We start from the raw sequence: 285,823 nt of genomic DNA on the forward strand, positions 1-285,823 counted from the left end.
TGGGTCTACATCAAGCCACCACATCACCCTGGTCTCAGCGGCCCAGCCCCTGGCAGAAACTTCTTGAAGCCTGTAAAATGTGGCTGCTGCTTTCCTTGAGTTTCAGCAGGACTTTCCTGATTCTTGTTCTTTCTTTTGCATGTTTTCATTTCAGGGAGGGAGAGCTGAGGCCTTGCCCTTACCTGCCCTTCACACATCTCATGCTGAAGATGTGGTCTAGATGCTTTTTAACCACACATGTCAACGGTTAAAGAGTTTAATGAATCATCATTACTCCAGTGAAACTTTTCTAAGAGACAAAGAAATTTGTTTTGTAATGAGGTGGATGGTATGTCTCCGGGAAAATGTGGAGATAAAGAAAGCTCTGCTTCTTTATCTGAAGACAGGAAAATAACAGCAACCTACCTCTGGTTCTATGACTTGAATTAATTAAGTCAATCAATATCTGTGAAGCACTTAGAAGAGGGCCTGGCATGTGGAAGTGATCAATAAGTGGTGCTTAGGCCTTATTTATTATACTCAAAATCGTCACTGTAACTCCTGTTCCAACATGACCTCCGTGGATTAGATCACTATCTTATGCCGAAATCACATTCTGTGTTTACGTGATGTGTGGTGTGTGTCTTCAGAATACAGATGGCCTGAGGTCGGGATTATCTTCTTACCTCAAATTCAAGCTTTTACTAAAGAACATCGGTGGGTAAGTATACCTCTTTCAAAGGGAAATAAAAGACCACTGTGCTGTTTATTTCATAATCTTGTCCCAGACTCATCCAGGGATAATAAATTATATATACACATACCCACATTATAAATACACATGGAAAAACACATTTATACATGTGTATGTATTTCACATACATATGAAAAATATGTGTATATATACATAAATATATATGTATATGCACATGAATACATTAAAATATCTGTAGGTATATATTAACAGATTATACATGCATATATGCACATGCAAGCATGTGTGCTAAGTCGCTTCAGTTCTGTACAACTCTCTGCGACCCTGTGGATTGCAGCCCACCAGGCTCCTCTGTCCAAGGGATTCTCCAGGCAAGAATAATGGAGTGGGTCAACCTGCCCTCCTCCAAGGGATCTTCCGACCCAGGGATCGAACCTGCGTCCCTATGTCTCCTGCATTGGCAGACGGGTTCTTTACCACTAGCGTCACCTGGGAGGCCCTCAGTGGTCCATGATTGGCCCATATGCACATACACACACAATAATGACTTTGAGGGACTAACTTATACCTAATTTTGTAGCCCTTTACAACCATATTGAATGTAATTTAGGCTCTTCTTTGGGGCCCAGAGTCAGGCCCTTCTTCACTCAGAGCCTCTGAATCCTGGAATGCAAGCCCAGAGTTCCACCCTTTTCCTAAAATTCGAAATAAAGGACTTTTCTTTCTTCTTCTCAGAGCAAAATTAACAAATTCAGACAACTCTGCCAACAAGGATGTGTGGCCTGGGCCTGAGATCAAAGAAAAACCTTGTGCATGAGTTGATACCACAGCCACTCAGTGTCTGCACCGGGATATTTCCCCATCTCTGGATCTTGAGATGGAAGGTCTCAGGACCCTGAGCTCTTGGTCCGGCACTGCTGCCTGGCTGGAGTGGCAGGAGAGGAGGACTGCGTGGAGGAGGTGGTGTTGTGGGCTCAGCTGACCTCGGTGCAGGTCACAGGCAGCTACATAACCTCCCTGAGCTTTAGTTTCCCGGTCCAAGAACTGAGCTCACAGCACCCATCATGCATAAAGAAGGTACCTGTGGTGAGAAGTGCTCTGCTGATGGGCCCCCTCTGTTAGCCCTGCCCAGGCACTTACCGCCCCCTTTGCCTCGGGTCCAGCTGCCTGACGAGCTGTCACACTTGTGTCTCTCTGACTCCCCTCCCAAATACCTCCTGGCCCACCAGGGTGCTGTGTCACAGCCTGACAGTTGTCACCAAAGTGGCAGACTGCACTCAATCACCAAATCCTTAACCACCCTCCAGTTCCCAGCCCCTCCCCCTCCTACAGCTTGAAGGAAGGAAGTAAAACAGGGCTTGAGTCCTTAAACCTGGTAATGACCCTGAACCTGGAGGCACTGCCATCAGCTAATCGCCAATAATACTTTAAGAAGAGAATAGGCCTCCAGGGCAGACAGTGAGTTCCTATCCCACTGTGACCTGGGGGTGGGGTACTGGGGGATGCCTTGCATCCCACCCGCTGGGCAGGCTCTCCAGCACTTAGCACAGTCTGTTCCTTGCACAGCACTGAAGCTGGAGGGTAAGAAGGCCAGCATGGGGGTTGGGGGGAAGGGGAAGACATGTACCCTGTCCCTCCCCCATCCCCACCCTCCTTGGATGCAACTTTGGGTAAATCTGTGACCAACAAAGGGGCTTCCCTGGTGGCTCAAACACTAAAGAATCTGCCTGCAATGCAGGAGACCTGGGTTTGATCCCTGGGTTGGGAAGATTCTTTGAGAAGGGAATGGCAGCCCACTCCAGTTTTCTTGCCTGGAGAATACCAGGGACAGAGGATCCTGGTGGGCTACAGTCCAAGGGGTCTCAAAGAGTTGGACGTGACAGACCAGAGTCCCTGGATCAGGAAACACAGATTGTGCGCACACACAAATACAGGCACCAATATGCTTATCTATGTGCACACGCACTTGTGCACACACACCCTGCACACACACACAAGCACACAGGCATCTGGGCACCTTTCCTGCCTATGGGGCCACTGAGGCTGCCCCTGGGCACCTGACTGTCTTTAGATGCTCTCTCACCGCCCCCCACAGCCTCCCAAGCCTGGCCTAACCAGTCCCAGGAGGCCATGCTGCTATTTCATTTTCCATTTTCTTCTTCTCACCAAGGAGGCCTCAGCAACATGAGCTGCCCAAGGGTATGAGCAGTGTGCAGAGCTGCACGAGATTCATTTGAGAAGCTCCAGCGGTGGTGGTGGTGTCAGACTGTGCCAAATCCACGGTGTCAGACTTTATTTAAAAAAAAAAACAACTGTCTGGTCTAGACATGGATCCTCTGACAGACACTCATGCACACACACACACACACACACACATTTACACACACAAATACTCAATGGTACACATGAGCACACTCAGAAGCTTGCATGCTCACACATGAGAGATTCACACATGTACATGGGCTTACACAGATGCAAGCACCCCATACACACTTTCACTCATGCACCATGCACAGCAAAAACACAAGCAAGTGCAGGCATGCACACACATACACGTAGAAAGACAAGCACACAGATATGCACACACACACACGAACCAGGCTGCATGCACACACATACCAAATCTGGTTTGGGATTCCTTCCCTGTCTTCCTCTGCCCTCTCATTCCAGGATGGGATCCTTGGCTATGTGGCTAGGAGACACACTAAGTCAGCTGACCTCCAAAAGAAAGTGTTAGTTGCTCAGTTGTGTCTGACTCTTTGCAATCCCGTGGACTGTAACCTATAGCCCTCCAGGCTCCGCTGTCCGTGGGATTCTCCAGGCAAGAATACTGGAGTGGGTAGCCACTCCCTTCTCCAGGAGATCTTCCTGATCCAGGGATCAAACTCAGGTCTCCTGCATTGCAGGCAGATTCTTTACTGTCTGAGCCACCAGGGAAGACCTGACCTCCAAGAGAAGGGAACAGAAAATACTAGTTCTCCCTTCTAACTACTTTTCACACACACTGGCCCTCTGTTAGGGAAATTAAAATGGAGGCAGTCCTGCTCAGGCTTCAGAGCAAGAGAGCAAGGCTCTGACCTGCTTCTGACCTGCCTGGACACTGCCTGGACTCCGTGCCTGCCTACAAGCACAACAATTGTTACTAGCAAGTTAGGTGGCACTTTAGATAAGAAAGGAAGTGGGTCTTGGAATTCTTGAGCCGCTGGAAGTCTGGCCAACCCCCAGGGGTCTAAGAAGTTCACTCACAAGGTGAAACAAACAGCATTGTAAAAGTTAAAGAGAAACCAGACCTGCAGTTTGGCATTCAAACTGATGGTGGTATCAGTTTGCCGCCTGGGATTTTAAGGGGGAGCCCCCAAAACTGCAATTTGCAGTCTTGTCTGTAGGGTAGACGCACTGCCTGGGACTCTTTCCCAACTGGGGTTCCACCTCGCTGTTATTGTGGGACTTCGTAGTGTTAATCAAGTCTGGATGTAGGTGTCGGCTCAAAGTGGTGATGTATCCACTGTTACTTCTACTGTTTCTTTTCTTTTAATGACCCTATATTGAAACTAAGTCAAACCATCTTCCATAAAAAATTGAAATTGACTATTTGTGTGTAACAAGTGGTTTCTTTTGTTAAGGAATCCTTCTCACCTAAAACAAAAGTTTACTTTTGGCAAAACACCCTCTCTCCAGGATCCCTACCTCCCCAACCCCTCCCCCATAGGAGCAATCTCCAGGTCATTCTGAACCCCAACTCTGAGCCACAGAGGTGCTGTCAGGAACAAGCCCAGGCACCTTAGCCTGATGCCCGCCTCACCCCAAATTGCCCCTCTCATGGACACCGCCCACTCCCCAACTCCCATACTCCAGGGACTCCACGTCCCCTCCCTCCCCAGATCTCAAGGCAGGGGGTTCCTGCTTCAGATTCCCATGTACCCCTCCAGGCTGGCTTGGATGGCCTGTTCTCTGATGCCCCCTGCCCCCAACAGGCAGAGCCGGGCCCCTGTCCTCTGCTGTCCCTAAGCTGGGCATCCATATCTCCATGACTATCCTGCTCACACTGTCATGTAGCTCGGCTCCGTGCTCTCTGCCATGCTCGAGAAATCCCTTTTGGAAGCGCGGGCTCCATCTTCCTCGTCTGAATGTGCCAAGAGCCTGGCTGGCAGCAAATCCTCAATAAATATATATTGGCAGAATGAAGCAACAAACGAAGGCACCAAGGATGCAAAGTTGAAGTCAGTTCTGCTCTGTGTGGAGACGCGGACCTAGGCCAGCTGCAGAACCCTCCCTCTCTGCCCTACTGTTTGGAGTTCAGCTGTGTCCCCAGAGGGAATGATCTGCAGAGAAAACTCAGCGAGGGAAGTGCCATCTCCCAGGTTCATCCATCTGCAAATGCCTGCCTTCCCCAGGAAACTCCATTCTCTACGTGAAAGGAGAAGTAGAATCAGATGGTCTGTGTTCAAACCTGTATGAATCCAGATCCCTGATCCAAAACTTTATATTATCACCCAGCTGTGGCTCAGATGAGATTTCTAGCCACAAAGATCACAGATACATCAATCACCCTGAAGGGAAACGTTCCTCCACAGCAGAGGACAGATATCCCCTGGTGGTGGCTCCAACAGAAGGAGGTCAGTCTGTTCCCACTTCCATAGGCTGAACCTGTGCCCAGCGGACACCTGCACATTACTAACTTCTCTCAAAGCCCAGTGTCCGGAAGTTTGTCTTCTTTTCTGTTTTTTGGCCGCACCCTGCCTCATGTGGGATCTTAGTTCCCTGACCGGGGATCGAAACTACGTCCCCTGCATTACAAGTATGGATTTTTAACCACTGGACCACAAGGAAAGTCCCATAACATCTTCTTATCCTCACATGCCCCGGTAAAGTCAAGCTCCCCTTCCTTCACGCGCTCCCCTGCTGCTGCTGCTGTTAAATCACTCCGCCGCCGCCGCCAAGTCGCCTCAGTCGTGTCCGACTCTGTGCGACCCCATAGACGGCAGCCGACCAGGCTCCGCCGTCCCTGGGATTCTCCAGGCAAGAACACTGGAGTGGGTTGCCATTTCCTTCTCCAATGTGTGAAAGTGAAAAGTGAAAGTGAAGTCGCTCAGTCGTGTCCGACTAGTAGCGACCCCATGGACTGCAGCCCACCAGGCTCCTCCGTCCATGCGATTCTCCAGGCAAGAGTACTGGAGTGGCTTGCCATTGCCTTCTCCAGGGGCTCTTTCCGATGCAGGGATTGAACCCGCATTTCCGGCATTGCACGCGGATTCTTTACCACTGAGCCACTAGGTAAGCCCTCTCACTCTTCCCTAAGTAAGGTCACCTTACCCTGACCTTAGCTGAGGCTTTTGCCTTTTAAAGACACTACAGATATTTTGGTTCCTGAGTTTCCACATTTATCATTAAAACAATTATCAGCTAAAAATGCCCTGTTCCCCAAAACAATGCAATCAGACAGCAGGAGCAGTATTTGAAGTTATAAATAACATCCTTTCTCCCTGCTACTTGTCTGCGGCGCTATATAAATCTTTAGGTGTGCGGTTTCATCATTACTAATGTTCTTTAAAATGTAATAAAACTTTTCTCATTAAAAAAGCCAGCCAATCAAAATAAGCACCTCACAGACCAACGCCACGGTATTTGCATTGCAGAACAACTGTAATTTTATTCATGGGTTGGCATAGCCGCAGCCCATCAGTAATTAAACGTGGAACAGCTGTCACTCTGCCGCATCCAAGGCAGACAGGATGGGATAATGAGCCCCTGTCCCTGGGCTCCGCGCAGGGGACAGACGTGGGAGGAGAGGGCTGTGCAGCGAGGGGCTGGTGTGGGCAGGGGCTGGGGTGTGCTGCATTGCTGGGCTGGGCTCAGGGCTTTCCCCAGGTTCACCCGTTCCAGGCTCCCCTCCTTCACTCTGCAGGAAGAAGGGCTTAGAGAGATAGTTGAGGGCATGCTTGCATTTGCACAGACCTTAGGGCTCCTGGTGGAGATGGACTCGGGTGGGAGACACTTCTAGCTTCTACCCTATAACTTCTGTGCTGTTTGAAATAGGCTAACAGGCCAGCAGGGGATGACTTTTGTAATTGACAGAGGTGATTTTTTAAAAAGGTGCCGAGTGCTGAGAGCACAGGAAGGGAGGGGACTCTGGATTTCCCAGAGGCTTGGAGGGCTGGGTCCTAAGTCTCTAGATATCCAAGCCAGAAGGGGCATCTGCAACCTTCTGACCCAATGCCCCCATTTTTCAGATGAGGACAACTGAGGGGTGGAAAGGCACAGAGGTTTGGGGCACCTCAAGTCACTGGTAGAGCCCAGTGCAAGACTAGGGGTCTGTAGGTCTGGGTTGTAGACACCCACAGTGGAACCCAGAGCAGTTCTGCCTCCCTCTGGGTCTCCATTTCCTCCTCTGAACAAGGAGTGGGATGGGGGAATGGGTCTTTAGGGCTGTCAGCAAAGATATCCTGGGAGCAGAGTCTTCCTGTAGTCCTTTTTGGGATGGACTTATTTATTTCTCACAGGGGCCAAGATGGGGAGCCAGGGGTGGTAGTACAGTTTGCTGTCTGTCTGTCCTTCTAGGAGTCCCACCCTTATACTTCTCCAATGTGCAGTAGTCTGCACACTGGCTTCTCTGAGGGTCTCCCTGTCTCTCCCTCCCTCTCTCTCTCTCTTCCAGGCACTTCCAGGTTGTGTGTGTCACCCACCCTCAGTCACAGGGGACATGATGTCTCCCAGAGCCCTCTGAGGAGCTCACATCAGGGGTCTAAAAGCAGGACCCACACTCCTGCAGACTGAGCTCCTTCCCACCACCAAGTGCCTGCTGACCATCCTGACCCAGGCCTCCTGCTGCTCTGGAGCCCAAGGGAAGAGGGCCTTCCTCCATGAGGGATTCTTGGCCTGTCCAGTACCCAGGGCACTCTTGTCTTTCTTGATCGCCACCACACTGGAGTCAGGGAAGCACTGAGCAGATTCACTGGCTAGACTGTGGCAGGAGACACAAGGCCATCCCTTCCAAAGTCTAGCCAGCCACCCCCGCTGCACTGGGGTGGAGAGGAGAGGTCTTCTGGGAGTGGACTGGCAGGTGCTGACTGTGGTCTGAGATCAGACATACTCATGCCCTGTATCCACAGTAACAAGAGTGGGCCAAGGGGACCCTACACAGTGCCTTGGGTGGGGCATTATCTGTCATGGGTGTGCAGATGGTGATAGGAAGTGTCCATGGGTCCATCTGTCTGGACGATGGCTTGTGGGAGCTTGTGGGGGGTGTGATCCGGAGGGAAGGGAAGGTAGCTGGGAATCTCTTAGGCCACCACTGTGGGGTGAAGATTGCCAGGTCATTCTGGGGGAGAGAGAGGGGTGCGTCCATTGCCAGGCTGTGCCTTCTAGAACCCAAAGAAGGCGAGGCCTATAACCCAGACCCAGGGGCAGAAGGCGCCTCCGCCAGTCTCACACTGAGCCCTGGAGGCATGTCTAGGCATCTCCCTGTGCCTGCGAGGATTTTAGGTCCTGCGGGGCCTGGTGTCATCTGTATCTTCGTGTCTTTGACGGTGGCTGGATTTTCATGCCCAGCTGGACCACCTGAGGGCTGATGACAGAAAAGAATGCGTGAAGTCAGGGACCTCTGGTGAGGCTCCTGGGGGTGGGTGGAGAGAATGCCCCACTGGGAGGTGGGGCTCATGTTCACGAGGACCAGTGAATGCTGGACGCTACCTACCCTGGAGGCCAGAGACCGTGAGGACTAGGAGGACATGGTCAGATCATCCAGGAGAGGGGTTCTCCTGGGCTGATATCCCACATACCTGAGGGTTTTGGCTACTGCAGAGGTGCACAAAGAGGCCCCTGCCCAGCCTCTGGTATAGACAGAAAAAGCAAGTGAAAAAGAACTGAAAACAGGGACTCACACAGATACGTATATAACAATGTTTACAGCAGCATTCTTCACAATAGCCAACAGGTGGAAATAGCCCACATGCCCGTCAACAGGTAAATGAATAAAGAAAATACGGTATATACATATAATGGAATATTATTCAGCCATAAATAGGAATGAAGTACTGACGCATACTACAACATGGATGAGCCTTGAAATCAGCAAACTAAGTGAAACAAGCCACAAAATAACAAATACTGTATAATTGCACTTACATGAGGTTTCCAGGGTAGACAAACTAGTAGAAACAAAATAGAATAGTGGTTACCAGGTGCTGGGGAAAGGAGATGGGGAACTGTTATATAATGTAGTCTCCACTTGGGATGATGAGACTGTTCTGGGAAACAAACAGCGGTGATGGGGGCACAACATGGTGAATGTAACACTGCGGGCCACTGAACCGTACCCTTAAAAATGGTTAAAATGGAAAAAAGTTAGAGCGACACATTTTATGTTATGTGTGAAAGTGAAACTGTCACAGTACTCTCTGAAGTGAGAAAGGGAACGTGTCGGTCGCTCAGTCGTGTCTGACTCTTTGTGACCCCATGGACTGTAGCCTGCCGGGCTCCTCTCTGCATGGAATTCTCCAGGCCAGAATACTGGAGTGGGTAGCTGTGCCCTTCTTCCAGGAGATCTTCTCGACCCAGGGATTAGAGACCCAGATCTCCTACACTGCAAGTGGGTTCTTTACCATCTGAGCCACCAGGGAATTTTACTGCAATTAAATCAGTCACAAGCTGTATCCAGGCCGGGGTGGGGGGAGGAAAAGCAAGGGCTCTGAGGCATGTGAGAGTATATGTGTGTGCAGTATTGTGTACCAGTGTGATTGTGTGTGTCTCCACTGAGCCAGGCAGTCTGGAGAGCCAGGAGGCCAGGGGCCAGCTGGATGTTCTGGCCCCAGCATCTCTCTTGGTCCTTCCTTCCTGAGCAGTGGACCCATCAGATAAGCCCTGGGAATGGAGAGCATCACTTCTCCCAACCCACCCCAGGTAGACACTGAGGCTTTCCCTGCAGCTCCCACTTCCATTTAGGACCAAGTTAGGGCCTGAATCCAGCAAAGAGAGAAGGCTTCCTTGGGGCAGGGTGGTTAGGCTCCCACTGCCTGTTAGCACCTTGGACAGATGCGGCGTCCTGGGGCGGAAGGCTGCTTTAGGAGAGAACACTTACTCAGAGTAGGCGGGAGGGGTTCACACTTGTGACCACAGTGGCTGATGGTGTTGCAGGGCTGGTGGGCACTCAGACCTACTGGGCTTTCAATGCAGGGCCTGGAGGCTGTGTGATGTGGAGGGAATGCTGAGGTCCATCCGCTCAGCTGAGACTCGGAAGATGCTGAGGAGCACCCTGGGCTGAGCACCATCAGTTGTGTTAGATGCCCCCAGAAGGGGCCCTGATGGAGAAGGAGAGAGTGAGCCTTCCACACCAGGAGAAAGCTGCTCCTACCACCCACGAGCCTCCCAGTAAGACCCAGGCCCCTCCTGGGCTGCGAAGTCTTCTCCTAGACCCTCCCTACTCTCTCTTTTCACATAAGTTATTTCCTATATTTTTCCCCATCTATGAACAGGCATGTTGTATTATGTAACATAGCTTGAGTCTTCCTGACGGACTGTTGACTGCCTATTTATCAATGGCAACTATTTACTGGTTGACAATGGGAAATAATGATATTCACCTGACCAGTGTTCTCTTAAAGCCATTTCTGTGACAATAATGGGGTCCAATTACATTTTTTCTTTCAGTCACTTCTGATAAATAACATATTGGAAGAAATAAAAATATCTGAAATATATATCAAAAAATTGGTAAACAAGCAAGTATCTGCGCTCCACGCTGCTCCTGACAACAGCCACGGCCACTGTTCAGAGGGTGCTGTGCTTGGCACTGTGTAAGCACTTCCCTCTGCATCCTTGTAACACACCCAAGAGATGGGTGCTACTGCCCTCCGCCTTCATAGAAGTTACCTCAGCTATAATTCTTTAGATCATAGGGACTAAAGCCTGGCTCAAATAGGCTTAAGTAAAAGTGGGATGCGCTGGCTCCTGCCTCCTAACTGGGAACAGTCCTAGCTCTAGGGCTCTGAATGGACACACGCTTGGCCCTGAACCAACCCCAGTGGCTGGGGAGTATGACACTCTGATTGGTCACTCCAGAGTTGGCATCACCAATTCAATGGACATGAACTTGGGCAAACTCCAGGAGATGGTGCGGGAAGCCTGGCATGCTGCAGTCCATGGGGTCATGAAAAGTCGGACGCAACTTGGCGACTGAACAACAAGAGTTGGTAGGGGCCATCAGCTGCTCCAGAAACAGGACAACAAAGAGTGGGGAGTCCCCAGAGAAGGATGAGTGAACAGAAGGCAGATGACTCCGGCTGGGTGGCAAAGCCCACCACGAAAGCCTGATGTGAATTAAGGTTTGGGCAGCTCCAGAAAGCCCCACTTCTCCAATTTCCTAAGGTGTTCTGGGGTCACTGGGCTGGCATTTGTTGTTGTTGCTGTCTAATTGCTAGGTCACGCCTGACTCTTTTGTGACTACATGGACTGTAGCTGACCAGGCTTGTCTCTCTATGGGTATTCTCCAGGCAAGAATACTGGAGTGGGTTGCCGTGCCCTCCTCCATGGGATCTTTCTGACCCAGGGATCAAACACTGGCATTGGCAGGCAGATTCTTTACCACTGAGCCACCAGGGAAGCCCCTAGATCTTTACTATTTGGCCCCTGACTGTGGCCCAGGCCTTGGGGACCTGTTTCTGTCAGCATCTCTTCTGCTCTCTATTCTGGGAGGTGCAGGATGCTGGGGTGGGACAGCATCGTCTAGCACGGGGTGTCCAAGCCAAGGCCCCGGGGAGTCCCATTGAATTGTCACTGCAGTTACATAACTTATATATATGGGATGTCATTATTTTTTTAAATATACCAATAAAATTGTCTCTGATTATTTTAGTCACAATACAAATAGCCTCAATTAGAGCAGAAATAGGGCGCGGGTTTATGGCTCCCATGAATCTGAGAGCAACCTCAGTTCTGAGACAAGAAAGCCAGAAGCTCCTGCCTGCCCCTGCCATGAATCCTGCGGCAAAATGTTCCTGATTCCAGCGTGGGCTCTGCAGGCCTGGAGGAGCGGGGATGGAGGGTACCTGGGTCACCTGTGCAAGGCCCGGCCTCCCACTGCTGGACCGAGACAGGGAAGGTCTTCAGCCCCGCAGGAAGGCTGCACGCCGGGCTAAGGATACTGGTCTGTTTACAGTATCCACACCCCCACCCTGCATGCAGCCCGACTGTCTGTCCCTGTGTTACAGCCTGAGACCTGCAGGGCCTGGACTAGCCCCACTCTGGACCTTACTCCCAGGCTCTCCTAGGTCTTTAGCTCTGGTCTGGTCCACCCAGCCCTCCCAGCCAGCCTGACTCCCAGCTTCCCTTTTAGAAGACAGCAATTTCCACCTTCTGCCTCCAAAGGCGGCCCTGTTGGAGAGGCCCAGGCCCTGAGATCCAGCCAACGCCACCGCACCACCCCCACCCCACACACATTACAGACAGAGAGACTGAGCCATCAAGGGGAAGAATGGTCCAGGGTCACACAGCAAAGCCGCAGCTGACCAGGCAGCCTCAACGCTCTGCCCCCTTCCTGGGAGCCACAGGAGAGGCCAGGGCAGAGGTGGGCAGCCAGCCCTTGGCCGGAAGCCTCACGGTCCTCCCCACCCTGCTCTCCTCCATCCCGCTCCTCTGAGAATCCGCACGGCCACTGAGACCCTGGAGAGCCCAACCCAGCCCCTTCTGCCCGGTCAAGATGGAGGAGACCTCATCACGCAGCATCAGATCAGACCAAGACTGTGAGCTGGGCCCAGCCACGGAGCCCCCAGCCCTGGGCGCACCGCCCCTCCCCTCAGGAGACTCTCACCTGCGCATCGCAGGTTCAGTACGTACAGCGGGAGACCCCATCTGAGCGGAGCCACCCACCCAGGGAACAGCATGAAGGGCTGCGGACACAGAGCCAGCGCACTCCCGTCCCGCGCCGACATGGGCTGCGTGCGGCCGTGTGGCTTCTGCGGGGCTGCGCAAGGGAGGGGTGTCTGATGCGTGGGGAGAGTGGTGCCCCTCAGCCCCGCCCCGCCGGCTCTGTCCGATGAACTTGAACCTCTTTCTCTCAAACATCTGTGAAACTGTGTTGGGGATTTTTAAAACTGGAAATTGTAGTAGGAACACAGATGAATCTGAAGAGAGCTGAGATCTTCACAAAGCGAGTTTTCCCATCCCAGAAAGGATCATTTCTCTTTAACCAGGCATGTCTGTTGTTTGTCCTTTTCCTGTCTCAGGATTTTCTTCATCTGGGCCTTGTGTGTTTCCTATTCAGTTTCTATACTTTGTAGCTTTATTGATGTTGTGAATGAGGCTTTTTTTTTTCCTCCCATTTCATTTCCCAGGCAGCTATTCCTGGTACTGAGAAACTTATGGCTTTTCCTCCATGTACCCTCCCTCAGTCCACTTTTCCAGGCCTTCTCCATGGATCAAATTGTGCAATTAACATTCTTGGATCTTTTCAGTAAACATAAACATATTGTCTGCCAATAATGAGAATATTGTCTTCCTTTCTAATTTGGGGGTTTTGTTTTCTCTCCATTTTCAATTTTATTGTGTTGGCTAAATACCCTTGTATATATACACTGCTATGTATAAAATGGATAACTAATGAGAACCAACTGTATAGCACAGGGAACTCTCCCCAGTGCTCTGTGGTAAACTCAATGGGAAGGAAATCCCCAAAAGAGGGACAATATGTAAACATTGCTGGTGGCTCAGACGATAAAGAATCTGCTTGCAATATGGGAGACTCAGAATCAGTCCCTGGGTCGGGAAGATCCCCTGGAGAAGGGCATGGCAATCCATTCCAGTATTCTTGCCTGGAGAATCCCATGGACAGAGGAGCCTGGCGGGCTACTGGCCAGGGGGTCTCAAAGAATTGGACACGACTGAGCAACTAACACTTTTGCTTTCTTCACTTTTCATAGCTGATTCACTTTGCTGTACACCAGAAACAAACACAACACCATAAACCAGCTATGCTACACTCACGCCCCCCAGAAAACCTCATGGATAAACGACTAACCTCTAGCTTCTCAGTGAGGCCCTGGAGATGGACCCTTATGAGCCTTGTCAGCGTTGCCCAGGGCTGCCCTTCTCAGCACATCAACAGTTTCAAATGCCTTCCCTCTCCCCAGACTCTTTCTTCTCAGAGGTCTCCAGGATCAGGCTGGGAGTGTATGTGTGTGTGTGTGTGTTTTAGTCACTCAGTAGTGTCCAACTCTTTGCAGTTCCATGGACTGTAGACTGCCAGGCTCTTCCATCCATGGAATTCTCCAGGCAAGAATACTGGAGTGGGTTGCCATGCCCTCTTCCAGGGGATCTTCCTGACCCAGGGATCAAACTCTAGTCTCCTGCATTGCAGGTGGATTCTTTACCCTCTGAGCCACCAGGGAAGCCCCAGGCTGGGGGTGGAGGTGGGCAATCCTTCCAGCACCTTGTGCTAGAGACTCCAAGGGATTTTTTCCTGGCTTTCCCCCACGTGTGCCTCTTCTTGAGGACCCATGGCCCCTGGGCACCACAGTGCTGACCACAGGGATGACCTTCTTTCCTGACTTAAGACCAATCTGGGTATCTCCTAACAAGAGCCGGCAGGCCAGGGGGCTTCATGATCCTGGCCATAGAACCATGGTCTCTCCTCCCAACTGTGCTGTCTGATCCTCCATCCAACATGTGTTAGTGGGCACTCAATGCTGGCCACACCCAGCACAGCGACTGAGGGTCCAGGGAAGACCAGATAAGGACTCGCCCTCTGCACAATAAGATTGGCTGGGACCATGGTTTAAGAATGGTGGGGGAAGCTGTTGGGCTCGAAGGTAAGAGCAGCCCCTCCTGCTTGGCTTTGCAGTTGGGTGAAGCACCCTGGGGGCATGTCGGGGGTCACCTGGTGGAAAGAAGGGCAGAGCGTGACAGGTGGGCAGACAAAAGCCCAAAGTGTGATAGAAACACTGACTGCCCAAGTCCCAGGTCCCACATGATTCCAGGTTGGACAGGAGAGGACTTGAGGCTGCGGGTAGATGGGAGTTTGGGCAGGGAGGCTTAAGATAATGAGCTTGAACTTCATCTGGAAGGTATCAGTCTGGGGCTGAGGAGCCCATGTAAGAAAGATCACAGCTGAGGGGAAAGGGAGACAGAGGACATGCTAGAGGATTCTTCACCATCCTTAAACTAATGGTATTTAAAAAAATAATTTTACTGATTTATTTTTGGTTGCACTGGGTCTTCACTGCTGCTTGGGTTTTTCTCTAGTTTCAGAGAGTGGGGGCTAGTCTCTAGTTGCGGTGCATGGGCTTCTCATTGCAGTGGCTTCTCTTGTTGCAGAGCATGGGCTCTAGGCAAACGGGCTTCAGTAGTTGTGGCATGTAGACTCAATAGTTGCAGTTTCTGGGCTCGAGCTGATTGATAGAGTGCCTGATGAACTCTGGACGGAGGTTCGTGACATTGTACAGGAGACAGGGACTAAGACCATCCCCATGGAAAAGAAATGCAAAAGAGCGAAATGGCTGTCTGAGGAGGCCTTACAAATAGCTGTGAAAAGAAGAGAGGTGGAAAGCAAAGGAGAAAAGGAAAGATATAAGCATCTGAATGCAGAGTTCCAAAGAATAGCAAGGAGAGATAAGAAAGACTTCCTCAGTGATCAATGCAAAGAAATAGAGGAAAACAACAGAATAGGAAAAACAAGAGACCTCTTCAAGAAAATTAGAGATTCCAAGGGAACATTTCATGCAAAGATGGGCTCGATAAAGGACAGAAATGGTATGGACCTAACAGAAGCAGAAGATATTAAGAAGAGGTGGCAGGAATACACAGAAGAACTGTACAAAAAAGATCTTCACGACCAAGATAGTCACGATAATGTGATCACTGACCTAGAGCCAGACATCTTGGAATGTGAAGTCAAGTGGGCCTTAGAAAGCATCACTACTAACAAAGCTAGTGGAGGTGATGGAATTCCAGTTGAGCTATTTCAAGTCTTGAAAGATGATGCTGTGAAAGTGCTGTACTCAATATGCCAGCAGATTTGGAAAACTCAGCAGTGGCCATAGGACTGGAAGAGGTCAGTCTTCATTCCAATCCCAAAGAAGGGCAATGCCAAAGAATGCTCAAACTACCGGACAATTGCACTCATCTCACACGCTAGTCAAGTCATGCTCAAAATTCTCCAAGCCAGGCTTCAGCAGTATGTAAACCGTGAACTCCCAGATGTTCAAGCAGGTTTTAGAAAAGGCAGAGGCACCAGAGATCAAATTGCCAACATCCGCTGGATCATGGAGAAAGCAAGAGAGTTTCAGAAAAACATCTATTTCTGCTTCATTGACTATGCCAAAGCCTTTGACTGTGTCGATCACAATAAAGTGTGGAAAATTCTGAAAGAGATGGGAATACCAGACCACCTGACTTGCCTCTTGAGAAACCTGTATGCAGGTCAGGAAGCAACAGTTAGAACTGTACATGGAACAACAGACTGGTTCCAAATAGGAAAAGGTGTACGTCAAGGTTGTATATTGTCACCTTGCTTATTTAACTTATATGCAGAGTACATCATGAGGAACGCTGGGCTGGAAGAAGCACAAGCTGGAATCAAGATTGCTGGGAGAAATATCAATAACCTCAGATATGCAGATGACACCACCCTTATGGCAGAAAGTGAAGAGGAACTCAAAAGCCTCTTGATGAAAGTGAAAGAGGAGAGTGAAAAGGTTGGCTTGAAGATCAACATTCAGAAAACAAAGATCATGGCATCTGGTCCCATCACTTCATGGGAAATAGATGGAAAAACAGTGGAAACAGTGTCAGACTTTGTTTTTTTGGGCTCCAAAATCACTGCAGATGCTGATTGCAGCCATGAAATTAAAAGACGCTTGCTCCTTGGAAGGAAAGTTATGACCAACCTTGATAGTATATTAAAAAGCAGAGACATTACTTTGCCAACCAAAGTCCGTCTAGTCAAGGCAATGGTTTTTCCCGTGGTCATGTATGGATGTGAGAGTTGGACTGTGAAGAAGGCTGATCGCCGAAGAATCGATGCTTTTGAACTGTGGTGTTGGAGAAGACTCTTGAGAGTCCCTTATACTGCAAGGAGATCCAACCAGTCCATTCTAAAGGAGATCAATCCTGGATGTTCATTGGAGGGACTGATGCTAAAGCTGAAACTGCAATACTTTGGCCACCTCATGCGACGAGTTGACTCACTGGAAAAGACTCTGATGCTGGGAAAGGTTGGGGGCGGGAGGAGAAGGGGACGACGGAGAATGAGATGACTGGATGGCATCACCGACTCTGTGGACATGAGTTTGAGTGTACTCCGGGAGTTGGTGATGGACAGGGAGGCCTGGCGTGCTGTGATTCATGGGGTCGTGGAGAGTCGGACACGACTGAGCGACTGAACTGAACTGAACTGAACTCTGGGCTCGAGAGCACAGGCTCAACAGTGGTGGCACACAGGCTTAGAATTATCCTCAACGTGTGGGATCTTCCCAGATCAGGAATCGAACTTGTGTCTCCTGCACTGACAGGTAGATTCTTTACCACTGAGCCACCAGGGAAGCCCCAAAGGCATTTTGATTTGACCAGTTAGAAATCTGAGATAAAGTCAGGTGATTTGGTTCCCACCACACTAAGGGAAGGGAATCAATGACAACCCCGGCTTTGGCTTAGCTCTGGCCTCCAGAGGTCAGGGGAGGATACACCACAAGGGCAGTTGTCTGCTCAGATAAACCTTCATCATGGAATTGCATCATATACTAGTGATATTAAAAGGAAAAGTGTGCAAATATTAATTAGGGTAAGAAAAGTTAAGATGACCCAGATTGCAATGGTAGCAGCACCGACATTTTAGCAGCTGCTGGCAGGACGTCTCTCCTCTCTCAAAGTCCTGCACTTTCTCTAGGAAGTCCTTGGTACTCAGCCAGCCATGCCCTGGCAACCATGCCTTGGACTCAGGCCTGGCCAAGTGGATCTTTTTTCCTGGGAAACAGAGGTGGTGAAGCTGAGTGCCCTGTTCACAACCAGCCCCAGGGGAGGAGGAGCCTGGAACTCTGGCCCTGAGGCCTTTGGGCCACCATGATTTTGCTCTGCCCCCTCTCTGATCCAGGGACCACCTTCCTGGTATTGGTGTGGGACTGTCCAGCACCCATTCCCTCCTCTCAGTGTCTTGATTCCTTCTGGGTTTCAGCCTGCATGGCTGGAGCTGTGCCCTACATGGGGCCAGCTTGTGACCCAGGACCCAAACCCATCAGAATGCTGTTCCTCTGTGATGTGTCCCGTGCTGTGCATGTGACTCTGGCCACATGGTCAGGCATCATTAGAATTAACCCTGGGGTTTTTGTCTGAGCCACTGGGATGCAGTGCCTACCGTATCCCCATGGATCTATACCTGGACGGATGTGAAAAACCACCTGACTGCCACCTGGAGCCCATCAGTGTCCTCAGTGGGGCCAACCAGAGCCCAGAATCTATATTCCGGTGATAGTGGCTGAATCGAGCCCCACCTGAGGCTACTCTGCCCAGGACAGGGTCTGCTCAGCTCATAGTGGACTGGGTGTCCTGCCCCTTGCCACTCCAAGAAACCTCCCCATGCCCAGCATCCTTCCAGCAAACCCTTCCTCCACTTCTCTGGCTTAAGTTAGCCCAAAGGGGTTTCAGCTGCTGAGCAGAGAATCTATCCCCAGAGGACAGCTTTGTTCAAGTTTACAAGAATGGGGAGACCCTAGGACCTCCCTGTGGTCCAGTATCTAAGACTCCATGCTCCCATTGTAGGGGGCCTGGGTTCAGTCCCTGGTCAGGGAACTGGATTTCCCATGCCTCAGCTAAGAGTTCCCATGCCTCTACTAAGACCTGGTGCAGACAGATAAGTAAATGAATAAAAATATATATAAAAAAAAAAAGAATGGGGAGACCTAGCTGTAGGAAGACCCTGGAACTGGCCCCAGTACAGGGACAGATAAACCCAGTGTTGTCTTTTGAAAGAATTCCTCCTCAGACAGACCTTGGGATGGGCCTCAAGATCACCTAGGGTACAGGATACCCTGGGGCAAAGTGGCTTGAGCTGGGCCTTGGTGGCACTTGGAATGGGGGCCAGCATGCTGGTGTGGGACACTCAGGGGCCAAGGGCCTGAGACAAGACTGAGGAGGCCTGGGTCCTGAGGACTGGGCTGTGTGGAGGTGGGTGCAGTCTGGCAAGCAGACTGGGGAGTCTGGGTTTGACACCCAGCAAATAGGACATCTTGGCAATATGATTTACTCCAGATGGGTGATCATTGATTTAGGACTCCTGACAGGTGTGCTATTTTGAAACTTGACAGAGAGAAACATTAAGTCCAGGAGTCCCCATTCTGCATGGAGCAATCCCATTTCTCTGTGCCTGGTCAATTCTACAGCCAAAGCACTTTTGTCCCCTGGAGGGAGTCAGGATGGATTTGAATTAACCAGGAAGTTCTTTGACTGCTATTTTAAAACTTCTCTCTGCTACCTGGCCTGACATAATAATTACCTGCCTGTGATTTATCTCCGGCAGATTATGAGCGATGATAGGGTTTGGGGTGATAATTGAGTGTGTCCAACACCTCACCTCCTCCCTCGTCATTCAAGCTGAAACAGCGCTGGTTTTCTCTCTGGGCTGCTGGTGTTTGCTACCACCTTGCCGACAGTGGGTTACAGAAGGCGGTGGGCATTTTGCAGTGAGTCCTGTCAGCTCACATAACACCCTACTATGCTCAGTCAGACTCAGTGGGGGTCTGTCCAGCTTGGCCTTGAGCCAGCATCTTGGAAGTCACCCCTTAGATGGGAGACCCGCACCCCAGATGCTAAGCCACACCTCTGCTCTCACCTTCTCCCAATATTTCCTGGGTTCCTACTATGTGCCTGACACTGTTCTGGAGACACCTCAGTGAACCAAATGGAAAGATCCCTGCCCTCAGGGAGTGGGAGGGAACATGAGGGGCAGGGCCACACAGACACATAATCAATCAACAGGAAAGGAACTTCAGAGATAGACCTTCAGAAATGCAACAGGACTCAGGAAGTCTCTGAAAGGCAGCATTGGAAGTGGGAGCCGAGGATCCAATCAGGAAAAGGCTGGGAGGAACAGATCAAGCAAAGGAACAGGGAAGGGTTGGGGAGGATGGGAAGAAGGTGGGGGGTGGGGGTGAGGATAAAGTGGAGGGTGTGAGCTCAGAGAGGTTGATGGGGGCTAAGAGCCGTCTCCTGGAGCTGAGGGTGAGGTTGCCCCAGAAGGAAAGCCCCCATTCTCCCCTAGAGGAAGTCTCGGGGAAGGGGTCATGTTGCGGCCAGTAGGAAGCCCAGGATGGAGTTCTGGAGAGTCAGCAACATCAGTGGCTCCCAGAGGCAGGGCGGCTACATAATTGCAGGGCCTGGTAAGAAATGAAAACGCTGGGCCCCTTGTTCAAAGAGCAGGGAAAAACCTTTCCCATTCTTCCACAATCTCTCTAGCCACCTGTCATGGGGTTTTAAAATTTGCTACTTAATGCTGCTCTCCCTTGGGCATGGGGAAACTTGTGGGGTGAATGCAGATCCTCATGGGTGCCCAGCATGCCACCCTGATATTCAGAGCTTAATCTGGCCTCCTGCCTATGCTCAGACCCCCAGGAGTGGAGGGTGACCACAGTCGCCAGGTAGGGCACAGATTAGGTGGTTGGGATGTGGGAGGTGGTGGAAGGAGGTGACTCTGAGCCCCAAAACGTGTTTCATTATCCCTTTGAACTTCACTTTACAAAGCGCAAGTTCAAAGATAAAAATTATTAAAAATCTCAGGAGTAGGGAACTTCGCTGGTGGTTCAGTGGTTAAGAATCCTCCTTCCAAGGCAGGGGACACTGGTTTCATCCCTGGTTAGGGAATTAAGATCCCACATGCCTTGGGGCCACTAAAGAAGCCTCCTGGCCTCAACTAATGAACCCATTCACTCTAGAGTCTGTGCACCCATGCTCCTCAACTACAGAAGCCCCCCCACACCACAATGAAAAGCCTGTGCACCTTGACAAAGACCCAGGGCACCACCCCCCTCAAAAAAAAAGAATCTCTAAAGTGGGAGGTTCAAATAATTTGGTATAAGAAAGATGTTTTCAATGCTGTCTCAGCAGTGGCCAGCAGGTCTCGGTCCACACGGGAGCCTTGCCTCCACCCCTCCCCTGCTGAGTAAGTTTGCTACCCCTAAGCCCTGGACCCTGGACCCTGGCTGGTTGCAGCAGAGGAGTTGGATGGGGGTGCCTGACTTGTTGGTGCTGATCATCTGCTGGGCACAGGGCCATAAACCATGGGGTGGTCCCACAGTGGGTATATTTCTTAAAATGTCTCAGACCTGGGCTCTGCCCTGGTTCTGCCATCAGCTTCCTATGAGTCCTTAGGAGAGACATCATAATTCATCTTGGCCTCAGTGTATTTATCCATGAAACGGGCATAATGCCTTCTTCGTTCCAGGGTTCTGAGAGCTATGATGAGTGTTGTGAAGGACCTGGGGGTCAAGCAGCTGCTTGGCTGGAGCTGGACTGCTGGGTCGCTGGGCTTAGTAGCCACATGCATTAAGTTTCCATTGGCCCATGGGGAAGCGGGAGAAAAGAACTTAGAAAAATAATAATCTGTAACTTCCTGGCTCTAAGGACACAGTAGTTGGTGGGTATCCCATTTATCAGGATGGGGAAGTGTAGGTTAGAGGGGGCAAAATCCAGAGTCTGGGTCGGGACATTCTAGGGACTGGGGCAGCATCGGTTTCTAGAATTTTACTCAGCACAGTTCCTTTTGATCCTCTTCTGGTGATAGAGTCTGTCCTTGATGGGCTCTGGAGTGGGGTGAGGCTGACTCCTGGCCCTGGCTTGAGGGGGTGGGACCTGACCTAGACCTGACCAATGAGAATACCTCATTCCCTAGGCCACTCTGATTGGCTCAGTGATGGGCATGTGACCCAAGTCTGCCAACCAGAGTCTTCCCCGAGACTTCATGGGATGAGGCTTTCTCTGTCATCAGAAGCTAGGATGTGGAAGTGATTTTGAAAACACCTGTGGCTACCTTGGCTGCCAAAGGGAGTCAGCATGCCTGAGAATGAAACTGGTAACACAGGGAAGCAGAGCCTAAAGAGGGAGGGTAGACACCTGATGGGACTGCTAGAACCTCTAGATCCTGCTATACCTGAGGCGAGGCACCCCTTTGGGCTTCTCAGCTGCACAAGTCAGTCAGTTCCTTTTCTCCTACAACAATACTTGAGCACTTAGTAAATGTCCAGGACTGTACTGGGCACTGTGGAAAGAACGTGAGTGCCGACAGACATGGCAGAGCTCTTTAGAGGCTTACAAGTGGACCTAGAGAGTGTTTCTCCAAGCTATGAATCTAACCGGAACTTGTCAATTGAATCTTTGAGACAGTTGTGAACAACAAAGCAGATAGTGTCGATGAAGAGCAGGCTTATGGAAATGCAAGAAACTAAGGGAATGATATAAGGTGTAGTTTAAAAACAGTTCTGTGTGGAAGCAGAGAAACACAGGGCTGGCGCGTAACTTTTCAGGGCCTAGAGAATCTGTGATTGGTTGGCTTGTCCTCTGTGCCAGCTCGTCTGAATGATGATTATCCTATAAAGATAATATAAGCATACTAACAAACATTTGGAACACAGAAAATATCCCTTTTAAGCTCACAGTCCTAACACAGCTGTGGATCAGTTCAGTTCAGTTCAGTCACTCAGTTGTGTCTGACTCTTTGTGATCCCATGAACAGCAGCACGCCAGGCCTCCCTGTCCATCACCAACTCCCAGAGTTTACTCAAACTCATGTCCATTGAGTTGGTGATGCCATCCAACCATTTCATCCTCTGTCGTCCCCTTCTCCTCCTGCCCCCAGTCCCTCCCAGCATCAGGGTCTTTTCAAATGAGTCAGCTCTTCGCATCAGGTGGCCAAAGTATTGGCGTTTCAGCTTCAACATCAGTCCTTCCAATGAACACCCAGGACTGGTCTCCTTTAGGATGGACTGGTTGGATCTCCTTGAAGTCCAAGGGACTCTCAAGAATCTTCTCCAACACCACAGATAAAAAGCATCAATTCTTTGGTGCTCAGCTTTCTTTAGAGTCCAAATCTCACATCCATACATGACTACTGGAAAAACCATAGCCTTGACTAGACGGACCTTTGCTGACAAAGTAATGTCTCTGCTTTTTATTTTTTTTTGTAATTAATTTATTTATTATTGGAGGCAAATTATTTTACAATATTATATTGGTTGGTTTTGCCATACATTGATATGAATTCGCCCCGGGTTTACATAAGTTCCCCCTCCTGAACCCCCCTCCCACCTCCTTCCTCCCTTTATCCTCCTTCTGGGTCATCCCCGCATGCCAGCCCCGAACATCCTATAACATGCATTGACCCTGAACTAGTGATTCGTTTCACATATGACAACATACGTGTTTCAATGCCATTCTCCCAAATCATCCCACCCTCACCCTCTCCCACAGAGTCCCAAAGACTGTTCTATACATCTGTGTCTCTTTTGCTGTCTCGTATACAGGGTTATCATTTGCATCTTTCTAAATTCCATATATATGTGTCTGCTTTTTAATATGCTGTCTAGGTTGATCATAACTTTCCTTCCAAGGAGTAAGTGTCTTTTAATTTCATGGCTACAATCACCATCTGCAGTGATTTTGGAGCCCAGAAAAATAAAGTCAGCCACTGTTTCCCCATCTATTTGCCATGAAGTGATGGGACCAGATGCCATGATCTTAGTTTTCTGAATGTTGAGCTTCACGCCAACCTTTTCACTCTCCTCTTTCACTTTCATCAAGAGGCTTTTTTGTCCCTCTTCATTTTCTGCCATAAGGGTGGTGTCATCTGCATATCTGAGGTTACTGATATTTCTCCCGGCAATCTTGATTCCAGCTTGTGCTTCTTCCAGCCCAGTGTTTCTCATGATGTACTCTGCATATAAGTTAAATAAGCAGGGTGACAATATACAGCCTTGGCGTACTCCTTTTCCTATTTGGAACCAGTCTGTTGTTCCATGTCCTGTTCTAACTGTTGCTTCTTGATCCGCATACAGGTTTCTCAAGAGGCAGGTCAGGTGGTCTGGTATTCCCATCTATCTTAAAATTTTCCAGTTTATTGTGATCCACACAGTCAAAGGCTTTGGCATAGTCAGTAAAGCAGAAATAGATGTTTTTCTGTACCTCTCTTGCTTTTTCGATGATCCAGCGAATGTTGGCAATTTGATCTCTGGTTCCTCTGCCTTTTCTATAACCTCTTGGAGAATTTTGAGCATTACTTTACTAGTGTGTGAGATGAGTGCAACTGTGCGGTAGTTTGACACTACGGAGTTACTAACACTTTCATTTTCTATTTGCTTAAGAACTATGTGATCTGGGCAAGTTGCTTAGCCTCTCTGAGCCTCAGTTTCTTCATCTATAAAATGGGGATAATAATGGTACCTATTTTATCAATATATCAGGAGACTGAAATGAGATGGAACTGAGAAATACCGGTCCTCTCCTTGCCCCCTGCCTTAGCCACTGCATGTGCAAGGCCACACACCTCTGGTCCTGGCTGTGCACCATATCCTGAGTCCTCCAGCAAGAGCCACTGATGGAGTATCGGGGGGGATGTCAGCTCCATAAGGAAAGGCTGCCTATCTCATGTAGGGATGCGGTGGACAGATGTGTGCTCTCTCATTCTCTCTGTACACTTTAGGATGCATCTGGGGTCAAAGCAAATGTCAGGGATGAATCTCCTGTTTCCTCCTGGGTCCCTGCTGCCCTACGGGCTCCTCTGAAGGCAAATCCCCTGTGTACTGATATGGATAGCATCTCCCATGTGTGGCTTTTCAGGAGGCCCAGCTATGAGGGCTCACAGTCCCCCCCTTGTTACCAGAGAAACTGAACTCCTCGTGGTGCCTGGCTGACTGCATCCTGCTCTGCACCTGGTCACCATGTGTCAGCCTTCACTTTCTGCAGGGAACTCAACCGATGCTGGGAGAAACTATTTACACACAGCCACCATGGGGACACTATGATTTAGGCAGCTCAGGGGCTTCACAAAGCCTGCTGCGTGCCCAATTCAGGCATGTACCACCCCCAAGCACATGGGGCCACTCATTCAATATCTTCCTAGACTGGGGTCTGTGCAAGATGCTAGGCTTTCTGAGATATGAACAGGAGATGCTGTAGTTCCAGAACCCAGGCTACAGGAGGGACTGGAGCATTGTCTCTGCCCAGAGAGGGGACTTGCTAGCCAGAGATCACACAAGTCGAGGGACAGAGCCAGGTCTTGAATCCAGGCCTCCTGACTCCGAGCTGAGTGCTTATCTTTGGGGAGGAGTTGACAAAGACAAAGGAGGGTGTGTCGGCCAGAATTGGGAGGGGGCTTTCAGGTTCCTTCCACGCTCCTGAGACTTCCCTGGATGGCCCTCTTCCCCGTGATCTGTCTTATCATCCTGGAGATGCCAGCATGAGTGCCAGGGAAAAGCCCACCAGCCTCCTCCACCCTTAGCATGGGTGCCTGCTAAGCCCAGAGGTAGTGGGTTGAGTGGTGGTTCCCCCAGAGATATGTCCACCTGGAATCTTGGAATGTGACCTGATTTGGAATAAAGATCTTTGTGGATGTTGTTAAGGATCTCAAGATGAGATCATAAACCCAATGATGAATGTCCTTATGAGGACCAAAAAAGAGAAGACACAGAGCCTTAGGGAGAAGACCATGGAAAACCAAGGGACACCAAGGCCTTCCAGTGAGGAGAGAGGCAGGGGATCACCCCCTCTCAGAGACTATGGAAGAAACCAGCCCTGAGAACAGCTCAGTTTTGAACTTCTGGCTTCCAAACCGTGAGAGAATAAATGTCTGTTGTTCTAAGCTACCCAGTGTGTGGTAATATGTTAAAGCAGACCTAGGAAGTCAATACATCCGGGGAGTCCAGCTGAGGGCAGGGTCTCAGCCAGCCCAGCTCCTCCTGGGTGGGCTTGGTCAAGGGCAGGAGCTTCAGTCTGATAGACGTGGGGATGAGCCCACTCACATCCTCTTGCCTTCCACTCAAGCGTGAGTTCTAGAGGATGTCCAAGAAATGCAAATCCAGACAGTAGATAAAGGCAGTAAAGCCAGATCTTCAGGAACCATTGCAGTAGGAGAAAGGTACTCCAGTGTAAAACTGAGCTTGAGTCCTCCATGTAGAGGCCACAGGGCATTTTAGAGGGAGGATGAAGGGGTAGGGAGGGCTTCCCAGGTGGCGCTAGTGGTAAAGAACCTGCCAACCAATGCAAGAGACATAAGAGACGTGGGCTAGATCCCTGGGTCAGGAAGATTCCCTGGAGGAGGGCATGGCAACCCACTCCAGTATTCCTGTCCAGAGAATCCCATGGACCGAGGAGGCTGGTGGGCTACGGTCCATAGCATTGCAAAGAGTTGGACACGACAAAAGCAACTTAGCATGCAGGCACACACACGTGAGGGAGTAGGAAAGGGGAACTGGCAGGGGTGGGGGAAGAGTCAGGAAAGTGAAAAACTGCAAAACACAGGCGGGAGCTGGTCAGAGTGATTAGGCCCCTGGGTTTGCTCATTGAAGCTTATGGAAGTCAGCTCCTATCCTCCCCCAGAGACCAGGAGACACGGGTCCCATCTTCACCATCAACTGGAACAGGCAGTAAATTTATTTGGCAGTCTTGAGCTTTCCCAGGCAGGAACTTGAGGAGGGGCTGGGCTGTTCCAGGGATACAGCCTTGAGCTGTTTTTTTCTCATCCTCTTCCGTTGGTGTGGGACGTACATGAAATTGTGCTAAGAGATCGCCTTCCTTACAGGCCAAGGTGGGCGAGGGCTCAGAGGAGGCTGAGTTTGGTCAAAGAGTCTTTGTCAAGGAGATAGAGGCGGACGTGAACCCCATCCTCTCAGTATGGAGGGAAGATAAACAAGTCAATAGGCCTCTCGAGAGAGTGGGGTGAGTTAGAAGGAAGGACATCTGAGCAGACGGGGGCAGAGCTGTCAGGGAAGGAAGGAAAGTCCAGACTGGACATGAAGATGGGGAAGGCAGAGCCAGCAGGGAAGGTGGCCAGGGAGCAGTATAGGTGATGCATGAGACTTGGAAGCAGAGGAGCCAGTGACTCAGGAATGTGGAATTAGGAGAGGTGAGTGGGGACCTTGAAATATGGGACCTGGGCTGACCACAGTGGGCAGGTAGAGTAGTACCACCATCCGGGGTCCCCATGTTGGGACCAGACAGAGCATCGTTAAACCCTCTCCAGGTGATGCTAAGATGCAGCCCTGCTTGAGACTTGACTGATTTATCCTAAGGGGAATGTGCCCCTCTCAACAGCTGTGAGCAGCTGGGAGGGATGAGATCAGATCTCTTATATTTAGAGGATCCCTGGGCAGAAGCTGGGAGATTCTCGCTGAAGGTTCTGACAATGACCTAGGGAGAGAAGAGGAAGCCTGGTCCAGGGCAGTGGGCATGGGAGCGGGGAGGGATTCCAGTGGTACTTGGAGGAAAACTGGCAGGATTTCGTGACATGGGAATGTGCCTGTGAAGGTGCGGTTGAGGCAGGAGGTAGATGCCCCTCCCCTCACCTCTGCCCAGAGTAAAGCGATTGGAGATGCATTCCCTGTGGACCGAAATTCTAAAATATCAATAGCAGGAGAGAGGAGATTGGGCCTTGCCCAGGTAGAAGATTACTATTTCTCAGTCTTGAAGTCAGGAGACCTCCCTGACTACACATGCACAGAAAAGCTCCTTAGAAGTCAAAAGAGGAGTGATGCTAAGAGAAGCTCTACCCATAGCCCTCTTTGGTAGAATCCATCTTGGCTAAGAGATGCATACGCACACATGGGAGGATACTGAGATATGCCAAATATGGACCTTGAACCAGGCAGGTCGAAATGACTGGCCAAAGGAGACCTGGAAGGAATGCCACATAAAAGGAATTCAAACTTGCACAAGTGTGCATTTCAGGGACTCTCCTTCTGAGTCTGCCCTTGTGTCTATCTACATGTATTGTACTCTTTTTTTCCTATTAATAAATGTTTTACTTGTTTCACTACTTTCTGTCTTTGTGGGAATTCTTTTCTGCAAAGCTGAAGGGCCAGAGTCTTGTTCCTGACCGTGGGTGATCGGTGGTACCCTCACCACTGAGACCTGACTTCAGTCTCTGGCTGGGAACCGAAGCCCGACTTCAAGCTGCTGCAGGCTGAGGTTACTCAGGATCAGAGTGACACCAGATTTCTTTGTGGACAGCTATCTGCCTGGCTACTACGATAGAGAATCACGATGGGCAGAGGGGCCATCAAGAAGTGACTGTGTGAGGCTGTTTGTCCTGTATACCTGAATGGTGCTGTTGGGAGATACAGAAAGAGAGCCAAAGGGAGTCTGACCTGGAATGAAGCTGTGGTAGTTGCCAGCACATGGGCAGCAGTTAGAGATGGAGGACCTGCAATAGATCCGGGGCGGGGGGGTGATGTTCATTTTTGAGGAATGGCTTGAGTCTTAGCAGTTGGAAAAGGACCAAAGAGAGGCAGAAGGAAATCAGGAGAAGGTGGTCAGCTGGAAGACAAAGCAAGAGAGAGTTTCAGGAAGGAGGGAGTCATCCCCAGCTCCCTAAGATGCCAAGAAGCCGGGTAGGATGAGGCTTAAAGATGCCCAGTGGATCTGGAGGGACAAAGAGCCTGGGCTGGATCAGGTTGGGCTGGATCTCCTCCTGTCTCCTTCTCCTGGTCCCCAGGCTGAGGCTTGCCCTCTGCTTGGAGCTCCTCTCCCAGTGTCAGGGGAGAAGGCAGTTTGGGGGGCTCACAGGGACAGAGTTCCAGCAGGACATAAATGCTCAGCTGACTTTAAAACAGGAACTTCAGAGGTCAGGTTTCTTCTCCTTTCCTGCCTTAGGAAGAGGGGATACAATATTCCCCTTCATCTTCATGTCCTTTTCCAGGGCAGCCTGATTAATTATAGCAAACTTTCATTCAAGTATCACTTACAGACTGAAAAATGAACACTTCCTAAATTGCAGCTCTGTGCAATTTCACAAAATGAATATGCCCATGGAGCCACCCAGATGAGTTCAAAACCTCTGTAGCCTTAGAAGACTCTCCAGGCACAACTGGCCACAGGTTACCATGATTTTGGCTTCCAACAATTTAGGTGAGTTTTTCCAGTGTTCTTTTTAACTTTTTTCTTTTTTGCTGATTGTGTTTTTATTTTCTTATGAACAGGTACTAAGTTCTCTGAGAAAAGAAAAATTCTACGAAGTAAATTTAGAGCTCTAACTGGCTTAATTCGATGAAACATGGACAAGGCAGCATCCCATCCAGCAGATAAAAAGGAGCTCCGAGGAGCTGCACAAAATGGAAGACTTTTATAGGCAGAAGGAGGCAGGCAGGGAAGTTATTCTAGCAAAGGGCGAGTTATTTCTAGGCAAGGTCACCTTCCTGTTGGGGAGGGGACCCCAATCCCAGGAGTGCTGGCCAAGTAATTCCAAATTGACTGGTCAAAGGTCACCTTCCTGGGAGAGGCTGAAACTGCAATTAGGTTAGGCATTGTCTTAGTTTGTTAATGTTGGGGCTTAGCATAAGTGACTCCATTTTGGCTTTAAAAAAAGAGTACAAAATCCAAAGTGATATGAAAGAGTGTGTCTACTGAAAATTCTGGCTTCTATCCCTGTTCTTTTCCATTCCCCCTATCTTACAGTCCACGAGTTGGCAAACTTTTTCTGAAAAGGGCCAAAGAATCAATATTTTAGGCTTGCAGTCCCTGCGCGCTCTGTTGCAATGACTCAGTTCTGCCGTTGTCATGGAAAAGCAGCCAAAGAATCACACAGCACGTGCTCCCCTGTCAGGCTGATCTTGCTCACCCTCTTGTTTCTGAGATTCATCCTCCCCGTGGCATAGATTCCACTGCATGAGAGTGCCACTCTATTTATCCGAGCCACCGCTGATGAGTGTTCGGGTAGTCCTAGTTCAGGGCTTTTCTGGACAGGGCAGCTATGAGCAGTCTTGCCTAGGTCTGCCAATTGACAGATGATCGTGTTTCTGCTGGACGAAGACCCAGGAATGGAGTTGCTGGGTCAGAGGTGGGCACTCCATTTTAAGGTTTCAGATGAACAGCTTCCTAAGACATCCAAGCTGAATGGGAAGATGGAGACAGAATTCGCAGTGACTGGTGGAGGGACAAAGAGGATGAGAGAGCAGGGCCCACGGGCAGCCTTCAGGAGACAGGAGCAGAGTGGATGGGTGGGGAGTCAGAGGAGAATTGGTATGAAGTTGGTTGGGAGACAGAAGATCCTGCCTGGGGACCACCCTTGCCTTCCCTCTTGTGGGACCCCACTGTCCCCACCAACAGTGCTGGGGAAGACTGTCTTGAAGTTTCCTTGATTCTGGCTGCCAGGAGAACCAACCAAGATTTTAAAAAACCCCAAATGTTCTACCTCCATTCCTGGCAATTCTGATTCAGTTGTTGTGTAGTGAAGTGCAGGCACCAGCAGCTTTTAAAGACTGTCTGGGAGATTCCAGGGAAGCCGGAAAAGAGGACCACTGGGCTTCACGTAGTAGTGGTCCCTAAGATCACAGATGGTCCCCAAGAATTTACCTGCCCACTGAAGACCACCCACCCACCCACTGGCAAACTTTGTGCTGGGCAGAGCTCCCAGATGTAAACAACAAGACTGGACTTCAGCAAGTGTATGCTGTCCTTGGGAGGGTGTGAGGCTGCTCTCAGATCCTCCTGGGACCTGGGCTGGAGAGGACATGGTGGGCCGCCTTGGGGACTCCTCCCTTCCCAGCCTGCCCAGTTGCCTGCTCTGGCTCTGAAGGCAGCTCTCCTGCAGCCTCTGTGAACCTTTTCTGCCTGAGCTGCACTCTGGACAGGACAGCGGCCAGGCTGTGCTTGGGGCCTGCATACCCAGCAGCCCTCGAAAGGGTGTGGGGGAACAGGGCAGCCCCGGTGACAGTGCCCAGGGGCCCCAGCAGTGTCAGGGAGGGGTGGAGAATGCTCTGCCTGTTCTGGAAGGGGCTAAACTGGGCAGGATGGACACTCCCTGGTGGATGATGGTCAGTGGCTCCCCACTGCAGACCTTTCTCGCCCTCTCTCCAATGGCCTGGATTCAGCAGCAGCATTAAAGCCCTAGACACACAGGACACAGGTGAACACTTGCCTGGGCCCCTGGGTCCAACAGAACAGAGACTGAACAGCGGTGTCCTTGGCCCCTTCCCTAAACTATCCTGCTCTTCTCACCAACAGTATGACCTTTACCAGCCAGTTTGGATGGTATCCCCTCTTGCTGTGGTCACTGCTGGCATTTGCTGGCTGAGGGTGACAGCCTCTCCGTGAGCTGGCTTTGAGATCGGTCAGGGTAGAGCATGCTTCCCCCTGGGGCCACCCAGGAGGATGAAATATGTCAGGTCCCCAGGGAGTCCCTGAAAGCCCTCTGGAAGCGCATTCCCCTCCAACCTCTGAGGCTCTGGGAAGAAGGCAGGGAGGCGGCAGGGGGGCCTGTGGAGCAGCTCCAAACCCCCACCCTCCACAGACTGGGCCACTTCCCTCCCTCTCACTGTGGGCTCAGGTGCTAGGAGCAATCTCTGAATCCATGGAAACCACACAGGAGGCAGAAATCAGAAGGGAGGAGGGGGCTGAGCACTATCTTGCAAATCCTAGGGCGGGAGAGGGGAAATAGTCCTTTCCTCATTAGTTAAAGCCTGAAACACCACATTTTTCTCCCTGGCAGTCACCCCATCGAGGATGGACTGGCTCCCATTTCTCACCAGGGCATAGAAAGGACAACATGGGGACTGCTGCTCTGGGAAGAGCCAGTAGGTCCGGAGGGTGGGGAGATGGGTCAGGGGAGGGAAGGAGGGCCTGAGGAGCAGGTGTTGGGGGGGGTCTGTGGATCAGGCCATGTGGCAATGTGGAGGTGGGGGTCAGGGTTCAGGGCTCTAGAGCTGGAAAGTTGGGAAACGGGGTTCAGGAGTGGGGAGAGGCAGAGCTGCGGAGGTAAGGATGGGAGTTGGGACATCAGGGGGTGGAGACATAAGGTTAGTCATATAGGGTCTTTGCTTCCATGAGCCAGAGTCGTCCCCCTGTCCAAAGGCCCCAACTTTCCAGCTGTCCTCTGGCACTGCTCTGGAGTGCTGTCTGTGATCCTCATCAATAATATTAATAACCAGACCTCTTCCTGCAAAACACAAACCAATCACCGGGCTCCCCTCCCAGACAGAGTCTGATTGGGGCCCCAGGAACTGGAAAGTGGGGTTGGACCAGGGTAGGAGCTGCAGAGGGTGTTGGGGGCAGCTCTAGCAGAACCTGTGGCCCCACCTAAAAACAAGCTCCCCAGTTTTCAAAGGAGCTCCACAGAGTACAAGATAGAGATTTTCTTTTTTAAAGTGATTTTATTTATTTATTTGATTTTTTTATGTGCACCCTTTTATTTTGAAAGGTTTTATTGAATTTGTGACAATATTGCTTGCTTTATGTTTTGGTTTTCTGGCTGTGAAGTTTGTGGGATCCCAGCTCCCCAACCAGGGATCAAACCTGGACCCCCTGTATTGAAAGGCAAAGTCTTAACCACTGGACCTCCAGGGAAGTCCCTACTACTTTTTAACGACACCAATGCTGGAATATATTCTCCTTAAAAAAAAAAAAATTCGGCCATTGGAGAGAGGCACAGCCCCTCCAAGTTGCCTCACAGCCTCTTCTGCCATCCCTGAAGACAGCACCAGTTTATCTTGTTGCAGACTTCTTAAACACTTTTACAACATAAACACATGTCCACAGTGAATTCATAGAACTGTCTATTGCTTTACAGGCTTGTAAACACAATGATATAACACAGGATGCACTGTTCTTCAACTTTTCACTCAACAAAATGCTGTTGAGATTTCTCCAAGTCGATACCTGTAGATCTAGGACATTCCTCTTAATGTGTCTCAAACGTGAGAGTGGAAAAGGGTTCACGTGTGGATGAACGTGCCAGACAGCTTCTAGTTTTTCACTATCACAAATAATCCTTCAGCGAGCTTGCTGGTTTATGGCTTCTCCCTTTTATGAGGCAGAATTTCTTTAGGGTAGATAATGAGAATTGTGACTATAGGTCAAAAGGCTTTGTTTTCTTTATTTTTAACATTTTATTTGTTTATTTTGGACTGTGCTGAGTCTTTGTTGCTGCATGGGCTTTTCCCTTGTTGCAGAGAGCAGGGGCTATCTTGGTTGCAGTTCATGGACTCCTTGTGCGGTGGCTTCTCTAGTCATGGAGCTCAGGCTCTAGGGCATGAGGGCTTCAGCGGTTGCGGTTCCCGGGCTCTAGAGCACAGGCTCACTAGTTGTGCTCCATGGCACGTTGGGTCTTCCTAGATCAAGGATCTAACCCATGTCTCCTGAATGCAGGGAGATTCTTTACCACTGAGCCACCAGGGAAGCCCAGAAGGCTTTGTTTTAAATTGTGGGGGTTTGGGAGGGCAGGTTGTAGCTATCTGCAAGGGGCTTCCCTGGTAGCTCAACTGGTAAAGAATCCACCTGCAATGCGGGAGACCTGGGTTCGATCCCTGGGTTGGGAAGATTCCCTGGAGGAGGGCATGACAACCCACTCCAGTATTTTTACCTAGAGAATCCCCAGGGATAGAGGAGTCTGGCATGCTATAGTCCATGGGGTCTGAAAGGATCAACACGACTGATGGACTAAGCACAGCACACAGCACCAAAGTAGGTGTGCCCATTTATTTTCCCACAGCCTTAGAACACTTGATGGGTTACAGGTCCTTTAGGCAACAGGAACAGGGGATCCATGGGCACCAAGTGTCCCTTGGCCAGTCCAGCGTGCTTTTCTGATTGGGCCGTGGGGAGGGCAGTAGGAGGGGCCTCACGGGAAAGTGGGGTGAGAAAGGGCCCTCACCGAGGGGAAGGGAGGAAATAAATGCGTGGATGATGGGGGTGATGAGCCCAGGACCAGTGCCCAGTGCCCATGCCTCATCCCTGGAGAGGCAGTGAATGGGCCTGGCATGGGAGTGCGTGTGACCTGAGGGCACGAGAGAGGCTGAGCCGCCTTGCGTCGCCATCCACACAATAAGCCCCACGTTGGCCACAGACCAGCAGTGACTGGAGTGCTGATTAAAAGTCCACGGGCCTGGGCCCCACCTCAGCCCAGATCTCTGAGGGGTGGGCTGCATGTCTGCGCCACCCTTCACCGCCCCCAACAACCACACTGAGAGCTTGGAGCCTGTGCTGCGCCGGGCGGGCCTTCCCTGGGGGGCTTCGACCCTTAGAAGGGGGTTGGCTGAGTCACGCTAGTGCCCTTGGTAACAGAAGGGACAGGGTCTGCTGTTGGTACCAGACCCGAAACTAAAACTGGTTCTCCCTATAGCCAGTTCCGCGGACAGGTTTAAGGAGCATCTGCAAAGATTCTGGAAGCTCTTCGGTCCAGTTTGGGCCTCCCTGATAGCTCAGATGGTAAAGAATTCACCTGCAATGCAGGAGACCTGGATTCAAACCCTGGTTCGGGAAGATTCCCTGGAGAAGGAAATACCCATTCCAGTATTCTTGCCTGGAGAATTCCATGGACAGAGGAGACTTGTGGGCTACAGTCCATGGAGTCACAGAGTCGGACAAGACTGAGCAATTAACACTTTCACTTTCTCCTCCAAGCAGAGGTGGTGTCCTGGGTAGATGCTAGGTCATTTCTCCTCTCAGGCCCCCTTAAAGAAGGCCTGGCTGCCCACCCCTGACCAGCCCTGCTGCCCTGGTCACCGCCCAGTCTCCCTGGCAGCTGGCCCTCCAGGTGGATTTGAGGTCTGGGAGGGGCCGCATGCGCAGAAGCTCCTGCCTCCAGCATTTCCACTGTGAGATGATTTTCAGTAAATTCTCCCTCAAGCCCTAAATATTGATCTCCAAGCTCCGGAAATAAAATTGTAATTTTCCCAAAGACAGTTTTAGCAGAACGTCCAGGCAGGGAGAGGAAGCGAGTGAGACCCCTGCTGGCTCCTGCAGCTGCCGGTGAACTTGGCATCGGCTGTGCACCGTCTGAGGCTGTGAACACAGTGGAAGCAACGTCTTGGGTATCTGTTAGTCTTTTTTTTTTTTAATTTTATTTATTTATTTGGCATTGCCAGGTCTTAGATGAGGCACTTGAGATCTTAGTTGCGGCATGTGGGATCTAGTTCTCTGACCAGGGATTGAATCCAGGGCCCCTTGCATTGAGAGTTCAGAGTCTTAGCCACCAGACCACCAGGGAAGTCCCTCTGTTAATCTTTTCAACTGATACTCTGGATAGAATGACCAGCACGTGGAAATGGGGCAGGTGTTCAGCTTGGACTATCCAACCTTGGACGCAGGGAGGCGTCTCTGCAGCAGGAGGCTGGTTTTCATCCACGTGAGACATTCTTTGCTTTGGAAAGGGCAGAGCTCACCTCATGTCCTGTGCTTGACCTCCCTAGAGGTTTGGGTGTGTCTGAGCAAGGGTAGCCTGGGGCTTCCCAGGTGCGCTAGTGGTAAAGAACCCACCTGCCAATGCAGGAGACATAAGAGTTCGATCCCTGGGTTAGGAAGATCCCCTGGAGGAGGGCACAGCAACACACTTCAGTACTCTTGACTGGAGAATCCCATGGACAGAGGAACCTAGTGGGCTGCAGGGTACAGTCCATAGAGTTCCAAAGAGTTGGACATGATTGAAGCAACTTTGCACGCACACATGAGCAAGGTTAACCTGGGGTGAACTCCCTGCTGACTGTCACCTCTCAGCTACCTCGCCAGGCTACCCAGCTACAACCCCAGGCTATATGCACCCTACACTGGCCGTGCTTTGGGGTGTGACAGTGTCAGCCAAGTTCCCAGACTGGGCTCGCTGGTTTTTGGCTCACAAGAAGCTCCATCAACTTAATACTGGATTTAATTGGTTCCAGTACCATCTCTATGACAGGAGCCCTCCAGCCCCCTTAAAAGTCTTATTTAGGCATTCCTGGGGGGGTCCCCAGAGAGAGTCTTACAGAAACTCCGAGACCTCCCACTTCCTGTGCTTTAAGTCGGTTGCCCAGGAGGCCCCACGGGCGTCCCCATGTCCACACCACCGCTGCCCAGCCTGCCTCGGGTGGCAACAGAGCCATGTGGGGGTGCAACCTTGTCGTGCGGCGACCACCTCTGGGTGCTGAGGTCCCTGCAGTCAGACTATGCTCTGGGTAGAGCTGAGGTGATTGTCACACTTTCTCCCCAGGGCCCCACAGTGGGTACTGCTGGGACCCTGCACTTCCCAGAGCTCTGTGTGGAAACAGCCCCTCCAGCAGCTGTCCCCAGCCTCCCCCTGGGGTGGGAGTCCCAGGCTCCCCTACCTCTGCCCTGTGTGATAACCCAGCATAACAAACCACCCAGTGCAAAGGCTCCAAACAACCAGTTAGATTCCGGATTCAGGGGCCGGCTCGGCAGGTTTCTGTTGGACTCATTCATGAGACTGCAGTCTGTTCTCAGGTTGGCCGGAAGCTGGTAATCCAAGCCAGCCTCACCTGTGAGTCTGCTGGTCAGCAAGCTGTCCAATGGGCATCTTATATTCGGGCAGGCTGACCAGGGCATTTTCACCCAGTGGCGAGGATTCCAAGAGCGGTAAGAGGATTCGGCTTCAGTGGGTGAGCCCCTTCTGAGGCCCAGGCTTTGGCGGATGTCTTATTATCCAAAGTAAGTCACGTGGCCTCTCCAGATTCAAGGGCTGGTGAAATAGATTCTATTTCTGGATGGGAGGGGGTAAGCATCACTAAGCAAGGACGAGGACACAGCAAGGAGAATTTGAGACCGATTTTGCAATCTATTGTGTGTTCCTAACCCCTCTCACAAACCTCCTTGCAGCCCCTCTTCCCTACATGCAAATCCAGGCCTACAGGCAGAGCCCTGCTGGCTTTACAGGCAGGACCAAAAACCCCAGGTCCAGCCAGGGACACCCTCTCTGCAGCCTTCCTTGCTCATTTATTTCCCTGCATCTCTTAAGCATCTCTGTGTTTGGCTGGACCGCCAGCTCGTGTACAGGGAGCAGGACTGGCTCACCATGGCCAGGCAGCCCCAGGATCCAGCCAGTCCTCTGGAAGGCAGTAAGCACTGACCACCTTCGCCTGGGGATATGGACTCAGCCATTTGTGTCAAAGTTGCTCTGTAGGTGGGCAGGGCTGAGAGTGACCTCATAAGGCATCTCGCCCACCTTCACACCATAAGATTCAGGGTCTCGGTGCTTTCCTGTTGCCCCTACTTCTCACATGACCACTGAAATAAGGACGACAGCCAACCTGAGTTGGGGACTGTGCTGAGTGTCTCATAGAATCACCCAACTAATCTCTTCAACAATCTTCTGAGCTGAGACCCATCACCCACAATTTATTGAGGAAGCTGAAGCTCAGAGAGGTTGGGTAACTTGCCCAGTGCCACACAGTGAGTCAAGTTTAAGAAAGCCAGGAATGGAATCTAGACTTCTGCATCCACATTCCCAATCTCTGTGTACATGCTCTTGGATAATAAGCACCATAATAAATATCATAAGTGACCCCCGACACATTTGTATAGTGGTAAACTGTCCTGGTGGCTCAGAGGTTAAAGCGTCTGCCTCCAATGAGGGAGACCCGGGTTCAATCCCTGGGTCGGGAAGATACCCTGGAGAAGGAAATGGTGACCCACTCCGGTATTCTTGCCTGGAGAATCCCATGGATGGAGAAGCCTGGTAGGCTACAGTCCACGGGGTCGCAAAGAGTCGGACACGACTGAGCGACTGAACGGAACGGAACGGAAACTGTCCCCTGGGGTTCCCTGGTAGCTCAGCTGGTAAAGAATCCGCCTGCAATGCAGGAGACCCTGGTTTGGTTCCTGGGTCAGGAAGATCCCCTGCAGAAGGAATACACTACTCACACCAGTATTCATGGGCTTTCCTGGTGGCTCAGATGGTAAAGAATCTGGCCGCAATGTAGGTTTGATCCCTGGGTTGAGAAGATCCTCTGGAGGAGGTCATGGCAACCCTTTCCAGTATTCTTGCCTGGAGAATCCCCATGGACAGAGGAGCCTAGAGGGCTACAGTCCATGGGGTCGCAAAGAGTCGGACATGACTAAGCAACTAAGCACAGAACAACAAATAGTCCCCCAAGGGCCCCAGAGTTCACAGCCTCCTCTGCCCCTTGGAGTTGCCTCGTTAAGCAAAAGCACCTTTTTGTCTCAAAATGGAGATCCAGGCTTCTGATTTTGAAGTCCACATGTACTTCTTTTCTTTCTTCACTGCATGATGTCTAACGGGCTGTTTGTGCTTAGGGATATTTGCTTGCCAATGTTACAGAGGCAGGACCAGGTAAGGCCTTTAGAGTTGAAGAAATGAGAAAATGATGTATCCTCTCATGTAAACTGGAAAAAAAAAAAACCCATGAAACAAGAAACTCACCGTTGAGATTAAATGAAAATTGCTGCCTTCTAGACTTTTAAATTGCAGCATTCAGGACTAGTCTGTCCAAGCTGAACTTTTCAAGGTATTTGGGGCAGTTGCCAGTCCACTGGGACCTGCAGTAGTGTGTGTTGCAGGGACTTGTGTACATCTCCCAGCATCTTAACCATCACCTGTTTGGAGAATGGGACTCAGTGAGATGCCAGGCACTCAACCCTTCCCTCCCCATCGCAGAAATCCAGAGGGACATGATGGCCAGAGTGTGGATATGAGTCTTGGGCTCGACCAGTGGCCACATTGCCTTCCAAGAGCTTTGGTTGTGCAGAGAGTGAAGCCAGGATGCTGTGACAGTCCAGGGTGATGTCCAAGCATAGGGGTAGTGGCAACAATTTGGGGCAGCAGCGTGTGGTGCGGCCTGGCTGTGCACTTAGCTACCAGCCTACCTGGTCCCCTTCTGTTTTCTGAAACTGCCTCTCCGTATTGTTTCCTGACATCCCCCTGACACATCCTCCTCTACTTGAGGTTGGCCAGACTCAGGGACTCTTGGCTACAAAGAATCCTGATGGGCATGGAGCTTAAAAAGAGAAGAGACTGTGAAGAGGTAGGCAGCCAGCCAGCCTGGGAGACTTGGCAGTCACATGAGGGGCGTGGGAAGGGGCTGCCAGAATGGCAAGGTGGGAGGGATGGGGGGAGGAAGGGTAGACAGGTGTGAGGTCAGGAAAGTAAGCAGTCACAGGTCACTCCAGTCTTGCAGGTGGCACAGACAGGCTAGGTGGCCACTGGGGAACATGGCCTGTGGGTGATTTCACGAAGGGCTGAAAGCAACTCCCTGACAGTAACCCATGAGACAGACAGTTGTGAACGTCAGCAGGACCGTCAGAGAGGTTCAGTAGCCTGCAGCTGGGTGGAGGGAGAACCCATCCCCCCAGGAGATCTCTCTCCAGGACACAAGCCACAGAAACCAATTCCCCTGCGCTGGGACGCAACACTCCTACTTCTGAATTTTGTTCCTTTTATCAAGATTTTGAAATGTGGTAAATAAGAGTTACACCAATGAATAGCCTCGCGCAACATGGCAAATGCAATAAAGGTGAAAGCAATAAAAGGTGGAGAGACCAGCCACGAGGCACCGATATGACGCCTAAGAAATAAAAGTAATTATCACCTGCACAACCTGGCCAGCCCATTCCTCGTGCGCGAAAGAAAACCATTTCAGAACTTTATTTCCTATATTGAATGTTGATAATTGGACGTCTTTATAAGTCTCTCTGGAAGAAAACAGCTTGTGATTTCAAGATGAGAAAACAGTCTTCCAAACAGTGAAAAACAATGTATTTCCCATTTCACACACACACACAAAGAGCTTGTTTCCTCCGCTGTTTTTAAGGTGCTGTTGGAATGATTTGCCTTTCCAAAGGCATCGTTCCATTTCTCATCTTGAATTGCCTCATAGACCCTGGCAGAGCACTCAGAGGGGACCACTTCATCTGAGCCGGTGACGGGGCTTCCTAGGGAAGGTCCCCGGGGCTGCTGCCCGCCTCTTTTCTGCAGGAAGATGGATACCTAGGTGGGCCAGGCGGGGCCAGTGAGAGCAAGAGGAGTGTGAGGTGGCGTGGGGGCTCCTCTGGGGGCTGAGGGATGGTGGTGACAGTTGGGGCATGGCCTGGAGGAGGCAGCCGGCCAGGCTGGCCCCAGGAGTCGGAAAGCTACGGCTGCTGCTGCTGCTGATGTTGCAAAGGCTGAGGACTGGGATCTGCCAGAACCGTGATGGAGAGGCGGCCTCCTGGGCCTTCCATTTCCATCACACGCTTTCCTTCCCGACTTGGGAAGAGGTTGGGTTAGACTATGCCACCCCCGCCGCCCCTTTTCACAACCCTTTCTTCTTTCTGTTCAGTCTGTTTACTGCTGGTTTCCTGAGCCCCGTCTTCCATTGTCAGAAAAAGCAAAGAGTCACAGAAACCTCAATGCCACCCCACGTGGGCTATCACCCTCTGAGGCTGGTGCCCCCATACAGTTGGCACAGAGCCTCTTGCCAGCTCCTTCCGCCCCAGACATGGACTCAGACCCTACCGCTCTTCTGCTCAGAAGCCCTCAGTAACCCCCCCATTCATCACACACCCCTGCTCTAAGCCCTCCCAGATGGTGGGCTCCTTGGGGATGATGCTGGTGAATCCCTCTTCCTCCTCTGCTCCCAGACCTCCAGGATCTGCATGTGGGACGGCTTGATAGCAGGGGCAGAGCCAGCATCCAATGTGGTGACACACAGCCTTCCGGCAGACCAGCGTCCTCAGTATGTAGTAGAAGAAGGAAGGCGCCCAGGTCCTGGCTCTTCCAGGGATGCCCCTGTGAGACCCCGAGTCAGAGTCTGGCTGGTGGCCACCTCCGGGCCAACCATCTCCAGGCAGCCAGCTGTCAGCGGTGTCCATGGAGCTGCAGGAGCATGGAGCCTGGGTCACACAGGGTGGGCAGAGCAGGGAAACCTGGCAGGACATGTTCTCACAGGGACAAAGGGAGCCCTGGGAGCTCCAAGGAGGTTTCCCAGGACCAAGTTCCTTTGTGGGCTCTGGCCGGGGCAGGGCACTTCTCGAGAGTCACAATGCCCCGGCCACTGGACCAGCTGAGCGCAAATACCTCTCAACCACTTGTAGGTCACGACTATTTCAGCCAAGGGTCTATGACCTCAGAGGGGACACTGCGTGAGGCCTGAGAGTGCTGGTTGGAGCTCTCCCTTGCTGATTTATACACTCTCGCGCTAACCCTCTAAAATCAATCTTTCCCCAATTGCCTCCTGGCTCCCAGCAGTGTTCAGGGTCGGCCCTGCATGAGTAACTATGCAATCTTCTCCCATTCCCAGGGCTGCTTCTCTTGGAGCCCCTGCCAGAGCCCTGATAAAGAGGGGGTGGGAGTGGGGACAGCCCTGTCAGAGCCTCTGGTGGGGGGGGGTTAGCAGTGGTGAGCAGCCCTCTGTGCCAGGCTCAATGGCAGGGCAAGCCCACCATCCAGACAGATCTGGGTGGGCAGGAATTAGGGGCAGCCCTCCCCCTCCAGCACTGCCCACAAACAAGGGCACTCCACTCAGTCGGTAGGTGCCCTCCCCCTATTATTTTGTGACTGTTTAGGATAATTACTTCTTTTTCATATTAATAAACACTCAGAGCTGGCAGCTGGCTTAATTCTGACATATTTTCTGTCAAAAGAAAAGGTGGAGGGGTGGTGATTAGCTCCGGGGCAGGTTTTCCTTCCATAAAAGAGCATGAAAAGCTCATTCTGCTCACTCTTTGTTGTTTTTAAAAAGTGTCTCTTATTAGAGAATCAAGTTTCTCCAGCTGAAGGTGGAAAACTGCTTAATGGAAAAGAGGGTGGGGGAGTCCAAGTTCTCAGGGCACCGGGCTGGGCAGTGGGGCGTGGGGCTTATACCTTTGCTCAGCTTCCTGGAAACTGGCAAGAGGGCAGACAGATGCTCTCTGGGGTCCTGCCTGGACGAAGTGGGAAGTGGGAGGAAGGATGGAGGTCCCCTCCTTCCATCAAGTCTCCTTGGCTTTATCTGGGTCAGGGAGGTGGGAAGGGCTGTCTGGAGGAGCTGTCCTCCTTATGGCTTTGGCCATTTTAGTTGTGTCACAGACTGAAGGTGCCTGGTTGTTTGCTTGTGAAGTCCAACAGCAGCCCCATGAGGCAAGAACCATTAGCTCCCACCGGACAGATGAAGAAACCAGGGAAGGCGCTAGGACTTGAAGCAGGCACACTTCAAGTCACCCACCCTGCTTATGCTTTGACTTGTCCTCTCTGCCTATTTAAGCGGCTGCTCTCTTCCCAGCTTTGTGGGGGCAAACAGCAGCTGTTTCTCTGTCTCACAGTCCCTGGTGGCTCCTTAGCTCAGCCACAGTGACCCACATCCTCATCCTGACAAAGAAACAAAAGGCACCCCAAATGCCAGGTCTTCAAACAGAAGCTACTTCCCGCTGTGAGATAGCTAGGGGGCCCCTCTTCCTGTTCACCCACATCTGCACAGCCTCGTGTGGCTCAGGACTCAAGGGGTACCCCTTCCCACCAGTCCTGGGCCCCTTCCTTTACTGAGCGGGTGTGAGTCACTCCCAAGTCACTACTGCATGAACTCAGCCCCTGTGTGAACTTGGGTGAGTTATTTACCTCTCCAGGCCTCAGTTTCCTCATCTGTAAAATGGCATTAAGGACAAAGCCCACCTCACAGGGCTACTGTGAGTATTCAGGGAACTGACGTTTGCAAAGCACTGTGGCACAGTAAGTGCTCCATACCTGTTAGTGTTACTATTATCCTCAGGTACCAGCAGCGTAGGGAGCTGCCTTGTGTCAACTACAAATTGGCACTTAACAAGACCATTGCCAACAACTGAATGACAAAGGCATTTGCCATCTACCTCTATGGAGATTGAACCCCATGTTGCCATAGCTGCTGACCTTCAAGAACCCCTGAGGGAGTTCAGGTTGGAGTGAGGCACTCCTTGCTCCAGGGAATCTGGTGGGACAGGTCTTTAGATAGCTGGATGTTTTTAGAAACAGATTTTATGATCTCAATCCTTGCATCTTCTCATGTTTAGAGAAGCACTGAGTCCCTTCATCGTGACATCAGATCCTCATGAATAACAAAAACCCTTTTGTAAAATGAGGAACGCCCCCTTCACCAACACCTTATATATTGACCTTCCCCCACTGCTGCTTTGGAGCAGTCTCTCAGAGCTATCTGAGATGCTGCCTCCCAGGCTGCAGTCCTCATTTTGTCCCAAATAAAACTTAACTTGTAACTCTCAAGCTGTACATCTTTTTTAGTCAATACTTGGAATATCTACTTACCATCCCCCTTCCTGCCCCACTTCTCAACTCTCTGGAGGACCCTGCACCCAACAAGAGTGCACAGCAGGGCAAAGGGGTGGGGGTTACCCTCTGGTAGATTCTCCATCCTGAACTGTGCCCTCCCTGTGGCCATTCTCCCTAGCCCTCCTCACTGGCCGCCCTGCCTTCAGGTTCTTCTCCACCATGCAGTTGAGTGAGCTTAGAAAGGTCCCAACAGATCTAACTCCCTAGCCCCGTTTTCAAGGCAGTGCAAGATCTGACCCTTGCTCATCTCTGAGGCTGCACCTCCCCTCTCTCCTGAACACTGAACTTTTAGGTTACATCAATTGCCAAGCCATTTCCCGTCTTAAGCCAACTACTGTCACCTCGCCCTCTACTAGACTGGGTCAGAGGCTCCTCTCTCAAGGAGTCTTTTCCCCTGGGCAGGCTGGGACGTCGGGTCAAGGGCAGAATCAAGGTATCACTGCGTTGGGTACGTTCGCTTCTATTCTGAAAAGGCCTCTGTCCGCACCCCAGCCGCACCCCTCGCCTGCAGCAAGAGGCGGGAGGGCAGACAGATTCTGCACTTCCTCCAAGGCTCCGCCCCTCCGGGTCTGGGAGCGCTTCGCCGGAGGGGACTGGACAGGGGCCCCCGGCCCCGCCCATCCAGCCCCGCCCCGGCCCCGGCCCGGCCCCGCCCACCAAGTCCCGCCCCCCAGAGTGGGACCTGGTCTGGCTCAGCTGACGCCCCACTTCACGTGACGCTGGAGCTGGGGCAGCATGGCGGCGGCCACCGGGTGAGTGCTGCCGCGGACCCTGGCCCTTGGCCGGCGGCGCGGAGCTGGGGCCTTGTGGGGCAGCGGGTGAGAGCCCCGCGCTGCCAGGCCGCGTCCCCGCCCGGCGTGCAGTGTGGCCGTGGGCAGCGCGCTTCTTCGCGCGGGTCCTCCGAGCGCTGGGCGTCTGGCTGCGAATCCCCTCCCTGGCCGCTGCCCATTGCCCTCAGGGCCGCCGTGGCGCTCAGGCCCCACCCGCGTGTGTGGCGTCCCCACAGTGCGGCCGAGTCGGGTCTCTGATCCACGCGCGCGTTCAGTCACGGAACTCCGATGGGAAGGCGGCGTTGCCAGGGTGCTGGGGACCTGGGGATCCGGGGAAGAGGCAGCATTTGAAGTGGCCTTGGAATCCTCTCCCCTAGCTAGGCAATTCTACTCTTCCTTCAGGGCCCAGATGGGACCTCCTCAGAGAAGCCTTCTCTAAGCACCTTTCCACTCTTAGCACCACTTGGTAAATAATATAGTACCTTAAAAAAAAAAAAAAAAAAACAACGAACCTGTTCTTGTCTTCTCTCCGTTTAGAGTGTGAGGTCAGGGCCTTTGTCTCCTTTCACCCCTGGGCCTCATTTGCCTTGCACACATGCCTCATAAATTCTGCCTAATAGAAGAATGGTGAGTGGTCCTAGTGGAAGGAAGTGTGGACAGATGGGCTCACTGAAGCATTAGGGAGTGTCCCAGATGAAGGAACATTCCCAGCAAAGGTTGAGAGTGTTCTGGGGACAGGGGACAGTGGAGTGTGTCCCTGTGCTGGAGGGGACAGTGTCCCAGCTGGCTTTTCTAGACTTTGTCCTAAGGGTCTGGGACATTCCAAGGGTTTTAATCTGCTCAGATCTGCCTTTTAGATAACTATCTCCTGAGTTATATGTGAGTTCAGGGCAAGACCTGGGCCTGGAGATGCTGGGGCTGTAAAGGGGTGTGGTAGATAGAGCGAAGGCATTGCCCTAGATGCTAGGCCAGAACTGAGATCAGAATGGGGAAACTGGTGGACTAAATGGGTGTCTCTCTTTGGAAGGTAGGGAGAATGGCAACAGAAAATGGCCCCCTTAGTTGGCCCCCGAGGTTGGGAGAGCTTAGGACATACAAATCAAACACGTAATAGGCCCCTGCTGTATTCCAGAAAGTTTTCTGGGCCTACCCTTAGGTGTTCACAGGCCACCTGGATATATGGCATCCATCTGTCTGTCTCTAGTCTTGATGAATGCTTTGGATGGGCATGGGTTCTGAGCTCAGGGGAGAGTGTGGGTGGGCTTCACTCCCTGGATGGCATTTGTGCTAGTCCTTGAGTACCCCTCAAGCAGATAACTGTGCTTGCTAAGTCTCACATGAATGTCACGGAATCCAGGGTCAGATCCTTGAACCCAGCATGTGACCCTGTCTTAAAGAGCAGTAGGTGCGGGCCAGTGCCCAGATGTGGTTCTGTTATCACTGTATCTGGGCCACCATGTGGTCACAGGGAGTTCCAGTTGCTACATTTGGGTTCAGGGCTCCATGCTGGTTTAAGGTCTGCTGTGCTACCAAAGGTACAATGAGCCAGGCTGGTGATTGGATGGGCATGAGCCTAGAGCTGGCTAAATCCTGGAGGGAAGGCCTTTATAGCAAAACTGATTCTTTGGGCCATGTGCAGTAAAAACTGAGTGACAGAGGTCTCGGAGGGGTGTGTAATTGGAAGGGAGACCTGAGAGGTAGCTTCCAGAGCTTGACAGGCCCTCCTTGGTGAGAACCATCCCAGGCTGGTATTGGTTGCCCTGCTGGAGTCTTGGAACCCAGCAACTTCCTTAGGTGGAAGAGGCTTTGAGTGTGTTTCCAGCAAAGCTGTGTCCTAGTATGTCTGGGGACCTTGAAGAATGGCTTTACTGCTGTCGTTATAGTTCTTCAAGGTCCCCAGACATACTCAGGGCATATCAGAGCGTCAGGCATAATGAGGCACCGCACCACCAAGTCATAGCCACAGGTTCCCCAGGAGTTGAATTTGGTTGCCTATAGAGTCCTCCCTGAATATGGAGCTTCCCTGGTGGTTCTGTGGTAAAGAATCCACCTGCCAATGCAGGAGATGTGGATTTGCTCCCTGCATTGGGAAGATCTCCTGGAGAAGGAAATAGCAACCCACTCCAGTATTCTTGCCTGGGAAATCCCATGGAACCTGGTGGGCTACAGACCATGGTGTCTCCAAGAACTGGGCACGACTTAGCGACTAAACAACAAGCATCCTTCCAGATCCTGGGCCCCAGGAGGCCTGGGTGCTTGTTTGTGCTCCATGTAATTTGGGGAGCAGTGGAAGCCCTAAGCTAGCATCTTAGGTTCAACTGGAAACTTGAACTGCTACTCTGAGGAGTGTTTCAGGGTTGATCCTGCTTTGTCCTACCAGCCTGGGTGAGGACTTCAAGATTAAGACAGAGGGTCCCACAGCCCCCAGAGGGTCTGCTGTGAAGTCACCTCCACCCCCGCTCCATCCCATGACACTTGGTGGAAGGTGTCTTCTCCTTGAGTCAAGTTTTGCATGGACAGAGGTGAAACTGCTCTGCTGTAGCCAGAGCTGCTGTATCAGTACCCCTCATGGCTTTTTCCTTTCTCCTCCTCCCTCTGCCCACTCACTGATTGGCCCTGGACCACCCTCACCCTCTCACATATTGTTCTCATACTTGCAGGCTCAGCTCAGGTGGTCCCTCCTAGAAGCCTTTCCTGACCTCCTTCCCCTCACTGCCTCCCCGATTTGGACCTCCAGTCAAAGCTTCCTTCTCAGAACTTCAGAGAATCCCGGTTTTTCCCTGCTGGCAGGATGCTTTTCTGCATCTGCATGCCTGCCCATAGTGGTCAGGTGAGGGGTTGCTCCCCTTCCTGCCTCTGCTGGCATCCTTAAGCCCAGGGACTACGTCAGTGTGTATCTCCAGGGCCCCGTGGCTACCTTGTGATTGGTTCTGGGTGACATGGTACCTAATGATTTCTCTATATTGGCCCAGCATGCCATCCTGTGTTCCATGGAGCCCTCAGTAATTGAGGAAGGGAGCTGTGGGCGGGAGTGGGGACAGAGCTCTGAACAGGATGAAGGAATATCTTTAACTCTGTGAGTGACACTCGGGGTGGAGGGGCTGCTGCCCAGAGGGCTTTTGCCGAGTGAGGAGCAGCAGGTGAGCTGTCCTGGATGTGTCCCTGTGGGTTCATAGGTCACACTGGAGTCAGCATTTCTGGAGAGCAAGTATCTGGAGGAGTTGGATTCTGCATCAGAGCCTGTCTCCACCCTGATATGAACCTTGTGCTCTTGGAGAAGAGACAACGGGCTGACCTTGGGGGCTGGGGTGGGGGGTGGGTCTGTGGGAGGCAGACTGGCCAGTGAGTTCCCCTTTGCCCTCCCAGGCCCTTTATCAGGCCTGGTCTGCCTCCACACAGGTCCCTGGGTGTGCTTAGCCCTGCTGACCCTCCTCAGGAGAAGGGTAGGCAGGGTGGGAGGTGCCGGCCAGCTGCTGGGAGGCCCCTTCAGCCAGGGTGAGACTGCCGGCTTTGCTGTCAGTCAGCCAGAGGGTTCAGCGCCTGACCTGAGCCAGAGGCTGTGGCTGAGGAATTAGGCCTGTCCTTGGTTGGCCTCTCTTGCTGGGAGCTTAGCATCATGGCCCCATTCAGAAGTCGTATCACATCGCAGGGCAAGGATGTTGTCCTCATCCATGCTATGGACCCCATGAGCATCCATGAGACCTTTTTATCCCTCCCAGCGTGATTCCCAGGTGGCTCAGTGATAAAGAATCCGCCTGCCAATGCAGAAGATGCAGGTTCAATCCCTGGGTCGGGAAGGTGCCCTGGAGAAGGAAATAGCAATGTACTCCAGTATTCTTGCCTGGGAAATCCCATGGACATAGGAGCCTGGCATGCTGTAGTCCATGGGGTTGCAAAGAGTCGGACAAGACTGAGCGACCAAACAACAGCAACGTGATGAAATCAATTACAGAGGAGAAAAGGAGACCCGATTATATAGGAACACAGTTATTAAGATGTTAGGAAACAAATTTGTGGCATAGCAGTATATGCTTCTTATTAAATAGTAAAAGCAGCAGGTCTAACCTTAATGTTGAAGTAGTGATGAGTAAAAGTGGTAATTTTGAGATATGGTGACATCAATAAGGTGACATGAAAATAATTCCGATTTCTGTTGATCGATTCATGCACTTCTGATACTGTTGTGGTTTTTGCTTATGTTAATAACTGAAGGAAATGTTAATTTGAAAGAGAGATTAGAGAAAATAAAGATGTAACTTTTTTTTTCCCATTCAAGTAGGTGGAGTCCCTAAACTCTGTGCATTAATCCCTTGGGTAAGAACCCAGCAGGTAGCCATTGAGGGAAAGGAGAGGTGGCTTGGGACTGATTGGGGGACAGGAGAGGTTTCCCCGGGCATCAGTGTCACACCTCCCATGGGGGCAGGTCACTGGCTGTTTCCTGAGCTCTGGCTGTTGACAGGGGGTGGGCTGGCCCATGAGGACTAGAGCTTGTTCTGTGGGTCTCTTTGATACCCTGGAGTCTTTATCTGCCAGCCCTTACTATCTCCCTTGGGCGTTGCCCATGCCCTTGGCTGCCTGCAGTAAAGTGTGCCTTATTTACGCTTGGACTTGGAGATGACCTGGCTTTTCCCTTTTAAATTCCAGGTGCCAGTTAGCAAAAGCTCCAGTGGAAACCAGGTGGGGGTGTTTTATTAGTGCTGCTTTTGCTGAACTTGCAGGGAGAAGCCACCTGCGATGGCTCTGGGCCCAACGTTTTTTCTCTGAGGGTTGGTCTATGCCATGAGAAATCAAAGGGCATATCTCTATACCCCTGGATTCTGGGGTGCCCTGCAGTAATAAATGACTTCAGCCATCAGCCTGCCTGGGGGCTCTAGCCAGGCTGCCTTCCTCTGTTCTGGCTGAGCCCATGCAGGATTAGGTAGTATTGTAGATTTCCTTTGCAGCAGCAGCTCATGCTCCCAGGGAGGGTAGCTTGTCAAGTTTCCTGTCTTGACCTGGACTGCTCGGCCCTTGGGCCAGAAAACTCCTTTCCAGGTGCCCTGAGGAGTTTAGGTCTCTCAGAATGTTCTGGATAAGATGAAGTGAAAGTCGCTTAGTTGTGTCCGACTCTTTTCGACCCCACGGACTGTAGCCTTCCAGGCTCCTCTGTCCATGGAATTCTCCAGGCCAGAATACTGGAGTGGGTAGCTGTTCCATTCTCCAGGGGCATCTTCCCAACCCAGGAATCGAACCCAGGTCGCCCGCATTGTGGGCAGATTCTTTACCATTTGAGCCACCAAGGAAGCCCAGATAAGAAGTTGCCTAGCCCTTCTGAGAGCCTTCCAGGATCCAGGGATGCAGTGTCAGCTGGTTTTGTTGTTATTTAGTTGCTAAGTCGTGTCCGACTCTTTTGCGACCCCATGGACTGTAGCCCACCAGGCTATTCCATCCTTGGGATTTTCCAGGCAAGAATACTGGAGTGGGTTGCCATTTCCTTCTCCAGGGGAGCTTCCCAACCCAGGGATCGAGCTCACGTCTTCTGTGTCACAGGCGGATTCTCTACCACTGAGCCACCCCAGGAACTGGTACCTGGTGTGTTTAAGGAGGGAGGTAGGGGTGATGGGGGGGCAGGGGGAGCTGAGGTGGGCGGGCTCTGCCGGCTGGGGGCCGAGGCTGGGCATTTTTAGGCACTGGTGCTATTGAGTCTGCACGGGTCTAGGCAGCTTTGGCCGGGGCCTCTGCAGTGGTGCTGCCCCTCCTGTGCTGTCAGGAGTCCAGAAAGACGAGGCTGTTCCCTGAGCCCACCCCATGGGCTTTGCTGAGTAAGGGGAAAGAATCGGGGGACACAGGGGACTCTCTGCAGGGGTGCTGGCGGCTGCACTTTCAGTTCCTGACGGCATGGCCATCTGGGGTGCTGGCCTGTTTGTGAGCCGTCACCCCTTCCTTTCATCCTGGTGCTGAGCATGGCAGGCAAGTGGCCTGGCTGAGAGGAAGCCCTGGCCCCTTGTGTCCACCATCCCGGGAGGGTGAGGAAGAGCCGTGCCCAGGGAGGCTCTAGTCCCGTCAGCACGTTGGGGTGGGCAGGACCTCTCTACCCTCCCCGGCTGGGCTGGTCTGGGGGGGCTTTCTTCCCCTCTGGGACTGATGTGGCAGCTTTGCACAGCTGTGTGGGTGGCCCCACGCTGTGACAGTTGCTCACTCAGCAAATCTTTAGTGAGCACTTGCCACGTGCCCAGCACAGAGCTTGATATGGGGCGGCACGGACCAGAGCAGACCCAGCTCTCTGGGCTCGTGGGGCTTCCGTTCTAGCGGACGGAGGCGGACCTCACCCGTGAGCACCGTCTCTCACTGCAGCGCCCCCTCTCTCTGGGCTGTCCCTGCCCTCCTGGATCTCTGCTGGCCAGACAGCCTGCACGGCCTCCCTCTGCACAGGTCACCCGCCCCTGCCTAACTCCTGCCCCCTGGCCCCGACCTTTGGGCCGCGAGCCCGCTCACTGGGACTGCCTTCCTCCGTTTAGTCATTCGTGCAGCGCCGTTTGGGGCTTCCCAGGCGACGCCAGTGCAGGAGATGTAACAGACCTGGGCTCGATCCTGGGTGTGGAAGATCCCCTGGAGGAGGGCATGGCAACCCTACTCCAGTATTCTTGCCTGGAGAGTCCCGTGGACAGAGGAGCTTGGTGGGCTACGGTCCACAGGGTCGCAAAGAGTCGGACACAACTGAAGTGACTTAGCATGCATGCAGCACTGTTTCAGGGGCCTGGAGGGAGGCGGTCCCCGCCCTCATGGAGCTTACATTGTACCTGGGGAGACAACGAGCAAGTAAACATATGCTATTAGACAGTGATGAGTGCTCTAGAGAGCTGGGAAGAGAGCAGTGGATAGGTTTGGGTGGGGTTGTGGGAAAAGCTTCAGGGAAGAGTGGGTATTTCTGCAGAGGCCTGGATGAAGCGAGAACACGAACCTGGTCGGCACTGGGAGAGGGTGTTCCTGATGGGGAACGGGAAGGTCCCAGGTGGGAGTGTTATTGGGGTTTAGGGAAGAGTATGATGCCTGTGTGGCCCGCCTCAGCACCTTGTGGCTGGGAGGAAGTCTGCACTGGGTTCCAAGTGCGCTGGGGCAGCCAGGACATGGGGAACGGCTGGGTGACTCTTCAGAGGATTTTATTGCACAGAGAGAGAGAAGTAGATGCTGGTGGGTGTGGGGGTCAAGGGGCGTGTTTTTACTTATTTATTTTAAAGATGGGCGAGGTTCCTGTACGTCTGAATGCTGAGAATGGTTTGATGCTGGAGCAACTCAGGGGGTTGGGGGCGGGGTGCGGAGAAACATGAGGGGTAGCGCAGGCCACGCCCAGGTGGAGGGGAAGCCTCAGCCCAAAGGCCACAACTTCCAGGTCCATCTTGGCATGGTTCCCCCTCAGTCATTTGGCACATGCAGGCCTGGCTCGGCTCGGTGCTTGGTGCTGAGTGCTGTGTGTGTGTGGGGGGATGTCTTGTGCTGAGTGTCGTGTGTGTTTGTTGTGTGTGTGTGTGTGTGGTGTGTGTGTGTCTTGTGCTGAGTGTCGTGTATGTGTGGTGTGTGTGTGTGTGTCTTGTGCTGAGTGTCGTGTGTGTGTGGTGTGTGTGTGTGTCTTGTGCTGAGTGTCGTGTGTGTGTGGTGTGTGTGTATGTCTTGTGCTGAGTGTCGTGTGTGGTGTGTGTGTGTCTTGTGCTGAGTGTCGTGTGTGTGTGGTGTGTGTGTGTGTGTCTTGTGCTGAGTGTCATGTGCGTGTGGTGTGTGTGTGTGTGTCTTGTGCTGAGTGTCGTGTGTGTGTGGTGTGTGTGTGTGTCTTGTGCTGAGTGTCGTGTGTGGTGTGTGTGTGTCTTGTGCTGAGTGTCGTGTGTGTGTGGTGTGTGTGTGTGTGTCTTGTGCTGAGTGTCATGTGCGTGTGGTGTGTGTGTGTGTGTCTTGTGCTGAGTGTCGTGTGTGGTGTGTGTGTGTGGTGTGTGTGTGTGTGTGTGGTGTATGTGTGTGTGTTGAGGACAGGAGGGTATCCCCGCTCAGGTGAGAAACAGCCCGGGTGGCCAAGTCTGTGACCTACAGAGAAGATGCAGCCTGCAGACACGTGGGCAGGGACGCAGTGTCCTCTGGGCCAAATCTCACATGGATGGGAAGCTCCTTGAGGGCAGGAACTCGAGGGTAGGGGATGTGTCTGGGCACTGTTATAGAGTTTCCCTCCATGGGCTCATCTGTCTGCTGGTTAAACAGACCCAGCTGCCCCTCATCCCACTTGCCCTGCGCTCAGGGCCAGGAAGGGAGGCTGTGGTTGACAGTCCTGCGGTCCACCTGCGGCCTGGCGAGGAGCTGTTTCCAGGTCACACACAGGTCGAGCTTGGATCAGCTTGCCATGTCCTAATGGGTGTCCGGTGCCAGGCTGGGCCCTGCGGCCGCCCCAGACTATACATAGGGCACGTGCTTGGCGGTGCTAACAGAAGCCTGCTCGTGTCTTTGCAGACCCTCATTTTGGCTGGGGAACGAAACCCTGAAGGTGCCCCTGGCGCTCTTCGCGCTGAACAGGCGGCGCCTGTGTGAGCGGCTGCGGAAGAAGCCGGCGGTGCAGGCGGGCTCCGCGGTGGTGCTGCAGGGCGGCGAGGAGACGCAGCGCTACTGCACCGACACCGGGGTGCTCTTCCGCCAGGTGAGCCCTGCCCCAGCTTCCCGCCTCTCTGTGCGTGCACTGGGCCTCCTGTGGGCCATCTGCCCTCCTCCACCATCAGGCCCGGTGGGTCTGCCCTCCTGAGGGACCTGGAGGAGGTTCTCTGAAGGCAGGCCAAGGCTGAGGTCCCTAGGGGTGCCCCACTCCGCTGTCACCAATCAGCCTCAGCTCTCTCAGATCAGAGTACAGAGGGATGATGTTCCTGGGGAGCAAGCAGGCAAGGCTTCCTGGATGAGGCAGTATTGGGTGTGGATCCTGAAGGCCAGGGTACATTCTGACAGGTGGAGCTGGGGTTGGGTGTTCTAGGTGGGGGAATGGTATCCACAGGATTGGACCCCAGAGGGTGGGCTGGGCAGCCTTCCCTGGGCTGGGAGAGGGGCTGATGGGGAGGGCTGAATTCCTGCGACCAGATTTTGCCGCAGCAAGGAGAATGGACTGGTGCTGCAGAGGTCCTGGGAGGAGGAGGCGTAGGAGCAGGGTCTGAGCAGGAGTCCAGCGCCCCGGCATTCATCCCAGCTTTGCCAGTGCTGACCCCTTGGGTTTGGTTTCCTCCCCTGGGAAGTGATCCAGGGGCTCCTCAAGGTTCTAGAGCCCTGGGGGATCGCGGCAGGTGGCCAAGCTGTAGAAAGCCAGCCTGGATGTGATGGCCTCTGGCATCACTCAGTTCCCAGGGACAGGAACAAGGACAGTCATCAGAGGCTCACCCAGGGAGCCCTAGGCTGGCCCCACTTTACAGGTGAGGAAACAGACTCAGAGGGAAATGACTTGCCAGAGGGGGAGCTGGGGTTAATTAGAACGCATCTGCTGACTCCAAGTCTCCCAGAGTAGGGCTCTGATGCACTGGGAACTCCCTGGGGCCAGGCAAGGCCTAGAGGACATGGCTGTCCAGCATCCAGGTCAGGGAGCAGGCAGGGGAATGGGAAGGGAGCTGAGCATGGAGAGCAGGCAGCAAGGGGTGGCCTCTGCAGCTGGACAGTGTCCACCCTGTGGGGCACAGGCCTAGATCCACTGCTGGGAGCCATGGCGCACGCAGCGTCTTCCATGGAAAGTGTCTCCTACTGGAGGACTTCCCTCTGCCTCTTCGTTCCTGTCGTCCCCAGGTTGCTGGAGATGTGGAGGTCTAAATAAGTTTTCTCTGCCTTGTCCTGATGCTTCTTGAGGTTTCCATAGTCTGTGGTTTAAAAACCAATCTCCTAAATTCAGCTGTTGGCTCCCTTACTGATGTTTTATGCAAGATTAATTTTAGAAGAGTGCCTCCTCCACTTCATACCTTTACAACGATATTTTAGCTCCGTGTTTAATGCTAAACACTGAAGTCATCAGCTGCCCCGGGGGCGGGAGAAGGAAGGAAGAAGTCTCAAATGGAGGAATCCGCTTCTGAGCAGATGCCCGGCCTGGGCGTCTTAAGTCAAGGTGGCACCTTGCCTGCCTGCAGGCAGTGGGGGCGGCAGAAAGGTGGGGAGGGACAGGGGGATGCGGGTAGGGCGTTGCCAGATCTGTGATGCTCGGGGGCACCCGTGTCTTAACCTGTCTTGACTGGGACCTGGGGGATGTGGCAGGGGAGGTGGGCGTGGCGGGTGGGGCTGGTACACGGGCACGAGCAGCCAGCCAGGAGGAAGGAGAAGATGCCAGTTGGTTGGAGGGGGGCACATGCTGAGGTGCAGGGCGGTGTGAGACTGGGGTCAGACTTCAAGAGCCTGCGAGCCCGAGCAGACTCGCTGGGGTATGGGGAGGAAGGCGCTCCGTCAGACCCTCCACCTCCCTCCTTGTGCCTTGAGTTTCTGTCCTGTCGACTGGGTGACCTGGGTCCTTGTTCCCACCACAGGAGTCCTTCTTTCACTGGGCATTTGGTGTCACCGAGCCGGGCTGCTACGGTGTGATCGACGTGGACACCGGGACATCAACTCTGTTCGTGCCCAGGCTTCCTCCCAGCCATGCCACCTGGATGGGAAAGTAAGGAGCAGTCTGGGGCTGTGACCGTGCCTGCTGACCACTGGCTGGCTGGCTGGGGGCGGGGGCGGGGCCTGGCCTGTGAATGGCAACGGGGGCGGGTTAGCAAGGGGCAAGGGTTAGTGGGCAAGCGTCTTAACAGCCTGCTTTGGGCCGAAGCCCTGTGCCCTTGGATGGGAAGGATTGTCAGAGCTGGAGCCGCAGACTGTTTTCAAGTTTGTTTGGAGGTGCTGTTTGTTAATATTGAGATTCCAGATTCCCGGCTGTGTTGAGATGCTTGAGGCCTTGGCTCAGTAGCGGGGACCATCACTCCTGTGTAGCTTCCATGGGAGGTGGCCCCACCCTGGTGTGCTGGGGTTGGCTCTGGTCAGGGAGGACAGCCTGGGGTCCTTCTCTGAGGCTTGTCACAGATGGCATGCTGTCACAGCGTGCCTCCCATGTGCCGGCCTCTGGGCTAAGCCATGAGGGGCCGAGGATGTAGGCCCTGCCTTCGGTGGCTCAGCTGGGAGACAAGGTCATGCTCTAGGGCTATGCTGTATGGCAAGCTTGTGGCCAGAGGCCTGGGTGAGGCTGAGAGTCTGCCACACTCATCATCTGGGGTGTCTGCCAGCGTCAGGACCCTTGGCCACATCCACTGCTCCCAGGAGCTGTTCCTGCCGGCTCCAAGGTGCTGAGGCGGAGGCTGTACTTAACCGGGCATGCTTGAGGCGATCAGAGGATTCCACTAGATGCTATCCACCTTCTAGTGTGTCATTTCTGCCAGGAGAGTGCTTATTCTGGGCTAATGTACAAATTGCAGCCTTCACTGCCTCGTGGTCCCAATGGTCATTGCCAGGTAGGCTGGCGGGTCTGTGGCTGGTTTGAATGACGAGGCATCTGTGCAGAGGGCCAGGGCGGGGCCCCCCAACCTCAGGGGGCTTCTCCAGGAAGCGGGTCTGACCAGAGTCGGAGCCTCCGATGCCTCATCTGTGGAACAGCTATGGTGCCACTCACGAGGCCTCACCAGGGCTTTAGTCAGTCACTGTGCGGTGGTTACACTGTGGATGGTCACTGTGGTTTGACACTGGAGTGAGGATGCTGGGGACAGGCAGCTTGTAATGTCCACAGTTTTTATGGCCATTCCCTGTGGAGAGTTGGAATCGTTTCCCTCCTGCCTGACTCGGTCAGGACCTGGGTCATGGCCTCAATGCATAAACGTGGCTGGGTCACTGGGTGACTTCTGAGTGAAGAGAGTGTTAGTCGCTCAGTTGTATCTGACTTTTTGTGAACCCACGGACTGTAGCCCTCCAGACTCCTCTGTCCATGGGATTTCCCAGGTGAGAGTACTGGAGTGGGTAGCCATTCCCTTCTGCGGGGGATCTACCCAACCCAGGAATTGAACCCAAGTCTTCTGCATGGCAGGCGGATTCTTTACCATCTAAGCCACCAGGGAAGCCTGTGACTTCTGAGGCTAGACTGTAAATTATGCTGTAGTTTCCACCAGGCTCTTGCGCCTCGAGCCCAGCTGCCACATGGTAAGGAACCCAGACTCACCTGTGTGGAGGGCCCAGAGCCCGGTTGTCAGCCAGCATCACCCGCTGGAGCCCCAGCCCTCTTGGGACTCTGTCCCGAGCCCCGACCTTCAGGGTCTGTGAGTGTGATACATGGTTTTTTACTCCCCTACGGGTCAGGGTGGCTTGTCACAAAGCCCTGGTGACTGCAGGAGTTTCCTGGTGAGAGTTTAGATCTGGTCTGGGTGAGAAGATTCTCCTAGAGCCCTCCCTGCACCCTGAAGTGATCGCAGAGCTGTAGGCTCAGCCCTCCCTGCCAGTGGCATGCCCAGGGCCTCTGAGCCTGGGCGGCCCCTGGGCCTTGGCCTGCCCACCCTCTCAGCCTCCCCGTGGCCCTGCCTCCTGGCCCCAGGTGTGCTGAGATGCCCATAGCATCAGAGATGCAGCCCCGTGAGACGTGGGAGTGGACAGTGGTGAGTTTCCATCAGGAGGTGTGGCGGGCCTCTGAGGGTGTCCCCGCTTCTGACCACTGATGCTGCTTACACAGGGCTGACTTTTGCCAGAAGTCAGGGAGTGCCTGTCCAAGGGGTAGGGTGGACATCCTCCAGGGCGTGGCTCCTGCCCTGGGGATCCTCCAAACAGCTGAGCAGGTCTCACCCTGCCTCCCCACAGCCAAGTGGCATTTGGGGGGGTTTTGTTTTGGCCATTTGGCATGACATGTGGGATCTAGTTCCCTGACTAGGGATCTAACCCTTGCCCCCTGAAGTGGAAGTGCAGAGTCTTAACCACTGGACCACCAGGGACATCCTAACATGAGGATTTAAAACTCCGGACCTGACTGGTCAGGGAGCAGCTGTTAGCGGTTACCTGTTCTAGAACATAGTCTTCAATAATACAGAAATGATCTTCTGCACTTTGACCATGGCTGCGTTTCAGAGCTGCTGTTAAAATGTTCTTCTTTGATCTGTCCCTGCTTTGCCAGGGCAACTGATTGTGTGGTGCGGATTTTGGAGGGTACAGACAGGTCTGCAGGGCACGTCTCCCTGTTGGAAAGGCTCCAGGTGGTCTGGGCAGGCCAGATGAAGCAGGCTGGTCCCCAGGGGCATTCTGGCTTCGCAGCAGAGAGCTAGCCCCTAGTCTCTGGCAGACCTGGCTCCCCTCCGTGCCTACCCTATCCGGCCTTTCACTCCCTCTGTTCTGGCATGACCTTCTACTAATCCGCATGTCCCAAGCCTTCGGGAGAGAAGGTGACATGTCGGGGACAGGGCAGTGGAAGGGGTGGGCTATCTGGGGCTGGAGTGGGGAGCGGCCGGATCTGATGTGCAGAGCTGATCAGACACTCCTGATCAATAGGGCGGGAGCGAGGCTGGCAGTATTACCTGGCCTTTGCGATCAAAACCCGCCAGCCTGAAGGTTTGACCTTCAGCTTCTCAGCTTTCTTTTGAGTCTCTCTCTGATGGCTTTTGAAAATCCTGCTGGCAGATACTGCAATCCGAAGTCGCCCAGGGAAACAGCACCCCCATCTTCACATTTGCCGCTTCCTGTGTAAACAGCCTGTCCTGTCATCAAGGCTTCAGATGTGAGGGGCCCGCGGGCAGCTTGGGGCTCAGGCTGTTCCTCACCCCGGGCCGTTGTGGGGACGGGAATGTGGTAGCTTCTATTTTGTTTTTATTTGGCATCTTTGCTTGTACAAGTCTGGTGGGTTTTTTGATGTGAGAGTGTTTCCTGTCATTTCCATCAGGATCCGGCTCAGCTGATGGCAGTTTTGGCCCCGGGGTGTCTGGGGTCCTCTGAGCAGGCGGGAAATTGGCACCCTGGGGAAGCTTCAGCACGGATGGAGGGTGAGCGACTCTGGGCCAGGTTGGGGGGCCGCTTCTAGGACCTTGGCAGCCTGGCTGAGACCTCCGGCTTGAACGTGAGAGAGTGTGGCCGGCCTGGGGTTTGTAGGGAGGAGGGAGCTGTGTCTGGGGCTGAGGCTCTGAACATGACACTTCCTGGCGTGGGAACTGGCCTGTGTGTGCTGTGGCGTGTGTGGTGTGTCTGTAGCGTGTGTGCTGTGTGCTGTGGTGTGTGTGGTGTATCTGCAGCGTGTGTGCTGTGTGCTGTGGCGTGTGTGGTGTGTCTGCAGCATGTGTGGTGTGTGCACGTGTGATGTGTGTGGGTCTGTGTGCGGGCTGTGTAGGGGGTGTGTGTGGTGTAGTGTGTATGGGGGGTGGTGTGTGTGTGTGTGGTGTGTCTGCAGCGTGTGTGGTGTGTGCACGTGTGATGTGTGTGGGTCTGTGTGCGGGGCGTGTAGGGGGTGTATGTGGTGTAGTGTGTGTGGGGGGTGGTGTGTGTGTAGGGTGGATGGCGTGGGAGTAGCGTGCGGCATAGTGTGTGTGGTGCAGTGTGTGTGTGTTGTATGGTTGTGGTGTGGTGCATGTGTGTGGTCTGTGGGGTGTTTTCACAGCCCCTGCCCCCCACCCCGTACATGCAGCTGGGTCAGGGGATGATGGCTGCCTCCGCCTGTCTGGTGGCCTGGTCCTGGCTCCCCTGTCTTCAGGGTAGTGATGACGGGTGCAGGCCTCCCAGAGGAGGAGGACGAAGGGAATTCCTCTGGCTCTGACCCCAGGCGGTTCGTGAGGAACCTGACCCCAGGCAGCCTGAGGCCTGGTGAGGGATTTTGCCAGGACACTCAGCCGGGCTCCTCTCCATCACCTCTGCTCTCTACACCAGCCTCTCTTGAGAAGTGCCGCCTTGCCCCAAGGATCAGTGACCCATGCTGTGGAGAGTCCTGCTCTTCTCTGTCAAGCTAATAGAACCCTGACATGGTTGCCCGCTTCATTCCAGAGTTGGTGCGGGATGCTGGGCGGTGAGCAGGAGGGGAAGAGCTGCAGGCAGGCTCCAGCCCTGGGACATGGATGCTGACGGCTGTAACTTGGCCCTGTTACTGGTTCATTAGCCACATACAGATGGTCAGCTTGCCAGCTGGACCTGTGCTTGGAAATTTCATTTTCTAGAGGGTTCCACTGTGTCTGCCCCATGGGCGTTATTTGAAAGTTTCCTTCTCAGGGGAGGCCCCGCACAGGGTGTTGGCACTCACTGTGCCCACCTTGACCCTGAGTTCTAGGGGAGGCCTCCCCTGTCGCCTGCTGGGCCCAGCTGCCAGTGGAGACGGCCTGCATGGGCTGGGACCGCAGACACCGGCTCCTTCCCGAAGACGTGAACCCCTTTGAGGGGGTGCCCTGCCTCCTCTCTCCTGCCAGAGCTTCCCCTTCCTTTTGTGTAAATTTTTTTTTTATTTTAATTTTTTTATTATTCATTTTTTAATACCAAAAATATTTTGCATTGAGGTATAACTGATTAACAATGTTGTGGGAGATTCAGGTTGCCCCTTCCTCTTGAAGGGAGAGTTTCTGGGGTAGGGTTGGCTTCCCTGCTGGCCCAGTCTCTCTCATCCACTTGGATCTCCCATGCGATGGGATCTGGCCAGAGCTGCCCTGCCGAACTCCAGACTCCAGTCAGGGCAGCGTGCGACTCTGTGTGGCTGTGGCCAGCCCAGTGCTCAGTGGGCATGGAGTTGCCCAGTGACCCATCCTGCAGGGCTCATGTGGACGTGCCACTCCCTTTCCTGTCAATCCCTCTGGTGGCTGGTTTGACGTGGTAGCCAGGCACACTTATCTCTTACGGTGCCATTTAAATGATTTTTACTAGAATTGGCCCCAAAACATGAAAAATCAATACTATTCAAACTTAACTATCCCTATCCTTAGAAAGAAATGGCATGCTCAGTGCCAGAGCAGATGCAGTCGGCTCCTCCTGCTGAAAGCCAGGCCTGTGGCTGGTTGGGCGACTCAGGGCCCTTGAGACCCATGTGTGCTCTGGACTTGTTGAGGTGGGCAAAGGGTGTTTGGTGGGGCTGACTTCCAAACTCGCTTCCTCCTGGACATCAGAGCAGCAGCATCTGGCTCTCCCACGGGCTGGCTGGCCCCTCGTGGCTCCTTGGCTCCCTTGGCAAGTGGGGTGGCTCGTGGCTGGTAGGTGAGGGGTGGACGGCAAGCACGCAGCCCTGGGCCGCCCATGGGCCACAGCCACCTTGTGCTGCTCTCTCCTTTATTCCCTCCTCCGCCCCCTCCACCGGTTCCTTCCTGTTAAGACCTTGGCTTCAGGCTGAATACATGGAGATGTTCCCCAGTCTCAAGTCTCCTGGGTTTCTGCTGAATCCTGATTGCCAAGTCACGCCCCCCCACCCCCAGCCCCGCACCTGGGGCAGGGCCAGCAGGAGCACGGTTCCTGAGGTATCCCTTGGCAAGATGGCTTGGAAGACCTGGGAGGGTTAGGGTCCCCGACAGGAGGTAAGATGAGAAGATCTGTGTCCAGGCTAATGGCCGAGACGCCCCTCTGTCGGATCCTCGAGGCTGGCCTTGGAAACAGCCCCTCAGCTCTTCCTGACTCTTTTGGGAGTTTGCTTTTGATGCCTGTCACAGCTGGAGCAGATGGAGTGACGGGTGCCCACAGGTGAACTGGGGACCCGCCGAGGATGTTGAGTGTCTGTCCTGAGCTGGGACTGGAGTTACAGCAGTCAGCAGGAACATGGTGATGACACCAAGGTCCCTACCCTTTGCCCTTCTGGCCTGTGCTTCTGTGTGTGGCTGCAGGGTCAGCTGTGCCAAGAGTGTCACCCCTTGGTAGTAAAGGGTCAGCGAGCTCTTGGCAGTAAGCCTTCTAACCAGGGCCTCCAGTGTCCATGCGGGGTGCTTGTCATCAGTTCCTGCCCCATGTAGCTGCTATGGTCGGTGCTAATGGAGGCCCCAGACTTTGGCCATTTACCTTTGAGTCCTGTCTCAACCATAGAAGCTGATGCAATTGGATCATGCAAGTTTAATTAATGATGGGAGCTTGACACCCAGTGCCCACGTCAGAGAAGCCAGAAGGGAGGTGAAGCAAAGACAGTTCTGGAACGCTGAGCTGCCCATTTCCAGGGACCACTGTCTCCCCAGGCTAGCTCACCCCCTGGGGCTGTGAGTGCCCTGCTGCTAATCCCCAAGGCCACCTGTCTGTCTCTGGATTGTGCTCTGTGTTTCCTGGCCACAGTCTGGTCTGGGATGCCTGTTTGGGTGGAAGGAAAATTCTCACTCAGAGAGGGGATGGGAGTCTGTTTTCTGGGTAGTGATGCTGGTACCTTGGAGGTGTGTGGAGCTCGTGCTCAGAGGTGGTCATCTCCAAGTGCCCTCTCTCCCTTATCCCCCATGCCTTATCCTCCCAGGCACACTGTCCTTGGCACCTCCCCCTGCCTGTCTGCTCATCCTTGAGAGCCCAGGAAACAGACTCTAAAAGCCATCTGCTGCTTCCTCTGAGGCCTCCTTTGGATTTGACACTTGGCGACTAGAGAACCACACATCGCAGGGGAAGGGCGAACCCCCTGAGCTGATGCAGTGCCCAGGCATGGGATGGCACAGGGCAGTGTGTGTGTGTGTGTGTGACTAGACTTGGGTTGGACATCCTTCTCCTGGGTGACTAATGCTCCTGATGTGCGCTCTGTCACCAACAGTGACGTTGACTCATTTGCCCACCAAGAGGCTGGGGGGTGGGGGTGGTGCTTGCTGGGCCCGCCAACCCTGCCCAGCACAGCCGTGAGCACGGTCAGCACACGGTCAGCACACACGTGGCCCTGAGGTGGGCAGGGGCAACCCAGCCACCTCCACTCTGGATCTTGGTCTTCTCACCAGCTGATTTTTAGGGCCGATGAGTAAGCGCGAGTGTTTCTCATCACAGTGAGGAATACTGTTATTGGCTTCTTTAAAATGTTAATTTTTAAACTTTCCTTTAAAGAGGCTCTGTGGGGGCCTGGGAAGCAGCTTATTTCACTCCCCGTGGACTCTCCCTGGCGGGTGGAGGGAGGGTCATCCGCAGCTACTTGCCGCAAGCGGCGAGGGTCACAGACTCAAAGGAAGAGCAGAGGTCGGCTGGGAGAGGTGGAGGGAGGCAGGCGGGGTTCAGCAGTCTCTCTGTGGCCCAGTGTCCTTTGCCGCCCCCCCCCCGAGTCTGTGTTGGGCAGACTGGCTCGGTGCCAAGTGCTGGATAGGGTAGGAATGGGCCCTAGACTTGGGGGTGGGAAGGCAGCTGGGGCCCAGCCAAGGCCAAACCCTGACCCTGGCCTTCCTTGTGCTTCTTTTGAGGATCCACTCCAAGGAGCACTTCAAGGAGAAGTACGCTGTGGATGACGTCCAGTACACAGATGAGGTCAGTAGTGGCCGACCCCTCCCCCTGCCGCAGCCTGACTTGACATCGCGGGACAGCATGGTCCAGCCACCAGCCCCCTTAGCAGTGCCGGAAGCGTCTGGTACCTGGGAGGTGGCCACTGAGCTGCTCAGGGGAGGCTATGTCTGCGAAGGTCTGATCAGGCTCGGCTGGGCCTTCACTTGTCAGGAGGCCCTCTCCAGGCCCTCATCAGCTGCAGATGCTGCTGTCAGAAAATCCCCAGGCTGCGAGAGGCCTGTGGGGTGGGGTGGACTTGGAGGCCCCCTGGCTATACTTTTATTTATTTATTGGCTATGCCACACAGTTTGTGGGATCTTAGTTCCCCTACTAAGGATGGAACCCGGGTCACGGCTGTGAAAGCGTGGACTCCTCACCACTAGGCCACCAGGGACTCCCCCAGCTTTAATCGTCTTCCCAGTATGCTTGGCCAATAACATGTGCCCAGGATAGGGATGCAGCTGTCTTCCTGGGGCTTTGAATCCGTCCACAGTCCAGACAGTCGGAAGGGGCTGACATCCACTGCTGTTAGAGCAGGGGAGATGCCCACGCTTAGTCCTCATTTTGTTCTGATCCTCTCCTCTGGTGGGTGTGTCCCTTCTTCCTTTGTAAACTGCATTGTAACATCATTGCCCTTTGGGTCCTTGACCTTCTGGGTCTCCTGGGTGTGAATCCTGGAGGTGGGCAGCCTGGGACGGGCCCTGGGGCTCAGCCCACTGACTCAGAGCCTCTTAGCCACAATCTGATGGTTTTGCTTCTATGACCAGGGGGTGGGCAGTGGCAGGAAGAGGGTGAACTCAGCTCCACTTACACTGTAATTTCTGAGGAGAAGGAGAACTGGCCTCTAGATGAGGTAAAACAGAAGAGGTCTCAAGTGTCAGGACAGGAAAGCCTGTAATGATGGTCTCGGATTACAGCCCCACAGACCAGCTTATTCTGAGTCTGTGTTTAGGAAGCAGAATCTTAAGTGCAGGCGTCAGTGGAGTTGAGAGCAGGGAGCTTTCTGCAGGGCCCCCCATCATCTGTGTCATCGGCTTTGTCGTGCCCGTTACTGCTGTGGATCTTACTGGAAACGAGGGCTCCTGTGGACTGGGGGACAGGTGCTTCACTCTGGGGTGGCACCTGCGGGTTCCAGGAACCTCAGTAGCTCACAGGGATTCCCTCCTTCCTCCGCCCTGTGCTGTGGGGGCCAGAGTCTCACCCTGATAAGAGGAAGAGGCCAAGGCTCCAAGCAGTGAAGGGCCTCATCCACAGCCCCACCAGTGTGGAGTACCAGACTTGGATGTGACCTCAGAGCCAGTGGACCCCAGAGGCGCCACCCTCTACCCCCGCCTGTGCCCTGTCAGAAGTGAGCAGGTGCTGCTAGACACGCCTGTAGAGCTGGCAAGACTCTCAGTGCCTTGGATTTTCTGTGGCTTGAATTGGAGCCCAGCCACAGTACAGACGCCTGAAACTGGGAAGCACTCGAGGTGCCCGGGGCTGCTCCATCACCGATGGTGATAGGAAGCCCTTTGTGTTGGGCCGGTTCTATGAGGCTCGGCTCGATCTAGCCCTCAGACAGCCTTGGCCATCTGCACAAATCACAGACAGGAAGCAGCTGACACTTGTCTCCTCTGAAAGAAGGCAGGAAGCCCCCACCCTAGGCCATGGCCTGTCACTCAATTCCACATGCAGGTGGCTGATGTCACAAACCTGGCTGCCTAGTTCCCCTCCTCCTATAGGTGACCCTGAGTTTAATTATTGAGAAGGTCAAGTGAATGGTGGCTCCCCTGAGAGGGTGGGGCTCAGAAAAACCTTGAGAGGGGCTATGCATTGACGTCAAGGTTCAGTGCAACGGCTGTGTCCCTGGTGATGGGAGCTGGCCTGGCAGAGGGCAAGTCTTGTGTCCTCTTTTGTGGCACCAGACAGGTGTTGCCAAGGTCACTGACTCAGATATAAGAGACGCTGGTGGCAGCCCAGTGGCTGATACCTCCCGTCTCCCCACCTCAGTGGGTAAAGGCGTGAGGGAGTGGTACACCCCCGATCACTCTGTGGGACTGGTGGCCCCAGGTTACCAGATACCCCAATTGTTCATCAGTAGATACACATCCACGTTGTTTGTGGTCATTCCCCACGTTTAAATTTTAGGAAGAATTTGAAATTCTTAAATGCATTGCTGCATTGAAAAATAATTGTGCAGCCCTGTTTCAGACTGCCATGGAAAAGGTTCACTTTTTTAAAAGCTTTGCTTTTTGCACGGTGAACCCAGCTTCCTGGAGCAATAGGAGCTTGTTTTGATATCACTGGTCAAGGATCATCCAGCCCCCTTTTCTGGATCATCACCCTTGGTCAGCAGGCCTGGTGGAAGCCTTGGGTGCAAGAGGTGCAAGAGGGAAGCCTCTGACTGTCCCCGGGAAGGATCCTTGTCCACAGGGCTCTGAAGCATTCTGCATTTGCTGTCTACCTCAACCTGCTGGGGAGGCTAAAGGTAGCTGGAAACAGGTGCTGTGGGATGAAGCAAGGCAGGGGTGTTTAACAGCACGGGTTCGTGAGAGCTGGTGGGTCCCCAATGACCGCTGCTCCATGGAAACGAGGCCCTGTGTGGTGGAGCTGTGTCATCCTGTGTGTGGAGTGGCATTTCCCACCGGTGACGCATAGCTGCCTCCCGTCACCTTGATTTCAGAGGCATGGAGTCAGGGTGTGCTGATGAGAGTGTAGCAGTAATGAATCTCCACAGGGAAGGGTGGAGGCAGCTGCCCGGCTTGGGGAAACGGTTTCGCAGCCGCAGAAGTAAGCAGGGCCCACTCAAGAGGTCGCGATCAATAAAAGACGCTGTCCTGCCAGTACCATCAGACGGCCAGCCCGCCACGTCAGACCTCCTCCACCCATCTGCGCCTTCTCCTCCATTGTCCCCCACCAGCACATCCTGAGTCGTAGCCCAGAAGAAAACCAGCAGCCAGCACGTTTGTCATCCTCCTCCCCTCTCCCAAGGACAATAGCGCCTACAATCCCCAAGTGCCCGCTCCGCTCTGGCTCTGCTGCAGCAATTGACAGACCCGCTCCACGCTGATGAATGTAGACTCTTCAGTCGCCGTAACAACACACCCAGGGCCGACAGGCACGGCTCCAGTTCCTTCTAATGAGCCGCCCCCTCCTCAAGGAGGGCCTGGGGAGTGTCAGTGACTCAGCGTGCTGTGGTTCGTGCAGCTCCGGGCCCGGGCTTCAGTCATTCTCAGAGCAGTTACTGAGCAAACGAGGAGGGCCTGGGGAGATGGAGCGTCGGTGGAGGGGTGGTTGGTATGCATCCGGGAGTCATCAAAACCTTGACAAAGTGTGGGGCTTGTCAGACAGCAGTTTCCCTAAATCAATTTTTTTTTTTAAGAAAGCCATTTTTTTAAGGTAATTTATTTTAAAGAAATAAAGACTCTATACCAGGATGTCCATCGTCATGATTTATAATAATCAATAGAAATAATGTAAGTGCCCACAGAGGAATGAGTAAATAAACTATGCCAGCTCTGTTAAGAGACTGGGACACAGCGCAGCTCTGCACTCTGTTGTCTTAACTGGTGAACCTAGGGAGATGAAGTCTTAAGTTTTTTTATTTTATTTTACTGATTATTTTGGGGCTTCCCAGGCGGCTCAGTGGTAAAGCATCCACATGTCAATGCAAGAGATGCGGGGAGAGATGCGGGTCTGATCCCAGAGTTGGGACGATCCCCTGCAGAAGCAAATGGCAACCCACTCAAGCATCCTTGCCTGGGAAATCCCAGAGGAGCCTGGCGGGCTGCAGTCCGTGGGGTCACAGAGTCGGAGTCGACAGCAACTGAGCATGTGTGCAGGCAGTGTTTATTTCTTCATCTGGCTGCAGCACACAGGACCTTCACTGTGTCATGCAGAATCTCTACTATGGTGCACGGACTCTCTAGTTGTGGTGCGAGGACTCTGGAGTGCGCTGGCCCAGTAGTTGTGGCACATGGGCTTTGTTGCTCTGCGGCATGTGGGATCTTAGTTTCCTGACCAGGGATTGAGCCCACATCCCCTGCATTTCAAGGCAGGTTCTGGGGTCACCAGGAAGTCCCCCTTAAGCTTTTTCACTGGTGAAACCTGAATTTGCAGCACTAGTTTCATGGGAGGTTACATGAGATGAGTCTGCAGTGACTGACGCAGGCCATAATCAAGGTCTTCCTGGACGTTTACCGTCCCCCTCTGTAGTGACTGGCAAAAATGGCATGTTTGAAGAATATTTAATGACAGGAAATAAGCGAAGCGTGTAACTTCATATGATCCAAATGTCATTACAGATCTGTTTTTATGTGCAGAGGTAAAAAGTCTCAGGGGATGGTTTTGTAGGTGTATTTTATCTTCTTTATAGTTTTCACTATCTTCCAGATTTTCTCTGGGAGCCTCTCAGTATTAAAAAGCATATATATTACATATGTCAAAGCTTATCAAAACATGCGCTTCACATAATGAGCAACATAGAATATGTCAATGATGGCTCCATAAAGCAGTTGAAACAACAAACAAATCCCTCTCCCTCTCACCCTGTGTCAGAGTGTTAGAGTTTAGGGTGGGAGTGTGGGGAGGGGGCTCAAATGCAGTGGGAGCTGCCATGGCCAAGATGCAGAGTGGACTGAGGGGTGGAGCCAGGAGAGGAAGCAGCTGGTCCCACTAGAGTGGCAGGCACCCTTGGATGTCTTGGCCGATGCAGTGTGATGGGCACGTTGCCAGGGGAATGAGGGCTGTTAGGAGGCAGTAGAGGAGGGAGTGAACCAACCTGCCTGGGAGGGGGGCAGGGACCTAAGTTTTGAGTACAAATTGAGGAAGCAGCTGAGATGGGGAAAAGCGTGCCAGGCAGCAGTGAGAGCCCAGGCACAGGCATGGGGATGAGCCTACGTGGCAGGGATGGGGGTGGGGTTGTTCAAGGGGGTTGGTTAGGAAGCAGCCAGCAATCAAGGGCCTGAGTGGGCCATGGGAGGGATGGAGAGCAAGGATGTGGGGTCGGGAGTGGCTGAGTACATGTGGCCAAGGAGATGAATGGGGGCTGGGAGGCGGGTATCCACCCAGGGGACCAGAGCCAGGTGGGGCCAGTGCCTAAGAGCTGGCTGGAAAGGGTCTTTTGCAAGGGACCAGGCAGATGAACAGAGGTGCTGCCCTTGGCAGGCGGGTGGGTCTGGCCGTTTGGAGCTTGGGTCCATGTGGGTCCTGGAGGTTGGGCAGCACATGGGGAAGGGTGCTAGGTTTAAGCTTGAATCCTTCTCTGCCCCCTGATAGCTCCATGGCTTTCTGAAGTCCCTTATTCTCTGTAAGTTTCCTGTTTGAAGGGTGTGCTTGATCAGTGTGAGTTGTCAGCCCTTAATAACCCTGGGATGTCACCTCCATCAGGCTTCATGCGGTGGCACTGAAGTGGATGTTTTCTTTCTGACTTTTCAGATCGCCAGTGTTCTGACATCCCGGAGCCCCTCTGTGCTCCTCACTTTGGTAAGTGGCTGGTGTTCAGGGACCAGGCAACGTCTGTGTATGGAGAGGGGCTTTGGGGATCTGCTTGACTCTGCAGAGGTCAGGGCCTTGGAGTGGGATGGAAAACTGAGAGCAGCAGTCACTGGTGATCAGCAGTGACACCTCAGTCTGGATTACTAATCGTGTCCAGGATCACACCCTCCATTCTCCAGTCGCCTTGGGTCACGTCCTGTCCTGAGGCCACTGTGGACGAGGTGCCGTGCATGCTCCAAGAGTTAAAACCCGACTAAGAATCGATGCTTTTGAACTGTGGTGTTGGAGAAGACTCTTGAGAGTCCCTTATACTGCAAGGAGATCCAACCAGGCCATTCTAAAGGAGATCAATCCTGGATGTTCATTGGAGGGACTGATGCTAAAGCTGAAACTCCAATACTTTGGCCACCTCATGCGACGAGTTGACTCACTGGAAAAGACTCTGATGCTGGGAAAGGTTGGGGGCGGGAGGAGAAGGGGACGACGGAGAATGAGATGGCTGGATGGCATCACCGACTCTGTGGACATGAGTTTGAGTGTACTCCGGGAGTTGGTGATGGACAGGGAGGCCTGGCGTGCTGTGATTCATGGGATCGCGGAGAGTCGGACACGACTGAGCGACTGAACTGAACTGAACTGAACTGAGGCAACCCACTCCAGTACTTTTGCCTAGAGAATCCCGTGGGTGGGGGAGCCTGGTAGGCTGCAGTCCATAGGGTCGCTAAGGGTCGGACACGACTGAGCGACTTCACTTTCACTTTTTACTTGCATGCATTGGAGAAGGAAATGGCAGCCCACTCCAGTGTTCTTGCCTGGAGAATCCCAGGGACGGGGGAGCCTGGTGGGCTGCTGTCTGTGGGGTTGCACAGGGTCAGACACGACTGAAGCGACTTAGCAGCAGCAGCAGAGGGTGTATTTGGGTCAGGTTGAGCTCTCGGGGTTGGTTTATCAATTTGCTTCCACCCTGTGCCTCCCTGATTGTTGACAAAATTTGAAAAACACACCCTTTGCATCAGCCCATGAAGGTGCTGGGCTGTGTGGCGTCAGATTTTGGACCTGGGGCACCAAATAACAGAGGACCTGCAGCGGCCTGGGGCTGGCAGGGGTGCACAGTGCACCCCAGCAGGGTGGGAATGCTGGGGCTGTGTAATGGCTCCAAGAAGAAGCCTGCCTTCGTACACTTCTTCAGCCTTGGGGAGCTTCCAATATGAGGAGTGTACAGAAAGTGACCCTTCTCTCCTTTGTTAATTGATTTTTACAGGAATAGTTTTTTCTTGGTTATTTTTGTTAGCACTTCACATAGGCTTTTTTTTTTCACCCTGCTGTTTTGATGGCTGAGAAGAAAAGTTAAGATTGCGGTCACAGGGTGTCCAGTGTTTTATTTGGGGGGATGCAATCAGACATCCACCTGAAGGTCTTGAGGAAGAATTAAAAGGGGATTTAAAAGGCCTGGCCTCTCTGGGGACAGCACATTTTCCTCTGAATTTTTTGTTTTCTCTCCTTCCCCGTCTGAGTGCTAATTGGAGTCTCCTTACAATTAGGGAAAGGAGAGGAATGTAGCAGAGTCCCAGCGTCACTGGGAAAGTCCCATCCCTCCCGAGTTGGGTCACACCGGCATCTCTGGCAGGGTCAGGTTTGACAGTGTTCTCGGGACATTGTCCGTGAGGAGCGTGTGTGCACACACACGTGTGCAAGGGAGATGGGCCAGGCTTGGGGGCCGGGGCTTGTGGGCGGAGGTGGTCCCAGGCAGCCCGAGCTGGGGTCAGCAAAGTGCTTGGACTGAGGAGACCTTGGTTTCCTCTGCTTTTCAAGCTACAGCAGAGAAAGGAGGGTTGCCCTTCTGCCGGGGCCTCGCCTTTCGGGAAGGGATGGGTTGGCTGGGCCAGGGTGGGGCTCCCGGTCCTTGCCCAGTCCCACAGGGCCCCGTGCGGCAGGTCGGTGCCCTCACTCTCCGTCTCTCTCCCCAGCGCGGCGTCAACACGGACAGCGGCAGCATCTGCAGGGAGGCCTCCTTCGAGGGCATCAGCAAGTGAGTCCTGGGGCCCTGGGAACCGTCTTCCTACTCCATCCGCTCACATCTTCCCCCGCAGGCTGACCCAGTCTATTTATATAAACTAGATACAAAGCACACAAGCAGGGGACTTCCCTGGGTGGCCCATTGGTTAAGACGCCCTGCTTCCAATGCAGAGGGCATGGGTTCTATCCCTGATCAGGGAACGAGATCCCACATGCCGCAGATCGTGGCCAAAAAGTTAAAAAGGAAAAACAAAAACCAGAAGGATACTTATAGAAAGGGGTTCAATTTGGTACTTTTGAGGAAATGCTTAGAAAAAAAAATTTGCTTACATTCAGTTCAAGTTTGACTTTAAGGACTGATGCTACTTCCCCATGGAGCTCCATCATCAAAGCACCAGCGACCCAGTGCTTAGGGAGCCCAGGGGGCCATGCACACTCAGGGGGCCGAGTACACGCAGCAGGCGGCTGTTTTCCCTCCAGGGACCTGCTCTGCCCTTGTGGTCTTCATTCTTATCAGCCCTCTCCTCTCACTCCTGGCTGATGAACCTCTTCCAGTCCGACTTACAGATTTCTCCTGTGCCCGCTGCTGCTCCAGTCCCGGGCAGGGACCCCTGCCTTTCCTGCCCTCACTCCCCAGTATAGCCCCGGGTGGGGCCCTGGAGCCCTGTTCCCCCCTGTAGACCTCTACACACAGGAGGGCAGATGTTAGGCACAGAGAGCACAGTATCTTGCCCGCCTTGCCACCCTCATGCCCTGGCCCCCAAAGACTGTGGCCAGCCAGCCACCCTTGTGTCTCTGGGCTGGCTGCTGACCGGCCCTGGCACGGGGGCATCTGCGGGGCCCCAGGCTGCAGCAAACGAGCCCTTGAGGAGAGCACCTACCCCTCGGGGCTGCTGAGTGTGGATGACTCACTGCCCTGTTCCTCTGGCAGCCCCTCCCGCACCTCCCGTTCTCTGCACCAGGGCGTCCTCTGTCGTCCTTTGGTGGACCACGGCAGCGGCAGAGGAAGCACCTTATAACTATGTATGAGCCCGAGCCATGGGAGTTTGTGCGTATGTGTGATGTCGGGTGATTAGCAAGGATTATGAGCTCATAAATATGTATCACTCCCCCCAATGATAAGAGCGGCGGGGTAGGGGGAGCGGGTATCAGATTTGCTGCTTTTCATTGCACGAATCTCCGCATCCTCCCGGGAGTTCCCCAGAGCGGCCTTCCTCCCACACCAGCAGTGATTAGCCCAGCTCGTTGAGATGCTGGCCGTGGAGCCGCCGTCTCTTCCCCGGGCCCTTGAGAGCGTAGTGCGGGCGCAGCCGGCTGCTTCCTGTCCCAAGCCTCCCCTGGTCCCCCAGCACTGCCCAATGCCAGAGCTCCCTCTGCCAGCACCATGGAATATCTCTGGTCCCGGGGGCTGGCCCCTCTGATCTCAGCCTGGGTTGCTACCTCGTGGGGAGGGCCCCAAGCTGGGAGGAGGGAGGGCTTGCCACGTGATGAAATGAGACCCTACTCATCCAGAGCCTGGCGTGGAGCCAGTGCTTAGTAAACAGTTACCTATGAGCACACCCCCATCATGTCCCAGTGCCTCTACAAGCCTCAGTTTCCCCAGCTGTGTAGTGGGCCAGTGGACTTCAGGATCTCTGATGACAAGATTCCCTGATGTCGGTGAGCTGTCTTTGCTTGCCCAGCCCCCGAGCCAAGGTCTCTGCTGTGGAGAATGCCTCCTTAGCACCCTGGGCACAGGTGGTAAGGCTGGAGTGACTCCTGGCTACTCCCTAAAGTTTTCTGGCGGGGGAGGCAGGGGACCCTAGCGACATCACTGTCAGTGAGCAGTGAAGCTGAGGCCCCCTCCCCACTCCCCCTGGGAGAATTCCCACTGTGGACCAAACCCTCTCTCCATGGAGTAGACCCAGCCTCTGTTCCCTGCTGCCCCCGAAGTCCCTACGGTCCCTGCCAAGAGCCCAGAGGAGCCTGTGCTTGGCCAACACCCCACCCCACTGTGGGACCGTTTTTGGAGAGCCAGGGTCTGCCTTATCTTTGCACACGCTCTCAGGCACTAGGTGGGCCCTCTCCAAACCATGGTCCAGTCCAGATGGGCTGGCTATGGGCTGCTCCCCAGGCCCCTCACTGCTGGGCTGAGTGCTGCCCCCATGCTGGGGGGATTCATTTCCATGAGCACGTGGCAGCAGAGTTTTCTGACTTGGCTGCAGGTGAGAGCCCTCCCTGCCTTGGGGTCCCCAGGCCCACCTGCAGTGCTCACCCGTCTCCTGTCCCCTCACACCTCCCTCTGGGCCCCACACCCCCGTGTGGCACCCTTCATGTAGCTCTGCCCTCAAGGGGTTGCTCCGTTTGGGTCCCCTCACCCCGCACGCTGTGGCCACTGACCTCAGGTCCCTGCCAGTGCCTTCCCTGTGGAAAGGTCATATTCATGTTCCTGGGGTCTGGGTGCAGTCCAGCCCACTGCCAGCACTCTAATTCTGCCACCACTTGGACCCTGTTGCCAGGCTGGAGGGGCCCTTGTCCTCCAAAGCCGCTGGGCTCAGTGACCGAGTTCACCTGCCTGGCGCGCGCCTCTCCAGCTGTTTTCAGGGATAATAATAGCCTGTTTCCTAAGCAAGATGAATCTTGCTGTCGTCCTAGTTTCCAGTACTAAGCTGCTTCTATCCTCGGTCACTTCTCACCGCCCTAATGAAGTGCCTCATTCCTGGAATTTTGTTTTTAACCCTTTTGAACTTCTCTGAAAACACTCCCACCTTAGATCCTTATTTGACCTCTTGCAGAAATTCAGGATCTGGCCTCTCAATTTGTCCTAATGGGCCACCCCTGGCCACCTTGATCCCTTGACTTGGGGTAGGAGGGAGCTTGTGGCAGAGCCATGGCCTCACCTGTCCACCCATGCCTGACCCTTCTGGCCCTGGTCTAGCCGAGTGGTAGGCCTGTGACCTTGTCTCCAGGTGTGGCTCCTCAGGGTTGGCTGCCTTGGGCCTGTCACTTTGTGGGGGTGGGGGTGGGGGGCTGTGGGTTTGATCCTGGGAGCCTTTAGGCCTCCCTCAGCCTTCCCAGATCAGGGCCAGGCCTCCTGCTGCCCACGGCGGGGTTTGTGCCAGGCATCACAGTGGCTTCAGCAGAGGACTGGGAGCAAGGAGGCAGAGGCCGGCTGGGGGTGGTAGATGTGTGCTGGGATCTCCCCATGGCCTGGGGCCCCTGGACTCATCAGGGAGGGACACTCCCTACCCTCATGGGCTCTGGTGGGCTTTTTTTTTTTTTTACATAATTATGACATGCTCGTGTAGAGAGCTCTTAACTCGCACAGAGGCGAAAGCAAGGTGGGGCTCTGTCCTTCCTGGGGAGCAGGGTGTGCTATGCTGGGCTGAAGGTAGCAGGGTGGGGGCAGGCCTCCTGCTGAGCTGGACTCCGGCCCAGGCCGCAGCTCCCACGAAGGTGTAGGAGCAGGCCCCGCAGGGGTTCTGGGCACAGCATAGGGTCCAGCGTTCATTGCCAGGTGCTGGCGAGGGCAGGGCCAAGGCTGGTCTGTGGAGAGGACAGCTCTGCAGTAAACACGGCTTCTTCCCACGGGCTGCACGTACCACCGTTGCCTGCCATAGCGAGTTCCTGCACCCTGGGTGCCAAGGCAGACATGATAAGTCTTTGTCAGCAGTCTGAGAGGGTAGCCTTGATTTTCCTGAGAAACACAGACCCCGGCTATGAAGGGAACGAGATTATCCGTGGGGGGCCACCTTCCTCGCCGGAGACCATTCCTTCCAACGCAGGCAGACTGCCCAGGAACCCCGGGTTGGGGCCATGAGTACAGAGCGCTTTGTTTCATGCCATTGTCTGACAGAGAAATATGGTCGATATTTTACATCAGCTGGTAGTTCAGGATAAGCATATTTCTTATCTTTTGGCATTTACTTAAATTGCCTTGCATACTTGAAGACAATCGGTTACAAATTAATTCCATTTAAATAAGCGGTTAAATATGAAATTGCTGAATTGGGGGGTTATTAATGCAGGAATATTAATGTTCAGAGATGTGAATTTTTAAACCCAAGAAATAGAAGGACATTATTAAAACTTGACAATTACAATAAAATGCCGGTCTGTGATGTGGGGACCAGTGGCTTTCTGGTTCCTGTTAACCTATGTATCAAGGTAACAGTTCAGGTTGAGGTTCTGATTATGGCTCTTGGAATTTCCATGAGTCTCCTGAAGAGACAAGAACCCGTCCCAGCCCCCAGAGTTGGTGGAGTGGGAGGCCTGTTTGGCGCTTGTTCTCCATCCTCAAGTTGGAAACTGTAGGGAGGAGTCTGGGGGCTGGGGCGGGCTGGCTGGGCCCATACTGCTCACTTTGCATCATCCAGCCCACAGGTGGAGCCCACCAGGGAGGGACCCTCTGCTTGTAGGACACTCCTCACCCTCATGGACTCTGGTGGACTTTTTTTTGTTTTAACATAATAATTACATGTTTCTTGTAGAAAGGTCTAACTAGCACAGAGGCAAAAAAGCAAGGAGTGTTCCAATTTCATGACCCTGAGTTAAAAATCAATATTATAGTGAACGTCTCTTGGACTCTTATGTGTGTGTCTGAGTGTGTTTCTCTGAGTGTTTTTGTGTCTGAGCTTGCATGTGTGCGAATCTCTATATTTCTGTATGTGTGTATATTTGGAAGTGGATCTGTGTTAGTCTAAGTGTGTACCTTTGTGTGTCTGTGTGTATTTGCCCATGTCTGTGAATATACATCTGTGTGTGTGTGTCTGCATGTGCCTCTTTTCTAGGCAAATGCCTGCCTGTGTGTGTCTGTGTGTCTGCATCTGGGTCTCTGTGCTGGGTCACCTTGCTGTTCGTATGTGTGTGAGCAAGTGTGTATGTGTATGTATGTTTTGTAATGTGAGATTTTATTGGCACGTTTGGCTTTTGAAGAGATAGGCCATTGCTTTTCGCAGCACCAAAGTGACATTTGGCAGAATGGGAGCCAGAGTCTCTGTTGCCATCTTTATTTATGTCATCTGCTTCTCCGTTCTTCACTGTGCGCCACACTGGCTGTCTGTGGTGGCTTTGGTATTTCACAAGTAGGGCTTGACTCTACAACATTTTGCTTGACTTCTCAGTAAGTAGTCTTATTTTTCTAGTTAGGGATCCTGAAAGCTTTCATACTGTGGAAACCTCTCAGCCTGCTAGGACCTCCTTCTCTCTCCTCTCCCCTTTCCCTTTCTCTTCTTCAGCCAGGAGTGGAGGTGCTAGATACACAGCCAAGGCTTTAGATAGGTGTTTTCAAACACCCGTCATTGAGGCCCTGGAGAATGCCTGATTGGTCACAATCCTGTATGCCCTGTGTGTCATCTCCTGGCTTGAGAGGGAGCAAGACTCAGAATCCCGAGGGTCGAAGGCCTGCCAGGGCTTCTCGGTGAGGCCCGTGCATTGTGCTGGGCCGCATTGCGCTTTCCCAGCTGTCTCACTGATAGCTTGAGCTCTGAGTCGTCTGTGACACCAGTGTGTCAGGGTTTTGCCGCAAACTGATCTTGTTTCTTGGGTTCCTTTCCAGTTATGTTCATTTTACCAAAGAACGACTTTTGGCATTGTTGGTTTTTCTCAATGACATGTTTGCTTTCTATTTCATTGATTTTTGCTTTGAAAAGTTTCTAATCTCTTTACATTTTGTTTGTTCTTTCTATAGCTTCTTGAGAAAGAAGAAAGGCATTTCTGGGATAGAAGTTTAGATCACTGGTTTTCAGTTGTTCTTTTCTACTATCTACATTTAGAGCTTTACATTTTCCTGTCAGCACTGCTTTATCTGCAGTTCACCAGTTATGATATTTCATGATTTTATTTTCTAATTTTATTATTATCTCTTCTTTGAAGAGTGGATATTTAGAACTTTATTGCTTAATTCTCGATTTTGGATTTTATATTTTTCTTTCTGTTGCTGATTTCTAGTTTAATTCTATTATAATCAGTGAGTGTTCTCTGTATTTCAGCCCTTTGAAATTTGTTGAAACTTTCTGCATATGATCATTATGATAAGTGTTTCATGTGTACTTAAAGAGAGCACAGTCTACAGCATGTAGGCTGTAATGTTCTATATATGTCAATGAAGTTAAGTTGATTAATTGTATTGTTCATATCTTCTGCATCTTTACTGATTTCTCTGTTTGCTTGTTCTGTCATCAGAAGAGGTATGTGAAAATCTCAAACTGTTCTTGTTGATTTACCTGTTTCCATTTCTGTTCTGACAAGTTTTATAAATCAGTTTTATTAGAATAAAATTTGTATGTAATAAAATTAATTATGTGTATATTCAGTATGATTTTTAAAACAGCTTTACCAGGATATAATTCATATACCTTACAACTTACCTTGTCCAAGGTAAGGTACAGCGGCTGCACTTTGCTGGAGCGGCTGTGAAGAGATTTTCCACGACCAAGGTAAGAGAAACCCAAATAAGACGGTAGGTATTGCTAGGGGGCACCAGAGGGCGGACAGACTGAAATCATAATCACAGGAAACTAGCCAATCTGATCACATGGACCACAGCCGAATGTGGTCCACTGGAGAAGGGAATGGCAAACCACTTCAGTATACTTGCCTTGAGAACCCCATGAACAATAACAAAGGGCAAAATGATAGGATACTGAATGAGGAATTCCCCAGGTCAGTAGGTGCCCAGTATGCTACTGGAGATCAGTGGAGAAATAACTATAGAAGGAATAAAGGGATGGAGCAAAAGCAAAACCAGTACCCAGTTGTGGATGTGACCAGTGATAGAAGCAAGGTCCGGTGCTGTAAAGAGCAATATTGCATAGGAACCTGGAATGTTAGGTCCATGAATCAAGGCAAATTGGAAGTGGTCAAACAGGAGATGGCAAGAGTGAACGTTGACATTCTAGGAATCAGTGAATTAAAATGGACTGGAATGGGTGAATTTAACTCAGATGACCATTATATCTACTACTGTGGGCAGGAATCCCTTAGAAGAAATGGAGTAGCCATCATGGTCAACAAAAGAGTCCGAAATGCAGTACTTGGATGCAATCTTAAAAATGACAGAATGATTTCTGTTCGTTTCCAAGGCAAACCATTCAATATTACTGTAATCCAGGCCTATGCCCCAACGAGTAGTGCTGAAGAAGCCGAAGTTAATCGGTTCTATGAAGACCTACAAGACCTTTTAGAACTAACACCCCAAAAAGATGTCGTTTTCATTATAGGGGACTGGAATGCAAAAGTAGGAAGTCAAGAAACACCTGGAGTAACAGGCAAATTTGGCCTTGGAGCACGGAATGAAGCAGGGCAAAGGCTAATAGAGTTTTGTCAAGAGAACGCACTGGTCATAGCAAACACCCTCTTCCAACAACACAAGAGAAGACTCTACACATGGACATCACCAGATGGTCAACACCGAAATCAGATTGATTATATTCTTTGCAGCCAAAGATGGAGAAGCTGTATACAGTTAGCGAAAACAAGACCAGGAGCTGACTGTGGCTCAGATCACGAACTCCTTATTGCGAAGTTCAGACTTAAATTGAAGAAAGTAGGGAAAACCACTAGACCATTCAGGTATGACCTCAATCAAATCCCTTATGATTATACAGTGGAAGTGAGAAATAGATTTAAGGGACTAGATCTGATTGATAGAGTGCCTGATGAACTCTGGACGGAGGTTCGTGACATTGTACAGGAGACAGGGACCAAGACCATCCCCATGGAAAAGAAATGCAAAAGAGCGAAATGGCTGTCTGAGGAGGCCTTACAAATAGCTGTGAAAAGAAGAGAGGCGAAAAGCAAAGGAGAAAAGGAAAGATACAAGCATCTAAATGCAGAGTTCCAAAGAATAGCAAGGAGAGATAAGAAAGCCTTCCTCAGTGATCAATGCAAAGAAATAGAGGAAAACAACAGAATAGGAAAAACAAGAGACCTCTTCAAGAAAATTAGAGATTCCAAGGGAACATTTCATGCAAAGATGGGCTCGATAAAGGACAGAAATGGTATGGACCTAACAGAAGCAGAAGATATTAAAAAGAGGTGGCAGGAATACACAGAAGAACTGTACAAAAAAGATCTTCACGACCAAGATAGTCACGATAACGTGATCACTGACCTAGAGCCAGACATCTTGGAATGTGAAGTCAAGTGGGCCTTAGAAAGCATCACTACGAACAAAGCTAGTGGAGGTGATGGAATTCCAGTTGAGCTATTTCAAGTCTTGAAAGATGATGCTGTGAAAGTGCTGCACTCAATATGCCAGCAGATTTGGAAAACTCAGCAGTGGCCACAGGACTGGAAGAGGTCAGTCTTCATTCCAATCCCAAAGAAAGGCAATGCCAAAGAATGCTCAAACTACCGCACAATTGCACTCATCTCACACGCTAATAAAGTCATGCTCAAAATTCTCCAAGCCAGGCTTCAGCAGTATATAAACCGTGAACTCCCAGATGTTCAAGCAGGTTTTAGAAAAGGCAGAGGCACCAGAGATCAAATTGCCAACATCCGCTGGATCATGGAGAAAGCAAGAGAGTTTCAGAAAAACATCTATTTCTGCTTTATTGACTATGCCAAAGCCTTTGACTGTGTCGATCACAATAAACTGTGGAACATTCTGAAAGAGATGGGAATCCCAGACCACCTGACCTGCCTCTTGAGAAACCTGTATGCAGGTCAGGAAGCAACTGTTAGAACTGGACATGGAACAACAGACTGGTTCCAAATAGGAAAAGGTGTACGTCAAGGTTGTATATTGTCAGTTCAGTTCAGTTCAGTTCAGTTCAGTCGCTCAGTCGTGTCCGACTCTCCGCGACCCCATGAATCACAGCACGCCAGGCCTCCCTGTCCATCACCAACTCCCGGAGTACACTCAAACTCATGTCCACAGAGTCGGTGATGCCATCCAGCCATCTCATTCTCCGTCGTCCCCTTCTCCTCCCGCCCCCAACCTTTCCCAGCATCAGAGTCTTTTCCAGTGAGTCAACTCGTCGCATGAGGTGGCCAAAGTATTGCAGTTTCAGCTTTAGCATCAGTCCCTCCAATGAACATCCAGGATTGATCTCCTTTAGAATGGACTGGTTGGATCTCCTTGCAGTATAAGGGACTCTCAAGAGTCTTCTCCAACACCACAGTTCAAAAGCATCGATTCTTCGGCGATCAGCCTTCTTCACAGTCCAACTCTCACAACCATACATGACCACGGGAAAAACCATTGCCTTGACTAGACGGACCTTGGGTGGCAAAGTAATGTCTCTGCTTTTTAATATACTATCAAGGTTGGTCATAACTTTCCTTCCAAGGAGCAAGCGTCTTTTAATTTCCTGGCTGCAATCAGCATCTGCAGTGATTTTGGAGCCCCAAAAAACAAAGTCTGACACTGTTTCCACTGTTTTTCCATCTATTTCCCATGAAGTGATGGGACCAGATGCCATGATCTTTGTTTTCTGAATGTTGAGCTTCAAACCAACCTTTTCACTCTCCTCTTTCACTTTCATCAAGAGGCTTTTGAGTTCCTCTTCACTTTCTGCCATAAGGGTAGTGTCATCTGCATATCTGAGGTTATTGATATTTCTCCCAGCAATCTTGACTCCAGCTTGTGCTTCTTCCAGCCCAGCGTTCCTCATGATGTACTCTGCATATAAGTTAAATAAGCAAGGTGACAATATACAACCTTGACGTACACCTTTTCCTATTTGGAACCAGTCTGTTGTTCCATGTCCAGTTCTAACTGTTGCTTCCTGACCTGCATACAGGTTTCTCAAGAGGCAGGTCAGGTGGTCTGGGATTCCCATCTCTTTCAGAATGTTCCACAGTTTATTGTGATCCACACAGTCAAAGGCTTTGGCATAGTCAATGAAGCAGAAATAGATGTTTTTCTGAAACTCTCTTGCTTTCTCCATGATCCAGCGGATGTTGGCACTCACCTTGCTTATTTAACTTATATGCAGAGTACATCATGAGGAACGCTGGGCTGGAAGAAGCACAAGCTGGAATCAAGATTGCCGGGAGAAATATCAATAACCTCAGATATGCAGATGACACTACCCTTATGGCAGAAAGTGAAGAGGAACTCAAAAGCCTCTTGATGAAAGTGAAAGAGGAGAGTGAAAAGGTTGGCTTGAAGCTCAACATTCAGAAAACAAAGATCATGGCATCTGGTCCCGTCACTTCATGGGAAATAGATGGAAAAACAGTGGAAACAGTGTCAGACTTCGTTTTTTTGGGCTCCAAAATCACTGCAGATGCTGATTGCAGCCATGAAATTAAAAGACGCTTGCTCCTTGGAAGGAAAGTTATGACCAACCTTGATAGTATATTAAAAAGCAGAGACATTACTTTGCCAACCAAGGTCCGTCTAGTCAAGGCAATGGTTTTTCCCGTGGTCATGTATGGATGTGAGAGTTGGACTGTGAAGAAGGCTGATCGCCGAAGAATCGATGCTTTTGAACTGTGGTGTTGGAGAAGACTCTTGAGAGTCCCTTATACTGCAAGGAGATCCAACCAGTCCATTCTAGAGGAGATCAATCCTGGATGTTCATTGGAGGGACTGATGCTAAAGCTGAAACTGCAATACTTTGGCCACCTCATGCGACGAGTTGACTCACTGGAAAAGACTCTGATGCTGGGAAAGGTTGGGGGCGGGAGGAGAAGGGGACGACGGAGAATGAGATGGCTGGATGGCATCACCGACTCGATGGACATGAGTTTGAGTGAACTCCGGGAGTTGGTGATGGACAGGGAGGCCTGGCGTGCTGTGATTCATGGGGTCGCGGAGAGTCGGACACGACTGAGCGACTGAACTGAACTGAACTGAACTGAACTGAACCTTACAACTGACTCACTTAAACTATGCAATTACATGTTTTTTGTATGTTTATAGATTTGTGCAATCATCATCACAGTCAACTTTAGAATATTTTCATCATCCATAAAGAAACCCTGTATCCATTAGCAATCATTGCCTTGCCCACCACTAATCTCCTTTCTATCTTTGTAGATTTGCCTACTTTAGCGTTTGATGTAAATGGAATCCTGCAACGCGTGGCCTTCTAGATCTGGCTTCATCCTCTCACTGTGTTTTCAAGATTCATCCATATAGTAGCATGAATCAGTACTTTGCTCATTTTTATGGCTGAAAAATATTCCCGTCTGTGGATCTATTGGTTTCTGTTTGCAATTCATCTTGTGTCTTTGAGTCTAAAGTATCTCTTTAGAGCGTAGAGTTGAATTATTTTTTGCATCTATTCTGTCAATCCTTGTCTTCTAATTAGAAATTTTAATCCATTTACATCTACATTACTGGTAAGGACGACCTTTTTTATGCCATTTTGTGTTTAGTTTTCTGTGTCATATATTGTTTTTATTTCTCAGTTTCTCCATTACTCTCATTCTTTGTGTTTGAGGTTTTTGCAGTCTTCAGTTTTGACTCCTTTTTTATTTTGCTTTCTGTATATTTTAGTTATTTTCTCAGTGGTTATGCAGAGGATTACAAATGACCTCGTAATCTTATAATAATATAGTTTGCATTAATAGCTGGTTTCAATAGTGCACAGAAACTATGCTGTCTTTCTTGGCGCTGTTATTGAATACAGATTGCGTCTTTATACATCTCGTGGTGATCTACACAGGTTTATAATTATCACTTTATGCAATTGTCTTTTAAATCAGATAGGAGAAAACTAGGACTTACAAACAAATAATGCATTTACACTGTTTCTGTACTTACCTATGTAATTCCCTTTACCCCTGCCTTTTTTCTTCTCATATGGATCCTAGTTACTCTCTAGTAACTCCTTTCACTATAGTCTGAAAGATCCCTTTTGATATTTCTTGTAGGCTAGATCTTCTAGTGGTGTATTCTCTCAGTTTTCATTTATCTGGAACTGTTTTAATTTCTCTCATTTTTGAAGCATAGCTTTGCCGGATATGGAATCTTGATTGACAGATTTTTTTTTTTCTTTTAGCACTTTGAATATGTCATCTTGTATTCTGTCATCTTGTATTCTGTCTTCTGACCTCTGTAGTTTCTGATGAGAAATCAGCCATTAATCTTATTGAAGATCCTTTGTATGTGATAAATTTATTTTCTCTTACTGCCTTTAAGATTTTCTTTTGACAGTTTGGTTATATGTCTAGGTGTGGATCTCTTTGAGTTTATCCTACTTGGAGTTCATTAAGCATTATGGAAATTAACACTGATGTTTTTCATTAAATTGGGCAAGTTTTTGGCCATGATATCTTCACATATTCTGCTTCACTATCACTCTCCTTTTCTTCTGGGACTTCTATTATGTATGTGTTGGTACACTCGATGGACGTGGCTGTGCTACCTGTCCGTGAGGGTGGAAGATTGTGTCTTGCAGCCAAGCAGCTTGTTCTCCAGCTGACTGCACTTGGAGAACATGGCCTGAGCTGCCAAGTCTGCTGCAGGAGGTGAGCAGCAGGCCTTCTGTTGTCCCCGGTCTTCTCTTGGCATCTCTTTATTTATTTGTTTGTTTCGGTCACTTTATTTATTTACTTTTGGCTGTGGTGAGTCAGGCTTTTCTCTAGTTGTGGCCAGCGGGAGCTACTTTCTAGCTGTGGTGCACAGACTCCTCATACGGTGGCTTCTCATACTGCAGAGCCTGGGCTCTGGGACACTTAGGCTCAGTAGTTGTGGCTCCTGGGCTCTAGAGCATAGGTTCAATAGTCGTGACACACAGGCTTAGTTGCTCCAAAGGATGTGGGATCTTCCCGGATCAGGGATCAAGCCTGTTTCTCCTGCATTGGCAGGTGGATTCCTTACCACTGAGCCACCAGGGAAACCCTCTTGATATGTCTTGAATGAAGTATTTCTTGTTGGGAGATGAATAGACCATTGAACTAATGGACTTAACTTGTTTTCTCTCTGTAGGTTCAATGTCAACAATACCATTCTTCATCCAGAGATCGTAGAGTGGTGAGTATGGCTTGTGGCTGTTTGTTGTGCTCAGCCCAGGAAGGGGAGAGACCCCGCTGTTCCCACCCACCCTATCTCAGGGAGCCCCTCAGACAAGCTGGTCCCTAGAAACTCTTCTCTCAGCCTCTTCTGTTTTATTCTTTTTGTCAGTTGGTCTGTTTTTCCAGAAGGGCACGAGTCACTTGAATGTCAGTTGTACTTCTCCCTTTCTTTATTTAGAACTTAAAAAAAAAGAAACTCTACCGTAAAAGAGCCAAAGTTACATAGCTCAGTTAAAGTCAATAGTGAAAGGAATAAAAATAAACATCATACATAATCCAATTACCCAAAAGGTAAACATGTTTTCCTCATGTCACGTGTATGTCTTGACTCGTTGGTCTCCTTTTTATGAGTCTTATGTTGCCCACTTTATTCCCTGGCTGGTACTGGGAGCCCCTACCTGCCGTGTTGTTTCTGTGGGGTCACAGCAGGGCGAGGTGCCTCCAGTTGGGTCCCAGAAGAGACCCTTCAACTCTGATTGCTGCCAGTTTTCCTAAGCCATCGAGTTGCTCTTGGATAGCACTAAAATGTGTTTTATTTGTCATATGGCTGCACTTATTTTGAAGGTAGGAGAGAGGAGAGGCAGGGCCTTTGCCACATCATCCGCTGACTGAAAGGTGTGTGGATGCCTCACGTCTGAGCCTAAGGCCATTCGTCAAGTTCACCATCTGGTTGGGACACCTCACTCATCTAGTATTGGGGCTTGGGAACACTGTGGCCTGAGGGTGAGCACGGGTCGGCTTATGAGGTTGGAGGCAGTGTAGAGCGGGGGAGAAGGAGAGCGTGATCCAGGCCAAGGGGCCACTTGTTGAAAGGCTGGAGATGAGAAAGCTTGGTGGCTTCGTGTGGCCAGCCTAGGCCACACGCTGTGGAAGTGGCCCCTGAAGTCAGTCAGAGAGACGGGCAGGGGCCGGGCGGTCCATGCTATCTGCCCAGACTTTGTCTTGAGACAGTAGAACCAGGAGAGTGCTGGCATTAGGTTTGCATTTTTTTAAGTCGAGGGGCAGGAATGGGAGCAGGCTGCCAGTTAGGAAGCTGCTGCAGGGTCCAGGTGGCTGTGGGGGGCGTGGGGGGTAGATGGCAGAGTTGAGGGTAAAGGGAAGTCAAGCAGAACGGTTCTGAGAGGAACTAGCCGTGATGCCTGAGTGAAGGGCACAGTTGAAGGTGACTCTGGGTTTTTGTCCTGATTAGCTCTGGGTGTTGTGTCACTGAGATGGGGCCGGTGCTGTGGCAGTTGAGGGACTTGTTTGTGGTGTGTTGAGTTTGAGGCAGGTGCCAGTGGGAGAGAGGCTGAGCCAGAGGCGAAGATCTGAGGGCTGTCGACTGGCATCGGTACCAACCCTTGGGAGAGCTGGGGGTGGGCGGGCCAGCAGCTCTGTCTGCAGCCCTGGCCGAGTGCCCGGCCCGGCTGCACACTTGGAGCATGAGGGCCTGTGTCCTGCCAGTTCACAGCCACCTCTTCTTGTTTTTTTTAATTTATTTTTAAAATATTTATGTATTTTATGTATTTATTTGGCAGTACTGGGTCTTAGTTGCAGCAGGCGGGATCTTCCTTACGGCATATGGAATCTTTAGTTTCAGCGTGCAGGAGCTGTTAGTTGCAGCATGCAAACTCTTAGTTGCAGCCCGTGGGACCAAGTTCCCTGACTGGGAATTGAACCCAGGCCAGCTGCATTGGGAGCACAGAGTCTGAGCCAGTGGACCACCAGAGAAGTCCCCCATCTCTTCTTGTTTTTATGAAATAACATGCCCGGCCCTTCTGTAACACACAGCTGGCAGAAGAATAAATCCTGGATGCCCAGGAACCGTGTCCACTCCTCCCTGTGACATCCCTCACAGCTGCTGACACTCCGAATGCTTTGGAGGCCAGGGCTGGGTTGTGCACCTTGCATCTCCCGAGGGACAAGTCATTAGTTCGTCATTTTGGAACAAGCGCACTTTAATTCTAGTGACATTTCCAGTGCTCTGAGGTAGATCCTGCACTCATAAACTACTTCCCGGTCTTATTAAAGCCTTTAGCAGAGAGGACTTACTTGGCATTTGATGGCCGTGGAACTATGTTAGAAATGTCACACCATGCTTATGGCCTCAGGGGTGTGTTTAGCAGCGTGGGTTCTGGCCTCTGTAGTGACTGCGGTCATTCTTGGAGGGCTCTGTGGGAGTCACCACCTTCGCCCTCCTCTCTGGTCACTGATGGAACGACTCTGGGTGGGACAGCGGGCAGGCCCCTTATTTACAGAAGAGACTGGCCTTCTGTGGTGTTAAATTATTGGTCATTGATGTGTCTTCGGGCCCTGTGTCCTGGCTGCTTTTACCACCCTCTTTCTCTTGGCCCAAGGAGAGAAGTTACCTGGGGTGATGGAAAAAGTGTCCAGTCAGGCATATCCAAATTCTTTCCCCAGCCCACCCCTACATGCCCCCTCGCCCCCGGGAAGTCACTTAACTTTTGTGAGCCTCAGCTTCTTCATCTGTAAAATGGGGATGTAATGCCTAACTCACAGCATGGACGTGAAGATGCGTGCTGCCTAACAATTACTACAGACCGAGTGGCTTACAAGCAACCAAAGTTTATTTCTCACAGTTGTGAAGACTGGGAGGTTCAAGGCCAAGGCATGGACCCACTGTCTGGTTCATAGACGGCGTCTTCATGTTGTGTCCTCAAATGGCAGAAGGGGTAAGGGAGTCCTCTAGGGTGTCTTTTATAAGGGTGCTAATCCCCATTTGTGAGGGTTCCACCCTCATGACCTAAAGCACCCCACAGACATGCTACCTCCAAATACCATCACATCGGAGATAGGTTTCAACCTATAAATTTGAGGGGAACACAGCACTCAGTGTATAACACAGCACACCTCAGTTTCCTCAACTGCAAAGTAGATGCGGTCTCCCTTGGTGAATGGCTCGAAGACTGAGGGCGAAAGTCAAGTGACAACACATCCTAGTAATACTGGCAGTCACTTTTCTTTGGCTGTGCTGGGTCCTCATGGCAGCCCGCAGGCTCTGTGGTAGTGTGGCACCTGGGCTTAGCTGCCTCCCAGAGTGTGGGAATTACGGCTTCCCTGCTGGCACAGTGATAGAGAAGCGGTCTGCCAATGCAGGAGATGCAGGTTCAGCCTCTGATTTGGGAGGATCCCCTGGAGGAGGAAGCGACAACCCACTCCAGTATTCTTGCCTGGAAAATCCCATGGACAGAGGAGCCTGGTGGGCTACAGTCCATAGGGTTGCACAGAGTCAGACACGACTGAGCAACTGAACACGCACATGTGGGATCTCAGTTCCCCGACCAGGGATTGAGCCCATGGCCGACGCATTGGAAGGGGAATTCCTAACCCCTGGACCACCAGCGGTCACCTTTTGAGACTTCCTGGGTGCCAGGTGCTGTGCTAAGCACTCGACACCTATCACCTCATTTGAAGAGACATTTTATTTATGAGGTAGGACTCTGATCATCCCCATGCTGCAGGTAGGCAGACTGAGGCACGGGGAAGTGATTTGCCCAAGAAAAAGCCAGGAGCTGAGCCCAGGCCAGTGGCTCCAGGCTCAGATACCACCCCACGTGGCTCTGAGGAGCATCTTGTGGTGTGCGGGTGCTGCCTGAGTGTCAGCCGCTATCTGTTGGTTCATTCTTGGCCACCCGACCTGCTCAGAGCCCCTGGAATAGATCTCATGTGAGGCCAGAATGTGGTGGGGTGGAAGAACCAAACCCTGCCCACACGCACCCCAGCTCCCAGGTGGCAGCTGGCCTGGGGATTTGGGATCCTTCCCTGAGCCTGTCTGATTCGGAGGCCTTTCCTTGCACAGGAGAAGCTTCCCTTCCCATTTATGTTTGGGTGTCATTCATTTCCTTTCTGTGACTGCTTTTATTGTTTTCCATTCACTCGAGCAGTACCTTTTTGATTTCTTGTAAATTCCTCTATAATCATACTCTTCTTCCCCCACAAACATGAGATCATAACTGATCATTTCTTTCCTTGTGCTGGGTATTGCAGTGGGAACATGGAGGTCAAAAGTTGAAACTTAATAAGAGCAGGCGTCTCACTTCCATAATTTAGGCTGTGGTTCTGCCTTCCTGTTCGGCAGACGATTAAATTGATCTGAAGGTGGGTGAGGAAATAAAAGGAGATGCCTCTGTGCTGTCTAATAGCTCAGTGCTGTGGGTTTCAGTTCAGCACCTCTGGAAGCGTCACAAAAAAGCAAGCGTGTCAGCCATTGCCACGCACCTTCTCGAGTTTTAAGTGAGACCGCGTTAACTTGAGTCCTATGCCAGTGTTGGAGCTGTTAATGACACTGAGCAGAGGTGGCCTGTGCGTATTCATCAGGCAGTGGGGTGACCCTTGTGTTTCTACTGCCCTGCCTGTCTATGCCCAGGAGACAGTGAGGTGGGGACGGTTTGGGGCCGACGTGCACCAGGATCCTGCATCCTGGGTAACGTGTCCCAAATTAGAAAGGGTACGTGGATGATGACCTAGATTCTGTGGTGTGTATATGGAAAGCATTCCGGTAGGATTGCTGTCTTTGCCTTCCAATGAATAGGCATTTAGCCCTAAGTCAACCAGAAAGCAGAGTGGAAACTGGGGACCTGAGATTAGAGGGAGAACCTGGCTTACTGTGGGCCAGAAGGCTGGACACAGGATGTGAGGGCATCAGGCCCTGGTCCCAGCCCTCCCTGCACGTGGCCCATGACTGCCTGGCCCCGGTCAGGTCTCAGGCACTCTCAACTCACAGCTGAGCTCAACCACCGTTTTCTTTCTTCGCGGCTCTGGTTTCTCTGAGAGGACATATTGATCAAGCCTCCTGAGAATATGTAATTCCAACCAGCTCTTTTCTTTCCCTCCCTCCTGTTGTTCCCGGATTTTACCCTTTGCGTTCCTGGGCCACGGCGTAGGGAAGTAATGGCTGTGGGGGTCCTGGGGTATTGAACTCCTGCCATGGCTCCCGCAGAACTTGCCTCTGCACATCCATCTCTGGGAGAGACGGAGTTCCTGTCCCTTTCAAATGGGTTTTTGTTCAACACTGTGGCACTTCGATGCTTAGAGACTGATTTTGGAAATCCTTCATCCTGTCTTGCTACTGTTTTAATCAGTGGAGCATTCAGACCTTGCTTAATTGATGTCTTAATCCTGGGTTTAATGCCCAGAGGCAGATTTGTGACCTGTGAGTATTTAAGGGAAAGAAAGAAAAAAAAAAAAAAGATTGCACAAATGAATCTCAGCCTGGTCCAGCTATTGTCGTTTCAGGCCTGTAGCCGGGGATTCTGGGCCTTTACCCCCTCCTCTCATGGGGGCTACCTTTCTCCTTGAGTGGCCTCCTGAAGTGGTGGTACTCACAGGCCTGGCCACGAGCAGGGGGCTCTGCCTGAGAGTCCTCACCTCCTGTACACATCAGGCACCTCCTCTGCTGCTAGAAGAGCCTGAACTGCCTTCTGCCCGGACATCTGAAGGGGCATCAGTGCCATCCTGCCCTGAGCATTGTTGGTCCTCTGCTGCTTCATGGAGGAGGTGACCTCCATCCTCTCCTGGGGATGGACACCTCACAGGTGATGTTTCTAAGCCCCACCCCATACATCCTCGGGCTGGGCAAAGCTGGGGCTCAGTGTGACACTCAGCATCCCTCCGTCACTCCAAGGCTGCTGGGTCTACAGAGGCCAAACCATGGCAGAATCCCCTTTCTTGCCTTTTTGTGCTCGGCAGTAAAGGAAATACTTTCTCAGTCTCAGGGCAGCGCAGTCTTCTTGCAGATGAGGAGAAACTGTGTAGAACACTGGAAAGTCTTACTGCTTCCTGCCACGATCCAAAAGACAGTTTCTCGTGCTTGTGTTGTGGAGGTAATGGGGTCAGGCTGAGACCCCCAGCACCAGGGCCAGACATCAGCCCTAGAGCACCCATGGGCAGTCGGGTTAGCCAGCACACGCAGCTGTCTACTTTCAGGGCCCTTAAAGCTTGGATTCAACAGGGCCAGGCCTGGGCTCAGCCAGGCCGGCTTCACCAGAGAACTGCCTTCTCGGAACAGTTCACCCTGGTTCTGTTTGATGTTTTTTGTTTTTTTTTTTAACATGACTGAAAATATAAGTCCTGAGTAGATCAACTAGAGTCCGAGTTTGTCATCTTCCTCAAAGTGAAATCGGAAAAGAAAACAGGACTCTGGGCCTCAGATGGCTCGACACGCTTATCACCTCTGATGGGAGGGAGCGTGGTTTGGGGCTCCCAGTGCCCTCTCTCCTTGGCTTGTGGAGTCTCTTCCCTGCTTATTTTAAGACTGAGGGTGTCCAGGCTACAGAGAGGAGGAGAGTGGAGAGCCTGGGAAGTATATATGCTGCCAAAGCAATTATAAGCGCCTGTGAGGTGGGCTCCTGGGGCTCAATCACTGGTGCTGCCTCTTCCTACCTGGGGGGTGGGGGGCGGGCAGTGGTGGGGCGGGGTTAGGCTGCCTGGGGAGGCTGTGTCTTCCTGTGCTGCCCCGGACCTGCCAGGCTGGGCTACATCCCATGCTGACCTGGGGAACAACCCAGGGTGCGCGAGATGGGGGAGGCCTCTTTTTCTTTTTGAGATAAGCCATTCTCTCCATGATTGGAAGTAACATGTTTTCCAGCTTTGGTTTTATTGCCAGGTCCTGTCTGTCTGCTCTGGGCCAGGCACTTTTCTGGCTCTGGGACCCTGCTCTCGGGGACCATGGGCCTTGGGAGACTTAAATGATAAAGAAATTACAAACATGATCGCTTACTGCGCAGGGAATAGAGGGAGGGGATTTTGCCTGGTGAGGGGCTGGATGGAGCCAGCCCTGAGAAAGGGGCATTTCAGTTGGAAGCCAGAGAATAAAAGGGCAAGAACCAGTTCCAGAGGGGCAGAGGGGTCCCTGGTTGGGGAGGGGGATGGGGGCTGCAGCTAGGTGATGCAGATAGGTCAGGTGGGCCCTGGAGAGCCTCAGGGTCACCAGATAGGGTTGTTGTTGTTGTTTTTAACTGAAGTAGACCCTGATGCTGGGAAGGATTGAAGGCAGGAGGAGAAGGGTACGACAGAGGATGAGATGGTTGGATGGCATCACTGACTCAACGGACATGAGTTTGAGCAAGCTCTGGGAGATGGTGAAGGACAGGGAATCCTGGCATGCTGGCAGTTCATAGGGTCGCAAAGAGTCGGACACAACTGAGCGACTGAACAACAATAGTTGATTTACAGTGTCATGTTAGTTTCAGGCGTGCAGCACAGCAATCCAGTTATTTTTTATACACACATATATTCCCTTATAGGTTATTACAAAATATTGATTATAGGTCCTTGTTTTAACTTTGGACATCTGGGGACTACTAAAGACTGTAAGCCAGGGAATGCTTGGTCATATTTGCATAGTCTGACATCTACAGCTGTGGTCCAGGAAGCAGACAGGGCTGGAGGCCAGAAGAGCCAAGAGAGGTGGTCCAGGCTGGAGAGAGAGGGGTGGGGCAAAGAGAAAGGGGAGGCATGAGAGGTTGTGGAGGTGGGATCGTAGCCCTTGGTCATCAGTTGGATGTGGGAGTGACGAACGGATGAGAGAGAGGTTGCCCAGGTCTGTGTATTAGGCAGTGGGGATGGGGAGCTGTGGCTGGAGGTGGGAGCTCAAGGAAGGGTGGGAGTCTCTCCCCCGCTGAGCTGGGAGTGCCTTGGGAGTCCTGCATGTAGAGTGCAGCCGAAAGACCTGTACCCAAGCCAGGGGTTTGGGAGCAGGTTGTGCGGCAAAGCTCGGGGGGCGGAGGGGCAGGGAGGGGAGGATCCAAGAGAGATGGAGGAGGTGAGGCGGCTGAGGATGGGCCAGTGGAGGCAGGCATTGTGGCGCTTCTTGCTTTCAGAAGGTCGCTGATGCCTCTGGGCTTGTGAGAAGATCATCATCCCCCACATTGGTGGTTGGGGAGCTGGGAGAGTGGCGGGGGCTGAAGGAGACAAGGAGAGGGGAGAAACCGGGGAAGAGGCTCAGAAAAGCTCTTCTCCCAGGACAAGGACTGTCTGGGTTTCATTTCTGGAAATGGGGCCAGGAGGTGGGGAGAAAGCTTGGCCAGAGGAGGAGGTGAGCTCTTCATGGAGCTTCCAGGAAGAGCCACAGGTACTGAGCCCAGGTGTGCATGTTGGGGGGCTGAGCCTCACTGGTAAGAGGGCACAGCTTCCCTTGAACCAGGTGGGGCCGTGTACTGGGGGGATGGCTTGGGAGTTTGGAGAAGAGGTGAGAGCGCACTTGCCTGCTGGCTTCTGCATTCTCCAGGAGGTAGGAGGTGAGTTCATTCATGTGAGAAGGAGCCCTGGGAGGTCTCCGTGGTGGGGGAAGTTGAGAGCAGCCTGCACGCTGCTGTGAATCCTGGCAGAGCTACAGCATTGGAGGCCGGTGGCAGTGGTGCAGTCTGTCTGCCTGGCCGAGTGGTTTCTGTTCAGTCCTCCTGTCCTACACACACAGGCCTGGGCTAGGGTTGGTGCCTCTTGGGGCTTTGGCCAAGCTCTTGCTGATGGAAGGGCACAGAGCCTAGGGGTTTAAGTGGTAGCAAGAGTGTGGCTAGAGGGCTGGACCAGGCTGAAGAGAGAGGTGAAGTTTCAGAGGCTGGGCAGCCTGGGTCACTCTGGTCATCACTGCATCGGAGAATAGAGAGGTCCACTCCCCCTCACAGATCTTAGGGCTAGTGCTGAGTAGGGCAGGATCAAAGCACCAGGGGCCACTAGGTTATCCTGCAAGTGGATTTGGCCTCACCCTCCGGGGCACAGGAACCAGCTTTTGGTTCCCCCAGGTGGCACGCTCACAGCACCTGGAGGTGGAGCCAGAGCACCTTTATGATGATAAAGAGCAGGCTGAGACTTCCGGGTCTGGTCCTCAATAAAGAGGGCATGTTTGTTTGGACAGAGTCTCGATGGGTGGCTGGTTGATCTTTCCCACGTCCCCCAGAAGGTTTTATAGGCTTAGGAAGGTGTCCCTGTGCTGTACAATGCCTTTCTCCCTTCCTGGTGACAAATGGCTGGTGGCTGTCCAGCTGGGCACCATGGAGACAGTGTGTGTTGGGGATTGCATCTGGTGGAGATGGGTGCTCCATGCCATCCTCGGCCACCTTGGCTGAGACTAGTTCAGAGCCACCAGGCTTCAGAGGAGGACAGTGGTTAGACGCAGGTACGCTCTGGACGGAGGGGCAGGCGTTAATCTGTCACCATGACAGTAAGCTCTGCTGATCTTGTTTTTGGCCATGTCGGGTCTCAGTTGCAGCACGAGGGATCTTCCATTGCAGCACACGCACTCTCTAGTTGCAGCAGATTCTCCAGTTGCAGCACACAGGCTTAGTTGCTCTGTGGCATGTAGGATCTTAGTTCCCCCACCAAGGATGGAACCCGGGTCCCATGCATTGAAAGGCAGGTTCTTAACCCTTGGGCCATCAGGGAAGTCCCCTACCATGATGATCTTGAGGGGGCTTGATCATGTTCCCATTGTGAGAGGAGAGGTGGCCGTGTGGGCCCTTTGGTGAAGCCAGGTCACCTTTCATAAAGGGAGCAGACTCGGCCATCAGGGATGAACCGAGGACTCAATGCACCTAAGGGCTGGACCGGGCTGCTATTTAGATGCTCATGACCTACAGTTGCTTATTCCAAATGAGCAGAAATAGAAAATGAATATTTATTTGACTCATTGGAAAAGAGTCTGATGCTGGGAGGGACTGGGGGTGGGAGGAGACGGGGACGACGGAGAATGAGATGGCTGGATGGCATCACTGACTCGATGGACATGAGTTTGAGTGAACTGCAGGAGTTGGTTGTGGACAGGGAGGCCTGGCGTGCTGTGATTCATGGGGTCGCGGAGAGTCGGATACGACTGAGCAACTGAACTGAACTGAACAGGAGTCTGACTTAGGCTTGTGATTGCAGCGACCAGAAACTGAACCAAATTTGGGCAAACTAACGTGAGTTTATCGGGAGTGCAGCCGGCAGGAGGCACAGTTGAGCCTTGAGGGGATGGCAGGGTATCTTTGTTGCATTGCCCACCCTGTCCCTGCTCTCACCATGACCCTGTTTCATACTCGGGGCCTGCGTTTTCCAAGGCTGCCTGACCTGTGGGCTAGGTGAGGAGGAAATGGGAGAACTCTTCAGCCATCTGGGCAGCGTGCTGGGAGTCAGCACACTTAAGATTCAGGTCCAGCAGCCTTGCCATGCTGGAGGAGGGCACTTCAACCCACTCTAATATTCTTGTCTGGAGAATGCCGTGGACAGAAGAGTCTGGTGGGCTACGGCCCATAGGATCGCAAAGAGTCAAACACGACTGAAGCAACTTAGCACGCATGCGTGCAGTGTTACCATGTAGCTGTATTCCCATTTAATGGATGTGGAAGCTGAGTCCAGGTGAGGCAAGCTGTCTCTGGCCACAGAATCTGGGCTTCTACCACCCACAGTGGCTTCCCAGTCTCATCATTGGAAACAGCCCACGCTCCTGAGGCTGGCATTGGGTCTCGAGGGCCATGCCTAGCTCAGTTTATTATCCCTGAGGCTCAGTGGCCTATCCTCTGCCCACCCCCACGCCCAGGCAGCCCATCTGCAGCCCCAGGCTCCTCTTCATTCGGTGCAGGGTGTAGTGCAGGGTCTCCCTGGAGGGGTCGGCCAGCTCCCACTGGAAGTCACTGACTTGCTGCTTTGTTTCTCTCCTCCCTGCAGCCGGGTCTTCAAGACGGACATGGAGCTGGAGGTTTTGCGCTACACCAATAAAATCTCCAGTGAGGCCCACCGGGAGGTAAGCTGGACGCTGGCTCGTTGGACCTGCCATTTGGGAGGGCCAGGGAAGCAGCCTTGCTCTGTGTGGGCCAAGAGGGGAGTGCTGAGATGGACGGTCTCGGGGTGGCACCTGGTCCCCAGGCCACAGCAACAGCAGGAAGTGCCTCTGCAGGCCGGATGCACAGGGCTGCCTCCTTACTGATCCCCAGTAGGGATAGGACACGCAGGACAGAGGCTCTGCCCATTTCTCACCTCGACTCCCACTCTCAGAGAATTTCCCAACAAGAAGCACCCCCTTCTGGGAGAACAGGACCCTCCCTCCTGGCATCCTGGCCGTCCCAGCTCCTTTGAAAGAGTCTGTGGTCCAGTGGTTAAGAGATCACCTTCCAATGCAGGGGGTGTGGGTTAGCTCCCTGGTCAAGGAACTAAGATCCCACATGCCACAGGGTGTGGCCAACAGTATAAATAAATAAAACCTGTTAAATAATCTGTGGTCCTTACCCACGAGTCAAGCACATTTATTACCATCATCCATTTTCTGAAAACAGCCTCACATGGTTTTTCCCCAAGCCTTTCTACTTGACTTGAAGAAAGTTTATTTCCCAAAATGAGTCCGGGTGAGTGGGCTAGCCCAGTGCCTACTCACTGACCTTTGTAGCCTTGTGTCAGGAGACAGATGGGGATCATTGGGAGCAACAGAATCTATTGTTCCAGTTCATGTTGTCTGTGATTTATAAGGAGGGAAACCTTCTAGGATAGTTGCCACGGCCTTCTGAGCATTAAGTATTCACCCAACACATCTTGGTTACATCTTCACTCTCCTGCCGAGGTGTTTATTGACTGCTGAATAGAAGTGCTCTGGAGTGGTTTAAATAAACTATATGACTTTGGAGCTTTAAAAAAAAAAAAAGTTCTAATTTGTCACATTTCTGCACCACTGTGCGTATCTTTCTTTTTTTAAGGAAGAGATTCTTTGGAAAAGTGCTATACATTATTTATAAGGCAGTGTTACTTATCTCCTTAATACAAATGTCTTTGCTTAATATCCATCCTCCAGGTAATGAAGGCTGTAAAAGTGGGAATGAAAGAATATGAGATGGAAAGGTAAGCTGCCGTGTTTCTCTGGGTAAAGATTAAAATGTAAAAAGTGGTAATTGATGTTCCCTGAGCGAGTACCAGATGAGGCGCGGCGGCCGGTGCACAGATTGAGCGGGGATTGGGGACAGACCCAGCATCGTGGGCAGAGAGGATTTCTCTCCTGACTGGGGCTACCTCCCTGCCTCTTGGCAGAGTGTTTGATGATAATGGTCTTTGATTACTTTTCAGGGTGGTTTAGTGCCCCAGTATTCCACTCTTGGACTTGCTGCCATTTGTGGGAAACTTTACCAAATAGCCGCTATTGTGACTCTGAAAGCCGCTAGTAAAACAGCCTGCCATTTTTATGTGTAAACACTGCCATTATGTCTGCTGTGCTTGAACGACTGGGTCAGGGGATGGTTAAGTGGCTCATAAAGCGTTCTGGAGAGCTCCGTTGTCCTGTAGCTCCAATTAGGCTGAGCCTGTTGCCACCCGGGGGCCTTAAGGTGGGGCGGGGGCTGCCCCCACTATCCTGGGTGTGGCCCGGCCAGTTCCTCAGCCCCGCTCCAGGACCCAGGGGTCATGAAGAAGCCCTGAAGGGCATGAAGAAGCCCTAGAGTCAGCCCCAAGCTGCCCCAGTGGCTGCCTTCCCACCCACCTCCTGGGGCAGGAAGCCCCCATTATTCCCAAGTCTCCCACTAGTGACCACACCACCTGGGAGCCCCCGGCCTGTGGAGAGAGGGCACTGAAGAGGCTGCCATTTGTCCACGAGCGACGTAATAAGAAATGCGTGTTCTGTCTCTGCCACCAGTTCCTGACACGGAGCTTGTAAAACCTTTGAAATCCCCTCATAGAGAGGAACATATGGTTATTTACAATAAGTCCATTTCCACCAAACCTGAGTTTATACTAATGAGTGAGTGAGTGTGGAAGTTGCTCAGTCGTGTCCGACTCTGTGACCCCGTGGACTTCACAGTCCATGGAATTCTCCAGGCCAGAACACTGGAGTGGTTAGCCTTTCCCTTCTCCAGGGGATCTTCCCAACCCAGGGATCAAACCCAGGTCTCCTGCATTGCAGGCGGATTCTTTACCAGCTGAGCCACAAGGGAAGCCTGAGAATACTGGATTAGGTAGCCTATCCCTTCTCCAGCGGATCTTCCTGACCCAGGAATTGAACCGGGATCTCCTGCATTGCAAGCAGATTCTTTACCAACTGAGCCCTCAGGGAAGCCCCTTATAGTAATGAGGGGCCTTCAGAGTGGGAGGAGAGAGGCACTAGAGGTTGAGACTGAGCTCTGACTGTGGTTTAATCAGTTGTGCATCTAAGGAGGTAACGGCACTTCCATAAAAGCCCTAAACCACAGAGTTCGGAAAGCATCTAGGTTGGTGAACGTGGGGAGGTGGTGGGAGGGTGGCGCCCCTGGAGAGGGTTTGGAAGCTCTGTGCCCTTCCCCCCACACCTGGCCCTGTGCTGCTCTCCCATTCAGCCCTTGCTGAGTTTTATCCTTCATAATAAAGTGGTTGTAGCAAGTAAAGCACTTTCCCGAGCTCTGCAAGCCATGCTAGCAGACTATGAAACCCAAGGCGAGGCTTGGTGGGAACCCCTGATTTCAGGCTGATCAATCAGAGTTTGGTAAAGGAGGCCTGGACTTGGGCTTGGTGCCTGCGGAGGGGCCAGTTTTGTGGTGTGGAGCCCTGAATCTGTGGCGTCTGCAGCTAACTCTGGCGTCGGTGTCAGAAGGTGTCACAGAGAACTGGAGAGTTGCTTAGTGTGGGAAACCCACTTATGTGATGTCAGAAATGCTGTGAGCACAGAAAAATGTGTTACCCTGTACCATCCATCCTGGGCTGCGCCTTCCTGCCTGGCCTTGTAAGAGCTCGGTGCTATGCCCCATTCCCCCTTGCAGGGCCCAAGTCTACCTGAGGTGCCCTCGGGGCTGGCCTGCCTCCACACCCCTGGCCTATTCTGACAGCCCGCCTCATCAGTGCAGAGTGAGGCTGAGGTGCAGACAGTCGGCCTGCATCAGGTGACAGTCGCCTGCAGACAGGTGGCATCGCGGGCATTCACGGTCATCGTCATCCTGGGCTTTGGGGACAGGCATCTTTCTTTCAAAGTCTAATAACCTGTAAAGGAATCCTCTGTGTTTCTCTTCTTATCCTGGGAGATAAGAGGTTAACATGGCCTCAGAGGCCCCGCTGTTGAGACTTCCCGCGAGAGGGCACAGAACTGGTAAGTCATCAGGGAGCCAGCTCTGTCATTCCTGCCAGAGGAGGACTCTTGCCTCCCCGTGGTCTCCTGCTGCAATATGGTATCTGCTCTGGGATTCCTATAGGTGCGGGCCCTGGGTCAGGGGTTGGCCACTTGAAATACCTCCTCCTATTCCCTGACTCCCTGACCCCAGGCAATAGAGGTCTTTTTTTTTTTTTTCCTTTTAATGAGAAATTTCAAATATTCCCCAAGTAGACTCATTGGAAAAGATCCTGATACTGGGAAAGATTGAAGGCGAAAAGAGAAGAGGGCAGCAGAGGATGAGATGTTAGGTAGTATCACCGACTCAGTGGACGTGAGTTTGAGCAAACTCCAGGAGATAGTGAAGGACAGGGAAGCCTGGCGGGCTGCAGTCTGTGGGGTCGCAAAGAGTCAGACACGACTGAGCGACTGAACAACAGCAGCTGCAGAAGACTGTAATGGAATCCAAGTCCCCATCAGGACTTTAGTTTTGTTTTGCTGGAGTGTTTAAAACCAAACCCCAGACATGGAATCATCTCACCTGTAAATACGTCAGCGAGTGTCTCAGTGGATGAGGGTGCTTTTTTCCTCTTCACATAACCACTAAGTAAGTTAACAGTCATCTTTAATATTGCAAGTGTCTAGGTCACATTGTCTAAAGCTGTCCTTTTCAAGTTGGTCTGTGGGTTGGGATTCAGTGTCTACATGTTGCGTTTGGCTGTCGTTTGAAGGAGAGCCTCTTGACAAGCTGAGCTCTGGTGAGAGCTTACATTTGTCTACACACTGCTCGGTCTCCCCCCACCCCCAGCCCCGCCCTGTCCCCCACCCGCCCCAGGCTGGCCCCATTGCCGCCGCCTCTGTGGATCAGGGTGGCCCTCTGAGAAATGATCCTGAGACTCTGGGCCAGAAGCAGCCACCCTGAGGGTGCTGAGGGGCATTAATCCAGCTCAAGTGCCAGGTGGGTGCACTGCTGTGCACCTATAGTTTGCTCTGCCCACCCTGCGGCTGGCCATGGGGGATACAGATGGGAAGTGGTGCCTGCCCTCGTGGCCTCAGCCAAGCAGGGCAGGGGGGGCATCTGATCTCTGGGTCCCTGAACCCTGAGAGCCGGGGGTTCCTGGGGTGGAGGGTAGAGGCAGTTTTCCCCTTGGAGAAAAGCTGAGGCAGAGATGAGAACAAGAGAGGGAGTCTGTTCCTGAAGGGCACGGGGGAGAGGAGAGACAGGGCAAGTGACCCTGGGGAGCAGATGGTGTCGCGCCCCCCCCCCTGCCCCAATAGAGGCAATGGGAAGGTGGTTGTCCTGGGAAAGACTGAAGGCAGGAGGAGAAGGGGACAACAGAGGATGAGACGGCTGGATGGCATCACCAACTAAATGGACATGAGTTTGAGCAAACTCTGGGAGTTGGTGATGGACAGGGAAACCTGGTGTGCTGCAGTCCATGGGGTCGCAGAGTCAGACGTGACTGAGAAGCTGAGCCGAACTGTCCTGGGACACTGTCATATCTTGGGGTGTCCCTGGCCAGATTTGAGAAGGGCACCCCCTACTGCTGATGCCACCACTCAGCCTTCAGTGGCGAGGTGGGCCCGCGTCTCTGCGTCAGGCTTGCTCTCCCCACAGGCACGTCTCCGTCATGGCCCAGGAGGCTGCTTTGTGGCCTGTGTCCTTGGAGCCTAGGAACTTCCCCTTGGAGGCCCCACCATTTCATTAATCTGCAGCATGCACCCCACAGTTGGTGTCAGGAAATACACGTGGATGAGTTAGATGGATGGGTGCGCAAGAGAAGAACGTGTCCTGAACTACTTTTCTCCTGTCCTCTCTGCCGGCTATAAACTTCAGCGTTCTTCTCTTGACTGAGTGGGAGTGTGAGATCTCGTCTGAAGCAGGTGGAGGTTCCCCTGGAGGTGTGGTGTTCATTGCACAGGCTGGACTGCTGCCCGGGATGGTCCAAGGCAGCAACTTCCCTGCAGGCCACTGACCCCTGGGTTGGAAGTGTCCCTAGAATCTTCTGGACGTTCTGCTAGGAGCATGGCCAAGCCCCAACCCCACGGAAGTGGGGACTCAGGGCAAGAAGCACAGGTACTCTTGCATGTCAGGATTGAAGGGGGAGGAGACAGGACTGACTTTCCAGAAGGGCACACCACCCCCGGCACAATGGTGCTCAGACCCAGACGGGGTCTGCTGGCCAGGAGACCCAGTTCTAAGCCTCATCTTCTTGTTTTGTTTCATCATCAAAGGTTTGTCATAAAATCTTCAGGGCACATTAGAAAAATGGAAGTGACCCGCTGCCATTTATTAAGACTCCCCCCTCCTCCGCGCTGTGCCTGCGAGCAGGGTTCCAGAGGAAATGAAAATCAGTTTCCGCAATTGAGGTGTCGTAAATTGTGTTAAACCGATGAGACATTAATGTTTGGGTAAATCGGGCGCTAAGGGCATCTGACTGCAGGCCCAGTCAGGCAGCACGCTTTGCCGCCCCGTATTATTTAATGTTAGTGGCGTCACCGGCTTGTAGCGGCCGGCGTGGGGCTGGCAGCTGAATCAATTACCGACAAACACTAATTTAGAGCACGCTCAATTGGCTGTGTAAGCAGGTCCCGGTTCACATTTGCCACGAGGAGATTAATAACTTGACGTTTTTTGACACCTGGGACCTTAATTGAAATTACGCTGTCTTTCTCTCCAAGCGGTGGATGGGGGCATTTCGGGCCCTTTCCCGGCAGCTTCCCGGGGGTTGTGGTTATCCCTGAATAGGCAGAGGGGTCTGTGAGGGCTGCAAGGGACAAGCACAGTGTTGTCCTCCTCCCCTGGCTGGGGTTCTTGGCAGACCCCCGACCCTGTCTGGAGACCCCTGTCAGGGCCTGGTGTTCCCTGTGTTCCGTCACAGACGGCAGCCACAGTAAGAGTCCCCCGTCTTCTTTCAGTCATTTGTTAGTGACCAGCTGCCGGGCCGCTCTGTGCTCAGAGTGGCCTTGCTTCTCCCTGCCCTCTGGTCAGAGGGAGGAAGGCACAGATCTGTGTGTTCTGTGTGCCCGCTGGGCCCGGACTGGGGGTGGGGAGACGGGACCTGGCCCGAGGGGCTTCTCCCCAGGGCTGAAGGGGGGCTTCTCCTCAGGACTGCAGGGGGGCTCCCCCCCCATATGCAGCCCCCGCACATACACGTCACACAGACACACCGCACCACTCATATCACACACACTCTTCTCACATGTCATGTCTCACAAACACCCCGCCACTTACACCACACACACATTCCCCACTATCCACACCACACATTCCCTCCACCACACACTCTGCAGCACATCCTGCCACCAACTCCCCCACTCACACCACACACACACCCCCCCAGCTCTCACACCACACACACATACACACACACACACACCCCAGCTCTCACACCACATCACACACAAACACACACACACCCTCCACCACACACTCTGCAGCACATCCTCCCACAAACTCCCCCACTCACACCACACACACAGACACACCCTGCACCATATATTCCACAAACGCACACCCCGTCACATGTGTGCACAGACCCAGCACTCACACCACACACACACACACACACACACACCCTCCACCACACACTCTGCAGCACATCCTGCCACCAACTCCCCTACTCACAACACACACACACACACACACACACACCCCAGCTCTCACACATCACACACACACACACACCCCACACCATATATTCTACAAACTCACACCCCATCACGTGTGCACAGACCCAGCACTCACACCACACACACACACACACACACCCCCTCCACCACACACTCTGCAACACATCCTGCTACCAACTCCCCTACTCACAACACACACACACACACACACACCCCAGCTCTCACACCACATCACACACACACACACACACACACACACACCCTCCACCACACACTCTGCAACACATCCTGCTACCAACTCCCCTACTCACACCACACACACACATACCCCGCATCATATATTCCACAAACTCACACCCCATAATATGTGCGCACAGACCCAGCACTCACACCACACACACACACACACAGACACACACACACACACCCCGCACCATATATTCCACAAACTCACACCCTGTCACATCTGCGCACACACCCAGCACTCATACCACACACACACACACACACCCTCCACCACATACTCTCACTCACACTTGCACTGCAACACGCACTCCCTCACAAACTCACATCCTGTCATACACACCCCACCGCTCATACCACACGTCCCACCCCCCACACACATACCACACACATATCATACGCCACACCATACATTCACACACGTGAATTCCCTGCAAGCCATGTGTTGCTGGATCTGGTGGTTGAGCTTTCAGTTTAGCTACCCCAGGGAATAGGCTGCAAAAAAAAAAAAAACCCGTGCTGTGTTCTTGTTAAACAAGGCCTTTGTTTGTTTTTCCTGAGGATTAAAAAATGTTACTCCAGTGCAATAATTGGAAGGTGGGAGAGTTTACAGGAAGCCTCACCACCCTATGAGCCCGTGGTGATCGTGGCCACAGAGAGCGTAGGCAGGCGTGGAGGTCTGTCTCCTGCCCAGGCCTTACCTGCACAGTTGACCCTGAGTCCCCCACCCGCCACCCGGCTTCTCTGCAGTGCCACCCCACCCGCACTAGTCTGGACCAGCGTCTTGGGCCTCAGATGCTGCATCTCCCGCTCACGGCCTATGGCCCTCTTCTTTCTCTGGCCATCCCTCCTGGTGTGCCATGGCCCCCAAGGGGCCGTTTCTTAGACTCTTGGGCTTTCCCAATCCTTCTCTTGCTCTGGGTCTTGCCCAGGGCTCTCCCTGCCTGGCACGGTGGTCAGGCATGGCCCTGTGTGTCTTTGGCCAGCCGCATGGGTCTCGCTGGAGATCCAGGTTTCATCGGTGAGGTACATCTCCAAGACGCCCTTATTACTTCCTGCTTTCCTGGAGGGTCTGGAGATGTCCCCTGGAGTGATCCAACCTAATGTGGTCTCAGCCTGGACAAGCTTGGGCCTCTGTGAGACTACCCTCTGTTTATTTACCCTGGGAAGGTACTAGACTTTTGCCTGGGGCCTCTGGGGCAGGCGTGGGTCCAGGCAGCCTCTGAGACTAGAGCCGGTAGGTAAGTACAGGAGAATGGGCCCTCTCCGTGGGCCTGGCTGCTGTCTGGGTGGTGAGTACCTTGCATCCTCCACAGCAGACCTCACTCACTCTCGTCTGCCACCTTGAGGGATGAGGCTGTGGCCTGGCCCGCGGAGACCCCCAGGTCTGGTGTGGCCAAACCGGCTCTTTGCCTTGTGTTGTGTGAGGCTGGTGCGGGTTTCCTGCCAGCACTTCCTCAGCTGTTGGAGATGGACCACACAGCCCACCACGAGGGGGTCAGGAAACCCCCATCTGTTTGGTGCACCCCTCAGGAAGGCCGTCCATGAGTCCTGCCCCCCCACCAGCCGTGCACGCCTTGGTGTTCGAGCTGAGCCCTTTCTGAGAAGTCAGGGCTGTCTTGGGTAGAGAATTCCTGGAATTCTGAACAGACTTGACCTCACCCTGGGCCAGCCAGTATCAGAGAGGGGAACTATGAGTCTCTGTAGACTCCAGTGTCTGGAGTGTAGGTGGGCCTTGAGGCTGGAAGGCTGTGGGGATCTGTGGCTTGAAGCCTGGATAGCTCATTTTGCTTGAAAAATAACTGAGAAATGGGCACATTTAAGACATAAACCAAGTGTCTGGTAAGTGGCTCAGACCGTAAAGAATCTGCCTGCAATGCAGGAGACGCTGGTTGGATCCCTGGGTCAGGAAGATCCTCTGGAGATGGAAATGGTAACCTACTCCAATATTCCTACCTGGGAAATCCCATGGATGGAGGACCCTGGTAGGCTACAGTCCATGGGGTTGAAAAGAGTCAGACACGACTGAGCGACTAACACTTTCACTTTCAGGATAGAAACTAGACTGCTTGCTATTCAGCCAGAAAGCTTGGCAAAGAACTGGAGGGAAGGGCTTCTGCAAATATGCACCCTGGTTGATGCAACCCTAATTAGGGCTTTTGGGGGCAAAGCCAACAGAAATAGGCATTTTTCTTTTCACATGCCAGGGGAGTTGCCCCTGGAGAACCCATTAAATAACAGTAGTGCTGGTTGGCATCTTTATGGATTTGCCTCTAGTATGTCACCATTGAACCTCATACTGACTGTTGGTTTTCGATAAATATTTATCACCAGTGTAAGGAAATAGTGTTTTCTTCCTGGCTTACTGAGAGATTTTATCAGGAAAGGATGTTGAATTTTATCAGCCTTTTGTCTCTGTCTTTTAAGCAGTTAATAAACTTTTAACTTCAGAACAGTTTTAGATCACAGAAACATTACAGGAATATTACAGACAGTTCTCTTTTTCCCTATCATTAATGTGCTTGTGATACACTGTCACAACTAATGGACAGTGTTGATACGTTATCATTATTGAAAGTCCATACTTTATTCCAATTTCCGTAATATCTTTTATTTCTTTTATTTGCACTAGTGCAGCATGCGGAATCTTATTTCCCTGACCAGGGATTTAACCCGTGCCCCCTGCAGTGGAAGCCCTGAGTCCTAACTACTGAACCGCCAGGGAGTTCCTTCCTTCAGTTCAGTTCAGTTCAGTTGCTCAGTCGTGTCCGACTCTCCGCGACCCCATGAATCACAGCACACCAGGCCTCCCTATCCATCACCAACTCCCGGAGTTCACTCAGACTCGCCCACAGAGTCAGTGATGCCATTCAGCCATCTCATTCTCTGTCATCCCCTTCTCCTCCCGCCCCCAACCTTTCCTAGCATCAGAGTCTTTTCCAGTGAGTCAACTTGTCACATGAGGTGGCCAAAGTATTGCAGTTTCAGTTTTAGCATCAGTCTTTCCAATGAGCACCCAGGATTGATCTCCTTTAGAATGGACTGGTTGGATCTCCTTGCTGTACAAGGGACTCTCAAGAGTCTTCTCCAACACCACAGTTCAAAAGCATCAATTCTTCGGCGATCAGCTTTCTTCACAGTCCAACTCTCACATCCATACATGACCACGGGAAAAACCATAGCCTTGACTAGACAGACCTTTGTTGGCAAAGTAATGTCTCTGCTTTTTAATATACTATCAAGGTTGGTCATAACTATCCTTAGCTTTTACCTAATAACTTTCTTCTGTTCCAGGATCCCACATTACACTTAGGCTCCCCTGCTGCTGCTGCTAAGTTGCTTCAGTCGTGTCCGACTCTGTGCGACCCCATAGATGGCAGCCCACCAGGTTCCCCCGTCCCTGGGATTCTCCAGGCAAGAACTCTGGAGTGGGTTGCCATTTCCTTCTCCAATGCGTGAAAGTGAAAGGTGAAATTGAAAGTGAAGTCGTGTCCGACTCTTAGCAACCCCATGGACCGCAGCCTACAAGGCTCCTCCTTCCGTGGGATTCCCCAGGCAAGAGTACTGGAGTGGGTTGCCATTGCCTTCTCCATAGGTTCCCTTGGCTTGTGGCAATTTCTACAACTTCCCCTGTTTTCAGTGACCTAAAGTTTCGAGTGGTCAGGTATTTTGCAGAACGTCCCTCAGTTTTAGTTTTTCTGATGTTTTTCTCCTGGTTACACTGGAGGTATGTGTCATTGGGAGGAGGACCCCAAAGGGAAAGGGCCACTTTTATATCTCATCATTGTGAGAGTGCATGCTAGTGACTTGACTCATCACTGATATTGACCTTGATCACCTGGCTGAGGTAGTGTTTGTCACGTCTTTCCACTGTAACTATACTTGTTTTCCCCCTCTCCATACTGTATTCTTCAGAAGGAAGTCACAGTATGCTGCTCATGCTTAAGGAGAGGGGGAGTTATGCTCTCTCTCCTCGAGTGGGGCGTTATCTACATACCCTGTTTGTAATTCTTCTGTAGGGGAGACTTGTCTCGTTTCCTGTTTATTCAGTGGCTTATTTGCTTCTATCTGTATGGATTCATAGATAATGTGTTTTATACCTTGGGTTATAAACCAGTATTACACTATTTTATTGCTTAAATCATCCCAGCTTGGCCATTGGGGGTTCTTTCATTCCTTTGTCCCTCTGATAGACCCCATAATTTTGCTTCCTGAGTACTTCCTTACTTTCTGGCCCTTCAGGATGCTCCAGGCTCATCTTGTGTATTTCCTGCTTCATCCCTCAAATCAGCCATTTCTCTGAGAAGCCCTGGTTGCTTTTCTTGGAGCTCAGTATCAGATACCAAGACCAGGTACTGGGTGTCCCTTAGATGAATTCTGTGAGCAGGTTTCCCGGTGCAGGGCCAGCCTGGCATCCCTGGTACACCTTACTTTGTTGTGGTGGATTCCTGTTTTAAGAAGCTGCAGGACTGAGAGGGCAGGCAGTGTACTTCAGTGATTAGGGCATGGTCTCTGGAGACTGATGTCCTGGGTTTGGGTCGCAGTTGTGCCATGGTTTCCTCATCTGGAAGAAAGGATAATAATAGCACTTCATCGGATGGTTGAGAGGATTTGGTGAATTGATACATGTACACTATAAAGAACAGTGTAGATAGTGAGCATCATAATGGTTGTTTTGATGATATTCTTTTACTAGCATTGTATGTAGGTTCCCGAATAAGGAATTGAGGTATACTTTTTTTTTTTTTCTTTAGCTGTGTTGTTTTTTTGAGATCATGATTTGGGAAGCTCTCCACTTTCTAAATTGATCCATTTTAACAATTTAGAAAGCATCGGGGCTGTCTGCTCCTTGAAGGTATAAAGAAATCTTTTGATGCTGTCAGAACCCATTGTTTCTTTGGGGAGAATTTCTCTGATACCTTTTTAAGTTTCTCGCAGAGGATGTTTTATCCTGACTTCATCCCTCTTAAAGTCAATACAGTACATTTTCCTGGAAAGTTTTTGTTTTCATCAAGAATTTTGAACTTCTTAGAAGCAAGTTATCTATTTTATTCTCTTAATTTTAAAAACTACATTCTCTAGGGAATTCCCTGGTGGTCCAGTGGTTCAGACATGGTGGTTTCACTGCCAGGGCCCAGGTTCAATCCCTGATTGGGGAACTAAGATCCTGCTAGCCACAGAGCATGGCCCCACCCCCCAATCTCTGTAACTATAGTTGTATTTCCTTTCTCATTCTTGTTCTTTTTCTATTGATTAGCACTGCTAAAACTGTATCAGTTTTATTGGTATTGTCATAAACCAGCTATTAAGCATATTTATTGGTTCTGCTTGTCTAACTCATGGATTCCTAGTTTCATTATTGGTTCCTTTCTCCCCCCACTTCCTGACCTTTTTTGAACGTCTGTCTTTTAACTTGTTTAGTTGAATCTTAGTTTTTTATTTTTTCTTCTTTAATAATATGTGAATTTTAGCTAATATACTTTTAAATACTGCCTTGACCATATCCTAAGAGGTTTTGATTGACTCATGTTTTAACCCCAGAAATGAACTAAAAGCATTTCTTTTCATTTTTAGGTAAATGTGGTTTGTTAACTTTTTGTTATTAGTTTCTGGTTTTATCACCATTGTAGTGACAGATTGTGGTCTATGTAAATTTGGGGATTTTTCTTTGTGGCCTGTGTAGACATCTTTTTGGTCAGTATTTTATGGAATATTAGAAACTATTATTTTAATTCGTATATCACTTACTTTGGTGTACATTAAATCAGATTTCTTGTCTTATTCCAATCCTCTGCCTCCTTCCTTATTTTTTTATATTTAAGATTAAGAGAAATGGTTTTATGATTCTCTTTGTGATTCTTAGTAGCTCTTGTTTTGTTCATTTCCATCCCAAGTTGTTTGATGCATAAAGGTTGATGATTGTGACATTATTGTGATATTTTACTTTTTTATGGCTTTTAAGAACCATTTTGACCTAATTAATCCTTTTCGTCTTAAATCTGACTTTAACTGATATTGGTTATTAAATGTTTTATTTGTGAAATTTGCCTAATATACCTTTGCTTACTCCTTTATTTTAAGCTTTGTTCATTGGTTGCAGTTTATCTGTTCCAAATGGAGCCCCTCTAAGTGTTAGGAGAGCCAGTGGCATCTGTGGTGATGAGCAATATGTTTGGTTTCTCATCAGAGTCTCCTTTGGCACATTCTGGTTTCTGTTCTGGCTTTGGGAAAAAAAAAATGTCTTTGGAAAGTTGGTGAAATTTCCTTTGTTCCTTTTTATGCATTCCACTTTTATTGTAGAATTTATCTTTAAATTAAGAAAAAATGACCTGTATTTCTCTCCAGTATCTACCTACCTCTGTTAAAAATTTAATTAGGTTAATAGTTGTCTCGTTGTCACTGTTACTGAATCCACTGTGGACCCGTATTTTGCCCTGTGTTTCCCCTTTCCTCTAAAGCAGTAGTCCCCAACCTTTCTGCCACGGGGGACCAGTTTGTTTCATGGAAAAGAACTTTTCCACAGACCAGGGTAGGGGAATGGTTTGGGGATGATTCAGGCACATTACATGTATTGGGCACTTTATTTCTATTATTACATCAGCTCCACCTCAGATCATCAGGCACTAGATCTCGGAGGTTGGGGACCCCGTTCTAAAGCATTTAGTTTAACCTTGAAGATCAGAGGATCCTTTCTTTGCCTGCTATGTGAAGGATGGCTTCCCAGGTATTGAATCTCTGTTCTTTGGAAACATTCCCTTCATTGTTGCTGAAGACCTTAGGCAAATCGTATACTTTTCCTTTCTAGGGAGCTGTTAATTTTCTTGCCCGATGCGTACAGGATTCTTTTTTTTTTTTTAATTTTCTGTTTATTTATTGTGCTGGGTCTTCGTTGCTGTGCAGGCTTTTCTCTAGTTGTGGTACACGGGTTTCTCACTGTGGTGGCTCTTGTTGCAGAGCGGGGACCCTACGGCGCATGGGCTTCACTAGTTGCATCTCTCGGCCTCTAGAGCACAGGCTCAATAGTGGCCCATGGGCTTAGTTGCTCCACAACATGTGGGTTCTTCCTGGATCAGGGATTGAACCCATGTTTCCTGCATTGGCAGGCAGACTCTTTACCATTGAGCCACAAGGGGAATCCCACTTACAGGATTCTTGAGTGCAGCACTATCTCCCAAGGATCTGTCTTGGTGCTGTTTTGTCCTTCAGCCGGACTCCAGGAGTCACGGTTCCGCCAGCCTCGCCAGCTGGGTGGGAGCCCTCTAGGCAGCGCCTGGAGAACAGGTGTGAGTGGGCTTTGTGTTAGCTGACTGCTCTCTAGCCAGGCGGCGTGTATGTGTACAGAGGGTAGCACAGCTCAAGTGGCAAGACTTCGATCAGGTGTGTTCTGACTTAGGCCAGTGAAGGGTCGAGCAAAGAAGTAGTCACACCTGCACACAGACCAGACAAGGTGCTGGAGGACACAGCCTGTCGACTGTGATCCAGGTGACAGGTCCGGTGATGTCATCAGCAGCTCTGTGGAGTCAGGAACAGCTGGGCCACCAGCCAGGACAGGCCAGAGGCAGTGGCCGCACACACTCTCAAGTGAGTGTGTCACACGCTCTGTATTTCCTGTCTGTTATCCCTCTGGTCACTACCCAGGCTCAGGCATTTATCCCCCAGGTCACATTATCTAAGACCTGTGATGGAATTATTTATCATGTCACCCTGGACAGGTTTCACGCCCCTGTCTTTCTGTGGCTTCCTTTCTTCTTAGTAATAGGTGCTAACGTGGTGACCCATTGGGTGCCAACAGCTGTGTAGACAAGCCTGGGGTTGTCCCTATGAGCTCCTGAATGGTCTAGAAACTGAATCTCTAATCTGAACAGTGAAACCTTTCTTCTCCTCAGGGCCTTCATTTAGGGCCTTCATTCCACAGATATTGGGTCACTGGCCACTGTCTTGGGGCTCTAATCTTTTCTCTTGTACTTCTGCATTGGTGGAAAGTTTGCAGCCTTGTCTTACCATTCACTTCCTGCCACCCCCTTCCAGAAGCTTTGCTCCTCCCAAATACACCCATTTTATAACCTGGCCACCATGCCTGTGGTCTTGGAGAGCCCCTCCCTATTACGGCCCCTTCTCCATCCATGACTTTCAGCTCTTGCTCTTCAGATGTGCTGTCCTTGTGGATCCCATAAAAACATGGGCTTGGGACTCGCTTTAAATTTCCTCCCCTTTCCCATAGGGAGATTCGCTCTGGCTCCTTCTGCACAGCTGAGAGCCATCTGATTGACCCTGAGATGCTGGGTGCTGTTGAAATGGCTCAGGCCCAGAAGAAAAGGAGAGGAAGGTTAGGGTTGCCTGTGGATTCACTGTCAGGTGTGAGCCACACGGGGGGTGCAGCGGGCTTCCACCCTCTGGCAGTGGGAGACATATCTCCAGCCCTGGCCGCTGCTGGAGTTAGTTTAGGCCATACCCCCTGAGCTGGCCTGCCCCCCCCCGGGACCCTGGTGAGATTGGCCTGAAGCCCCTGTGGGCTACCAGAAGCTTCTGTCAGGTTAAGGTCTTTTAGGAGAGGGGTTAGAACCTCTGGTGTTCCCACTATTTTCTACCAAGACCAAAGCCAGAGGTTGTATACTGGTGGGTAGCCCTTTGGGCTGGACCCAGGGCATAGGTGGAGTTAGTTTACCTCACCCAATGAGATTTTTTTGTTGTTGTTTTGGTCATTCTAATTCAACAATTAAAAATCAGGAAACTTCTCTGGGTTTCCCTAGACATTGAAATTAATAGTATTCTTGGGCGGGAGCTCCCACAGAGCAGCAGCCCAGTAGGGCAGAGCGCTGCTGCCTCCCCCAGCACTAATGCAGACCCCGCCCCCACCTTTTCTCGTGGCTCTCATGCCACTGGTTCTTTCATAGTTGAGAAAGATTTCTCAGATACCAGTGTGTCTATAAAAACACGGGAAGAGAGAAGATAGTCAAAGGGGTCATGTATTTCAAGAAAAATGGAAGCACTATGGGGAAAAAAAAAAAGGCCACTCTCATTTTGTATATAAATCTCTGGTCAACTCCACTCCTTTACAAGTTACCAGGCAGGTGCGCCCAGGCCTCTGAGAAGGTCCTGGCCCTCAAGCACACCCAGGAGTAGCTCTTCTGCTTTTCCGTATAGGAGGAGCCCCATGGCAGATAGATAGGAATGGGGAGGGGTGCTATATGTGGGCCAGGGGCCCATCTTGGAGGGCAGTCTTCTCTGCCTGGGTCTGATGATCAGGACAATCACTCAGGGTCTCAGGAGTGTCTGGTGAGAAATTACCCTGTGGGAGCCATTATTTCAGTTTGGCTCCCCAAACAAGCAAACAGTTATGATTTTGCTGCGAGGTTTGGTGCCGGTTTTTAGAATATTCTCATCCAGGCCTATTACATTCTGGTGCAGAAAGATGCTCCCTGTGGGAGCAATTATTCTTGGCTGGGAGTTTTTCCCTGCTAACTCTGAATTCTGTAGATGTCATGAAGGGTTTAATCCAGGAACTCTGAAAGCCCGTTTCCATATCTGCCAGCTGACTTGTGTGCTTTTAAAACCCAGAAGTAATTGATGGTGGAACCACAGAGAGGCTTTCCCGCTTAGAGGTTCCAACATCAGGTGCCATGCAGGAGTGCCCCACCTCCACCCACCCAGGGCCAGGCCAGCCTCTGTGCCCTGCGCCAGGGCTCCCCTTGGTCCCTGGCCTGGAGGGTGGGCAGGTGCACCTCTGAGCTTCTCCGGTTGTGGAAAGGCCTGCCATGGCCTCTCCTCCCACGGCTGCCCCAGAACAGGGGAAGAAGGGTGCAGGGTTGGGTGGACGGTCAGGAGATGGGCTCTTGCAGCTCCCATGGACCTGGGACTTTCCACGTGCTGTGCCTGAGGCTTGGAGGACACGAGGATGTCTGGGAACCAGGCTGCCACTGCCTGGCTGGGGGCTGAGTCCAGTGTGGGTGATCGACCGCAGGCCAGGGGTCTGGGCTCACCTGTTGTTCCTGTGGAGTGTCCTGGGTTCCTTCAGGTCCCTGCACTTCCACGACTGAAATTCCCTCTGTCCCTTGCTTCTCCAAGGAGAATAAGACGATGGCTCTGCCCTTGGTCACGGCCCTGGGCAAAAAGGTTGATGTCCCCCGGCCAGCACCTGCAGGAACCTGGTGTGGTTACTGCTGCCCCCAAACTCAGCAGGCTGCGTTTATGTTAATCCCACTATTTTGCTGGAAAGGCCACACCTCATCCCCCTCTACTCCAGCATCCTGCATCTGTGCTTCCCACCACGCCCCCCACCCCAGCATCCTCCTCAAATGTATTTCACCCACACCACCGGGCTGCACTCCTGATTGCTCTTTGGGTCCCCTCGCTTGCTGAGTGACAGTCCCCTGCCTTCTGTGTCCAGGCGTGGGGTGCAGCTCCTCTCATGTCCTGACCTTCAGGAGCAGCACAGTGGCCTGGGTGTCCCAGCAAGGGCTGGGTGTGCTGTACCTATCCCTCCAGCCTGGGGTGACCAGGGTTTGGTGGATATTCCTGCCTATCCAGCCCCCTGCACAGGCAGGCGCCTTGTGGCTTTTGGGGTCGGGGCCTGGCTGGGTTTGTTTCTTCTGTTCTACTTTGTCTTGATGTTCATTCCAGCAAGAGAAGTGGGGTTGGACTGCCTGATCTAGAACTGGGCTGGTGGCTGTGGAGATGGGTACCCTGGGTTGGGGAGGCTGCTGTCAGCTGGGCCATGCCCCCTTGGGTGATGAGCAGCCCTTTTGTGGGTAGGGGTCTCTAGGGAAAGAGTTACCAGCTGCAGGACTGGGGAAAGAGGGTCCTCCTGCATTCACAGTTTGAAAAATGAGATACCCCCTTGTTCCCACTAGCCACAGCTGGCGTATGTCCCTAGGGCCACGGGTGACATTCTGCTGAGGGGTAGGAGGGGTTTGACCAAAGCATGGGCAGCTGGTGCTGGCTGCAGATGGACAAGTTTCACTGTCCTACAGGTGAAAAGACACAGGAAGGAATGTGCAGGGGCCCGCCTGCTAGCATTACCCGTGGGATGAGAGTGTGGTGGGAGCCTTTTCCCCCACCGTGGGGTTATTCTGAATAGGCTGTATGCAGTCCATATATTTTCAGCACAAGCTGGAGTCTTTGAATCATTTATCTTGGCAGCTCAACTTGAAACTGGAGGAAGGTAAAAATTCATCTAGGTGCTGAGAAAGGAACCTAGAAGAAGAAAGTGTCTGGTGGCTGCCGTGATGGGTGGCGTGCCTGGAGATAGTGCTGGTGGCTCAGAGATCAAACAGCTGAGAAATGGTTTCCCAGGAAGAACTCGGGGAATTCTAAGTAGGTAATGAGTAGTGACTTTCTTTTGATTTACAGCAAGACTTGGCAATCAATCCGTAATGCTTTGAAGAGGAAAGAAATGAATCTCCAAGAGGCTGCAGTCTGGATGGTTCAGAGTGGCCGCCCTTCCTTGGGGTGGGAGTGGAGGGGGCTGCCAGAACGCCAGCCAGGGGCCGGCTGGGTGCGGGGGTCTGCTTCCCGCTTCTGCTGTGGAGACACAGGCCCCTGCTGGCAAGTGACAAAGCTGTGGCTGGAGCTCGCCTGGGGGCTGGGCTGGTCACGTCCTCTCTCTGGCCTCTGAGGTCTTGGCTCTGACCCTGATGGGACTCTGGTTTCGCTTTCAGGACATGGGCAATTCAGGCCCTGGTGCTTTGTGGCCACAGCCTCCCCGAGAGCTTCTGGGGACTGCTCAGCCTTCTGGCTTCCCTGTGGTAGTTTGCTGGCAGTGCCATAACAAGACATGCCAGACTGGGGGCTTCAGCCACAGAAAAATCTATACTCTTACAGCCTTGTAAGCTGCGAGAGACCCAAATCAAGGTGTGGGCAGGTTTAGTTTCTTCTGAGGCCTCTCTCCTTGGCTTGCAGACGGCCACCCTCTCCCTGTGTCCTCACGTGGTCTCTCCTCAGTGGGCAGACGTCCCTGGTGTCTCTCTGTGCCCTAATCCCCTCCTCTGAGGATGTCAGTCAGATTGGATTAGAGCCCCCATGATGGCCTCAGTTTAGTTTAACCACCCCTCCTAGGCCCCGTCTCCATAAGTCACATTCTGAGGCACTGCGGTTTGGGCTTCAGCATAGGAATTTGGGGGGCACACACCTTAGCCCCTAAGAGTGCACCGCCGACATTCCAGAGAAGACAGGCAAGCAGGAGAATTGTGCATGGTGATAATTTGGAATCTAGGAAGGAGCAGGGAGCCGATGGCCCCACACGACGGTTGTGTTGAGGCCGAGAAGGGCCGAGCAGTCGGCCTGGCACTGGCCACGTGGCGAGGGGCACAAGGGCCAGGGAGCGGTGGTGGCCCAGGTCTCAGTGAGGCGCCCTTCGGAGCTGTCTGTGAGTGAGGCTGTGGCTTTGGGTGGCGAGCAGACAGACGGCCACCGGAGAGCTCTGACAGGCTGCCGTGGGGCCAGGCCGCGCGGCGGGGCAGCGGGAGGAGAAGGATGCAGGATGTTTGGGGCTGGAGCCGAGGGCGCGCTGACGAGTGGCACATGAGGGTGAGGGGGAGGAGTGGTGGAGTCCCAGTCTCCTGACTTGCCGCCTGCTGGTGCCGGGCCAGGCTGGGCAGGCCGAGTCACGCTTTCCCGACGTCCCTCACCTGTCTTCCTGCAGGTGAGTCTGGTCCAGGTAGCTGCAGGGGCTACTCCCCCAGACGCCCGCTCTTCTCTCTCCTGCCTCCCAGGCATTGTAGTTTCGGCCCCAGAATGCAGAGGCTCTGCCTTCAGGCTGTGCTTTTATGACATCCTGAGTTTGGATGGGAGAGAGATTCCCTTGGGACCTGGCACTGCACTTTCATTCAGGGCCTGGCTGTATTTCACGTCTGCCTTGAGTGTGGTGTGTGAGAGAGAGTATGTGTGTGTGTGGTGGTTTGTGTGTATGGTGGGGTGTGTGTGTGTGGTGGTGGTGGGGTGTGAGAGTGTGTGTGTGTGGGGGGGTATGTGTGTGGTGGTGGTGGTGGGGTGTGAGTGTGTGTGTGTGTGTGTGGTGGTGGGTGTGTGTATGTGGTACAGTGTGTGGGTGTGGGTGTGGTGGTGGTGGTGGGGTGTGAGTGTGGGTGTGTGTGTGTGTGTGGTGGTGGTGGGTTTGTGTATGTGCTATGGTGTGTGGGTGTGGTGGTGGTGGGGTGTGAGTGTGTGTGTGTGGTGGTATATGTGTGTATGTGTGGTGTGTGTGTGTGGTACGGTGTGTGTGGTGGTGTGTGTGTGGTGGTGGTGGGGTATGAGTGTGTGTGTGTGGTGGTGGTGGGTGTGTGTGTGTGGTCGTGGGGGAGTGTGTGTGTATGTGGTGGGGGGTGTGAGTGTGTGTGTGGTGGTGTATGTGTGTGTGTGGTGACAGTGGGGTGTGTATGTGGGGAGTATGTGCGTGGGTGTGTGTGTGTGTGTGTGTGATGGTGGGGTGTGTATGTGTGTAGGGTGTGTGTGTGAGTGTGTGTGTGGTGGGGGGGTGTGAGTGTGTATGTGTGTGTGTGGTGGTGGGGTGTGTGTGGTGGTGGGGTGTGTGTGTGGTGGGAGTGTGTGTGTCGGGGGCATATTTGCGTGTGTTTGTGATAGTGGGGGGTGTGAGTGTGTGTGGTATATGTGTGTGTGTGTGTTCTGGTGGGGTGTGTGTGTGGGGGTATGTGTGTGGTGGTGTATTGTGTGTGTGAGTGTGTGTATGATGGTGGGGTGTGTGTGTGTGGTGGTGGTGGGGTGTGTATGTGTGGGGGGTATGTGTGTGTATTGTGTGAGTGTGTGTGTGGTGGGTGTGTGTGTGTATGTGTCTGCGTGGTATGTGTATGTGTGTGTGTGTGGTGTGTGTGTGTAATGGTGGTGGGTGTGTGTGTGTGTGTGGTGGGGGTGTGTGAGTGTGTGTGTGTGGTGTGTGATAATGTGGGGTGGCGGCAGCAGTCCCACAGGTGTTTCCAGAGACCTGGACCCTTTTGCACTTCTCACATTGAATGAGGAGGGGACAATGCATTTCGTCCTCCCAGCAGCCTTCTGGGACAGTTGCCTCTTTCATAGGCAAGGAAAGCAAGGAACAGAGAGGCTGAGTAACTTTCCCAAGGCCCTGCCATTGACATGCAGAGGAGCCGGGACTGGAGCCCCAGCCAATGGCTCTAGAGCCTGCAACCTTTGCTGCTTGGCCGTGGCGACCGGGTGGGGGCCTGCTTCTTTCAGCCTGGCAGTGATCACTGCACAGTGCAGGGTACTGGAAAGGCCTACTTCTCTTCTGTGGGAGTTCTTATTTGTTTAAATATCTATGCAGATTAAAAATGATAATACCTATCACTTTACAAATTAATTATGATAACATATAACCTAATGCCAGAGTGGGGGAGGGGTGGGATCTGGAGCCAGCTCTAGGTATGGAAGAAGCTTCTGCCCCCTAAATTGGAAAGAGGTTGCCTAAGAAATGGCAGGGCATTCAAAACACCCCCTACCCACTCACGCTCATTCAGGGTCAAGGCCTCCGCAGTCTGGAGACCAGGGCATGCCTTCAGAAGTTGCTTCAGCATCTAGAAATGCTCTCTGTGGCCCTTTAGAGACCGCAGGTCCAGAGCAAAGGGACCCGCTGGATAGGGAAGTGGTGGGGTAGGCATGGGGGAGAGGGTAGAGGTCACCAGCAGGGATGGATGGCTCTGGACTGTAGACGGAGCAGGAAGAACAGGCCTGGTACACAGCAGGTGCTCAGTAAGTATTTCTGAGGAGGAGGAGGACTCCTCAGGCTCCTCACTTAACCTTTGGAGGATTCAAGGTCCAAGGAGTGTCTAGGCTGACGGGGCTGAAGTTCTGCCTGTCAGGGCAAGGTCACACGCCACCCCCACCCCACCCCGCACCCATAGCCACGCACTCTTGCAGGCGCCTCACTTCCTGTGGATGTGGTCTCTGGCCCTGGTGAACCTGACAGCCCAGTGATAATCGAGGAATCGGGTCCGCGCCCCTGGGCTGGCAGATAAGAGGCCTGAGGGTGTTGCAACAAGGCGCGTGTGGCAGTCGTTCACAGGTGGTCTCAGGGCCAGACGAAGGCCAGCCTCACCGGAAGGATATTCAGATGGCAGGCTGACGAGGCCATCTCCGGGGGCCCAGGAGAGCCAGAGCTGACCTCTCTGGGTTTGGTGGAGCCTGCCAAGCCAGGTTCACTGTCCCTTCAACACCAGGATTTTCCAAAGTCATTTCCAGATGTAGTGGGGGTGTCTCAAAACTACCTTTAGGGTTGTGCACTGCAGGGAGCTGGTGTGATCATGCAGAAGCTTCACCGGAAGGGCAGCGAAGCCCTCTGACCCTCTTACCTGTCTTGGCCGAGCAGGCTGCCAGAGTCCCCCCATGTGCTGCCCGTCCTTGGCAAGCAGGCCACCCCTGGGCCTATCCTGCCCGCTGGCCAGCAAGTACTGGCTCAGCCTCAGCATACCTGTGCCAGTTGGTTGGATTATAGACATTTATTGGGGAACCATAGGTGCCAAGCAGTGTTCTAGGAGCAGGGAGATAGAACACAGGGAAACCTGTTTGTGGAGCTCTGAAAGGAAGATAAACAAAATAAATAAGTAAAATGTACAGAATATTTGATGGTGACAAATTCTACGGAGAATGAAAAACCATAGTGATGGAGGGAGTCCTGGGAGTGATTTTGTGTGTTTGTTTTTTATATTTTTATGTTTGATGGCAACCCAAGGCACATGGGATCTTGGTTCCCTGACCAGGGATCAAACCTGCACCCCACTTCATTGGAAGAGGGAGTCTTAACCACTGGACCACCAAGGAAGTGCCTTCTAGGATTGATTTGCAGTTTTGAGTAGGGTGGCATCACAGCCTCGCAGAGAGGTTGCATAGGACCCAGAGGGGCCCCTGGCCACAGCAGAGTGGCAGAGAGGAGAGGGCTGGGGGTGAGGGCTGAGAGGCAACGGGTTGGGCAGAACAGGGAGAGTCTGATGGCAAAGAGCAGCCTTGGGCAGCTGTGCTGAGCCGAGACTACAGTGGGGCGAGGGTCCCAGTAGGGGCCCGGAGAGGAGGCCCCTGCAGTGGTGAGAGGTGACAGGGCCTCAGTCTGGGGTCAGAACGTTCAAGGGAAGAAGCGGACAGGTTCTGGGCATACCTTGCGCCGGACCTGGTGAACCTGAAAGCTCAGAGGTAATCAAGGAACCCTGTCTTATTGGAAGGTAGAGACCAGCAGGGTTTGTTGTCAGATCAAAGTTGACTACAGGGTTTTTGACATGAGTATCTGGAAGGATAGAGTTGCTATTAAACGATGGAGAGGAAAAACAGTAGAATAAAGAATCCAGGCTCATAGCAGCTATTGTGTAGAAATTCCCATTACTTCTAATTTACTGAATGAAGGGAAAAAATCTATCTGTGATATTTTCTGGGACCTTTGCTCTAGTATAGGTATTTAAACAATAAAAGCTTAAAAGAAAAAATAATAAATGATGGGAGGGGGAAGTCTGGCTGGGAGAGGCCAGACCACCTATCCCTGGGGAGATGGAGGCAACAGAGGGGAGAAGTTCATCTCTAACCAGGGTCACCGGCTTGTGATAGGTCCCGCTGGACATCATTTAGAATTCTTATAAGTGAACCATTGCTGTGCTTCAGGAGAAGCCAGCATAAAGTCATTCAGAACATTTCTTGGAACCGTTTTCTTGTGAAGTTCGGCGTTTGCTTTGGGGAGCATACGAAAGGCATTCATCAAGGTCCAAGGGTGGCAGTGCCTGAGAGGCTGTGATCTGATATAATCGTAGGCGCTGACAGTTGGGGTCACCGGCCACCCTTCACAAGGACGGTGTCAGGCTGTGTGGCCCACAGACCCCTGACAAGCCAGCTGTGGTGGGCATCTCGTGGCCGAGGCCTCTCACTTGGCGGTATTTTTAAGGAGCCCCCAGGAAGCTAACACAACTGCCTGGGCCCAGGAGCCCTGAGGGTCTCCCCACTGAGCCCCTGCCAGGGCCCCAGCTTCTTGGGGAGGCTTGCCAACCTGTTCTGTATCCCACCTCCCACCCCACCGCCCCCATGCATAGAGGAGAAAGCCTTTCTCTGAGGCTTTGGCTCCTCCATGAGAGAATTTGAAGGCTCTGGGACTGCTCCCCAATCCCGACAGAAATCATGGCCACCAACAGCTGGGGCCCCTTGTCTTGGGTGCCCAGCTGGGGGAGGTGGGGCTGGGGGTTGCAGGAAGTGTCGGTGCCCCCTGGGACCTGTGGGTGCATGTGAGACAAGGCAGGTTACAAGAGCCCCAGCCAGGTCATGATTTTCCCTCCCTGGACCGTGACCCATCTGGAGCAGCCCCTCAACCTCCCCTCCAGGTCCCCTCCAAGAGCAGCCACTTTTTAAATTTTTGGCCATGCCACACGGCATACAGGATCTTAGTTCCCCGACCAGGAATTGAACCCATGCCCCCTGCAGCGGAAGCACAGAGTCCTGACCACTGGACTGCCACGGAAGTCCCAAGAGAGCAGCCACTTTTGCACTGCCAGGGAGGAGAACTGTGTCACCGGCCTGTCCTGGAGCACAGGCTCCTCTTGGTTAGAAAGCCTCTTATGTACTTAGAGCAAAACCCCTCAGTCCCAGAGGTGTCTTTAGTTGGGCTGTGGAAGTTCTTCTCCAGGGAGAGTGACCAGTGACTGGAGAACATCTTCCTTCCGTGCAGCTGCTCTGCCAGGGCCAGCCGTTGATGAGAGCAGGACCCTGCTGTACCCACCTCCGTCTCCCAGGGGCCACTCCAGTTTGGCCTGGCCAGCTGGCAGTGGAAGAGCTCCCATCCAGCAGGGCTGGGGCACAATGGGCCCTGGCAGAGGGAGGTCTTGGCCTTGCAGGAAATAGGACTAAAGGGACCCTTTGACCTGCCTCTTCTCTTGAACCCTGCAGGCTCCATTTTCTGGCGACCACTAAATCATGCTGGCCTGGGGCCAGAGAATGGAGCAGCCCAGTGTGCTGGCTGAAGCTCTGAGCTGGGGCAGGATCCTAAGACAGGTGTTGTTTCTCCCGCGGGAAGGGCACAGTATGTGAGTTGGGGTGTGGCGTCCCTGCCTCTGACAGTTCTTCCCCAGACCTGGGGGTAGATGGCCGTGTTCACCGTGCACCCAGCTGAATGTCTATACCAGAAGCCTGTGTGCCCCGGGGGTGGTGGTGGCAGGCGGGGGCTGCCCTCTGAGCATCCACCGCAGTTCCTGGATGTTGCACAAAGTCTCGCTGGTTGGCGACACCCTTGAGGGCTTGCCTCCTGGCAGTGGGTCAGCCGGTGGGACTTGGAGGGAGATTTCCAGCTGTCCAAGAGCATCAGCCATTGCTTTAATGCATGTCTGTCCTTATATTTCACGGTTTTACACTGCACTCCATCATTCTCTGTATTTATTTTTTCTTCCCATTTCACTGGCTCTGCTATGATGTGGTGGTTGTTGGGGAGAGCTGAGTATCGTACCCCACGTGTTATCGAGGGTTGGAAATAGTGACATGACATGACAGGAAGTGGTGAGAGTCAGCAAGAAAGCAGGCCTCTCTCTGCATGACCCACACACCTCCAGAAATCACTGTCTGTTGCGTCTGATACCAACCCCCCCCCCCAAATCCCCTGACATGCCTGCTTACCTGTAGTGGAGAATTCGGTTGGATTTATTCCGATGGGCTCTGTGCACTTAGCAGTTGAGAAAGATATTTGTCATTTTGCTGTACAGCATCAGACACACGGTGGCCTAAACGATCGTGACAACAGAGAGTGCAGCCACCGTCTAAAATTTCAGCATTATTTATGATGCAGAGAAGTCCCAGGTCTATGGTATCTCCTTAATCCAGTCTAAATCTAGAGCCCTGTCTCCCAGGCCCGCCCGCGTGTCTCTAATGGCTGTTAATAGCAGTCCTCCAGGCGCCCATTTGCTGAAGGAAAATCCATCGGAAGCTTTTGCATCTCATATGGCTGTTAAAAATTGACGTTTCTTTACTGATGTAACCGGCTCCTGCCAAATACTTGGGGACAAATAAAAGTGATTGAACTCAGAGATAAGCAGAGAGCCATTTGTTCATGGAATGGCTGGCCAATTGATGTCGCTAGTTAAACAAGATATCATTTCAAAGAGCCTTGAAAGAGGAAAAAGTAGACTGTTTTGAGAAGTTAGTGTTCAGAGTGCCAAGGGCAGGCGACACACGTGTTGTGAGGGGCAGACCCCATCCCCTTTGCCCCCTGAGCTCTGGCTGCCTCCTAGGCCTTGTTGCTGCCCTCTCGCGTGTTCTGCTTCCCTCTGCCTCTGGATGTCCCACTTGCTCTGCCCCCTCCTCCAGGAAGTCCTCTGGTGAGTTCTGTCCCTATGGCTGTGCTTTGTCCAACTTCCCATTGCCACGGTTAATGAAGTAATGTCCATCTCTCCTGGATGAGGGCCCGGGTCTCCCTCATCCTGTGGTCACAGTGTGTCACAGCTGGCGTATAGTAGGTGTGCGGCGGTATTGCCCACAGACCTAGTGGGCAAGCACGGGAGCTGGGCAGGATGAGTCTCTTCCGGCAGCTTCCCATCCCGGGCCTCCTGGGATGCAGGAGTGGGGGCAGGCAGGTGCTCCGGGGAGCACTGGCCCAGTTTTGGCCTGTCGCCTTGCGGAGAAATTACTTTAGACCAGCAACAAGTGTGGAAGATCGAGGAGACAGTATCATTGATTTTCCCATAAAGGTACAATTTATAGGAAGTAAGAGGAGCTTCCTGGCAATTCTTCACCATTGGGCCCTGAGGCCCTCCGCGTGGAGTGGACCGTCCCTCGGCTGACCTCATCGGGGGCAGCCACTGAGACCGCCCCCCCACCGATGGACACTCAGCTCACGGCCCACGCTAGGGGCAGGTGTCTCCTTAGCCTGCAAGAGCACTGGAATTCTGGACTGGGCTGGTCTCGGTCAGGCAGGAGCAGCCTGGGCTGGGCCAGCGGAGACGCTGGCGAAGGCTAAGTCTAGCCTCCAGGTGGGGCGCTGGGGGCCCACTGGGAAGGCTCCAGTCTGAGCCCTCCTGCCCCTCCCCGCCCCCTCCCCGTCTCCTCCCTCCCCTCTCCTGGTCATCTCGCCAGAAGGAACCAGAATCCCAGTTGGGAGCCCAGACATCAGGAGGAGCTCTGAGCCACTTTGACCTCAGGCTTCTCCTCACTGCCCCCAACTCCACCCACCTTTCCTGCTCCTCGGAGGCCGGCCTCTCTCCTCCTTCACACCCGCTCTGCCTTCCGCTGGCACTCATTGAGGGGTACTGGGTGCCAGCCCCTGGGAAAGCAGAGGAGCTCCTGAGAGCCCGGGGCGGGGCGCGGTACCCACCTGCAGGCTGGCGGGAGCTCGGACTAGTGGGAGCGCCTCCCTGGGGCCGGTGTCGGAGTCCAGGCAGGGGCCACCGTGGGCATGTGGTGTGGGGACCCCGAGCAGCCGTCACCTCTCAGCCCGTGGCCGTTCTGACCCCAGGATGCTGACAGTGAGTGAGAGTGGAGGGTCACAGGATCAGCACCGGGGTGACCACATCCAGTCTAAGCCTGGTCCTCACTCCGGTTCACAGCTGAGGGGACCTAGGCCTGAGAGGCACGCTCAGGAGCCAGGACCCCTGCTATCACCAGGGCAGGCCGGTCCTGGCACTGAACCAGGGGGCCGGTCCTGGGGGCGGGTCCTGGGGGCCTGTGTCTCCTACCCAGACCGAGACCCCAATTGTTCTTTGTTCTGGGCTGAGGCCAGGTGAGGGAGGGGCCCGGCATCCCCGCCTCCTGGCTGCCTGTCCTTTGTGAGGGACTGGGCAGCCAGAAGTGGCAAGAGAGGCCACCTGCTGAGTCACCCACCCCGAGGCCTCCGCTTGGCTTCTGTTTTCCATCACATTAATTGCATTTATTATTCATAAACTTCTAAAACTGGCCTCTGGGGCCTTAATTTTCCAACCTCCCCTTGCCCCCACACCCGCTGGCACAGCTGAGCCTCTACGTTGGGGTTCACCAGGGATCTGCTGTGGCTTTGAGTCAGGATCAGACACTGGCTGACGCCAGCCCAGGGCGCTTTGAATGGGGCAAGGAAAACAAAGGACCCCCAGCTTGGCGTCTTTCCGGCAGCCCTGGGAGGCTGGGCCTCTTCTCTCCTCTGCCTGGAAGTGCAGGGTGAATAAGGAACTGTCGCCTCAGCCGCCTGCACTTGGCCGCCCGCCGCGCCCGGGCTCTTCGCCACCTCTGCTGTCCCGTGTCGTCCCTCAGCATCTGGTCTGGCCCGTGCCCTAGTCGTCCCTGTGCCCTCGTGCTGCAGCGGGCCTGCGTCCTGAGGCTGCTTCCCAGGGAAGCTGGTGTCTCTGCTTCCTCTCCCCGGCGTGTCCTCACACGTTTGCCTGTCCAGGGTCTGCGCGCCACCCCCACGCCCGCCCTGCCTCAGTCCATCGTTCAGAGCAGGGAGGGCTGGGCCTCGCGTGTCACTTACTGGGCTTCCTCCAGCTCCTTCCTGACTCTGTTCCCAAGACTGAGTGGCCACTCAAAAGACGTGACCTTTCCCAGCCACTTCTGGATGCCCCCAGCTGACACCTTTCTCTCCTAGTTGGATGGGTATGTGTTTTTCACTCCCTCTGCCTTTTTCTGGATCAAGTGTCCGTGTCTGCAGAGGTCTCTACTTGTAGATGAGGGGGCTCAGAGTCCACCTGCAGCTCTACTTCTCAGGGATGTGTGGTCCTGCCTCTGGGGCTGGGGGAAGGCCAGTCATGCCATCATCCCATGGCTAGGTCTGGCTTTGCATCCTAAATCACTCGGTCATGTCCAGCTCTTTGTGACCCCGTGGACTGTAGCCCGCCAGGCTCCTCTGCCCATGGGATTCTCCAGGAGAGAGTACTGGAATGGGTTGCCATTTCCTTCTCCAGGGGATCTTCCTGAACCAGGGATCGAACACGAGTCTCTTATGTCTCCTGCTTTGGCAGGCGGTTTCTTTACCACTAGTGCCACCTGGGAAGCCCAGGTCTGGCTTTCAGAGAAGGCAGTTTCTTCCAGCTTTGCTCAAAATGACCAAGGAAGGCAGGACCCAGGCCTGGTGAGGTGCTCAGGTTTTACCCTCGGGTTCATTCCTCTAGTTCATAAAGTGATGGGCTTGAAAGTTTCTTCTGTGCCAGGGAAAAAGTAGCAAACTTGAAGAACAGAGACACTGGAGGACTATTGGCAGCGTCCATGAAAGCTGAGCGTTCCTTACCTGGTGACTAGCAGGTCCACTCAGCTCATAGAAGACACGCCTGGAGTCACACACAAGAACTCTGTGTGTATGGGCTAGGAGTTCTCTACAACCAGAGGGAACCATAGCCTGCCTGTGGAGGTGGATAGACTATGGTGTGTTCACACGATGAATACCGTTGAGTGGTAAGAACCAAAAGGTCTCTGCACACAAGACCAGGGTTGGGCAGCTCCCGTGGGGGCAGTGTCGAAAGAAAGGAGAACCGTTCCATTCCTTCAGGTTCCCCAACAGGCAAAACGCAGGTGATGGAGGAGCAGGGGGCAGGGAGAGGGAGCAGCCCTGTTCCCTGCCAGGGGACTGGAAATGTTCTGCATCTTGATCTAAAGGGTACATTTGCAAAGTCTCATCCGTCTGGACCCCTACGATGTGTGCATTGTTCTGTGGTGGTGGTTTAGTCGCTAAGTCACGTCTGACTCTTATAACCCCACGGACTGTAGCCTGCCAGATTCCTCTGTCCATGGGATTTCCCAGGTATGAATACTGAAGTGGGGTTACCATTTCCTTTTCCAGGAGATCTTCCTGACCCAGGAATTGAACCTGAGTCTCCTGCATTGCAGGCATTTTACTGTGTGTATGTTCTATTTCAATAAATAGGGTTAGCACAAAGAAAGAACTACTAAGCAACTCTACGCAAGGCAGGCTGCTGCAGTAACTGGGCAGAAGGCTGCTGCATGCCTCTTGTCCTGAGTGGCCCTCATACCTTCTAGATGTATAGTCGTCTCGGGAGCCACAGGCTGACACAGTAAGATGACCATTTGTGTGCTTCCAGAATGATTCCGTTGGCCAGTGACAGGGAGAAAATGAAAAGTTAAGTGTAATTTGGGGAAGCACCACCCGTGCTGTCTACTAAGGCCAGGACCTGAATATTGAGTCTATTAGAAGCAATTATAAAAGGGACAGCAATTTTTTTAATGTTTCTCGTTTGACAGGAAGGTTTTAAATATGGGACATTAGTTAATAAAAAGTCCCCAGAAGCCTATTGTAATATATTACCTAATTCCTATCAGTTCGTAGTCACTGAAATAGGTAAAAAGGGAATGCAAAATTAATATATAGTTATTATTAAAATTGCCTTATAAATTAGTTAAGTCCCCTGGAGGTTCCAACTGGGTATCATCATTCTAAGACCGTCTGAAGGGCCTCTGTGTGGTGTGTGTGTGTGTGTGTGTGTGCGTGTGTGCGTGCGTGTGTGTGTGTGTGTGTGTGTGTGTATAGTAGGAATGCCCAGCCAGGACGGGAGCGCTCTGTCTCTGTACTTAAGGATAAAACCCCTGCTCACACTAAAAGAGGCAAGAGCTAGCAACCAGACCACAGAAATTTCATAGAGAAATCTCTTCCCCACTTGGTGAAGTTTCTGGGGAGGCTGGCACTTTGTGGCCTCACCAAGCCTGTCCTCTGCCCGAACGAGGAAGGCCGGGAGAGACGACCGTATTCAAGTAGTGGAATTGGTTGGAAGCCACATACGAGTGTTTGTGTAGCTCCCCAATCCCTGGGGACCACCAGTTGTCTCAGAACTGGGGTGGGAGGTGTAGGCAGAAACAGTTCCCTTAAAGTATCCTTCCCCAGCACGCCCTGCTGCTGGCAGGCCGACGGAAGGGTCTGATGCCATGCTCCCAGCCACAGCAGCAGCTGGTACAGCAGAGAGGGACCAGGGGCCTCTGGGAGACGTGTGTGCATTTGACTCAGGCAGTGTCAGGAGACCGTCTCCAGGCAACAACGTGCAGGGAGCCCCAGCTTCCCACCTTTGCCGTGTGGCAGTGCGTTGCATTGGGGATTTAGAAGCTATGAATGGAAATCCATTCGACTCTGAGCTACTTGCTGAATTCAAGTGCTCTTTCCAGGGGCATTTGGTGAACGTCAGGTCTTCCCTGGTGGCTCGGACGGTAAAGAATCTGCCTGCAGTGCAGGAGATTCAGGTTCAATCCTTGGGTCAGGAAGATGCCCTGGAGGAGGGCATGGCAACCCACTCCACTATTCTTGTCTGGAGAATTCCATGGACAGAGGAGCCTGGCAGGCTATAGTCCATAGGGTTGCACAGTCTGACACGACCGAGCAACTACCACTTTATAACTTGTTTTTTTTCACTTTCATGCCTAACACGTCCTGGGTAGGGTTTGCCCTGTACTTGCCGAGTCTGTTTACAGTAGCATGCTTGCCTCCACGGGACAGCCCAGTCCCCAGGGCAGAGAAGCTTCCTTCTCCTCCCAGGAGAGAGAGAGAGAACTGGGGTTTCCCAGCAGCTCCCTCCACCCAGAGGGAAGCCAAGCCCTGTGTGTCTCCCGAGGGGGTGGGTAGGTGGTCCAGGAAGGGCAGTGTGCACGTTGGGGGCAGACAGAGGGGGTCCAGCCAGTCCGTGGCATCCCCAGCTCACACTGCGGGGGGAGGGGGGATGCCTCCTCATGCAGACAGAAACCCGTTCCAGAGAAGACAAGTAAGTGGGCTTTTGAAGCAAGACTGAACAAACATTCTTGTGGCTTAGATTCTTCACATCCGATACCCAAGAGTTCCTGCAGAGTTTGTTTCTGAACCGTGGGTCCCTCAAGCCAGATTGAAGGTTTCTCAAAGTACTCAGTATGGGCAGCAGGCAGTGTGCACTAGTGACCCCTTGTGGCAGCTTTGTAGCATCGTCCTAGTTGGTGGCTTTGCGGGTCGTGTCCACTGAGCCTGGCACATGGGTCTTTAAAGAGGCCCACTGGGGCTGGTGCAGCAAGGCTTGCTGCAGGGGAGCTGGTCTTTATCAAGTAGCTTTTATTTCTTCCAGAAAATATTATCAAAATGAAAACAGCTTTCTCGGATGAAAAGATGAAGAGAGATTGCTTGTGCCAGCAGGAAATTCAGTCAGCACAAAGCATTATAGGCAAGCTATGAAAAATCTCCCATGATGCAAAGGTTCGCTCACCCCTGTTGCTTCCGTAAACGTGGTGTGGATCTCTCCGGGGGCACAGACACACAGACCCAGATCTTCTGGGATCACACCAGGCAGAGTTTTCCCTCCTCCTTCTGAGAGGTGGAAATCTCTCCCATCAGTGAGCTGGGGCCTGCTGCACCTGCCGAGCTGTGTCATAATCCGCTTATCCAGCCCTCCGCTGGGGCGGCCAGGTGGTTCCCGACTTTACGGTGTGAATGACACTGTGATGATCAGCCTTATCTATCCCCCTCTTGGGTGTTTAGCTGATAATCTCTTCAGGGGTAAATTCTGGGGTTGGGGCGGGGGTAGGATTTTTATGCGCGAAGCATAACTGCCTTCTCAAAGCTGTTCTCCCACACAGCTTGGCTGACCTTAATGTCAGCGTCTGGTTTGAGCACACGCTCTGTGCTTCCTGGGGATTTTCTCATTTAATCCTGTGAGGTGGGGATGGCATCCTCTGAATTTTATAGCGCACAGAGCTTTAAGGAACTGGCCCAAGATCCCACAGCAGACAGATGGGTCTTAGAGGAGCCAGGTGGCCTCTGTTCAGAAACCGAGTTCTCACCTACTGAGCTGGACACAAACATGCAACGCGTCCATCCTTAGGTGCCTGTGTGGCCACTTGGGCTTCAAAGTTAATTAGCATTGTTTTTATTATTAATCATCCTACCAGTCTGATAAAAGTATCCCACCTTTATTTGTTCTTCTTTATTTACTGGTGAGATTAAACTCTTAAAGGTATTTCCTGGGCACTTGGTTTTGTGGCTTGTCTGTCCTTGGCCCAATTTGCCCGTGGGACGTTTGCAGGTTGACTTTCTACAAGAACACTTTATAATAGGGCTCTGTGTGTTATTGTTCTATCTGTTAAAATATTTTCCCCAGTTTGATATACAGAAAATTTAAATATAAGTCAAATTGAGTTTTTCTTGTATAGTTTTTTCCTTTTGCATAGTTAGATCATTTCTACCACCTCAGCACAGTTCAGTTGTTTGCCTATGTTTTCATCTATCTTTGTGATTTCATGATTTTCTTTTAACAATATTTTCTGTATGATTATGAACTATTTTGACACTGGTATGTGTAGTTTCACATATCCATGTATCCATGTGATTTCATTTTTTACTTTTAACTTTTTATTTAAAGTGTGTTTAAGAGTGATGAGCAAGCGAGGATCCTGGCTGTTGTACCCTCACAAAGTGACTAGTTGATCTGCTGTCTTTGGAAGAATATCTTTTCCCTATTGACTTATAATTTCACCTTTGTTGTTGTTGTCGTTCTGTTGCCAAGTCGTCTCCGACTCTTTGTGACCCCATGGACTGCAGCATGCCCGGCCCCCCTGTCCCTCACCATCTGGAGTTTGCCCAGTTTCATGTGTGTTGAGTCAGTGATGCCATAATTTCACCTTTACCGTGTTGTAAACTCCTGTGCGTGTTAGTCAGCATAGGATAGCCTTTGCTGCAGTAATAATAAAACCCCAGATCTCAGTGACTTAGCCCAGGAACAGTTTGTTTCTGGCTTACGCTGAGGTCTGATCAGGCCCCGTGGCCTTCCTCCAGAAGTGTTGGGTCAGTTGCACTGTCCGACTCTGTCCCCTTTGAGGGGAAGAGAGAAAGCACGGAGAACATTCATCCAGTTAAAAGTCTTGTAGGAAGCAGCACATGTCCCTTCCCCTCCTACCACCATTGACAAGAGTCAGCCCTTGGTCCCAGCCTAACTGCAGGGAATCTGAAAACGTGCCTAGAAAGAGGAAATGGAGTGGTAAACACGGGGCCAGGTCTCCACCTGGGGCTTCGCTTGGGCCGGCCAGGCTTAAGGCTGTGAGTATGTACTCATGTGTGTGCATGTTCTGTTTTGGTCATTAAGCATGTGCAGGCCAACCGTCAATGCCACCTGTTACCCTTTCCCCTAGACGAGGACTGACCATGTGCTCTTCACCGTGCCCAGCCTTGGGTACATGGTGGCTTGGGCCTGCCTCTGGGAGCTCCCTCTGAGCCTTGTCGGGGGGAGGGACAGGCACTGTGACACAGGCATGTGTGAGACTTCCAGCCATGAGGGCGTGCTGGGGAGGAGTGGGTGGGGGGAGGAGGAGGAAAGGGCTCACCTGCGAAGGGCTTGTGATGGGGAGAGAAGGGAGAGGCTGCAGAGTGGGCATATGGGACCTGGTTAAGGCTAGCAGGGCAGCCCGGTGGCCTGGAGGGAACCACAAGGAGGGGCTGCAGTCGTGCTGGGGAGAGGGGACCTGGCGGGGGCCGAGGGGCTGGCAGGGGGCAGTGCTAGAGGTGGAGCCCAAGAAGGAGAGCTCGGCACAGGCCGGGCAGGGTGAAGATGCTCCCTGCGGTGGTCAGTGTGCTGGCAGGGAAGCTCTCCTCTCAGAGTGGCCCCCTCTTCCTCATGCTCCAGGCTCTCATGAGTTTTTCTGAATTTTGCTGACTAATCTGGTGGCTCGTGCAGTTTGCTCCGGTGAGATGCTTTGCAGGGTGTGCAGGGAAGGGAGTGGAGACATCAGGGGGCTTTTCTGCTTCATGACTGTGCAGCAGAAGGGGAAACCCTGACCCTTATCACATAACTGGCATGTCTGCCTCACTCAGACCAGGAGCCAGGAGAGCACTTCTACACCAGGCGGTTTGCTGGAATTAGACTGCCGTCTGCCAGGACCAGGGCATAGAGTTCCTCTAAGTACCTCTGCTGCTCTCCAGCTCCCTGCAAGGGGATTTCACACCAGCTCCTCGTCTGCTGACTTTGGTTAGTGGCATTAGTACTGTGAAGAAAGATCATTTAACTTTGCATCAATAGTCAAAGAATAATTAAAATATAATTAAAAGCATGAATTCTTCTAATTATTGGCTTCATATAATGTATATTTAAAAACGAGACATCTGTTAAGGCTTTCTTTTGAATCTATCCAGAAACCAAGAGAGGGGTAGCATTTTAATTAAAAATGGATTATTTCGAACACACTTCAATCACTCTGTCATCACAGGACTTGGACCTTATTAATTAGCTATTGATAAATAGGTTCCAGTTACCAAAATATTTAATTCATGGGGCTTCAGTCAGTTCAGTTCAGTCGCTCAGTCGTGTCCGACTCTCCGCGACCCCATGAATCACAGCATGCCAGGCCTCCCTGTCCATCACCAACTCCCGGAGCTCACTCAAACTCATGTCCACAGAGTCGGTGATGCCATCCAGCCATCTCATTCTCGGTCGTCCCCTTCTTCTCCCGCCCCCAACCTTTCCCAGCATCAGAGTCTTTTCCAGTGAGTCAACTCGTCGCATGAGGTGGCCAAAGTATTGCAGTTTCAGCTTCAGCATCAGTCCCTCCAATGAGCACCCAGGATCGATCTCCCTTAGAATGGACTGGTTGGATCTCCTTGCGGTACAAGGGACTCTCAAGAGTCTTCTCCAACACCACAGTTCAAAAGCATCAATTCTTCGGCGATCAGCTTTCTTCATAGTCCAACTCTCACATCCATACATGACCACGGGAAAAACCATAGCCTTGACTAGACGGACCTTTGTTGGCAAAGTAATGTCTCTGCTTTTTAATATATTATCAAGGTTGGTCATAACTTTCCTTCCAAGGAGTAAGCGTCTTTTAATTTCATGACTGCAATCAGCATCCGCAGTGATTTTGGAGCCCAAAAAAATAAAGTCTGACACTGTTTCCACTGTTTTTCCATCTGTTTCCCATGAAGTGATGGGACCAGATGCCATGATCTTTGTTTTCTGAATGTTGAGCTTCAAGCCAACCTTTTCGCTCTCCTCTTTCACTTTCATCAAGAGGCTTTTTAGTTCCTCTTCACTTTCTGCCATAAGGGTAGTGTCATCTGCATATCTGAGATTATTGATATTTCTCCCAGCAATCTTGATTCCAGCTTGTGCTTCTTCCAGCCCAGCGTTCCTCATGATGTACTCTGCATATAAGTTAAATAAGCAAGGTGACAGTATACAGCCTTGACGCACTCCTTTTCCTATTTGGAACCAGTCTGTTGTTCCATGTCCAGTTCTGACTGTTGCTTCCTGACCTGCATACAGGTTTCTCCAGAGGCAGGTCAGGTGGTCTGGTATTCCCATCTCTTTCAGAATGTTCCACAGTTTATTGTGATCCACACAGTCAAAGGCTTTGGCATAGTCAATGAAGCAGAAATAGATGCTCTTCTGGAACTCTTTTGCTTTCTCCATGATCCAGTGGATGTTGGCAGTTTGATCTCTGGTGCCTCTGCCTTTTCTAAAACCTGCTTGAACATCTGGGAGTTCATAGTTCACATATTGCTGAAGCCTGGCTTGGAGAATTTTGAGCATGACTTTACTAGCATGTGAGATGAGTGCAATTGTCCGGTAGTTTGAGCATTCTTTGGCATTCCCTTTCTTTGGGATTGGAATGAAGACTGACCTTTTCCAGTCCTGTGGCCACTGCTGAGTTTTCCAAATTTGCTGGCATATTGAGTGCAGCACTTTCACAGCATCATCTTTCAAGTTTGAAATAGCTCAACTGGAATTCCATCACCTCCACTAGCTTTGTTAGTAGTGATGCTTTCTAAGGCCCACTTGACTTCACATTCCAAGATGTCTGGCTCTAGGACAGTGATCACGTTATCGTGACTATCTTGGTCGTGAAGATCTTTTTTGTACAGTTCTTCTGTGTATTCTTGCCACCTCTTCTTAATATCTTCTGCTTCTCTTAGGTCCATACCATTTCTGTCCTTTATCGAGCCCATCTTTGCATGAAATGTTCCCTTGGAATCTCTGATTTTCTTGAAGAGATCTCTTGTTTTTCCCGTTCTGTTGTTTTCCTCTAGAGGATTGCTTTTAGGAGCCTGCCCTGCAACTCTGGGATGGCATCAGCGGGAGGAAGGTTCGGAGCCAAGGAGTGAGTTCTTTTTTGTGTTTGTTTTTTATGGGTGTAATATTTTTATTGTGTTTATTTTTGGCTGTGCTGGGTCTTTGTTGCTGAACAGGCTTTTTCTCCTTGCGGCAAGCGGGCTTCTCACTGCAGTGGCTTCTTGTCGTGGAACACGGGCTCTCGGGTGCTTGGACTTAAGGTCGTTGTGGCTGGTAGGCTCTAGAGTGCGGGCTCAGTAGCTGCGGTGCACAGGCTTATTTGCCCCAGGAGGGACTTCTTAAGTCACCTCTCCTGTCCCCTTGGACCCTGAGCAGACATCCCAGAGCAAGTTGGGAACAGCAGGGAGCGCTGTAGTGGTGGGAGATGGCCGTGTCCTCACTGTGCTGCACTGTGGTCGAGGCCCCACTGATCAGTTTCTGAGGGAGCACCTATGTGGCCCCTGCCGTGCACAGGCTAATCCAGCCCCTTTGCCCCCCAACCACACCCCATACTTGCCAAGTGTCCCCACAGGCAGCACCTCCTCTTTTCAGGGCTGATCGTTTTATAAGGAGAGCGTAAGTGCCACTCCCATTTGTCATCTTAAGCAGATGATGACTTTCAAAGTGATAAATAACATCCTCCTTTGTTCCTTCAGCTGAGTGTGCCTAAAATAACGTTTGGGGTCCTGAGTGAGGATGGAAAGGGTCACGAGAAGAGGGGTCTCGGTGACTCACACCAAATAGGCAATTCTTGTTGTTCAGTCGCTTGGTCGTGTCCAACTCTGGGACCCCATGGACTGCAGTACACCAGGCTCCTCTGTCCTCCACTGTCTCCTGGAGTTTGCTCAGATTCATGTCCATTGAGCGGGTGATGCTATTTAACCATCTCATCCTCTGTCGCCTCCTTCTCCTCCTGCCCTCGGTCTTTCCCAGCATCAGGGTCTTTTTCAGTGCATCAGTTTGAAGTATCAGGTGGCCAAAGTATTGGAGCTTCAGCATCAGCTTCAGTCCTTCCAATGAATATTCCGGGTTGATTTCCTTTAGGATTGACTGGTTTGATCTCCTTGCTGCCCAAGGGACTGTCAAGAGTCTTCTCCATCCAACACCTCAATTCAAAAGCATCAATTCTTTGGCACTCAGCTTTCTTTATGGTCCAACTCTCACATCCGTACATGGCTACTGGGAAAACCAGAGGGACTAACAGAGTGATGCCTGTGCTTTTTAATACACTGTCTAGGTTTGTCATAGCTTTCCTTCCAAGGAGAAAAAGTCTAATTTCATGGCTCCAGTCACCATCCGCAGTGATTTTGGAACCCAAGAAAATAAAATCTGCCATTGCTTCCACTCTTTCCCCTTCTATTTGCCATGAAGTGATGGGACCAGATGCCATGATCTTGGGGGTTTTTTAATGTCAAGTTTCAAGCCAACTTTTTTTAGTCTCCTCTTTCACCCTCGTCAGAATGCTCTTTAGTTCCTTTTCACTTTCTTCCATTAGAGTGGTATCATCTACGTATCTGAGGTTTTGATGTTTTCCCTGGCAATCTTGATTCCAGCTTGTGATTCATCCAGCCCAGCATTTCACATGGTGTACTCTGAATATAAGTTAGGTAAGCAGGATGACAAAATACAGCCTTGACGTACTCCTTTCCCAGTTTTGAACCAGTCCATTGTTCCATGTTGAGTTCTAACTATTGCATCTTGACCTGCATTGTAGTTTCTCAGGAGACAGGTAAGGTGGTCTGGTACTCCTGTCTCTTTAAGAATTTTCCACAGTTTGTTGTGATCCACACAGTCAAAGGCTTTCGAGTAGTCAGTGATGTAGAAGTAGATGTTTTTCTGGAACTCCCTTGCTTTCTCCATGATCTAATGGATGTTGACAATTTGATCTCTGATTCCTCTGCCTTTTCTAAACCCAGCTTGTACATCTGAGACTTCTTGGTTCACATATTGCTGAAGCCCACCTTGAAAGATTTTGAGCATAGCCATACTAGCATGTGAAATGAACACAATTGTACAGTAGTTTGAATATTCTTTGGCATTGCCCTTCTTTGGGATTAGAATGATAACTGACCTTTTCCAGTCCTGTGGCCATTGTAGAGTTTTCCAAATTTGTGGACATACTAAGTATAGCATTTTAACAGCATCATCTTTTAGGATTTGAAATAGCTCAGCTGGAATTCAATCACCTCCACTAGCTTTGTTCGTAGTAATGCTTCCTAAGGCCCACTTGACTTCACACTCCAGGATGTCTGGCTCTAGGTGAGTGACCCCTGCATTGTGGTTATTCAGGTCATTAGACCTTTTCTGTATAGTTCTGTGTATTCTTGCCACCTTTTCTTAATCTCTTCTGCTTCTGTTAGGTCGTTACCCTTTCTGTCCTTTATCATGCCCATTCTGCCATGGAATGTTTCCTTTAAATCTCCAATTTTCTTGAAGAGATCTCTAGTCTTCCCCATTCTATTGTTTTTCTGTATTTCTTTGCACTGTTCATTTAAGAAAGCTTTCTTTTCTCTCCTTGCTGTTCTCTGGAACTCTGCATTCAGTTGGGTGTATCTTTCCCTTTCTCCCTTGTCTTTTGCTTCTCTTCTTTCCTCAGCTATTTGTAAAGCCTCCTCAGACAACCACTTTGCCTTCTTGCATTTCTTTTTCTTGGGGATGCTTTTGGTCACTGTCTCTTGCCCAGTGTCATGAACCTCCGTCCATAGTTTCTTCACGCACTCTCTACCAGATCTAATCTCTTCAATCTATTCATCACCTCCGCTGTATAATCACAAGGGATTTGCTTTAGGTCATACCTGAACAACCTAGTTGTTTTCCCTACTTTCTTCAATTTAAGCCTGAATTTTGCAATAGGTGGCTCATGATCTGAGCCACAGTCAGCTCCAGGTCTTATTTTTACTGACTGTACAGAGTTTCTTCATCTTCGGCTGCAAAGAACGAGTCAGTCTGATTTCAGTGTTAACCATCTGGTGATATGGATACACAGAGCTGTCTCTTGGGTTGCTGGAAAGGGTATTTGCTATGACCAGCATGTTCTCTTGAGAAAACTCTGTCAGCCTTTGCCCTGATTCATTTTGTACTCCAAGGCCAAACTTGCCTGTTATTCCAGGGTTCTCTTGACTTCCTAGTTTTGCATTTCAATCCCCTATGATAAAAAGGACATCTTTTTTTTGGTGTTAGTTCTAGAAGGTGTTATAAGTCTTCATAGAACCCGTTAACATGAGCTTCTTCATCATCAGTGTTTGGGGCATAGACTTGGATTATTGTCATGTTGAATGGTTTGCCTTGGAAATGAACCGAGATCATTCTGTTGTTTTTGAGATTGCACCAAAGTACTGCATTTCAGACTCTTTTGTTAACTCTGAAGGCTACTCCATTTCTTCTAGTGGATTCTTGCCCACAGTAGTAGATATAATGGCCACCCGAATTAAATTTGCCCGTCCCTGTCCATTTTAGTTCTCTGATTCCTCAGATGTCCATGTTCAGTCTTGCCATCTGCTGTTTGACACAACGTATTTGCCTTGATTCATGGACCCAACATTCCAGGTTCCTGTGGACACTGTTCTTCACAGCATCGGAGTTTACTGCCACCACCGGACACAGCCACAGCTGAGCGTCGTTTCTCCTTCCTCATTCTTTTTGGAGCTCTTAGTAGTTTCCCTCCCCTCTTCCCCAGTAGCATACTTGACACCTTCCGATCTGGGGGATGCGTCTTCCAGTGTCACATCTTTTTGCCTTTTCATACGATTCATGGGGTCTCGTGGCAAACATACTGGAGTAGTTTACCATTCGCTCCTCCAGTGGACCATGATTTTTCAGGACTCCTCACTGTGGCCTGCCTGTCTTGGGTGGCCCTGCATGGCGTGGCTCATAACTTCATTGAGCCACGCACCCCCTTGGTCAGGACCAGTCTGTGATGTACGAAGGAAAAATAGTCAATATGCTGCCCCCCCCAGAACACAGCCACACGCAGGTTGGGAAGGGCCGCTTCTGCCAAGGGTCTGCCTGGGTCCTGCCAGTGTCCAGGCCTCCCTTCCTGGTTCTTTTGACTTTAAGCTGGGCTCTGTGCTTCCTGGGAGCCTGGGAGCGGGAGAGGGAGCCGGCGCTTGACATGACAAAGGCATTGACATGAAATGGTTCTTTCCAGAGAAACTTCTATTTGAAATGACACTTATGACATATTTTAAGACTGTGAGGCTGAAAAAGAAATTTGGTGTTTGGAAATAAAGTGGCACTGGGCTCTGTAGCACCCTAGAGGGATTCAGAAAGCAGAGCCCAGAGGGATTCAGGAAGAAGGGCTGGCTATAGGCATGCTATCCCGACTGCACTGGGCGGAACCCGGGACCCTTGTCTCCTGTAGGGTTTGTATTTAGGAAACACCTGTTTGGTGAAAGATTCCAGGTTTTGCTTTTTCCACTGGGGATGGGAGGAGAGCTCATGGAATGGGGACAGTTTTGGCAAATGGTGCCCCAGAGGTACTGCAGGGTGGAGTAGGGCAGCCTCCAGGTGCCATGCGAGGTGCCATGCAACCGTGGTCCTGAGTGGACACCCCAAGAGGTGGTCATTGCCCTGACCAGGCTCCGTCAGTGATCCAGCCTGATGAGGAGCTGTTGAATAAAGGAACATGGAAAGCAAGGCTCTAGCCAGGATCCTGGGCTGAAGGGAAGTTATCACCAGCCTGCACTTGATAGGGAGCAGAGCGTTGTGATAAGAGCTTGGCATCTGCTTGTCTGAGGCCCTCGGCAGTCAAGTTTGCTCAGGTGCCTTTGTTCCCTGAGCCCCCTCAGTACCCCCAGCACTAAGGACAGAGGGTCCGTCTGTCCTTTGGTCTTTATCCACGGGGTCCACAGTGACCTGGTGTCCAGGCTGCAGGTTGGGGCATGGGTAAGAGCCTGGGTTCTGTTGGAGTTCATCCCACCAGCTGTTTTCCAAAGGCCGACAGATTTGGGGGACGCCTGGGAACGGGGAGCATCTGGACAGTGTCCTCCCACCCAGAACTGAAAACAGACTTTTCCTCAGAAAACTCCTGCCCCATTCTTGTATTATTTGCTTAATAGTTGACTTACTTCTTTCTTGAAATATACTTTAAGAGAAAGCTTTGTATTCCTGTCAGTGTAATTTGCCATAAGTAGAAGGTGACTTTAAAATAAACACCTAGGGCAAAACGTGTCTATCGGTGTACCCCATCCCACAATGTCCTCTCATGGCCCTTGTCGTGCTTTGGGAAACACCAGCTGAAAGAAAGTCCCTTCCGTCCTCTCTCTGTGTAAGGCCGGCCCTGCCTTGCTCCTTCCTGGGGAGGGGAGGAGGGGGTGCTGGCCTCCCTTGGGGGGAAGGTGGCCTCTAGATCCTGGTGAACAAGGCTCCTCTCTCCCCACCTCTTCCGGTCGTGCAGTTTCCATCTCCCTGGCTGATGCCTGGGGCGGCCTGCTGCATTTTTAAAGGGGAAGTTTTTGGTTTGGGGCCAAGAAAGAGATTCTTGCTGACATGGGGAAAACTATGAGACTGGGTCCGATGAGAGCAGACCCTGCTGATCTCTGAGGAAGGCAGAGAGCAGTGAGCAGACTGTGCCTGTGCCTATAGGGCTCTTCCAGGGCCTTCCAGGGCTGGGGCCTCTCGCTTGCTCAAGAGTGCCAGCCCAAGTTCACTGTAGGTCAGCCGCTCAGTCGTGTCCAACTCTTTGCAACCCCATGCACTGCAGCACACCAGGCTCCTCTGTCCATCACCAACTCCCATAGCTTGCCCAGACTCACGTCCATTGAGTCAGTGATGCCATCCAGCCATCTCATCCTCTGTCGTCCCCTTCTCCTCCTGCCTTCAGCCTTTCCCAGAATCAGGATCTTTGTCTATGAGTCAGTTCTTTACATCAGGTGGCCAAAGTATTGGAGCTTCAGCTTCAGCATCAGTCCTTTCAGTGAATATTCAGGACTGATTTCCTTTAGGATTGACTGGTTTAATCTCCTTGCAGTCCAAGGGACTCTCAAGAGTCTTCTCCAGGACCACAGTTCAAAAGCATCAATTCTTCGGCAGTCAGCTTTCTTTATGGTACAACTCTCACATCCATATGTGACTACTGGAAAAACTGTAGCTTTGACTAGACGAACCTTTGTTGGCAAAGTAATGTCTCTGCTTTTTAATGTGCTGTCTAGGTTTGTCGTAGCTTTTCTTCCAAGGAGCAAGCATCTTTTAATTTCATGGCTGCAGTCACCATCTGCAGTGATTTTGGAGCCCCCAAAAATAAAGTCTGTCACTGTTTCCACTGTTTCCCCATCTATTTGCCATGAAGTGATGGGACCTGACACCATGATCTTTGTTTTCTGAATGTTGAGCTTTAGGTCAGCTTTTTCACTCTCCTCTTTCACTTTCATTAAGAGGCTCTTTAGTTCTTCTTCACTTTCTGCCATAAGGATGGTGTCATCTGCGTATCTGAGGTTATTGATATTTTTCCCGGCAGTCGTGATTCCAGCTTGTGCTTTGTCCAGCCTGGCATTTCTCAGGATGTACTCTGCATATAAGTTAAATAAGCAGGGTGACAATATACAGCCTTGATGTACTCCTTTTCCTATTTGGAACCAGTCCGTTGTTCCATGTCCAGTTCTAACTGTTGCTTCTTGACCTGCATACATATAGGTTTCTCAGGCGGCAGGTAAGGTGTTCTGATATTCCCATCTCTTTAAGAATTTTCCAGTTTGTTGTGATCCACACAGTCAAAGCTTTTGGTAGAATCAATAAAGCAGAAGTAGATGTTTTTCTGTAACTCTCTTGCTTTTTCTATGATCCAACAGATGGTGGCAATTTGATCTCTGGTTCCTTTGGCTTTTTTAAATCCATCTTGAACATCTGGAAGTTCTTGGTTCATGTACTGTTGAAGCCTAGCTTGGAGAATTTTGAGCATTACTTTGCTAGCGTGTGAGATGAATGCAATTGAGGGGTAGATTGAACATTCCTTGGCATTGCCTTTCTTTGGGATTGAAATGAAAACTGACCTTTTCGAAAAGTCCTGTAGCCATTGCTGAGTTTTCCAAATTTGCTGGCATGTTGAGTGCAGCACTTTAGCAGGATCATCTTTTAAGATTTGAAGTAGCTCAGCTAGAATTCCATCACCTCGACTAGCTTTGTTCATAGTGATGCTTCCTAAGGTCCTCTTGACTTCGCATTCCAGGATGTCTGGCTCTAGGTGGGTGATCACACCATCGTGGTTTTCTGGGTCATAAAGAGCTTTTTTGTATAGTTCTTCTGTGTATTCTTGCCACCTCTATTTAATATCTTCTGCTTCTGTTAGGTCCAAACTCTTTCTGTTCTTTATTGTGCCCATATTTTCATGAAATGTTTCCTTGGTATCTCTGATTTTCTTGAGAAGATCTCTAGTCTTTCCCATTCTATTGTTTTCCTCTATTTTTTTGCATTGATCACTGAGGAAGGCTTTCTTATCTCTCCTTGCTGTTCTTTGGAACTCTGCATTCAGTTGGGTTTTTTTCCTTTTCTCCTTGCCTTTTGCTTCTCTTCTTTGCACAGCTATTTGTAAGGCCTCCTCAGTCAACCATTTTGCCTTTTCACATTTCTTTTTCTTCGAGATGGTCTGTCACTGCCTCCTGTACAATGTCACGAACCTCCATCCGTAGTTCTTCAGACACTATCAGATCTGATCCCTTGAACCTATTTACTATTTCCACTGTATAATAGTAAGGGATTTGATTTAGCTCATACCTGAATGGTCTAGTGGTTTTCCCTACTTTCTTCAATTTAAGTCTGAATTTTGCAATAAGGAGTTCATGATCTGAACCACAGTCAGCTCCCACTCTTGCTTTTGTAGAGCTTCTCCATCTTCAACTGTAAAGAATACAATCAATCTGATTTTGGTATTGACCATCTGGTGATGTCCAATAGAGTCATCTCTTGTGTTGTTGGAAGAGGGTGTTTGCTGTGACCAGTGCATTCTCTTGGCAAAACTCTGTTAGCCTTTGCCCTGCTTCATTTTGTACTCCAAGGCCAAACTTGCCTGTTACTCCAGGGATCTCTTGACTTCCTACTTTGGCATTACTGTCCCCTTTGATGAAAAGGACATCTTTTTATGATGTTAGTTCTAGATGGTCTTGTAGGTCATCATAGAACCATTCAACTTCAGCTTCTTTGGTATTTGGCATAGACTTGGGTTACTGTGATATTGAATGGTTTGCCTTGGAAATGAACAGAGATCATTCTGTCATTTTTGAGATTGCACCCAAGTACTACATTTCGGACTCTTTTGTTGACTATGAGCGCTACTGGATTTATAGATCTGGACTGTCCCACTTGAGCCACGTGCTGTGGGAATCCAGGGTTCCTTCCTCCTGTGTATTGTCACCATCCTGGGAAGCAGTCGTGTCCTGCCCCAGGCACCATATTCTCCCTGACACAGAAGGTGCTGGAGAGGGTCAGAACAGGCCAGCCCCTTGCCATGTAGATGATGGTCCAAATCTTCATATGTAAATCCCTTGAAGATCAGTAAGGAAAAGGTGAACATTCAGTTTTCTTTTTTTATTTTTTAAAATAATTTTAATTATTTGCTGGCTGTGGCTGGGTCTTTGTTGCGGCATGGGCTTTTCTCTAGTTGCGGCCAGTGGGGGCTACTCTCCAGCTGGGGTGCACAAGCTTCTCATTGCAGTGGCTTTTCTTGTCGGGAGCACAGGCTCTAGGTGCACGGACTTCACTAGTTGCCGCATGTGGGCTCAGTAGTTTCAGCTTCCGGTCTCTAGAGCACAGGCTCAGTAGCTGTGGCACAAGGGCTTAGATGCTCTGTGGCATGTGGGATCTTCCCAAACCAGGAATCAAACCCACGACTCGTGCATTGGCAGGTGGATTCTTTACCACTGAGCCAACCACCAGGGAAGCCCAACATTCAGTTTTCTAAATGAATGGAAGGAATAAATATGAGTAAATAAACATGTTCATACTTGCCAGTTAATGAGACAGCGAAATCCTGTTTGTTTTGCCTGCCAGACTCTCAGTCAAGTGGCTGACAGGCCCCATGGTACACGGCTCAGGACTCTGGAAATCCTTTTGAGCTTTCTGGGGCCCATTTGGCAGAACACTCCCTAAGATCGAAACTACTGTGCATATGATCTGGAATTCTAGGAATTTAGCCTGAAGATAGTAAAAAGGCATATGGCCATGGGTGTCCATCATAACACGGAGGTGGAAGCAACCTAGATATCTAGCGGCGTGAAGTTAGTTAAGTAAATTATAGTCTGTGGTTCTACTCACACAGCCACTTACTTATGCAGTCATTCAACAGCTATCCTGAAACTCTCCTATGTTGCTGGCACTATTCCAGGCTCTGGGGGTTCTACAGTGAAGAGAACAGACAAAAGCTGGCCTAGCGGGAGGCGAGAGAGGATGGAGGGATGCATAGTTGAATGCAGGAATGGATACTGGTGAAGGAATATTCTTTACCCCGGGAGCTCAGGACAGGTGTCCTTGAGGAGGAGACGTGAAGAAGCCTAAAGGAGAGAGAGCAAGCTGTAGACCTCTGGGCCAGATGTTCCAGGCAGAAAAGACAGTGCTCAGCTGGTGGTCTTGCAGTGGGAGCTTGGCTGGTGGTCCCATGAGTAGCAAGGAGGCATATTGAGAAGATGAGCCGAGACTCAGGAACGAAAGGGAAGTGGATTGCTCATGGGAAGGTGGGGTCTGAGCAGAGGAGTCCTGGGAGCCCATTTACATTGTTAAAGGGACACACTCTGGGGGTGAGGGCTGAAGCAGGGGCTCCAGCTCCACCACTGTCACCAGGGACCAGGCAAGAGAGGGTGCAGCAGGGGTGAGCCCTGGGAGAGTATCAGGTTCTTGTCACGGAGACAGTCGTGTAGACATGTATCTGTTGACCGGGAACGACACTCCAGCCCTCATCCTGGCCTGAGTAGGGCCACTGGGATCCTCTTCAGGTCAGTTGGGCTCCATGCACAGGTATGAAGTGGAAGCGACCAGTGAACACATCCAGCTGCCTGGAAAGACTGGCTTTATCTGCTAAAACTGGACCTACACAGAATCCAGCAGCACATAGCATTCCTACTCCCGGCTATGTGCTTGACGGGCATGCATGTGCCCCAAAAGACCACATGAGAATGTCCTCAGCAGCACTATTCATGATGGCCACGATCTGGAAGCAGCAGGAATGCCCAACAATAGAGTGGGGCACATTCACCCGGCGGAACACTGCCCTCGATGAAAAGCAGCAAGTGACCATGACTCATTGTTGGGGGTCGGTTCACCCATATGACGTGGAGCAGCTGGGAAGGCCAGACTCAGAGGTCTTGTTGTTTGATTCCATTTACATCAGAAACAGGAGAAGCTAACCCACAGTCTTGGAAGTCAGGCTTCCCATGGGTGTGAAGACCCAGGGCCTCTGGGTGCTGGACACAGAGATGCTCACTTTGTGACCAGTCATTGGGCCCAGCCCTTACGATTTCCCTTTTCTGTGTGTGTGTCAGACTTCAGTCAAAAGGTGACTTTTTTTTTATAAAGTTTGAAAGTGAAAGTCGCTCAGTCATGTCCAACTCCTGCGACTGCATGGACTGGAATTCTCCAAGCCAGAATACTGGAGTGGGTAGCCTTTCCCTTCTCCAGGGGATCTTTACAACCCAGGGATCAAACCCAGGTCTCCTGCATTGCAGGCAGATTCTTTACCATCTGAGCCACAAGGGAAGAAGCCCAAGAAAACTGGACTGGGTAGCCTATCCCTTCTCCTGCAGATCTTCCCAACTGAGGAATTGAACCGGGGTCTGCTCCATTGCAGGTGGAAGTTAATTGTTATTTTAAAAATCTGTGTTTCTGCATTTAAAAGTGTCTGAAAAGATGTTCAACAAAATAAGTGATAGAGGTTATTTTGTGGGGAGAAGATTATGGGTGATTGTTATTCTTTTTTTCTTTTGTGTTGTGTATGCCGACTCTATATATGTTGATGATTAGCAGTCTGAGGTAGCCAGGGCTTTGACGCCGAGAGGATATAGCACTTTATCCAGGAATTGATGTCGAGGAACTCAGAAACTCCAACTAATCGAGCATGTCAAGAATAAAAGGGAATATTTGTTAATTGAATGTCATGTTATGTCCTCAGTCACGCCTCATACAAGATAGGCAATTCAGAATTCCCAATTACCCAATTAAAATGCTAATTATCTCATACCTTGATAAGACTACTCTCTCTGGGGGAGAAAGAGTAGCCTCTCCCTGACGCTGCCCGCTTCCTGCCCTGACCACAGCCATCCTTGCAACCGCCCTTGCCTCTAGTCGCCAGGTTCTCCTTTTCCAAGGTCTCCGCACCCCAGGGGGGCTCTTCCAGAGCGCCAGCTCCTGCTTTCCACTGGCCGGCTCCAGGTGCCGTCCCTGGGGTTGGTGGGCCATGTGTCCTGGCAGACCCATTCCCACTCCATCTGGGCTCCCTGCACAGATGCGTCCAGAGCCCCGGAAAGCCCAGCGCAGCATCACCCACCACTGGTGTTTGGGGAGCAGAGGGCCTTGCCCCACCCGGGCAGCTGCTGTTCTAGCGCCCCCATCGCTGACAGACTGAGGTTTAGAGGCGTTGAGGTCAGAAGCCCTGCATGGACTCCAGGCTCACAGGACTCCTTCAAGAGGTTTTCTGACCACAGCACATCACCACGCTGACCCGCAGTTTTCCTCATTGGCAAAGTCGGAAACCCTCTCCTCCCCTCGAAGGATGGTCATAAACACCAAAGGCTCCAGGAGGCCTTTGGGTCTCTCTCGTAGGCTGGGCCTGTGCCGGGCCCTGGGGGGAAGGCAGCAGAGGCCCCAGTCTGGTCAGGGTTTGTCTTTTGTCCCTGGTGGTGCTGCATTGGTGCCAAGGGAGGTCTTAGCCTGCTGTTTGCTCTGTTATTGGAAGTTCGGGGGGGCTGCTTCTCAGCCTGCTGCTTGCAGGGTCTGACGGCTCCTGTGGACCGTTTTCAGATCCCGAGTTCCTCTTCAGTATGTGCACTGTGTATACGTGCCTATGTGTGGGTACATGTATTTACATGTATGTACACGTGTGTCTGTACGTGGGTGCTCTCCTGCCTGGGTAGATGTGCAGCCAATCAGTTTGGCTTTGTCAGTTTGGCTCCAGGTGTCACCAGTCAGGGACTAAGTTTTTTGTTGATTTCCTGGCTTCAGGGTTTCCAAAACCATGCAAGTCCTTCACCCTTGAACCTGAACCCCGTGGAGGACAGACCTATGCTGCGAATTCTGAGGAAACCATCACTGTTGATTTTTCCCAGAGCCCAGGAACACTCTGCATTGCATCCTGTGATGCTGGTGAATTTTCTCCAAGTCCATCCTCTCGCAGAGGGTGCATCCTTGCCCCGTCCCTGCTGTTATGTCAGGGGAGAGCTCAGTTCTGGCCCCCAGCTCTGGTTTGCCTGAGGTCTCCTCGCTGTCCCCATGTAGCAACGAATGCCAAGCCCTCCAGGCTTGCAAGACTGGCAGCTTCCTCTTCTGGCCTCACTTCCCAGCTTGTCCTGTGAACAGGGCACTGCTTCTCACGTTCAGTCTTCAGCTCTGTGGGTTGGGGGTCGGAGGGTCTCTGGCTGCGGACCCTGCCTTCATCTCATCGTGGCTTTGGAGGGGCTCAGTGGTAGCTCACAGCCGAATTCAGCCGTGGACGCATATCATAGTCGGCCCCTCCAGTTATGCAGCAGCTGGCCCCTCCGTGGCTCACAGTTTGCCGTCTTTTCTGTAAAGATTGAGTGGGTCTTTATGGAGCGTCCTCCCATTGCTGCCTGATCTGGGAGCCAACCATTGGGACCAAGGTGGCTCTGCTGCTGCTGCGATCTGTCCTCCAGACCCGTTCCCGCCAAGCTCTAACCGGGCCGTTCAGGAGCCTCACATAGAGCCTGTAGCCCCAGTTTGGAGCATCCTCGCACCCCCACCCCTTGAAAATCAGAAAATTGTTAGGACTCGGGCCCTGGGCCACAGCAGTTGCCCTAGAACGTGGTTACCTTTGCGTGTCCACAGCCCAGGGCCGAGATCCTGGGGAGAGGGGTTCCCTGAGGGGTGTGAGCAAAAATAGGGCCCATTATATCTGTCATGCCCCCAGAGCATGGGGTGGTTCTTGTGTCACATCAGACAAGTTCACCTGAAACAAGATCAGGTGCTGAAGTCCAGTGTGAAGAACTGAAGCCCTTTTGCGGTAGACTGGATTTCCAGCATTGGTGTTTGCAGCTCTTCTTGCGGGTGTGGGATCGTGTGACTGGCAGAGGCAACCCTGGCTACAGTTAGCAGATGAAAACTGGGTCGGCTGTTCCTTAGTCTGGCACTTCCGTGAGCCGTGCGTTTACTCTAAAAGGCTTTTTTTTACTTAAGCGGGAGCCCTAGCGTGCGATGAAGGCTGTTTCTGTCGAGTAGATTACAGGGCAGGACAGTGCCCACTGCTGTGACTGGGAGCAGGTGGAGGAGCCAGTTCCCCCAGGCTGCTCTAGCAGGTTCTGGTTTGTTCATCTGCCGCCCTTCTGCCTGTCCCTGTTTGTCCCCATCACCCGGAGAGCAGTTGCTGCCCCCTGACCTGCCTCTGTCTGGGCAGGGCCTTGTCCCCCAAGGCTCAGGGAACCCTGCAGCTCCATGGCCGGTCAGCATCCCCCAGTCTCTGGGGGTAGCTGCACGGAGTCCCGGTGTCTGAGGCCCCAGCATCTGGGCAGGCCGTGTAGACCCGCCGTGGGGCCCGGGCTTGGCCCAGCTGTCCTGTGGCCTCGGTAACCGAGGCTGAGGTTGGCGGCAGCCGCCTGAGCACTCCCACTATGACTGCAGGGGTGGCTGGTACCTCACACGGCTTTCCTCACCTCCCTGGCAGTTCCTGGATTCTTTTGTGTTGAGGAAATATTTCACTTGCAGATACCCAATTATCCTGTGAGATTTGTAAAGCAAGTCTGAAAGCTGACTGAATAGAGCAGAACCCTTCCTGCATAACAACTACTTTATACCCAATCATAACAATTACACATAATTTGTGTTTACAGTGCCTGAAGATTAGACTCCTCCATACAGACATTCTCTTAAACAGGCCCAGAGCATGCAGGGCAGAACTGCCACTTAGCGTGCCCACAGGCGGCCTCGGGGCTCTGAGCACAGCCCCGTGGTCGGTCTCCCCCGCACTGGTGGTCAGTGGGTAGGGTGGGTCTCGCCTGGACCTGCTTCTCAACTGGGGCCATCCAGAAGGCTGGGCCCAAGCTCTGGCGAGGCCTCAGGGAGGGGGCAAGGGCAGCCCCCACAGTGTCGCCCCCTTCCCCAGCTTGGTTCTGCAGAGGCAGGGCCCTTGGCACACTGAATCCCACGCCCAGACAGTTTCTTACCCACTCAGGTCCTGGGGTGTGTGGTGAGGGGAAGGGGCAGGGGCCTGGCCTCTGCAGAGCCCTGGACAGCGTGGTCTCCCGAGGGTTCCAAACGCTGCTCACGTTTGTTGATGTGGCGGGTCTGGTCTACCAGGCACCCCCAGGATCTGCCCCAGGAGGACAGGGTGGGACTGGCTCATCCTCTGACCTCTCTCACCTGCCACTCATGTGCTTGCTGGGCTCTGCTGACAGCCGAGCTCCTGGAGGCCTCCGCTGGCTCTTACTGTGTCTGGGCACAGCCTGGGGGGCGGGCTCCCAGTTGCCAGTGACCTGCTCTGGGCTCTCAGCTTCCTTTCAGACCTTGCTCCTGGCCTCCCCAGCTCAGGGAGGGAGCTTGTCTAGGAGATCAACTGGTTGGTGCCTACCCCCAGACTCTGCCTCTCTCACTTCCCCTCACTGGAGCCCACCCAGCCCTGCTCATCTGCACACCGACCTGCCCCTCATCCCCAGCCCCCAGGCCAGAGCACAGCAGCCCGTTCTCCTTCCCCCACACCCCTCCCCCGGGTCAGGCTCCAGCCCCGGGTGAGTCCCACACTGGGGCCCAGAGAGCTCTTATCCCTCCCTGGCTGTGCACCAGCCCCTCCTGCTGGGGAAGGATGTGGCCACTAGAGGAGGGAGTCGCAGGGACATGCCCCCTCAAGCCCTGCAGAAACAGGGGGCCCCACCCTATCCCGTCTCCCCTCAGGACCAGGACTGTCCTCCCGATGGGCCCGAAAGGCTGGCACTGGAAGTAGCCGGCTCCCCCATGCCCCATCTCTGTGCTGACCTCTGTGTTTCAGTGGCCCATGGCCTCCAAGCTGCCAGCCACTGACCCACGCTGCGGAGCTCAGGCCTTCCTGTGGGCGCGCCAAGCGAGGCCTGGGCTGAGCATTTGCATGGGGGCGGGGGGCGTGCGTGCTCTGGTGACCCCACCCTGACCCATCTTCTGCCCGCAGCCTCTTCGAGCACTTCTGCTACTCCCGGGGCGGCATGCGCCACAGCTCCTACACCTGCATCTGCGGCAGGTAAGCGGCCACCTGGGCCACGTGGGGATGATGGAGGGAGGGGGTTGGGGGACAGTGAGGTGACACCACCTTCCCCTAGCTTAGACGCACCGGTTTGCTCCCCTGCCCACAGCAGTACCCTTGTAAGCCTAGAAGTCGCTCCCCACTCCTAAGGCTCTGGGAGTGGAGGTTGCTTCCTGCCCGCCCTGAACTATTCGGGGTGCAGAGGGGAGTAAGCCCACCACTACCTTGCCCTCCCATCCCATCTCCCACTGGCAGCTCCTCCTGGGGCTGACCTTCCTCGCCCCCTCCACACAGGCAGCTCCCAGCGTGTGGGGAGCAGGCCATGACCTCAGACTGTGATGGCTTGTGTGTGGAAGGAGCTGTATCAGGGGCAGGAGGCTGTGGTTGTATGTGTGTGTGTGTGGCTGTGTGTGCGTGCGTGCGTGTGGCTGTGTGGGGAACAGCACAGCCATGGGTGGGTCTGGGGCTCTGCCATGGGGACTGTTACCGTAGATGTGTTTGTGTGTGACATGTGGCTGGGGGTAGGGGCTTCTGTGTGTGTGTGTGTGTGTGTGAGACCTGCATTTGGCTGGTGTGCTTGCAGGCCCAGGGTAGACGTGACCATGCATATGAGGCAGCTCATAGCCGTGAGCACGCAGACCTGTAGGTCTTTGAGGGACACGTCCTGATTGTGCGGGCCCCCAGTCCCCCAGGCTCACCCCATCTCATCTCCCTGTGTTTTCCCCTTGGGTCAGAGGGTCAGGCCTCTGCCCAGCCAGGATGGAGCCGGCAGCTCTGCTGGCGTGCACGTCCTTGGCACATGAATAATACATGTGAACATCTCAGTCCTTGGAAATGTTCTTCTCTGGTGGATAGAGAGAAAAATCATTATTTCTACTTTTATGATTCCTGAGACTCCTGAACGGGGCCATAAATATTATACCCAGGTGGGTTTTTGTTTTTTTTTTCCTTTGAACAGACTTAAAAGTCCTTTTTTCTTAAAGGTATCGCTCATTAGGGAAGCGCTCTCAAGCTGCTGAGTAGGGAGCCGCTGGCTCGCTGGCTGTGGCCCTGGCCCGGCCCGGCCAATCTCCATGTAGCCCTGACGCAGTCCCGGCCCTTCCCACTGGGCCTCCCCTCCCGCTTTAGCCACCAAGATACCCGGCTTCCTTGGGGCCCCTTCCCCTGGCCTGCAGGCCCTTGCTCCCACATCAGGGCCAGATCCTCAGCCCCAAGGGCACCTTCCTGGGCAGCACTCAGCTGAGGTGGCCCTGTCCTGAGCCCAGAGGCCGGCCGCCAGCTTTGTATCTGCAGGACGCCAGGGCCACTGTGCCCCTCACCCCATCTCAGGTTATGGGCCGGGTCCACCTGGCCCGTCTGCTGCAGGGTGGATGGTACTGCCCACGGGGCAGGGGGTTGGGGCACCAGCCCCCAGGGCCTGCTGGGTGAGAATGGGCTCTTGACCTGCCCCTGATGCTCCGCAGTGGTGAGAACTCAGCCGTGCTGCACTACGGACACGCAGGGGCCCCCAACGACAAGACCATCCAGGACGGAGACATGTGGTGAGTGGGGCCAGCCCCCAGCTGCCCTGGCTGGCGTGTGAGTGGCGGGGCCCAGGTGGGACCCAATCCCAGGCGTGGCTGATGGGGGCCCCTCGGTCCCAGCCCGGGGAGGCTGGCCGCAGTGCGGTCCCTGGGCCTGCTCTGGGTCTAGACTTCTCTGCCAAGGCTTTGTCCTCCATGTTGTCTCCTCTCCAGGACCCAGGAGGCCCTGAGAGGGGAGCGGGAGCCCAGTGCTGTGAGGGTGAGGCCCCACCTCAGAGGAGGGCCTGCCCTGTGGCCCAGCGCCCACCACGCCGCATCTCCGGCTCAGTGCTGGGAGGGTGGGCACATCAGTTTGGAGCAAGGGAGACCCCTGGGGAGCCCCCCGCCCTCTGAACCTGCCAGCTCCTGGCTCCCGGCTATTCGGCGTGAGTGGCCACTCATTCAGCAGGTCAGAGCAGATGCCTGGCCCTCAGGACTGTCTGCCCACACGCTTACCACTCCTCATGGATCCTGACCGAGCAGATGTGGGCAGGACCCACAGCCTCCAGCCCTCCAGTGGTTCTGCTTCCAGACCCCTGGTGTGTAGGGCTCCCACTGGGCATGCACCCCTCCACTCTGAGTGGCCCCTCTGGCCTTTGCAGGGGCCATGGGCTCCCTACTGACCTGGAGAAACCCTGTCCTCAGCTCATGGGCACTTGTATTCCCCGCCTGTACTCTCCACCACCCAGATGTCAGGCAGGGCCAGTCCAGGCTGCGAGTCGCCCAGAGGTCACAAGTTCCACGGGCCCTCCTGTCTTATCCTTGAGACATCTCGCTATGGCCACCAACAGGCAGGTGCGGGCAGGAGAGCTGGTGCACACTGGCCTCAGTTCAGTTCAGTCACTCAGTTGTGTCCGACTCTTTGCAACCCCATGAACTGCCGCACACCAGGCCTCCCTGTCCATCACCAACTCCTGGAGTTTACTCAAACTCAAGTCCATTGAGTCGGTGATGCCATCCAACCATCTCATCCTCTGTCATCCCCTTCTCCTCCCGCCTTCAGTCTTTCCCAGCATCAGGGTCTCTTCCAATGAGGCAGTTCTTTGCATCAGGTGGCACATTGCCCTATCTGGTCCTTTGGTCCTTTCCCTCTTGCTGCTAAGGCAGCTGAGCCCCTCCCCACCACTTCCGACCTAGGTTCATATGTGCCCCCCTACAAGGCTTTGGCCCCACGCTGGTATTCTGGTCATGCCTGCACACTGGTCAGGACCCGGCCTCAGGCTGGGAGTTGGGGAACCTGCGCATGGGGGGCCCTTGCCCACAGCCATCAGGGGACGTGAGCCGAGAGACACCCCATTCCAAGCTGTCACTGCCCAGTGTTCTCCGAAACCCACCCAAACCCAGGGTGCCCCCAGCCCCAGGGCACCCCAGTGCCACTGGCTATGGTATCCGCTCGCCAGCGGTCAGTAGCTGGATGGGATGTTCTGACTCGGGACCCTGTTGGCAGGAGCCCAGCTCAGGCTTCTGGGAGGAAGCAAAGCCTCTGGGTTCCCTCTCTGAGCCTCAGTTTACTGTCTGTCGGTGGAGATGGCACGCAGCACTTAGCCCTGCATGGGGTAGTGGCGGGGACATGTCAGGACAAGTGTTGGTGGACACAGGCTTCCAGGGGCCTGGGCCCACAGGACAGGGACAGGAGCATGCAGAGGGGCACACCAGCGTGGTCACAAAGTTCACTGCAACCCTGCTAACTGCTCACTCCACCCCCAGAGAGTCTAAAGCCCTTCCTGGCGTGGGGGTCAAGGGCGTGCAGCAACCTGGATGGGGTTCTGACCCTGCCTGACACAAGGTGCCGCTCATGATGTAGATTCGCTTACTCTGATCCCATGAAGTGGGTGTCCCCCCCTCCCACCAGACCCTGCCCCCCACCACGGGTAGCGGAGCCACTGAGACACAAGGAGTGTCCAGGGGGAAAGCCAGAGGGATTTGGGGAGGGGTCAGCTGCCTCCAACTTGGCTCAGCTGGAGACTAAGGAAACGGGGCGGGGGTCCTGCCCTCTGGGTCACTGGTGGCCCCAAAGGGAGACCAACTGGTGTTTTCAGGGACTCACGCCTCCTAGAACATGTCCTAATGCTTTGACTCTGTGGCCTGTTCTGGCCGAGCCAGGACGTGGGAACCCAGTCCCCAGGCAGGCAGAGCCCTGGTCACACAAGCAGCCACAGCTGTCCCTGCAGAGGGTCCTGCGCCAGGGCCATGTGGCTCCGAGTCTGTCTTCTTTGTGAGTTCAAACAGCCCAGAGGAATTGGTTGCTTCTCCTCTCTCTCTATCTGTCCCAAGAGAGTCCTCACCCGTGAGAGGCTTGTTCCAGCTGTGCTCTGGGGGCGCCTGGTGCACTAGGGCCTGGCTGGCTAGGGGCACTGTGCATCAGGCCTCCATGCGTCCAGACGCTGTGTCCCCGACCCTCCTGGGCAGCGTGTGGCACCCGAGTCTCCTGACGCTTGACAGTCAGGCGTGATCCAGAGAATCCCACGGATGTTAATGCCAAGCCCAAACGGGCGATTTTATTTTTCTAGTGCTAACTTTGAAATGTAGCCAGTAGAATAATTATGAGTTTATTATAGTCAATTTATTATGCAGCATTTAGAACAACATGTTTTGTTGATTACTGCTGCTGCCAGATTGCTGGCGGCATTTATAATCCATTGTTTTATTGAAATTGATCTGCCGAGCGCCTACTGTGTTCGGTAAATAATAAATCACTCTGTTATCCCAACATAAAAGTCACAGCACTTCATCATAAGGTATGAAACCAAAATATGAGCCTGGTGTAGAATTTTTCCTGATCCTGCGTGTCTCTCTCAGCCGTGACTGTTCTCCAGGTGCTCGTCATGGGGCACGCTCTGGGTCTCAGTTTCTTGATGTCAGGTGAAAATGCCCCAGAGATATTTATCATTTAGGAATGGGACTGTTTGGGGGCCAGGAGCTGGTCCAGGGCAGTCAGACTCTGCTGGAGAAGGTGGGGAGTGGATGCCGAAGGGCATCCCTCTTCCTCCAGCCCCACACGTGGGGTGATGAGCACAGAAGGTCCCTGGTTCAAATCCCTGCTCCCCCCCAGCTGAGTGATCACCACTCTGAGCCTCAGTTTCTCCATCTGTCTTTGTGGGTGAGAGCACCCAGCTCTGGGAGGACTCACTGATCATAAAGGTGAGCATGGAGCCTGCACAGGGGGCCCCTGGTGGGATTGCTGCTACACACAAGAATTCCCGGAGCCAGCAGCGCACCTGTGCCCCGAGGCCCGCCTGCCAGCAGTGCTTCCGCACAGAGACTGGAGGCAAGAGGCCCCAGCTGAGCATAAGACGGACCCGGCTTATTCACACAACTCTCGGGTCATGTGGTTGCCTGCTCTTTGTTTTCAGCCCCTAAACTGTCCTTGAGGCGTGTGCCGTGTTGGGCGGTTTGCTGGCCAGGGCCACTTCTCTGTCCTTCTGATACCAGGTGCTGCCTGGGAGCTGGGCTGGGAAATCAGGGCCTGTGTGTTAGACGTGCTGGTTCTCACTCCCTGTCAGACGCATCACCCAAGAGCTGAGAAGGGAATTTTGAGGACCGCTCCTCACACCACACCAGCCCCCCCCACCCCCGTTTATCTCAGCTGAATGCTGCCAGACCTGCTCTGCGTGGATCTGAGGGTGTGGGGGGAAAACGACTGGACTTTGCTGTGGCCTCAGGTCCCCACGGGCCTCCCTCTTGGCTGGTTCAGAGGCACACAGCCTCTTGTGGGGCCGCCCGGGGCTCTGCGGTCGCCTCTGAGAGCCCTTTTCCTGCTGCAGCCCTCAGGGCTCACCATAAGCCCCATCACCACGTTGCTGTCCTCCTAAGCCATTAGCGGCTTTCTGGTTTTGTTTTAAGGCAAAAGCAAGCAGACCTTCTAAAACACGGTCCCAGAAGTGTGGTGCACTTCTGATGAATACCCTTCCCAAGCTCACACAGGGAACCGTGTCTGACGCCCTCAGAAGTCTTCCTGGGTGGGAGCCCCGGAAGACCCCTCCCCACCCAACCCTGAGCCTGTGGTGGTGAGGTCATCATCCTCACCGTCCTCATTGTCCTTGGCTGTGGCCGAGGTCGCCGTCATCTGAGCCCTCCAGCACTGCCCCGTCCTCCCAGAACCCACCTGGGCTTTCCCTCCCAGAGTCTCCATGGTGGGTGGAGGCACCCAGGGCTAGTGCCCTGCCCATGGGCCACCAGGGAGCGCCACTGTCCCCAAGGAAGCCATGAACCCAGACATGGACCCGATCTTGTGCTAGACTCCCCACCTCCCCCTGGGCACAGCAGGCACACCCCAGGGGGCAGAGGTGGAGAGGGTCCAGGGTCTACCTCCACTGGGCTCTGATCTGAAAAACAGCTGGGACACCCCCTGCTCACCTGCCACCGCCTCCCTCTCCCACCATTTGATCAGATGGCAGGGGGTTGGTTCCTGGGGTCGGGAGCCTTGTGGCCACCCTCAGAACCTTCTAGATGCCCCAGTCGAAGCATGCTTGGGCCTGGGTTGCCTGGCTGCAGGCAGGATGTGGCTGGTGGGTGGCAAGCCGGACTTCCCAGCACTGGCCAGAAGAGGGCAGCGTTGTTTCAGGACATGCCAGCCAGCCAGGCTCATCCCTGCTGGCTGTGTTCTCTGTGTTCTGGGGCCTGGGAGCTGGTGGCCATCCCGGTTAGTTGGGGAGAGGCCTGTCCCAGCCCCACTCACCAGCCACTCAGCGTGCTAAGTCACTTCAAATGTGTCTGACTCTTTGCGACCCCATGGACTGTATAGCCTGCCAGGCTCCTCTGTCTGTGGGATTCTCCAGGCAAGAATACTGGAGTGGGTTGTCTGCCCTGCTCTCCAGTTAGTCCCCTGATCATTTCACAGGTTTGATGTGGACTAAACAGCATTGGAAAAGGAAATGGCAACCCACTCCAGTGTTCTTGCCTGGAGAATCCCTGGGACGGGGGAGCCTGGTGGGCTGCCATCTATGGGGTCACACAGAGTAGGACAGGACTGAAGCAACTTAGCAGCAGCAGCAGCAGCAGACATTAGTTTAAACTGCTTGGGAACTCCCCTCACCACCCGCCTGGGGCTACAGCCTGCATCTCCATCACAGACATCCACCCCGCCCCCCGGCTTTGGGGTGCCTGCTGCTCACTCGGGGCCCAAACAGTCCCCTTAGCATTTCTGGGGCTCCTCTGGCAGGAGTGAGAACAGTTCTGCCTATTCTGGGCCCGCTTGGTCTGATATCTGTCTGGCATCTGTGTGCTGCTTCCTGGGGGCAGGCAAGTCACGCCTAGGTCTCCCCCAGCTGGCAGAGGGGCCGCAATGAGGGGTCCCCAAGTCCTCCCTTGTCTTGGTGTCTGAAGCCTTGGTAAGCTTTAGAGAACAAGTGTTTCCTCCAAGCCCAGCCCAGGACACCACTCCCCCAACTTTGCTGTCTCCTTAGAGGACACCTCTGGAGAAGGAAATGGCAACTCACTCCAGTATTGTTGCCTAGAGAATCCCATGGACAGAGGAGCCTGGTGGGCTGTTCAGTCACCAGCCAGACCCATCCTGAGGAGCTGATGGTCTTTGGGACATGCCCCAGTCCTGGGGTCAAGAGAACACTCTCAGGAGGGCACAGGCCCTGGTCAGCTATCCAAACCAGTGGCCGTGGCCTTCAACCTGCCGTCTGGGTTGAAGCAGCCTTTGCGTTCTAACCCAGTACCACACAAGCAGACACGCCTGATCAGTAACCAAGCACCCTCGCCATGGGGTCCGCCCTGTGTTGTCTGTTTATGCTGCTGCCCCCGCATCCCACGTGGTTGACATCACAACCCACAGTGTGAAAGCACCAATCCGGTCGGCTGGGGTGCTCACAGACAGCATGGGACACTGCTTACCGAAAAGTGGAACGAAGTGTGTGCTGTGCGCGTGACACCGACTCACTGCCTCCCCCGACCCCGGGGGGGCCGCTGCCTGTGGCGGCAGCAAGCCCCAGGGCTGGGCGGCCGCCGTGTCCCACCCACACATGGGGCTGGGGACCGCGCAGCGTCCTTCCTGGAGTCGTGGTCCACACTGGCACTCTTCGTCCTCCCACATCCTCCGCACGAAGGTAACAGCAGTTCCATCCAGGCACGTGGGAGGCCCACAGCATGTGCCGACTCTTGGCGCGGGGCTCCTGGGGCCGGTTGCCTGGATGACTTCCCTGTCTGCCCGGGCCCCACAGGAGCAGCTGTCCCATGGCTGGGATGGGGAGCAGGGACGCCCAGAAGGCAGTGGGGAGAGGTCGGCTTGGGGAGTCAGCCCCAGGGCTCCAAGCGGAGGCCTTCGTCCCAGGGCTCGGCACCGCACGGAAGGTCTGGCTGGGAGCCGATGGGTGACCTGTGGGCCTTGTGTGGCCACCCCCAGCGGGAAAGTCACCAGTTCTCCTTCCTCTCTGTCTCAGGCTGAGGTCTGGAGGGGAAGCAGGAGATTTCTGCAGCTCAGAAATCTCCCAGCCTGGTCCAGAACGTCGGCTGGGGCGAGTGCAAGTCGGGGTCTGAAATGGTACACTGCGGTGAATGGATCTGTGAGTGAGTGCACACGCACGGGTGCGCGTGTACTGTGCCTGTCTGGGGTGAGAGGCAGCTGAGAGCGAGGCCACAGCCCTGGAGAGCAAACCAGAGGCTCAGCCTGTGTACACGGTGACCTTGCCATAAAGACCACAGAGTCCCCCCCAAAACTCTTCCCAGGCCTCACATCAGAGGCCGAACCATCTCGTAGGCCTTCTGCCTGCGGTGGGGCGGTGGGGCGGAGGGGATGGAGGGGACCTGAGGAGGGCCTGGGTGGGCTGATGGTGGCAGGTAGCCCGGGCCTGAAGTTGCCCGGGAGGAGCCAACGGAAGACAGAACCTCTCCTCCAAGCCAGAAATAGAACCAGATGAACACACGTGAGCAATGAGCCACCAGCATATTGCTTGGAGATGTGTAATACCTCCCCAGATGGCTTAGATTATCACACGCGTTCACTCGGCCAGAGATGGTAGGGTCTCTGGTGGGTGTCCCCAGGCAGCTGGGAGGAGGGCTCCTCGTGTTCTTTGTTGAGCCAAAGTATGAGCGAATTCTCCGTCATCAGCCTGCGTTCAGAGGATGGACGGAGTGAACACAGAGGAGCTGGGGGAGATGATTTATAAAAGCGATGGCTTTCATCCCTGGATTCCAGAAAAACTTGAAATCTGAATAACTAATACTTGTAGGAACTCTCTGAGGGGGATTAAAAAAAAAAGGCAGAGAAAGATAGGGAACTGAGAGCACAAAAATAGACGTCAGCCCCGTGCCCGAGCATCGCTGGGCAGGATGGAGCTGGCCGGCTGGGTGTACACTTCCTTCTCCAGAAAGTGGATGATTTTAAAACAGAAAAAAAAGTACAGCTGAAGGTTTCTAGAAGCTGAACAATAAAGCCAGACTGGCTGGGGAGCTCACTCCCGCCTCCCATGATTTTGTTTTTGAGAACTTGGTCGGGAGTCGTGCCTGCCCCGGGGAAGGGGCCTGTTTTCACTGCTCTGGATGACTCCAGCATTTGGTGTGCTCTTGCGGGCTTCCTGGCTTTTTAAAGAATTTAATTTCTATTTCCCTTTGAGTCCTGCACAGCCCCATAGAACTTTCTGCCTGGGGGGTGCTGCTGCAGGTCCCTTTCTGATGTGGTGGCCCCCAGGAATCTGTGTCCCCACTCCCCTGGCTCTGTCCCGTCTGCTCAGGCCATTTCTGGTCCTTCTGAATCAACAAACCACAGACCATTTTCCTTTGTTGCCTCCAAGGACCCCAAGTAAGAATGCTCTGCGCCCCGGGTGAAGCTGGGCCACAGACCCACGTGGTTCCACTCCCAGGCCTGCCTGCTTGCTGGCCGCATGGAGGACGCAAACCCACAGCAGTGGCGGCAGCCACATGGGAAAAGTGGGACAACCCTGAGGCGCTTGAGGCTGAGTGCCAGAGCGAGATCAGGAGAGCCCATCCCTGGGCTCTGAGCTGCTGACCCTGACTGGAGACTTTGCCAGGCCAGTGTTCACAGCCTCGGTTTCCCTGCAGTTTAGGGTTCTGATGTGCTCCGCCCTCCTGGCCAGCTGGTGGGAGGGGGAATGTGCCCCGGGGCACGAGTAAACCTGCAGACAGCTGTCAGCCCCAACCCCCTGGTGCATCAGAGCGTCCTGGGGAGCAGATGCTGGGCGTGTCTGCTGGGGCCTCTCGCCCTTGGATCCTTGGCTCCCATACCCGGGCTGGGCAGGTCCCCTCTAGTGAGCCCAAGTCCCCACACACACACACATTGGCTCACCCCAGGGTGGGTCCCCCAGAGCCTGTGACCTTGACCCAATCCGAAGTCCCTCTGCCATTTTGGTGGGCTCTCCCCACCACCACCTGAGAATCACCTGAGTTGTTATCGGGTCCTTCTTGCTCTGTTGACACTGTTTATGGTGTTTTGCAGTCAGAAAAAGACAGGAGATTAAAGAGTGCCTGACTGGGGACTTCGATTTTCAGCAGAGAGTCTTGAGATCCCGAGCATTGATGATTTTCCTTTAGACACAATTCTGTTTCTATGGATTCCCTGTTGCTGCTGTCAGGCCGCATGGCCGACCCCAGCTCCACCTGTTGGGCCAGTTGCTTGGGGTGAAGGTCCCCTGAGACAGGCACGCAGGCAGCTCCTGGAATGCAGGTTGAGCTGTCGTGTTTGCAATTGAAATTTGAGGGTTTCAGAAAATAATTTTGTTTTTTATCTTTGGCTGCGCTGGGTCTTCATTGCTTTGAGGGCTTGTCTCGAGTTGTGACAAGTGGGGACTACTCTCTAGTTGCTGTCCGAGGACTTCTCATTGTGGTGGCTTCTCTTGTTTCAGAGCACGGGCTCTAGGGCACACAGACTTAAGTACTTGCGACTCCTGGATTCTAGAGCACAGACTCAGTAGTTGTGGCGCACGGGCTTAGCTGCTCCGAGGCATGTGGGATCTTCCCAGACCGGGGATCGAACCTGTGTCTCAGCTTCACCACTGAGCTATCAGGGAAGCCCAGAATTGGGGTTTGAGAGGCTCTTTTCATGGCAGATGTGGCTCTGCCTTGGGGCTCCATTTTTCCAACAGTGGCTGCAGACTGCCCCCCACGGGACAGAGCCAGGCACAGAGAGGGCAGCGCCACCCACCTCCTCCCCTCCCGTCTCCTGGGTCCCTAGTTCCAAAGGTATGGCAGGGGCCTGGGCCTGAGGCTGAACTGTTGTCCCCCAGTCTGTCTTGTCACCATCAGCATCATGACTTGACCCTGACCCCATGATGGTCCAGCTCTGGGCCTGCTGTCCAGCGTCCTGCTGGTGAGGGGACAGGACAGGGAGGCTGCTCATTCTGGGCACCCCACTCCTCTCTGTGGGTGCCCTGGTGGGAGCCAAGCTTTCACCCAGCAAACCCTCCCTCATTTTGTCTTATCTCCATGTGGAGGATGCATGAGGCAGGATTCTCACCTGCCCTTGACAGTAGGCCCAGGTGGCGAGGGTGTGGGGGCCTGGCTCCCCACACTCTGGCCCAGCCCTGCGGCTCGGGGCCTGTCACGGGGTGTCCAGAGGGCAGCCCAGCGGCCCAGCCTCCTGACTCAGCAGCCTGCTGTCTATCCCAGCGCCGCCCTGCCTCTGCTGGCAGGGGCTCCCGGCTCCTGCTTCTGCCTTCCTCCCACACTCTTCACGGCTGCCTCTGTGCCTCCTGGTCTCTACTCTGTGACCCAGGGATGCTGGGGGCCAGGCAGCCCCCAAGTTGGGGTCTTGGCTGGCCAGACCCTGGCAGAGCACATTGCCCCCCACCACCACCCAGCAAGGAGAGGACCACGCTCCTTGGACCAAGGGGACCTCAGAGCTAGAGCAGAGTCGTTGGCTGGGTTCTCACTGGGGCCCTTGGGGCTGTGAGAGCCGGGCATCGCGCCTCAGCCCAGGTCTTATGTCAGGCGGGTGCATCTGTCCCGAGGTCCCATCCGGTTCCCGTGAGCATTGCCCAGTGGGCTGCAGCTGTGCCCACGCTGGGTGCAGGGTGGCCCCTGGGGGGAGGTGGCACTGTCAGAGTGCCTGTGTGGAGGCCAGTGGCAGGTGGGGGCCTTGGGATACCTCCACCCCTCCCTCAGGGAGTCCCCACAGCCAGGCATCCAGGGGCCTGGCCAGCAGAGGCCCTGAGGGTGCGGTGTGTGGGCAGCCACATTCCCCTCAACCTTCCTGCTCTAGAGTGGGAGCCTCCCAGGGTGCCCTGGGTCCTTTACTGCTTGTGAACCGTGAGGAGACAGCAGGGTAGGAGGGCCCCACACTGCGGTCTGCACAGGCCGTGCTGCAAAAAGTCTCTGGTTCAGTGGCCTTAAGTGCTGGGCAGGAGGGAAGCATGGCTGAGGGGGTACAGGTGTCCCACCGGCCTCATGCCCCACTCTCCTGGCAGTGTGTTCGACATGGGCGGTGAATATTATTGCTTCGCTTCTGACATCACGTGCTCCTTCCCTGCCAACGGCAAGTTCACCCCAGACCAGAAGGCCATCTATGAGGCGGTGCTGCGGAGCTGCCGGGCCGTCATGAGCGCCATGAAGCCAGGTGAGGGCAGAGGCGGAGCCTGGGGGGGAGGACCATCTGGCATGGGGATGCCGGTGGCAGGGGCTGGGCACCTCTGAGAAGCAGATCCAGCACTCTGCAGCAACCTGACTCTGTCACCCCGTCTCATACTCAGCCAGTTAGGCTCCAGATGCTCGCAGGTCCCCAGCGTCACTCCTGGGAAAGGGGGCTGACCAAGCAGAGACAGGGCTGAGGGGGGTCGGGGAGCTCAGCCCGAGGCCACCCCCATCCCCTGCGACCTTCTCCTCCTGCACGTCTCCCTGTCCACACTGGCCGCTGGGATGTCAGCCTGTCCTCCGCCCTGTCCCACAGCAGCGGCTGCTCCAGCGAGGGCTTGGCACTCGCCTCTGGTTGGACGTAGAGCACCCTCATTTGGGGCTGCAACTGGGTGGGCAGGAGCTGAGTGTCTCTCCGGGGTGTGGGGAGTGATGAGCAGAGGCTGTGGGGCCATCTGAGGACCTGGCCTGACAGGCCTTGAAGGCTGGACTCTGAGTTCATACTAGAATCAGGGGGACTGTGGCAGTCAGCCTTGTATTTCTCCATGGAACTTTTACAGTCAGTCCCCAACACACGATCCTTCAAGTCGCGAGCTCTCAAAGATGCCAATGTGCATGCGCGTGTCCAGTCGCTTAAATTAGTTCATGTGTCTGGCATTGTCTATAAAAGTCAGGTACCTAGGCTAACTTGGTCGGACTTAACGAACACGTTGTCAGAACTGAACTCATTCGTATGTAGGAAATTTACTGTGTTTACAAAGGGAAAAAGAAGGAAAGATCCTGAGCCCCTAAACTGTAAAGGCCCCAGAGTGTGGCCCCTTGAGGGCCCAGAATCTGATGGCTCAGCCTGGAGCCCCTGCCACCGCATGTCCAGTTGCTGGCCAGGTGCTGCTTGAGAGGGTTTGTCAGTCGCAGCCGCCTTCAGAGGAGGCAAACTACGAGCAGGGCTTTCCGGATGCCCCCATCCAGTGCTGGGGCCACCAGAGGCCAGGGAGCCGGGGAGGGGTGACGGGCCCACACTCTCACTTGTCCAGCAGGAACAAAGCCTGGTGATCAGGTGTGTCCAAAGATGATGAACTCAGATACCTCTGAAAAAGGAGACAAGGCAGGAAACCTGAAAGCTCAGCTCGGGACAGGTGACAGCTTCAACAGGACTGGCCTGGTAAAGCAGCTGCAGAAGAAAACAGCATCTTGCTGCTTAAAAAGCAGCAGTTCTCTCTAGGTAGGGGTTAGTGTGGACACTTCCAGGGTGGACTGTTGCATAAAGACAGAGCAGTGCAGGAGGGGGTGAATTCACAAAAGGTGATAAAGGAGAGGGCGAGGTGGTGAGAATGTGGATTCACAAGTGCTTGTAAATCCACGGGGGAGGGGCAGGAAGGGAGCCAGACAGACAGACGGGTGGGGTGCGGCGAGGAGGGAGGGTGCTCACCGGGAGCCTTTTATACTTTCTGACCTTTAAACCCCGGTACCTGTTACCTGTGAAACTCCGCCTGTGTGGAGCCGGCACCCCAAGTAAGGGGCACCATCTCCTCCTCCCCTGATATCCTTGTGTTACCCCAGGGAGAGAAGGAGTAGAAGGTTCTGTTCAGCTTTGAACATCGGTTGTTTAAGTGATAAGCGTTTCACTTGCAGCAAAAGGTTTGGGCCGGTGAGAGTGCATGGAGGTGCACGGCCCCAAGACCCTGGTGCACCCACAGCCCACGGCAGGTCCCTCCAGGAGCACAGAGGGCCCTGCGTGGACCCAAGCCTGGCTCCAGGCTGTGGTACAGAGGGCGGAAGGCTGCTGCCACACTCCACACTGGAGACTGGGACGGGCAGTGAGGCTGAGGCATGGCGCTGGTTGCCAGGGAAGCTTGGTGGGATGTTGAGCAGGAAGGGATTCGGAGGGACAGTGTCTCCCCTGGGGCTCTTTGCTTACCTGGGAGCTCCAGGCTTCACACTCCTGGCCCTGCTTAGACCCATCCCTGTGCTGGAACGGGGCGGGGGAGTCCCCACCAACCCACAGGCAAACCTGCTGGGCCCTGGGCAGGATCTATGTGGCGCCTCCCCAGCTGGTGTCCTGGTTGGCTCAGTCAACCAACAAAGCAACCCAAGTTCTGCTCAGAAAGTAGCCAGGTCCACGGGTGAGTCCCCGGGGCCACACATTGCGCTGAAAAGGGTCTGGTGCGTGGTCCCAGCACCAGGGTCCTATGGGGCTGCCTGGCCATGTGACTTCGGGGGCGTTACAAGGCTTCAGACCCCGTCGGGCCAGACTCAGACGAAATGGTCCCTGGGGACTGTGAGGCAGGCCTCCCCCAGCACACAGAGGGGCACAGGCCTGGCCTGCACTGGGGCCTCGAGGTTCCCGTGGAGGGGATGGAGCAGAGCCCCCAGCGTGCCCCCCACCCCATACTTCAAGACTGTGACACCCTGTTCCCTGGGTGCCTCATGCCAGGCAGGCCTGGCAGGCCAGGGGTCCTGTGCTCACAGAGCTGCCCTCAGAGGGGGATAGGTCGCCTCCGCATAGTAGCACAAAGGCCGTGGCCAGGTCAGCCCCGTGCCCGGTCCTAGCGGAAATGCCCCTGGTTTGTGGGCTTGGCTCCTGGGCCAAGACAAACACCCACAGAGACTGTGTGACTGCTTCCTGCGCCTTCCAGGGACGAGTGAATAGAGACAGCCGGGGTCACAGCAAGATGCCCAGAGGAGAGGCAGGAGCCACTGCTTAGAGCATACAGGGGTCTTGGGGTACAGCTCCAGGACTGAGGGAGGCAGGCCTGGGGTCGGGGGGGAGTGTCCCACCCTGCCACTCAAACGCAGCCTGGGAAGGAGGGCTGAGCTCGCTCAGAGGCTGCACGAGAGAGCAGCAGGGCCGGCCAGGCAGTGGCGGCACCTGGGGGAAACGCCACCCTCACTGGCCCCGCGGCGGGGTGGGAAGATGGATGCAGCGGCCACGTGCCGGCTTCTGGTCCATGCAAGCGAATCTCTCCAAGGCTTCCATGTCAGGGCAGGCGCCCATCCTGGGCCGGCCACCTGTCTCCACAGGTTCCCACGGGCTTGCTGATGGGAGAGGAGGAGGTGCTGTGGGCAGGGCAGGGACCAGAGACGGTGTCCGAGCTGACCTCCAGATAGGGCAAGGCTGTTCATTCTGCAGACTCTGGTCAGGGTCCCTTTGCCAGCTTTGCCTCCCTCCCTGGTGGGGGTAGGGGCTACAGTGTCTGGACTCCCCTGAGGCCTCGCCTTAGAGATGGTGCGGGACACAGAGGCTCAGCAGGCAGAGGCGGTTAGCCATGCATGGTCTGTATGCCATGCAGACCGGGGGCGTCCTAGGGCAGAAACCAGCACAGCCAGGACTGTGCTTGGTGAAGGCCCTGTGTCCCCGCTCTGGCCTGAGAGAGGCCCCTCTGCTGGCCAAAGGGCAGTGGGTGAGTTCCCGCCCTCCCTGGCCTCTCTGCCAGGGTTTGGGATGGGGGACCACACGGGGACAGCGTGCAGTGGTCATGCTTAACTCAGCATCGTGGCGCCTGATGTCCAGGCGCGTGCTGCCCCTGCCCTTCTGCAGGGTGAGTGGGTCCCCCAAGGTCCTGGCAGCAGGCAGGGCTGTGTGGCAGGGTGGGCTGGAAGCCCTCCACCCCATGCCAGCGTGGCCTGCCAGACACTTCCCTGCAGCCCGCGGGGCCTGCCCTGGGACCCCAGCCCTGAGCCTTCCCTCCTGCACCCCCAGGGCCTGGCGCGCGGTCATCCCCCGAGGACCATTGTCTTCGGATGAAGTGAGCTCTTTGTCTGGATGGGCTGTGAGGATGTAGCTCAAGGGGCCCTCCACTGCCTTCCTGGCTCGGCTCCGGGCCTCGGAGCCCCCAGGGCTGTCACGCTCTGGGCAGGAGGCCTCAAGGCCTTGATGGATGCTGCTGAGGCTCCCAGGAGCCAGCCCAGGCAGCAGGCCCAGCAGGCTCCCGGCCCATCAGGGGAAGGTATGGTCCAATGGGGCCAGGTGGACTCAAAGACCATTTGGTGACTTGAGGCTGCTTAGGATACATAGTGGGGCCTGGGCACCAGGACTCAGGTCCCTCTGACCCAAAAGGCAGGTGGTACAGTGCAAAAGGCAGATGTCGCCTTGCTACCCTGGGCCTGAGTGCACAGAGGAGCGGGGTTGGGGGCACACGTGAATCCTGGGCCCATCAAGTCACAGCACTGGCTGCAAGAGAGCCACAGGGAGGCTGGGGCTCCCGGTCAGGCCACGTGGTTGTCGGACTCGGAGCAGAGCATAGGCCCTGCCTTCTTGGGTTTCAGAGACCGTCCCCTGCCTAACTCGGGCAGCAAAGGAAGAGGCAATCAGGGAGGGCTCCCTGGAGAAAGCCTCAACACAGAGACCCACAGGAGGCAGGGGAGTGAGACTGGGAAGGTGAGGTGTCCCAGCTGAGAGAATGGCAGGTGGAAGGCACAGGGGCACCTTAGTAGTGGGTGGGGATGAAGCTGGAGAGGGAAGCCAGGCCAAGGAGCTTGAGGCTCAGTCCTCAGGGCGGGAACTGGCCTGGTCTGACCCGTGCTCCAAAGAGATGGCCCGGTATCCCGGCCATGTACAGGAGGCAGCGGGGGTGGGGAGGAGCCAGGCAGGGGTCCAGGAGAGGTGGGGGCCTACGGAGGCGTTGGGGTCAGGAGAGGTTTCGGGAAGAGAGGATGAGATCTGGTGCTTGCTGGTGGTGGGAGGGCGGGCAGGGCAGATAACTCGGTCTCTGCAGCGTGATTCCGGTGCGGTGTCCCCAGTGTGAGCAGGCTGGGGGGACCCCCGATGCTCCTGGCCAGGCCTGCAGGCTCAGAGGTGCCCACGGGCTGCAGAGGCGAGGAGTCGGGACCTTAGGCGGGCAGGGAGGCCCTCTGGCCTGTGCCCCGCTAGCCCGAGGATAGTAACCTCCACTCACTTCAGGGGCCCCTGCCCTGGCCGTGGGTGTCGTAACCACCATCCGGGCCAGACACTGAGGCCAAGTTGCTGGAGGTTTAATCACTGTCACAACCCTAACCACACACAGGCAGAAACTCCCACTCCCGGCCAAGAGAGCCGTGTGCACGGCCTTCCCCAAGGGCGCGCAGGCGAGGAAGACTAGAGGCGCCGCGGGGACCGCCGGGGCCCGCACGTCCGGCCCCCACGAGGGGCCGCGAGGACACGAGGGGAGCCGAGCTGCCAGCACGGAGCTTGATTTATACCTGATTCCCACCCGCTGCCTGGGCCCGGCCGAGACCGCAGCCCCGCGCCGTGGAAGGTAGCCAGGTTTGAAGTCAGCCTGCTTCCCGGGCCTCTCGCTTGGCGACCCAAAAAGGCCCTGCCTGAGAGACATGGAGCTGCCCTGGGGCATCGGCCCTTCCTGGTCCCCGGGGCCAGTTCGAATGATGGGAGCGGAGTTCGCAGGGTTACTTTGGGGCTTACTCTTAGGCCCAGAGGCCCTGGGCAGGGGCGGGCTGCCTTAGGAAAGAGCTTGCTGCACGCCCACCCCTGGACCAGCACCCGCTCTACAGGCCATAGTGTGCCCTGGAGAAGCAGCCGCGCTCCTGGTGGAGAGACCCTAGAAGCAAGTGTGCAGGGAACAATGTGCAGACAGCAGTGGCCAGGACAGCAGAGCGATTGCGATGGGGAGGTCACTCCAGGAGAGGCTGATGTATACACTGAGACCTCGAGCAGGAGGGTCACGGGCCAGCTGGCTCTGCAAAGGGTCCGACGTGCAGGGACCTCGGTGTGCTTCTGAAGCAGTGGTCCCTGGCCCTAGGAGGGCAAGGTGGGTGAGTCGATCTTAGGAAAAGAGCGGTGACCGAGGCTGGGCAGGCTTGGCTTCTGCCCCAGGGACGCACTGATCATAAAGTATCGAACCTACAGTCTGATGGCCACAAGTGATGGATGAACAGTGGCAGTTTGGGGGAGCTTAGTGAGCTGGTCCCCAGTAGATGCCAGAGCCTCTACAGCCAGCTTCTGCAGCCAGTGTCGTGGCTCTTTGACAAAGGAAGCGTCTGAGGCGCCCAGAGGTGAAGGCCTGCCTAGGCCACACAGCATGTGAGCGGCCTAGCTGGGACCTGGTTAACGAGGTCTCTATTTCAGAAAGCCAAACCATCAGAGAAAAGCTCCCCACTCTGGCTCCACCCCCAGGGGTACAGACCCAGCCACCCATGCCGACGTGGTTGTAACCAGACTCCAGACCCCAGGACGCCACCCCCACTTCATGGGCCGGGGCAGGTAGAACAGGGCTAGACTCCAAGGAGGCTGTGTATCTGGACAAGACAGCTTCCTTCACCCTTGGCTTCCCTGTGTCTTGTGCCAGGGACTAGCCACTGCCTGGTGATCGGGGTGCAGCACCACCAGCTTGGACCCTGGGTCCTGGGGGTTCAGGAGATTGGATCAGCCCCGGGCCTCTAGCCAGCTCAATACTACAAACATGGGCCTACCGTCTCTGGCAGGGTAGGGGGACACCTGGGGGACTGGTGCCCAGCAAGTGTCTGAAAGGGGAGGGCCTGTGTCTCATCTCCCTCTACCCCTTGGGCCCATCATCTGCTCCCTGTCAGCCCCAGAGGCTCAGATCCTGGTGGCCCACCCCTCACCATTGCAGGGTCCAGCAGGGCCCCTTGGGGTGTGGAGTCCCAGTGCTCCCCTCTTGCAGCCGAGATCATCGGGGCATGGCTGAGCAGCCCCTTGGGAGCCAGGGTAACGCCCCACATGGAGGGCCACAGGGCCCAGCCCTGGCCACCCTCTCTGGGTGCAGGTCCCACCCTGTTCATCCCAGGGCTGCTGGCCTCGGCTGGCACATGGCCAGCCTAGGTTCTTGTGCTTAGTCTGAGCACCCGTGGAGGCCCAGTGGGCAAGGCGGCCACACCCCAGTGACAGCGAGGCTCCTGGAGGCCACTTCCTGAGGGCCTGAGGCTCCAGCCCCTCAGGGCCTCCCTGGGGGCCAGGCAGCTCCGGAGAGCCTTCAGTCCTCAGAACTCAGTGCCTGGGGATGCTCTCCATGGTGACCTTTGCCCCAGAAACATGGGGCCGGGATGAGTTTGATTAGAGCCCAGGATCTGGACATCTGGGCTACCACGGAGATGGTCACCTGTTGCTGGTAGCCACAGGGCCACAGACCCCTGCCGGTTTGCTGGTGAGGCTATGCCGGCTGTACCTTCACGCCAGAAACCTTTGCTCCCCACAGCAGCTCCAAGGATGATTCAGCCCCCCATGCGGGGGTGTGCAGGGACGCCCCTCCCCCACCCGCACCTGAGCCTCCGTCTGGGGCTCACCGAGGCTGCCCCACATCAGCTCTTGGGGACACATGCTTTTCTCCTCCTGATGCCAAAGATTTTACTGGGCTACCCTGGCCCTGGGACCAGACACAACAAGAGCTGGGCCCCTGCAGGTGACTGTGGGTGAGAGGAGCCTCGCCCCGAGGGCACAGTGGAGAGAGGGGAGGGATCCCGAGTCCAGAGCTGTGCTGAGAGAGCCCTGCAGGGGGGCTGCCTGGGCCCCATCGCTCTTGCCCCACGCCTCAGGCTCCCCGGCCTCAGCCAGTGCAAGGGCTTTCTGTGTCCCCTGCAACCTTGCCCTGGGAAGCTCTGGCCAGGCTGCCAGAGACTGCAGCTCATTGCAGCCTCCTCCTGAGCCCCAGGTGTCTGGTGGCCCGACATGCACCGCCTGGCCGACCGCATCCACCTGGAGGAGCTGACCCGCATCGGCCTCCTGACCGGCAGCGTGGATGCCATGGTCCAGGTCCACCTGGGAGCCGTGTTCATGCCTCACGGGCTCGGCCACTTGCTGGGCCTCGACGTGCACGACGTGGGAGGCTACCCCGAGGTCAGTGTGTGTGTGCGTCGACCCAAAGGGCCTGCCTGTAAGCTGGAGCTGAGCCTGGCCCTCCCTGGGAGTGGGGTGGGGCTCTGGGACATGGCCCCAGTGTAGGGGGACAGGCAGGATGAGAAGGATTGGGGTCTTGGCAAGGCCTGCTGCCCCTCCTCCCCCTTCACTCATGGGTTGATCCCGATCCAGGTCACTGCCCCGGTCCCCCCCACGCCCAAGGGCCCTGGTCCTTATTCGAGGGTGTCTCCCCTGGTGGCCGCCTCCACAGAACCTGGCGGGCAATGGGTGTGCTCTGCACAGGGCCTGGGGCTGCACGCTGGGGGCAGCACCTGCCCTGAGAGTGTGCGGTGCACGGGATCCCCAGAGGGCCGTGGAAGCCCCGAAGCTGGGTCTCAGTGGTGGGCTGGCAGTGCACCCGTCACATCCTCCTGCCTCTGGCTTCATTCGTCAGGTGTGACAAGGCTCCTCAGGCTGGTGGCCGGTCCATCCTGAGACGAGCCAAGCCCAGCTCCCCTTGCAAGTCCTGCTCCACCCTCTCCTAGTTCAGCTTCTGTCCCCCCAGATGCCTGGGCCAACAGGGCCCCAGTGGCCTCCTCGTCTCCAGGAGGCATGATCAGTGGGACAGGGAGGCTTGTGTGGGCATCTCCAGGCCAGGCTTTCCCCTCCCCCTCCTACTGACCGACCCTTGAAAGGACCACCCAGACGAAGCTTGAGGCTTCAGGAGGCTCTGCTGGGCAGGTGGCTGCAGCCTCCACAGGCCGCTGGGTGGGGGTGAGCCGGCCCTGCCGTCTGGCTGGGTGCCCGAAGCACAGGGGGGTGGATTATGCAATTGGTGCACGCCCTGGGGCCCACCAGCCAGTTAGCCAAGATGGCTTGGCCCCTTAGCTGCAGGGTATTTTGAAAGCTCTAAGAACGATTTTTTGGGGGGGAAATTGCTCAAGAGAAGCATTATTATTCAATTATTTTTTCCTCAAGTGTAAACAGTTAAATTTGGAGAAACAAAATCAGTTTTAATTTCCTAATTTCTATCCATCACACTGTGCGCAGGGAGCCAAGAGCGGAGCCTTCCAGACATTGTTAACTGAGGTTCGTTATTCATTAGTCGCCAAAGCACTTTTTTTTCCACCAGAGAAAATTGGCAGCAAACTGTTTTCATCTTTTCCAGTAAGCAGTCCTTTGTGCTCACGGAGTCTATTCTTCTGACAGATAAACACTGTGGAAAAAATATGGCTTTTCCTATAAAAGTCATTTGTTTTATTTCAGGCCTACAGACACATCTGGGTCTCCTCTGCCTGGAGCCCAGTGCAGCGGAGGCCCCGTCAAGCCCTGAGCCCAAGCGGAAGCCGGTGTGGACCCGGCATGGGCAGGGTCCCCCCACCCCAAAAAGGCTGAAGTCCCCAGGTCTGAGGGGCTGGGCGCTCGGCCTCTCCCCTTCATGGGGTCTTCTCCCTACTCAGCCCTGTCTCCATCCTTCTCCCAGCCCTGATCTGGCCATCCTTGGTGAGGCCTATAGGACAGACTCCTGGGAGCGAGTGCTCTGCAGGGGTCATAGTCAGAGGGTGGGGGCAGGCACATCCTCCTGTGCCCCCCAGGATCCCTTCCATACACCCCTCACTGCCAGTCTGAGCGGTGGTCCTGAAATCTTCTGGAGAAGAGGCCGTCTGTACAAGTTTGAGCAAACCCCCCAGCCTTGGTGCAGCCCCACAGCCACCAAGGAGGTCAGGGAGGCGAGACCTCGACAGCTCTCTGCCTCCGCCAGGCCCCTACTTTGACAGCCTTGGAAAGAGAGGGTTGGCTCTTGGGGGCAGCGTGAAGGGAAGGGAGGGGTGGGGCTGCCCGGGGGCAGACGCAGGCTTCAGAGAGCAGGAGACAGGCCTCTGAGCACGGACCATCATCCCAGACTCTGCCCTCCTGCCCAGACCCTCCGGGCACATAGTACTGTGGGGTCAGGTACCACACCAGACGGGCATCTGTGCCCAGGGGTCACAGGGCCTTGGTGTCTCCTCATCACCTCCATCCCAGCCTGGCTCACACCTGGTCAGGGTGGCCGTGCACACAGTGCCCCTGTGTCCCCGCCCTCACATAATCACTGTCATAGCCTTCCCTGCTGTGCCCAGCCATGGATGGAGGCTGAGCCAGCCCGTTTCTGGTTACCTTACATGAACCACTAATTGAAGTCTGATGTTCTTGGCCCCCAAACAGTCAGAAATGACAGTTCCATCTCCAGCAGCTGGGCTTCCAGCGTAGAGCCACGAGCGGGGCAGGGCAAGCTCAGAGGCCAACCAGAAAGCATGCCTGCTGCCCACTTGCTCCCAGGCCTTGGCCAAGGGCCGGATGTGTGCCTCCAGGACTTGGGGAAGGCAGGGAAATTTCTGCAAGTGTCCTAGGTGCCACCTGCCCCGTCGGCCACGCCATGTGAGTGCTGGGGGAGAGAGCTGAGAGCCAGTCCCCTGCGGCCCAGCGGAGGCCCAGCACATGGGCATGGTGTGGAGCTGCCCCATGTGTTCCTTGCGGGCCACACCCCCAGGCCATGCACACGAGGTGAGAGTGCATCTGTGCACACACGAGCCAGGGCTGGTGTCCTGCTGATAGCACCTGTCCCCCTTCCTGGAAAGCCACACGGAAAACCTGGTTCTCGGCTTGTAGGGAGCCAGCACTTCAGGGCTGGTTTCCACTCTGCCTGGAAACCAGCTGCCTGGAAGAAAGCTGCAGCCTGGGAGGCCCTGCAGCCTCCTAAGAGCTTTTTTGGCTTCACAGGTTTGGCTTCAACTGCTCCCCTGGCGGGGAGAGGGCCTGGGTGAGGCAGCCAGACCCCCAGCCAGCCCCCTGGGTCAGCAGGGGCAGCGTGCCTTGGGTGTGTGCACATGAGTGTCCGTGGGGCACTGTTCTAGGGGTGACACGGGGCAAGGACACGAGAAAGCTAGGGGAGCATGTAGAGAGCAGAGGGCTTTATCTGAAGTACCGTGGATGCCGAGTCTGGGCTGGAGACCCCCGAGGCCACAGAGCCTCCTGCGGCTCCAGGGGGACCCGAGGGGCTCGAGCCAGGCCCCACGTGTAGATGCCTGCACGGACGGAGGGGTGCCCTGCACGCTGGCTCATTTCCGTCTGCCTTCCACTGAGGTGGTGGCCCTGGCCTGGGGCTGCGTCCTCCTGGGTCCCCCCTCACTGCTCTCTCCCCACCACCCGCCCCCCCCACCCACCCAGGGCGTGGATCGGATTGACGAGCCCGGCCTGCAGCGCCTGCGCACCGCTCGGCACCTGGAGCCACGCATGGTGCTCACCGTGGAGCCGGGCATCTACTTCATCGACCACCTCCTGGACGAGGCCCTGGCCGACCCGGCCCGCGCCTGCTTCTTTAACCGTGAGGTCCTGCAGCGCTTCCGTGGTTTCGGTGGGGTGAGTGCTGATTGCTGCCAGAACGCCCCCTTCCCTCCCCCCGACCTGTCACCTCTGTGTCCTCCAGGACAGGAGGCACAATCTTGACTCTCCTCACTTGAGAGACACCTGGCCCACCCTTTCTCATTGTCTGTCACCAGCCCTCAACACAAGTGACACAGATTCCTACAAAACCCCTGCCTGCTCCAGGGACTGCCACCCTTGCAGGGGGCAAGCCAGGGTAGGCGGGTGGAAGAGCAGATGTCCTGTGGGAGGCACCTTCTGCCCAGCAGCTGCCCACAGTGGCCTTGAGGCCAGCTCCCCATCCCGGGCCATGCTGCCCACTCCACAGAAAGGGCTCTTCCCACTCAGCCTGGAGCTGTCGGGCCTGATGCTCAAACTCAGCACGCAAGGGCAGCCCAGAGATAACGAGTGCCCATCCGTCTGGCCAGGTCCGGATCGAGGAGGACGTTGTGGTGACTGACACTGGCATGGAGCTGCTGACCTGCGTGCCCCGCACGGTGGAGGAGGTAGAAGCGTGCATGGCGGGCCAGGACAAGGCCTTTGCCCCCTTTTCTGGCCCCAAGTAGAGCCACGGGTGTGCCCCGGGGTAGGGGGCTGGGCCCCGGCCTGCTGATCGGCCCCAGTGGTGCTCAGAAATCACACACGACATCATCGGCCTTTGATCGCACCCAATATGCTGTTTCCCTGAAGAAACTTTCTTACTGCTCTTCTGTGGGATCACACCCTTCATCTCAATGTCTTTACTTTGCTTGAGTGACAGCAGCTTCTAGAATGCTAATTTTCAATTATCGTGTTATCTTCAATAATCCTGTTCCCTTCACTAGCAACTAAATGTGTATTTTGCTGTCATTTGTATTCTGGTCAGGAAAGGGGCATTTCTAGTGTTTTCTCTCAAAATCAATATACAGAGTGGAATTTGCAATAAAAGATTTCCTAAAATGGACCTTTGTGCCCATCCCCCCCCCCATTCCTTTTCCCTTTGCAGATGAACTCATGCTTAGACCTGGGCGGTGGCCCTGCAGAGCCCTCTGGGGGCCCGAATGTGTCGCTGGGGTTGTCTTGCCTCCGCACAGGTGCAAGGGGGGACCGTAGAGTGAGAAGCCTTTTGACGTGGGTGACTTGGGTAAAGAACCCACCTGCCAACACAGGGGACGCAGGAGATGCGGGTTCAATCCCGGGGTTGGGAAGATCCTCCAGAGAAGGGAATGGCAACCCACTCTGGTATTCTTGCTGGAAAATCCCATGGACAGAGGAGCCTGGTAGACTGCAGCCCATGGGGTCGCAGAACGTGACTGAACATGCACACATGCACGGCCTCAGAGCTGGATTCCCAAAGGGGCCAGAACCGCGTAGCACTTAAAGCAGTGACCTGAGACCTGAGACTTGCAGACTCCTTGTCCTTGGTCTCCTTTTCATGTGAGGTAAGCTAGTAAAGCCAGCATCTGTTTGAGAGACACTGCCGCCACAGGCAGCACCATAGCAAAGGTGAATGCCCTCGTTCCTTCCACGTTTGCCGAGTCCATTTGTCTCCCATGAGTGGCAGCCCACTGGCCGAACTCCACTCGGAGGCACTGGAGCCACCCAGGCCATCTGGCTCAGTCCCTGCCAGTGGCCGGACACCTGGCCTTCCTCTGCTTGCCCAGCTTCCCCACAGTCCCCCAGACCCACCCCCAGTGTGCAGCCAGCTTCTAGAATCCTGCACACCATCCCAGAGTTGTCTCTGCACATCTGGGAGTTTCTGAGCCAAGGTGAAGGGCAAGTGAGAAGGACAGATGTCACAGATGAAACCTTGACAGGATGGGGAACCATCACCCAAGCCAGAGACTGTTTAAATTCCTGAAGAGAGGAGTCCAATCTGGTTCCTTCTATGCCAGTAACGCCAAAGTGCTTGTGATGTGGCCTCGTTAAAATAAAGCAGCATTCATTTCAAATCACTGTTTTTTATAAATTATAAGATTTATAACATCCAGTTTTTAAGGTTTCCTGCTGACAAGCAGATATGTTCCCTAATAATGATTATTCATGATATTGAGGCGTTTGAGTAACGGCTGTCTTACTGAGGGTCAGTTTGAGTTCGCCAAATTGTTCTCACCCCAAGCTGTACCTGCAAGCCACGTCCTATGCACAGGGTTTCAAGTTCCCCCCACCCCCCAGGATAAAACCAGTTAAAATTAGGTTGGAACTCTTAAGTGGACACTTTAGTTGTGTTAACTGAAAAATACATCTTTCTCCTTCCTCCCCTTTTAGATGTTTTATACCAAAACTGCCCATTTCACATAATGTTTGCTCTGATTATCAAGTCAATAAAGTCCAAGGAGAAGTGCTCTTCGTCCCAGAGGGACAGTGGGGACAGAAATGGCTGCTTGGACCCAGGTGGGCGAGTCAAAGGGCCTTCTCTGCAGGCAGGCCTCAGGAGCACAGTAATCACCTACTTCGCCCCATGCTTCAGAGGCTGCGTTCAAGTCCTAAGTCTCCAAGTTTTGCAGAAATTTGTACAGCTTCAGAAATTCATTAGAGACTGTTCCAGAAAGCCATACAGTGCCAAAAAGCCTTTCCAAAGTCCAGGAAAAGTCTAGGTATTCATTCAATAAATGAGTATCTCCTATACGCCAATGTTGGCATAAAAACAAGACCCCAGCTCTCAGAGCCTGGAGTCTCCTCAGAGACTTCTCCTTAAACATGCACAAATAGATTGTCTCAAACACTGAAAAGTGCCAAGAAGGAAAGTAAAACAAGATTGACTTTGCCTAGAAAACCAGGGGCCTGAGACAGGAAGGGTGGAAAGTGAAAACTAGGAGGGATGAAGACATTCCAGAGCTGTGCTAAGGCGGCTGGCCCTGGGGTAGAGTTTTGAGAAAAGCCCTGCCTTCAAAGCAAAGCAATGCGATGATGCGGGAGAGTAGGGGCCAGGTGGGGGCAGGGTGGTGGTGAAGGCAGCTAGAGCAAACAGAGCCACATCCCAGGGAGGCTGGGTCTCACCCAGAGGGTACTGGGGAACCACGAAGATCTGGAAAGCGTGCAAGATTCTGGGGAGACCAAAGCCAGGCCAGAGAGGGTGATGTCTCCTGCAGAAGGTGGGGCAGGGGAGGTGAGGCCCGGGGAAGTCCGGAGACTCAGGAGGCAGAACGGAAAGGTGGCGATGTACAAAGGCATCTGGTCCAATAGCTGCTTCCCAGGAAGCAAGACTTGGGTAAATGGGCTGCAAACAAGTGTGATGTATGACAGCCTCGCTAACAACTCCATTCTCTTCCAAGCCCTGTTCTCTGGACACCCCTGCATAACCTTCAGGTCTGGAGTGCTGGGAGGACCAGGGGCTTTGCAGTAAAAGGGTATTCGGGATTGCTGTTCTCCCCTGAGAACGTGTAAAAGGCACATGAGCTCTTCACTCCCAGGGAGCCACAGAGCAGTAGGTCTGAAGTGTTTTTATTGAAATAGGGCTGGCACCCTCAAAACCATCTTGATACAGAATTTTCTGACAAGCTTTTGGATGCTAACTTACAACTAATTCATAAAAATGAAATGGGATGTATTACCCACAGAAATCATTACTGTACTACAGTTTTCATTAAGATGCAGTAAGTAGAAATCTATTTCCCAAGACATGAAAATAACTGAAGGATCACAGAAGGATCTAGATGGTGTCTTCCCCTGAAACACTCGGATCAGCTTTTCCCAGGCTTGTATTTATGAACTCCTTTTTACCGACACTCAAATGAAGACAGTGCACATACTATACACTGTACTGTGAGGGGAAAGGCCTAACTTTGATGTCCCGTCGACCTCAAAGCCCAGTAACTCATTTTCTACCCTGATGGTGGAGGCCGCACCCTGAGACACTAGCTGTCCAAGCAAGATGCGAGTTTCTGCTTCCTCTATTCTGGTATATACTTTTACCTTAGACTAGGTGACAAAGAATGTAACAGAAGCAGCACTCTAAATTCAGACAGCTATATTCCTGTCATTAAGGGAAGCCAGACGCTTACTCCTTGGAAGGAAAGTTATGACCAACCTAGATAGCATATTAAAAAGCAGAGACATTCCTTTGCCAACCAAGGTCCGTCTTGTCAAGGGTATGGTTTTTCCCGTGGTCATGTATGGATGTGAGAGTTGGACTGTGAAGAAAGCTGATCGCCAAAGAATTGATGCTTTTGAACTGTGGTGCTGGAGAAGACTCTTGAGAGCCCCTTGGACTGCAAGGAAATCCAACCAGTCCATTCTAAAGGAGATCAATCCTGGGTGTTCATTGGAAGGACTGATGCTAAAGCTGAACTTCCAATACTTTGGCCACCTCATGAGAAGAGTTGACTCACTGGAAAAGACTCTGATGCTGGGAAGGATTGGGGGCAGGAGACGGGGACGACAGAATATGAGATGGCTGGATGGCATCACCGACTCGATGGACATGAGTTTGAGTGAACTCTGGGAGTTGGTGATGGACAGGGAGGCCTGGCATGCTGTGATTCATGGGGTCGCAGAGAGTCAGACACGACTGAGCAACTGAACTGAACTGAACTGAGACTCGGTTGCTCAACAGTTAAGACTCGGCCTGCCCATGCAGGAGATCCAAGAGACATGGGTCTGATCCCTGGGTCAGGAAGATCCCCCGCAGAAGGAAATGGTAATCCACTCTAGTATTCTTGCCTGGAAAATCCCATGGACAGTATAGTCCATGGAGTTGCAAAGAGTTGGACACGACTGAGCACAGCAGACTCGGGACAAAAGTGCCTCTGCTTGCCCCCACACCCACCTCACCCCTGCCTTGGGCTGAGCACATGAAGGCAGCAGGCATCCATCTGCCTGCTCCTCAGAGCTGGTGAACAAACTTGGATCACTTTCTTGGCATCTAACAAAGAAACCCACAATGAAGTACAGTCATTATTCCAAAGTTGTTTTTATTTCAAATCCATTGAAAGAAATAAAATTATATTTAAAAAAATAGTTATCTCACAAACTGAGGAAAGCCAGGAACAAAAGAACAAGTGCTTTTTCCTGAGAGGCAGACCTAACAGCTACAGAATGGACTTTTTCCTTCCTAGCTTTTGTCAAACAGAAATTGTCTATCTCTAAGGCATCGAAAACACTCCAAGTGTTTCAACTGGTTGTTCAGGTACAAAGCTTCAAACCTTCTAACGGGGATTAAGAAACATCAAAAGCTGCTATGATTTCCTTCCTTTTAACCTCAAGCATTAAAGTGTACATACTTCTACTTCTTTATGTAAATTTGAGAATTTCACACTCATGACCTGAATTTCAAAATTCTGGTCATATTTTATTAAAATCTTACTACTTCTTGGTTAAGAATGTCCAAAGTATGAGCTCACATCCCAGTAACTAAAAGGGGCCAGACAGCAGGAAGCACTGTTCACTGGCAGCGCCTGCAGCCAAGACCAGGCAGAAAGCACCCACCCTGGAAGACTCAGATGCAGCGAGAGATCTGTACTGAAGCCTAATTCCTAAACCACTAGACCTGCCAGCAAAGGCAGACCATATCCTAATGGTTCATGTGAAACCTACAGAACAAAAAAGTTACAAGTCATTTACAGTTCCCAAAGCTCTACACTTGCCCATTCCCCATACTTGGTTTCCCTCCATTTTATACTGATAAACCTATCAAATGAAAAACTTTCATTCCCAAACACTTCAGTAAGACAGTCAAGACGATGGTTAACATTTTTTTTACGTTATGCATAAAACTGCACGACTGCTTGTGCTAGTTCTTATTTGCATAGGTAAAAGGAAAGTTTGAATCAATTATTCCAAAAGTTCCAATCTTATTTTCTTATTTGTAATAACTGAGTACATTCCTGATGATTTCCCTAAAGCTTCTTTTCCAAGATCGTTAGGTCACTTCATATAATGGGTAATGATAAATTCCATGTGGACATCCAATTCTGAAAGATACTATTTAGTAAATAAAGAGATTAAAATGTCTGCAGCACTGCTTATAGATGGTTGAAGATTCAGGAGACCTAACTGCATCCCCAGTGAGGTGCTACTGAAGATTCAGCAGGATTCTGGGGCATCTCCTAGTTATTTAAAACCTCTATCAACCTACAAGTTGATCAATACTCCAACCAAGGTAACCAATGTTGGACCCTAACAGCAACCCCTATCCTGTCTCCTGGCTCTATCAGGAGTTAACCATCCTGGGACGGTGGCTCTCATGGGATAATACTGGGCTCACGTCACATGCAGAAGGGACTCTTGGCCTTTGTTAATGGCTTTGCTGAGCTGCAGGGCACTGTGATGTCTTCTGCTGACCAGAAGGGCAGAGACACCACTCTTGATCAACCTGAGGGTGCAACTTGAATTACATCCTGGTTACAATGTCCCAGGTTCTGGTATGAAACAACAGTGTGGCCCAAAATGACCATGTTCAAATAAGATAGCTGGTAACTTTTTAAGTCAGATGTGACTCCGTTTCTTGTCACCAGCCTGGGTCATCCAAAAACAAAAACTGAAAGAAGAAAACAATAAGACGCCAACAAATTTGAGCTAGAATTGCGTTAAAGAAAGAGAAACAAGGGCAATCAAAACTACCAACACTGATATAATCCAGATCCTAGAAATTCCCATTCCAGCGACTACCGCTTTTTAGTCTCAACAAAAATATCAATATCCTGAGTTTTATCAGTATTTTCTTGCTAAAATAATTTATGGGACATAAATGCATACAAATGAATAAAAAGTGGTACAAAAGTCTGGAAGAATATAGCCCACTAAGAAATGTCACAAAAACAATATAAAAAGATGTGTTTAAGTGAAATAAATTAACTGTTAAACCTTACACTTTCAAGTTTTCTTAGGCTATTATTTTGGGAAATGGCATGGAGTTGACAGTGTATTTTTCTAATAACCAGTTGGTTAAGGTCAAATACAAGTGATCCTTCACAAGAAATTTTTGCTTTCAAAATCCTCGGCCCCACTGCAATGTATCTGAACACAGGATAAACTTCCTGCTGAAATTAATATTCAGAATCCTTATCCACAATTTGGGTGGACATAAACTGTTAAGATGCTTTGATTTACTAACCAGGCTGTGCAAATGGTGTAAAAGAAAAAAAACCTTACTAGCATCTGCAGAAACTAAAACTGATACGGAGTTTCTCTAAACCAGTTTTTTTTTTTTTTTAATTTTAACAAAACAATGCCAATCCAATAACCCAAAGATATCCCAAGAGTGTAATTCTAATATACTTTGCTTTTACTTTTAAAAAACCTATTTGCTTCCTAAATGCTGTTTCTATTTTTAAGCCAATTGGCTGCATACTGCCTTTAAAATGCAATGGGGTTTATGTAACTTGTCATCACTATTCAAAAAACTAGTATTTGTTGGGTAAAACAGTACTAGTTACACTGAAACAGGGTTTATGCTATACATAAAATCACTCCAAATTATAAAGTGATTGGTTTCTATAGCCCTAAGCATTTTAATACATAATTTAGAAACAAGTCACAAATGGATGAACAGAGATGGCGTTCAGCTTTCTTTTATCCAATTAACCATATCCATTAAAACCAAGACTCTCCGCACGCCTTGCCAGTTCCCCATTCCTTCTGTCAACCTAAAAAAGAAACATTTTTTTGGGAAGTCAGCATTTATTAAGAACATCAAGGTTCCAGGGCAGTTGTTGTGTGTGTTTTTACCATATACCTTTAAAAGTGTTTTTTATCCCCACAAAAACCCTTTCATTTAAAACCAGATATTCAAGTTACACAGCTAACATTTTTAGCTAATCAGCTCTCAGGGCTGACCCCAGAAAACAACCTTCAATGGATCTCTGAATAATGGCGGTTCAGCCGCTGATACAAGAGGTGTAGGTAGTCACACCTACAAATGTTCAAGCCACAAGGTGTGAAGTTTGGAAGGGGTGAGCTTTACTGTCCTGCCTTATCAGGATTTGTCGTATTTTCAGTGCTGCTGGGTTGCACGTTATCTGCAAGGTTGTGTGCGTGCTCAAGAAACAAATCTTTCAGTACACTTAATTCCTTAGTCAGCAATTTAATTTTTGCTTCCAAGCGTTCATTCTCTTCCTTGAGCTGATTGACTCTCTGCAGCGTATCCTGCGCTTTCTGCTTGCTTTTCAACCGGCTCTTTTTCACAGCCATGTTGTTCCTCTCCCTGCGCTGACGATACTCGTCACTGTTGCGATCCATGGGTGAGCTCTTTTTGCTCTGCTTGCTGGGAGGCACAGCTTTGCCTCCGCCCCCAGGGCCTGCGGGCACCAGTTGAGGAACCTGCTGTAAGCCGCTGGCATGAGCCTGAGTATGGATGACACTTATTCCGTTCACGCCCGGGGTGCTGTTCTGCTGCGATACCTTGCTCATTTGGGCACGCTCCCTTGTCAACACAGAACAAGCAGAATGAAGACAAGGTGATCAATGGTTTCCACACTGAACTGCCAAGAAATCTTCACATGTACCTATTTAAGAAAAAAACTGCATTAAAATAGTGGAAATGACAAGATCAAATGAGATCAAATTCGCATGTACTTAACAGCAGGCCAATATTAACTGACTATGCTGAGAAGTGTCAACAACTGCCAACTGTCCCCATGTTTCAGAAGTCTAAGTCATGTAATTTAGAGAAGTAAGTTAATACATACGCACCACACAGCCAAATTTAACCCACCTGAATCCCTGAGGGGACTGCCCATCTGTGACTGTTATCAAAAATGGGAGGAAAAAACAAAACAGTATCACTAATTAGGTAGCACATATGAATGACAGCACTTGGCAATCTGCAAGAGAGAAACATGAGGTATTTCGTTTAAATAAAAAAAATATGAGCTCAATGACAACAGGAGAAACACAGTGCAATAAAAGAGGGACAATGTTGCAACTGTTGGTTCAAGTCAAATTAGAAGCCCGGAGCAGAGCGCCCAGTCCAGTCTCCTGAGGAACACTGCGCTACCATCCCTGCCTGGTCCGTACTCTAATGTGCAGACTGAGCCATCAAGGACTTAACTGTCCTCCCAAAGCGTACCTGTATGGGATATTTTGAAAATGTGTTTTTTTGGCTTGTTTTTATTTTCCTAATGACCTCGAATGCCAGTAGTTTACAGAGATTTCCTAAGTTATTTTCTTGGCTCATTGAAGAGCTCTGAGACACCCAATTTGCTTCCCCATCTCATCAAGCTTCTAGTGTTTTCCTAATTCTTGACATAACTAGTAAACACATCTAAACACTGTCAACCTGGTACCGCAAGGAGAGAAACAAAGGCCCTGATGATGCATCCAGGGAGGTGCAAGCCGGGAGTCAGGCTGGACCAAGAGCCAGGGCAGCGGCAGGCCTGCACCCGCCCGACGCTGCGCAAGCAGCACCGAGGACATGCCACATCTGCAGTGCTGCCAGGAGAAACAGAGTCACGGTTACTCTGAATCCAAGCTGGTCCTGAAACCGCCTCAGATGCGTCAAAAGCAGACCCAGCCTATCATCACGAGGCCACTTTAAGACAAACTGAGTGAATTATGCCCACCAAGAAGTCACAGCACTGCTGGAAACTGAGGAAGCAGTGCTAGGAACCATAAAACGACCCCGTGCTCTTTTCACAAAACTGCATCAGTGGAAAAAACCTGAAACCACAATTATAAATGAGTACACCTCACAATTCTTAAGAAAAGCTTCGCCCGAACCTTTAGCGAGTCATTTCTGTATTGGCCTGTTTTTTAAAAGGCCATATATCATTTCTTTCCATTGTTTTTCAGGCCACACAGGCAGTCCTGAGCTAGAGGGTCATCTGTTCTCACTTCGGTACTAAGGAAACACCAAAAGCTTCCTTCCAAACCATGATGGATATCTACTCCAAGTTTATATTCAGTAATGAATATTTCACAATTTCCCCTGATAATTTATCATGTTGCCTATTTTTTCTTCCAGTTGAAAAGTGGCAGTTCAGTATAATTTGCACCACACTTAGCATTAACAGTGTTACTGACCATCTATACTTTTGCTTATCTACTGGTTTAAAGTGAAGTGTTTACTCAATTTTTAAGAACTTGTTTAACATCTCTCCTGGGATTGTCTCAACAATCAATGATTATGTTCATCTTATTTACCTTCTATATACCAATTGGGTTCTTAGTCTTTAAAGCTAATCCCTAATAAACTCAGAGATAACAATAATCCAAAGAAGTAGAAACCAGGAACCCAATCGATTCTCATCCTGGCTCGGACATCCCCTGTTCCACTCTGGACACACCCCTTCCCTCTCTGGGCCTCCATTTCCCCCTCTGCAAAGGAGGGATGTAAAATGCCCTCTGACGCTGACAAGATACCATGAACTTCAGTTACCAAAAACACTTATTAAAGACTCCAAACTTAGTGAAGTTCATGCCCATTTTTGTTCTCAAAGACACCAGATCAAGGAAGGGCGCTTTCACCTCAGTCTGACTCATCTTGCCAAGGTACTAGGCTGAACACAGCAGACAAGGTTTTGAAAATGCGTCCTTGGCTTGTAAAACAAACAGTAATCATCGAACTGGTAAAAAATGTAAGAAAGAGAAACTGGGAGATTAAAAAAAAAAGGAGTTGTTTTTATTAAGTTCCCCAAACAAAGACAAGTCAAGAAAGTAGTGCTCAAGGTGAAGAGTTATCCACCATGGAAAGGGGGTCAAAGAGCTAAATGGGGCTAAGACTTACTCCAAACAGATTACCAATTTTATTTTTACACTGAGTAAAACAGCTACCTCTAAATGCTACATACAGTTTACAGTTCTGCAGTTTACACTGTTATCTGTGCTTCTGTTTCTTTCACAAACATTTATTGAGCACCTACAATGGAAAATAAGCTTATTTCAAATCTGGATGTTCAACCCTAAATGAAAGTCTGGCTCCCACGTGGACAAATGCTATTCCAAAGTTCAGTCTACAGGAAGCAGGGCGGCACCTTGTTTCCTTGCTGTGAATCACTGCAGCAGGAAGCAGGAGAAAAACTGAAAAGCAGCACTTCTCAAAAGCATAGTCCCCAAACCAGTGGCATCAGCATCCCCTTGGTAGACATGCAGATTCTCAGGCTGCCCCAGATGGAGGCATCAGCAGCTCCGGGAACAGGGCTAAGCGCTCTCATCTTGACAGGACTCCCAAGTGACTGATGACACTGAAGTTTGACAGCCATTGCCACAAACCAACCACAGATCTTCAGAAAGATGGGCTGAGTGGGTACCATTTTTTAAATTCAAATTTCTTAACTGACGTTCATTCAAATCAGGGATACATTGAAAACTCAAAATGTTAGAATGAATAAAGCAAAATCAAAACTGTCTCAAGTTTCACCTGGGACAATAAATGTCTCAAGCATTTTCCCAGCCCTCTTGTCATTTTTTTTTTCATATATATACAGTGAGATATCCCTCCTCTCCTTCTTCCCAAATAAATGTTTAATTCCAATTTCCCCAATGAAGATCTACACTCCAAAATATTCAGATATTTGTCCCTTCATCCAAATCTGTTCAAATCATCGGTATTACTGGTATCAACCCACCCGTCTCCCCCAAAACACCTCACTCCACCACCCCTCTCCATTCTATGCCACGGTTACCTCAGGCTGACATCACCTCTCAGGGGCACAGCCTGCCCTGCTTCCGCAGTGTGCCCTCCAACCACTGTCTCCAGAGCAATCTAACACTCAAACCTGAGCGTGTCGCAGCTGCTCGCTGAACATTCTTCTGTGGCCTCAGCACACAGAGCAAATCTCCTCTGGCGCAGCCCCCTTTCTCATCAGCCCTCAACAACACTGGAGCCAGCGTCACTCCCCTAAACGGTCTGCACTTTTTGCTTTTGTCCAGTTTGTCCCCCTAGTCTCTCTGTGCATGCCAGCTCCAGTGTGGCTCCCCGGAGAATAAGCCAGAGGCAGGCCTCCATCTTTATCATGATACGCCCAGCTTCCAGTGGAGGTGCTCAGGAAACATTTGTTGAATCCAGTCTCAAACGGCTAAGAGAAAACGTTTATTTAAGTGTCTTATATAAAAATAAGATTCTCTAGCATTAAAATCTCTTAAAACAACCATAATTAAACTGAGTGTTACTAAAATACACACAGTCTTACGATCCAAAGTTCTTGGTCGGTCTTAAAGGTACACAGGAAGATTAAAAACATTTGCTACTCCAGTCCCCAGCGCATACAGTGAAGGCCATTCACATCTGGTCTTTGCTTCATTCAGTTGAGAACCTTTAACTTTGTCCAGTTACGTTTCCCCACAACCTCAAGTTCTTAGGCATGTGTTGCCAGGGTTTGGCAACTCAATACTACAAATGAAGATAAGCTGTCAAACTTAATACACACCCAAGTGAGCAGGATTTCTACATATTTGCCATGCTGGCTTCATGACCCAAAACAGGGGTCCGCAAACAGGTATACTCCTTCAGGGAGTAGATAAGTGGTCCCCTGGAGTATGAAAAGAAAATATCTTTTGTCTTTTTTTAATGTCATCTTTTTACTCTAGTTTTGGTGTCATTTACAACACACATGAACTATTAATAACACACCACGCTGCTTATAAATATACGTCTTTTAGAGTCATGCTCTTTTTCCTTTTTCTTTTTACTGATAGGTCTGGAAAACCAAAAAGGTAGGAGATCAATGTACCTATCAGCATAAGAACTCACAGAAGCATCCCCTACTCCCAGCCTAAGAACACACAATAAACATGGAATTGTGACTACCTGTGTTTACCATTTCTGTGATCAGGTGGGGCAATCTTAGGCCATAACACCAAATTCAGCCACATGAATTCTGCCCTATTCATCTTTACCTGGGACTCACCAGGTGCTGTTTAAATCCCTAGGGATGAAACTCCCTGTCCAAGATCAGACAACTTTGCTGAGGGTTATGACATGATCTTGAGAAGTTAAGAGGATATTCTGGGGGTAAAAAAAAAAAATGAAGTTTAGGTTCCACCTATGTTTTTCAGGCAGGTATTAAAATGGCTGAATCTGCCGAGTGTGCCCACCAGAAGTAGGACTCAAGAAACTGAAAAGTTCTTCAGCTCACTAGCATCCTGTAATTATTTAGCCTTGTTTACACCAAGTTTTTCCAAAACAGTGAATCAACTTTAAGAACAGCTTATCCCAAATACTACTCAAGTAGTAACAGCTGACCAGATTTTAACTTTTAGCTATCAAGGACTTTTAAAGACTAAATTTCTTAGTAAAGCAAGCCTCCATAGTATTTTATTTCAAATGTGTCTCTGAGTATCCATCCTACCTGAATTAAAGGATAATCTCTTCAAACAAGACTTCAACTGACAGTGTATCCCGGGAGAGAGAACTACCAACTTTTGGGTAACCCACCAATGTTAAACACCTTTCTGAAAAGGACACATTTTATGTAAGATGCTAGATGACAGCACAAACCTCAGATCAGAGGAAAGCCAAGCAATTAAACCTTCTGAAGAATAAAAACCCACAAGCTTACTTCGAAGAATAGATTCTTTTTCCCCTCAAACATGCATTTCCATCCTCTCCCCCTATACACCTCCGCTGGCAGTTTTCCTGTGTCCCCTCCAAACACGCTAATGAAGTGCTTCATTTCTTGCCCTCCTCTTTCCTATTCAACTCGTGGTGGCTGCACGTTCATCGAACCTGTGCTCAACAGTCAAGGCAGGTTATATATTCGAAGCACAGCTCCATAAGGAAACACAATATTATTTGAGTAAAGTCACATATTTAAAATCAACTGCTTTCCCTGCCTGCTTTTCTACTAACTTCTGAAGAGGATTCCTGGCTGCCCGACACCAAGCCGTTTAGGACGTGCAGGGAATAATCCCAGGTGGCACTCAATAGGACGCGATCCACCTTCTGCTATTCTGGGAACACCCTTTATCCCCAGGGGCCAATACGAGCCAGGCTAGTCACACTGCAGAAACAGAGGGCCGGGTTCTGGAGCGGGGCACAGCCGGGCTCCCATCCCGTCCCGGGCCGGCAGCAGGGGCGCCGGGGGAGCGCGGGGGTCGGCGGGTGGCGCCGCGGCGCTGGGCCGCGGCCAGCGATGAGCTCAGCGGCCCCGCCGAGTGTTGCCGGCAGGTTGCATCAGACGCCACGCGGGGCCGCCGCCCGCGCCGCGGGCCGCGCGGGGCCTTCCCAGCAAGCCGGCTGCCCAGGGCCGGGCCGGGCCTCCTCGGGCTGGGGCCGCGCCCACGCGAGCGGCCGGCGGCGCCGCGGCCTCCTCCTCCTCCCTCAGCCCGTCCGCGGCCTCCTTACCCGGCGCCTCCAGCCCGCCTGCTCCCAGGCGGCCTCCACTCCAAGCGGCCCCGCACGGCGCGGCCCGACCCGACCCAGGCCTCGCAGCCCGCGAGTCAGCCAGGAGCGACGGTTACGAAACCGGTTGCCTCCGCCCGTTCCGCCGCCGCAGCCACCACCACCGGCTTGCCCTCCTAGCCGGGTCCGCGCGCGCGGCCGCTGCCGTCGTGACCAATGGGAGCGCCGCCTTGCGGGGGCACGCCCCCCGCCCCACGACGGGCAGGACCATCAGCCAATTGAGGGAGGCCTAGGCGCGGGAGGCGGGCACGTGGCGGAGGCGTATCCCACGGCTCGGCGGGGCGGGCGGGGCCGGCAGGAGAGGCTGCCCGGGGTTCCCCGGGAGAGCGCGCGGGGCGGACCTCCGAGGGATGGCCGGCCTGCAGCCGGGAAGTTTCGGTGGAAGTTGGAGAACCAATTAGTAGCCTCGAGAAGGGAACACCTGTCTTTGGAAAGCACAATTTCCTGAGATGATGTTTTGAATCACCGATTTCTGTTTTGGTTTCACCACGTCCTCGGGGAGCCCCGCCTCGGCGTCGCTCCCGGGAACAGTTTCCCGGAACGGCCCACCAGGCTCGCCTCCTGGGACGCTGGGCGCCCGACGGACGCCTCACCGCCGACTGCCAGCACCACTCGGAGGGAGCCTGGAGAGAAGACCTGGACCTCAGGGCGGTGAAGGCAGCTGCAAACGTGTTGAAAGACGAAGGGAGCAAAATTTTCCCAACGTAGGATTAATGTTGATGTTACATTGGTGCAGACCGTGGTTATGGGGGAATGCATTTCCACGATCCAGTCCCTTGTGCTGTACTGTCCTCCAGGTGAACAGAGACGTGATCTCAAAAAATGGATGGCAGTCCAACCTTATTTATCTAAGACAATTCACAGGAGAATCTGAAAGCGTATCACGACCAGGAAGCAGCGCGCAGGGTGAAGGCAGATAGGTTTGATTGCTTCCTCTTTAGCACTTCTTATCGTCCAAAAACTGGAGTCTTTGAAAGAGGAAACGTTTCTTCATCACCCAGGCTATGGCACCAGCTCATCGCATAAGACTGTTTCGAGGAATCAGTGAAGAGATGATAAAATATTTGCAAAAAAAATGAAGATAATAAAAATCAAAAGGGAGGCAACTGCAAATGAGCAATGATAACCACAGAAGCACACTTGGTAGAATGACACAGAATCATCAAAAACACTATGTTCTTTCACTTTGGCTCTTACTGTTCTGAGTTGAAATTTCTTTGATCAAGATTTTAGCACTGTTAAAACTGGATTCGATTTTGTTGCTGACAAAATCATAACTTCACACCCACTCTTTCCTAATCATTTAAAAAACTGTATAAAAAGTAAAGTATAGGTAGGTTCATGTATCCTCTGGTTTGCTAACCTCTCTACCAAGCTGCTCCAGCATTCTCTGTGTCTGGGCAGGCCTTCTTCCACATTCAGCAGATCTAGTCAATGCCAAGGAAACTAGAGTATTTATTTCCTCCTCAGCTGGTAGCTGGTAATTCTTTCTTCTACTCAGTTTACACGTATTTATTTGGTGCCAACTATGTGCTAAGCTGTCAGGAATCAGCAACAAACAAACAGTCCCTGTCCACACAGAGCTTACACTTAGAAACATTCAGTAATCACACAATTTTCTAATGACTGTTTTCACTGTTATTTTAAGAAAGAAGTACAAGATGCTGCAAGAGATTATGAGAAGGGAATCAAACCTGGTCTATGGGTTAGGGAAACCCTGTATGATGAGTAGGATTTTCCTAAGTGGTACAGATAAAGGGAATGTGTCTTCAAGTCAGAGGATCTCGCTTATCTAAAGGTCTTGTGAATTTGCTCAGTCATGTCCGACTCTTTGAGACCCCATGGACTGCAGCCCGCCAGGCTCCTTTGTCCATGTAATTCTTCAGGCTAGAATACTAGAGTGGGTTGCCATATCCTTCTCCAGGGGATCTTCCTGACCCAGGGATCAAACCCTGGTCTCTCATATTGCAGGCAGACTCTTTACCCGCTGAGCCACCAAGGAAGCCCCAAAGGTCTTGAGATGGGAGAAATTTAAAGCCAGAGTGGCTGAAGCACAGTGCCCCAGAGGAGAGTGATGAGATGGACAGGACCCTGTGGCCTGGGAAGGGATCTGATTCTTACCCTAAGAGAGATGGGAATCCTCTGAAAGACTTGCTCTTGTCGTAAGGAAATGAGGAGAGCCTGGTGGAGCTATCTTTAGTTTAAGGAGATCCACCATACTATTTCTTGCATATCACAGGGAATCAAGCCACTACAATCAAAGAAAAATTTCCTGCATAGATCTCTGCCTCACTGATACTCAATACACAGTCTACAAATCCAGAGAATTTGTAAACAAGTAGTACCTTAAAATCCCCTCCAAAAGACTTGAGAAGTAAGACCTCCTATAATTAAATAGGCTAATTACCTGAGAGCTACTGTGATTAATTACTTAGTTACCTAACAGGTATGGACTCTAGTGTCAGGCTGTTCAGTTCACAGCTGCACCTCTTAGTGGCTGTGTGACCTCAGGCCAATTACTTAACCTCTGTCTCATCTGCAAATGCGGAGACCAATGATATCTATCCAATAGAATTGCTGTGAGGATTAGAGTTGATAAAAGTTAGGGCCTTAGAACAGCCTGGCTGATACAAGGTTGTTGTTAGTGTTGTTTAGTTGCTAAGTCATGTCCGACTCTTTTGCAGTCACATAGACTTTAGCCCACCAAGCTCCTCTGTCCATGGGATTTCCAAGGCAAGAATACTGGAGTGGATGCCATTTCCTTCTCCAGGGGATCTTCCCAACCCAGAGATTGAACCTGCATTTCCTACATTGGCAGGTGGATTCTTTACCACTGAGTCACCAGGGAAACCCGATACATGGTAGGAGTTCAGAAGTATCAGTTATTATTACCATGATGCTCATAACTGAATTATAAGCCAATTATATCCTCAGAATTATAGTAAACTACAATACACTTCAAAACAAGGTCACACTGTGCTTAATATTACTTTGATGATTCAGGCACTGAAATAGTCACAATATTGAAGGTGATGTTGACTCAATAGGGTATCTCAAAAGGCATTTTTTAAAGGATAATTGCCTTAGTTACCATATTTTATCATTTCATTTCTTTCCACAGAGTGGAAAAAAAGTTTAGTAACTTGAAATCTTTTAGTATTTGAAAGCCAGATCAATAGAAGTTTGCCATGGAAACTTAAGTATTTACCATAAATGTATCTTAAGTACTTAGAATAATATTTAAGTATGATAAATGTGTATCTGTAAAGTTTCTGAAAAATTAATATATCAAATTAACCACCTTTGACTGATCTGGACCACAGCTATAATATTCTGAGGATTGAGATAATGTCTGTCACAGGTTTGAGTCTCAATAGATAGTTTTTGTGCTATATTAGCAATCCCATGGATGGAGGAGCCTGGTAGGCTGCAGTCCGTGGGGTCGCTAGGGGTCGGACACAACTGAGCGACTTCACTTTCACACATTGGAGAAGGAAATGGCAACCCACTCCAGTGTTCTTGCCTGGAGAATCCCAGGGACGGGAGAGCCTGGTGGGCTTCCGTCTATGGGGTCACACAGAGTCGGACACGATTGAAGTGACTTAGCAGCAGCAGCAATCACATGACAGTGATTGGCAATTATTCCTCATTGGTTGGGGCTCTTTTGATAGGAAATAACTGAAAACCAACCCTGAGTATGCTTAGCACAAAGAAGGATTTGGTCAAAGATTTTAGGGCATTGAACACATTATTCCTTCTTCACACAGCCACTGACAGCCTCAACGTTCACAGCTTTGGTCACTAAAGAAAGGCCCCCTCACCTTACCAGTTCCTATTATAAAAGTCCTAGACAAGGACTTGGGGGCTGGTCCAGCTGGGTCAAGTGCTCTTCCCTGGAATGATCAAATGGCCTGGAGCAGGTCACCTTGAACTAATGTGGCAGCTATGGATGATAAGGCAGAGGCAGCTCCCAGAGGGAAAGGGGGCAATGAGCAGACAAATCCACCAATGTCCACTTCAAATGCCAGCTCACACCGTGGCCACTCTGATGGAGCTTTAATCACTCTGGTTGTCTGATTTGTTCTTTCCTGTATCATATGATCCCCATCCTTGAGGACAAGATTTAAACCTCCAATTTTACCTTCAGAAGCACTATTTGGAATAACAGCTAAGATGCTTAATGGTTGTCCCCAAATTTCATAAGTTGGCCCTATGTGTGAAAGAGAAAAATCTGACATAGTTTAAACTAGAATAGTGTCAATGTCTGTTATAAAGCACTTTTCCACATGTCAGATTTCATTATTCTGTCGGTTAAGATGTCATCCATACCTAGAACCTATTATACAGAATGAAGTAAGTCAGAAAGAGAAAGAAAAATATCATATACTAATGTGTATACATGGAATCTAGAAAGATGGAACTGACAAATCTATTTCCAGGGCAGCGATGGATAAACAGACATAGAAGACGTACGGACATGGAGCGGGCAGGGGAGGTAGACGGAGAGGGTGAGATGTATGGAGAGACTAACATGGAAACTTACACTGCATATGTAAAATAGACAGCCAATGAGAATTTACTGTATAACTCAGGGAACTCAAACAGGGGCTCTGCAACAACCTAGAGGGGTAAGGTGGAGAGGGAGATGGGAGGGAGGGGACATATGTATACCTATGCCTGATTCATGTTGATGTGTGACAGAAAACAGCAAAATTCTGTAAAACAATTATCCTTCAATTAAAAAATAAATAAATTTTAAAAAATGACATGTCATCCCTCCATTTTAGAATAGTACGTATTATCTGAGCACACAAGGATCGGTGTGTGCTGTGGTGTGTACTGTGTAAACACATGAAAATAGGTCAGACTGTCTGCATACATGAGAGCTGTGTTCATGAGAGGGGTGTGACATCTGTACGTACCAGGACAGGTAACTTGTATCTACTTGTGGATCCAGGCGTGTCTTATATCTTCACCCCTCTGAAAAAGCACTGATTACCTGTTACATGTTGATGGTAATGCAAATTACTCTAGAGCCTATGAAGTACAAAACTGCAGATAAACAGAGGGTCGTTTGGGATTTGTTCATTTGTGGGATTTGTGACACCAGTCTCCATCATGGTGGTATGATGGGTTCGGGAAACAGAACAAGGTGATGCTGGCTAGCATTTACCTAGCTAAACCTCTGTTCCCCCTCTGCAGAGGGGGTTAACAGTAAATTCCTCGTAGAGCTGTTATGAGAATCAAGTAAACTGCCATGAAAAGAAGCTAGCATAGAGCTAGCATGAAACATGGCGGGCACAAAATAATCTGTCCATCCAAAAAGAATTTGCTACCTAAGACCCGGTTCCTGGTGTCTAATAACATTCTCCAGTAACAGCAATGGGGCTCCTTGGAAAAATGGCTGATTCTAGGACTGAGGTAGGAAATACACAAGATGAGCCTGGAGCATCTGGCAATGCCAGAAAGAGAGGAAGTACTCAAAAAGCAAAACAATGTGTCTTTGCTCAGGCTGCCATAACAAAGCATCATAGACTGAGTGGCTTAAACAACAGAGGTTTTTCTCTTACAGCTCTGGAGGCTGGCAAATCCAAGATCAAAGTGCCAACAAGGTCGATTTTATTCCAAGGCCTCTTTTCTTGGTATGAAGTCAGACACCGGCTCACTGTGTGCTCACGTGATCCTTGTATGGGATACAGGAGAGAAACATGCTCTCCAGTGTCTCTTCTTATAAAGGCACTAATCCTATTAGGAGGGCCCTCATGGCCTCATCTAACCCTAATGTCCAAATGCCCATCTCTAAATACCAACATGTTTGTGATTAAGGCTTCAACATGAGAATATGGAGGGGCAACAGTGAGGCACAAACATTCAGTCCAAAATAATGTGTCAAGAGGGCACAGGAACCAAATGGAAGAGCCCCTCATGCCCAAAGAACCCTGATGCCAATGTGAGTAGCAAAGTTAATAACATAGAGTTGAATTATAACCCAAAAAATAAAACAAATGCCCAAGAGTTCATTTTAGTTTTTAAAAAAATTTTGGCCACCCCATGAGACTTATGCGACCTTAGTTCCCCCACCAGGGATCAAAAATGTGCCCCTTGCATTGGAAGGGTAGAGTCTAAACCACTGGACCACAGGGAAGTCCCAAGAGTCCATGTTGATGTAAATAAATGAATATCAGAAAAGACATGGGTCTCCCATGCAGAAGAATTCCAAATAATTTATGTAGATACTCTGCCCTCAGATGGGGGATCATAATTCTTCACTCCTTGTGGAAGAACTACACAAAGAGACTTTCTTCTGACGAACAGACCGTGAAAGGGAAAAATAAAGAGAAGCTTTGTAGTGGAGAAATCTGATGACACTTCCTCGGTTGATTAAGGTCAAAATAAATCAGACATAAACCACGGTGCTATGTCGTTGCTGTTCAGTCACCAATCATGTCCAACTGTCTGCGACCCCATGAACTGCAATACTCTATGCTTCCCTGTCCTTCACTATCTCCCTGAGTTTGCTAAAATTCATGTCCATTGAGTTAATGATGCCATCCAACCATAGCATCTCATTGCTATAATGAGTTCAAAATGCCACTTGACGCCCAAGAATTCGTGGTAGTCTAACTATGAGAAAGTTCAGTTCAGTCGCTCAGTCATGTCCAACTCTTTGCGACCCCATCGACTGCAGCACAACACGCTTCCCTGTCCATCTCCAACTTCCAGAGCTCACTCAAACTCATGTCCATGGAGTCAGTGATGCCACCTAACCATCTCATCCTCTGTCGTCCCCTTCTCCTTCCGCCTTCAATTTTTCCCAGCTTCGGGGTCTTTTCTAATGGGTCAGTTCTTCCCTTCAGGTGAGCAAAGTATTAGAGTTTCAGCTTCAGTATCAGTCCTTCCAATGAATAGTCAGGACTGATTTCCTTTAGGATTAACTGGTTGATGATCTCCTTGCTGTCCAAATGACTCTCAAGAGTCTCTTCCAACACCACAGTTCAAAAGCATCAATTCTTTGGCACTCAGCTTTCTTTATGGTCCAACTCTCACATCCATACATGAGTACTGGAATAACCATAGCTTTGACTATACAGACCTTTGTCAGTAAAGCAATGTCTCTGCTCTTTAATATGCTATCTAGGTTTGTCATAGCTTTTCTTCCAAGGAGCAAGCGTTTTTTAATTTCATGGCTGAAGTCGTCATTTGCAGTGATTTTGGAGCCCCCCAAAATAAAGTCTGTCACTGTTTCCATTGTTTCCCCGTCTATTTGCCATGAAGTGATGGGACCAGATGCCATGATCTCACTTTTTGAATATTGAGTTTAAAGCCAGCTTTTTTTACTCTCCTCTTTCACTGTCATCAAAAAGGCTCTTTAGTTCCTCTTTGTTTTCTGCCATAAGTGTGGTGTCATCTGCATATCTGAGGTTAATGATATTTCTCCCCGCAATCTTGATTCCAGCTTGTGCTTCCTCCAGTCCAGCATTTCACATGATGTACTCACTGGAAAAGGCTCTGATGCTGGGAAGGGTTGGGGGTGGGAGGAGAAGGGGACGACCAAGAATGAGATGGCTGGATGGCATCACCGACTCTGTGGACATGAGTTTGAGTGAACTCCGGGAGTTGGTGATGGACAGGGAGGCCTGGCGTGCTGTGATTCATGGGGTCGCGGAGAGTCGGACACGACTGAGCGACTGAACTGAACTTGAACTGAACTCTTCACATAAGTTAAATAAGGAAGGTGACAATATACAGAGTATATTGTACTTGATGTACTTCTTACCCAATTTTGAACCAGTCCATTGTTTCATGTCCAGTTCTAATCGTTGCTTCTTAGCCGGCATACAGATTTCTCAGGAGGCAGGTAAGGTGATCTGATATTCCCCTCTCTTTAAGAATTTTCCACAGTTTTTTGTGATCCACAGAGTCAAAGGCTTTAGCATAGTCAACGAAGCAGAAGAAGTTTTTCTGGAATTCTCTTGCTTTTTCTATAATCCAATGGATGATGGCAATTTGATCTCTGGTTCCTCTGCCTTTTCTAAATTCAGCTTGAACATCTGGAAGTTCTTGGTTCACCTACTGTTGAAGCCTGGCTTAGAGAATTTTGAGCATTTCTTTGCTAGCGTGTGAGATGAGTACAATTGTGTGGTAGTTTGAACATTCTTTGGCATTGCCCTTTGGAATTGGAATTAAAACTGACCTTTTCCAGTTCTCAGGCCACTGCTGAGTTTTCCAAATTTGCTGGCATGTTGAGTGCAGCATGTTCACAGCATCATCTTTTAGGATTTAAAATAGCTCAGCTGGAGTTCCGTCACCTCCACTAGCTTTGTTTGTAGTGATGCTTCCAAAGGCCCACTTGACTGCACTTCAGGATGTTTGGCTCTAGGTGAGTGATCACACCATCATGGTTATCTGAGTCATTAAGATGTTTTTTGTACAGTTCTTCTGTGTATTCTTGCCACCTCTTCTTAATATCTTCTGTTTCTCTTAGGTCCATACCATTTCTGTCCTTTATTGTGCCCATCTCTGCAGGAAATGTTCCCTTGGTATCTCTAATTTTCTTGAAGAGATCTCTAGTCTTTCCCATTCTATTGTTTTCCTCTGTTTCTTTGCATTAATCACTTAGGAATTAAAAGTGAAAGTCACTCAGTCATGTCCAACTCTTTGCGACTACATGACTGTACATTCCGTGGAATTCTCCAGGTCAGAATACTGGAGTGGGTACCTATTCCCTTCTCCAGGGGATCTTCCCAACCCAGGGATGGAACTCAGGTCTCCCACATTGTGGGTGGATTCTTTACCAGCGGAGCCACAAGGGAAGCCCAAGAATACTGGAGTGAGTAGCCTATCCCTTCTCCAGTGGATCTTCTCGACCCAGGAATCGAACCGGGACCTCCTGCATTGCAGGCAGATTCTTTACCAACTGAGCTATCAGGGAAGCCCTAGGAACTAAAAACACCAGACAAATCCCAATAGATATGCATGCTACGAAGTGTCTGACCAGTACTCCTCAAAATTGTCAAGGTCATTGAAACAAGGAACATCAGATGAAGTGTCACAGTCTGGAGAATCCTAAGGAGGCATGACAGTCAAATGTAATGTGGTTCCTTGGGAGGATCCTGGAACAGACAAAGGACATTGGGTAAAAACTAAGGAAATAAGAACAGAGTATGGACTTTATTTGATATTGTGTCAAATTTATCAGTAGCCCTTCCAAAGTTTCTTCAGCCTTGGCCAGCCTATCTCCTGGCCTAAGAGACTTACTTAGTAGGGTAAGCATCAACCTTAAGAAATCTATACCCTTTATTTCCACATCCTTTTAAGGCTTTGACTGCTGTTTTTGTCCATTTAGGGCTTCCCAGGTGGCTCGGCCAGTATGAATCTGCCTGCAATGTGGGAGGCCTAGGTTCAATCCCTGGGTTGGGAAGATCCCCTGGAGGAGGGCATGGCAATCCACTCCAGTATTCTTGTCTGAAGACTCCCCATGGACAGAGGAGCCTGGCAGGCTGCAGTCCATGGGTCACAGAGTCAGAGATGACAGTGATAAACACAACATAGCACTTGTCCATTTATCATCAAGACCAGCAGGGGATCAGTAGTGTAAAGGAAACACAGTACAAATAAACCAGAAAGTAATGTTACAAATTACTTATGAGGGGTAGATGGGACCGAGATAGAAAGAATGGGAGAGTGGGAAGTGGGTAGAACGGATGAGGGAGTGACTAGACCTCTGGGAGTATGTTGTTGTTGTCAGTCACTCGGCTGTGTCAGCTCTTTGCAGTGCCATGGACTGCAGCATGCCAGGCTTCCCTGTCCTTCACTATCTCCCGGAGCTTGCTCAAACTCATGTCCATTGAGTCGATGATGCCATCCAACCATCTCATCCTCTGTCGCCCCCTTCTCCTCCTGCCCTCAGTCTTCCCCAGCATCAGGGTCTTTTCCAGTGAGTTGGCTCTTCATCAGGTGGCCAAAGTATTGGAGCTTCAGCTTCAGCATCAGCGCTTCCAATGAATATTCAGGATTGATTTCCTTTAGGATTGACTGGTTTGATCTGTGAGTATCCTTTTTGTACAGCTCTGACTCTGAGAACTGAGGTGTGGTTTCACAAACCCCAGAAACAAATAGTTAACACCAATCAGGATGTGAGGGGAACCCAAAATGAAATACAAATAATAACCAATAATCTAACTCTACTACAAATGAACAATATAACCACACTGTGGCAAAGAAAGGAACTAACCTGAGTAGCTTCAGGACATAGTATTTTGAATGGATAGGCAAAATACAAAAAGAATTGTACACAAACAAAATGCACTAGTTACTAGGTTATTCAAAGGAGTATAGGTTAGCAATTCTGAAACTATTTTATGTATGTGCTGTGTGTTAGTTGCTCAGTCATGTCTGACTCTTTGTAGCCCACTAGGCTTCCTGACCCAGGGGTCAAACCTGCATCTCCTGATTGCAGGCAGATTCTTTACCATCTGAGCCACCAAGGAAGCCCTATGTAAGTGCGGCTGCTGCTGCTAAGCCATTTCATTTGTGTCCAACTCTATGTGACCCCATGGACAGCAGCCCACCAGGATCTTCTGTCCCTGGGATTCTCCAGGCAAGAATACTGGAGTGGGTTGCCATTTCCTTCTCCAATGTAAATGCTGCTGCTGCTGCTGCTGCTAAGTCACTTCAGTCGTGTCCGACTCTGTGCGACCCCATAGACAGCAGCCCACCAGGCTCCCCCTTCCATGGGATTCTCCAGGCAAGAACACTGGAGTGGGTTGCCATGTAAATGCTAGGATTAAGCAATTAAGTAAATATATGTGGAGAATGAGAGCAAGTTTCTCACTTTGGAGAAAGGAGTTACAGTTAGGAAAAGAGCAAGGCTAGAATGAACTCTGTATTTTTGGACTGGACTCAGATTATCAAAGTGAATTCATGATTTGTTATATGTTCATCGATTGATAGATGTAGAAATAAGTACACATATACGTGTAGGCATGTGTGAGAGAATATATATATTCTCTTTCTCTCTCCTGATCTGCTGTTCAGTTGCTCAATTGCATCCAACTCTTTGTGACCCCATGGACTGCAGCGCGCCAGGCCTCCCTATCCATCACAATCTCCCGGAGCTTGCTCAACCTCATGTCCATCAAGTCAGTGATGCCATCCAACCATCTCATCCTCTGTCGTCCCCTTCTCCTCCTGCCTTCAATCTTGCCCAGCATCAGGACCTTTTCTAATGAGTCAGTTCTTTGCATCAGGTGGCCAAAATACTGGAGTTTCAGCTTCAGCATTAGTCCTTCCAATGAATATTCAGGACTGGTTTCCTTTCCAATTGATTGGTTTGGTCTCCTTGCAATCCAAGGGACTCTCAAGAGTCTTCTCCAACACCACAGTTCAAAAGCATCAATTCTTTTGCGCTCGGCTTTCCTTAGGGTCCAACTCTCACATTCATATGTGAATACTGGAAAAACCATTGCTTTGACTATACGGACCTTTGTTAGCCAAGTAATATCTCTGCTTTTTAATATACTGTCTAGGTTTTTCATAGCTTTTCTTCCAAGGAGCAAGCATCTTTTAATTTCATGGCTGCAGTCACCATCTGCAGTGATTTTGGAGCCCAAGGAAATGAAGTCTGTCACTGTTTCCATTGTTTTCCCATCTATTTGCCATGAAGTGATGGGACCAGATGCCGTGATCTTCGTTTTTTGAATGTTGAGTTTTAAGCCAGCTTTTTCATTCCCCTCTTTCACTTTCATCAAGAGGCACTTTATTTTCTGCCATAAGGGTGGTGTCATCTGCATATCTGAGGTTATTGACATTTCTGGAATTCTCTTGCTTTTTCTACGATCTGGAAGTTCTCAGTTCACGTACCATTGAAGCCTAGTTTGGAGACTTTTGAGCACTACTTTGCTAGCGTGTGAAACGAGAGCAATGGTGCTGGAGAAGACTCTTGAGAGTCCCTTGGACTGCAAGGACATCCAACCAGTCCATTCTAAAGGAGATCATTCCTGGGTGTTCATTGGAAAGACTGATGCTAAAGCTGAAACTCCAATACTTTGGCTACCTCATGCGACGAGTTGACTCACTGGAAAAGAGTCTGATGCTGGGAGGGATTGGGGGCAGGAGGAGAAGGGGACGACAGAGAATGAGATGGCTGGATGGCATCACCGACTCGATGGACATGAGTTTGAGTGAACTCCGGGAGTTGGTGATGGACAGGGAGGCCTGGCGTGCTGTGATTCATGGGGTCGCAAAGAGTCGGACACGACTGAGCAACTGAACTGAACTGAACTGAAACATTCTTTGGCATTGCCTTTTTGCAATTGGAATGAAAACTGACCTTTTCCAGTCTTCTGGCCACTGCTGAGTTTTCCAAATTTTCTGGCATATTGAGTGCAGCACTTTCACAGCATTATCTTTTAGGCCTTGAAATAGCTCAGCTGGAATTCCATCACCTCCACTAGCTTTGTTCATAGTGATGCTTCCTCTTGACTTCACACTCCAGGATACCTGGCTCTAGGTGAGTGATCACAATATCATGTGCTATACATATATACGTATATTCTTCTAGAAGTGTGTGGTATACTGTTTGACCCAGCCATTCCAATTTAGTCATATTCCAAGAAGATCATCATACGTGCATGTGAAAATATAAGAAATTACATTGTATCATTATTTACAATAAGCAGAGAAAGAGAGATAATTTATCTAAATGTACATCTGAATGAGTCCCAGTAAGTGGTGACCCCAATTCTCAAAATCAACAAAAAGGAATGAAGAAATGGAAGAAAAGATATGCCTAACATGGGTTATTGACTTAAAGTAACAGTATTATAACTGGCACTATTATTGGATTTTTTTTGTAACCTTTCTTTCTTTTGTCTTCTTATCCCTTGAGGAACTGAACGCCTGTTTGTATGGATTGCACTGTAATTTGACAATTAGGGCAGAGAATTCTATCCATCCCACCTGATCTCAGGTATTGATTTAAAAAGTACTCGTGTGGGCTGCCTGGTGGTTGAAGAAAACCAAGATTAATGACTTGTGTTCTCTCTTTTAAAAGTTTGCTTATCTTAAGCAAACTTAGCTTTGGAATATATATCTATATCTATCTATATATGTGTGAATATTCATTCATGAATATATATATTCATTCTCAAACTCTTAAGATTTGTACACTTCTAAGTTGCGCTGCCATCTATGGGGTCGCACAGTCAGACATGACTGAAGCGACTTAGCAGCAAGTTGGGTTTCCCTGGTGGCTCAGATGGTAAAGAATCTGCCTGCAATGAGGGAGACCTGGGTTTGACCCCTGGGTCAGGAAGATGCCCTGGAGAAGGAAATGGCAACCCACTCCACTCCAGTATTCTTGCCTAGAGAATCCCTTGGATAGAGGAGCCTGGCGGGCACAGTCCCTGGGGTCACAGAGAATCAGACATGACTAAGCAACAAACACACAAGTTTAAAAATTGACCTTATAAAGATCAGTCTCATTAGAGTCATTCTTCTGTATAAACTGATACCAAATTATGCATAAGCATTTCTTATTTTTAATGAGGATTTATACAGTGGAATACATATTAAAATGAATACATTTTAATAAGCTTTTTAATTAGAAAAATTGTGAATAACTTTATAGTAGTTACAAAAGCTTACATTTAATAAAGCTCTTTTTATTTCTATAAAGCATATAGTTGCATGTATTAGCTAGAATTTGAATGTTATAGGATCAGAAACTTGTGAAAACCCAGAATTATAAATACTGTAGAAAATCATAAAAAATCCCCAATGGATGGAAGCTACCCAAATGTCCATCAGTGGATGAATGGACAAACAAAATGTGGTGTGTATATATATATATATATAATGGAATACAAGACAGCCTTACAAAGGAAGGAAGGCCTATAATATACTACATGCATGAATCTTTTTTTTAATGAAATTTTTTTAACTTTTACACAATTTTTAAAGGTTGCTTTCCATTTACAGTTACTACAAAGTTTTGGTTACATCCTCTGTGTTGTACAATACATCCCTGAGCCTGTCTTACACCCAAAAGTTTGCATCTCCCTCTCCTTCACCCCTATATTGCCCTTTCCCCACCTTTGGTAACCACTAGTTTGCTATCTCTGTGAGTCTGCTTCTGTTTTATTTTTTAGGGTCCACATAAGTGACACCATACAATATTTGCCTTTCTCTGTCTGACTTCTTTCACTTGGCATAATGCCCTCCAAGTTCAACCATGTTGTTGCAAATGGCAAAATTTTTTATGGCCAAGTAGTATTCCCATTTCCCCAGTAGCTCAGCAGTAAAGAATCCGCCTGCAATGCAGGAAACGTAAGAGATATGGGTTCGATCCTCTGGGTCAGGAAGATACCCTAGAGGAGGGCATGGCAACCCACACCAGTATTCTTGCCTGGAGAATTTCATGGATAAAGGAACCTGGCGGGCTATGGTCCATAGGGTTGCAAAGAGTTGAACACAACTGAAGCGACTCAGTATGCATACAGTATTCCAATAGGTGTGTGTATGTGTGTATGTATATACCACAGCTTCTCTATCCATTCACCTGTTAATGGACACTTAGGTTGTTTTTCTGTCTTGGCAATTAAAAATAATGCTTCTATGAACACTGGGTGCATGTATCTTTTTGAATTGGTGGGTTTTTTTCAGATATATACATACCCAGGAGTGGAATCACTCGGTCATATGGTAGTTCTATTTTTAGTTCTTTGAGAAGTCTCCATACTGTTTTCCACAGTGGCTAAACTAATTTACATTCCCACCGACAATGTATTCCCTTTCTTCCCTTTCTCCATGTCTTCACTGGTATTTGTTGCTCTTAGCCATTCTGACAGGTATGAGCTGAAATTGTATATGGTATTGATATGCATCTTCCTGATAATTAGTAATGTTAAACATCTTTTCTTGTGCCTGTTGGCCATTTGCATTTCCTTTTTAGAAAAATGTCTATTCAGTTCTTCTGCCCTTATTTAAATTGGTCATTTTTTGATGTTGAGTTGTACAAGCTGTTTATATATATTTGATATTAATTCCTTTTCAGCCACATCATTTGCAAATATTTTCTCTCAGTAGATTTCATTTTGTTGGTGGTTTCCTTTGCTGTGCAAAAACTTTCAAGTTTAATCATATCCCATTTATTTTTGCTTTTATTTCTTTGACTTTAGGAGATGGACACACACAAAAATCGGTTCAATTTACGTCAAAGAATGTCCTGCCTAAGTTTTCTTCTAGGAGTGTTATAGTATCTGGCCCTACATTTAGGTCTTTAAGCCATTTTAAGCTTACTTTTGTGTACAATGTTAGATCATATTCTAATTTCATTCTTTTACATGTAACTTTTCAGTTTTCCCAGCACCACTTACATAGAAGAGGCTATCTTTTACCCATTGCATATTCTTGCCTCTTGTGTTGTAGATTAATCGACTGTAACAGTGTGAGTTTATTTCTGGGCTTTCTATCTTGTTCCATTGATCTATGTGTCTGTTTTCAGGCCAGTACCACACTGTTTTGATCACTGTAGCTTTGCAGTACAATCTGAGGTCAGGAAACATGATTCCTCGAGCTCTGTTCTTCTTTCTGAAGATTGTTTCTGCTATTTGGGGGCTTTTGTGTTTCCATACAAATTTTAAAATTACTTGTTCTAGTTCTGTGAAAAATGCCATAGATATTTCAATAGCGATTGCACTGAATTTGTAAATTGCCTTGGGTGGTGGTGGTGGTGGTTTAGTTGCTAAGTTGTGTTCGACTCTTTGTGACCCCATGGACTGTAACCCATCAGGCTCCTATGTCCATGGAAATTTCCCAGGCAAGAATCCTGGAGTGGGTTGCCATTTCCTTCTCCAGGGGATCTTCCCAACCAGGGATCAAACCCAGGTCTCCTGCATTGCAGGTGGATTCTTTACCAACTGAGCCACCAGGGCCTTGGGTAGCAAGGTCATTTTAACAATATTGTTTATTCCAGTCCAAAAGCACAGTGTATCTTTCTATCTGTTTGTGTCTTCTTCAGTTTCCTTCATCAGTGTCTTATAGTTTTCAGAGTACACACTTTTGCCTCTCTAGGTAGGTTGATACCTAGCTATTTTATTCTTTTTGAGGTGGTGATAAATGGGATTATTTCCTTAATTTCTTTCTGATATTTCATTGTTAGTGCATAGAAATGCAATAGATTTCTGTATATGAACTTTGCATCCTGCAGCTTTACCAAATTCATTAATGATCTCTAGTAGTTTTCTGGTGGCATCTTTAGGATTTTCTGTGTATAATATCATGACATCTACAAATAGTAACAGTTTTACTTCTTTCTTTTCAAGCTGGATTCTTTCTATTTCTTTTTCTCCTTTGAATATTGTGACTAGGACTCCCAAAACCATATTGAATAAAAGTGGGTGAGAGTGGGCAATCTTGTCTTGCTCCTAATCTTGAGGGAATGCTTTCAGCTTTTCACCATTGAGTATGACATTAGCTATGGGTTTCTCATATGTTGAGGTATGTTCCCTCCATGCCCACTTTCTGGAGAGCTTTTATCATAAATGGATGTTAAATGGTTATCAATAGTTTTTTCTATATCTATTGATATGATCATAAGGGTTTTATTCTTCAGCTTGTTATTACGGTATAACATACTGATTGACTGATTTGCAGATATTGAATCCCTGGAATAAATCCCACTTGATCATGGCATATGAGCCTTCTTAATATGCTGCTGGATCTGGTTTGTTAATATTTTGCTGAGAATTTTTGCATCTACTTTCATCAGTGATACTGGCCTGTAATTTTTTTTTGTGTGTGATAGCTTTGTCTAGTTTTGTTATCAGGGTGATTGTGATCTCTAGAATGAGTTCAGAAGTGTCCCTTCCTCTTACATGGATAAACATTGAAGACATTATGCCAAGAAATTAGCCAGTCAAGGACAAATACTATACAACACTACAAAAAGGACAAGCAGTGTACAGTTCCATTATATGAGGTATCTAACGTAGTCAAATTTATAGATATGGGAAGTAGAATGGTGGTTACCAGAAGCTAGGGATAAGAAGCCAAGAGGAACTACTGTTTAATGGATATAGCGTTCCAGTTTTGCAAGAGAAAACATTCCAGAGATCTGTTTCACAACAATATAAATATACTTAACACTACTGAACTGTACATTTATAAAACAGTTAAGAGGATACATTAAATGATAGGTGGTTTTTTTGTGCTTTATTGTTCAGGCGTGTCCACCTCTTTGTGACCCCATGGACACAGCCTGACAGGCTCCTCTGTCCATGAAGTTTTTCAGGCAAGAATATTGGAGTAGGTTACCATTTCCTACTCCAGGGGATCTTCCCAACCCAGGGATCAAACCCGTGTCTCTTGTGTCTCTTCCACTGGCAGGTGGATTCTTTACAACTGTGCCACCTGGGAAGCCCCGAGTGATTTTTTTTACCATAATATAAACAAACAATACTCTTTAGTTTAAAAAAAAAAGCAGATGATGCTGAGCTCTTGAGCTAATAGAGGAGATATGTATTCATTGATTTCAATATCTACAGTTTATCTGCTATGTGCCAGGCACTTTGCTTAATGTTGGGGTTAGATGATGATTAAGAAATGATCTCTGCTCTCAAGAGTTTTCAGCCCAATTGGAGACAGAGAGAAATAAACAGTGTGATATGGGCTCCACACAGTACAGGTGCCAAGGAAACACAAAGTAAGGGAGCTTCCTCTGGTCTTGGAGTGGGGGTCAGGAAAACCTTCCCATCTTCTTTCCTGAGTAAAGAAGTAATGGAGTAATCAAGGTAAGTATGCATTAGCCATGCAAATGTGCAGAAGGAAAGAATAGGTGAAGGCATAGTGAGGAAACCAGGGACAGTGAGAAGCATGGTGTGGCCAGAGTTTAGGGTTGGAGAAGGCTGAGGAGACTGAAAGTGGCGGCCTCCTGAAGGAGTTTGGATCTCATCGTGAGATCAGTAAGAAGCCAGGAAAGCTTTTTAAGGAGAGGAATCATGTGTTCAAATTGGCATCTTAAAAGGATTATTCTGGCAGCTACAGTGAGAAACAGATTGATGAGGAACAAGACCAAAGGCAAGAGTATTAGCAAAGATTTAACAATAAGGATGTGACAGGTGACCTTTGAGTAGAATGAGAAATGAGTGGGAGGAGAAGAAATGATGAGTTTGCACAACTTTTTCTATAAATGTGGCTTTGAACAAGGAGATAGCAAGGCAGCTGCAAGGAAATATGGAGTGAAAGGATGTGTGTGTGTGTGTGTGTGTGTGTGTGTGTGTGTGCACGCACGTGCATGTGTGTCAAAGTGAGAGAGATATGCATGTTTAAACACAGGGCGAAAAGGAGCCATTCCCTAAGGGCGTGGGAGGGGATGGGACCAGATCTCACTAAATAGAGCTTGGTAGAAAGAGGGTGGGGCTCTCTCTCCATTTTAATATCCCATGTTATGGTTTGTTTTTATTCTGGAACAAAGATGGGAAGTTCATCTTGGAGGAATAAATGGAGGGACGGTTTAGGTGTACAACTGGAGCTAAGAAGAATAGGAAAGAGAATTGACTCTGGAAAAGCGAGATTTCAGAGCAACATGGAGCCCAGGAGATGCTAAAGATCATAATTCTGTTCATTGTGTTTTATGGTTGTTTCTATAAAGCATAAAACTAAAGATATTTCTCTAGAATCTGATCTGTATGCTCTGCCTGACCTCAGCCTGTGTATCTAGACTCAGAGGACCTTAAAGGGTACCCTCTGAATTCACTACAGGCTTGGGAAAAAACACTGAAGAGATACTTGTCTTACCAGAAATCAAAATATACTATTAAGTTACAGCTTTTAGAACAGTGTGATATTGGCCCAAGATTAGACAAAGAACCCCAAAGCAGAAATTCAAGAGATAAAAAATGTGGCCCTTTAAATTACTGGGGAAAGAAAGGATCGGTCAACAAACAGGAAAGTGACAAGTAGCTATCAGTTAGATGTCTATCACATACTACACACGAAAAGAATTTCTGGATGAATTAGGGATTTTATATATATATATGAAGTTCTGGATGAATTAATCTGCCTACAATGAGGCAGAGCTGAGTTCAATCCCTGGGTCAGGAAGATCTCCTGGTCAAGAAAATGGCAACCCACTCCAGTATTCTTGCCTGGAGAGTTCCAGGGATAGAGGAGCCTGGTGAGCTACAGTTCATAGAGTCACAAAGAGTCAGACACACACACACTCACATACAAACACACACACACACATATATTTCCAAATCATTAAAGGAAAATATTTCTATGCACTTGGACTGCAGAAGTTTCCTAAATAATTCATAAGACCTGGAATCCAAAGAAGAAAATATAAACAGATTTGACCATATACAAATGAAAAAGCAAAACATAAAAAAAAATCTTGTATGACAGAAAAGAAACAGAAAAGAAAAAAAAGGAAAGTTTAAATGATTAAAGGATAAGCTACAAACTGGGAAGAAATATTTGTAATTATATGAGTTTCTACAGATCAAAATGTACTCTCCGCATTTGTCACATTTATCATAAATTGTATCTACATATGTGTTGGTGTATTTTCAGACTCTCCGTTCTCTTCCATTAGTCTGTTTGTCTATCCTTGTGTTAATGTGATCACTGTCATACTATGGTAAAAAATCAGTTTTTACATCTAGTAATATAAATTCTCCGAAATCATTCTTCAAAATACAAAATGAAAAATTGGTGACAGGATTCTTTTTCTTAAATTTGATGGGTGCACACTCTGATACTTGTTATAGTAGTTGTTACTTATAACTCATATTTTACAAATATTAATTTATAGCTGCTTAATACTTCATAACACGTAATAGAAAAAAAACCTTTTATGTGCTTAATATAGTAATAGCATTAAATTTTATAGAATCAAAAATTAAAAACAAAAGGGAAAAATGTAAAAAACCACATTTTAGTAGAATAATTTAATATACCTTTATTCTTTGACAGACCAAGGGAAAATACAGGGAATTGAAGGGGCGCAGATGGTAAAATAGCAAACAAGAACTTCAAAACACCTTGTATAAATACATTCAAAGAATGAAAATAAAATCATGCTGTAAGAATTAAAGAAAAAGATAATACTGTCTCATCAAATAGAGAACACTGACAAAGAGAAAACATTACTTAAACAGCAACACAGAAATTCTGGAGTTGAAGAATACAATAATCAAAAGTAAAAATTTCACTAGAGCAATTCAACAAAAGATATAAGCTGGGAGAATTAAAATCAGTGAAACTTAAGATGGGTCAGTATTGACTACCCAATCAGAAATACAAAGTAGAAATAAAATAAAGAAGAAAAAATTGACAGAGCCTCAGAAAAATGTGAGCCACCTTTATAAGTATATATATATATATATATATATATATATATATATCCACATACATAAAGGAATTCAGAGAAATAAAGGAGAGAGAAAGGAGCATTAAAAGTACTCAAAGAAACAATGGCTGAAATTTTCCAAATGTGATGAAAAACATTAACCTATATTGCCAAGAAACTTAACCAACTCCAAGCATGATAAACAAAGAGATTCACCTCCAGACATATCAGAGTTAAAATGTGTCGAGGCAAAAACAAAGATAAAATCATGAAAGCTCCAAAAGAAAGCAACTAACTCATCACACACAGACTCCCTAGTAAGATTAACAGCAGACTTTTCATAAGAAACAATGGAGAACAAAAGGCATTGGGACGATATATTCAAAGTGCTGAAAGTAAAATATTGTCAAACACGAGTCTTATATCCAGTAAAATTATCTCTACAAAAATGAAAATAAAAGAAAGACATTCCCAGGTAAACAAAGCCTAAAAGAATTTATTGATAGCATACCTGTATGACAAGAAATATTCAGGCAGAAAGCAAGTGACTGCAGAGAGTGATTTGAAAACACACACATACACACATACACACACTCAGAGAGCATTGGTAAAGGTAAGTATGAGGTAGTTGTAAAATAATACATAATTGTATATTTCTTCTCCTGTATTCCCTAAACTGAATTATAAAACTATGGTATATAGTTGTATTGTTGAGTTTATAACATATATACTATATTTGACAATAACATTACCTAGAAAGAAGGTGGGAGGAAACCTATATTGGGGTAAGGAAGGCATAAAGGTGATAACTCAAATCTACAGTAATAGATGAAGAGAAAAGAAAGGGTAAGAAGGTAATATAAAAACTCTCTCTATTTGCTTTCCTTGCTTCACTGTTTAAAACACATGATACTACATAAAATTAATTATAATAATGTATTGTTGGGTTTTAACATATAAAGTGTAAAAAATTAATATTCAGAAAACTCAATTACATAGAGTCAGGAGGCCAGAAGGGGGAGCTCTCATGTCCTGTGACATTAGCAGAACCCAACAGGAAGAAGAAAGACTCCTCTTTCCTGGCAAGGACTCAGCCAAGGAAAAGGCATGGACTCTTTAATTACAAGAGCCCTGCCAACTTCCGCTACCCCTCGACCCTCCCCCCACCCATAAAAACATTCTCCTTTCCTTGCTGTGTGGGGACTTGCATGTGGCTTCCATAGCTACAGACCCCAAATGACAATTCTCTGCCAATCTCAAATAAATCCATCTTTGCTGAAGAAATTTCTAGTAGTCTGTTTGTTTCAGGTCAAAAAAAGACATAAAATTTATAACAATAATAGCATTCAGAAGAGGTGGAATGGAGCTTTTTAGGAGTAAAGTTTCTATGTTTCACTGTAACTAAGTCAATATACATCTGAAGTAGATTTTGATAAGGTAAGCTAAAATTTTAGAGTATAGTGGTTTCTGTACGACTCTGAATATATCAAGAAACACTGAATTGTCTACCTTAAATCTGTGAATTGTATGGTATGTAAATTATACCTCAATAAATGTGTCATTTAAAAAGACATGGAAGATCTGAATAATAACATATAACTGCAATCTAATAGATAAAATATATCAATGCTCTGCTGGCCAAAGTACATGCAATTTTTCCAAATACCCATGGAATAGTCACACACACAGAAGAAGTTTACATTAGGCAATAAAAACAATGTGAATATATTCCCCAAAAGCAGAACTTTCACTTATCCACAATTCAATAAAACTAGATGATAAATAAAAAGAATCAACATAATAAACTTATAAATCAAAATAAAATAATCTTTAAAATATTTTGAATATAATAAATCTTTGGAATAATAAAAATGGCAATTTCCTTATGTTTAAAAAATATTATGAAAACAGTATATATTAACTTTTGAGGGTACAGATTTATCCACTCAAGAAAATTCCGTTTTAAAGGCTTTTTTTTTTTGGCTACAAGAGATCTTTGTTCCCCCATGTGGGATCAAACCTGCCCCCTGCTTTGGAGGCTTGGAGTCTTATCTTCTGGACTGTCAAGGAAGTCCCTAAAGGCTTGTATTATTGGAAAAGAATAAACGAGCAAGCATTCCGTTTGGGGAAGTAGACGGGGGATTTCTTTATCTGAAATCCAATATTTAGGAAGTTGCTCAGGGAATCCAAGGTAATCATAACATGGAAATATTTATGGTCATGGTAAAAGGACTGGCCATGGTTAAAATAAACTCATATTTCCCGATCCAACAGGAGAGCCATTTTGCCCTTCATGTTACCATTTTGAGGGATCAGTCTCTTTGTGGCAAAGGAATGGGATACACATGCAACAGACCACCGCAAAGTGAGATTGAAAAAAAAAAAAATCACACACACAACAGCCCAGATTCCTCACAGTCTGTGTAAGATATATTGATTGCTTGTATCACAAGCAAAGCCATTGTTAGAGGTGGATGGGACACGATTCAGACAGGTCAACAACTGAGGAAGGAAATCGATGGCTAAAGGATACTGACATGAAAAAGAATGAGCTAAATAGCAAAGGGAGGCTCTTGGGATAATTAATAAAGTCACCTTCTTTGTGCTCACACTGTGACACTCTAAAGGGAAATCCACAGAGGATGAGCACACACAATAAACAAAACCTCCCCCAACGTCACCTGATTCATTCTTTGTTCATGTTTAAGAATTGCCCATGATTGCAGGTAAAGCCCATTTTCTGAAACACAAAACAAAACATTTTGTAACGTTTATTCAATTTTCAAGGCAAAGCCCCAATCATATATTTTTTCACTGTACTATGAAACTTTGGCTCCTGTTTTAAATGGATTCACTCCAATTCCCCTCTGTTTACTTTTGGTACTATTTTTTTCCTAGGATAATGTGTCCTCCCCGAAATTAACATTTCACCAGCAGTTAGTTCGTTAGTGTGAATATCTTTTTCTGATGGCTGAAAGGGTGAAGGCAAAAAATACCAGGGGGCATTTTGGAACTGATGGAACAACTCAGAGATGGAGTTGGTGCTGGAGGAGTCCTCCGGGTAGGGAGCACACCCTGTCAGCTTCAGTTTTGCCTGGTGCATCGGGTACTGGAAAACAGAAGATGGGCCCTAAACAAGACACAGACTCTGTTGACAGAAGTGCAGTAATTCTCAGACGTTTGGGCCCAAACACCGATTTCCCTTGAATCATCAACAAAAACCATATGGAAGTCCATCTTTTGGACTGCTCTGTTCAGCCACTCACCTCTCTCTTGCCTCACAAAGGGCGTTCTTCTCTGAAGAAACCAGCTTCTCTTGATCATTGCCAATACCTGTACAGGGCAACAGCACCTGAGCCTCACAGGGATGCTCCCTTTTCTTTTAGAAACCACTCGAGTCACATGTGGAAGTTATCATTCAGCTAGCCCCCAGTATAGGTGTCCAGACAAGCAGTTTATTCCCTGGAGTGATGAATTCCAAACTTCTGAATGCAACAAAATAAGCATCTGATGGGGCAGGTGGCAGGTCATGGCATGTTCTAGCACTTATTTTTGTATTTGTACTCCAGACCTACATACCACTGCTCAGCCGTGACTCTGATAAGGCTTGTGGTATTTTTTTCTTTAACGTGATGTATGACTTCCTTGCGGGTCCAGTGGTTGAGAATCCACCTGCCAATGCAGGGGACACAGGTTTGATCTCTGGTATGGGAAGATCCCACATGTGAAGGGGCAACTCAGACCATGCCCCACAACTACTGAGCCCGAGAGCCTGAAGCCTCTGCTCCACAACAAGAGAAGCCACCACAATGAGAAGCTGGCACACCACAACGAAAGGAAGCCTGTGTGCACCAATGAAGACCCAGTGCAACCAAAAATAAAGAGAGATGATTAATTATAAAATATTTTAAAATAAAAATAATAAAGACACAGTGTAATATGTCTTTTTATGGGGAAAAAGAAAAGAAAGAGTTTGGTCTCAGCAATGAGGGACATGTGGCTGCCACATTTTATCTTTTGCTTCACTACAAGTAACCTAAGTAACTTTTCCAAGAGACATTTCAGAATCAAGTATTTTTTCTTCTTCTATTTTTTAAAGTTTAGCAGTGTGTGGAAAACTTAAGTTTTTAGGTTAAATGTGAGAATGAATTTTAAGCTCTCTGCTCTTGTTTGGATTTTGGCAGTAAATCAACTCCAAGTGGACGCCAGTGGGTAAGGGTGGTTGTCTCCAGTGTCCGAAGGTGACTGGCCTTCAGCTTCCTGTTGATCATGAACTGAAAGAAAACTCACCACCCAGCCTCACTGGGTTTGTTCACCCATGGATTTCTGAGCTACATCATCCCTGTGATCTTTCCCTCATTGCTTTTCCCAGCTGTGGGATTTTTCTAATTTAATTTATGGTACAAAACTACTCATGTGATTGGTTAACCTGACCTGTATAGTTTTGCTTCAAGAAATTACCTCAGGTTTTAAATGTTTTACATCAGATGTTGAATATTTAATGCATGACTAAACTGATGAGTCAGTAATAAACACACAAAACTTGATTTCCCTCTGGGAATGCACCGTCCCTTCTTGTAATTCACCCCATACATATATCTGTCAAGGACTAAAAGGGTGTGTGCAATTATTTCAGTGTGGGAGAATCTCAAGATGATTAGCTACAACCACAGTGTTTTGAAGGTGTGACTGTTGTGGGCACAGCCAGATAATTAATTAGATTTGAACAGTCCGAGTGCCAATGTCTGTCCTTGAAATTAATTGAAGGTCTTCCAAAAAGAAGAAAGGATTACTTATGTCCTTCAGAACATAAATCAAAAAAACTTTAAAATGTTTCAATAATTCTTAAAATGTCAGTAATTGCCCTAGTTCCCTGTGCTTAAAGGGATTTATTAAGAGTTATTTTCCCATGACAACTTTTAAATGAAAAACTCCAAGTTGGAAAAAAAAGGAACTGGAATAATTGGCTTTGATGGATTCAAGTTCCAGTTCTGCACTGTAACTCTGGGTGCAGAGAATTTAAAGGGGCAGATGTGCTCTGAAAATATACTCTGCAAATTAGTGCATTGCACTATGGAAGGCAATGAACAGTGCTGAGATATATAACATTCACCCAGTAAGTGGGTCATCCCAGGCTTCATTCTTTCATGGTTTCAGGACCAGGCACAGTGCTGTGGTTTTGCAGATGAGATCTTGCCTGTGTTCTGAGCCAAAATACAGCCTCTCCCTGCACCATCCCACAGAGCAAAGCCAGCAGGGCACCCAATGCCCTGGCATCACCCTCCTCCACACCTCAGCCACAGCCCCCTCTACGTGGATGGCTCCATGTCTCCCAGGACTCCACGACTCCAGGTGACTTCTTGTGGGATTACTAAGCTTCAGATAACTTCAGAGTAATGAAGAAAACACTGAAATGTCTCAACTTTATTAGGTAAGCATCAGACACTCTGGGGCAATGGGAAATGGCAACCCACTCTGGTATTCTCGCCTGGAAAATTTCATGAACAGAGGAGCCTGGCAGGCTATACAGTCCATAGGGTCGCAAAGAGCTGTGAGCACACACACAGGCACTCTTCAGCCTACAGAGAGACCATCAGAGAACGTAAACAATTTACGGAAAGCAGATTTCACTTTCTGATTCATTGATGATTGTCCCTAGAACCTTTTGTTTCCATTTTTTCCCACAAACTATATCCAACAATGTGAAATGCAGGGGGAAAAGGGTAAAGGAAAAGATACATTTTTTTTTTCCCCCAGTAAAGGCCAGACAATAAACAGGACTGTATCAAGTACAGTGAGGTTTAATGGGAAGCTCTCGTGGGGTCCCAGCTCTGACGGAAGACAAACCTACTCTCAGGGATGTGTGTCACTTCCTCAACCCTGGAGCAGCCCAATCAGGACGTAGCTGCTTCAGTTCGGCCTCTGTCCACCACGGTCTTTGCTGCCAGCAGATGGTCCGCCATCCTTGCATCATTTACTCAATATCCAAGGTCACAGCAACAGGCCTGCAATTGGCCAGAGTGTGGGTCCCAGACCTCCCTGCTTCCCCCCATCATTTCAAGCGAGGAAGCACTCACCTCTTCAGCTACCATGGGGACTGGGATGCAGGGCGAGGCAGCAACCTATAGTTATCCCTGTGCAGAGATCATGCGGTAGGGGAAAATCCACTTCTCGCGAGAACTGACAACAGTGCAAATAGGAGCTGGGCTGCCAAAATCTGGCTGAATCCCAGCCTGGCTGAAAAAGTAGAGGACCAGCCTGTGCTTGGGCTGCGGGAGCCCGACCCAGGAGGGCTTCTCCCTCTTCCAAGCTCCCACAGCATCTCCGTGGGTTCCGCTCACTGGTCACGTCACATCCCATGCCCGGGTTCATGAGTACCTCCCAGCGAGATGGCAAGCTTCTCACAGCCATCTCCCAGGAAGCCGGCACAGTGCTATGAACATAACAATTACTCGAAACATATGTGTTGATTGGGACTATTCAAACCAATGACATGTGTGAGTATCACATGAAGTCGTTTTCTGGAGAAATAGCCAAGTGTCGGGATAAACCCTGGGGCTGAGCAAACCCATGTTCTCATCTGAGATCCGTGTGACTTTGAGCTAGTTTTTTTTTTCTCCTTTCTGGGCTTCAGTTTCCTCATCTATGGGTGTGGATGATAATACCTACCTTGAAGGACTGTTGGGATAATCAGAGATAGTGGAGGCAAAGCTTTCTGCCTGGCATATAGCAGGCATCCAACATACAAGTTTTAACTAATTGTAATTGGACATGGACTTGTCATGGGCTGTTCCTCACACAGATATTTCATGCCTTGATTAAAGACAAATGTGTTGTGCCTTTAAGTTCTTCTTTAGAGAATCTTAGATTAACCGCCAATTTACTTTACATCATAGAATATGTGTGTATTACATGCACACTTTTTAAAAGTTTCCAGAATTTTTAGACCTTGATATTAGAAGATCAACATTCATTAATAACTTGTTTTAAATGGTATGATGAAAAGAGATAGGGCAACCCAGTCCTGTGTCTGGAAAATATGTTAACATTTTGGATAACAGCAAAGACCTTGTATTCAAAATTGTTAGTTTGATTTGAGGCAAGAAGGTGAAAAGGCTTGGCACTTGGCTAATTAAGGTGCTGAATTTTCAAGTTGTCAGCAAGCATTGAGTGCTCACTGTGTACAAGGGACAGTCCTCAGCATTTAGTATGTACCAGGGAACAAACCAAAGGGAGAGCTCTCCTTTCTTGGGGTCATCTTCTAGCAGGGGGAGACAGGCTACCAACAATAAAAAGCAGGGATAAACTGAACATTATATTAAAAGGTGCTAAACATTGTGGGCGGGGGGAAGTGGAGGAGTAAAAGGAGGACTGGGCACAGGATTGCTTGTGTTCTCAGTCGTGTTCAACTCTTTTGAGACCCCATGGACTGTAGCCTGGCAGGTTTCTCTGTCCATGGAATTTCCAGACAAGAATACTGAAGTGCGTTACCATGCCCTCCTCCAGAGGATTTTCCAAACTCAGAGATCAAACCCTGCAGTGGCAGGCAGATTCTTTACCACAGAGCCATCTGGAAAGCCCTGGGCATAGGATTGAGTATATTTAAATAGCACGGTCAGGGGACTTCCCTGATAGTCCAAAGGCTAACACTGTGCAATCCCAATGCAGGGGACCTTGGATTGGTCCCTGGTCAGGTAACTAGATCCTACATGCTGCACCTAATACCCAGTGCAGCCAAATAAATAAATATTCTTAAAAGATAATCAAATAGGATGGTCAGTGTAGACCTGGGTGAGGAGCTGCGTGGGGGAATCAGACTCTAGAGTCTGAGACAGTCAAAGCCTCCAAAATATGCCTTTAGAACAGAATTATCTAGAATTATCTAGAATTCTACAGGTGTCGTATTACTCTGAAAACTGCCAGGTTCATTTCTTTTCTCTTAGGACATGCTATTGTAGACATGATCACAGTCATTCTTTTGGGAAATGTCTCCGCCCCTCCTCCCCCGCCCCTTTCTTTTTAAGGATTATATATAGGATTTGTGCTCAGAGAGGCAGCCAGATGTATGCTGGGAGAAAAAGTAAGTTCCTCTCTTTTAACAGGGAGATATTTTTAAATTTGAAATTTAAGCAAAACCCACCCAAGTTATATACCAAGTGAATTATTTTTCTTAAAGGAGCCTATTGATCCGAAACAGGCCCAAACAAGAGCCAGTGGGACACACCTGGGAATAGAGTTTGTACTGTGTATGGATTTACTCCTGTGTATGGATTTAGTAACCACCACTCCTCTTTCCAAAAGCTCCCTTGAGACCTGCCAGGATTTTGCTCTCCTGAGCCCAGAAGAGCAAAAAGAGTCATGGCATTGGGCCAACAAGCACCAAGTCACCAGAGTAGGAGGAAATCCCCACTTGTGATTACTGGGATATTCATAAAACTGAGATTGTCATGAAAAAAATCTGTTTTTGGTACAGAGTTCTCCCAGAATCACATGAGGCACACAGATGCCAGATCTTCAGAGTTCCAAGGATAACTCTTCAGTTGGCTCAATTTTTTTTTTCCTGTTACATCGAAACTAGAGAAATCTAAAGCTGCAGCTCTGAGTGCTCAACTCTGCCCCTTGGGATACGGAAGAGGAGGGGCAACCTGGCTTTTGATTACCAGTCTCCATGGTATCCAGGAGGAGAGAGGAGAAAGAGAGGGGTTTGGGAATGGTGACTGCAGACTCAACTAGCTTTGGGACACTGAATGCCCCAGTTCAGCTAAATAATCAGTTTGGAACAAAGAAATTAAGTCCTTAAGAGGGATCTGTACGGAAAACTCATTTTTGATCCTGCTGGGATCAAGACAGTGTCTGGGCAAAATGTGCTGGACTCTATTCTTGTTCTGTTTAAGCAAGTTGTTTTCTTTCCTGAATTCCTCCTCAGTTCTATAATAAAAAGCAGTCCCTTATCTGAGCTCCTCTTTCTAAGAATAATCAATGTAATTGTTCTTTTGACCATGGGAAGTTCAGTCTTTGGGGAAACATTTTCCAAACTGTTGCTGAGGAGCTGGATTACAAATGCTGTCAGCAGCTTGGAGAGCTTAACCCAGATTTGTTATTCGTTACCTCCTACCTGGTGTGGACAGACGATAGGGACCTTGCAATTTTCCTGGCCTAAGTAGTGATTTAAAAATCAATTGCAGACCCATATCAGACTCGCTTGAGGTGCCTTGCCTTCCTTACTTTTAAAAGGTTTTATTTTGGCTGTACTGGATCTTTATTGTAGCCCCCAGGCTTTTTAGTTGAGGGGTGCAGGCTTAGTTGCCTGCCTTAGGTGAAGGGATCTTAGTTCCCTGACCAGGGATCAAACCTGCGTTCCCTGTAATGGAAGGTGAATTCTTAACCACTCAACTACCAAGGGAGTCCCTGCTTTGCTTTGTTTGATAAACTGAGATATTAAGAAAGGTTGTACAAAGTAAGGACCCAGGTCAAGGAACAGAAGCCCCCTTCATGGTTCCCTCCCCACAGTCACTGTCCTAATTTTTCCTCCAAATGCCATGGAGTAGTTTGCCTAGTTTTGAGGTTAATGCAATTCTATAGATTACACAGAATGTACATTTTCATATCTGGCTCCTTTCACTCAACATTGTGTTCATGAGATCTGCTTATGTTGGGAGTAGCAATAGATAGTTGGTTTTTATTTTTCTGTAGAATTCTGTTGCATGCCCATACCAAACTTTGGCACTTCCCTAGTGGCTTAGTGGTAAAGAATCTGCCTGCCAATGCAGAAGACACAAGTTTGATCTCTGAGTCGGGAAGATCCCCTGGAGAAGAAAATGGCAGCCCACTCCAGTATTCTTGCCTGGGAAATCCTATGATCAGAGGAGCCTGGTGGGCTACAGTCCAAGGGGTTGCAAAAGGTCAGACATGACTTAGAGGCTAAACAACAAGGAATAATATACCAAAATTTATCTATCCAGTTATCCACTGGATATTTGGTTTGTTTCCGGTTGGGGTGATTATGAAAACCTCATGAACATTCTCCCTCTCTCTCTCTTTTTTTTAATTTTATTTGGGCTGTGCTGGGTCTTTGTTGCTGCCAATGGCTTTCTCTAGCTGCAGTGAGCTGGGGCTACTTTCCAGTTGCAGAGTGTGGGCTTCTTGTTGCAGTGGCTTCTTTTGTTGTGGAGCAAGGGCTCTGGGTGTAGAGGCTTCACTAATTGTGGTGAACAGGCCTAGTTGCCCCACAGCATGTGGGATTTTCCTGGACCAGGGATTGAACTGTTGTCCCCTGCATTGCAAGGCAGATTCTTAACCATTGGGCCACCAAGGAAGCCCTCCATGAACATTCTGGTACATGCCTTTTGATGTGTGAATGTCTGTGTTTCTGCTGTATATCCACCTAGAAATGAATCATCCCTGGGGCACAAGAGGTATGTCTGCTCGACTGTACTCAATGTTGTCCACCACTTTCCAAAGCAGTTATGTTCATTTATATTTGCAGGATGGGCTCCCCAGGTAGCACTAGTGGTAAGGAACCCGCCTGCCAATGCAGGAGACATAAAGAGACATGAGTTCCATTGCTGGGTCAGAAAGATCTCCTGGAGGGGGCACAATAACCCACTTCAGTATTCTTGCCTGGAGAATCCTATGGACAGAGGAGCCTGGCAGGCTACAGTCTCTGAGATCAAAACAGAGTCGGACACAACTAAAGTGATTTAGCACGCACATACACACATTCTTCTGGCATATGAGAGGTCTAGTTTCCCCAGATTATGAGCTGAATTGTATCTTCCTAAAATTCATATGTTGAGGTCCTAACCCCAGTACTTCAGAATGGGACTGTATTTGGAGACAAGGTCTTTAAAAAGTAAAGTCCATGTACCCCAATGTTCATCACAGCACTGTTTACAATAGCTAGGACGTGGAAGCAACCTAGATATCCATCAGCAGATGAATGGATAAGAAAGCTGTGGTACATATACACAATGGAATATTACTCAACCATTAAAAAGAATGCATTTGAATCAGTTCTAATGAGGTGGATGAAACTGGAGCCTATTATACAGAGTGAAGTAAGTCAGAAAGAAAAACACCAATACAGTATATTAACATATATACATGGAATTCAGAAAGATGGTAACGATGACCCTATATGCAAGACAGCAAATGAGATAAGAACAGACTTTTGGACTCTGTGGGAGAAGGCGAGGGTGAGATGATTTGAGAGAATAGCATTGAAACATGTATATTATCATATATGAAACAAATCGCCAGTCCAGGTTCGATGCATGAGACAGGGTGCTCGGGGCTGGTGCACTGGGATGACCTGGAGGGTTGGGATGGGGAGGGAAGTGGGAGGGGGGTTCAGGATGGGGAACACATGTACACCTGTGGCTGATTCATGTCAGTGTATGGCAAAAACCACTACAATATTGTAAAGTAATTTATAATTAAAATAAATAATTTTTTTAAGTAGTAAGGAGGGTGGCCTATAATTCAATATGATTGGTGTACTTACAAGAAGAAGAAATTAGGACACAAATACACACAGAAGAAGGACCGTGTGAAGACTGAGGGAGAAGATGGTTAACTACAAGCCAAGGAAAGATGCCTTCAGGAGAAACCAACCTGCTGACACCTTGATTTTGGACTTCTACTCTCCAGGACTGTGGGGAAATGAATTTCTGTTGTTTAAGCCACCCAGACTCTGCTACGTTGTTACAGCAGCCCTGGAAAACGAAAACACTCCACCCCATCTCATCACCAATACTTGTTATTTTCAGTCATTTTTGTGTTAACCATTCTGGTTGGAGGGTGCAGTGATATTTTATTGTTCTATTAACTTGTATTTCCCTGAGACCTAATGAAACAGAGCATATTTTTCTATATTTATTGGCCACCTGATGCAAAGAGCCGACTCATTGGAAAAGGCCCTGATGCTGGGAAAGATTGAAGGCCAGAGGAGAAGGGGATGTCTGAGGATGAGATGGTTGGATGGCATCATCAACTCAATGGAAATGAGTCTGAGCAAACTCTGGGAAACAGTGAAGGACAGGGAAGCCTGGCGTGCTGCAGTCCATGGGTTTGCAAAGAGTCGGACATGACTGAGTGACTGAACAACAAATTGACCGTTTGGACATTCTTTTCGGTGAACTGCCAATTCAAGCCTTTTTCTATTGGGATATCTATTTTTTGATTTGTAAAAGTTCTTTCATATTCTGTGTATAAGTCCTTGGTCAGACATATGTCAGCAAACATCTCCCTTTCTGTGGCTTATCTTAGTATTCTTTTCATAGTGTCTTTTGATGAGAAGAAGTTCCTAATTTTAATATAATCCAATCTGTCAATCTTTTTCTTTATGTGTTGTGGTCCCTGTAAGAAAGCTTTACCTCATGGCAATTTAGATCTTCTATTTTTCTCCCAGAAGTATTGTTGTTCTGACTTTCCCACCTAGATCACTGATATGACAGGACTTCATTTTTATGAGTGATCTGAGGTAGTGGTCAAGATTCATTTTTCCACCTGAAGATATCCAGTTGATTGGCACCATTTATTGAAAAAACCATATTTTCCCCTTACTGCTCTGCATTTGTCATCTCTATCATAAATTAGATAGCTATATGTGTGTGGATTTATTTCCAGACTCTTTGTACTGTTCACTGGTCTATCTTTGTGCTAATATCACACTGTCATATTATTTTAACCTTATAATAAGTCTTCATGTCTGGCAGTATAAGTCCTCCAAATTCATTCATTCTTCTTCAAGGCTCTCTCTACTATTTTTAGCACTTTGCATTACATAAATTTAAAATAAACTTGCCAAGTTCCTATACATCTACTGGGATTTTTATTTGGATTACACTGAATTTGGAAAGAATTGACATTTACAAAATTGAGTTTTCCAGTTCATGAACATGGCATATCCCCTAAATGTACTTAGATATTTTAAAAAATCTCAATTATGATTTTTTTTTTTGCTGTCACTGCAGAGGTCTTCTCTTTCTTTTGATTTATACCCAATTATTGAAAGACTCTGATGCTGCGAGGGATTGGAGGCAGGAGAAGGAGATGACTGGATGAGATGGCTGGATGGCATCCCCGACTCAATGGACATGAGTTTGAGTGAACTCCGGGAGTTGGTGATGGACAGGGAGGCCTGGCGTGCTGCAATTCATGGGGTGGCAAAGAGTCGGACACGACTGAGCGACTGAACTGAACTGATTGGCTATTTTATACCATTATAAATGTTACTTGTCAGTTGCAATTTTATTGTCTAATTGTCTGTTGCTGAACATAGAAATATAATTAAGTTTTGTTTGTTGACTTCGTATTCCATAACTTTGTCAGACATTGATTTCAACAATTTGTCTGTGATGCTTTGAGTTTCCTATTCTTTGGGTTTCCTTTGGGTATACAGTCATATTGTTTGTAAATAATAGCAGTTTTATTTCTTCCTTTTAAATCCATATGCCTTTTGTTTTCCTTTCTTGCCTTTTTGCATTGCTTATGCCCTCTGGTACAATGTTGAATGTAAGTGGTAATAACCAATACACAGATGGCCCCTGACTTACTATGGTCCCGCTTATGATTTTTATACTTTATGAAGATGTGAAAGTGATACACATTTAGTGGAAACTGTATTTTGAATTTTTATCTTTTTCCAGGCTAGCAATATGCAGTTAGACACTATTTTGTTATGCTGGGCAGCATTAGCGTAACCACAGGAGTTATCCCATCAGCCACGCAATCACAAGGGTAAACAACAACATGCTTACAACCATTCTATGTTTATCACTTTCTGTTGTTTAGTCACTAAGTCGTGTCCGACTCCTGCCAGGCTCCTCTGTCCATGCGATTTCTCAGGCAAAAATACTGGAATGGGTTGTCATTTCCTTCTTCAAGGGATCTTTCTGACTCAGGGATCGAACCCATATCTTCTGCCTTGATTGGTAGGCAGATTCTTTACTGCTGAGCCATTCAGTTCAGTTCAGTCGCTCAGTCGTGTCCGACTCTCCACGACCCCATGAATCACAGCACGCCAGGCCTCCCTGTCCATCACCAACTCCTGGAGTTCACTCAAACTCATGTCCACAGAGTCGGTGATGCCATCCAGCCATCTCATTCTCTGTCGTCCCCTTCTCCTCCTGCCCCCAACCTTTCCTAGCATCAGAGTCTTTTCCAGTGAGTCAGCTCGTCGCATGAGCTGAGCCATTAAGGAACCCCAATTTCAGTACAAGTAGTCAATAAGTTACATGCTGCTGCTGCTGCTGCTAAGTTGCTTCAGTCATGTCTGACTCTGTGCGACCCCACAGACGGCAGCCCACCAGGCTCCCCCATCCCTGGGATTCTCCAGGCAAGAACACTGGAGTGGGTTGCCATTTCCTTCTCCAATGCATGAAAGTGAAAAGTGAAAGTGAAGTTGCTCAGTGGTGTCCGACTCTTGGTCACCCCATGGGCTGCAGCCTACCAGGCTCCTCCGTCCATGGGGTTTTCCAGGCAAGAGTACTGGAGTGGGGTGCCATTGCTTTCTCATAAATTACATGAGATACTCCCAATTTTATTTTAAAATGTGTTAGATGATTTTGCCCAACTGTAGCCTGATCTAAGTGTTCTGTGTGTGTTTTAGGTAGATTCAGCTAAAGCTACAATGTTTGGTAGGTGAGCTATATTAAATTCATTTTCAACTTACAATATTTCCAACTTACAATGAGTTTATTGGAATATAACCCCTTCATAAATCAAGGAAGATCTGTATTTTTCTTGTTACCACTTGCTGATAGGGGTTTCAGTATTTCACTTTTCTTCTGGTGTTTTTAAATACCCTGCAAAAGGAAGTTTCCATTTCTTCTTAGTTTGCTAAGAATTTTTACAATGAATGTGTTGAATTTCATTATATGATCCTTCTGCATCTATTGATATGATTCCATGGTTTTCTCCTTTAATGATTGCATGAAATCATTTTTTCACTCTTTTTTTTTTTAATTTATTTTCTTTCTTTTTCTAATTTGACTGCACCTGGTCTCAGGTGCAGCACTTGGGGTCTTCCTTGCAGCATGTGGATCTAGGTCCCTGACCAGGAATTGAACCTAGGTCACCTGAATTGGGAGCTTGGGGTCTTAACCACTGGACCACCAGAGAAGTCCTGATGGTATGAAATTACATCAGTTGATTACACCAACTTTTCATTTCTTGGTCTTTGTATATTATCCTTTTTCTACGATCCTTGATTTAGTTTAATAATTTTTACGATTTTTACATCTAAATTCATGAGAAAGACTGGCTTTTTCTTTTCCTATAATATCCTTGTCAGTTTTGGGATCCAGGTTATTCTGGCCTCATAACACAAATGGAGGAGTACTCCCTCTCTAAGTAGTCCCCCCACAAATAAATATTTATTCTCCATAAATGTTCAGTTAAATTCACTAGTGAAACCATCTATACTTGGAGTTTCATTTGTGGGATGATTTTTAATCATGGATTCAATTCGTTAAATAGGTATAAGATTACTCAGATTTTTGTTTCTGCTTTTCACTTTTGGTAGGTTGAGGGTTTTATCCCCTAAATTTCCAAATTCATTAGCATAAAAAATTTATTATCATCTTATCTTTTTAACATATGAAGATTGACTATGATATCCTCTTTGTCAGTCTCATACTGGTACCTTGTGATTTTGGTACCTTGTGATTTTTCTCTCTTTTCTTAATTTGTCTTACCAGGTGTTTATAGATTTCAATATTGTTTTCAAAGAAATAATCTTTGTCTTTGTTTCTCGTTGTTGTTGTTTTTTCTTTTTGGCTGTACCATATTGCATGTGGGATCTTAGTTCCCCAACCTGGGACTGAACCCAAGCCCCCTGCATTGGAAGTGCAGAGTCTCAACCATTGGGCTGCCAGGAAAGTCTGTTTCTTTAATATACATTTGTTTTTAGTTTCACTGGTTTCTGTCCTAATCTTTATTTTCTTTGGGTATACTCACTTGCTTTTCTTTTCCTGGAATTTAAAATGGTACTTACATCATTAATTTTCAGCCTTCTTTTCTAACATAAACATTTAAGGTATGAAAAGCACAGTTTTATCTGAATCCATACTTTCATTGTCATGTATTTATTATCATTTAGTTCAAAGTACTCTCTAACTTTTATTGCAATTTCTTCTCTCACTCATTAGATTTTTTTAAAGTGTTTCTTAATTTCTAGCCTTTGAGGATTTGGGTTCTAGTTATTGATTTCTAGCTTAACTCTATTATAATAAGAAAACATATTCTGTACATTTTCAATCCTTTAAAACGTGCCCAGACTTGCTTTATGGCCCAAGAGCTGGCCAATTTTCGTGAATGTTGCAGTATTCTTGAAAAGAATGTGTATTCTGCAGATGTTAAAAGCAATGCTTATATCTGTTTAAAGTTCGTTAATCTTATTTACATCTTATATTGATATATCCTTATTGTTCTGTAAGTCTTATCAGTTACTGAAAGAAATCTGCTAAGCACTTCTCTTGATGAATGTGAATTGTCTGTTTCACCTTTTGGTTCTACTCATTGGCTTTATCCATAGTGAGGCTGTGTTATTAGATACATATAAATTTAAATTGTCATATCTTCTTGGCTATTGTCACCTTTCTCATTAATCTTTCTTTAGCTCTAGTAATGCTTCCTATCTTAACATATTTTTGTGTGACATTTATATAACTGCCTCCACTTTGTTTTGATTTGTCTTGTCTATGTTTCCCATCTTTTTATTTTAGTTTTTCTATATCCTATATTAAAAATGTCTTATTAGCAAAGTTGAGCTGTACTGTGCTTTATTATTCAATCTGATCATCTTTGTCTTTTAACTGGAATATCCCATCCTTTTACATTTGCACAATTAATGATGTGTGCTACATCACTTCGCTTGTGTCCGACTCTTTGCGACCCTGTGGACCGTAGTCCTCCAGACTCCTCTGTCCATGGGATTCTCCAGGCAAGAATAGTGGAGTGGGTTGCCATTTCCTCTTCTAGGGGATCTTTCCAATCCAGGGATCAAACCCACGTCTCTTACGTCTCCTGCGTTGGCAGGTGGGTTCTTTACCACCAGCACCATCTCGGAAGCCCACAATTAATGACACATCAAGATTAAAATCTACCATCTTAGTATTGCTCTTCCACTCCATCTCGAGTGTTCATTTATTTAAACTTTTAAACATTTTTTGGATTAATGAGTCATTTTTACCAATTCTTTTCCTCCCTCTACTGATTTGTCAAATAAACATTATTTTACTCTTAAAAATCTGGAGATTACAATATGTGTCTTCTATTTTTTAGAGCCTAACATAAATTAGTACATTTATTTCTTCCTGGTTGATTAAAACGAAATTTTTAATTTTTTAACTCCCCCTTTTTTTCCCAGTGGTGGGTGCTTTCTGTGCCCCACTTAAACCTCCTTGGCACCATTTCCATGCATGTTGACCCAGTTTACAACTCCTGACATCTGCGACTCAATTGGCCTGAGGGCTTCTTCAGATGCTGAGTGTCAAGCAGGCGAGAAGAGTGCCTAGAAATTTAAAACTGCCTGAAGTAGTCCTCAACGAATTGCCTATCAGAAATGGTGCATAAATATCCCAGCTTCTTTGCCCTTCAGGTAAGATTAGCTCTGAGGTGACTGATCTCCTCTGGTTCCAAAGGTTCCAGGCAGGATTAAGCTCCAGTTACCCCTAGTGAGAGTTTGTTAGACTATATGCTCTTCATTGGTCCCTTCCCTTCCAGACCTCACTTCCCCAGCCCCATACTGATACTGGGTTGACTCCCCAAATAAATCATTTGAACTCAGATCTTTGTTTCAGGATCTGCTCTGGTGAACTCCCCTTCCACTATCTGTGATACTGTGTCATTATTTTTTTATTTTGTGTGTCTGTAAAACTCGTAAGTCATTGTTATTTTTGTTTTATATAATCAGTCTTCACTTAAGATTTACACACATATTTCTCTCTGCCATTCTTTAATCCTTCCTGAATTTCCATCCTTAACTCTGGAATTATTTTTCTGATGCTTGAAGAACTCCTTTTAGCCATTCTTCTAGAATGATTATACAATAGCTAATTATCTCTAAATGTTTGTTTGTCTAAACATTTCTTATTCCTTGTCTAAATATTTCTTCATTTCACCATCTTTTCTGAAGCATATTTTCACTGGATGTGGAATTCCAAGCTGCCAATTATTTTCTTTCATCACATTAAAGCTCTTATTCTGTTTTCTTCAGTCTTCTATCCTTACTATCAAAAACTCAGACGTCAATTTCATTGTTTCTTTTGGAGAAAATGAGTCTTTTTTTCCTCTGGGTACTTTTAAGATTTCTCTTTGTTTTAAATTTTTAACATTTTCACTATGGTTTGCCTAGCTATGGCTTTCTTTGTATGTGTCTAGTTTGGGATTCATTCTCTTTCCTCTTGTTTTGGGACCCCAATTATATAATGTTAAACACTTTAAACATGTCTTTTTCAGTATTTTCAGTACTTTCTGTGTTTCCCTTTTCCCATACACATAAAATTAACGATCACAAGTACACCCTTTGTCAACTTGGCATCCCAAAGCATCTCTTAAACCATACTTAATCTCCAAATAAATACAATAACAAGGCCATAATTCCACCAAATATGGTACAACAATTCTGCAAACAATGGAAAACACACTAACTCCTTCCTGAGAAGAGGTAAAGTCCTTGAGTGATGTTTACTCTTTTCCTGATAACCTTTAACTTGAAAATATGCTTTAAAAACTAACAATACTTAAATCCTATAATATAAAGTCCATACTTGTGTTGCACAATAAGAGAATAAGAGAGGGAGGAAAAAAAGACATTTGCTATACACACACAGACAAACATATTCGTAATAATATAAGGAAATACTCATGATAATTACAGTCCTTATCTTTGTACTGGCCAAGTGGGTATAGCTGGTATTTATAATTACCTTCTACTATTGAGAGTCCCTTGGACTGCAAGGAGATCCAACCAGTCCATTCTAAAGGAGATCAGTCCTGGGTGTTCATTGGAAGGACTGATGCTAAAGCTGAAACTCCAATACTTTGGCCACCTCATGCGACGAGTTGACTCACTGGAAAAGAGTCTGATGCTGGGAGGGATTGGGGGTGGGAGGAGAAGGGGACAACAGAGAATGAGATGGCTGGATGGCATCACCGACTCAATGGACATGAGTTTGAGTGAACTCCGGGAGTTGGTGATGGACAGGGAGGCCTGGTGTGCTGTGATTCATGGGGTCGCAAAGAGTCAGACACGACTGAGCGACTGAACTGAACTGAACTGAACTGAACTGAACTGCTCTTTTTATATTCCTTCTGCCTTCAGGAATCACCTCAGCTGGTCATGGTTCTTTAGCTGGTAGGGTGACCCAAAGCTTTATTCCTGAAGGGTCTGGACCATTAGCAGTCCTATCTGGATTGGGTTGCTGTAGTTTTCCATTGACCTTAATCACAGGGCATGGTAATACTAAGAGATGCCTTCGGGGATCTCCTGTATTCCAGACATACTCTTCCTTACCTCTGTTGTGGAGTAGCAGCTTCAATTTCCCCTTGGTAGTCAGGATCAGTTGCCCCTGTCATCACAAGCACAGTAACTTTCTTTCTTTGTCTGTTGATTCAGAGGCATTGAGGAGTCCAAAATGACCAGGTGGCAGTCTTAACTTCCAGTTCAATGGAATCATTGTGGTGACTCCTGGTAGCATTCCTCCCATGGAATTAAGACCTCCAGGCCAGCAGAGCATGCCTGTGTAGGAACAGGAAGCACACTTCATGCTAGTGGGTCAGCAGGGGTAACAGTGAGTGGTGCCACTCCCATTTCTGCCTCTTGATTCCTAGACCTGTGAATCCTGGCTCTGGGGAAAACAGCACAACGTTTTGGATGTTGATTCAGAGCATATATACCCTTCTTGTGAACCTGGCCTCAACACTGCAAGATACTGCTACCTAGCCAGCGCTGTCATTAAACCTTCAAAAGGCCATTCCACCATTCTACCAAACCAGTTGCTTCAGGATGTTGAAAAGTATGGTAAGACCAGAGAAATCCGGGACCGTGAGTCCATTGCTACGCTTTTGCTGTGAAGTACGTTCCTGGAATTCCCCTGGCAGTCCATGCTTCCACTGCCGGGGGTGCAGGTTCAATCCCTGGTCAGGGAACTAAGATCCCACCTGCTGTACAGTGTGTCTGAAACAAAAAGGGAAAAAGAAGAAACACTGCATGAATGATGAGTAAGATATTCAGTCCACAGTTGGGAGTATTGTATGCAGGGAATGAAATAAACACAGAGAAAGTGTCTATTATAATAAGAACAAAACATCGCCCCTTACATGACAGAAGCCGGTCAGTGTAATCAACCTGCCATCAGGTAGCTGACTGGTCACCTCAGGGAACAGAGCCATACCCAGGACTGAGAGTTGGTTTCAGTTGCAACCAGAGAGTTGCGATCAGTGGCAACAGTACCTAGTCTAGCCTTGGTGAGTGGAAGCCCATGTATAACTCCATCCCTGCCAGTATGGCTGCTTTGTTTGTGAGCCCATTGGGTGATGACAGGAGTGGCTAGGGGTCTCCACAGTGGCTGAGTGGTCCCAAAGAACCCGTCATCTTATCTACTTTATTATTAAAATCTCCTCTGAGGTCATCCTTTGGTGAACGTTCACATGGGATAAAAAATATCTTCATATTTTTTACCCATTTAGAGAGGTCTGTCCACACAACTCTGCCCCAAATATCCTTGTTACCAACTTTTCCTATTATGTTCCTTCCAAGTTCCCATTCATATAGCCAAACCACTGGCCATGGCTCATGAATCAGCATAAAACCACATGTCTGGCCATTTCTCCTTCCATGAACAATGAATCAGGTGCACAGGTAAAAGTTCTGTCCACTGGGGAAACTTCTTTTCATTGTTTCTTCAGGATGTCCCAGCGAGGGGCCTTAGCACTGCACCTGTCCACTTCCGGGTGGTACCAGCATATCAGGCAGAACCATCCATAAACCAAGCCTAAGTCTTCTCTTCTGCTGTCAGCTGAGGGTAAGGATCTTCCCTTGAGGCCATAGGTGCAGGCTGAGAGTTCAGCCAATCACATTGGTAATCCGGCCAATCATAGGATAAGATTTTGAGTTTGATTTTCAACTGTCTCAGACCTGCAGGTACAGGAGTTGAGGTCCTCCTTCAGGGCACACATAGGAGCTTTACAGAGATAGTACATGCCTACTGAATATCATCATAATACAGAAAGATTTAAAGCAAAAAGTGAAAGTTCACTGTCCCTTCTACCTCTTTCTCCCAACTCTCACTCCACAGGGATCAGTTCAGTTCAGTTCAGTCGCTCAGTCGTGTCCGAATTAATCTGGGCTGTGTGTGCACATGTGTGTTTTCAATTTTTAAAATAAGAACACTGCTCTGCAACTCTTTTAAAAAATATTTATTTACTTGGCTATATCAGGTCTTAGTTGTGGCATGCAGGAACTTTCATTGGTGGCATGTGGCTTCTTTCTGATTGTGGCTCAGTACTTTCGAGGTGGGGGTTTAGTTTTTCCACAGCCTGTGGGATCCTAGTTCTCTGACCAGGGATCAAACACACATCCCCTGCATTGCATGGTGGACTCTTAACCATTGCACCACCAGGGAAATCCTTGCAACTCCTTTTATTTTCAATTAGCAATATATCCTGAACATACATCCATGTCATTGTATGTACATCTACTTATTTCTTTTAACAACTTGACAGTGTTTTGTGGTAAAGGAGACATCATAATTTATTAGAACATTTATTAATGGACATTTACAGTATTCCCAGTATTTTTCTTTTACAAACAATGCTGCAGTATCTTTGATTATATACAATTGCTATGCTTTCTGTGTATGTGTGTAATTATATGTTTCTGTAGAATAGATGTCTAGAAGTGAAAATGTGTGGGTCAGAGGGTGTGTGTGTTCTTCATTTAGGTGGACAGTGGCAAATATGCCTTGTAAAATTCACAATGTTTTTTTTGGCTGTGACTTTGGCATGTGGGATCCTACTCCTCGGACCGGGGATTGAACCTGTGAACCTTGCATTGGAAGCTGAAGTCTTAACCACTGGACCACCAGAGAAGTCCCATGATATCTTTTAAATTATATTTGTCTATTCTAATGAGAATATACCAGGTAACTAGGCCACCAGAAAGGGCGAAGGATTCTTTTGTTCTTTTAAAAGATGTGGTCAGGACATGGATTAGCAAACTGTGGCCTGTGGATCAAATGTGGCCTGTAGCCTGCTTTTGCCACATGTGGCCCACAGACTGTTCTTATATGGTCTATGAGCTAAGAATGATTTTTACAATTTTAAGGATTTGTTAAAGAAAAAAAAATCAGAGACAAACATGCAGTTGAGACCGTCTATGACCCACAAAGCGTAAATATTTACTATATGGCCCATTATGGGAAAAGTTTCCTGACCGCTGGTCTAGAGCATCCTTTTTTAGCTTTGATGTGCATTTGAATCCTAGAAACTAGCTTCTGAGATCTAGAGTGGGGCTACAGCTCTAACAAGATCCCAAGCGATGCTGCTGATCCCTGGACCATACTCTGAGTAACAAGGCTCTCAGTTCAGTTCAGTTCAGTTCAGTCGCTCAGTCACGTCTGATTCTTTGCGACCCCATGAATCAGCGCACCAGGCCTCCCTGTCCATCACCAACTCCCGGAGTTCACTCAAACTCACCTCCATCGAGTCAGTGATGCCATCCAGCCATCTCATTCTCTGTTGTCCCCGTCTCCTCCCACCCCCAATCCCTCCCAGCATCAGACTCTTCCAGTGAGTCAACTCGTCGCATGAGGTGGCCAAAGTATTGGAGTTTCAGCTTTAGCATCAGTCCTTCCAATGAACACCCAGGACTGATCTCCTTTAGAATGGACTGGTTGGATCTGCTTGCAGTCCAAGGGACTCTCAAGAGTCTTCTCCAGCACCACAGTTCAAAAGCATCAATTCTTTGGCGATCAGCTTTCTTCACAGTCCAACTCTCACATCCATAAGTGACCACTGGAAAAACCTTGACTAGACATAGCCTTGACTAGACGGACCTTTGTTGGCAAAGTAATGTCTCTGCTTTTTAATATACTATCAAGGTTGGTCATTACTTTCCTTCTAAGGAGTAAGCGTCTTTTAATTTCATGGCTGCAATCAGCATCTGCAGAGACGCCCGGCTCCGGCGGCGCAGGCGCAGACGCGGGAGACGCCGGGCTCCGGCGCAACCGACCACGTGCAGAATCGTGGCTGAGATGAGCTACCCCGCGCCCAGGGTTAGGGCGGTGGCCGAGAGGAGCTGTACCACGTTCCGGAGGCGGTGGCTGCTTGGGCACCGGAGGGCCGAGAGGAGCTGATCTACATTCAAAGCAGGAAGCGCGGCCTTGAGGAGATACCCCTCGTCCAAGGTAAGGTACAGCGGCTGCGCCTTGCTGGAGCAGCTGGGAAGAGATACTCCACGACCAAGTGGAATATAAGAATCCAGTGTTCTGGGGAGGAAGAAACAAGATGGCGGAGGGATAAGATGGCAAGACCGCTTTCTCCCCCACAAATTCATCAAAAGAACATTTGAACGCGGAGTAAAGTCCACAAAACAACTTCTGAATACTGGCAGAGGACATCAGGCTCCCAGAAAAGCAGCCCATTGTCTTCAAAGGAGAGAGAAGAAATCCAGCTCCACCCACCAGAACACCGACACATGCTTCCCTAACCAGGGAACCCGGACAAGTCACCTGTCCAACCCCACACACAGCGAAGAAACTACGTAATAAAGAGAACGCCACAAACTGCAAGAAGAGGGAAAGGCCACCCCAAGCAAAGCAATATAAGCAAGATGAAGAGGCAGAGAAATACCCAGCAAGTAAAGGAACAAGATAATTGCCCACCAACACAAACAAAAGAAGAAGATATAGGGAATTTACCTGATAAAGAATTTCAAATTTTGATGGTGAAAATGATTCAAAATCTTGAAAGCAAAATGGAGTTACAGATAAATAACCTGGAGAAAAGGATTGAGAAGATGGAAGAAAGATTTAATAAGGACTTAGAAGAAATAAAAAAGAGTCAATATACAATGAATAATGCAATAGATGAGATCAGAAACACTCTGGAGGGAACAAACAGTAGAATAACAGAGGCAGAAGACAGGATAAGCGAACTAGAAGATAGAATTGTAGAAATAAATGAAAGAGAGAGGAAAAAAGAAAAACGAATTAAAAGAAATGAGGACAATATTAGAGACCTCTGGGACAATGTTAAACGCTCCAACATTCGAATCATAGGAGTCCCAGAAGAAGAAGACAAAAAGAAAGACCATGAGAGAATACTTGAGGAGATAATAGTTGAAAACTTCCCTAAAATGGGGAAAGAAATAATCACCCAAGTCCAAGAAACCCAGAGAGTCCCCAACAGGATAAACCCAAGGCGAAATACTCCAAGACACATATTAATCAAATTAACAAAGATCAAACACAAAGAACAAATATTAAAAGCAGCAAGGGAAAAGCAGCAAATAACACATAAGGGGATTCCCATAAGGATAACAGCTGATCTTTCAACAGAAACTCTTCAGGCGAGAAGGGAGTGGCAAGACATACTTAAAGTGATGAAAGAAAATACCCTACAGCCCAGATTACTATACCCAGCAAGGATCTCATTCAAATATGAAGGAGAAATCAAAAGCTTTACAGACAAGCAAAAGCTGAGGGAATTCAGCATCACCAAACCAGCTCTCCAACAAATGCTAAAGGATCTTCTATAGACAGGAAACAGAGAAAGAGTGTATAAACTTGAACCCAAAGCAATAAAGAAAATGGCTACGGGATCGTACTTATCAATAATTACCTTAAACGTAAATGGGTTGAAATTTTTAAAAAGGCTAGGAAACAATTCTCATAGCCATCAATAGTTCAGTATTGAGTTCATGAATAGTTTTTAAAGTTTGGGACAAACTGTAGTATTTGCTATTTGAAGTACTATTTGTAATTGGCATATTACGATGTAACATTGGTCTTCATTTCCAACTTAAAACGCCTAAAAATGCCTAACAGGTTTTTAGATTTGTGAATTTTAGTTGAAATGTATTTTACGATGTTACTAAACCTGCAGAAATATTGAAATATTTCAGAGAACTTATTCACTGTACATTTAATTTATTTTATTTATAAAAGTTATGAACTGTAAAAAAAAAAAATCAGCATCTGCAGTGATTTTGGAGCCCAAAAAAATAAAGTGGAAACACTGTTTCCACTGTTTCCCCATCTATTTCCCATGAAGTGATGGGACCAGATGCCATGATCTTTGTTTTCTGAATGTTGAGCTTCAAGCCAAACTTTTCACTCTCCTCTTTCACTTTCATCAAGAGGCCTTTGAGTTCCTCTTCACTTTCTGCCATAAGGGTAGTGTCATCTGCATATCTGAGGTTATTGATATTTCTCCCGGCAAACTTGATTCCAGCTTGTGCTTCTTCCAGCCCAGCGTTCCTCATGATGTACTCTGCATATAAGTTAAATAAGCAGGGTGACAGTATACAACCTTGACGTACTCCTTTTCCTATTTGGAACCAGTCTGTTGTTCCATGTCCTGTTCTAACTGTTGCTTCCTGACCTGCATACAGGTTTCTCAAGAGGCAGGTCAGGTGGTCTAGAGCTGCACTATTCAAAAAACTAACACTTGCAATGTGGCTAGTGCAACTAAAGAACTATGTTTTTTTGTTTTATTTCATTCTAATTAATTTATATTTAAAATTTAAAGCTAGTACTTGATTTAGTGACCAGAAATCTTTTAAATACTTTGGTATGTGACTCTACTGTCAATTTTATGAAATTTAAATACAGATCAATTATTTCCAATAAAAATTTATTGTCCTAATTGAGGTATGTTCTAAGTGTAAAATGGACACTAGATTTTGAATACTTTGTATGAAAAAAGACTGTAAAATTTTGCAACATATTCGTATATCAAATCATTATATTGCACACCTTACATGTATCCAGAGTTTTGTCAGTTACAGCTCAATAAAACAAGGAAGGAAAGACTGTAAAGTACCTCAGTAATAATTTTTTCTATTGATTATATGCCAAAATATGTTAATATATTTGGTTAAATTTAAATTAATAATTACTTCTTTTCACTTTTTTCATCCAGCTATCAGAAAACTTTAAATTACATACGTGCCTCATGTTCTATTTCTGTAGGACAGCACTGGTCTAGAGTGGCCGAGGCCTGTGTTTCTGAATGCAAACACCAGGCAAAGGAACCAGGTTTTATCAGCCAGAGTGTGGGTGGCACAACAAGAGAAGCTAGCTCATGGAAAAGGTAAAGAATATAACAATTTGTTGAAAAAATTATGCATTTTTCCAGAGATTCTTGGGGGGGTAAGGGACTCTGTACCTCATCCCCCCAGAATCCATCATTCTCACCAGAGGCACAGTATTCTTACCCTTCATGGAACTAATGCTTGAATGCTGTGCATTTCAGTGTAGTCTTTGTTTGTGTAATGGGTCAGTCTAGACCATCCTGGAGAGGTTAAAGCGTCTGCCTCCAATGCGGGAGACCCGGGTTCAATCCCTGGCTTGGGAAGATCCCCTGGAGAAGGAAATGGTAACCCACTCCAGTATTCTTGCCTGGAGAATCCCATGGACGGAGAAGCCTGGTAGGCTACAGTCCACGGGGTCGCAAAGAGACGGACACGACTGAGCGACGGAACGGAACGGAACGGAACAGTGAGTGCTGAATAAAGTAATGAAGCGTCAGGTGAGTTCAGATGCCTTGCCTGAAGCCAGGAGAATAGAGAAAATGTTCATTGAGAACGTTCTTCAACCAGAAGATTTGAAAAAACTTTGGAAGTAAACATTTATAAGCAAAGTAAAAAAAAAAAGCATGAAAAGGAAAAGAAACAGCAGGAGGGGATGCTGAGGAACAGATTCTACCAGCAACCTAGACTCTTCTTGGGGACAGTCCTTTAATTGATGGGGTAAATGCATGTTTATCGTAATTGGAGGTATGTGTTTAAGCCAGCCCACAAATGTCTGACTTAAAGACCATCTAAGTTCAGAAACCTCATGCGACGAGTTGACTCACTGGAAAAGACTCTGATGCTGGGCAAGGTTGGGGGCGGGAGGAGAAGGGGACGACAGAGAATGAGATGGCTGGATGGCATCACCGACTCTGTGGACATGAGTTTGAGTGTACTCCGGGAGTTGGTGATGGACAGGGAGGCCTGGCGTGCTGTGATTCATGGGGTCGCGGAGAGTCGGACACGACTGAGCGACTGAACTGAACTGAACTGAACTGAAGTTCAGAAACCAGAAGACTAAATTTAAATTGAGTAATGACATAGAAAAAGAAAATGGAAATTATTTATAATTATTCTGCTAATTGAGTTTCTTCTGCTTCCTGTCCCTAAAAGAACTATTTATGTGTTCTTTTTAAACACGCATGCGTGCGTGCGTGCATGCTCAGTCACTGTCAGGTCCCACTCTTTGTGACCCCATGGAATGCAGCCCACCAGGCTCCTCTGTCCATGCATGAAGCTCAAATAAGTACTTTTTTTGGAAAAAGAGTAAGAAGGATGTTTCACTTTACAGAAATTTTCTTTGCTAAGTATTTATTTTAGGATCTCACACAGAGTAGTTTTTGAATAGAGCATCACTTAACTCATAAAGAAAATCCCATTGTCATGACCACCATTAACTAAAGAACATGAAGATGAAAAACCTTTGATATTATAAATAATAGGAAAATATAACTTGATTTGCCCAAAAGAAACTTATTTGATATAGAATTCGTTTATCAATACATGCATGTGTGCTAAGTCACTTCAGTCATGCCTGACTCTTTGTAACCCTATGAGCTGTGGCCCGCCAGGCTCCTCTGTCCATGGGATTCTCCAGGGAAGAATACTTGAGTGGGTTGCCATGCCCTCCTCCAGGGGATTTTCCCCACCCAGGGATCAGACCTGCATCTCTTACATCTACCTGCATTGGCAGGTGGATTCTTTACCACTAGCGCCACCTGGGAAGCATAAATAAACTGAAAAGTGAAAGTCGCTCAGTTGTGTCTGACTCTTTGCAATCCCATGGACAGTAGCCTGCCTGGCTCCTCTGTCTATGGAATTTTCCAGGCAAGAATACTGGAGTGGGTTGCCATTTCTTTCTCCAGGGGATCTTCCCCAGCCAGGGATTGAACCCAGATCTCCTGCATTGCAGGAAAATTCTTTACCAACTGAGCCACTAGGGAAGCCCACAGGTTTACCCTCTCGAGGGCATCTTCCCAACCCAGGTCTCCCACATTACAGGCAGATTCTTTACCATTTAAACTAGAGCGGGGATTAAAATGGATGGAGTGTATTTTTACTCTTTTGAACACTTCATTCTCCAAGAGGTCCAGGTAGACAGAGAGGCAATATCACAGATGGTGATAGTGTTTAGGGATTAATTTAAAACTACTTATCATTAAAAAAAATTAAAGCCACGTCTGCAGTTACATAAGACAAATTCACAAGACACTGAGCTGGAAGGTGCTGCCAAGCAGAAATGTTAGTGGGTATTTGGGGTGGACTTTGTTCATCTTTGTTATCCCTTGTTTAATCTTTATTGTTTTGAGCTGTGCTGGGTCTTTATTGCCGTGCAGGCTTTTCTCTAGTTATGGCGCCCAGACTTCTCATTGAATGGCTTCTCTTGTTCTGGAGCACAGACTTTAGACATTCTGTCTTCAGGAGTTGTGGCACATGAGCTTAGTTGCCCTGTGGCATGTGGAATCTTCCCAGATCAGGGATCGAACCCCTGTCCCAGCAGGCAGATTCTTAACCACTGGACCACAAGAGAAACCCCTTGTTTATTATTTTGGTATTAGTACAAGATTCTTCTTTGAAGGACCTGCTTGGCCTGGCCAAATCAGAGCCATAGTGATTGAGTGAACGTATGCCATGATCACGTGACCCAAGCTAAAGCAATTAATGTCATCTGTTGGGAATTAGAATGGTGACAGGAATGAAAAGGTCAGAGAGTGGTTGGAACTGATTCACCTTAGCAGCAGTGGCACCTGGAATAGATGGTCATTAGTTCCTGCTCTCTGGAGTTCTGGACTTGCCCTGGATGGTCTCCTTTACAATGTCGTTCTGTTTTTCCTTGGATTCCACGAGCTCCAAATCCTTCCAACGTTTAAGTTAACCAGACTTAGTTTCCTTTGCTTATAAACAAAGACCTCGCTGCATTCTGGACTTAACACAATGAGAAAATACATTAGGAGGTAATTTAGCCCATCTGTAGACCATCATTAGGCAGAAATGATCTCAGAAAGGGTCAAATCTGGCTTAGCTAAACAGAAATAGTATATTCCATAATGTTACCTATTAAAAAACTGAGTGTCTACTAAGAAGTTCTCCCAAGAAGTTCTTCCTTACATCTAATCTTAAATTCTCAATTTTGGGACTATATCCATTTAATGCTATTATTTAATTATGTATTTATTACATGTCTATTAGGTAACAAGAATGGCAACATGTCAATGCAGAGGGATGACTACAAGGGCATTCATTATACTCTTTTCTCTACTTTTGTAAAGTTTGAAAAAAAATGTCTCTCATGTTTAAGATGATCAGTTAGTTCCTGCTCTCTTTTTAAAATACCTCTCATATGTATAACCTGAGAAGGCACTGGCAACCCACTCCAGTACTCTTGCCTGGAAAATCCCATGGGCAGTCCATGGGGTCGCTAGGAGTCGAACACAACCGAGCGACTTCACTTTCACTTTTCACTTTCATGCATTGGAGAAGGAAACGGCAACCCACTCCAGTGTTCTTGCCTGGAGAATCCCAGGGGTGGTGGAGTCTGGTGGGCTGCCGTCTATGGGGTCGCATAGAGTCGGACATGACTGAAGCGACTTAGCAGCGGCAGCATATGTATAACAGGGTAATGATACTATGGGAATGCAAGCCAAAGTTCTACTTTTATGGAGTGTATTAGGTAAAAGGATGAAAATACAGAACTCTTGGTCCATGTGGAAAAGTTTTCGTGAGCACAGATGTGGAACAAAGATCCCTGAGACAGATGAACTTATACTGCCATCAGGGAGCCAAATGAGCACAGAGTCGTAAAGATGCGTGAACTCCATGAGGTGGGTACCAAGGTGAGTTCTAGCCACTTGCAAAGCTTCACCTTTCAGACTGTTAGAGGATGTGCTGTGTGTGTGTGTGAGTATATGTATGCGCTCAGTTGCTCAGTTGTTTCTGACTCTTTTTGACCCCTTGGACTGTAGCCCACCAAGCTCCTCTGTCCGTGGAATTTTCCAGGCAATACTGGTGCTACTTTTAAGAAATCTGATTGAGTGGCCCAGCCAGCTGACTGCTGGGGCACCAATCAAGAGAAGACAAATAGAGAAACATGTTTGCCAGAACACCTCCGGGCAGGGGTGGGGTAGGGGGAGGTGCTCTGAATGTGCATATAAAGAATCCACTGATAGACTGCTTGGGTTGGGGATTGAGACCTCCATGGGGCATGCTCTGGCACGAGTGGGTGACGGATAGTCTGCCCTCTCAGGCACATGGGTCCCATTACCTGCAGGACTAGCGTAGCCTAGTGTTTGAAAGCAGGCATTGTCGTCAGACGATCTGGATTCGGATCTTAGCTTCACTACTTCTTTTTTTTTCTTTTTAAAAATTTTCAAAACTTTTTTTTATTTTGGTAGAATACACATAATGTAAGATGTGCTATTTTGACTATTTTTAAGTGTGCAGTTCGGTGGTACATTCACGCTGTTGTGCAATCTATCTCCAGAAGTCTTTCATCTTGCAAAACTGAAACTCTGTGCCCATTAAATAACTCCTGACTCCCTCCTCCTCCCAGGCCCTGGCAACCACCTTTCTACTTTCTGTTTCTCTAAATTTGACTACTCTATTATTAGGTAACTCACATAGGTGGAATCATACATCATTTGTCTTTTTATGACGAGCTTATTTCATTTAGCATAACATCCTCAAGGTTCATCCAAGGTTAACATGTGTCAGAATTTCTTTCTTTTTTAAGGTTGAATTAATATTCCATTGTATGGAGACGCCACATTCATCCACATTGTTACCCATTCATCCATGGATGGATACTTGGGTTGTTTCCACCTTTTGGCTATTATGAATAACGTTGCTATAAACATGGGTGTAGAACTATCTCTTTGAGACTCTGCTTTCAACTCTTTCAATTATATACCCCAAAGTGGAATTGCTGGGTCGTATAGTAATTCTATTTTTAAATTTTTTGGTTTTGTTTCTTTCTTGGCTATGTTGGGTCTTCGTTGCTGCACAGGCTTTTCTCTACTTGTAGCAAGTGGGGGGCTAATCTCCAGCTGTGTTGCATGGACTTCTCATTGCAGTGGCTTCTCTTGTTGCAGTGCATGGGCTCTAGGCCGTACTGGCTTCAATGGAGGCAGCACTTGGGCTCAGAAGTTGTGGCCCCCTGTTTCCCAGGTGGAGCTACTGATAAAGAACCTGCCTGCCAATGCAAGAGACCTAAGAGATGCAGGTACGATCCCTGGGTTGGGAAGATCCCCTGGAGGAGGGCATGGCAACCCACTCCAGTATTCTTGCCTGGAGAATCCCCATGGACAGAGGACCCTGGCGGGCTGCAGTCCATGGGGTCGCACAGAGTCGGACACGACTGAAGCGACTTAGCACGCACGTGCCGGCTCTAGAGCTCAGTCTCAGTAGTTCTGTTGCATGGGCTTAGCTGCTCCTTGGCATGTGGGGTCCTCCCAGACCAGGGATTGAACCCGTGTCTCCAGCACTGGCAGGTGGATTCCTGACCGCTGAGTCATCAAGGAAGCCCTCTTTTTACGTTTTTGAGAGACCATCATCCTAATTTTCACAGTAGCTGCGCCAGTTTTCAGTCCCATCAGCAATGCGTGACTGTTCCAACTCCTCCACATCCTCAAGAATGCTTCATATTTTCCTTTAATATTAAAGCTATCCTAATAGGTAAACTTGGAGATTTTAATGCTCACATCTGATTTGGAGTAAATGGATATGTAACCTGTGGCAGAGGGTAATGATAGTAACCACAGTTGGTGGTATGAATCAAAGAGGTCTCCGCTGGAGAAGGTCACCGACCAGCTAATATCAGAGAACCTGAAAGAGCCAGCAGGAGACAAGGCTGCCTGGATGAGGGAAGTACAGTAGAGCCACACCCAGAAAGCTGTGCTTAGTTAGGGCTGCTTTCTACCACAAGTATGTAGAGAAAAGGCTGGCAGGGGACAAAGAGGAACCAAAGTTATTAAAAGAATGGAGGAATTGGTCCAGAGCAAAGACTAAAGCTCCAGGGGGGTAGTTTGGGTCATCAGCGTCCACTTTTTACAAGGATATGATGGGCCAAAGCAGCAAAGAAAAATGTGTTTAAGGAAAAGGATGTTTAAAATAGGGCAAATGTACTAGCAACATGACAAAGACTTAAAAAGGAGAATTTGAATTCAATATTAGACAAAAAAAAAATTAAGATAAAGTTATACAAAATGAGGAATGGTTTCACCACAAAGTGAGGAAGTACTATTTTTGGAACTCCTGCTGCTGAAAAAATGTGTCTTATTGGAGGGAAAGTTCAGTCTTTCCACAGATCAATCAACAGAAGAATGTTCAATCTCTGGCTTCTCTGATATATACGTATATTTTTTAAGCTTGGTCAGGTTCCCATTTCCCCATTCCCAGTTGATGTCAGAAAACTCTCAAAATTCAAATTCAGTGTGTCTGAAATCCAGTGTATATTCTTCCTTCTTTCCCACTCTAGCTCTTTGAAGAATTCCCCTGACCCCACCGCTTTCCCTGCCACCCCTCTTGCGCTTTGGAATCGCCTTCATGCCTCCTTCCTTCACTGGCCCAGTCAGGGGTTTCTTCTGACTTGCGTTCTGAACTTGCATCATCCTCCACTGCCCCAGACCTGATGGCAGGTTATGTATAGACTGTGGCGTATCCATTGAGCAGACTTATCCACAGAGCATGGCAGCAACTTCCCGGCTCACCTCTGGTCTCCATCCCCCATTCACCCAGCACTCTCAAACCCCAAGGCCACCCCACCACCCACTGCTCTACAGCTGGTCAAGCCCCAACCCATCCTTGACTCCTGGTTTCCCATAAGAGTAGCCTGAAAATTTTTAGATGACCTTCAAGGCAAATTAACCTCCACCCTATAAACAATCACTGCCTCCTGGATTCACCATATGTGGTTTTTTAAGCTACAGTATTATAACATTGTAAATCATATATACTTCAATATAAAATAAAAAGTTAAAAAAAATAAAAGTCACAATATTGGAAAAATAATAGTATTTTAACAGCAAAAATTCAAGGCAAAAGTTCCCACAGACTCATTGGTTTGTATACATCCGTGGTATCCTCAGGGTTCTCTGGTGTCGCAGATGCTAAAGAATATGCCTGCAATGCAGGAAACCTGCGTTTGATCCCTGGGTCAGGAAGATCCCCTGGAGAAAGGAATGGCCACCCATTCCAGCATTCTTGCCTGGAGAATCCCATGAACAGAGGAGCCTGGTGGACTACGGTCCATAGGGTTGCAGAGTCCGACACGACTGAGCGACTTTCACTTGACTTAATGGTATCCTCTGGTCCTTGTCCATATGCTCAGTCCATGTTTACAGACTTGCAGTAATGTTGATGGAATTTTCTATCTTATTATACATAACATGATGTAGGGAGTAATTTTCTATTTTGTTAGTAATGTTGCCAGACCATTTCCCCAAAGCATTGCTGCAATTCACATTTCTACTAACAATGTGTAAGAGTATCTAATTTCATGTATTCTTACCAGTTACTCTTTCTTGTTTTTGACAATCTGATGAGCTGTTTTCTATAAAAGAAAGGTACTTCAGTTTCTTCACGTTTATTCTCTCTTTGAATTTCTCTTCCTCTGAAAAGTCTATTAAATCCCTTCTCTATTTGTCTGTTGGATTCTTTTTCTTCCCAAGTTGAGGGTATTTGTGTATTGAAGACTTTAACCCTTCCTCTGCCATGTGTATTGCAAGCTATTTCCCATTATAGATCTCTCAGACCCACCCCCTTAGTCCTGAATCAGAAAATGAAATGTCATTTGTCATGTCACAGGAGAATGCATCCAATTTGCTGCCTCCTTGGGCACCTTGCCTCACCATTCAGGCTCACCTCTCCTTGCCTCACCTCTCCTCTCCAACAGGATAATTTCCTTCAAAATGGAGTGATGTTTAAGTGTCTTTGTTGGTGTGAAAGGCTGGAAATGAAAGGCCAGAGTCCCTGACTGAATAGGGATGGAGGTGGCGTTGAAGAATGATGTAAGACGTGATTAGAGAGATGGGTCACACAGGGCCTTGTAAGATTTAAGTGCGAAGGGAAGGTATGAGCTAGGTTATGTTTTTGAAAGGATGCCTGTAGTTGCTGGCTGGAAAATGCACTAAAGGAGCAGGACTAAAAGCAAGGAGCCCAGTTAGGAGGACATGACTGTGGTCCAGGTGAGAGGCAGGGGTGGTTTGGACTAGGGTACTGGCTATCGGTATAGGAGAGGCTGATAGACACAGAACGAAGGGGCTTCCCTGGTGGCTCAGAGGTTAAAGTGTCTGCCTCCAATGCGGGAGACCCGGGTTCGATCCCTGGGTCAGGAAGATCCCCTGGAGAAGGAAATGGTAACCCACTCCAGTATTCTTGCCTGGAAAATCCCATGGACGGAGAAGCCTGGTGGGCTACAGTCCACGGAGAAGCCTGGTGGGCTACAGTCCACGGGGTTGCAAAGAGTCGGACACGGAACGGAATGTGGTCAATAGATTATGCTAAGACACGAAGCATGAGATAGAGACGTAGAGATTAACTCTTGAGATTCTGGCCTAAATCACTGGATAGGAGGATCTGATTGGGAGGGGAGTTCAGTAGGAAAATGAGATTCAGTCTTAGTTTGTCAACTCCAAGCCACCTGGGAAACCAGATGAAGAGGTGAGATGTTGGAAGATGGAGCTCAGACTTGGTGTTTGGGTTGGAGATATGAATTTGGAAATAAGCAGCAAATAGATGGTACTTAAAGCCAAGGAAAGGAGATGCCAATAAGGGAGACTACCAAATCTGGGAGCCTGGAAGGCACATTACCAAAAGTGCTTTCAGTAAGTAGGTGGGACGTGGTGAGTATATTGGACTGAGTTGGGAAATTCATAAAAGGTGAGCAAGTAGAGATGGCATATGGAGACAACTCTGTCAAGGAGCTCAGCTGTGAATAAAGAGTTGGGAGATGGGGAGGTGGGTAGAAAGGGTGTGGAGTCAAGAGCCGTGTTGGGGCTTCCCTGGTGGGTCCAGGCTTCATCTTCCAAAGCAGGTAGTGCCAGTTCGATCCCTGGCTGGGGAACTAAGATCTCATATGCTTTGTGGCCAAAAAAACAGAACAGTAAACAGAAACAATATTATAACAAATTCTATAAAGACTTTTTAAAAATGGTCTACATAGAAAAAATCTTTTTAAAAAATTTAGAAGGAGAGGTGTTTTGTTTTCTTAAGTGGGGAATGTGAGAGCTTGGCTGAATGCTGAACAGGGATCAGCTCAGGGCGGTGCTGAAAAGGGGAGAGGAATGGGTCCAGAGCATGAGGAGCAGTCTTGACTTAGGGCAGGAGGAGGTCACCTCCCCTGTCGCAATAGAAGGAGGTGAAGGAGAAGATGAGAATGTGAGAAGCCTGTAAATCAGACATAGGAAGGGATCCTGTTTGGTGAGGGTGCTGGCAGAAAGCGAAGCAGGAGGGGAATGGAGAGAGAGAAATATTTACAGAGCCGAAAAAAGAAACCAGCCCTTAGATTGCTAAGAAGAGTGAGGAAAAGGTCCATTTTATCAAATTTCAGAATACCAAAAATAAAGAGAAAATTCTCCAAGAGAGAGAGAACCAGATCACACACAAAGAAATGATGAGCCTGTTAGCACCATATGTCTCACTGGCAACACCGAAAGCTAGAAAACAACGGAATGCCTTAAAGATAGTTCCGAGAGAAGTTTAACTTTTGAACCCAGAGCTCTATATCAACATTCAAATGGAAAGGACAAAATAAAGATATTTTCAGTCACCCAAAGATTCATAAAGTTTACACTCCCAGACACATCCCTGAAAATCTCCCAGCAAGTCAGACAATAAGTCCGTGAGAAATATATGTGATACTAAAAACAATGCCAAGCAAAGAAATGAGAGTAGAGGGTGTGCTTATAATGAAGTATAACTAGTTGCTGTTTTTTTTTTTTTAAGGCAGTCTGAAACTCAAGTTCAGCTGCTTATCAACATAAGAGGAGGTGGGAGAGAGAGGAGGGAAGTGAAAGTCCACTAAGTTCTTCCTCTCCTTCAGAGGAGGAAATAGATACTGATTACCTCTAGTTACTGAAATCTAGTTAAATCTGGTTATTACCTTCTAGTTACTGTAATCATAACCCTAAAAAGAACAGAAAATGTATACAGTCTATATATTCTAATCCCCAGAATGAAAGAATGGAACAACAACAAAACCTATTAATTCAAAGAAAATACAAGATTCTTAAAAGAGGAGAGGGGAAGCAAGGCAACAGAAAAGAAATCCTTCTGTGCAGAAATAGAAAATCGAAACAAAGATGGTATAAATAGTGCTAAACATGTCTCATTGAGATATTGAAGAACGAGTTATTAGAAAAGAGATTAAATGTCTGATCAAGACTATCTTCTCTTTTCCACCCCAACTGGAAGGTGGTGTTACCCAAATCATGGTGGCATGAAACAATGATTTCTTTTGTTCGTGGATTCTGTGGAGCAGGAACTGGGGCAGGGAATAGTGGAGGGAGGTGGCCTGTCTTTGCTCCCGATGTTTGGAGCCTCAGTTGAAAGTTTTTCACTCACATGTCTGGCAGTTGGTGCTGGCTGTTGACTGGGCCTCTCCATGTGGCCTGGGCTTCCTCACAACATGGTGGCTGGGTTCCAAGGGCAAACATCCCAGCAGAAAAAGAGCCAAGTGGAAGCTGGAAGTCTCACAGCCTCACTTCATTCTGTTTGTTAGAGGTGAGTCACAAAGGCCAGCTCATATTCCAGGGGAGGAGAAATCAGGCTCCACCTCTTATGAGAGAAGGGTCAAAGAATTTGTGGACATGTTTTAAAGCCATCATAATAACCAAGAGGAATTCTTCATGATAAAACCAAGAATGCACTATATAAACAAACTTGAAAACTTCGATTCCACAGCAAAATATGACGATGTACTTAAAAAAGATAATATACAGCTACACAGACAGACTCTTAAATAACATTAGTCTTGGCGATTTGTCAGTTAACTCTTTGGGTTTTTCAAGTTCCCTTTTTTTCAACTCTCAAATCAGGTAAATTCTATTATATTTACAATCAAGAAAACCTTGCTATTTGACATATGGACAAAACAAAATAAAAATCAAAATAAATGGTAAACAGAGAATTTTAAAGCTTTAAAAATGGATGTAACAAATATACCAGATATCCTAAAAAAAATAATTCAGGGTGAAAATGTTAGGGAATTTCATATTCACTAAACTTATACGTAACCAAGAAAATACAAGTTAAAACAACAATGAGATATCAAAAATTTAAGGTACTAATAATGTCCATTGCTTGCAAGGGTATAGGGGGGTGTATTTATTCTCTATTGTTAGGTATGTGAAACTGTACACCCTTTTGGGGAGACTATTTGCAGTATCTATTAATTTTAAGCCCCACACCCTTTGACCCAACAATTTCACTCTTAAATATTCAGCCTACATGTATCTGTACTAATGCAGTACTATGTAAATACTATGCAGTATTCTTAAAAAGGAATATCTGTATGTAATAATATGGAAGATTTACAAAACACAACATTAAGTGAAAAAAGCAAGCAGCAGAATATACATAGCTCTGCTGCTGCTGCTAAGTCGCTTCAGTTGTGTCCGACTCTGTGTGACCCCATAGATGGCAGCCCACCAGGCTCCCCCGTCCCTGGGATTCTCCAGGGAAGAACATTGGAGTGGGTTGCCATTTCCTTCTCCAATGCATGAAAGTGAAAAGTGAAAGTGAAGTTGCTCAGTCATGTCCGACTCTTAGCGACCCCATGGACTGCAGCCTACCAGGCTCTTCCATCCATGGGATTTTCCAGCAAGAGTACTGGAGTGGGTTGCCACTACTTTCTCCTATGCTCAAGACTTCTTATTTTTCAAATTACAGAACTAAATAATTTATCTACAATTTATGTCCATACATACACAAACACAGAGAAAAGTGTAAAGAAAGATTTATATTAAACTGGTAACAGAGGCTTCCTCTCTGGGTTACAAGTAGTGTTAAAAGTCTGGACTAAGAAGGTAATTAAAAACTGAATCATTTTCAATCATATTGAAATTAACACAATATTGTTAATCAACTCTACTCCAACATAAAAAACATTTTTAAAGGTAATTAAAAAATTTTTCCTCTATATCATGCTGTATTTTGGATTTCTTAAACATAAAATATACATGTATTAACTATATAACTTTAAAAATTAAAAACAAAATGAACTTTTAAAAATGTTTTTAATTTGCCATACAGTTCACTCACAGTGTGCAATTTATTGGTTTTTAGTATATTCACAGAGTTGTACAACCATCATTATAGTCAATTTTAGAACACTTTCTTCAGCCTCAAAAAAACCCTTTATCAACACCTGCCCTCCAATCTTCCCATTCCTCTCAGTGCTAAGCAAGCACTAATCCATTCTCTGTTTTCACAGAGTTGCCTTTTAGGACACTTCATATAAACAGAACCACCGAATATGTTATTGTTTGTAACTGGCTTCTTTCACTGAGCATAATGTTTTCAAGGTTTACCTGTGTTGTAGTATGTTTCAATACTTCATTCCTTTTTATAGCCCAGGAGGCCTGGCGTGCTGTGATTCATGGGGTCGCGGAGAGTCGGACACGACTGAGCAACTGAACTGAACTGAACTGACTGAATATACCTCTGGATGGATATATGTGCCATGTTTGCTACATCCATTCAGCAGGTGGTGGGCATTTAAGTTGGTTCTGCATGCATGCGTGCATGGTTCAGTCGTGTTCAATTCTGCGTGACGCTATGGACTGTAGCCTGCCAGGCTTCTCTGTCCCTGGGATTCTCCAGGCAAGAATAGTGGAGTGGGTTGCCATGCCCTTCTCCAGGGCATCTTCCTAACCCAGGGATCGAACGTGCATCTCTTACATCTCCTGCATTGGCAGGCAGGTTCTTTACCACTGTTGCCACCTTGATTCTACATTTTGGCTATTATCAATAATGCTACTATACTATATACGCACATGCATACGTTTTTGTGTGTACATATATTTTCATTTCTCTTAGGTATAAATCCAGGTAGATTGGGTCAGATGAGAGACCTATGTTCAGCTATTTGAGTAACTGCCAAACTGTTTTCCAAAGTGGCTGGACCATTTTACACTCCTCCCAACAGTGTATAAGGGTTCCAATTTCTCCACATTCTCAGTAACACTTGAGTTATTTGTCTTCTGATTTCTAGTGGGTATTATGTAATATCTCATTGTGGTTTTGATTTGTTTTCCCTGATGACTAATATGTTGAGCCTCTTTTCATGTACTTCTTGGCCCTTTGTATATCTTCTTTGGCGAAATGTTTAATCTGAATAACAGTTAACAATTGCCCATTAATATTAATCTAGTTAATACAATTAGATTACTTTTATTGTTGAGTTGTTAAGAGTTTTTTGTATATTCCAGATACAAGTCCTTTATCAGATGTATGATTTACACATATTTTCTTTCATCGTGTAGATTAGATTTTTACTTTCTTAATAGTGCCATTTGAAACACAAAGTTTTTAATTTTGATGAAGTCAAAATTCATCTTGTTGCTTGTGCTTTTGGTGTCATATCTAAGAAACCATTGCCTTGTCCAAGGTCACAAAGATTTACTCCTATGTTATCTTCTAAGAGTTTTATAGTTTTTGCTCTTACATTTAGGTCTTTGATCCATTTTGAGTTAATCTTTGTATATGATGTGAGAGAGGGATCCAACTTCATTCGTTGGCATATAGATATCCAGTTGTCCCAGCTTCATTCCTTGAAGAGAAATTTTTCCCCAACTGAGTAGTTTTGGCATCATTATAAAAAAATTGATTTACCATAAAGATATGGATTTATTTTTGGACTCTCACTTCTGTTCTATTGATCTATGTATTGCATGCCAATATCACACTGTCTTGGTTACTTTTGCTTTGTAGTAAGTTTTGAAATCAAAAAGTGTAAGTTCTCTAAACATTGTTCTTCTTTTCAGGATTATTTTGGCTATTTTGGGTTCCTTGGGTTTCATGTGATTTTTATGATCAGTGCATCAATTTCTACAAAGAAACCAGCTGAGGTTCTTTGGTTTGGGGTTTTTGTTAAATAAAGGGGTGGCAGAGGATGACATAGTTAGATTGCATCAGTGCCTCAGTGGACATGAATCTGAGCAAAGTCTGGGAGATAGTGAAGGACAGGGGAGCCTGGCGTGCTGCAGTCCATGGGTTGCAAAGAGTTGGACACGACTTAGTGACTGAAAGAACAAATAAGTTTGTACTGGGGTATAACCGATTAACAATATTGTGATAGTTTCAGGTGAACAGTGAAGGCGATTCAACCACACACATGCATGTATCTTTCCCGCCACCTCCCCCTCCCCCAGCAACCATAAGTTCATTCACTAAGTCTATGAGTCTGTTTCTGTTTTATAAGTAAGTTCATTTGATATTCTTTATTCTTTAAAAGATTTTTTTGATGTGGACCATTTTTAAGTCTTTATTGAATTTGTTACAATATTGTTTTTCTCTTTTATGTATTGGTCTTTGACCACGAGGCCTGTGGGATCTTAGCTGGGATCCCAGGGACCGAACCCATACCCTCTGCACTGGAAGCTTAAGTCTTAACCACTGGACCACCAGGGAAGTCTCTGAGATTCTGCTAGGGATGGCATTGAATAAAATGAAATTTGAAAGTGGTAGATATTGTTATGTTATTATTATCACTTTGCAAGAAATAAGAATAAAGTAGCACTTGACCAAGAGGTTTCGTGAGACTCGACTTACAGGAGTTAATAAATGTCAGTGTGTGTCACCATCTCAGTCTAGAGTTGCCAAATTCTCACCATACAGTTTCCTACATATCTTTCAAAACCATGCTTCCTTCTCCATCTCTGCTCTAAAGTTACAAGGTACATCCTTAACTTTTCACAATCTGCTCAGAGTTTGTTTCATACCACACTTCACATGAAATGTAGAAAGTTTGCAACCATGTAGGTCCATTTACATCCCTGTCCTTCATGTATAGTTGTTATAATTATTATATCCACACACATTATAAACCCTATAATATAATGTTATAATTTTTTTTAACATTATTTGTATTTTAAAGAAATTTAAGATGACAAAAATAAACTCTTTTAGTTATCCACCTATTTACCATTTTCAATGATCTTCATTCCATCCTGTAGAGTTGAGTTTCTATCTGGTTTCATTTTCCTTCTGTCTGAAGAACTTCCTTTAGCATTTCTTGTAATGTAAAGCTGCTGCTGACAGATTCTCTTTAATTGTTGAGTTAGTTGTTCAGTCATGCTGGACTCTTTGCCACTCTATGGACTGTAGCCTGCCAGGCCCCTCTGTCTATGGGATTTCCCAGGCAAGAATACTGGAGTGGGTTGCCATTTCCTCTTCCAGGGGATCTTCCTGACCCAGGGATCAAACTCAAGTCTCCTGCACTGGCAGGCAGATTCTTTACAATGAGCTACCAGGGAAGCCCTTCTTGAAGGATATATTCACTGCTGCTGCTGCTAAGTTGCGTCAGTCATGTCTGACTCTGTGCAACCCCATAGACAGCAGCCCAACAGGCTCCTCTGTCCCTGGGATTCTCCAGGCAAGAGTACTGGTGGGTTGTCATTGCCTTCTCTGATGTATTCACTAGGTAGCCATTTTCTTAAAACTTTTTTCGAACATTTTCTGTCCCTTTTTTCCTCTCTTTTCCTTCTAAGACTCTGATTACAAGTATGCTAGACATTTTGATGGGCTTCCCAGGTGGCAGCAGTGGTTAAGTACCCACCTGCCAATGCAGGAGACACAAGGGGCGCGGGTTCGATCCCTGGGTCAGGAAGATCCCTGGAGGAGGGCATTGCAACCCACTTCAGTATTCTTGCCTGGAGAATCCTATGGACAGAGGAGCCTGGTGGCGACTGTCCATAGGGTCACAAAGAGTTAGACACGACTGAAGCAACTTAGCATGCTCGCAGACATTTTGATATTGTCCCACTTGTCCTTGAAGTACTGTTCATTTTTTTCAATGCATATGTCCTTCAGAATGGATAATTTCTGTTGATTTACCTTCAACTTCACTGATTCTTCTGTAATATTTCTTCTGCTCTTAAAACCTCTTAGTGATATTTTTTAATTTATGATACTGAAATTTTCATTTCTGATACTGAATTTTCAGAGAAATTTTGAGAATTTCCATTTCATTCTCTTTTTATAGTTACTATTCTGCTGAGATTTTCTGGTTTATTATTTATGGCAAATACATTTTTTTATGTCCTCTTGGGCATAGCTGTAATAGCTACTTTTAAATACTTGTCTGCTATTCTCCTATCTGAATCATCTTGGCGCAGCTCAAATTCAAGTGCAATTCTCTTAGCCTTAGCTGGTTGCTTGGTGTCTGCCCCATTTCTGTGCAGCTTAAAGGCCAACTGGAGATTTAGACTCCCTCTCCCCTTTCTCAGATTTCCGTTTCCTCACTCTCCAGTGACTGTGGAGCCCTAAAATGTGTCCTCCGGTGCATCAAGCCAAAAAAAATCCAGGTTCATGCACACACTGGGCTTCCCTGGTAGCTCAGCTGGTAAAGAATCCGCCTGCAATGCAGAAGACCCTGGTCTGATTCCTGGGTGGGAAAGATCTGCTAGAGAAGGGATAAGCTACCCACTCCAGTATTCTTGGGCTTCCCTGGTGGCTCAACTGGTAAAGAATCCACCTGCAATGTGGGAGATCCAGGTTGCGAAGGGAACAGGCCTGGAGAATTCCATGGACTGTATGTATAGTCCATGGGGTCACAAAGAGTCGGACACAACTGAGCGACTTTCACTTTCATGAATACACTGGGGCCTGCCTTCAGGCTACTTAAAAAGAAACTCTGTGATGTCCTTTTCTTCCAAGTGCCAACTTCTTCCCAGCATCCGCCTGCTTTTTTCATTCTCCAGTATCTTCAGATAGTTGATGTTTAGATTTTGTCTAGAGTGCATAGCTGGATATCATTGGATGTTCTTGACTGATTCTTAAGAAGACTATGGGCAGAAAAAATATGGCTCAGAATCCCTGATCTCATTGTTAAAGGGACAGTTATTTTTATCCTATATAATACGGCTTTCTAACTCCCCATATTTAATCTTATTTTATTTCCTTACTGGGACTGCTAGTCCTCAACATTTATCCAAGTGCTTTTAAATGCATAGATTATTTTATTTAATTCTCACAACTCCTCTATAAGGAAGATGACTTTATTATCCCCATTTTACAGATGGGAAAATTGAGCAAGAGAGATTCAGTTGCTCATTAAAGTCACTGTGTACGAGTGGTATTCAAATGGGCTTCCCACTTTCTTTCTCAGTCTGTCTATGAGACACAGCTTACACAGAGCGCAAGTTTTCAGGACCAAGGCCATAGCTGGAGGGAGAAGGTGAAAGGAGTCACATATGACTTTGATCTTGGTCCAGTCTTTGTGAGTCATCCGAATCAGAGGCTTATCCCAGCAGGGTACAACCAACAGAATCCACTCTTATCCCAGCAGGGTACAACCAACAGAATCCACTCTTATCCCAGCAGGGTACAACCAACAGAATCCACTCTTCTTATCCCAGCAGGGTACAACCAACAGAATCCACTCTTCTTATCCCAGCAGGGTACAACCAACAGAATCCACTCTTATCCCAGCAGGGTACAACCAACAGAATCCACTCTTATCCCAGCAGGGTACAACCAAAAGAATCCACTCTTATCCCAGCAGGGTACAACCAACAGAATCCACTCTTATCCCAGCAGGGTACAACCAACAGAATCCACTCTTATCCCAGCAGGGTACAACCAACAGAATCCACTCTTATCCCAGCAGGGTACAGCCAACAGAATCCACTCTCTTAAGGAGAATGAAGTCCAAGAAGAGTTCAAGAGGATGTTAGGAAGTTGGCAACACCTCTAGAAGAGCCAAAAGACAGAGTACGGGGGCCGTGCAACCACTTACAATACCCACAGCATCCAGGACGCTGGCTGTCTCTTAGCTCCCCTCCGAGGTGAAATTCGGCAAAGCCTGTTCCTTAAACCTTCCATTCAAGCCCTGATGACTACCACCAGTGTGCCTGTTGTCAGGCCCTTCCTGCATATTTCATCCTCACTGTGAAGGAGTCAGAGAGAACACATTTCTGGCTTCTGTGTGGGGAGAGGGGACATCCCTGAATGTTAGAAGGGTGTTCAGATGCTGCTGGGCAACCGAAGAGCTCAATCGATGTGCACATTCCATGTCAGTGGACCACTGGGCAGATTCTGTGTGACCTGCTTTTCTTAGATTAATTCCTCCCAGTAAGAGGCCTTAGAGCAACCCCTTTCTATGCTGCCCAACTCTGAGTTTCTCTCCAACTCAAAAGTCAAACTCTGCAAGCAGATGGTTTTATGGGAGCATGACTCATACTGGTTTTCGTTTAACTGTTATTGCACCTTGATGATGATAAAATAACTGCATTTGGAATGTAAGCTAGATTTTCTAGCTATTACAAAAAAACTTGGATTCTAAACATACACCTGTGGAAACTGTTGATGTGTTCAGTGTCACCTCCAGTTGCTGGTCAAGCAGACAAGGATTGATAACAGTGTCCCTTTGGTTCCAGGACTCTGCATTGGGATCTGAGCCTTGGGGGTGGGGATGGGGGGGCGGTTATCTAGCCTAAAGGGAGTGTCTGGAAAGCTTAGTGGGTTATGTACTTTTCAAGTGACCTTTGGAATTTTGACTGAAAATAGTAGAGACAGAAGCAGTTGGAGGGATGGGAAGGGATAACCCTGCTCTGCTTGCTGTCCCTCAACTGCTAAATCAATACAGACAGAAGTTCAGTTCCGTATCTGGGGGAATGGACTCAGGTTGTATAAAAGTTTTACTGTGACTGACTGGTTCATAGATTTTCTTGGGGACACCCATGACAATGAAGTATTCTTTGGGCTTTTATGGTCATTTAGTTCTGTTCAACTACATGAAGACTAAAGTAAAACCCTGTCTCATCATCCTAAGGCTAGCATTTTCAGGGTATATTCAGCAGTTATATGACTTGGGATTTTTGGAGCAATCCCAAGTCCTTATTATTTAGTAGCTGTTTAAATCTTTCATATATCTATATGTGTATGAAAAATTCCCCTGCATTTGCAATTCCCTCTCTACTTTCCCTGCTGATGTGCTCTTCCTGAGATGTTCTAGACAGAGATAGCATAAACGTAGGCCCTCCTAGTTTTTACACTAATGGAAACACATTTACAGCACTGTGTGTATATGTATTTGTATATATTCATATATACACCCTGGGGAAGGAAATGGCAACCCACTCCAGGATTCTTGCCTGGAAAATTCCACGGGCAGAAGAGCCTGGTGGGCTACAGTCCATGGGGTCACACAGTTGGACATGACTGAGCACACACACATTCATATTTACAACTGTGTTCTATACATGTGTATATGTGAATAAGGGCTTCCTAGATGGCTCAGTGGTAAAGAATCTGCTTGCCAAGCAGGAGGTACAGGCTTGATCCCTGGGTCAGGAAGATCCCCTGGAAGAGGAAATGGCAACCCACTCCAGTATTCTTGCCTGGAAAATCATATGGACAGAGGAGCATGGCGGGCTACAGTCCTTGGGGTCATGTGAGTCAGACACAACTGAGCGAGCAGGCACACAGATATGAATGAATGTATCAGAGCTCTATGTGTTCATGGACAGATTTTCCTTCTTTTTCTTAACAGAGCTACAGAGGATACTAACCAGCTATCCCATGGTTATCTAACTATTGCATTTATAGACAGACATTCCATTGTTTCCTGTCTCTTGCAACAGTAAACAATGTTTTGGTCAATATCCGTGTCTGTACCTCTTTGTGCACATAGGAGAGTTTATGGGATTGAATTTCTGTAAGTGGAATTACTAGGTAAAAGGTTAAAACACTTTCAAATTCAATAGGTATTGCTAAATTGGCCTCCAGAGAGATTGTATCAATATACAGTCCTACCTGTTTGACCTACCCATTTATCAGGATGGCACATTACACCTGTCCAACTGGTATAGCTTTAATTTGTATATCTTTTATTCAAAGTATTAGCACTTTCAAGCATGTTTAAAATTCATTTGTACTTATTATTTTTTGTTTAATAAACTCTCTAACCATACTCATTTTCTTTTGGACTATGATTCTTTTTCATGTTGATTTGTAGAATTTTCTTGTATATAAATGATCATTTCTAATACAAATGGGCTTTTCTCTTTTAAAGTAAAGATGACCTTATTATGTAACAACCTAAATGGGAAAAGAATTTCAAAAAGAAAAGATACATGTGTCTAATGTACACATAAATCACTTTACTGTACACCTGAACTATCACAGCATTATTAATCAACTATATTCCAATATAAAATACAAAGTTAAAAAAGAATAAAAGTTGAATTCTGTGCAAAAAAAGAGTAAAGATGACTTGTTAAATGTAGAACTAAATGTGATTCAGTGTCTTTAACTAGGTGTGGTTCTGCAGATGAACAAATTCATAAATCAGAAACAATTCATTCTTACAGCATGGTTCCAAAATTTTTTATTTGGAAAATATGGTCATTAAAGAGCATTTTGAAGTAATTTACCTAAATATGCAATCCATTATGGCATCACACATTTGCAGAGTAAATCAAAGTGACTTTAAAACATTTTATAGTTTATGAAACTATAAAAATTATAAAACTATAAAATGTACATGACCTAAAATATTTTTATAGTTTATAAAATTAGAAAAGTAATAAATATACACTCATCTGTTTTTAAAAGTCCAATATATGGGTTGGCCAAAAAGTTCACTCGGATTTTCCTGTAATCTACAGGAAACGCGAACAAACTTTTGGCCAACACAATACATATGTGCATAAATTTAAAAGTACAAGTTATCTGTGTTTATACCAAAGCAGCAGCCCTGTTAACAGTTTGGTGTGTATTCCTCCTAACGTCTTTCTCTACAGCAACAATAGGTATTTAAATAATGTTTCCCCCCAAAGTGGAAGCTACATGCTGTTCTGTAACTTGATTTTTTCAGTTATGGATTAATCTTGGATGTTAAGAATGGTAACTTTTGCAAATCAGTTTTTTTAACCTCTGTAAGTTGACAGTATATCACCATAGATACGGCTTCTTTTGGGAGTCATCCAACCCCAACTAATGGGCTAGAACAGATAAGGCCTTTGGAGACATATCAAGTAGCTCACTCTGTGCAGATCATTTCTCCTGCAGCTCCAGGGTCTTGCACTTGGGGGACATTTTACACATAGCTGGAGGAGCTTAGACTGGAGGGGAGGTTGCTGAGAATAATCCCAAGGAAAGAGGGCTCACATTGAGGCCTTAAAGGAGCCAGCACCTAAAAACTCATTTTGATTTTCAAAAGATTTGTCTTCTCACCTAATTAAAGGTAGTTTTTTTTTTTTTTTTTTTTTTTGGTTTTGGTTTTAAGACGCAACCTGGCATGAATGTGCAAAGAGAAGGAGTGGGGTCAAAACAGTGGGTGGACAGAAGTGGGTTCCTCCATTTGCAGGGCAGGAATAGAGACGCAGACGTAGAAGACACAGTGGCCACAGTGAGGGGCAGGAGAGGGTGGACGAACTGAGAGCGTAGCGCTGAAACACACACGTTACCCTGTGTGAGACAGCTAGCTGGATAACACAGGAAGCTCCCCCCGGGGCTCTGTGACAGCTGAGGGGCGGGATGGGGTTAGGGAAAGGAGGTTCTAGGGAAAGGGGACACACATATATACTTATGGCTGGTTCACGCTGTTGTACTGCAGAAAGCAACACTACATTGTAAAGCAATTATCCTCCAATTTAAAAAATTAATTAATAAAAAAAAGTGCATTTCAAGGAGACTCACCTTATGTCTCCAGAAGTGGGGTTGTCTCCTCTGCACGGAGGCAGAGCAGCTCCGCCTGCAGGAGGCTGGCCTGTCCCCCCAAGTGGATCTGCTGTGCATCACCTCTAAGGACCGAGTCCTGCTCTCCCAGGGCCCCAGCTGGAAGGGGTGCCCACAGGTAGGGGGTGCTCTGAAGTGAAGGTGGAGGGGCTGCTCCAGGGTTGTCATGCAGGGCGGAGAAGTCTGCTTTATACAAACACACCCAATGCAGGAGGCCTCCACTCAACAAGCCTTATGTCCTGGCCCGGCTGCTTCTCTCCAGAGAAAGGGGCCCTTTTTCTTCCCAACAAAGGCACTTTCTGCTCAGCCAAGCCCCCGGGGGCTGCATGTGCCTGGGCGGGGGGGGGGGGGGCCTTCTTCCGAGTCAGCCCAGACTCTCCAGGCCCTGGCAGTCTTGCCTGGCACAGCTTCAGGAGGCTCCGGATGGTCTGCCTGGGACAGCCCTGACCCAGGGGGTTGGGTCTTCCCCAGCATCCTTCGGGGCCACCCTTGAGCTGCTCTCCTACTTGGGAAGAAACTTGAGTTCTGGGAGGGTGGCCGGGTAGCAGTTTTCTTGAATAGAATCCATTCTGTGTTCATTCAACAAATATTTGAGGCCCTACCATATGCCAAGGCCTGTTGTAGCTCTGGAAATAGGCAGAACAGGACAGACGAGGTCCTGTCTTTGTGGAGCTGGCATTCCGAGTGGGGGAAGCCAGACAGGGAACAAGTCAAATGAGTAAACAAGATCGTTTTCCAGAGAGCGCTATGAGGAAAAGAAAATGCACAGTGGCCAAGGCAGCAATGGGAAAGGTGGCTCGTGAATAACACGTCCCCGAGTGGAGCCTCTCGGAGAAGGTGAGGCTCCAATGACAGGAAGGAAGGAGTCATGCCAACATCTGGGAAGAAACCCCAGGGAGCTGGCAGTGTAGCGCCCAAGGCTGGGAGCCCAGTGGGCAGCCAAGGAGAGTCTGAGGTGTAAAGAGAGGAGAGGTGAGGGCCAAACTGTGCGAGACCTTGTGGTCAGGCCGAGACGCTGCCTGTCCTCTGCCACAGGCGATGGGCAGTCCCAGGAGGGCGAAGCAGGTGAGTGTCATGATCCAAGGCTGTTCCCTGGGGACAGTGAGTGGGCAAGGGGGGCAGCGGGGAGACACTCAGACACTGCTGCATGGTCCAGATGAGAGAGTGTGGGGCCAGGATATCTGCGGGGTAAGCTGGAGGGAAAGCATAAACTGGGTTACGGGCTTGGCATTGCTGCTGACTGACGTGTCCTTGCACAGAAGCAGGGCCGGAAGCAAGTGGGATCACCGCCCTCCTGTTTGCACTGAAGGGTGCTGGCCCCACCAGAGTGCTGAGACCCTGTCTTGTGGATCCCGCATAGCGTCCTTCAGCTCAGACTCCCCAAGCTGGACCCCCAAGCAGGAACCCCCACCATGTTAGAAGTCCCCATTCACACCCTCCTCTGGCTGCTCCCTTCCCTCTGGGTGAGGACCCTACAGGCCAAGGAATTTCCTGCCCAAACAGCCCAGAACTAGCTGCCTGGGTCCTCATGGACCACTTTAACAGGCACTTGGAGGGTGCACACACCAAGATTAAGGGGTGATGAGAGGGGAGCAGTTTTCAAGGGGGATGGGTAACGTTGGAGCCCTGCACTGGGCATTGACAACCACCTGACTAAGGACCCCTCTGGTGGGGGATGGCACAAGGTGTAGGAAAAGAAGGGGATGTCCTGATACAACCATGTTCCAGAGTCCCAGTTCTAAATCAAAATCTAGCCTTCTAGGACCCTGTGAAGATTTATTTGTCAAGGCAGGCAGGTAGAATGTATTTTATTTAACAGTTTCTTCATTTGATTGATAATGTCTAATGTTGAAACAGATGGTGTGGGGGCTGCCATTTGTAATCTTGTCCCTGATCCCACAAAAATGTGGGGTGGGCTCCCACCCACATCCAACAGCTTGCTTTCTGGAGTGTTCCCCAAATTCTGGCTGAGCAGTTCTGGGACCCATTACCTACCAAAGGAGTTTTGTACTGAAATAAAGGATTTTTCCCGGTTTACTAAACAAAATTAAGATAATGGAGAACTTTCTGAATTTTTAATTTTGACTCAATTTTCTTTTTCATAAATCTTTGCCTATCTGCTAGCAGTTGCAATCACCTAAACAGGAAACATGACAAAAAACATACATACACATTAGAGGGGATAGAAACTCAGAGAAAACCAGGAACAGCTGAACCTGACAGTGCGGGTCTTCTATGGACCTAAGCAACTCATGGTTTTGGTTTTGTGTGGTCAGTGTAGCCATCTTTCCCAACAGTTAGATCATTTCTAGCTCATGGTGACAGAATTGATTATGCCTTGTCATATTCTGTGTGACTTCTCAGTGCTTTGTCCTAGAACAAGTTGAGAATGCGCTCTAGTGAATTATTGCCCTCAGTTTACTGAAAAGGCTAAGAGAAATTCAATAACTTTCCCGAGGTCACCCTCGTATTAATAAATGGTGAAGGAGGGGTTGTAACAGGTCTGAGGAATCCTCCACACCACCTGACCTCTTGATGAGACAGGACACCTAGTCTAAGGGTAATAAGAATGTCTTCTCCGGAAATTCCCTGATGGCCCAGTGGTTAAGAATACACCTTCCAATGCAGGGGAAAGTGAAAGTTGCTCAGTCATGTCCGACTCTTGGAGACACCGTGGACTATACAGTCCATGGAATTCTTTAGGCCAGAATACTGGAGTGGGTAGCCCATCCCTTCTCCAGGGGATGTTCCTGACCCAGGGATCGAACCCAGGTCTCCCACATTGCAGGCAGATTCTTTACCAGCTGAACCACCAGGGAAGCCCCAGAATACTGGAGTGGGTAGCCTATCCCTTCTACAGAGGATCTTCCTGACCCAAAATCAAACTTGGGTCTCCTGCATTGCAGGTGGATTCTTTACCAACTGAGCTATCAGGGATCCAATGCAGGAGACATGGGTTCAATCCCTGGTCTGGGAACTAAGATCCCACATGCCGTGAGGCAACTATGCCCTCATACTGCAACTAAAGAGCTCACATGCTTCAACAAATACCCAGCACAGCCAAAATTAAAAATAAATAAATAAAAAGAAAAGAAAAAAACAGAGCCTTAAAAAAAAATGAATGTCTTCTCTAGGTGCCCAGGGTCTGTTCATAAGAAACACTAGACTTTAGGTTGACTGTCCATTGAGTTCGTATGTTTTACCATATGCACTTGTATTAAAAAGTAACTGGTATTTTGTTTTGTTTGTCTACATTTTAGGAAGGTCTTTGAGAGTATTTTATTGAATTGCCATATTGGATATACTAAATTAGCCAGAGGGCAAACCATGATGGAAAATTACAGTTCTTGTCTTCTATCTTAATTAGAGCTTACTAATTATCTTAACTAGTACTGCTTTGGAGTGATCAATCCTACATCTGTTTAGCCATAGATAAAGTTGGTGGCTCAGCTGGTAAAGAATCCACCCACAGTACGGGAGACCTGGGTTCGATCCCTGGGTTGGGAAGATCCCCTGAAGGAGGGCATGGCAACCCACTCCAGTATTCCTGCCTGGAGAATCCCCATGGACAGAGGAGCCTGATGGGCTGCAGTCCATGGGGTGGCCGAGAGTTAGACACGACTGATCGCCTAAGCACAGCACAGAGTGAGAAACTAAATCAGGAGGATTCATTCTGGCTTTGTTCTTCAGAATTCAATTGATTTTCAAACATAGGTACTAATTCTCTTGTAGGCATTGCATTAGGAAGGTTGAATCAAAGTAAAGTAAGAACTTGTTCACTCTGTCTTTTCAAAATGATCAGTGTTATGAGTGACTCTGAAACTCGTGGAGCACCCAAAACTCAGAACCACGATTCAAGGGAGGGGTTGGCTCTCACCCACCGTCTCCCCAACCAGCCTGCCTGCCCCCAGCTCGACAGCCTCTTCCCCTGAGCTGTCTGGAGCATAATTCACACCTACGAGCTGCATTTTCACTTCTATTGCTAATTTGTAAAAAGTAGAACCAGAGCCAGCGCATGCTTCTTCTCTCCTAGGGCCCCTGTGGTGGCAGAAGTCAGGTCCTGGGAGCTGATGCCCTCAACGCGGGGTCCCTGCCCCACGTCCCCTCGCTGACTCCGCTCACTCCTCGAGGACGGCCAAGTGCCATCAATTAAGATGAAGCAGAAGGACTGTAAAGGTGGTCAGATTTATGAGCCTCTATTACTACTGGCCCCATCTCAACTGTGAGCCACAGCACTATCTCCCTCCCAAGTGACTCCAACCAAACGTCGCTGCCCACGTGTCCCATCGGGCCATGCCCCCTTCCATCTGTGGGCGCCTCTCATGGAAAGAGGCTCCAGTGACCCTGGGCTCTCCCCCAGGTACTGCAGCCACTTTTTGTTTCACAGGTTAGACGGCCCCTCAACTCCGCCTCACCTCTGGGCTGCCCACCCACAATCCACTGTGCGTGCGTGCAGGCTCAGTTGCTTCAGTCATGTCCGACTCTTTGTGACCCTATGAACTGTAGCCTGCCAGGCTCCACTGTCCATGGGGATTCTACAGGCATGAATACTGGAGTGAGTGACCATGCCCTCCTCCATTTTTCTGCATTCGCAGGCAGGTTCTTTACCCCTAGCACCACCTGAGAAGCCCCCACAAAGCCACTACCTGCTCTCTAAACTCCTTCCTCTTCACCCCCAGGTGTTCTCTTGGCTCTCAAAGGAAAAATTGGACAATGGAGGTGGCTGTTCCTGGGTCATGGTCCCCTCCTCCAGAATGGCAAATCAGGCAGGGGTTGTCCTGTGGGTGGTGAGACCTCACAACCCCCGAGGCCAGGGGGGACCGTCTATTTTCCCTGCATTACATATCTTGGGGGATGGTGACCCCAGCCAGAAGCCAGCCATTCAGCCCCCACCCAGACTCCAAGTTCTGACATCTCATTCAAATCGTATTCATATCAAAGGATAGTCCCTGCCCTCTCTCCCCCCTGCAGGGGCCTCAGGCCTACTTCACTACTCCCCTCTCCAGCCCCTGGTGGAGTGATTTTTCAGGAAACCAGATTGGATCACAGCCCTCCTCTGCGAAAAAATGGACAGAAAATGCCTGTAAGAGAGGCTCTCTCCTTCCCGGCAGTCTCCCTGGCCATGAACCCAGCCCCGTCTGTGGATCCAGCCTTATCTAGGCCCCTCCCCAGCAATACCTGCACTCCAGTCCATCTAACGTCTTGTCCTTTGTCACCAGAATATGACATGCACTCGCAGCCGCTCCACCTTTGAACATGCCGTCCTGCAAATTGCACCTCTCTTCTAGAAAATTCCTGCTCATCCTTCAAGTTGGAGCTCAAAGGTCCACTCCTGCAGGAAGCCCTCTCCTATCCAGGTCAGCTTGAGCCGCCAAAACAAAAACCACAGACTGAGGACTTAAACCGCAGAAATGAGTTTTCTCCCAGATCTGGAGACTGGAAGTCTTTGATCAGGGTGCCAGCATAGTCAGGCTCTGGTGAGGGCTCTCCTCCTGGCTTACTGATGCCACCTTCTCCCTGGGTCCTCACATGGGCGGTGGTAAGTGGCGGTGAGATGCTTCCTCTTTTCCTTTTTTTTTTAATAAACCACTAATCCTATCAGACTAAGACCCCACATTTATGACCTTACTGAACTGTAACTACCTCCTGAGAAATCCATCCCCAAATATAATTACACTGGGGGCTGTGGCTTCAGCATATGAATTTGAGGCAAATACAATGGCAACCCACTCCAGTACTCTTGCCTGGAGAATTTCACAGACAGAGGAGCCTGGTGGGCTATGTCCCTGGGTCAGAAAGAGTCGGACACAACTGAACGACTAACACTTTCACAGTTTAGCCTGTAGCACCTCCTCAGTTGGTTGCTGCTGCTGCTGCTAAGTCGCTTCAGTCTTGTCCGACTCTGTACGACCCCAGAGACGGCAGCCCACCAGTCTCCCCCGTCCCTGGGATTCTCCAGGCAAGAACACTGGAGTGGGTTGCCATTTCCTTCTCCTCCTTCAAAGCCATATCTGCCAGTGCAGGATATCCTTTACCACAACACACTCATCCTTCCTCTGAATTCTTGTCTCCCAACATACATCTGACAAAGTCACGGGCTCGCTGCCTCTACCCAGTCCCATTTCCTGCTCCTTCAGCATTGCCTCCTCTGTGAGGAGGTCCCTGTCTTTTAGCAGACTTTTTTATGACAACTTGTTTGTCTCCCCAGCTGTGACCAGAGCTCTGAGAGGGCAGGAGCTGCTTCTCCCTCACCTCTGGGCACTAAACACCTTACACAGAGCTGGCCTTGTGGGGAGCTTTCTGCTTCTGCTATGAGAAGACCTACAACCCTGGCTCTGAGTCCCGCCTGGTATCTCTCACTCCCACAGTGAGGTCTTACTAACAAGGTCTTATTCCAATGCTCCCCCAGCCCAGGAGTCTCTGCAATTTTCCTGGATCTGAACTGGACATGGAACAACAGACTGGTTCCAAATAGGAAAAGGAGTACGTCAAGGCCGTATATTGTCACCCTGCTTATTTAACTTATATGCAGAGTACATCATGAGAAACGCTGGGCTGGAAGAAGCACAAGCTGGAATCAAGATTGCCAGAAGAAATGTCAATAACCTCGATATGCAGATGACACCACCCTTATGGCAGAAAGTGCAGAGGAACTAAAAAGTCTCTTGATGAAAGTGAAAGAGGAGAGTGAAAAAGTTGGCTTAAAGCTCAACATTCAGAAAACTAAGATCATGGCATCTGGTCCCATCACTTCATGGGAAATGGGGGAAAAGTAGAAATAGTGTCAGACTTTATTTTGGGTTCTCCAAAATCACTGCAGATTCTGATTGCAGCCATGAAATTAAAAGACACTTACTCCTTGGAAGGAAAGTTATGACCAACCTTGATAGTATATTAAAAAGCAGAGACATTGCTTTGCCAACAAAGGTCCATCTAGTCAAGGCTATGGTTTTTCCAGTGGTCATGTATGGATGTGAGAGTTGGACTGTGAAGAAAGCTGAGTGCCGAAGAATTGATGCTTTTGAACTGTGGTGTTGGAGAAGACTCTTGAGAGTCCCTTGGACTGCAAGGAGATCCAACCAGTCCATCCTAAAGGAGATCAGTCCTGGTTGTTCATTGGAAGGACTGATGTTGAAGCTGAAATTCCAATACTTTGGCCACCTCATGCGAAGAGTTGACTCACTGGAAAAGACCCTGATGCTGGGAGGGATTGTGGGCAGGAGGAGAAGGGGACGACAGAGAATGAGATGGCTGGATGGCATCACCGACTCAATGGATGTGAGTTTGAGTGAACTCCGGGAATTGGTGATGGACAGGGAGGCTTGGCGTGCTGCGGTTCATGGGGTCGCAAAGAGTCGGACACGACTGAGCGACTGAACTGAACTGAACTGAGGAGGAGACTTGCCTGCTGTGTGCACAGGGCAGCAGATGTACAAGCTAGAACAGGTCATTGTTAGTAGCCCTCTCTTTGTTCCTGCACCGGGGCAGACTTCTTTTTAGCATCGCAGCAAAAATGAAAATCCCATTCCATGTTTTCCCTCCAGGTCTCCAGAGGTGCACGGTGTATAAATGGTCCTGCACCCTGGGGCAGAGAGCAGCTCCTCATATAGGCATTTATTGAATACATCCACTTTTACTCCCAGGCCAAAAGTATCAAGCTGAAAATATCTTATGTATGAGCTCTGGAACAAAACATGAAGCAGTTGGGTCATTAATCATGGGTAATATGTTGAATAGGAACTTGATTAAAGCACAGTCTGCGTTCCCCAGACGAAGCTGCTTCTTTGCTGTGACCACAGTGGAAGTTTTGCCTACCCCGGCCTTGCTTTTACTCTGCGCCTCCTTGAGGGCTCCTGGACGAGTGGTGGCGTCTTGCCAGCCTTTGGAAGCCCGCTGTCCGGGAGGGGTGGTCACCGGCTCAGCCCCGAGGATTCTCAAGCAGGCAAACTTCCAAATAACGCCCAGACGGCGTTGATCTTCGGGGCACTTAGTCGATAAGGGGCAATGGGGACTAGAGGCGGGAGCAATTTGCGGGCCCACGAAGCCACTAGGGAGTAGGCTGTCCCCGCGATCCCGAAGCAGAACGCGCGAGGCGCCACGTGGCTGGGGAAACGCGCTGCCGTGAACCCCTTCCCCCCGCAGCAGCCAGTGCGGAGGCGGCGCGGCTCCCAGGGGTCACGGGGGCCCAGCCACCTTGTTCCTCAGGATTCCAGGGACCCAGCGCCCTGCGAACCAGCCTGCAGGGCTGGTTCTCATTAGGTGCTCGGACCCTGAGCCGCAGAGATTCGGAGGCCCCGGCTCTCTCTACAGCCCCCGCTCCCGCCTTGGAGAGCACCTGAATGGGGAGTAGGGGAGAAGGTTGTGGTTTCCAGCGCCGATGATCGCCGGCCCCGCTTCAGGATCCCGGTCTCTGAGTCAAATTCACCTCCTCCCCCTATGCGTCTCCCCTCGCCCGGGTACCCCAGCCCCGGAATCCAGCTGGGCCCGTCCCGCTGGGAAGAAAACTGGCGGCCCCGAGCCGGGTAGCAGCGCCAACTCCATGCACCTAGCAACACCGCGAGCTCCGGCAAGGAGAAGTAATTAACAAGAAGGTTTCCCAGCCCGGGCGGGTGGAAGAGCCGAGTCCTCTAGACTCCGGGACTGCGGCCGCCTCCCCTTTCCTCCGCTCTCCGCGGGGTCCTAGCGCCCGGCACTGAGGGCCCGTGTGACCCGGGAGTACTTGCGCGGGGCGAGCGGAGCGGAGAGGTACTTTTGCGCGGAATCTGTGCGAGCTCCTGGGTATCAGAGAGAGACGCAAAATCCCGGTTCTCCTTGGCATCTCCAAGCGGCCGCGTGCACTGGGCCGCACGTCCGAAACTTCCCTGCCCCCCACCCCTGATCCCTTCTTTACGCAGCCTCCTTGCAGAGTACCCGAACCCGGACGGAACCGGTTCCAGCTTTTAAAGTGAGTCCGCGCCAGGGAAGCTCAGGGACCAAGACCTGCCTCTCCGCCCACCCCAACCAATCCTAACCCCCCGTGCGGCGTCGGGTGTTCCCGGGCTCCCGGGTCTTTGGCTGGAGGTGGGTGCCCTGGAGAGGCTAGAGGAGGGGTCCTGCCGTCGACCACTCGTGCGCGGGGGCGACAACTCTCCCGAGGGTGGGGCACCGCGCGCGGGTCTCGGTTCGGCTGGCGACTCAGGAGGTGGTAGGCGTTGCCCCGCGGCCCCTCCCCGCCAGCGCTGAGCTCCAGCCCCACTCGCCGCCCTCTGCAGACTGCAGGCGCTAAGACCCAGGAGGCGTTGCGCCGTTGTCACCGTTTGGACACTAGAGGGCGACAAACCGCCCCGGTATAAATGCGGGGCCCGCGCGGGCCTGGCCATTCGCGACCGGGAGCTGAGCGGGCGCGAGCGAGCAGGGGCTCTGGGTGGGCGGCGGCAGCAGCGGCGCCCCGCGCAGGCTGGAGGCCGCCGAGGCTCGCCATGCCGGGAGGACTTTAGCTCCCCCATGGAGTCGGCCGACTTCTACGAGGCGGAGCCGCGGCCCCCGATGAGCAGCCACCTCCAGAGCCCCCCACACGCGCCCAGCAGCGCAGCTTTCGGCTTTCCCCGGGGCGCGGGCCCCTCGCAGCCCCCCGCCCCACCTGCCGCCCCGGAGCCTCTGGGCGGCATCTGCGAACACGAGACGTCCATCGACATCAGCGCCTACATCGACCCGGCCGCCTTCAACGACGAGTTCCTGGCCGACCTGTTCCAACACAGCCGGCAGCAGGAGAAGGCCAAGGCGGCCGCGGCCCCCGCAGGAGGCGGCAGCGACTTTGACTACCCGGGCGCCCCCGTGGGCCCCGGCGGCGCCGTCATGCCCGGGGGGACGCACGGTCCCCCTCCCGGCTACGGCTGCGCGGCGGCCGGCTACCTGGACAGCAGGCTGGAGCCTCTGTACGAGCGGGTCGGGGCGCCGGCGCTGCGGCCGCTGGTGATCAAGCAGGAGCCGCGCGAGGAGGACGAGGCGAAGCAGCTGGCGCTGGCCGGCCTCTTTCCCTACCAGCCGCCGCCGCCGCCGCCGCCACCGCACTCGCACCCGCCGCCCGCTCACCTGGCCGCCCCGCACCTGCAGTTCCAGATCGCACACTGCGGCCAGACCACCATGCACCTGCAGCCCGGCCACCCCACGCCGCCGCCCACGCCCGTGCCCAGCCCGCACCCGGCGCCCGCGCTTGGCGCCGCTGGCCTGCCAGGCCCTGGCGGCGCGCTCAAAGGGCTGGCCGCCGCGCACCCCGACCTCCGTGCGGGCGGCGGCGGCAAAGCCAAGAAGTCCGTGGACAAGAACAGCAACGAGTACCGGGTGCGGCGGGAGCGCAACAACATCGCGGTGCGCAAGAGCCGGGACAAGGCCAAGCAGCGCAACGTGGAGACGCAGCAGAAGGTGCTGGAGCTGACCAGTGACAATGACCGCCTGCGCAAGCGGGTGGAACAACTGAGCCGCGAACTGGACACGCTGCGGGGCATCTTCCGTCAGCTGCCCGAGAGCTCCCTGGTCAAGGCCATGGGCAACTGTGCGTGAGGCGCGCGGCGGCGGGACCGCCCTGGGCCGGCCGCCGGCTGGGACCCAGGGAGTGGCTTCGGGTCTCCGGATCTCAAGACTGCCCGAACCGCGTCTGAGAGCCTGGCCTGCTGCGCGTGCCCCTTGCCTTCCTCTGCGCCGGACACGGTGCGTCTAAGATGAGGGGTCTGGCAGAGAGGAGAAGCGCCATGGGGCTGAGCCGGGAGCCCGGCAACTCTAGTATTAAAGGAATAACCCTGTGCCTTGGAAACGCAAACTCACCGCTCCGATTCCTACCGAGTAGGGGGAGCAAATATGTGCCTTGTCAATTTATTTGGAGGGTTCCTGCCCCCATGAGAAGAGGGGTGCAGGCCCCCGGCAGGAGGAAGGTTCAGGGAGCAGAGATCCCGATAAGCCAGCCCTGGCGGCGGCTCCTGAGCGCCTGTCCTTGGAGGGGAGGAAACACAGGGACTTGGGGCTTTGAATCTAAGGTTGTTCGCCTTGTTCTACGTGAAGGTGGAGGGTCCCTAGTTCCTTGCCTCTGAACTCCCAGCCTGCAAAAGGCTGGGTTCTCCTGGGTAGAACTCACTGAGATGGATATCACCAGGTGACCAGTGGGAGCCTGCAACCCCCAGTCAGGTCAGAAAGCTAGGTCGAGAGTTAGCTAGGAGGACATATGTTCATGGGAGTGGTGGCCTGGTGGAAGAGGGGAACCTAGAGCTCTGGTCTGGGGGTCAGTAGGGAGTGGTGAATGGACACAGGGGCCATCAGCCTTGTCTGTACTGTATGTCGCCAGCATTGCCATATACACAAGAAGCACAATCAGTCCATCCCAGAGGGACCGAAGTTATGAGAAGCTTTCCAAATATTTTGCTTTATCAGCCGACATCAACACTTGTATCTGGCCTCTCTGTGTCCCTGCGGTGCCTTGTGCAATGTGAATGTGCACGTCTATGCTAAACCACCATTTTATTTGGTTTTTGTTTTGTTTTGGTTTTGCTCATAAACTTGCCAGAATGAGGCTCTTCGTCAGCAGCTGCAGGGAGGGTCTGCGGCCGTCTTTCCTTTTGGTTTGGGGATTGTTTTTGCTCCCAGGGGAACCAAAGAGGCGAGGTGGGCTTCCCCTTTCCCCTCAGCTCTCCCTGGGGGTGGCTGTGGGCCTCGGTCCCCTCGGTCTCCCCAGAGGCCCTGGCCTACGGGTCTGGAAGGGAGGCGGCCTCAGCCAGCATTCACTCACCAATTCGATCACTTGGCCCGGGAGCGGGGAGGGCGGCTTTGGTTCTCTTCTTTGGGGAGGACATAGAGTTTCATGCTAGATGTTTTATGTATTATATCTATAATATAAACATATCAAAGTCAGTTTTGGTGTCTTTTTAAAACTAGAAAATCTACTTCCAAGGTTTTCTGTGGGCCAGGTCACATTTGTGAATAATCACAGCATAGTCTCTGGCCGAGAGCCTGACTTTCATTAGCTCTCCACCCATCCTGAGCCCCTCTTTACATTAAGGGGGTGACTTCTCCCAACCAAGGCAAATAAATGGCAGAAGGTAGACAAGGCTCCAAGCTGAGAAGACCAAAGCCTGGAGAGGTTCCAGGTGTATAGTGGGAAGAGGGATGTGCGGAGGTATCACGGGGCCTTGGTGTGGCCTCTCAGCCCCTGGGAGGAGAAGAGGGACTTAGAGAGGAGGCCCTCCGCCTGAAGTTGTCACAGCCCCTCTGGAACGCGGGCAGGCCTGGCCCAGGAGCTCCAGGCTCCAGAGGCCCTTTGACCACACTGACTTCCAGATCACTCACAGCCCCAGCTCTGGAAGCCTTGCTCACACCTGCCTTTGCCCCAGCCCTCCGGCGGGACTGTGGGCGGGCAGGGAGAGGCCACAAGTGGTAAGGACCCTCCACCCTTCCCTGCTTGCTCAGGCCCACGTGACTGCTGCCTCTCCCAGCGGGGGCCCTGACAGGAGCCCTCCACCCGGCCCTGCTCACCTGCCCTGCCCCAGCCCACCCAGGAAGGGGGACCCACGGCAGGCCTGCACTGGATGTCTGGCCCTTCCCCACACACTGCGCGAAAGGCAAGGAACAGGCCCAGCATTTGCCTCCCCACTGTGCCCACCCTGGACCAAGACCCTGACTCCAACAACTGCCCCATGAGGACAGGTATTCAGGACACCCCCGGCAGCAGTATTGCCCTACCAAGGGAGGGCACACACACATGCCCGCAAGAAGAGGGCCCAGGAGGAAGTAACCCAGGAGACCAGCAGGGCTTTCAGAGTTGACTCTCTCTGAGGGTAAAAGGCAAAACTCTTTGCCTTTTGTTTTCACCCCAAGACTGTTCACTTGAGCAGCTGACGCTGTATGCCAACGTGGGCTGTGACCATTTCAAGAAATTACACATTCTTTTTAAATTCTGAAAATTTTCGCTTCACCTGCCCGTGTGGTTAAAGGGGTGACTTACCCGCCTCCCACCCCACTCCCCCACCCCCTCCACCGTGCTATCTCTCGGTCCCTGTCTGGCCTCCTCCTCACCCTTGGCCGCCCTTGGTGGAGGAAAGGCCGTGAGCCCCGGTGAGGAGGCGGCAGCCTGCCCCGCCGCCTGGGAACCAAGGAGGCAGAGCCCCACCGCCTGCCTAGAGGCCTGGGGCAGGCCACAGCTTGCTAGGCCCCAGCAAACCCTCTCTGAGTTCAGTGCTAATTCCAGTTTTTCTTGTTTGAGGGGGCCAAGCCTCGGCTTCCCCCTTTGCCCCCAGAACAGATCCCAAGACAAATGGGGGAGGAGCGCCCCTCCTGTCCTCACACCTCTCTCTCTGGTTCCACTGTCCCAAGTCCACGGGTTTCCTCTTTCAAAGCTGTGTGCTCGCGAAAGGGCACCCCTCCTGTCACAGACCCTGAGGTCCAAGGCAGGCTTTGTTGGGAACAAGACAGTCCTAGGAAAGGGGTGGGGCACATGAGGCCCCCAGTAGGGTCCCCAGTAGACAGAGTAACCCACTTGGGGGGAGGGGGAGCGTGGGGTGAACCTGCCTGGCACGTGCACTGTGCCAGGGCAGAGGGGCCCCCACGGAGAGCTGGTCCTTGCCACCCACTGCTTCCTGAAGGGGCCCTCATGGTTCCCCTCCTGACTACAGCCTTCATGAAGACTTACTTCAAGAGTCTGGCCTGAGAACACACCCCAAGTATTTATTGGATGCCTACTGTATGCCGGGGGGTGGGGTGGGGGAGGAACACACAGTCCCGTGGACCCGAGATGTGCTTCAAGGGTGACAGGGCAATAAGGAGAAGTTCAAAGTGGGCTAGAGGCCCCCAGGGAAGGCTTCTTGGAGGCAGCAGTTTTGACCAAGACCCGGCCGTGAACCAAGTTCACTATGCCTGGTTGCTTCTCCTATGAGGGGCAACAGGGACCTCAGCCCCTCAGTAGGCCACTGGAGCCCAAGGTCCCCTGAGAGTGCTGTTCGGGGGAGCCAGCCTCCAGGGAAGGAGCAAAGGCAGAAGGGAGATGGGGAGGTGCCCCTTGGCACTGGATGCCTCCTGATGGTTGAGCACTGTCGCCATGTCACCCTTATCTCCTGGATCTCCTGGGAATCTGTGAACATGGGGTTTGGCCCTGACACCTGTGATGAGCCACTGGGACTGGTGAGGAGTGTCTGCCGCTCCCAGGTCTCCCGCCCCCACCTTCCCAGGCAGGAACCTGCCGCATCTCCTCTCAGAGAGCTGTTGATTTCCTGGGAGGAAATGGGGAGTGGGGAGGAAGCAGGAGGCCATTCGTGGAGCACGTCAAGGAGGAGCAGAAACCCTGACATTGCTCAGCCACAAAGCTCACCTTCCAGGCACCCACAGGCCTTCCACAGACACGGGGCCGCGTCCACGACTGGGCCAAGGCAGTATTCCTTCTGTTCCTTCCTACGCTGGCAGGAAGGGCAGGGCTTTACTCTTCTTCAGATGAAACTAAACCACCAGTGCCTTGCCTTCAAAAGGTCTTTCTTGTTTCTCTGAAAGTCTCTCGCTATCTCCCTTCTCAGGACACCCCTGTTCCTCCCCCTCCCCCAAACGCCTTTCTGTGGATGGAGAATTTGACGCAAGCAGAGACATAGGAAAGATACCAATTCACTATCAAAGCATCCTAGCCCCATCCCAGAGCAATTAAAAAGCCAGATGGAATCTCTGGGAAAACGGCATTAATAACGCGAACAATCTGTGCAGGCCGGCAGGGACCCAGGAGCTGCGGGCGGGGGCGGGGAGAGGCTGGGGTGCTGGAGTGTGAGCTCAGAGCAAGGGCTCCGCGCATTGTGGCCAACTGGGGAAGAGGCCTTCACAAAGGATATGTCTAGGCCTAGGTCTGGCCACAGCTGGGCTGTCCCCTCTGGCCCCTGCAGGGCCCACTGTGCATTCTGGATCCTGGTCGCTGAGAGCCAGGCAAATGTGGAACCCATTACTCAGGCAGCCACAGCCTCAGCCAGCCCCTTTCTGGCACCCAAGAGCTTTGCTTCTCTCCACTTTTGTTTTTGTTTATTATTTTTCTAGCCTTCTGGCCCCACCCATCTGAAACAGGCCTCCCTGGGTGCCTGTCGCCCAAAGATTTCCTTTCTCTTCATTAGCTGTGTCCAAACCTACTGCCCATTCTTGAGGACAGCAGGAGGTGGTGTCGGGGACCCCCGTGGGGCCTGAACCTCAGGCACTCCCCTTAGATTGCAGAGCAGCAGGCAATCCTGGCAGGGCCAGCTGAGCTCTCAGAGGCTGGCATGATTGCTAGGAGAGCAGGGCACAGGGGGTCTGTACTGCCTGACTGCCTTGTGGGGCCTAGAAGGGGCTGAATGAGCACCACAGGCAAAGGAACTTCTGCTGCTCCAAAGCCTTCTCTAGGCCGAGCCAAGGCAGACACTTCCATAGCCCCATTTTTCAGACCATGGATTGGAGCCCCACCCAGTGTGGACTTAAAGATGTAGTTTTCTTATAGCCATCAAGTTGGAATGGGAATCGGTGTTATTAAAAACATCCTTTGTGATTCTTACAAACCCAGAAAGCCACTTTCTGAACTTCATCTTCTCTGTCCCTACCCTTACCCTCCACCCTCACCCTCCCTGGAAACTGTTCTTCTCCAGGTCACTAGAGCTAAAGCACACAAGCTTGCCTGTGATCCTGCCTTTCTTGGCCCCTGGCTGAATCTGGACCCCATGGACGTCCAGTGTCTGGCCCACAACAGGTCTTCAACACGTGTGTCTGAACGCATGGATCTCTCTGCAACTCATCTCTCACCCTTAAAAAAAACATCCACACCCTCTCCACTGTGTGCAGGGTCTGGGGCAGGGGCAGGTTGGCCTGAGGTTCACCAAGCAGGGGTTGGAGGGTCGGGAGGCAAAACAAGGGCACCAGAGATAAGGCTCCACCGGGCTGGCCCACTCTAGGTGAGTCGTTGCATCTACCAAGTTAATTTTTAAAAGCAAGAATCCTACGAAAGGTGACTTATCCAGTTCTAGATAATCCTCAACGTGTCTGTGTGATCAGCTCACCTCCAAGTCTAGCTAGGCCCCAGCAAGATGGTTGTACCGGTGGAGTATACAGGGAGGAGGTGGGATTCCAGGAGAAGGGGAAGAGGGTTGGAGCGGGGCAGCGTGCCCAAGCCTGCAGGGGTTGCTCAGAGACACTGGGCAGCTAGGGTCATGGTGTTTCTGATGGAAAGATCTTTCAGCCCTTGTATCTCCCCTTTTGTGTCTCCCTAGGGTGACTGGCAAAATCATTATTGAGAGACTATGGCCCAAGAGCGGAAAGCATCAGTGACCAAATATAGTGGCCTAGAGTCAGAACATGTCACCTAAGACAGGGTCGAAAGAGAATCATCAGGGCCTGGCCCAAGCCTGCTTCTTGGCGGGTGGCAAGAAAATATTCCTGCTTCTTGGCAGATGGCAGCCAAGCTTTCACCAGGAAGTAAGCCTGTTCTTCCGGAGCAGCCCCTGGCCCTACCGTACCTATCCAGGGAGGGCTCAGCAAGTCCACCCCTTTCCCCCAGCCAACACAAGTGTTTTCCCTGGAGCCCCCGGGAATCCGGGCCCCTCTGGCTGGTGAGGAAACATGGCTGATTTATGGCAGCCCTTCCGGCTCATACGTGGGGCATTCATCTCAGCTGGATGTGACAGCCCCTGTCCCTGAGAACCGGGACGAGAGGTGTTAGGACTGGGCTGCCTGCCCCAGAGGGAGCCGCTGTGGCCTTCCATATCAGGTTCGGACCCGTCTCAGGTAGCCTCCTCAAGTGATTTACAATTTGCAAACACGTTTTATTTGATTCCTCAGTTTTGCTAGAGCAATTACAGTGACTCAGCGTGACACAGCGCTCCCAACACGGTGTCTACGCACTGTTAGGAAATGCATTTCCTTCACTATTTTGCCTGGTGCGGCAACATTTTAAAAATAGACTCATTCACTGTACTTGAAGGCAATTTGTTCCAAATTTTCCCACTAATTTGATTTTAATCTGATATTTAAAATTCATGTGACCACATTCCCACTGATTTATAGAGAATAAGCCCTGCCTGGCAGCAGTTTAACTGGCCTTCATCCAGGAGTCCACAGGACGAAGGATTTATCCTGGGACAATTCGAAGGCAAAGGAGTCTGTGCTGCTTAACTCTGGCTAGTTCAGCCTTGCAGGTGCCTCTTGCCTGGGGCCAGCGAGTGTGGGCTGGAGGTCGCTGCCACTCTTCTGCAGAGCCCTGGCACACGGTAGGTCAACAGTCCTTGTTGAGTGGATGCATCCAGCGCAGATGACCTGGCATGATACACCTACCACTGAGCTGGGTGCTAGAGGAAAGCACTTTGTTCACATTTGATGAATAGAAGTTTCCTCTTGCTCCCAACTCCAAACTCCCTAGGGTTGGAATGGGCCACTGGAGGTGGGCCTGAGGCAGTGGCACCACCCGACTCCTGGCTTTTTCTCTTAATGTCTGTGGGGGCCCTCACCAAGTCTCTTCATTTCTCTGGGCTTCAGTTTCCTTTTATGCAAAATTTTATGCAAAACAAGTCCCACATCATGGAGCTGTTGTGAAAGGTAAACAGGCAAAGCTTGTGAGACACTTGGCTCAAGCTGATGAGATTGCCATCTCTGAGAGTTAGGGCAGGAGGCAGAGTGGGCGCAAAGGCCACACCCGGTCCCTGAAAACTCTCCTGGAAGGAGACAGTCATCTGAATAATTTAGGGCAAAAATCTTTGTACCTGGAATAACCAAGTTCCTGAAGTCACTTTAATGTCGCTTAGATTTTTTTCCCCCAGGAGACCTTCCATTTGCTCAGGAAGCATTTAATGAGTTCCTCTTGGGTGCAGAACCCTCTTCCCTATGACCTTGAAGGGTGAGCGGAGGTCACACCCTCCTCCACTGCTCTCAGCAGAACAGGTGAGAACACCCCATGTGTGTCGTAGTAGAAGTTTCTTGATACTAGTGTAGAATCCCACGGGATGACTCCTGGTTAGTAAGGACAAGCATTCTCACACTTGGGGGTTATCAGCCTCCCCAAGTCCTGAAAGATACCCCCTCCCTGCTCCCCTGGTCCTTCCCTCACTAACTCCTTTCCATCTGGAAGGCTGGGACCCCAGCTAGGAGGGTGGCCTTGCCTCCTCCATTACTGCTGGATGGGAATGGAGGGTACGCTGGTGTGTCGGGGACACGGGGTGGGGGGGCACACCTCCCATCTCCTTGCCTCCCTCAGTTCCCCACTGGGTCACAGCAGCCCTTGGCCAACCAGTTGGTTCCCATTTGGCAACCCAGCTCGAGTCCAGGAAGTGAGGGGAGGAGGCTGCCCTGGGCACTGTGGGGTGGCCGGGCTGGGCTCGCACAACCAAGGAAGTCCCTGGGTCCAAGGAGGCTGAGAAGGCCTTCCCCAGAGCTGGGGGCCCCAACAGGAAAGAGCTCTGGAACCGACCCTGCTTCTCCCTTGGCTGCTGGGAATGCCACCGCAAGAGCAGCTTGAGTTACTGAGCAAACTCCTCAGGCGAGGGAGGCAGGTGGCCCTCCTCTAGGGCACCTCCACACAGGAAGCAGTTGGCTGCCACTTGTCAAGGGAGGGCTGGAGAAGGGATAGGCTACCCACTCCAGTATTTTTGGGCTTCCCTTGTGGCTCAGCTGGTAAAGAATCCACCTGCAATGCAGGAGACCTGGGTTCGATCCCTGGGTTGGGAAGATCCCCTGGAGAAGGGAAAGGTTACCCTCTCCAGTATTCTGGCCTGGAGTATTCCATGGTCTGTAATGGTCCATGGATTCACAAAGAGTCAGACACGACTGAGTGACTTTCACTTTGTCAAGGGAAGGCAGCAGGGAACCAGAGGGGCCGGGAGGCCCTCAACCATTGGCTACTCCACAGCCGGCTCAGCCTGGAAAGGAAAGCGGGCAACTCCCTGGGGCGAGTGTGAGGGCAGGGGTGCAAGAGCATGCTGTGGGCATATAGACTCGGCTGATTCCGAACCTCTGGCTGGAGGCACTTTCAGGCCCAGGAGGAGTGGCAGGTACTCCCAAGAACAATTCCCAAGTTCACCAAGGCCTGACCTCTATTTGGGGAGCGATCTCACCTGGGAGGGGTGTGAGTCATGGGCCAGGCCTCTGAGCCGAGGAGGGGAGGTGGGGACGATGGCTCCGAGCCTGAAGTGTGTCAGAGGCGAGGTGAGCATCTTGAGTGATGTGCCGTTTATGTAATAATGTGGGGCAGCGCTGCCCAGGGTGTGTGTGAGGCGAGCTGGAAAGGACAGCAGCACTCTTGGGTCCTCTACTCGCCAACTGAGCTGTATCCCAGGCTCCCCGGGGCCCCAGATCTCGCCAAGGAGTCCAATCTGCCAGGACCGGTGATGAGACCCAGGGCAGAGGCAGGATTACCACCGGGGCCCCTGTGCTCTGCATCCGGTGGAAGAGTTTCACCCTCTCCACCCTGAAATCCACCCAGGGGAGTGAAACCTCATGTATTCTTAAGTCTTTCCTTACCGGACATATTCCATGACACCCTCTCCCTCCCCTGCCTCGGCCCAACATTCCTTAACTTAATCTACTTGAGTTTTTCATTTTAAAAATTAAATCAACTGCACGTTGCTTGGAATATCTTGGAATATCAACTGCACGTTGCTTGGAATATCAGAAATTGGAAGGGCATGTCCGAGATACCGCAGAGCCAGGTTTGGGGGCCTGCACAAGTACATCCGCCCCCGACCACCACCACCATCTTCACTCATCATAGGCTTTCTCCATAAGACAAGCCGCTGGGATGGTACCCCCAACAGCACAGTGGTTTGGAGAGACCTGCTGCTGGGGGTGGGGAGATGGTTACACAAGGGCTGGGCCTGCATCGCCACCCAAGCGGGGGCGTGAGACTGTGAGTGTCCTTGCCTGATCACACACCGGCTGTGTGACCGAGCGCAGGTTTGGCAGCCTCTCTGTTTGAGCGTGCCTAAGAGGTGTGCCGGATTCCCAGAGGCACGATGATGAATGGGTGTCCCTGCAGAACAGAGCGACCACAAGAACCTGATCCCAGGACGAGTCACACTGAGAAGAACAAGGACCAGGCCACCTGGCAGCCAAGAGGGTGAGTCAGGAACAAACTAGCTCCGACATATATGCACCACCAGGTGTGAAATAGACAGCTAGTGGGAAGCTGCTGTATAAAACAGGGCGCTCAGCTCAGTGCTCTGTGATGACCTAGAGGGGTGGGGTGGTGGGGTGGGAGGGAGGCTCAGTAGGAAGGACATCTATGTATGCTTATAGCTGATTCACGCTGTTGTACAGCAGAATCTAACACAACGTTGTAAAGCAATTATCCTCCAATTAACAATAATTAGAAAAAAAAAAAAAAGAAACAAACTATCTGCCTGCCAGCCAGGTCACTTTCCCACTTTGCTAAGAGAGCTCAGGCTTAAAAGCCAGAGGGAGGCAGAATCAAGGGTTGGGCATTTCCGCTCCTGCCTCTGGAGCCCAGCTTCAAGATCCAGGTGACAATGAAGACAGTAGTTCTCCACGGCTCATGTTGGGACCCTCAAGTGGGGCTGGCATCATCAAGGCTTCTTCTGCAATGGCAAAAGGACCTTCTAGCATCACCTCCTCTTTTAGATCCAGGCCCCCTCCATCCTCCCCAGCCAGGATCAGATCAAATCAGCCAACGAGTCAGTAAGTCTCCACCAAGCACCTCTGAGAGCCAAGATGGGATTCGATCCACAAGGAGACCCTGGTCAGAGGAGAGAAGAGGCACAGTGTCTAGGAGAAGGCGGTCACCATAAGTACTGAATGATAATGCCACCCACCCGTGCCACTGCACCTCCAGTTGACCGTGGAGGGACCCTAGGGATTGGCATTCTGCTGTCTCCCAGTGATGGGTCAGCAAGACCTGCAGGAGGGCAGAAGGAACAGGAGGCTGAAGCTAGGGTCATCTCAGGCCTTTCCCAATTGTTCCTAAGAAGGCAGGGGTGAACTGCAGAGGTAAGGGACAGGCAGGAGCCGATTTTTCACTTTTTCGTGTCTTTTGCTGCATTGAACTTGGCATTGTACAACATCAAGGCCCTTGGCCAAGAGCAAACTGTGTCCAATATCTCTCATTAGTATTCTTTGAGCTCATCTGAAACACAGAGCTATATCACCAAAGCACAACTAACCATTAAATGGTTCAGTGCCTTTCTCATGTGTTCATTCATTGGTTTCAGAAAACTCTTACCCATTAATCCTTGAAGCATCACTTCTTCTCCACTTCTCTCCTCTCCTTAGGGGACAATATCAATCAATGTTACACCTTCTCTTCCTCTTTACGTCATATCATCTCTTCCATATTTTCCTCTTTTTGTCTCTGTATGCTACATTTGTGATGATTTCCTCAGACTTCTCTTCTAATTCCCCAATTCTCTTCTCAGCTGTGTCTCCTCAGTTATTAGACCATAGAGTTCTTAATTTTGGTTATTGCAGTTTTTACTTCTAGAGACTCAACTTGATTCTTTTGCAGATCGACTATGTTACTTTTCATAAATTCTCATTTCCTGCGGTTATTTGTAAGTAAGTAAGTGTTAGTCGCTCAGTCATGGACTGCAGCCCACCAGGCTCCTGTGTCCATGAGATTTTCCAGGCAAGGATACTGGAGTGGGTTGCCATTTCCTTCTCCAGTGGTTTGTAAGCATATCATATTTCTTTAAACATCACATGCACAGTTTTTTCATAGACAATAGTGGGAGCCCATGGCCTTCCCACTAGCTAAGGGTCTATTTCTGTTTCCTGTTGATTCTTCTAGTTTTTGCTCTAGTGCTTCATTTTCTTGTGTGTCTAATCTTCTTTGACCATGTGCCGATCATTGTTTTAGAAAAAATTGTTCGCAAGAAAAATCTTGGATTTAGCACAACTATCCCTTCTGCTAGAGAGCATTTTTTTATTTGCTCCTGCCAAACAGTGAGGAATATGCCTAGTTCAGGGCCACCTTATTCCACCTGTAAGGCTAGCTCACCTAGGAGAAGAGACTCAGATTGCAAACTCACGTGAGGGCTGGTCTACTTCTGGTTCACCCTTATCCCGAGGGTGTAGCTCTTGGAGCTCCATATCAGCATGGGGGGTGGGGTGTCTTATTATATGGCACCACCTGTGTGAGCGCTGAGATTTGATTTCTGTCCCTCTCATTCATGAGGCTGTCAAAATAAAATTTAAATTGATTGGGATCAGACAAGGCCTGAAGGGGAAAAAGTGGCTTCTCCTCTTGCTTACCTGTCTGGATTCCTTTCTCACCCAGTTTTGGCCTGGCAATTCCCTTTGATACAGCCAATGCTTCAGTGCTTTTAATACATTTTTAAAATTTTATCCAGAATTTTTAGTTGTTTTCAGTGCAAGGATGGTCCCAGATCACCTAGCCTGCCATTACTGGAAGCCAGAAGTTCTCCTTCGGTCCTTCAGTAAGCACTTGTGAGTGTCTGCTGTGTGCCCAGCATGTGCTGGGCAGAGCAGAAAACTAGACAGACAGAATGGGCTCTTGCGGTACTCACCAACCGTCTCTCTAGGGAGACAGACGATAAACAAACAGTTACTCAATTGATTAGTTAACTACAGTTGTAAGGCATATTGCGAAGTAAGGAGATTTGGGAGTGACGAGAAGGAGCCCTTGCTGGCTCTGTGGGCTCAGGGAAGTCATTCCTAGGGATGCGGTTTTTAAGCTGAGATCTGAAGAATTGGTGGGATTTATAAATAATCGGGGGCTGGATGGACATCATCCAGATGGAGGGAAATGCATGTACCAATCTCTGCAGTAAGAGGGAGCATGGCCTTCTAGGTCCTGAAGAACATCCACTGTGGCAGCCACAGTGCCTGGCACAGGGGGTGGAGGATGAGAGGTGAGGCCAGAGGTCAGCTGGGTCAGACAACCAGGCTCTCACAAGCAAGGTTTCAGACTTTGGTCAATACACCAAAAGCCGTAGGAGTCATGGAAAACATCAAGATCAGGCTTGCTTATTAAGTGCGGGGGTGGGCACCGAGCATCAATCAGGCCATTGAGGGAGTTTTGTAGCCCAGAGGTGGACAAATTCAAGGGATGGTTAGGAGAATAAAAGAAGAAGGATTTCCGCCAAGCTTGACCATTTTGTTATCCCAGAATGCCTTCCCCAATCCTGCTGGGTTTTCTTCATTTGCCCTCAGATCAACTTGACACCTGCTCTGTCTGCTCTTTGCCCTGTGAGTCTGGCCAAGGTAGGCCACACCGAGGGCCTCCTGGGCCTCTGGCTTCCTGTTGGGTTTGGCCAATGGTGGGTACCAGCCGGAAATGAGACAGAGGAAGAGGGGGAGCATTTTATCTGTGCTCTCTTCCTGCTGCAGCACCCCATCTGCAAGTCGACGAGACTACAGCTCCGCTCAGGTGGCCGGTGCTCTGCCCTCCATGGGTCCAGTTCTCATGGGGTTCTGGCAGCACGAATGCTTGCCTCACCTCTGGAGCCCTGTGTGGGTGCCTACTGCTGCTGTGGCCTGGGGGCCTCCTTGATTTCTTCAACCTAGGTCACACCCCACCAACGGTCCCCCAGTCTTAACATCCCTCTACTGGAAGTATCAAGGTTGAGTTTGGTTTTCTGCCAAGGACCCTTGAGTTACCACCAAGACTCAGGGCTTCTCGCTTTAAAGAATCTGGAGAAGTGAACTGTCTGGCAATCCTGGAAAAGGGCCAGTCCCTCGTGGCAGCCAAAAGGGTGGTGTCAGAGCCACATGAAGGCCCTGCCACCATCTGCATTCCGTAAACAAACACCCGTGTGTGTGCAGGGCGAGCCAGAGCCCAGTGACAACCACGGCTGTGACAATTTTATAGAGCCCCCATATCAGAGAGGACAGAGGTAATTAGGAAAATCATAAACATTTCTGGTGTCTTCCGTCCGGCCGCTGGGAGCTCCAAAGATGTTGCTTTCCAATCTGCAGTCACATTCAGGTTCCAGACACTTCTTAAAAGAAGTGTCCCAGTGGCTAGGGTCAGAGGGCATCTGATTTCTGGGGTGAATGTGATGGGCCTACTGCTGAGCTTAGTTCTGGAAGAATCCTGACCCCGCTCCCTGCTCTCTTCCTCCCTCTTCTCCACTTCCCGCTTCCCCGCCTCCCTCCCAAGCTGAAGCTCCCTCTCTTCACTTTCACTTTGGAGATGTGTGCTTGGAGCACCAGCCTCCACTCAGAGGGGGACAGACGCTGAGAACTGTGCTCCCTAACATCGTGGGTTCATTCCCACCCGCTCCCCGTCAGCCTCTGTGCTGAGGGTAGAGAGCCGAGGGCAAGGAGAAAAAGATGAAACTCAACCTCATGGCAGAGTTTGCCTGGGTGGAGGTGGGCGGTCAGGGAAGGTCCCCCTACCCCTAGGTGGCAGTGCTCAGGGGACACCAAAGTGATGAGAAAGATCCGGGAGGTCAGAGGACTTCTCCTCTGAGAAGTAGGGAAACAGAGCAAAGGTCCAGGGAAAGGCCAGCAAGCTGGGGTGGTGGTGGGGAGGGGGAAGGGGCAGAAGATGAAGCTGGAGAGCCAGGCAGAGACCAGCCCGCTGGTAGCTTTGGAGTGGAGCTGACCCACCTGACATGAAAGAGCCCTAGTTTACCTAGTTTACTCCTGCTGTTCCAGCACAATTGTTTATAGCACCCCCTTGACTCACAAAGTACCCCTGCTTATTCAATAAAGGACATGGTGGCCTTCCTTACAGGATAGAACAAAGAAATCTAGGTTTTTCATATTTTAATGGCCATAGGAAACCATCAGAGAATTTCAAGCAGGGGAGGGACAGAATCCAAGCTTTTTCCTTCATGCACCAAATATTTACCGAGTTGTCTTCCTCGGCTCTGGGGCTCTGGGGCACAGGCCCACTTGGCAGACCTTCCCTCATGGAGTTTACATTCCACTGTTAGAAATGCCGACACACTTCTAACAAAAGGAACTAACTCTAAACCCTCGGTGCCCTCGACAACTGGAGGTGCCCACTGGACAGAGGGAAAGATGAAGCCAAAGGAGTATCTTGATGGTTGGTTTTCTACATGTAATCACTGGAAAATCCTAAGCTACTTTCCATGAAGTCTGCTCCAAAATTTGCCCCTGAGGGAGGTTTCCATGGGGAGCCACTTGTAATATGGCTTGCCCTTGGCTCCCCTTTCACCCACATACCTAGGTTTCCACGGTTGGTGAGCCTGGCCATGTGTGGTTTGCTCTGACAGGGCCCTCACTCCAGGCTGGTCCTTAGCTCTAGGTAACAAACGCTCACAGAATCCTAGATTGAGTGGTCTAAGCAGAAAGCATTTGATACTGGCACCTCTCACCCAAAATCCTGCCTCTGTGCCAGGCATGGAGCCAAGTGCAATGAGGAAGAGAAAACTTGGCCAGATGTGTCTTCAGGCACAGCTGGATCCAGTAGCCTGACTGGGTCATTAGCAGTCCTCTCACTGCATTTCCTGATTTGCCATCCTTCAAGCTGCCTTCAGTTTCCCTTAAGAAGTTCCCAGTGACCCGAAACCTCTAAATGGACACCCCGCAACCCAGAAGAGAGCTGTGATTTTTTTTATTAGTTCTGTCAAAAGTCCTAGAATTGGATTCTCTTGGACCATAGGCTCCTCACGGAACCAGCTACTGTCTCCAGGAAGATGGACGACCCTAACTGGCCAATCCTGAGTCATGTTCTGACCCCTGCCACAGACCCTTTAGGAGGGGGTCAGCTCCACTCACACTGCATGGGTTGAGAGTGGAAGAGCAGGAGATGCTCCAAGGAAAATCCAGGGGTTTGGAATGAGAGAAAATGAGGCAGGCAGAACAGCTCACTGTCCTGTTGTCCCTCGTAGCACAGAGCCCATGAGAGTGAGAACAACTGAGGTGACTCCTTGCTTCCAAACAAAGAGCAAATCCGCCTTCCCTGGGGGCGAAGGTGGGGGTGGGGGGTGGGTTCTGGCATCAGCTGTTGTGACTCGGGCCCCAGATCCACTCCTGACTTCTGCCCCACCTCAGGCTGCCAGCAGCCTCTTCCTACAGGAGGCACAGATCCTCTGGGCCCCAGGCTATCCGTGAGATCTGTGACTCTAGCCCGTGGAGGCGGGGCTGCAGGGTACACACATGGTGATGGGCAGCTGCCCCAGGAGAGGCTCCAGGCAGCGGCCTCACCTCCTGCTCCCACTCAACACCTACCTGGGATTGGAAGCTGTAACCTGAGTCCTCTGGAGCCGCCCGGTCCTTTTCCCCCATGGGTTAGTCACTCAGTCGTATCCGACTCTTTGTGACTCCGTGGACTATAGCTCGCCAGGCTCCTCTGTCCAAGGGATTCTCCAAGCAAGAATACTGGAGTGGGTTGCCATGAGAAGGGACCCCAGCCCTTCTCCAGGAGATCTTCCCAACTTGGAATACCTTGATCCTAGCCTTTCTGAGGGCTTCCCAGGTGGCTCAGTGGTACAGAACCCACCATCTAAGGCAGGAGACACATGGGTTCAATCCCTGGGTCAGGAAGATCCCCTGGAGAAGGAAATAGCAACCCACTGCAGTCTTCTTGCCTGGAGAATCCCATGGACCGAGGAGCCTGGTGGTCTACAGTCCTTGGGGTCACAAAGAGTCAGACATGACTGAACTACTTCACCACTACAACAACAAGCCTTTCTGAGACCTCCAACCCTTGGGCAGGAATTCTGCTTCCAGTCCCTAGGACCAGAGGTGGGGGAGCCTGGAGGAGCACAGTGATAGGTGGGGATGCTGACTATGTAGGGGAGGTTAGGAGAGGACTTCTGCCCTTCTGGCCTTTAAAAGATTTTCCAAAGAAACAGGTTGACCCTCATGCCCCTTGTCACCTGTACTCTTGGGTGCTGCTTGATGGTGGGGAAGGAAGGTCTTTTTCATTGAGCACAATGGCCTACAGGTGCTTTTGTAAGTTCCTCAGCTGCTCTGGGGATGGTCCCACACCAGCCTGTCCAAGGGATGAGGGAGTAGGAGGCTCCGGAGGTCCACTGGACTTCAACCAGATTCTCTGACTATACACGGTGAAACCAGTACCCACCACGAGGCCACCCCCTTCCCAGCCTCCCTCCTGCCAAAGAGATGGGCCATGAGGTCAGGGAGGTAGAGGCTGAGGCCTGGGGGATGAGAAGGCAGGCTGTCAGAAGGGGCACGGCACTCTTCTCCTCTGGAAGGGTGAGAGCCCCCAGCTCAGAAAGGGAGGGGGTGCTGCGGCCCAGTCTGGCGCACGGGGAGCCCCACCAGGGACCAGGAGGAGGGCTTCCTCTCAGCGTCTTCATGCCACAAGATGTAAAATAATCCCCTTGGCTCAGAAAAACACATTTTATGGCCGTCTGACTCATTTCCCACAAAGCTAGGTTCAACCCCCATCCCCCCACCCCACCACCCAACATAAAAAATATGTTGAAAATTTCAAGATGACTTTTAGACATAAATTGTTCCCTTCCTCACCCCCGTCCCAGACCCCCCTCACCTAATTTCCCAAACACTGGCTGCCAGAGCCTCGGGAGGACCCGGTCCAAGTGGGCATGGGGTGACTCTGGGCAACATGGCCCCCAGGTCCAGGCCAGGGTATGTCTGCTGGGCATGGAGATGGGCCGAGGGGCCCTCCAGGGAGGTAGGCCTCCCTGGCATCTGCTGCGGTGCCCCAATCCTTCTTGTTTGGAGTCCCCCATGGGCCCCAATACCCTCTCCAAGCCCTGCTGTATCTCCAGGCCCGGGCCCCTCTCCAGAGTTCCCGGGATACAGGTAATGTCTGGCTGGTTCCTCCCCTCCCCGAATCTCTAGGCCAAGGGTTGCTCCCAGGTGATCTCAGACACCCAGCTGGGACTCGCCCCAGCCCTCTCTGCTACATGGCTCCTCCCGCAGCCAGCAAAGAGTGGTGCTGAGCCTGACTGCCCCTGGGGCCCCAGAACTGAAGCATGGGGGCCCTGTGTTCCCCCAGGTACATCAAGGTTTTCCATTACCCCACAGGCACCCTGGGGCCTTGCCTTCCGGCTCCCTTTCACTCTGCCATTTCTTTCATTTCCCAGTGACCTCGAGCCGTGGGCATCGGTATCTCCATGTCTCAGGCAGGAAACAGAGTCCCAGACAGCACGTGACCCTTGTCAGCTGAGGAAAGCCTGAGGGCAGACGAGTGGGCAGCCTCGTGGTTCCTGCTGACTCCCAGATAGCCGAGGAAGTACACCAGGGTCGGAAGGGCAGGGCTGGATAGAAGGCCCCCGGTTTCTGGCATGTGGCACAGATATACCTAGGGAACACCCACCCTGAGAGCCAGCCTCCTCTCTTTGCCAGGCAACTAGCGCATTCAAGGCCCTCCACACAGCACTCAGGTGGCCGCCCGCACCTTCCTGATCTTCCCAGAGGGTGGCCTCTGGAAGCTTCCTAAGGGGCTCCAAGGGATGCGCAGCAGCCTGTGGCCAGGCAGGGGCACCCACCAGCCTGAACTTCCATTAAACCGGTAGCCCAAGCCAGGCAGGAACCTGCAACTCTTGGCCGAGCATCTCAGCCCATGGGCTCAGGCTCCTCAGATTCAGGACGAGACAGAGCCACCCATTCCCCACCCTCAGTTGCAGCAAGCCTCCTTGGGGCCTGAGACTGTGGGCCAGTGGGTACCCAGAGCACACGCCTCGCCAGAGCTGCCCACTTCTCATCCTTTGTAGCCCACAGTCCACACGGGGGTGCCACCGGAGTTCCTGGTCCTCCAGAGCTCTGGGTCCCCACCCAGGAGCAGGAAGCAGCTGTGGGAAGCAGCAGGGGACTGGAGTGTCTTACCGTCAAGGACTCTGCGGAGAAGACCCTGGGGTTAGCCAGGGGCAGGCATGGGGGGAGTGTGGATTGGGGTCCTCCAGGCTGACTGGGCCCTGAGCATCAGGGGAAGGGCCAGAGGCGACCTGGACTTCCTTAACCACAAGAAAATGACTCAGCTAAATTGAGGAAGATTTCCGTTTCGGCAGACTACTTTTTCCACTATGGTAAGAGCTTTTTACCCACAGGCTCCAGAGGAGCTGATACCCCAGAGAGGGGCTTAGGGAGTTTCGATTTGAATAGTCGATGCTGATTCTTAATCATTATTTTGAAAAAGAAGCTTTTGGTTTTCCAGTAGGTGGTTGGGTCCTGGGGAGTGAAGTCAGATGTGTGTGTGTGTGTGTGTGTGTGTGTGTGTGTGTGTGTGTATACACAACTGCATGTTTGTGCCTTGAGGACATTGGGGCCCAGAAAGAGGAGATCTAGTCAAGAGTTTTTCCCTTTGCCTGGAGACAGGTCTTGGCCAGTTCTGCAGAAATGATGAATTTTCCGGCCCTCTGAGCATGTTGACCTGAACAGGACTAATGGCTCCATGGATTGAAGGCTAAGTTTGTGCCAGGCAGCAGGCTGGACACATGTGCATGTTATATAGGCACAACCCACTCCTGGATGGAAAAGCAGAGTCATGCAAACCCAGGCAGCCATAGTAGGCAATGATCACCGCCCCCACCTGTGCTTCCTCCAGCTGCTGGTATCTCCTGATATTTTCCAGGCTCATCTGCCATAGCAACCTGCAGCTCTGAGCCCAGCCAGGGCAGAGGGCTTCCCATCAAGGGTCCTGCTCAAACTCCAGCCCATCAGTGATCAGAAGCTGGGCCTTGCCCTGGATTCTGAGATGTCAGGTCTGAGCATCTCCAATGCAGCCCTGGCTCTCAGTGACCAGCCCAGTCTTGAGGCCTAAGAATGGGAGGTAACTGCTAAGATCTTCCCAGAGCAGAGGGCCCAGCCCTGTTCCTGCAACTTCTAGCCTAACAAACATGATGAGGACAAGTCCTGGCACAGGTGCTTGGTGAGGAAGAAGGCCAGTTGATCTGGGGTCCTCCCACTTCTGTTTCAGCCCAGGTGGGCTTCCTGGAGGTGGGTGCTAGCAGGCTCTGGACTGAATGACAGCGCTGATCATAATAAGGGCCTCCAGGACAGTGACTGCCCAGGCTGGAAGATGCTCCTCCCTATCCTCCCGAAGGAGGTCCCCTAGTCAGCTCCCACCCTGGAAAGATCCACAGCTGAGGATCCTTGTTTCTCACTGCCCCTTCCAGGAAAGGCTCTTCCCTGAGATCCCACTGAGAGGGGTGACAGAGCCATCGCTGGCTGACCTCAATTCTGCTGGGGGTCACCCCACATCTTGCTTCACCAGCTGGGCTCATTTTCCCAAACTGGAGTGGAGTGGGTGTCCACTGCCTAGGCAGGAGCCTTGCCCTCTACTTGCTCCGGGAACCTCAGGGGACAGAGCTGGGCCTAGCCAGTGTGGCTCTGTGGCCAGCACTCGGCTTCTGCCTGGGGCCAGGACACGTGTCCAGGCTCTGCGGCCTCCCCACGGTTCAGCCCGCTGGCCAACCTCCCGGGGTAGGAGCAGGGGCTGCAGAGGCTGGGGGAGGAGGCGAGGCTAGTGGCCCCCATGGGTGCTGGCAGTTCCAGGACAAAGGGCAAGACGCTCTGGCTGGAACAAGGGAGCAGGGCAGGGAGCAGCGTGAAGATGAGAGCTGGGCGGAGTGGCCGAGGGGCCTGAGCCCAAGTTCTAGGCTCGGTTCCTGCCCTGGGTGCCCCCCTGGGAGACAGAAGAGGAGAGCCAGAAATGGGGAAGGGGCTCTAATAGGCCAAGACTAAGGTAGGGGAAGGAAAAGGAACAGAAAGAGAGTATCAGAGGAGTAGCTTAAAGAGGAGGTTCCCAATCCAGGAGTCCCAGTGCTAGTAAGGAGATTTTCTCCAGGCCAGAGCCCAGGGGTCAGGCAGGAGCCTTGGAGCTGGGGCTCCCTGATTATAGTCCTTGCTCCCTTCCACAGAGGGCCCACACCTCCCCCTGCCCTGCAAGGCTCACACTAGATGGCCATTTGTGAGTGTGTGATTCATGTGCTGTGTCTGTCACAGGTGTGTATGCGTATGGTGTGTTCCTGTGTCCGAAGCCCTCTGCCTCTAAGACGCTCAAGTGCCCAGAGTCTTGGGAACAGCCTAAGCACCAGGACAAGGCCTCTCTCTGAGTTCAGCCTCCTTGGTGGGGCCGAGTCTCTGCCCCTCCAGAGACCCACCCAGGTGTCTCACTTGCCCTGTGAGGGGCGCAGAGGAGGCAGCCCCTTCTCCTTGGGTTCCCCCTACACAAGAGGTCCTTGGGCTCCCAGAAACCACACAGCCCCAGGTGGAAGGGGACCTTACTGACCAGAGGCCTCTGACTGACTCAGGTGCAGAGTCAGCTCCAGGCCTCTGCAAGGGACAGAGACTCAAAGACTCCCAGAGTGGGCCACAGAATGTTTGCTGCATGACAGGATCAATGTGTGTGTGTGTGTGTGTGTGTGTGTGTGTGTGTGTGTCTGTGTGTCTGTGTGTCTGTGTGTGTGTATGCCTTCACACAGAATCAGGCACAAACGTTCATATTCGTCCCCTTGCTGGTGAGCTCCAGCCGGTTAGCCTCACCCATCTGCCCATCATCTCCTCACCCAGAACCTCCAGTGGCTCCCAAGACCCCAGGGTACCAAGCTCTCTATCACTAACCTGTCCTGGCCCTTCCTTCATGCTAATTCGTCCCTCAAAGCCCTGGCTACAGCCAGGCTGGTTCCCTCACTGTCCCTCTTCTTCATTCACTTTTTCTGTGCAGAATTTTAGCAGCATGTATATGTGCAGCTAGTGTGTGTTCATGGCATCTTCTTTGCATGGTCTGAGGCAGGTGTGAGAATGTGCAAATTAGGGAAGAAACCCGATTTGCACTGCTTTGAGCAGAAAGGAAATTCATCAGCTCTTGTGACGAAAAAGCCCAGGATGGTACGGACTTCAGGCACAGCTGGTTCTCAGCTGTGCAAATCCACGTCCCTCTCCCAGCCCTACTTCCCACTGTGCTCCTCCACACGACCCCCACAACACACACCCCCACCCCCCACACACAGGATCCCAGCAGAACAGGCTCCAGGCTCACATCCCCCTGCTTTGCCACCTAGGGAAAAGAAAATGATTTTCCCCAGTATTTCCAACAGAAGTCTCAGGGCTGACACCCATTGGGCAAGCCCAGGGCACGTGACCAACTTCCGGAGGCCAGGACTGGGGCAGCCCTGCCTGAACCACGTGGTTGGAGAGCGGGAGAGAGCTGGTTCCCCAGAACAGCCCTAGAGGAAGGAAGTCGACGCTGACAGCCAGGGACACCAGGGCTCAGATGACTGTTTCCACGAATGATGATCTGGGGCAGGGAGGGACATGCAATATTCCTGTCCTGGGTCTCACTCCAAGCCAGGATACAGTCTAAAATCCTGGGACTGGCAAGTCTGGGATTGGTATGCCATTGCTTGCAGTGCATATGGGGAAACTGAGGCTCAGAAGGTCAGAGTCACACAGTCAGTTAGGGCAGAACCAGAGCTAGAACATGAGCCTTTTGACAGCTGATCCTGACTGTCTACACAGGAGCGTTCAATGCAGTCCAAGCTGCTTGCTGTGTGCCTGGGAGAGTCTGACTTATTGGCCTGGGATGTCCATCCCAGATCAACCGGTCAGACCTGGGATGCAGGTCCCAAATGTCAGTGTCCACAGCATCACATCACAGAAGGTTAGCGCTGAACCCCCAGGTTGTGCTGGGGGTTCCAAGCTCAACGAGCCCTGGCAGTGCTGATGCAGGGGGTTGATGCCAGGACCGAGACATCCGTCAGCAAACCCTAGTCCAAGAGGAGGCCCCCCACCTCGAAGGCCAGGAGCAGCGGGGAAATGTGCTGAGACTGAGTTCTGGGACAGGAATAGGTGGTAGGCAGATCGGTGTCGGGGTCGGAGAGACCCAGACATCCAGACCACTAACCACTGCCTCAGCCCACAGCTGGGGAGGGGGAGGGAGGCCTGGACATCGAGGCCAGAAGAGGTCAAGGGGCGGAGAGGCCGTGATGGGCCCAGCGGGCTGCAGCAGGTTGAGGACGCTTGGCCAGAAAGGCCTGTTTACTCAGAGGCCCACGAGGTCAAGGCCCGAGCCCGGGGTTAATTATTAACGGCCACCCAGCCTGTGGCTGTCCGGTGTGGTGGAGGCCGGAGACCGGAGGCCCGGAACCGTGCCCCTGGGTCACCCTGTGCAAGAGGGGCCCCGGAGCACTCTCCTTTCCTCAGCTGCCAAAGGCAGCCCCAATCACTCAGACACCCTCCTGCCCACCTCTGGCCAGAGTGAGGCCTGTTTTCCTGGCAGGGGCGAGCCGTGGTGCCACTATCTGTGGGGGAACAGGCACTGGAGGCCTAAGCTCACAGAGGGGAGTGGACTGAAGGTGCTCCAGGGACCCCCAAAGGGGCCGTCACTTGTGTTGACCCTGAGCGGGGATAGCTGAAGTCCCGGCCATCTCTGACTGTCTTAAACGAGACAGGACAGGCAGCTCCCTGAGCCCTGGGGACGCTTCCTCCCTCCCCATGGAGTAGGTGCTGACAGAGGCCAAATTAGCAGCTTTGGGGCTGCAAATCCCCGCTTTGTCCTGCAGATTAGGCTCTCCTACGGGGCTGGAGAAGGGAGCCCGAGGAGCCAGGGCAGGCCGCCCACCTCTCCAGCCTCAGTCCAGCCTCCCTCCCAGAGCCCACTCCCTCAGCATCTTGCCTGCCCTCCAAAACCCCAACCCCAGGCAGCCTTGCCCTCATCCAGCCCAACATACAGGTTTCACAGGGGGACTAGAATGATGGGGCATGGTGGGGCAGATCAGCACCCCCAGTGCCCCTCTTGGAAGATGGACAGTAACACCCGGAGGGGACCTTGTTGAACCCAGGGCTGACCCAGCAGGTCCACAGCCCAGGACCCTGCCTTTCTCAGGAATGATGGAGGGGTCAAAGCTCCTCGTCCCCCGAGAGAGGCAACACTTCAGAAGGGGCCCGCGAGAGGCAGAGCTGTCCTGGGACTTTTTACTCCCTCCTAGATGGGGACCATCAGCCTTGGAAGATTTTTGTTTTTATCTGTGGAGGCTGTGGTGGATGGGGCCCGTGGAGGGAGAAATGGGCAGGGAACCAGACGTCCTGGCCCCGCCCGGTGGGGCCCCTGGGAGACAGTGGGTTCCCGGGGGCACTGGAGGTGCCCCTTCCCTCGCACTGTGCCCTCCCCTCCAGGCTGTAAAGGGGGCACCCAGGCCCAGAACCCCAGCCTGTGTGGCCCCCTGAGCATGTGCAGAGCATCCGAAAGGGCTTTAGGGCAAGTCCTCCAGACCCGCTCCAGGCAAAGCATTCCTATAGCTGCCTCTGGAAGCTCAGCCCAGATGGCCTTGGGCCCCAAG

At 50.1% G+C, this 285,823-nt stretch overlaps 3 protein-coding genes and 1 long non-coding RNA gene across 11 annotated transcripts; 3 read left to right on the forward strand and 1 right to left on the reverse strand.

The window, feature by feature from the left end:
* The first annotated feature begins 43,545 nt into the window (after window positions 1-43,545).
* On the forward strand, window positions 43,546-171,753 carry PEPD (peptidase D). The gene is made up of 15 exons (XM_055412306.2): window positions 43,546-43,621; window positions 52,109-52,292; window positions 54,136-54,263; window positions 61,909-61,972; window positions 67,403-67,450; window positions 69,430-69,491; window positions 82,347-82,391; window positions 93,074-93,149; window positions 94,188-94,234; window positions 145,512-145,580; window positions 147,047-147,124; window positions 157,510-157,658; window positions 165,274-165,458; window positions 168,666-168,857; window positions 169,289-171,753. Exons 1-15 carry the CDS (start codon window positions 43,605-43,607, stop codon window positions 169,424-169,426), a joined length of 1,482 nt encoding a protein of 493 aa, XP_055268281.1. The 5' UTR covers window positions 43,546-43,604; the 3' UTR covers window positions 169,427-171,753.
* Window positions 171,754-173,727: 1,974 nt separating this feature from the next.
* On the reverse strand, window positions 173,728-183,257 carry CEBPG (CCAAT enhancer binding protein gamma). 2 transcript variants are annotated; one of them, XM_088830675.1, is made up of 3 exons: window positions 183,061-183,257; window positions 177,493-177,523; window positions 173,728-177,283 (listed from the first exon to the last, which is right to left on the reverse strand). In XM_088830675.1, exon 3 carries the CDS (start codon window positions 177,186-177,188, stop codon window positions 176,739-176,741), a length of 450 nt encoding a protein of 149 aa, XP_088686801.1. In that variant the 5' UTR covers window positions 177,189-177,283; window positions 177,493-177,523; window positions 183,061-183,257; the 3' UTR covers window positions 173,728-176,738. The 2 variants fall into 2 exon arrangements, with proteins under 2 accessions (XP_088686801.1, XP_088686800.1); XM_088830674.1 differs by lacking the exon at window positions 177,493-177,523.
* A 69,087-nt stretch (window positions 183,258-252,344) lies between these two features.
* Window positions 252,345-258,979, forward strand: LOC129546898 (uncharacterized). Of its 7 annotated transcripts, none has more exons than XR_008683962.2 (4): window positions 252,345-252,731; window positions 255,700-256,026; window positions 256,638-256,749; window positions 256,886-257,342. It is a non-coding gene; the product is annotated as an uncharacterized LOC129546898 (long non-coding RNA). The 7 variants fall into 7 exon arrangements; XR_008683964.2 differs by lacking the exon at window positions 256,638-256,749 and adding an exon at window positions 258,076-258,979 and having other exon boundaries at window positions 252,346-252,731; window positions 256,886-257,215; XR_008683961.2 differs by lacking the exon at window positions 256,638-256,749 and adding an exon at window positions 258,076-258,979 and having other exon boundaries at window positions 252,346-252,731; window positions 256,886-257,205.
* A 1,993-nt stretch (window positions 258,980-260,972) lies between these two features.
* On the forward strand, window positions 260,973-263,543 carry CEBPA (CCAAT enhancer binding protein alpha). Its single transcript, XM_055412307.2, has one exon. The coding sequence runs from the start codon at window positions 261,150-261,152 to the stop codon at window positions 262,203-262,205; it is 1,056 nt and encodes a 351-aa protein (XP_055268282.1). The 5' UTR covers window positions 260,973-261,149; the 3' UTR covers window positions 262,206-263,543.
* The last annotated feature ends 22,280 nt before the right edge of the window (window positions 263,544-285,823 follow it).

This window comes from Moschus berezovskii, chromosome 22 (assembly GCF_049115385.1).
Source record: "Moschus berezovskii isolate FMDL1 chromosome 22, NW_MosBer_1.0, whole genome shotgun sequence".
Taxonomy (NCBI): Eukaryota; Metazoa; Chordata; class Mammalia; order Artiodactyla; family Moschidae; genus Moschus; species Moschus berezovskii.

Excerpts from the sequence above, each read along its gene's own strand:
- PEPD (XM_055412306.2), top strand. Across the intron at positions 67,451-69,429 it reads CCTCTGTGCTCCTCACTTTG|CGCGGCGTCAACACGGACAG; the intron begins GTAAGTGGCTGG and ends CTCTCTCCCCAG. Across the intron at positions 157,659-165,273 it reads CATGAGCGCCATGAAGCCAG|GTGTCTGGTGGCCCGACATG; the intron begins GTGAGGGCAGAG and ends CCTGAGCCCCAG.
- CEBPG (XM_088830674.1), bottom strand. The coding sequence starts at position 177,188 with ATGAGCAAGGTATCGCAGCAGAACAGCACCCCGGGCGTGAACGGAATA.
- CEBPA (XM_055412307.2), top strand. The coding sequence starts at position 261,150 with ATGGAGTCGGCCGACTTCTACGAGGCGGAGCCGCGGCCCCCGATGAGC.